The following is a 288,358-nucleotide window of genomic DNA, read 5'->3' as shown; positions in this document are numbered from 1 at the left end:
TCATTCTATTTTCTGTACTTAAGATAGTACCAGAAAATTGTGACAGTCATTTAAAAGTTTAGCAGAGCAAATCCTACACTTTAATCTTTTTTTGTAAAAACATTGCTTGCTTGAATGTTTTTCCATAAAAAGTTTATAGATAATTAAATTCTGTTAAGTAGTCTGCTGGAATCACCATATAATCAGTTAACGTTTTCTAGTTTACACAGCATTTTCCCATCAATTATCTCATTTGAGCTTCATACCAACCTTGGGAGGCAGGTCAAGTTCCAGATTTGTGTCTTCAGAGATGAACACATGTAAGAAGTTAGCCCAAAGGTCACTCAGCTATAACTGCTGGAAATAAGTCTCAAACTCCAATCTAGAACTCTTTCCACCTCCTTGTTGTATTGCATCAGAAAACAGTGAAATGCCGATTTTTTCTTTGTTATTATTATTCCTTAACTGTTATTTCCTTTAGATCAATAAAAATTCATGAAGGGTCACATGGTACAGGGAAAAGCACAAAAATCCTGGCACAGTCATTTATTACTCTTGTGCTAATAAGCAAGGCTTAAACTCTTTGAGCTTTGTTTTCCTACTTGTAAAATTGGAATACTACTTGTCTACTTTGCGAGATTTCAGTGATGAAATGGCATCACACATATGAAAATCCTAAAGAAATGTTACCCGGCAGAATCATCAAATTTCTCTGAATCTAATTTTTTTTTTTTTTTTTTTTTTTTTTTGCGGTATGCGGGCCTCTCACTGCTGTGGCCTCTCCCATTGCGGAGCACAGGCTCCAGACGCGCAGGCTCAGCGGCCATGGCCCACGGGCCCAGCCGCTCCGCGGCATGTGGGATCTTCCCGGACCGGGGCACGAACCCGCGTCCCCTGCATCAGCAGGCGGACTCTCAACCACTGCGCCACCAGGGAAGCCCTCTCTGAATCTAATTTTTAATGTGGAAAACGAGGCGTGATCTCCAAAGTTTTACCCAACATAAATATTCCATCATTCAAGGCTGTTAATTAGGGAAGCGATTTACATTTAATTTAAGGATACAGTGTCCTTACTAGATAATTGCAATTTCCACCTTTTACTGAGGGTGGCAGTGCTGATCTCTGTAGCGACCAGAATTTTTGGAATTACAGCAATCTCTAGATCTTTACCCTTATTACCCCTCTTAAATGTTGTATATGTATATGCACATGTGTATTTGTTAAGTGCAGATGAAGTGAAACTTTTTGTTTTGAGTTAGAATATAGTAATGTCCTATTATTTTTTTTAAAATTTCACCTTTGGGATGTCACTTAGTACTGAGGTTAGAATTTCAGTCAGGTGATTTGTGCAACTCCAAAATAATTCTTTACACTTGAATGTTATAATATTCTTGCTGGCTGTCATCACTGCGTCCACATCAGTTCTTTAAGTAGGTTAGAAGTCACCCTTTACCTCCACCTTTTTTACTACCTATATGAAAGGCTGCCAACAATTGAAAGCAGAGGAGTCCATGGGAAGGGATTAAGGCACTCTGGTCTATCAACTACCAACACTGGAATTTGTATACTTTATTAAGTAGAGTTAGTCTTGGGCCAAAACTGTGAAGGTTGTCATTTATCCTCCAGCTCCTAACTTTTCTTCTACAGCCTCTCCTTGACCTTTTGCCCAGTTCTCTCCTTTCAAGAGGAGCCAGATCTGAGAGGCAGAATATAGAGGAAAGAGAATGGCTGTGGCATCAGAAGACCTATGTTGTCACCCTTACTCTGCTACTTTGAATTGATTGACTCCAGGTTAATCATTTAAACCCTGAGCCTGGTTTCCTTATTTATAAATTGCACTGAATGATAGCTTATTGAAGGTTGCCAGAAGATATGACAAATAAGAAAGTTTGTATATAATTGATACATTCTGGTTAATTTACCAAGATCTAAACATAAATATTTAATGTATTGCTCCTTACAGCAATTTGTGAATAATCCCAGGGTCTTTGCACAGGCTGCTGACGCTTGAATGACTTCTGCCCTTTACCCTCCGGATTCTTGCTCTAGAGGCTGGCTAGTGTTCCCTTCTTAGAGGCTCCATAGTACTTATGCTTACTTCTGTTTAGTCTTTACCACATGTTTCAATTCCCGTTCACGTGTGTACATCTCCCTCTAGACCAACGAGAGTCTTTTGAGGGCAGAGACTTTGAGAACAAGCATCTTTAGAAGTCCAGATAAAGTATAGGATGTCCAACAGATAAGTCATACAGAGGGAAGACGAGAGAAAGGATGGATAAAACAAGTAAAATAATAATACAGGGCAGACTGTGAGATGTTCTATGGGAGTTAAAGTAAGAACAGGTCATATTTGCTTGAGGGATCCACTTGATGGAAGAAGTGGAATTGGAGGTAGGCCTTGCAGGATGAGAATAATTTGATAAGCAAAAATTGGAAAGACAGCATCCTAGATGGTGAGAACAGAACAGTCAAAGGCACAGAACAGGAAAAGAGCAGGATGTCTTTGGGAAACAGAAAGCACGCTCGTTGGCAGTGGGTAGAGTACAGATGGGGAAGTTGTGGAGGATGAGGCTGTAAAAATAAACAGGAGCTTACTCTGAATTCAGAGATGAGGAAGTTTAAAGAGTTCCCACTGCTGCTTGGCCAACGTCCATTTCTTCCCCTAAGTGCTCGGAACAGGCTCCTCCCCCATTGCTCCTAACGCTTACAGTCAGGGCACAGCCTCTTTTCCACCATTAGTAACTAGCTTGTATTGGGAGCCTCTTCTGGGACTATCAGAGTAAAGCCCTACTAATGAATTACTTTTTTTTTTTTTTTTTTTTTTTGCGGTACGCGGGCCTCTCACTGTTGTGGCCTCTCCCGTTGCGGAGCACAGGCTCCGGACGTGCAGGCTCAGCGGCCATGGCTCACGGGCCCAGCCGCAACGCGGCATGTGGGATCTTCCAGGACCCGGGCACGAACCCATGTCCCCTGCATTAGCAGGCGGACTCTCAACCACTGCGCCACCAGGGAAGCCCCCAACTGAATCATTTAGACAAGCAGTATAGCAGGTTAAGGGCTAGAGGAAGTGGGTTTATGAGACAGAAAAAACATTGTGAGCTAACAGAGTTAGTCCATGGTTTTTTTTTCGTTTGTTTTGTTTTTTTTTTGCCAGGCCCTGAGGACCTTTAATAACTTTTAATGTCTGGCCCTAGCCAAGCTTGACCAAAGCAAACCTTCTGGGGCCTGAAGTAGTCTTGTGCTATTAACCTTGGCCCAGTGCTTGCAGCCATGTTGCCACCTTGACTCTGACCTCTTCTGTGTCAGCCAGATATATGACTGTATGTCCATGTTGCTTTTCTGATATACACAGCAGTTTTCTCATTCCAGGGTACTAGTATGGCTCCACCCCAAACAACCTGGCTGGCCCTCTCCAGTAGGGTCTTGTCATGACCTAGAGATTGCAACTGTGGTACCACATTGGATCTCCTAGAATAACAATGCTGAACCAGAGCAAGCCCATATCTACCATGTCCCTTTAAACTGTGTTGTTTCTGCTGCTGACAATCTTAGAAGCCATTCCTACAGACTAGTTCTTCTAGCCCCTGGATCTTCCTGCTCTTCACCGTTAATCACCACCATGACCATCCCTGCTGGTCCAAAGATGAGCCTATCAAAGATGTGAAAAGGGGAAGGTGTATTAGATTGCGTTGTTGGCCCCAGTTCTTCAGCCCTACCTGCAGGCAGACACTTGTCATGGTCTCATCATGGGTGGAGTGGATTTCCCTGCCCCTTGACCTTGGGTTTGGCCATGTAACTTGCTGTGATGAATAATATCTGGATAGAAGTGCCAGTGTGACAGTTTCGAGCCTAGGCCTTAATAGGCCTTGCACGTTTCCATTTGTTCTCTTTCACTTTTGCCATCACCATGAGATAAACGTGCCTAAGAACAAGCTATCTCACTGAAGCAAGGAAGGAAAGAATACACATGGAGTAGAGTCTCTCTATCCAATACACAACTAGCAGTGAGAAAAAGGGCCACCTTAGCTGCCACAGCTTGAAGCAGTGGCACCCAGCCAAGTCCAGCCTAGATCAGCAGAACTCAAGGCAACCAGCAGATGCACAGAGTCTTGCCCAACCTATCTGTGTCCCATGTCACCACTGATGACTACATCAGGGTGATCACTTGATTAAAGGGAAGCTTACTCATAAGCAGTAGGCAAATGAGTCAATTAAATTCTTGAGGGTTTGTATTTGGAAAAGATTGTAATCAATAAGGGATGGAGTCTTCTAGACATGGAGAGTGAGGTGTCATTTGAAGCCCTGTGCAACTTGATGAATAAACAGAGAAAGCTAGTCTTCAAAATTAAGTAGGAAAACAGAACAGATGCTCAAAGAGTTTCAGAGAAGAGTCCCAGAGAGACCAAAAAAAAAGAAAAAAAAAAGATTAGAGTTATTTCTCAGAGGCTTCCCAGCACCAGCAAACATAAAGCCTGGTTGAGCCGCAGGTCTTGTATGTAAGACGTTGTCTGTTTTGTCATCAGAATCATCCCTTAGGGGCTTCCCTGGTGGCGCAGTGGTTAAGAATCCGCCTGCCAATGCAGGGGACACGGGTTCGAGCTCTGGCCCGGGAAGATCCCACATGCCGTGGAGCAGCTAAGCCCGTGCGCCACAACTACTGAGCCTGCGCTCTAGAGCCCACGAGCCACAACTACTGAAGCCCGCGCACCTAGAGCCTGTGCTCCACAACAAGAGAAGCCACTGCAATGAGAAGCCCGTGCACCACAACGAAGAGTAGCCCCTGCTCGCCGCAACCAGAGAAAGCCCGCGCGCAGCAACAAAGACCCAACGCAGCCAAAGAAAAAAGAAAGACCATCCCTTACCTCACTTAGCATATACACATGTGCACCTGCACACACATATGCACATATATACACACAGAGTTTTATTTTTAGCTAACTTAAATGGGTTTTGTTCCTTGTGACTAAAGAACTGGACTAAGATATTGCCCTTAATGGAAGAAGAGGAAAGATGAGCAACCAGTTATGTGATCGGTATTCCCTCACATGATAGAAAACCAAACTGATTGAGACTGTGTATCACGTAGCTTTTGCTGCATAACAAACCATCTTGAAATTTAGGGGCTTAGAATAACAAAATATTTTATTTAGTTCACAATTCTGTGGCTTATCTGTGATGACTGGCACAGTTGTGATGGCTCTTCTGGACGAGGCCAGCTGGGCTGAGGCTAGACATTCTGGGATAGCCTCACTGACATGCCTGGTGATTGCTAAGCTGGTTTTTCTAGTAGGGCCTCAGTAGCAATGACTTGTCTCTGCTCCATGAGGTCTCTCATCCTCCAACAGGCTAGCCCAGTCTTCTCCATGTGATACTTTGAGGACTACCAAAGGAGCAGCAAAGGAGCCCTGGCCCAAATGAAGAAGCTTGTTTTAAGTCTCTGCTCATGTCATAGTTACTATTGCTCCCTTAGCCAAAGCAAGTCACCTGGTCAAGTGTAAACCAGGGTGTTGGAGACTAAGCAAGGGCTTGGATACAGGAAGGAGTGAACACATTGGAAGCCATTATTGCAACAACATAGGACAAACTACAACGGGCAGGGAGGGAGGAGGAAATATTGCTAAAGAAGGACCTGTGAGCAAAGGCCAAAGGCCAGGGAAGTGGTATTTTTAAAGGAGTGAGTCTAAGAAAACCTCCAGTTTGTTACAACTTGTCCTACATACCTTTAGAAGAGATCAAGATTTTAACTCAGAGACTCGTGCGCCTCTAAAGCCATAGAAACACGGGTCTAAATAGTTATAAAACAGAATGAAATCTTGCCATTTGCGACAGCACGGATGGAACTTGAGGGCATTATCCTAAGTGAAATACGTCAGACAGAGAGACAAATACCGTATGATCTCACATGTGGAATCTAGAACACAAAACAAACAAAACACAACTCATGGATATGGAGAACAGTGTGGTGGTTGCAGGAGCGAGAAAGGTTGGGGGGTGGGTGAAATGGGTGAAGGGGTTCTGGAGGTACAGACTTCCGGTTGTGAAAAGTATAGGTCATGGGTATGGTGAGCAGCATGGTGATGATAGTCAATGGCATTGTCGTGCATGTTTGAAGGTTGCCGGGAGAATGGATCTTGAAAGTTCTTATCACAAGAAAAAAAATTTGAGGGGGACTTTTTATGGTGATGGATGGTGACTAGACTTATTGTAGTGATCATTTTACAGTGTCTGCAGGGTCGAATGGTTACATTGTACACCTGAAAGTAGTATAATGTTGTATGTCAATCATACCTCAATTTTTTAAAAAAAGAAAGGAAAAATGTTATCAAATATACAAGTCTCTGTAGTATTTGCACTCGCATTGGAATATATAATCTGCCTTCCCTCCTTTAGAAAAAAAGAATATCAGTAGAATTAACAGGGGGAAAATATCAAAAGATTGAAAATAGTCTTTCCTGAATGCAATCCACATAACAAGCTCTCTTGTACTTCTTAGCAGAGAAGGCTCCCAAATAATAAATGTAATTATAGAGGGAAAAGCTATTCTGCTGCAAAACACTTCACTGAGGGTACCACAGAAGGCATCAAACCCTTACTTGAAATGGGGCTTGTTCCTTTAAGCTTCATAACCACATAGCTGTGAATCATCGCTCTGTCTTCTATTTCTGAACACATATGCCAGTGTGGGTGTCCATATCTGTGAGACTAGCAGACTGGAGATCTCTAAAGGATGAAGCAATATGGACTCTGTCACCTGTGGAATATGCAGGCATCTCAAAGTATCTAGACATTGGCACTACATCAAAGCAAGTTCTCTTTAATGGGCAGAGATGTCCTCTCACCCCATCCAAAAGAAAAGGAGATCATGAGAGGAGAGTCATACAAACTCATGGTTTCTTCATTATTTTCCCTTTAACCAGGTTCCTCTTGCTGTGTTGCCTAACCAATGATTGTGACATCACCATCATTTCCAGACATGAACTACAAAGAGAAAATTTCCATTTGTGGACTGTAGTGTCATGAACCAGCAATTAGGGGAAAGGGCATGAAGGGGAGTGGAGAAGTTAAGGTACATTTGAAAATGTAAGTACAAAGTGTTCTTGAAATTCTCCTGAATAGCAGGAATTTGGGGACCAACTATTCTTAAAAGCAGGAAAAAACCCTCTGTTCTCCAGAAGTTAGTGATTCCATGATGTGCCAATTTTCACAAAATATTTAAAATAGCCTTAGCTTTAAAAGATTATTAAATTCATAAGCTTATTAAAATACAACTAAAAAGAATTCTGATAAAATTTTATTTTAGCATAAGCAAGGAAATATACCAATGCAAGCAATGTGGTCAAAAGTAAAGGAGGGGCTTCCCTGGTGTCGCAGAGGTTGAGAGTCTGCCTGCCGATGCAGGGGACGCGGGTTCGTGCCCCGGTCCGGGAAGATCCCACATGCCGCGGAGCGGCTGAGCCCGTGAGCCATGGACGCTGAGCTTGCGCGTCCGGAGCCTGTGCTCCGCAACGGGAGAGGCCACAACAGTGAGAGGCCCGCGTACCGCAAAAAAAAAAAAAAAAAAAAAAGTAAAGGAGGTTGAGGGAATTCCCTGGTGGTCCAGTGGTTAGGACTCCGCGTTTCCACTGCAGAGGCATGGGTTTGAGTTTGACCCCTGGTCGGGGAACTAAAATCATGCATGCCTCGAGGCGCTGGCCATAAATAAATACATATATAAATAAGTAAGTAAGTAAAGGAGGTCAAGACCAGAGAATCGAAATGGCAATGGGAGGGAAAGAGTGGTGATTTCTCAACCAAAGTAATGAATGCCCAGTAACATACAGCCAGCTGGGGAGAATAAGTAGGGGACAGAACCATTCATATCTATCAAAACTGTTTCTACAGTTTTTTTTTAATAGATTTTTTTAGAGCAGTTTTTTGTTCACAACAAAATTGAGTGGGAAGGATAGAGAATTCCCATATGGCCACTGCCCCCATACCCACAGCCTCCCCCGTTATCAGCATCCCCTACCAGAGTGGTACATTTGTTACAACTAATGAACCTACGCTGACACATCATTATCCCCGACTGTCCATAGTTCACATTAGGGTTCGCTCTTAGTATTTATATTCTATGGTTTTAGACAAATGTGTAATGACATGTATGCATCATTATAGTAACGATACAGACCTGAAAATCTTCTGTGCTCTACCTATTCATTCCCACACATCCCCACCCCACAAGCCCCAGGCAAGCACTGATCTTTTTACCGTCTCCATAGTTTTGCCTTTTCCAGATTGTCACATAGTTGGAAGTATATAGTGTGTAGCCTTTTCATATTGCCTTCTTTCACTTAGCAATGTCCATTTAAGATCCCTTCATGTGTTTTCATGGCTTGATAGCTCATTTCTTTTTAGCGCTGAATAATATTCTTTTGTTTGCATGTACCACAGTTTATCTATTCACCTACTGAAGGACATCTTGGTGGCTTCCAAGTTTTGGCAGTTATGAATAAAGCTGCTATAAACATCTGCTGCGGGTTCTTGTGTAGATATAAGTCTTCAGCTCCTCTGGATAAACACCGAAGAGAACAATTGCTGGATCCTATGGTAAGAGTTTGTTTAGTTTTGTAAGAAACTGCCATGGTGTCTTCCAAAGTGGCTGTACCATTTTGTGTTCCCACCAGCAATGAATCAGAGTTCTCGCTGCCCCACATCCTTGCCAGCATCTGGTGTTTCTCTATGGTTTTTAATTCCTCATTCTGTAACATAGATTGGTGATAGAGATGAAGACCTAGGTTTTGTGTACAGTGGTGAGATATGGGGCCTTGGGAGAATGGAGTACAAAAAGTATGGTAGAAAAACTCTGAAAAGGGGCCACAGGGAATTCCCTGGTGGTCCAGTTGTTAGGACTCTGTGCTTTCACTGTCAAGGGCCTGGGTTCAATCCCGGGTCAGGGAACTAAGATCCCACAAGCCACAGTGTGGCCAAAAATAAATAAATAAATAAATAAGCTACAGGTTTTTTTTCACTGATGGCTCAATAATTAATATATATAATGTTTATATGTTTACAGTATCTTTGGAAAATAGTACTGTTGATTCATTGTAGGCTGGCATATACTCTGAGTTCTTTTTCCATGAATAGTAACAAATTCATTAGACGCACATGTGCATCTCAGCGCTTTGTGACCAACTTCATGCATTTGAGTGACCTTGGACAAGCGACTTAGATTTTTGCCTTTGTTTTCTCCCACTCTAATAAGTTCAGCTGAGCTAGGTAATCTGAAAAAATATTTCCAATCCTTTAATTAAAAAAATAAATCCATATGTTTCTTCACACATAAGAAGTTTCCCCAAAGACACAGATGATTTCAGTGGAATGTTTCAAAAATGAATAGAGTCTCCCATTAAAAGAACAGTGAATATACTTCAACTAAGATCACTGTTCCTCTTTACTTACACGCCATTACTGAGTGATAAATGATAGATTTTCCTCCAATTTTTTTCCTAGTCAAGTTTAAATAGGGAGATTAAACAAATAAACTGTAAAGTTACCTTTTCTTTTCAAGAGCACACATTTTTTTTCAAAGAATCAGCAAATCAATTATTGTAATCTCACTGAGATTAGTGAATTCCCTCATCCATTCAACATGTATTTTGTGCCTCCTATGGGACTTGTCAGAAAGGCACTAAATCAGTTTTCTTTTCTCTGTTTGATACGAATGTGTGAATGGAGCACTGGAAAAGTCATTGCCCCATGATTATGAATGTAATGCATAATTTCTAATCACGAACATAATTGAACACAATATTGAACATAATTGTGGTTACTTTGACTTCATTTGGGTCATTATTCATACTTTTTACATCTTTATAGTGGCAAAAGGCAGAAAGTAAAAAGGAACTTACATCTTTGTCTTCTATTAGCCACTGGAGGCTTGGAGGTGAGCATATAAAAAGGGAAAGTCAAACAAGCACACAAAAGAGAAAGCGTGAGGGATATAAGAGGAATGTGAGACTAGAGGGCCAAACAGATGCTGGGGGAAGGAAATAAAAACAACCAAAGTGACAGTGGTCCCACCTTAAGCACCACTGCCCTTAACAGACCCAACGAAGACTTCAAAGGCATTCCAGGTATCATCCCTGCCCCAGAACCTTATCAGGAACAGGTTTTCAAATTGAAAGCTTCTCAACTTGCATCAGTTGAAAGTTTTTGGAAAACAAGAAAGCTTCTGGGTGCTCATACTTTGATTTTTCCAAAAGAGCCAGTGTCTTGGTTGTAACCAAATAGGACTAAGAATTAAATTCTGTGAGGAATAGAGATCACACCAAAATGTACTCATTGTGTCATTTCCCTGTTGCTCCAAAGCCAAGTGGCTAAAAACAGCAACGTTTATTATCTCTCATAACTCTGTGAACCAGCTGGGCGTATCTGGTTTTCCTGCTTTAGGTGATATTGGCTAAGGTCACTCATTCAACTTGGCCACTCATTTAGCAGCTGCAGTCAGCTGGGAGCTCTGCCGGGGCTGAAATATCCAAGATGGTTTCATTCACATATCTGGAAGTCGGTGTTGGTCATCTAGAATGCCATAGTTCTCCTCCACGTGGCTTCTCATTGGCTAGTAGGTTAGTTTGGCTTTCTTAACAGCATGGCTCAGTTTTAAGAGGGCGTATGTTTCTTGTACAAGTACTTATCAAGTCTCCATCTGCATCATGTTTGCTAACATCCCATTGACCATGAAAGTCACGTGGCCCAAGCCAAATCTCCTCTGCACCTGTGAAGGGACAGAAGTGAGTTGTGACTTGTTTGGGTGAGTGAGAGTAGAGTAGTTACAGGACGTGGAAATGTGTATAAGGTAATGGATGGGTGTTGTCTGCTTATCAAGGGAAATGTTACCGCTTTATACCAAAGGCATTAATATGGACAGCCTTTGACACAATGTATTCCAAAAACAAGTTTATATTTTGAAATGGTTTTCTACAGCTTAGCCTTGGTATGTACTGCCCATGATACCTGTGACAGTTGTCTGTCTTTTGTATCCAGCAGCAAAGCCTATAATAAAACTTTAAAATGATCCCCACCCACAAATGTGGGAAGTTACAACACAAGGACATTATCATCAAAAGGCATGACTCATTAGGAACCACCTGTGTAACAGTCTATCACATTGATTGATTCATTCATTCATTCATTCAACCGTCACTTGTAGAACACCCAGACCCTAGGGATATAATAATGATCAGGACAAAATCCCTGGCTCCAAGGAGCCTTGCACATTGCATTTGAGGGGTCGGGGTAGGGAGAAGGTGGCAGGAATCTGAATCCTTAACAAGTGCCCTAGGTGATTCTGACACAGACTAATGTTTGAGAATCTCTGCCCTGAACCTTTACTACCAATATTCTAAGTGGATTATTTGATTGTTAGCAGGAAACTAAGATTTGGGACAAAAAGGTCTACACAAGTCATAACACAAATTTCTCATACCTCACAGTTCTGCCAAATCCTAGAAAAATAGAAATTCCAGCATACCCATAGCACAGTGGTTCTCAAAGTGTGTGGTCCTTGTACCAGCAGTATCAGCACCACCTGGGAGCTTGTTAGAAATGCAAATTTTCAGAACTCATCTACTAAACCAGAAATTCTGGGGTTGTGGGCCCAGGTTTTAACAAGTCCTCTAGGTGGTTCTAATGTAGGTAAAGTTTGAGAATAATTGCCATGTCCTAACTCTGTTACAACTGTAACATTGCATGAAGTGATACATAATATTAGGTAGTTATACTTACATTATTAACATGCATGCGAGTGGATTGTCCAGTTCGCATGGGGAGAGGGGAAGGCGCCCAATTTGGCTGTTTTTATCAAGTATATTTAAATTTTGGATCTGTCTTTAACTTCCTCTGCTACCTTGGGCAAAGCACTTCGTACATCTGCCTACATCATCCCATAAAATAAAGGGGTGCTGCCGCTATTTATTGTCATCCTTTCCAGCACTAACTTTCCATGTTATGGGTTTTTTTTCGTATCTATATCAATCCATATCCAAGTAATTATTAGAATAGCAGGGAGAGATTAAGGAAAGGCTAGCTTTCCAAATAGACTAGACTAGAAAAAGTAAGACAGGCAAATATGGAAAGACCAAGAAGCACTACTGGACAAAAAAAAAAAAAATCCCTGAGGAAATGTAGCCTTTCTGCTTATGTAAATTCTGTGTTAATTAAAGAACAAGAAAAACTAGAGGAGGAATAAGTGAAACAGCCAGAGACTCTCCAAGGGGTGGGTGGGGAGTTAACACTGGTTTCTTGCTCTACCAGTCAGAAATATTTCACAGTGAGCTTTTGATGCCTCAACCTACTTAAATCATTTGCATGAAGGACCTTGGTCTTTACCTCTGGATTTCTTTGATAGAAACACACTTGCCAGTGAGACTACATCTTGCTTTTCATGATGAACTGTGCTGCTTGTAGAGTGCTTTCACAGACACTGTGTCACTTCAGTCTCACATTAACCCACCCACGTCGGTGATTTTCCCAGTTTTACAAACAAGCAAAAGAAAGACATGGGAGGCAATGAGTTACTCAAGTTTAGGAAGATTAAGTGTTGAATGCCAGGGCCAACACTAGACCAAGGTCCTTAGTTTTCCAATCCAGTGTTTCTTCTACCGCTTTGCCTTCAAATCTCAACGGGTCTTGGGGAGATCAAGGCGGACCATCCTACCTTTTTCCTTTTTATCCATTTCTCTTCCTAGTTTTCCTCAGGTTGCTATCAAAGGGCACTAGGCCTGTGTCAAGGAGATGGAAATTCTAGTCTTGGTTCTACCACCGAAGGACTCAGATGAGCCACTTATGCACTCTGGGCCTCACGTGGACCATTGTTATGATGAAATTAAATTCATATTTTATGGCAAGACAAGAAAAATTTAAACATAAAATTATTCTCTGCCTGTTGGGGCTTCCTCCCTCCCCTTTAGTGTGTATTGTGCATCTGCATTAACCAGAGCTCCTTAGGAGTTAACATTCCTTCTTAATTTTGTAAAGAGACAGGGTGACCCACTACTGGCTTTCTACATGCAGATCTGCATTGTGCAAACTGTCAATATGTCATTTGACATTATCACCCTTTGTCTCAAAAACATAACCGTGCTGTGTCTTCTAACAGTCCTCAGAGCTTTCTAAAAGACTGTCTCCTGGGTTATAATCCTCAGGTTGGATCGAATAAAATTTTCCATTTCTTTCTTAGATTGACAATTGATTATTTTTTTGTTTTGTTTTTGGCGGTGCCATGCAGCACATGGGATCTTAGTTCCCCGATGAGGGATTGAACCAGTGCCCCCTGCAGTGGAAGCCCGGAGTCTTAACCACTGGACTGCCAGGGAAGTCCCTTGATTAATTTGTCATCAACAGTTATTTCCAACTTTTTCTCAATCATAGTATGAAAAATGGAATCAGAAGATATATTGGTTGACTTTTGCATTTATATAGATTTAAGTTTACAGACTGTAGCTGGGGTTTAAAGGGATGTGAGAGGGCAGGCAAACGGGGGAGATTCCAAAAGGATAAAAGCAAATAGGTTTGTGACAGTCAGAGTAAATATTTAGGGTGTGGAGTTGAGATACGGCTGAGCTGGATTCTGCCATTTAAGACCCTTCCCTTGGTATCAATAATCAGTATCAAGGCTGCAAAACAAAGAGCTTTGTGGGAGTCTTAGGAATTGCAATTCTGGAGACAGATTCAGGTTCTGTTCTGGGGAAGATAAAGAGTCAGGGGCTTATATAGTCAAAAGCCATAAGGTTGTTCAAGAATTACAGTTGACCCAACACAAGAAAGGAAATATTTGTCTTTAAGGAATCATGAGTTATTTTAGGGTAGGGGTCCGATAAGTATCTTGAGTTTCTGGAACATTGGGCAGATGTTTCGAATGCCTATGTTAAGACAAGAAGGGATCATAGTTCAGATTCCATCTGGGATGAGATGTGCATAAGTCACATTTCCTCAGTGGCCTAAGTTCTGTTTTGGTGAAAAGAATAAGGATGTGGAACACAGACTATTGTGGGAACCACAGGATCAATAAGTTTTAGAATCTCTCATGTACGTCTAGCCCCACTTTTACTGAAATGTCTGAATTCTGATCACATGATGCTGCTGAACAAATAGTTTGCTGTCCTGTTCGAATCTGAGAGTCAGAAGTGTGTGAAAGTTCAAACATGGTCAGGGATTTTTTTTTTCTTTTAATGGATCAAAGTGGTAGGTTTGGTGGCTTTTTTTTTTAACTTTTTAAGAAATAAATTTATTTATTTTTTAAATTTTTGGCTGCATTGGGTCTTTGTTGCTGCGCAGGGGCTTTCTCTAGTTGTGGCACATGGGCTTCTTATTGCGGTGGCTTCTCTTGTTGCGGAGCACAGGCTCTAGGAGCACGGGCTTTAGCAGTTGCGGTACGCGGGCTCAGTAGTGGTGGCTCGCGGGCTGTAGAGCACAGGCTCAGTAGTTGTGGTACACGGGCTTAGTTGTTCCACAGCATGTGGGATCTTCGCGGACCAGGGCTTGAACCTGTGTCCCCTACATTGGCAGGAGGATTCTTAACCACTGCGCCACCAGGGAAGCCTGGTGGCTTTCTTTTTACTGCCTGTTAGCGTCAAGGAAATCCTTATCTATTTCAGTCAATTAAGTTTTTCAGGGTGTTTAGGGGCAAGTTAGCCTAGTTCCTTTACATGTGCCTGTATGCCTGTCTGTGTCTCTTCCTCTTCCAGGAAATTCAGAAATACTGATTCATCTGCACTCCTATCCTTAAGCAAGCCAGTTTATCAGTAGTTACCAAGTCCAGCATCTCTACAAGTAGGCCTCATCTGGAACACTAGAATTCGATTTCTAGACAGAGTATAGGAAAATTTGCTTCCAGAGCAAGAGTTGTAAAACTATAAACACAGAGATGAATAAGTGAGGTGGTGTAGAGGAAGGCGAGAGGGGGGAAAAATAGAAATGATGTTCCAGAACCGTGAGAGATTGGGGAAGTGGAGTGGAAAAATATGCGAGAGTGGGAATAGTACAATGCTTTTGAAATGGATTGAGCATGCTGGTTTACAAAATCAATTTAGTGATTTTTCAACCAGCATTTTTAAAAAAATGATATGCAATAGAATAAAAAAGATACAGAATGCATAGCATTGAAGGATAAATATGGTTTTGGAAACATTTAAAATATATGTAAAAATATATAAAATGTATTTATATATGTAACTATATAAATTATAAATAAATGCGCGCCTGTGCGTGCGCGCGCGCGCGCGCACACACACACACACACACACACACACACACACACACACACACACGTCGGCACACAGGCTTGGGGTTGTTTTGTAAGCTATGTCTCACATTGGGTCTCGGTCCAGACTTTGAAAACTCCTGGAACACAGGACCTAAAAGAATCCAGCAAGGTAAATTCAAGGTCAAATAAGCAGGACTCTTTTCTCCTTTTGCTGTCCACATCATTTACCGGAGGGAGAAGAAAAGGGCCTGTGAGGGAGGGGACATCAGACTGAGGCCAAACGAGGGGCAAGGGCGCATCAGGACAGGGAGGACCCCGGCGACTTCTTTCCGGATAGTCTACGGATGACCCCAGGAGGTTGATTTTGAGCGCTTCACTTAAACGCTAAACCGAAAGAACTAACTCGTTCATTATCCCTGAAAAGCCTCCAAAGGCGAAGGATTCGCGCTGCTCCTGAAGGTGACACTACATAGGGTCAGTCCCAGTAGAGGGGATTATTCTTTTCTTGGACGAGGAACCGGGAAGTGGGCGGGGCGTGGGAAGCGCGGGAAGGCCCGGTAGGGTCGGTCCAAAGAGTGACTCACGTCTTGCTTTGCACAGCCCACCAGAGGAACAAGCAGTTCTGCCCTTTGGGACCTATCCGCGAGCGGAAGCCCCAGGGCGCTGGTAGGGTTGTGGCCTTTCCGCGGGCCAGAGACGCTCCCTGACCGTGGGCACCACCTGTCCCAGCCCCGGCCCTGCGGCAGGCCGACTTGGCCGCCTGGTCGCCGGGCCCACGTGACCTGTCGCGCCGGCCACCGCCTCCGCCGCGCCCAGGCCCCGCCCCCGTGACGTCTAGCTACGTCAGATTGTCTGAATGTTCCTTCTCTTTCCGCTTTCGGTAATTGGTCGGCCAGGCAGACAGCGCCCCCCCCTCCGCCCCGCCCCCGGAGTCGTGGGGAACGCTGGTGGGGGCGGGGCCTGGGCTGGAGGGGCGGGGTGAGAAGGCTCCGCGCCGGTAAAGGGGCCGCCCGAGCGCGGTCCGAGCCATCTACTGCTGCCGGTCCCCCGGCCCTCCCGACTCGCCGCCCGCCCCTTCGCCGCCCGCCGCCGTCACTCAGGGAAACGGGCTGCGACCGCCCGCCGACCCCAAGCTGGTTTCATGGCAGCCGCGAAGAAAGCAGTTTTGGGGCCGTTGGTGGGAGCAGTGGACCAGGGCACCAGCTCGACGCGCTTTTTGGTGAGCCCGGGGTGCCCCTGAGTAGGTGATGAACCGGGGCGGGAGCCTTGGAACGCCGGGGCTGGGTGTCGCGTCCCCATCCCGTTCTTCCCACGGCCCGGGGCCCCGGCCGCCAGGCAAGAGAAGGAGGCCAAGAGCCCCGGAGCGGGACTTGCCACGCTGGAGCTGCCCCGCCCGGGCCTGGGGGAACGCGGCCTCTCGCGACCCCCGCGGCTGAGCTGAGCAGCCGTGGCCTTGAAGGAGGAACCGGGCCGCCTTCTAATGGGGGGACTCCTCCCCCGAAGGGAGTTAGGACTCGTCGAGCGTCCGTGCAGAGCAGCCCGCCTGCAGCCAGGGACAGGTGGCCACATTGACCGCTGCTGCAGTCTTCCCCAGAAGCATTTGGCCTGCCGGGGGCAGGACGTCCTTGGATGGGGGAAGCTGTGTCACGGCTGTGGTAGCCTAACAGCGTCCTTTGGAGCAGTGGAACGAATATAGTATTAGCGTGATGATGCCTTGTCATTCTCTCCCACAGACATTGCAGAAGGTAGAACGCTAAGGCGGGGGGCGGGGGCCGGCGAGGGGCAGAGCACATTAGGAAAAAGTCACACTACACTGCTTTTACCAGAGTCTTTATTTAATTTCGAAGATTCGTAAATTTCATTTCTGATACTTTGCCCATTACAAAGATGACTGTCCTCTCTGCGCTTCACAGCGTAAAGCGGCAGGGAAATTCTATTTCTCGTTTTATTTACCATGTCTGACAGCAGAGTTTTGCCATAATGGAGTGCTATTTAAGTGACTTTCTGCTGATTAATTTGTTTTGGGCAATTAGGAAACTTGCTCTTAAAGTGACCTAGCACTGACTTCAGTAAGATAATTTAAAAGTAATTTTAAAAAACTATTGTTGTTTAAGAGCCCATGCTTTCAGTGGACATTTGACTAATCTGGCAAGTTGATGTAAATATTTAATGACTACTTAGCTCCCTCTTCACTTCTTTGTCTCAAATCATGTTTTCATGCATTATTTAGTATGTATATATACTGTATGTATACATTGTACATACAGTATATATATTTTTTTCAGAGCTCTGTTTAGTTGACCAAAACCTGCATTTGCACCTTCATTTTTTTTTTAGTGAGTATTTTTGTGTTTTTAAAAAATTAATTGATTAATTTATTTTTGGCTGTGTTGGGTCTTCGTTTCTGTGCGAGGGCTTTCTCTAGTTGCAGTGAGTGGGGGCCACTCTTCATCGCAGTGCGCGGGCCTCTCACTATCGCGACCTCTCTTGTTGAGGAGCACAGGCTCCAGACACGCAGGCTCAGTAGTTGTGGCTCACGGGCCCAGTTGCTCCGTGGCATGTGGGATCCTCCCAGACCAGGGCTCGAACCCGTGTCCCCTGCATTGGCAGGCAGACTCTCAACCACTGTGCCACCAGGGAAGCCCCTGTACCTTCATTTTGATACTCATCTCTCTTGTCTAAAGTCAAAAGCCTTCAGTCCAGTTTTAGCTTGGTTCTTATTTAATGACTTACCTTGGTTTGAGCTGCCAAGACATAATTCTACCGTCTCTTACACTGTTTACCTTCTGATCACCCAGGGCAGGTTTCACTATGTCTTATTTTCATGTAAGTGTCTATAAAGTAATCCAGAATCATAAGTAAGAAACTTAGCCTACCTGGATTTGATTAATAAAATACACAATCATCACTACCATCTTCCCAAATTAAGAAAGACCATCAAGACAGTGCGCTGTTCGTTGAGTTTTGAAGCCGTATTCAAGAATTGCCCACACAAATGCCTCCAGGGGCCAGGCAGGTAGAGGGAGGAGGGCAGACTGGAGAGCAGACTCAGGCTAAGGGGAAACCTGTAGCTGCCAGGCAGGAACACTAGCCCCGTGCTGCCAAATCTTCAAATTCTTTAAGAAAAGCTGGTAGTCTAGAGTTTTCAGTGAAATCTTCCTGTTCTTAAATGTTGGCAACTAGTTCCTAATGGATTGTAGGGGCCAAACCAAACATGGCAGTTATTCTCAAGTTTATGCAGCCTTTGCCCTCTATGAAAGTGGGTAAAATATTTCATAACTCTGTAGGCTGCCTTTTTAGTTACCAGCCTGACTGTGCCTTTCTTCCTTTTGACTTTTCACTGTTGCTCTCCATATAGCCCAGCAATCTTCTTTATCTACTGCAGGTTGTTCCTGGTCCCTCAGATTTTGTTGCCCAAGAGGCATCTTTCTGCATTGGTGGGGAAGGAATGAAAACTTAGTATCATCACAATCAGTTGTTCAGTGTCATGAGCCTTTAAAAAGTTGGGTGCTGTTTACTGTGGCTTGATCTCAGTGAGTAAGCTAAGGTGCACGTTCAGAAGGTTCCTGTCCTGCTTATAGAATGATGTTTAGAAGTTGATCAATAAAGTTTCCTGCTGCTTGAGAAACAACTATGCAAGAAAGCTTCAGAGGTAAATAAAAGACTACCTGTGTGAAGGGATCCTGTGTGAAGTAGAGAAAAACTTGGGAATGGTTTAGAAAGGGTTTTTTTTTCCCTTGGTTATAAGGAAAGAGGTTTGCTAAAGCACTCCCTACAAAATACAGATAATAGAGTTGCTGAATAAGTGCTTCAGTCACAAGGTGATTCCCAGGAGTTGTTCTAGTCATATTGTTCCACATTGTAATTATGACTCAAAAATATTTGCTTACCTTCTCAGGAAAGAATACAGCAGGTAAGGACTGTCATAAGGAAGCTTATAGAGTGAAAGGTAGTAAAATAATTTCCTGACCATTATTCCTTGAATTGTCATATCTCATTCAACATTCACAAGACCAATAACCTTGCTAAGTTTTCTTTTCCCTTTTTCTATGCCAGCTATATTGGCTTTCTCCCATAAGGGACACAAGATTTCTTTATTCATGTTCTTTCATCCAAGGGAAATGCTTCCTCCCTGTGAAAATTTCCCATATCTGCTTCTTGAAATTGTGCTCTACCTCCAAATTTTACTCCAAATTTTACCTCCAAATTGTACTCAACTGCCATCTCTTGGTAGAAGTCTTCCTCAAACCCTTAGTCAGAATTTCTCCCCCTTTCTATAGCATTCTTTTTTATTTGTTAATAGCTCTTAGCACCTACTTCGTGTCATTGTATATCTGCTGTACTTGAAAGCAGGAACCTCCTTTTTAAGACTTGTTCATCTTTGCATTCCTTAAAATATCTTGGTCAACATGACAAATGAACATCTGTTTTATCTACAGGAGCACTTTGTACATATTTGTTGAATAGATTTTTATAGGTGAACTGAATTTTAAATCTGGTTTTCTTTTTTATCTTGTCAAAAAAATGTTAAAACTCTGACTTAGGTATGTTTGATTACTTAATTTCTTCTCTTTTAGTAGTAGACCTGCAATTTTAGAACATGTTCGTTTCTTCCTCTAGTTGTCAAAGACTTAAATCTTGGGATCCTATGCATATGTTTTGTACCAAAGGAAAATTTCCAACTTGTCTGATAGGAAAGTGAACTGGGCTTGGCATGTGTTTACCCAGATTGCAGAGTAGGAACTTCTTGGAAAGAGAATTAGTGTAACAGGTTTCAAGGAGGAGCCATTTCTTCGTAAGACAAAAGCTTCAGCTTAAACAGTCAACTTCCTTCTTTAATTTGGTAACTTTATTTTTTCCCCATTAAGTTGACTGCTAAAAAAACCCCAAAAAACAAAGGATTAGAATGTGTTGTGACTTGCAATGTGTCAGGCACTGCATTGAGGACTTTTCCAGCATTATCTCATTTAATCCTCATAACAAATATGATGTAGGTAGTATTATTAAGCTCCTTTACCCAGATGATTAGACTGTGCTGAAGAGTGTGCCCAAGGTTACAGAGTAACGTGGAACTGGGATTCAAGTCCAGGTCTGTCACAGTCAGAAACCTATCCTCCTAACACCTCCTGCCTTAGGCTCCCAAGCTACCTGAGTACAGTCAAACCTGGGTATCTAGGAGACTGGTTCCAGGACCCCCGTGGATACTAAAATCCTAGGATGCTCATGTCCCTTATATAATAAAATGGTGCATTATTTGCATAAAACCTATGCACATCCTTCTATATACTTCAAATCATCTCTAGATTACTTAAACCTAACACAATGTAAATGCTATGTAAGTAGTTGTGAATACAATGTAGATGCTATGTAAATAGTTGCTAGGCCCAGGGCAAATTCAAGTTTGGCTTTTTGGAACTTTCTGGAATTTTTTAAAAAATATTTTTGATCTGTGGCTGGTCGAATCTACAGAAACGGAACCGTGGATATGGAGGGCTGACTGCACTGTGAAGGGAAGATGGGAGGCTGGGGAAGGCCATTTACCAGTTCTGATTATGGTCACAGACGAATCTTCACCAAGCAAAACGTACTCACACACAGGTTTCACAATATGTAAAAAAATGTTGCCTTTGAAAAAGTCCTGCTGGTTTGGATCATCTTGTGACTCAGATTAAGCGGGGCCTGGGCAGGGCTTAGGTGTAGTCACCATGGATAATGGTTGCGTAACCATTTTGTTCCAATAGCCAGCATCTATGAAGAATGATCTGAATTGTAGCTCCGTGCTTATTTTGGCAGGAAACATTGCCTTGACCCCGGTTGTCTCATCATACTTAGAGATCTCAAGGTTAAGGGATAGATTTCCGCTTTCTTTTTTCATTTATGTATCCAACACATAAGTATTAGGCACCCATTAAGGGCCAGGAACTAATGAACAGTAAATTTGGTAAAACTAATTTGGCTCATAGCTCGAATGAGGCCCCTCTTATAATAAATGTAAATGTGATTCTTTTGTGTCCCCCCCGCACTAAGTTGGTTAGTTTTCTTGCCCATAACATTACAGACATGGCAAGAACATGTTCTCATCAGAGAGCTGCCACCCTCTCTTGTCCTCTTGTCTCATAAGCATAAATGTTTAGAGCCTTCAGTTTTGAGTTCCTTGAGGGGCAGAATGGTGTCTTTTTCCCCCCTCTCCAAAGCCTAATACAGCATCTGGCGTCTGGTCGGTGCTCATTACGTGAATAGACAACAGCAGAGAGAGGCCTCCAGGGCTTGATGTGTTGACTAGAACTCTTGGACCGAAAGACTAGAAAGGGAGAACTTGCGGGGTCTTGGAAAAAGTTGAATTTGGCAACTATAGCTATGTTAGATGTATGAATATGCTATTTAATATAATTTCCTTTTTTAAGAAAAATACAATGCCATTTGCTGTGTTTACTTCTGTGGCTTGTTGGAAGATGCCATTATGCCTTCTGTGGTCAAGTTTGCAATGTAACATGATTGTAGCTAGTATTTTTATTTTAGGTCCTGCAAATTTACATAGTGTTTTAGAGATGGAGTTTATATTCCTGAAAAATGTCTTACTTATCACACAGTAAAGCTGAGTGTGGCATGAGTAGGCTAGTGGGGAAACCACGTGGGGAGGGAAGTGAATGCATGTTTATGATGGGATGGCTGAGTTAGTCATAGGGTGAGTGAGGCAAGCGTGAAAGACAGTTACTTAGTAAGGACTGCATTTCGTCTTCATCTCTCCACTACTCCCCTTCTGCTGAGACAGAAGGCATGCGTTGTTTCAGAAAGTCCTTTTAAAACAATTTTTATAGAAGTAATTTTCCTTGTTTCTGCAGCTTTTTAACTGTCCCCCTCCTCCAAATCTGGAATTGACCATGATTTAGGCACAATGGTAAATATAGAGCTAATGACTTCTAATTCTAATTCTCCTCTTATAATAGAAGTAGTAAGAGTAGCAGTAGTAGTAATAATCATAATAAGTAGCAGTAGTAGCAGTAGTAGTAGTAGCAGCAGTAGTGGTAACATCTTTTGGGCTTATGCTATTGTATCTTTGGGTTTTGGGTTTATGCTATGCGCCTGCACTGTGCTGAATTTCTTTCCTATGTGAAGTTGTTTCTTCAGTTTTTAATTGCCCTCCCCCACCAAAAACAAAATCTGGAGCTGAGACAGGATTTGGGCTTAGAGATGAATACAGAACTGGTGATTTTTTTAAATTAATTTATTTAATTTATTTTATTTTTGGCTGTGTTGGGTCTTCATTGCTGCACGGGCTTTCTCTAGTTGCGGCGAGCAGGGGCTACTCTTCGTTGTGGTGCACGGGCTTCTCATTGCGGTGGCTTCTCCTGTTGCGGAGCACAGGCTCTAGGTGTGTAGGCTTCAGTAATTGTGGCACGCGGCCTCAGTAGTTGTGGCTCGTGGGCTCTAGAGCGCAGGCTCAGTAGTTGTGACATACGGGCTTAGTTGCTCCGCGGCATGTGGGATCTTCCCGGACCAGGGCTCGAACCCGTGTCCCCTGCATTGGCAGGTGGATTCTTAACCACTGCGCCACCAGGGAAGCCCACTGGTGACTTTTTGAATCCTAACTCTTATCACCTATCTGCTGTGCTGATGGTAGTAGTAATAATAGGAACAGTAATAAAAATAGTACCAGTTGTAGCCACAACAGTAATGGTAACATCTTTTGGATACATGCTGTGTGCCTGCCCTCTACGAAATACTTTTCATACATTATTTTTTTTATTATATTCTATATATTTTCGATGTTTTAAACGAAAAAATTTAAAACACACTGAAAAGTAAAAAGACAAACGTAATGAATGGCTGTGAATCCATCACCCAGATTTAACAATTATTCATACTTGTCATATTTTCTTAATGTACTTTTTTGGTGAATTTAAACCTGGAGTCAGCTATTTTTCCAAATATTTCTCCAAGTTTTCCTTTAGTGATTAACCATATTTAGAGATGAAATTCTGAGTTCTAGTGTTGGTCACTGTCGCAGAGATGTCACTGTTTCTAGGCTCTTTCAGGGGACAGATTTTAAAAGCCTCAGTTCATATTGATATTTCCAGTTCTAATTAACTTTACAGTTCACTTAAGTTCTTTCATTTTATATTTATTTCCTCTTGCACCGAAAAATCTTGGTTCCTGACAATATTAGCATACATTATTTTATTTAATCCTTTCACAGATGGAAAAGTCCAGGCTTAGAGAAGTTAAAGTCAAACAGCTGACATGGGCAGGGCTGGGCTTGACCCCCAGCCCCAGCTCTCCCAGGCCCATGCTCTTTGCCTCCATGTTACACCAAGCATAACGTTCTCAACTGCCTTTTCCGGCCCACATGAAATTCTAAGACTGGATCTCTTGTTTTTTAATTGACATATAGTTGACATATAACGTGGTATAAGTTTAAGGTGTCCACCATGTTGTGTGATACGTTTGTATATTGCAGTACGGTTACCACCATAGCATTATCCACGTAGCTCTACCATGTCACATAATTATCATTTATTTTTGTGGTGGAAATAATTAAGATCTACTCCCTTAGCAACTTTGAAGTTTATGATACATTACCATTGACTATAATCACTCTGCTGTGCATTAGCTCTCCAGGACTTATTTATCTGCTAGTTCCAAGTTTGTACCCTTAATGGATCTCTTTCTTTAAGCTTATGACCTAAAACATAAGCAATTGACTACTGGGTATCTCCACTTCTGTGCCGAGTTACACCTCAAACACACGTTATCTAAAATGAAATTTGCAATCTCCTTACCCCCTTCTGTACCCTAACTACTTCTCCTTGCCCTACCTTTGTCTTGTAAACACTGCCTACTCTAACTTGTAACCTGTCATCCTTGAGTATTCCTCCTTTTTTGTCACTCCTCCCCATCCAAGCCCTTGACGCATCTATTTGCTTATACCTCCTAAACTGAATCTCTCTCAGCAATGCACTTCATTCAGTCCCCACTGCTGCTGGCCTCCAAGTGGAGCCCTCTAGGTGTCTTACCTGGGTCACTGCAGACACATCTGCAGCTGCTCTCCCTGCCTCAGCCTAGCTTCCCCACCGTTCCCAGTCCCACTCGGACTCCCTTATATTCAACCTTAAGTCTTAGCCTGGAAGTTACCTCTTCTGAGAGCCCTTCTCTGAGCCCACCAGTCTGGGTTGGATGTCCTACCTCCTCGTTGTAGCATAGGCAGCCCTGTGTTAGAAAACTCCTTTGTATTCACTGCCACTTAATGAATGAAAAAGTCCTAATTAGTATCAGTCTGATTTTGTACTGGAAAAGCTCTGCATTGGTATTTAGAAAACCTAGAGTTTAGCCCTGTTTTGTCAGTATTATCCGATCTCTTGGAGCTCCCTTTGCAAACAAGAGAGCATTCCATTAGGGCCATTTCAGTGTGTGTTGTCATTTTGTTTTTTGCCTTGGAACTCCATTGTTAAGCTCTCTTCTGGAAGCTGAAGTCAATAAAATGTGAAATCTAAGGGAGGGCGTGGTCCAGAGCTCCCTGTCCTTCCCTCTCAGCTTCTGAAGGGTCCTAGAGATGCGGGCAGCACACTTTGAAAACACTAGCCCAGAGGAACTCTAGGATCTCTTCTAGATCCCATAGACTCTTGTGTCTTAAAGTATTTCTTTAAATTAATTTTCTTAAAGAGAGTTTTCTGTTCTGTGCCATTGTGAGTCTGAAGTTTTAACTAATTTTTAAATTAGGTGAATTTCAAACTTGAAAAGGGAGAAAAACATGAGCATCTGTAATTCTGGGGTGTTTCTTCCTTGCCATCTAATGATTTTTAGACACATGACTGTGCTAGACCTTTTATAAAGCAAACTCTATAGCCCCTGCCATCTTTTATAGACAAGGGCTTTTGAAATCTACTTGAAAAGAACCGACTAGCACTCTCGCTACTCGGCAATGTGTTCTCATATGGAGTGTCTCATACTCTTCAGCCATAGAGTCTTATGGAAACATCATTAGCCTGCTTTGTGTACTTGTCCGTCTGCAGACAAATGGATAATCAGGAGGCTTCACTACAGTTCCTCACATGAACCTAGATTTATGAGAAAAGCAGTACTCCACAACTTCACTGTCCAGTATGACAGCCACTAGCTGCAGGCGGCTATTGATCACTTTAAATGTGGTTAGTCTGAATTGAGGTGGACCATAAGTATAACATCTATACCAGATCTCAAAGACTTATACTAAAAGAGTGAAAGATCTAATTAATTTTATATTGATCACCTGTTGAAATAATTTTAGATATATTGGTTTAAATAAACTGTTATTAAAATTACTTTCACCTTTTTTTGTGTGTTTTTTTTTTGGCTTCATTGGGTCTTCGTTGCTGCGCGTGGGCTTTCTCTAGTTGCAGCAAGCGGGGGCTCCTCTGTTGCAGTGCGTGGGCTTCTCATTACGGTGGCTTCTCTTGTGGAGCACGGACTCTAGGCACATGAGCTTCAGTAGTTGTGGCTCATGGGCTCTAGGTGCACAGGCTTCAGTAGTTGCGGCACGCGGACTCAGTGGTGGCTTGCGGACTCAGTGGTGGCTTGCAGGCTCTAGAGCACAGGCTCAGTAGTTGTGGCGCACGGGCTTAGTTGCTCCGTGGCATGTGGGATCTTCCAGGACCAGGGCTCAAACCCATGTCTCCTGCATTGGCAGGCGGATTCTTAACCACTGCACCACCAGGGAAGTCCCCATTTCCCATTTTATTTAATATTTTTTTCCTAATAAGTACCTGATAGACCACAGTTCTTTAGATATTCAGCAAATATTTACTGATTATCAAACCCTATGCCAGGCACTATTCTAGGCCCTAGAGATGCTTCAGCAGATAAAATGGGACAGTTGGAGTGGACATCCTAGAGACCTACCCAATGCTAAGTTGTAAATTACTGGGCTATTACATGGGCTTCAGCCAAGTGCCTTTTATTTATGATGTATCAAGTTAACCTTTGCCGTGTAAGATATTTTATCTCCTCAAAGGACTTGAGAATTTGCCTTCTTGCTTTCATTATGTTTATTACTTCCTCTCCCAAAAATGATGTGTGTGGTGGGGAGGGAGGGGAGCAGCAACCCAACCCACTGTGTGTTTTCCCTTATTACTTTCTTCCTTAGTCTGCATTCAGCAAGTAATTTTCTCCCACAGGAAACCTAGGCCTGGAAACACTTTCTTAATTGGATGTGACTTTACTGCTGCAATTATAGTGATTTTGGAAGTTAGTTTTAATTAAAATATGAATCCTTACTCTGAAAGACTAAGTAATTTGATACTTAAATATAGGTACACCCAGGTGAGAAATAAATATATCTGAAAAAAAGGTTGCTAAGTTTTTAAGAAGTGTTGTTTTAGTGGTTTTAAATTTGTGGAGGCTTGTACTGCACTTCTCTGGTAGCTTTCATTCATTGGTTTTAATGTTTTATCATCAAGGGTCAGCAATTCCTGACAAGCATGTCACAGAGAGCACTCAGCTCGATGCCACGGCACTCTTCTCCCCCTGCTGATATGGCTCTACTTACCTCTCCTAAGAGCTAGATGCATTGTTACACTTCCCTTCAAAGGAATTTACACAGTATACTTTCCTGCCTGGGCATCTGTTGACTCCTGTCTCCACATCCAAGGTAGATGCAGAATGGAACCATATACTATCACTATCAGCATTTGGCCAGCTCTCTTTTATTTTTGGTTTTCCTATTCTCTAAAAGAAATCCATACTATTAATTGGTTGATGTATTAAGTTTCCTACACCTGGAACCATTTGTTTTAAAGAATGAGGAATTGCCTCTTTAGCTTTATCTTTAATAGATTTTCATTTATCTAAAGAGAAGTTATTATTTCTTAAGCTACCTTATAACTTACATGATTCTATCTGAAGAGAAAGTAGAACATCTTGTAAGGCATTTCATCTGAAATGATTTTTCTATCAGTGAATAAGAACTTCAGTTGCTGAATAACTTTTTTTTTTTTTTTTTTTTTTTTGGTGGTACGCGGGCCTCTCACTGTTGTGGCCTCTCCCGTTGTGGAGCACAGGCTCCAGACGCGCAGGCTCAGCGGCCATGGCTCACGGGCCCAGCCACTCCGCGGCATGTGGGATCTTCCCGGACCAGGGCACGAACCCGTGTCCCCTGCATCAGCAGGCGGACTCTCAACCACTGTGCCACCAGGGAAGCCCACTGAATAACTTTTAAACATCTTTGCTCTCTACCTGCATTTTTACCCTAATATTGCAATATATTTTTCAGGTTTTCAATTCAAAAACAGCCGAACTACTTAGTCATCATCAAGTGGAATTAAAACAAGAGTTTCCAAGAGAAGGGTATGTTTCCTAATTTAATATGTAAATGTACATCATGTTTATTAGTCCATCTCACCCCACCTGCCCTGTGCTTTTGTAAAGTAAACTTAACCAAACACCCTCCTGAGAACGTGAGGGATAGGTATTAGTCAAAAAAAGAAGCAGTAACTTGGTAGCTCAGCAAAAACATGTGGATGATTGACGGCTTAGGAATTCAGTGACAAACGGAAGCGATAATAAAGTAATAAAGCAAAGGAGTATTAGATATCAGAAATTCCACGTTGACTTTGAAATCATTTAGTCCTATGTGTCCATCATTGCCAAACTGCTGCTTTGCTGATTTGCATGTAAGGGTTTTTTCCTTAAATAAAGATATGTTTTTAAAAAACATTCATATATCTTATCATCTAATACTAAAATCATCCTTTTGGGGAATAATGTTCATATATAGTAATTGTGATATTACTACTTATATATATGTATTATATAGTACATATACATATATTATACAGTATTTTATTTAAAATTTGATATTCATAATACAGCCAGTTTGAAAAACTGTGTGGCAGTTTCTTATAAAATTAATCATACATCTGCAACATTCCACTCTTAGGAATTTATCCAAGAGAAATGAAAGCATATGCCTATAGGAAGACTTATCTACATGAATGTTTATAGTAGCTTTGTTCATACTAGCCCAAACTGGAAACCCCTCAAATGTCTGCCATCAGTAGAACGATAGCAATGAAATACTGTTTGACAGTTTTTCAAAAGTGACCTGATACATGCAATGACATGGTTGAATCTCTTTGATATCCTGGAGAGTGAAAAAAACTGGCCACAAAAGAATACATCCTGCATGGCTCTATCTGAAATTCAAGAAGAGGCTAAACTAATTAGGATGATGGAAATGCGAAAAGTAGTTGCCTGTGGAGTGTGTGATTGACTTGAAAGAGGCATGAAAGAACTTTTCTGGAGCAATGGAAATATTCTATATCTTGACTGGGGTGTTGGTTAGATTAGTATATACATTTGTTAAAACTCAACAAACTGTGCACTTTCAATCTGTTCATTTCATCATAAAATTTACTTCAGTTTAAGAAAGAGAGGGAAAACAGTGTGTTACCAAATTTTCCGTTAAAAATTTTCTCCTATGTTTTAGAGAATTCCTTTGTTTAATAATAAAAGCTATTGATATGTTAGCAGCATTAGAATGACCGTCCACAGGCCTGATCCCAGTGCAATTTAGAGAGAGAATAGCTAGACTTGGAGGGACAAAAATTAGAAATATGTGGAAGGAGATTGGGTTTTGGAAAAAGAGAATTTAGAGACAGAACTCAAAGCTCAGGAGAGCCAGGCAGACCTGAGGAAGGCAGAGAAGAAAGGCATTTGGAATTTCCTTGCTACTTCCAGATTCTAGCGTAGGATTCTTTTAACTTGTGTCATTTCTACTTTTGCATAGAAAAAGTATGCCATTTGTTTCTCCCAGGTATTCTTCCTTTTCATTTATTATGAGCCATTCATCCTTCTGAGGTCCTTGTACCTTAACCATAATTGCACTGGGATTGGGTCTGAAAACTGGGACCAGTCACTTGTCTACATGAAATAGTTATTGGAAGGAATGTACATTTTTCCCCTAAATTCTAACAAAACATTTTAGGAAATAAAATGACAAAAGAGATTAGTATACTTATTTGACTTCCTAGAATTTGTTTTGCTTCATAAATAAATAAATACACAGATATATAAGTAAGTAAGTCAGTGTATCAAAAGAATAATATCTATATCTAGTCTGTTTAAAACTGACTAATGACTAGTGAAACATAAAGATAGTATATCAGAATTCATCACACCCACAGAATATAAAGAATTGGGGAACCAGTTTCTTACTGGATTTGAAAAATAATTTAAAAATAGGTAGAATATTTGCTATTTGTGGCCTGGTATTACTTACCTCCTTTCAAATAATTAATTACTATATGAAGAATAATAAAAATGTAAAGTAAATAGGCTCTTCTTTAAATCATTTCTTTAGAATATTGGATATGCTTTGCTTATCTGATTTTCTTCGATTTGTGCAGCCACTCCCTCATAAGTGAACATCTCTAGAGAAATAAATTATATGTGTCTTGCTCTCTTGTGGACTAACCAAATACATTCTTTTGTTTGAAGATGGGTGGAGCAGGACCCTAAGGAAATTCTGCATTCTGTCTATGAGTGTATAGAGAAAACGTGTGAGAAACTTGGACAGCTCAATATTGATATTTCCAACATAAAAGGTATTTTTCATATTTTACTCTATATATGATTATCTCAATTAAATTCATTCATCCAGCACATACTTGAGTGCCCATGCAGTGGCAAGCATTTCTTTGAGAACTGAGGATACAACAATAAACAGGAAGATTAGGTCCCTGTTCTCATGAAGCTTTTATTTTGGTGGGAGTGAGACCAACAGTAAGATCAGATAAGTACCAGCTAATTTCAGATGCAGATAAGTTCCATACAGAAAGTAAAACCCAGTGATATGCTAGAGTGTGCACAGAGAGGCTTCCTTTAGATTGGAAGGCCAGAGAAGTCCTCTCTGAGGAGGTGACACTTTTGCTGCGGTGTCAAAGGCCAAAAGGGGCCAGCCATGCAAATATCTGGGGGGAAAATGTTAGAGGAAAAGAAAGCAACACATGCAAAGGGCCTGAGGTGGGAATAATTTTGGCCCATTCCTGGATCAGAAAGAAGGCCAGCATGTCAAAAATACAGTGGAAGAAGGGTGACAGGTGAGGTTGGGTGGGTAAGGGGTTTCAGAAGGAACTGAAATCTGAGAAGTGGACGGGGCCTTGTCGGCCACAGTTAGGAGTTTGGATGTTATTCTTAGTATCACACGGAGCCATGAGAAGACTTTAAGCAAGGCCATAGGGGATGACAGGATCTGACTTGCAGTTTAAAAACAACTTCCTGACTGCTGTACGGAACACTGTGGAGAGTGAACAGTAAAGGCGTAAGTGTGGACACAAGGAGACCAGTGTGGAGGCCGCCGTGGAAGTCCTGAGAGAGAGGACGATGACTTGATTGACAGTGGTAGCAGTGGAGGTGGGGAGAAAGGGCCAGAGCTTGCTGATGGATTGGATGTCAGGGTAGCAGAGAGAGTAGTGGAGTGGGGGAAAGAGATGGGTCACAGATGAGGCTTGGGGTTTTTGCTGGAGCTCCTGGATGGACAGGGATACCCTTTACTGGGGAGAGAAAGACTAGAATAGGGAACAGCTTGGGGAGGGGGGAGGTTGTTTGAAATCAAAGCACTTCACTTTTGAAATCTCCCTTAAATAATTGTCTGAGAGTGTTAGGTTATTACAAGTATCTCCCTTTAATTCCTAGTAGTTTTAATAGAATATCTACCTGAGTTTGGCTTTGCATCATTCATAAGGGAGAAAAAAAATAACCCAGTCATCTAAAATGGATATGCTACTAGTGTAAAGGGTGGAAGCATAATACGGTAATTGCCATCTCCTTAGAGTTTAAATTTTTCAAGCTCACCATTCAAGGGCTACTTTTTTTTTCTTTCTTAGGTAGTTTGACTCTAGATACGGGGAACCATCAGTTGGTGCTGGTGGTTCCTTAATTCATGTCATCTTGGCTCTGAAATTTACCAGCACTCCTGAGTTGAAACATTGATTTTTTTTCAGACTTTCCCTTATTTGTATAAATAAAACTCACTTTAAAAAAGGCTAAGTATAATCAAAACCAGTCATTCAGCAAACTCAGAGTGCCTACGATGTGCTAAGTGTGCTAGGGAAACAGTGGAGCACAAATAGGGTCGTGCCGCTGTCCAATGGGGGAAACATGTTAATCCAATCACAGATTAATGGAAAAATGTAACAGTGATATTTCTGTTACTGCAGATTTTTACAAGAAATACCCATGTACGATTTGATATTTTGTTAACAGTTTTTTAATATCCTACCTTCATTTTATCCCTACATCTAAGTGAAGTACTTCAAACTTCTTTTACAGTTGCATTCACCAAGTTTTAGATGAGTCCTCTGTCAAAGTGATTGTTGGTCAATTTCCTTGAACTGTCCTCACAGCTTTCATGGTCTAAACAGTGTAAACGTGTAAAAGGCATTCAGTAGCACACTCTGTTGTCGAAATATCCATTACCAGTGATGTAAATAATCTAGGTGGCGGAATGCCATGTTCACGATGTAGATTCCAGAGCCATTGGCCATGATTTTGACCTCATTCTACCTCCCTTTCAGGTGAGGTAGGCTGCGGCATGTTGGCCTTCTAGACCCACTCAGGTGGCATTCTTTTTTCTCTTGTTTTTGTGGTGTTCGTGAAGATGACACATAACCCCAGTCCAGGTCACTTGTCTTCCACTTGCACTGTCTGTAAGAATACTGAGCACACAGCTCTCTGCTCTACGCTCCTCTGTGTCTAGCCAGTGTGAAACCCATACCTGAACCAAAGTGACCCAGCACTTCCTTCTCAACAACTACCAGCCTATGGCCAAGGAAGAGAACGTTCCACAAGCCCCTCCATACCGGGCCAGTTGTGTTAAAAAATTTTTTTCCCAGGTAATTTATTGAATTGGCACTGTCAAGGGCCAAGCTTTTGCTTGCCTATATAGAGCTCTAGGTCACAGAACCCTAATGCTGTAAAGGATCTTCCATCACTTAGACCTAGCTGCAAATGAGAGAACAGGGACCCTTTGCAGGTCGTGTAGCTATTTAGTGGTGGTATAACATGAAAGCACAACTGCCCTGTCTCCTGGTCCAGTGCTTTCTTTCCTGAGCCACACTGATAATAACCTCAAAAACCACTTGAGTTTTTGGTTCCAAAGTGGCAAAGAAATGAGTTTTTTCCAGCTAAAGGGTGATTCATTTATCATCTTACCTGGTAATCATTGAGTTCATCATAGCTGGTTGTATTTCTTTGGCAAACTCCAGTTTCATTGGTTTTAGTTGTCCTCATCTGCCAAAGTTTGTTGATTTCAGGTCCCTATAAACAATGTCTCCATAATTAAAGTTCACTTTCCAGTTTAACAGCTCACTTGAGCCCAAGACAAGTAAATAGGCTGCTTCTTTCCATCTTGGCTTAGAGAGCTGGGCCGCTCTGTTTGCCTGTCCCTGGACTGAAGGAAATACAAACTATAAAGAGTTACAATACCACATAGTCTCATTCGTCCTCCCTCATGAGATCCAAGCAAAATACAACATACACTGTTACAAAGTTGAGAACATCAAGTCCTCAGTGATTAGGTTAGATAGTAGTTCTCACACCCTTAGAGGACAGGGAAGCCCGCACACCCAGTGCCTCGCCCTAGCCAACACATCCACCCACCTTTCCTTCGCCTCTGAGACTTGGCCTCTCAGAAAGGCACTCTTTGTCCTAAAGGGCTTCCCAGCAATGGCCATATCTCCCTTGCAAGTGGTATAACTTGCCACAGGCACACGTCTGCCAGACATGGAAGCTTTCTACCTCTTCCCAATGGCGCTTTTAGTAGCCCCAGAGCCTTCCTCTGGGGCTTACATTGTTTTGCTATGTGCGTTTATTGGGTTGTTGTTGTTGTTTTCTCCAGAAATGTGTTCCAATTAGAAATTATAATTTTATTTTTAAATAAGGGTGCATGTCATCTATAATTCCACCAAGACAACAATGATAACATTCTGGAGTATTTCCAAAGGCTTTTTTCGAAGTAAATTTTCTTAACTGCGATTATAACTTTTCACAGGCAATATTAAGCAAAATTTAACCAGATTTTGAATATAGCATTTAACTAGTTAATTGTACTAGTGACACTCAGTTTTGAGGGAAAAAAAATCCCCTGAAAAAGAATATATGGATGAAGCATGGACCTGCTAGATACGAGAGTAATGTGTTAGGTTTTATATTGTCCAGTGATTTTAGTATCTCTAGCTAAAAGACTTGCACGTCACATTCATTTGCTCTTATGGTAGGTGAACTAGGGTGGAGGATTATAAAACCTAAACATGTTATTCTGAAAAAGAAGGAATTAAAATTAGGAACTATTAAGAGAAGCACATGTGCTGGGATTAGCAGTCAGAAAAGTTTTCTTTAAGAAACAGAAATATATAGAGGATTTTAGGGTAAAAATGCCAAGAAATTAGCACAATTAGAAGTTCAGAGGCAATGCATAAGGTCTGTGTCGGGAGAAACTGGTACTAGACTTGTTTGTGGCTGGAAGAGAATCCTGAGAAGCTGGTTCACTGGACTTCGATTGTTTGCAAGAAAAGCAATTTTGCTTGGCATGAAGGAACCAAATTAAGATAGAGGGGAAAGAAGAAGCGGTTAGAATGAAACCCGTGACTAATGAATCAGATCGAAATAGCTCTAGATAATGTTCTGAATACCAGTTAGAATGAGCCAATAAAGAAAGGTAGCGTGAAGGGCATAGAATAGAAACTCCAGGCTTGGGACTTCCCTGGTGGCGCAGGGGTTAAGAATCCGCCTGCCAATGCAGGGGACATGGGTTCGAGCCCTGGTCTGGGAAGATCCCACATGCCGCGGAGCAACTAAGCCCGCGAGCCACAACTACTGAGCCCACATGCCACAACTACTGAAGCCCGTGCGCCTAGAGCCCGTGCTCCACAACAAGAGAAGCCACCGCAATGAGAAGCCCGCACACCGCAACGAAGAGTAACCCCCGCTCGCCGCAACTAGAGAAAGCCTGCGGGCAGCAGCGAAGACCCAACGCAGCCAAAAATAAATAAATAAAATAAATAAATTTATATATAAAAAAAAGAAACTCCAGGGTGGCAACTAAGGAAGCAGCCAGCTAGTTAATGGGAAATTAATGCAGTGGGGAAGAATAGGAGAGTTTAGTAGACCATGAATTCATTGTGAGCCCTCATTGTAAAGTTGTCACATATCACGTTCACAATACTCCACCTTAACAACCATTGCCAAGGTCCCGCCGAGGTCTCTGGCCTCTGCTGTGCCCACAGTGCTGCTGCGGAATTCCTTTATGTGTCCCACTTAGCTCAGTCCCATTCTTTGCAACTGGTACTCCAGCCTCTGTGTAACAATGATGACAATGAATGGCAGCAATAAGTGACATTTATGGAGTGGTTACTATGTCCCAGGCACTGTTTTAATATGCATTAACTTAGGTTTTCCTTTTTGTAACCCTGTAAGATGGGAACTTTTATCATCTCCATTTTACAGAAGATAAAACTGAGACCCAGGATCATGCTGCTAGGAAGCAGAAGAGTTGGAATTTGAACCCCAGAAGTCTGGCTTCAGAGCCTGAGCTCTATTGAATAGCACCCAAGCTTCACAGTCCCTGCTTTCACAGATAACCTTGCGCTCTACTTCACAGAGAAAATTGAGGCTCTGGGGTCTAAATTCCTCAACTTCCTGTCCCAGTACTTAATGTCTGGATCTCTTGCCCCCTTCCCTCCATTACAAGGGAAGCAATAGCCTTCCGCCCTACTGAGGCTCCTCCCTCCACCTGTGTATTAATCCCATCCCCTCCTGTCACTACAACAATCAGGACCGTGTCCCATTCATTTCCAGACCCCTTTCCCCCCACATTCTCCTTTCTCTTCCTTTATTCCTACAGACCTTTTGGCCTTCTATTTTTTAAAAAACACCCTCAAATCTCTTCCTTTTACCCTATGCCTCTAGGTTTCCTGGTAGTAGAATCTCATTCATCTTTATACCTCTAGAAAAGGTGTTAAATAAAGTAAGTATATTTGCATTGGATAAAGATTATTTAGAACAAGGGAGCTAGCTGCTGGTCCCCTTCAGCTCTCTGTTGGTCAGAACATTCCTAGTATGTCTTATTCTGGGTGTACAGCTTGAGTAATTTGGACAGTTAGTTGCATGTTCCTAGGAGAGGTGGTGAAGGGACTTTAAACCATGCCCTATGGAGGTGGGGCAGTGGAAGGAAATTGGGCTGTTTAGCCTAGACAGGGGAAGAGAAGCCTGGAGGGACAGAATAGCTGCTTCAAGTGTGAAAGACTGACATGTGGAAGAAGGATTCACCTTATTCTTTGTATCTCCAAAGAATGTAACAAAGATCTATAGGTGGAAGCAATGAGGAAACGAATTGTTTTTAAATAGCAAAGCTGTACAGTAGAGATTTGTTTGCCTGGAGAGAGGTAGTGAGTATCTTGTCACTAGAAGTGCTGCCTGAATGGTCATGTAACAGGCAATTCCAGAGATTTGAGCATAAGGTGGGTTGATTATATAGCCTTTAAGGTCTGTCCTAATCTTAAATTGTGGAAAAGCTCCATCCTTTAGCCCAGTGTGTGCAACTCTGCACAGGAGAATCACCTGGGGAGTATTAAGAAAAAATACCAATGCTCAGATGCTACCCCAGGTAGTTAAATCAGAAGATTTGGGTCAGGGCCTGGGCACCGGTATTTTTTAAAAGCTCTGCAGTTGATTCTAATGTACAACCAAGTCTGAACCTCCAATTTAGCTGAATCAAGCCGAACTGAGTAAGATGGTATGGAATAGTATTTTACTTATAGTAACTTACTGTAACTATAGCCCTTGAGTTGTATATAGGTTAGTATAATGTAATTGCCATCACATACTGTACTTATGCCTGACTCAAACTCTATGTCTTTTGTTTGTTTGTTTTTTTGGTTGCGCTGGGTCTTAGTTGTGGCTCACGGGCTCCTTAGTTGTGGCTTACCAGCTCCTTAGTTGTGGCACATGGGCTCCATAGTTGTGGCATGCGAACTCTTAGTTGTGGCATGCATGTGGGATCTAGTTCCCTGACCAGGGATCGAACCCAGATCCCCAGCATTGGAAGCGTGGAGTCTTAGCCACTCTGCCACCAGGGGAGTCCCTCAAACTCTATGTCTTGTAACATATTATTAAAATACATGAAGAAAACTGAATTTCTAACTAAGCATAATATGAGTTTGCCCAGCATGAAGGATTTTATCTGTGACTATTTTCTCAAAATACAGGCATGTGTGCACACACACACACGGAGGGAAATTTCTTGTGGCAGTTAGTAAATAAACGAATGAGGTTATTGTTGGTCTCCGCAGCATGATAAATTGGGTATCGTAAAGTTGGGAAGTTATTGCATTCCCTATTTATAAGGCAACCTGCGAGTCTTTTATTTGGCTATTGATCTGGGTCCATGTTATGGTGTGCTGGTAGTGAAGCAGGGAGAAGTCTGTAGAAAGAAAAAGAAGTAGTTGACATTGGTGGTTCGCTTTTCCTGGGCCAGTCAAAGAAAATCAACTCAATACCACCACAGACGTTCCAAATGTTTTTCTTCAAATTTTTATGTTTAGTTGTGCCTGTAAAAAAAAAAAAAGTGAGAACTTTGCTCAGATTTCTGCTATTTTTTTTAATCCTTTCTGTTTAACTTTCTCTTTAAAGCTATTGGTGTCAGTAACCAGAGGGAAACCACTGTAGTCTGGGACAAGTTAACTGGAGAGCCTCTCTACAATGCTGTGGGTAAGCTCTTGTGCATGGATGTCAAACTCAAGGCCTTTCTCCACTTGCAGGAGTTGTCATACTAAAACATCTGGCTAACAAAGCATGTAGTCATGTTCCCTATAATCTCATGGGTTGAGCTGAAGAGTCCTCTAAGAAATGAGTTGTTATATATTTACCATTTTCAGATAGTTATTCCCAATTTGAATTAACTCTTTCCCATGCTTGCCCCTTCCTGATAATTTGCATTATACAAATGAGTCATTGTTACCAGAACTTTTTATAATCCCTGCTGTTTCTGACACCTGAAAGGGATCTCACCTCCTCTTCCCCTCAAAAATCAAGATTACAGATGTCCCCATTCCCTTCTCTACCTTTCCATAAAGTACTTGTATACTTGTTCTTCCCATCTAGAAATTTGAATCGACTCTTTTGAGCTTATGAAAATAAAATGTCAAAATTTTAGCTCCTTCTGCTACAAACTTGGCGATTTCAGCAGGGGTTCAAAAGCTCAATCTCAAATATACCACCGTTAGGTATCACATCTTATTAAATGTAAATAACCATGGGTATATTTTAGCCTCACTCTTAGTAGCACATGACAGTTGAGCACTGAATGACACTGTCACTTGCTAAAAGGAAAGTTTTGTTCTAAATATACAGTCGCTGAAAGGCGTTATTCTGTCGCAAATAGCAAAGCACAATTTTTTAGTCAATAAAGTAACAGGTTGTGGGTTGGACAGTGGAGGCAGAAGTTGTCAGAGATGGGATGATTTATAGAGTGAGCTCTTTTTACTTTACAGTTACTTTAGTAATATATTTAGTTACTTTAGTATTGATTGGAAAAAAGTGATATTCAAGCAGAAAATATACTAACAAGGTGCCTTGTAAGAGTAGTGTGAATTCCTTTGGAAATAATCTTTATAAAAAATGAAGGTCTTTAATGTTATTGTGTTATAAGAAAGCATTTAGTATGTCTTCTGTATCTGTGATAAAAAATTCAAGATGCAAAAAAGGTCAAAGAATTGCAACCAAAGGTTCTCTTACACAAAAGTACCTCTTTTAAAGCTTTATTTTGTTCTCATTCTCATGAGCAGCGCATTTTGAATATAAGCAGGGTATTACAATTTTAATGGCTAGTATCTAGGAGAGTATTCTTTCACAGACCAATGTTAGCCAACTTCTTATACTTGTTAAGGTTTTACTTTTTGTTTTCCCCCTCATGAAAGGAAGGGCCTACTCACAGGAACCAGAAAGTTTCTGTTAAACTCTAAACTTGGAATTGTAAAAATGCAGCTTTGGACTTTGAGTTATCATTTTAAAATAATGCAACTAGGTTAGCTGAAGTTATGCATAAGTGAAAGATGTCAGTAAATATTTTACTAGAAAAACTTTTTGAGATGTGCTTATTTACTCATTCCTTTTTCTTCTACACTTTTTAGTTTTCTATTTAAAAAATATCAGGTATTCAAAACAGAATGACTGAAAACCAAAAGAAACAACTGACATTAGAAGCAGACCAATAAGAAATCCTGATATTAGAGTTATCAGACTTTAAAATAACCATCATCTACATGTTCAAGGAATTCATTGAGATGAGTGATAATCTTAGCAAAGAAATGGAAATTTAAAGATCGAAATTCTAGGACTGTATTAAACTCAGTTGATGAGTTTTACATCGTATTAGACACAGCTGAGTTACTGAACTGGAAGAGAGATCAGAAGTAAATATCTAGACTAAAGCACAGAGAGACAAAGGTTTAGAAAATACAGAAAAGAATCTAAGAGAAATATGGGGTAAGGTAAGAAGGTCCAACATATTTGTAATTGGAGACCCAAACGAAAAGGAAAGAGAGATAGATGATAAAAGTTTTTCAAAACTGTCGAAAGATATCACGCCACAAATTCAAGAAGCGCTATGATTCCCCAGGCAAGATAAATACACATAAAGCCGTATACATACGTATGCTGAGACCTGAAGATAAAAAGAAGGATTTTAAAGTAGCCAGAGGATATGACCTTCAAGAGACCAACACTAAAACTTTCAGCTGATTTCTCAAAGAAACAGAGTACAATGGAACGAAATCTTTAAAGTGCTAAAAGACAATAACGTGAACCTAGAATTCTATATTTAGTGAAAATATCCTTAAGAAATGAAGGTGAAATATAAAGGCAAAGACAAACAGGGACTTATAGGAATCATTACAAGCAAACCCCGACTAAAAGAAAAACTAAATAATGTTTTTCTGGAGTTACGGAAAGAAGATGGTGGAAGAATAAGACACGGAGATCAACTTCCTCCCCACAGATACACCAGAACTACATCTACACGTGGAACAACTCCTACAGAACACCTACTGAACGCTGGCAGAAGACCTCAGACCTCCCAAAAGGCAAGAAAGTCCCCATGTACCTGGGTAGGGCAAAAGAAAAAAGAATAAACAGAGACAAAAGGATAGGGACGGGACCTGCACCAGTGGGAGGGAGCTGTGAAGGAGGAAAGGTTTCCACCCACTGGGAAGCCCCTTCACGGGTGGAGACTGCAGGTGGCGGAGGGGGAAGCTTCAGAGCCGCGGAGGAGAGGACAGCAACAGGGGTGCGGAGGGCAAAGCGGGGAGAGATCCCCGCACAGAGGATCGGTGCCGACCGGCACTCACCAGCCCGAGACGGTTGTCTGCTCACCCGCCGGGGCGGGCGGGGCTGGGAGCTGAGGCTCGGGCTTCGGTCGGAGGGCAGGGAGAGGACTGGGGTTGGCGGCATGAACACAGCCTGCAGGGGGTTAGTGCACCACGGCTAGCCGGCAGGGAGTCCGGGGAAAAGTCTGGACCTGCCGAAGAGGCAAGCGACTTTTTCTTCCCTCTTTGTTTCCTGGTGCGCGAGGAGAGGGGATTAAGAGCGCCGCTTAAAGGAGCTCCAGAGATGGGTGCAAGCCGCGACTAACAGCGCAGACCCCAGAGACGAACATGAGACGCTAAGGCTGCTGCTGCTGCCACCAAGAAGCCTGTGTGCGAGCACAGGTCACTATCCACACCCCCTTCCAAGGAGCCTGTGCAGCCCGCCACTGCCAGTGTCCCGGGATCCAGGGACAACTTCCCCGGGAGAACGCACGGCGTGCCTCAGGCTGGTGCAACGTCATGACGGCCTCTGCCGCCGCAGGCTCGCCCCGCACTCAGTACCCCTCCCTCCCCCCGGCCTGAGTGAACCAGAGTGCCCGAAGCAGCTGCTCCTTTAACCCCGTCCCGTCTGAGCGACCCTCCCACGACCTACACGGAGAGGCGGGGCCAAATCCAAAGCTGAGCTCCGGGAGCTGTGAGAAGAAGAGAAAGGGAAATCTCTCTTAGCAGTCTCAGAAGCAGCGGATTAAAGCTCCACAGTCAACTTGATGTACCCTGCATCTGTGGAATACCTGAATAGACAACGAATCATCCCAAATTGAGGAGGTGGACTTTGAGAGCAAGATTTATGATTTTTTCCTCTTTTCCTCTTTTTGTGAGTGTGTATGTGTATGCTTCTGTGTGAGATTTTGTCTGTATAGCTGTGCTTCCACCATGTGCCCTAGGGTTTTATCTGTCTGTTTTTTTTCTTTAAAAATTTTTTTTCTTAATAATTATTTTTTGTTTTCACAACTTTATTTTATTTTATCTTACTTTATTTTTTCTTCCTTATTTCTTTCTTTCCTTCCTTCCCTCCTTCCTTCCTTCCTTCCTTCCTCCCTCCCTCCCTCCCACCCTCCTTTCTTTCTTTCGTTCTTCTTTCTTTTCTTTCTTTTCTTCCTTCCTTCCTTCCTTCCTTCTCTTCCTTCCTTCCTTCCTTCCTTCCTTCCTTCCTTCCTTCCTCCCTCCCTCCCTCCCACCCTCCCTCCCTCCCTCCCTCCCTTCCTTCCTCTCCCTTTTATTCTGAGCCGTGTGGATGAAAGGCCCTCAGTGCTGTGGCCAGGAGTCAGTGCTGTGCCTCTGAGGTGGGAGAGCCAACTTCAGGACACTGGTCCACAAGAGCCCTCTGAACTCCACATAATATCAAATGGTGAAAATCTCCCAGAGATCTCCATCTCAACACCAGCACCCAGCTTCACTCACTGACCAGCAAGCTACAGTGCTGGACACCCTATGCCAAACAACTAGCAAGACAGAAACACAACCCCACCCATTAGCAGAGAGGCTGCCTAAAATCATAATAAGTCCTCAGACACCCCAAAACACACCACCAGACATGGACCTGCCCACCAGAAAGACAAGACCCAGCCTGATCCACCAGAACACAGGCACTAGTCCCCTCCACCAGGAAGCCTACACAACCCCCTGAACCAACCTTAGCCACTGGGGACAGACACCAAAAACTACGGGAACTACGAACCTGCAGCCTGCAAAAAGGAGACCCCAAACACAGCAAGATAAGCAAAATGAGAAGACAGAAAAACACACAGCAGATGAAGGAGCAAGATAAAAACCCACCAGACCTAACAAATGAATAGGAAATAGGCAGTCTACCTGAAAAAGAATTCACAATGATGATAGTAAAGATGATCCAAAATCTTGGAAATAGAATAGACAAAGTGCAAGAAACATTTAACAAGGACCTAGAAGAACTAAAGGTGAAACAAGCAATGATGAACAACACAATAAATGAAATGAAAAATACTCTGATGGGATCAATAGCAGAATAACTGAGACAGAAGAACGGATAAGTGACCTGGAAGATAAAATAGTGGAAATAACTACTGCAGAGCAGAAGAAAGGAAAAAGAATGAAACGAACTGAGGACAGTCTCAGAGACCTCTGGAACAACATTAAACGCACCAACATTCGAATTATAGGGGTTCCAGAAGAAGAAGAGAAAAAGAAAGGGACTGAGAAAATATTTGAAGAGATTATAGTTGAAAACTTCCCTAATATGGGAAAAGAAATAGTTAATCAAGTCCAGGAAGCACAGAGAATCCCATACAGGGTAAATCCAAGGAGAAATACACCAAGACATATATTAATCAAACTGTCAAAAATTAAATACAAAGAAAACATATTAAAAGCAGCAAGGGAGGGCTTCCCTGCTGGCGCAGTGGTTGAGAGTCCACCTGCCGATGCAGGGGACACGGGTTTGTGCCCCGGTCCGGGAGGATCCCACATGCCGCAGAGCAGCTAGGCCCATGAGCCATGGCCGCTGAGCCTGCGCATCCACAGCCTGTGCTCCGCAACGGGAGAGGCCGCAACAGTGAGAGGCCCGCGTATTGCAAAAAAAAAAAAAAGACAAAAACAAACAGCAAGGGAAAAACAACAAATAACACACAAGGGAATCCCCAGAAGGTTAACAGCTGATCTTTCAGCAGAAACTCTGCAAGCCAGAAGGGAGTGGCAGGACATATTTAAAGTGATGAAGGAGAAAAACCTACAATCAAGATTACTCTACCCAGCAAGGATCTCATTCAGATTTGATTGAGAAATTAAAACGTTTACAAACAAGCAAAAGCTGAGAGAGTTCAGCACCACCAAACCAGCTTTACAACAAATGCTAAAGGAACTTCTCTAGGCAAGAAACACAAGAGAAGGAAAAGACCTACAATAACGAACCCAAAACAATTAAGAAAATGGGAATAGGAACATATATATTGATAATTACCTTAAATGTAAATGGACTAAATGCTCCCAGCAAAAGACACAGATTGGCTGAATGGATACAAAAACAAGACCCATATATATGCTGCCTACAAGAGACCCACTTCAGACCTAGAGACACATACAGACTGAAAGTAAGGGAATGGAAAAAGATATTCCATGCAAATGGAAACCAAAAGAAAGCTGGAGTAGCAATTCTCATATCAGACAAAATAGACTTTCAAATAAGGACTATTAGAAGAGACAAAGAAGGACACTACATATGATCAAGGGATCGATCCAAGAAGAAGATATAACAATTGTAAATATTTATGAACCCAACATAGGAGCACCTCAGTACATAAGGCAAATACTAACAGCCATAAAAGGGGAAATCGACAGTAACACATTCATAGTAGGGGACTTTAACACCCCACTTTCACCAATGGACAGATCATCGAAAATGAAAATAAATAAGGAAACACAAGCTTTAAATGATACATTAAACAAGATGGACTTAATTGATATTTATAGGACATTCCATCCAAAAACAACAGAATACACATTTTTCTCAAGTGCTCATGGAACATTCTCCAGGATAGATCATATCTTGGGTCACAAATCAAGCCTTGGTAAATTTAAGAAAATTGAAATTGTATCAAGTATCTTTTCCAAACACAATGCTATGAGACTAGATATCAATTACAGGAAAAGATCTGTAAAAAATAGAAACACATGGAGGCTAAACAATACACTACTTAATACCTAGAAACAAATGACAATGGAGACACGACAACCCAAAACCTATGGGATGCAGCAAAAGCAGTTCTAAGAGGGAAGTTTATAGCAATACAATCCTACCTTAGAAACAGGAAACATCTTGAATAAACAACCTAACCTTGCACCTAAAGCAATTAGAGAAAGAAGAACTAAAAAAACCAAAAGTTAGCAGAAGGAAAGAAATCATAAAAATCAGATCAGAAATAAATGAAAAAGAAATGAAGGAAACAATAGCAAAGATCAATAAAACTAAAATCTGATTCTTTGAGAAGATAAACAAAATTGATAAACCATTAGCCAGACTCATCAAGAAAAAAGGGGAGAAGACTCAAATCAATAGAATTAGAAATGACAAAGAAGAAGTAACAACTGACACTGCAGAAATACAAAAGATCATGAGAGATTACTACAAGCAAGTCTATGTCAATAAAATGGACAATTTGGAGGAAATGGACAAATTCTTAGAAATGCACAACCTGCCAAGACTGAATCAGGAAGAAATAGAAAATATGAACAGACCAATCACAAGCACTGAAATTGAAACTGTGATTAAAAATCTTCCAACAAACAAAAGCCCAGGACCAGAGGGCTTCACAGGCAAATTCTATCAAACATTTAGAGAAGAGCTAACACCTAACCTTCTCAAGCTCTTGCAAGATATATCAGAGGGAGGAACACTCCCAAACTCATTCTACAAGACCACCATCACCCTGATACCAAAACCAGACAAGGATGTCACAAAAAAAGAAAACTACAGGCCAATATCACTGATGAACATAGATGCAAATATCCTCAACAAAATACTAGCAAACAGAATCCAATAGCACATTAAAAGGATCATATACCATGATCAAGTGGGGTTTATTCCAGGAATGCAAGGATTCTTCAATATATGCAAATCAATCAACGTGATACACCATATTAACAAATTGAAGGAGAAAACTCATATGATCATCTCAATAGATGCAGAGAAAGCTTTTGACAAAATTCAACACCCATTTATGATAAAAACCCTGCAGAAAGTAGGCATAGAGGGAACTTTCCTCAACATGATAAAGGCCATATATGAGAAACCCACAGCCAACATCGTCCTCAGTGGTGAAAAACTGAAAGCATTTCCACTAAGATCAGGAACACGACAAGGTTGCCCACTCTCACCACTCTTTTTTATGTTTTTGCTTGTTTGTTTGTTTTCGTTTTTACTTGCGGTACGCGGGCCTCTCACTGCTGCGGCTTCTCCCGTTGTGGAGCACAGGCTCCGGACACGCAGGCCCAACGGCCACGGCCCACGGGCCCAGCTGCTCCGCGGCATGTGGGATCCTCCCGGACCAGGGCACGAACCTGCATCCCGTGCATTGGCAGGTGGACTCACAACCACTGCGCCACCAGGGAAGCCCACCACTCTTATTCAACATAGTTTTGGAAGTTTTAGCCACAGCAATCAGAGAAGAAAGGGAGATAAAAGGAATCCAAATCGGAAAAGAAGAAGTAAAGCTGTCACTGTTTGCAGTTGACATGATACTATACATAGAGAATCCTAAAGTTGCTACCAGACAACTACTAGATCTAATCAATGAATTTTGTAAAGTAGCAGGATACAAAATAAATGCACAGAAATCTCTGGCATACCTATACACTAATGATGAAAAATCTCAAAGTGAAATCAAGAAAACACTCCCATTTACCATTGCAACAAAAAGAATAAAATATCTAGGAATAAACCTACCTAAGGAGATAAAAGACCTGTATGCAGAAAATTATAAAACACTGATGAAAGAAATTAAAGATGATACAAATAGATGGAGAGATATTCCATGTTCTTGGATTGGAAGAATCAACATTGTGAAAATGACTCTACCACCCAAAGCAATCTACAGATTCAATGCAATCCCTATCAAACTACCACTGGCATTTTTCACAGAAGTAGAACAAAAAATTTCACAATTTGTATGGAAATAAAAGACCCCGAATAGCCATTGCAATCTTGAGAACGAAAAACAGAGCTGGAGGAATCAGGCTCCCTGACTTCAGACTATACTACAAAGCTACAGTAATCAAGACAGTATGGTACTGGCACAAAAACAGAAATATAGATCAATGGAACAGCATAGAAAGCCCAGAGATAAACCCACACACATATGGTCACCTCATCTTTGATAAAGGAGGCAGGAATGTACAGTGGAGAAAGGACAGCCTCTTCACTAAGTGGTGTTGGGAAAACTGGACAGGTACATGTAAAAGTATGAGAGTAGATCACTCCCTAACACCATACACAAAAATAAGCTCAAAATGGATTAAAGACCTAAATGTAAGGCCAGAAACTATCAAACTCTTAGAGGAAAACACAGGCAGAACACTCTATGACATAAATCACAGCAAGATCCTTTTTGACCCACCTCCTAGAGAAATGGAAATAAAAACAAAAATAAACAAATGGGACCTAATGAAACTTCAAAGCTTTTGCACAGCAAAGGCAACCATAAACAAGACCAAAAGACAACCCTCAAAATGGGAGAAAATATTTGCAAATGAAGCAACTGACAAAGGATTAATTTCCAAAATTTACAAGCAGCTCATGCAGCTCAATAACAAAAAAACAAACAACCCAATCCAAAAATGGGCAGAAGACCTAAACAGACATTTCTCCAAGGAAGATATACAGACTGCCAACAAACACATGAAAGAATGCTCAACATCATTAATCATTAGAGAAATGCAAATCAAAACTACAATGAGATATCATTTCACACCAGTCAGAATGGCCATCATCAAAAAATCTAGAAACAATAAATTCTGGAGAGGGTGTGGAGAAAAGGGAACCCTCTTGCACTGCTGGTGGGAATGTGAATTGGTACAGCCACTATGGAGAACAGTATGGAGGTTCCTTAAAAAACTACAAATAGAACTACCATATGACCCAGCAATACCACTACTGGGCATATACTCTGAGAAAACCATAATTCAAAAAGAGTCATGTACCAAAATGTTCATTGCAGCTCTATTTACAATAGCCCAGAGATGGAAACAACCTAAGCGTCCATCATCAGATGAATGGATAAAGAAGATGTGGCACATATATAGAATGGAATATTACTCAGCCATAAAAAGAAACGAAATTGAGCTATTTGTAATGAGATGGATGGACCTGGAGTCTGTCATACAGAGTGAAGTAAGTCAGAAAGAGAGAGTCAGGTACTGTATGCTAACACATATATATCGAATTTAAGAAAAAAAAATGTCATGAAGAACCTAGTGGTAAGACAGGAATAAAGACACAGACCTACTAGAGAATGGACTTGAGGATATGGGGAGGGGGAGGGGGAAGGGTAAGCTGTGACAAGGCGAGAGAGTGGCATGGACATATATACACTACCAGGCGTAAGGTAGATAGCTAGTGGGAAGCAGCCGCATAGCACAGGGAGATCAGCTCGGTGCTTTGTGACCACCTGGAGGGGTGGGATAGGGACGGTGGGAGGGAGGGAGACGCAAGAGGGAAGAGATATGGGAACATATGTATATGTATAACTGATTCACTCTTGTAAAGCAGAAACTAACACACCATTGTAAAGCAATTATACTCCAATAAAGATGTAAAACATAAATAAATTAAATAAATAAATAATGTTTTCCTGGGAGAAGGAAAAAAATGTTCTCAGGTGGAAATTTGGCAATGCAGGAAGGAATGCAGGGGCCTAGATAATAAATCTAGGTAATAGATTTAAATCTATTTAAATAGATTTAAATCTAGATAATAAATGTAGTAAATATGTAGGTCAATCTAAATGAATTTTGACTGTATAAGGAAATAATGTATTGTGATATTCAAAATATATTAAAATTTTAAGTATTACATGGCAACAGTAGTACATGAAAGGAATATGGAGTAAATGAGGTTAAAGTGTCTTGTGGTCCCAGTATTGTCAAGGATGCATGTTGTAATCTCTAGGGTAAGCAGTAAGAGAGTGAATAGTGTATAAGTCACAGGCTTATAAAGGGGAAAAATGGAATGACTGTGAAAAAGAAGGAAAGAAAAAGGAGTAGAAACAGGAAGGAAGGACAAATAGAAAGCATTTATATCCAGACATGTAAATAATTATATTTAAAAGGACAAGATTACTCTCTTCAGTAAAATCTAGCAAAGGAGTTAATTGAGACTGCTAATGAGCTAATGGGATTAGAGTGTAAGAATGGAGAGACAACTTTGCCAGACCTTTCAGAGGAAGGATGCAGCTGGTATGTTTGGAAATTGAATAGGGCATAAAGTTGAGGGTAAAATAAAACAGGGCTGCAAGATTTTTAGCCTGAGAGAACAGAAGGAAATTAAGTAATACTGAAAGAGTACCAACGTGGGAGAAAAATGGCTTTCTTTCTTGGACAAGGTTAATATTGGACTTGCAATCAAAGCTCATTTCTGGACAGTTAGAATTTGTAGCTGTGTTGTAAAGAGGTTGTTCAAAATGTAGACTTAAAAGTTGCTAACTTAGTCAGTCTCAGTTTATTACAGAAGAATTCACCATAGGAATGAAGGTAAAATTAATTGATTCAACAGAAGTTTAGGTACCTTTCTGTAGACAGGTTCTGTGATGACCCCTAGGCATATAGTGACAAACCAGGCAATCACCTTGCTTACCTTTGTGACACAGAGGCTAGGGATAGGAATTTGGAGGCTAGACGAGGAAGGGGCATAGAAAAGGAGGACAGAAGAGTAATTAGCTGGGAAGAGAAGCCACTAAGTAATGACAAGGGTAGATTCTACCTCCAGTTTTATTCCATCTAGGAAAACACTAAGGTGTCATATCTCCGTGCAAGTTTTCAGTTGAGAATATCAACACAATATTAAATCTTTAGCAGCTTTATCTTAAAACAACACAAGGTGGGATTGATGGAAACAGAATCAGATTTTTCCATATCTTTGTCTTTGAGCTTCTTTGTCTTTTTTTATATCAGAGTCTGTGGGTTTTCTCCTTTTACCCCCCCCCATGTTTTCTTCCTTCCTTGTCCCTCTCTCTTGTAAATCTGTCACTGAAGGCCTATCCTGCTCCTCTTCATTCTTCTCTCTTTGCTTAGTAAATTATATAACTGCTGAGCAGTATTTGTTATAGGCAAGCAAATGAGAGGGGCAGTCTACATTTTTTTAATTGCCTTTTGTGTCGCCATTTTTATGGCTCGGAGTCCTCGATAAGCAATCCACGCACCCCCAGTACAGTAACAGAGAGGAGAATTTCAGGGGCCTATTAGTGGACATGAAATAGGCTAGGTGAAGAAGTTGAAGACTGAGAAAGGCTATTTGTTCTTCCTCGCAATAAAGGTGTATTTGTTTACTGACATATTTTAGCATGGTATGCTTATGAGAGTAGAGGTGGCCTGTTTTAGAAGTTTCGTATTGTTTTAAGAATTCATGTGTTAGTTCTGTGATAGGCGAGGTGAACACTGGTGTGGTATCTGAGATATAGGTAAAATGCATCCCTGCTTCCCAGTCACTGTGCCATGATGCAGCCATTTACCATGATGGCCTCACAGGTGGATTACAGCAGCTTTGTGGCCCTGGATCTGAATGAAGCAGGCCTTTGACTTCTCTCCCCTACCTTTAGTTTTCCTCATCCCTCTGGCACTTTTTTCTCTCCCTCTTAGCATTATCTTCATCACTATTTTCCAAAGGATTCCCTCCACCCCACTCTCCACCTTTTTCTAAGCCTTTTCCTTCCAAAACCAACTCTTTTTTAGTGGTCTACAGGCCTTGCTGTCTTCTAAGTAGTATTGAAAAGAAGGTTTGGGTTTACAAATGCACCATAGACTAAATTGATAAAGAAGCACAAAACTACACAGGTGGTTCAGATGTTGAGTGGGGAAAGGCTTGAATCAATTGATATTTAGTGTGTTCATATTCACGTTTCACTAATGTTACCGGTGAAACATTCTGGCCTAACTAGGATGGCCCAGCTCTTTCCCCTCTTCTTGTCCAGGTTTCGTCACTCACTATTGAAGTTGATTGGTGTACACGGCAAGCCTAGTGCAATATGACCCTCATATCGGTAGCTTTCTGTAGAGCACAATTCATGATTTAATATAAAAATATTATTCGTAGTAGGGACTAATATCCAGGAAGGCAAGAGTCACTAATTTTGAGTGGCTATGGTATACTTAGTATACTTTAGTACAGTATACTTTACTACACTAAAGAAAACCACCAACAAAATCATGTGTCTCTGAGTCATTATTCCTTATTTAGATGGGATTGCAAACATTTTTTTTAAGATATTGGATTTAAAGTTCCCTATGACACATAACTCTTTATGCAGAGTATGGCAGTTTTAAACATTGGTTATCCTCTTTGCCTTTTGTTATTTTTACATGCTAGTTAACCCTGGGCCAGTGATTCAACCTGGTTAGTCATCTGTTGAGATCTGAAGGAACATTGAGCTCAATTCTTCTCTCTCTCCTTGAACTGGGTTCTGTTTCAGAGTATCAGCATGAAAGAAAACCATAGATGGCAAACCACCTAAAACTCCTAAGCATGCTTGGCCTTAAACAACAAAGGTGTGGTTTTGTTTTTTATTGTTTTGCTATGGAAGGGAGCAGATTTTTTACTTCTGTAAAATCTAGAGTATTCAGCCCTGTCACGATCCACTTATTTTTCATTTTGTCAAGTCTCTTATTACATGGTTCTTTGAATGCCTTACATCTCCTTCAATCCTGGATAAAGAAATACTGCTATATTTTGCAGTGATTGAATTCCTCAACTCTGGCTAGTTTAAATAAAAAGAAACTAAATTAGAGTTCAAGTGTGAGGTATTTTTTCATGTTCTATTTAAGACTATGACTTCATCCTGACTGTACCTATATCGTAGAGATTTCATTCTGGATTCAGACTCTGCCTTTTCCATTTACTACCATTCTGTGCCTGTTGCCTCAACAGTTAAGCTGGAGAAAGTAAAAGTATGGATCTCAAAAGCTTGCGGTGAAGATTAATGGGTTAATACATGTAGGACACTTAAAACAGTGCCTAGCAGACTATAAGCCTTCAGTAAGTGTTCAGAACATGGCCACTGTTCTGAATTAGATGATAGCCTTTTCAGTCCAGGAATGCCAGATGAAATGGCTGATTTATATACAACAGGTGTTCTTAGGGAAAATGCAGAGCTTACCTGGGGCCACACACACTCATGTCAGCCATTGGCATTTTGGCATTTATACACCTAAGAGCTGAAATAGGTTTCAGCCCCCAACGTTTGACATGCATGTTTTAATTCACCCCCCTCCCCAACTCTCCATGTTTCTTTCGGCCCCACCTGATTTCTGGAAATGTCATCAGGTGAGGGACAGACTCTTTCCCTTTGCAAATGACCTCTTACCCAGCTTAATTAATAGCTTAACTTTTGGCTAGTGGTAACACATAGCAATTAAATCTAGTTTACTAGGTGTAATGTCTACTGTGGGCAAAACGACCCGATAACACTTTGTATAACTGTCAGCAGTCCTTGCTTAGGGTGTGTTCCAAAACCTGGAGCCTTACCTTCATCTCCCTTTCTGTCAGGCCAGTAGCGCCTCATAGCAAACCATCCAGAGGAGATGTATTATTTGCCTTTGCTTCTAGTCAACTGAAAATAATTTAGTTTATCTTTAGTGTGTTTGCTTATTCTTTTTTCCTTAGGTATATTTCCCTTCTATTGTTATGACTGACCAAAACTGATGCAAACTTCTAAATATTCTAAAAATGATTCCTCTATGCTGTCACTACGTCACTAAACTAACCTTGGTCCGTGGGCTTTGAGGCAACTGCATTTTTCTTCATTCTTAAAACTTTGTTTTCAGAACAAACTAAATCCACCAGACATATATTGGATGTGACTTTATTTAGTACAAATAAAAATTTCAGATCACCCAAGTTGGGTTTTTTTTAACGTATTCACTTGGTGGTCTGAACCATTTAAATCCAGTTTATTTGGTCTAAGTAAGGGACATGTGTGCTAGAAACAGGCTGTATGGTATTCTGGACTCTATTTTCCTTTTTCTGATGTTTTTCCGAATCACTTTGGAACTTAGCAATTCCCTGTTCCCTTTAGATATGCTGTTGCTTTTTGTGGAGATGAACTTCATCTCCTGCCACCCTACCAGGGAAGTGCTTTCCTGGAGCTGTGCCTTCCCAAAGCCACCCATTTATGTCTTTCTGCAGGTGACCCCAGCAGAGATTGTAGCAATGCTACAATGCTAATGCTCCTTAGCATTCCTTTCAGAAGTCCCTTAGGGATGCACTCTCTCACTGCATCACATAGCCTTTCAATTCAGTGGTTGGGTGAAAGTCAACTGAGCCACTTTCCTAACTAGGACGTAGATTTGTGACAAGGTAGGGAAGAGTCATCCTGAACAAGAAGCAGATATTTACCTGGTCCTTGTCCAAACGGAAATGCTATTGAACCAGAGACTTTGACTGGACTGCCTCTGTTCCCCTTCCACTCCATGTCTCTTCCTTCTCTTTTTCTACGCTTAAATGTGTAGGAAAATGTTCATCCTGATGAACTTGCCCATGTGATCTACCATTTCCTAAATGGTCAGCAAGAAAATGCAAACCTTGAACCTGGCCATCTCTAGCATGAATTGCCATTATTTCTCCTAATGCTCCAGCTGCTCCAGTTTCTCCTGGCCCTTCAGATCCAGTTGCCGTTGTTCCCTCTGGCTCTTCAGTTCCAGCTGCTGGCGCTGCCTCAGGTATTGGTGCTCTGGCCCTTGCTCACTTCCCGGCCTTCCAACTCGGACACATTGGGGGAAATTGACTGCTGCTGTTGGATCTGGATCTGGCCCTTCTTTTGATTTTTCTCAGAAATTATCTCCACGAGGGGCTTAGTCCTCCAGCTTGGGGTCTTCTCTTTGGCTTTTGGTCTCTTATTCTGCAAACGTAATTCTGCCATCTTAGCTTCTTTAATGAGTTGTCTAATTTTTTTTGTTCTTAATTCAGTTAATTTTGAGCATTTGTGAATTGCTTAGTAGTATACCGACCACTGACATTTTTCTCTTTGGCAGTTTTACTAATTCATTCCATGTATTCTAATTGCTTTAAACCCTTGGGTTATAAAAACAAAGTAAAAATTATGCCAGCCTTCTGTGATCATGGAATAATGGAAGGAGAGGGACTTTTGAGACCATCTAGTCCAAACTGCCTTATTTTATATTCTGGAAACCCAGGCCACGAAGGGTAACGTGACTTGCTCGGGTCACATAGCTTGTTGGTGGCAAAGCCAGAAGATGTACATTTCACCTCCACTGTTTTGACTCCTTTTGGTGAGGGGTTCATTCTGCACATACCACTGTGGCTACTTGGAAGCTTTCAAGTGAGGAGTGTAGTGCCCAATTTCTTAAGTAGTCCTTGTCAAGGAGCAGTAGAATCACAGAGCCCCTGGAACTCAGAGAGCCACTTGATCATCAGTTTGTCTTCAGTTTTGTTTTTAAATTAATGATTGGAACAAATTCAGTATCCTAAAGAACATTCCCTAAAAAAGAGGTTGTCAAGCTGTAGTATAACACTGAATAGCATAGGTAGAAGGACTCAGGCCTTCCTTGCCTGGACTTGCAACCAGAATCCTACAATGTAGGGACCGGGATGTGTGATTTCAAAGTTTTCCAGTTGGTTCTGGTGTGCTTTCTGGATCAGAACCACTGATGTTGAGTCTTAAACCACTGCAGTGTTTCTTAAAGGGGAGGGGCATCTGTTTAAAAGGTATATTTCTGGGCCCCCCTCCCCAGACCTACTAGCCAAGAATTTCTGGGAGTGGGGTTTATCTTTAATCTCCCTAGTGATTTTTATGTCCATTTAAATATCGAAAAATGCTGAAAGCCTAGAGCAGTGGTTTTCATGTCCCTTGGTAAGAAATAGATTTTACCTCATGATTCAACAAGCCAGCATAACTAAAACAGCGTTTCACAGGTCAATATTTATCCTACAGAGTCCAGTGAATGCTGGCATTTTCCATCCTAATGCATCTTATTTCATTTTTGTAAAGTAGGTAATGGAAACTATTAATACACTGATTTTTAAACCCCTAGCCCACTATAGTTTCAAACACTTGAGGATTGAGATGTGCTGTTAATTCTACCTGTCATAGGTTTAAAACTTTTCTCTCGACCTCCTCTACTTCTCCCAACTCCTCTGGTTAAGCCTTTAACACCTGCTAGGGTTGCTTGCCTATGAGGAAGGCCCACCTTTGTCACAGTCGCACAACACTGCCACTGTGTACAAAGCAGATTTCCCTTGTTCCCTGGACATGGGAGACCTTGCCAACTCCACAGCGCTGCTGCTAATGGCTGTATCAATCACAGGGCAAGTAATAGAAAACTGAACCCCAAGTAAGTGAAGTTATAAGGGGAAAAAAAGGAATTCTACAAGTAGCTTAGTTCAGGTGCTGTTTGATTCTCAAGTCAGACAGTATCGCCTGGATCCCCCGCAAGTCTGTCTCTTCTGGGTTGGCTCCAGATGTGGCCGATTCAGCTCTCTATTCAAGAGGGCAGCAGGCCCAGCTACACACTCCCAAGCTGAGCTGAGAACAGGGACTCTTTCAGACTGAGCACAAATCTCAGTTGGGCTGATTTGACCACATCAGAGCACATCAGAGGCTGATTTGCTCCTCTCCTGAACCGCTCACTGGGGACACGATACTGGACCTGGGGGTAGGGTTGAATCTCAGGCTGAGGATGAGGGAGAGTTAACTTCCTAAAGAGAATTAAAGATACAGCTCCCAGCAGCAAGAGGAATGGATGCCGGGCAGCAAATGCAGGTGTCATTGCTAGGCTATGTATTTCCATGGTCTTCCTCTTTGTGTCCTGTTTCCTTGGTTATGATGAGCCTGTTTTCTTAAAGTTTTCCCCACCTTTGGGAAGCAGCATAGTGTCCTGAAGCCCCTGATTTAATTCTTTTGCAAAGTAGCCACTGTCAAAATCAAGCACAGGCAAGCCCTCAAGGGAAATGATGCTTTAAGTAATTTAAAAGAATTGGTTAAAATTCAGGACAGGAAACAACTGATTTTTGAATGAAGAGAAAGGAATAGTACAGTTAAGGATGAGCCAGACCAGACAGTAACTGCCGGCACTCACACGTGTAGTGGGCAAGTATGCATAATCTTCCTGGTGCCCTTTAAATAAACTGTGTTTTTAGGAGGCATCTGAGCACAGTCAGTGCCTAAAAATATCGAGTGACCACTCACAGATTAAAAGTTAAGTACAAACCTGAAATCTGACAAATAAAGCTCAGCTGATCCTATTGTTTACCTTTTGCAATTGCTCTGTATACTATTTAATGCATTCTCTTTCGCAAGCCTTCTGCCGTAAAGCAGAACAGAACTTTCTACTAGGGGGATCAGAAAGTGGATGATAGTTATTTAGTGAAAACAACATTGATCTGTTAAAATGGGAGTTTTTTTACAATCTAGCATGGAGAAAGAATGGTGAGCTTTAAATAATTCTTGTAGCGATTCTGGATTCTAGCCTACTTTGAAAGAGTTTAATGTAAATAAGCATTTTGTACATAAGCGACTGAATCTTATTTTTTTCCCCCTCTATAATAGTATCAGGTTCTCTACTTTGTCACAAACTGCTACCAAGGTTTTCTAAGGTACATGCTTTAGACATGGTACAGTGATCCTGGGCTGTGCATTTTGCCCTGGAAACTAGCCTGCCTAGCGTTTAGATTTTCTCTGCACTCATGTATGCATAGAAAATCCATATCCAAAAAATTTTTTCATTTTTTTCTATAAAAAAGGATACAAAATCAGCACCCTCAGGTATGTATTGTTCTCCTAACTTGGCCTATAATTTTGCATAAAAGCTTCAAATTCTCCCTCATAAATTTATTCTCTCTTCTAACAATATGCCCATTCATTTCTAATTTTCTAATTTCTGTCTTTCGAAAGCCGTAGCATTTTAATTGCTTATGGAAACTAATCTCTCTCCTATCCTTGACAGTGATTTCATAAAGATCTGATTTTTTTAAATGAAGTTTTTCATATATATTATTGTATTTTGGTCTATAGTGTGGCTTGACCTAAGAACCCAGTCTACCGTTGAGAGTCTTAGTAAACGAATTCCAGGAAATAATAACTTTGTCAAGGTAAGAGATCTCTTCAAAAGTATACTATAAAAATGCCTGTTTAACAAAAAAAGTTTGGAGATTTCACCAGGCCTTACATCTTATTGCACAGTAGTTATTTGATACAATTGATAGAATATTTCTCCACAGATAATTACCTTTCTATCTTTCTTGCCCTGTGGTAGATTGGGGGAATAATATTCCAAGGTAAATAGGCTGGAGGGGAAAATAAGGTGTCCCAGTGGCTTAAACCATACTCCTCACGGAGTGCTTCCTATAATTCAACCGTGCTTTCCAAATCCTTCTCTTTTTTTTTTTTTACTGTCCATCAAAGAAAGTTCTGCGTGCTTTTGAGTTTTTAGGCATCTGGATTCAGGGAGAGAAACTAGAAGACGCTCCAGCCTTTACTTGAACTCCTCTTCCACTTTCTTCGTATGAAGAAGCCAATAAAAAATGCCTAATTTTCAGTCCTTATATAGGTCTCTCTTCAGATAAATGAAGGGAGAGAAAATTTTTGAAACAGGCGAGGTACTTTTCTTAGCAAGGTCAAGGCCAATTTCTCCTACTGTCCAAAAAGAAATTCCATTTTTTTTCTTTCTCTTTTGTTTTTGGTTTATTCCCTTTATATTTGTCAGTGGGACTCTTGAATGGCAGTTTCTTGTGGTTCTTGGTTCTGAAGCTAGTGCTCAAATCCCATTAATTGCAGCAGTCTAACAAACCATCCCCTACCATTACCCACCCAAATAACCTCAGTCTTGTCCTGAGTATGCCCTCACCCATTTCCTATCCTGTTCTCTTGGTCAACCTGCCCAGCCTTCACGCCTAACCTCCAGCTGCACTTTGCTTCAAGGGGTGCATGTTTTTCTCTCCAAAGCCATTTTCGGCAACTTTTACACCTTCTACTTAAATCATGAAAATGAGATATTTATATGCTACCTCACTATTTGGTTTGTGGGATGACCCTTGGTCCTTCAAATCAAAGAAGCATATTCCCATATGTTATTTCCTTTTATTATTTTTGAGCATTGATCTTTTTTTTCTAGGAAAGCTAGAAAACTATGAGTTAAGATTCTTAACTTACAAGCTTGCATTCAAGTGTTATATCCTTTGGTTTGAGCTTTTTTTACTAAACATATCCATGGGAGATGAGAAGGAAAAGGGATCACTTTCTGTAGTTGGGTGATAAATGAGAATAGGGATCAAGAAGGGGAAGATAGTTGCATTATTTTGATGTATGTATTTTCTTAACCACTTTCACCAGCCCTTATAAATATAGTGTTTAATATACTAACAAAAATGAATTGGACCTGATCCATTCTCAAGGAAGATTGATAAGCCCATGTTTCATTTTTACCCTTTAAGCTTTATTCAGTTCACCTTCCCTTTGTTCAATCTATTTGCTGAATTCAGGCAACTACTTTCTTTTATATATATATACTATTTTTTTTAGTTTATTGAGGTAACATTGGTTTGTAACATCATATAAGTTTCATGTATACAACATTATATTTCGACTGGCAACTACTTTCTTAAATAGAACAACCTTGTGTTGCTTTAATCTGGCGTGTCTTTGAGCTCTACTTCATTCTCCACCAATTTTATGTTGTTTGAATATGTGTATTGAATATGTATTCCATTTTTTACACACATAAATATATTGTTAAGGCTTATATGTTTTAAAACAATCTTCTGCTTGTGGTCATTAGTTTATGAATTGATATTCTCTCTGATTTTCAATAGTTTAAATATCACTTTCATGGAATATAAAATAAAAAGCAGAGTTTTGGGCTAGCTTCTGTATGTAATCCTAACTCATCACAAAAGTTAACATCTGTGTCTTAACTATCTAGATTGCAGGGCATGTGTCATTTAATTTTCTCTTTACCTTGCTATGTGGATGCTCTTTGAACTGCAAACATACCACTCTGATCTTTTTTCATGAACATGCTTTCCTGTGCCATAAGATAGGAAAAGTATTTTTATCCATAATACTGTAGGATTGCCTTTAGGGCCATTGAATATTTTGTGATTTATTGAGTTTTTTGATTTGGTGTTTTATTTTAAGCTGTTATGAATTTAATTTCCTGGCTGAATTTCATAACTGTTTTTAGTCCAAGACAGGCCTTCCACTTAGCACTTATTTCAGTGCAGTGAAACTTCGTTGGCTCCTTGACAATGTGAGAAAAGTTCAAAAGGCAGTTGAAGAAGATAGAGCTCTTTTTGGGACCGTTGATTCATGGCTTATTTGGGTACGTTTAAATATCATGTGTGTGTGGAGAAAACTTTTAAACTGCCTATCTTTCTTCTACAAAGAGTTTCAAACTTTTTAGTTGGCAGCATCATTAAGAAAAGCCATTCAAGAAACAGCAGAACAGTTCAGCCTCCATTTGAGAGGCATTTTTGCCTGCTTCTTCTTGATTTTTTCTTGTCTTATTTCAGCAAAAATGGAGGATGATTACCAAAACCACATCTCATGTCTATTACCTTTAGACTAACTAATTTAGGTAATTAGCAATTAGTAAATTTAAGTAGCCTTTATCTGCTGCCTATCATACAATCCCTTGCTATGTGCAGGCGCTTGGTTCTAGGACCCGCCGTGGATAGTTAGCTGTCTGTATCTGCGGATCATGTAGTACTGTATTATTTATTTTTAAAATCCACGTATAAGTGCACCTGCACAATTCAAATCTGTGTTGCTCAAGGGTCAACTGTACTTCTTTTCCACTAGTCATTTCCTAGAAGAAATGTATTTATTTCTTCTATTTTCTACTATTTAACATGATAAAACACCTAGGCTACGTTTGAACATTTGCTTTCAACATCACACAGCTGACTTTTACTTAAGTCACAATATGAAAAATCATAGTGGAAATTTCTGATGTATAATCTTTTTGCCTAAGCTGAACATGGATGAGTAGAAACAAACATTTCCCAGATATCTGTATATCTTAAAAGTACATGTTCATTCTCTTCGTTCTCTCTCCTCTCTCTCTCTCTGTCTCTCTCTCTCTTTCTCTGTTATTTTTATTAAGGGCATTTTCAAATACACCCAAAAAGCGGAGGGAATAGTGTCATGAACCTCTAGAACAATGAGTCAGCTACAGTAATCAGCTGTGGCCAAACTTGTTTCAACTGTACTCACTCTTTCTCCCCATGGATAATTTAAAGCAAATGCCAGACATATAATTTCATTTGTAAACACTTCTCTAAGTATGTGATTATCTTTTCCAACATTCAGGGGAGCTTCAAGGGAACACTGCCCCTATTCTCACTTGCCAGATGCACAGAGCAGATCTTTCGAACCCCCTATCAGGAAGTAGCGCCTTCTCCAGCCCTCCCTGTGCTTGGCCAGGGCATGCTGTGCATTGTGTTCATGGACAGCAGTTTTCATACGTGTCGGTCACAGTTGAAATAATTCTGACAGTAATTCTCACAATTGCCTGGAGCCAGACTAAGACAAGATGTGGAACTGTGAGCTGCCATTTCTCCACTTTTGTTCCTTTCTTACTTCTCACTGATTCTACATGAAAGGAAGCAGCAGTCCTTGCAGTTCAGGTACAAGGGTATTAACATTAGAGAGTTTAAAACTGCTTTCAGGATATGTGCTTGGGTCACTGCAGGCACAGCCCAATGAGAATTGTTATTCCAAAACATGGACGCGCGCACACACATACACACACAGACAAATGCAACAAGAGCAACAACAGCAACACAGGGTTCAGTGAGATCCTAAGAGGCAGGCATTTCAATGTGTTTTACTTTGCCAAATTTAATGAGACTCTGCATCTTCCAAAGATAAGAGGAGGAAAACAAAAGCTGAATTTTTTCTTTAACCATCAGTTAGCTAGAACTGCTGTCCAGTAGGGTAGCCACTTCGCCACATATGACTATTGAGCACTTGAAATGTGGCGGGTGTGAATTGAGATGTGCGTGAGTGTAAAATATACACTGTATTTCAAAGAGTTAGTACACAGAATAGAAGGTAAAATGTCTCCGTAATAATTTTTTATATTGAAAGGATATTTTGGATACATTGGATTAAATAAAATATGTAGTATTATTAATTTCACCTGCTTCTTTATATTTTTAAATGTAGCTACTAGAAAATATTCAAGTACATATGTGGCTCAGTGTGGTTCAATTACATTATATTTCTGTTGGACACTGCTGAAAACTAAAAAATTAAGTAATTGAAATGTTCCATTCTCCTGCCTTATGTGCTCTGCAACTGATTATGGGTCTTGACAAAGTGTAAATTAAATTGCAAATAAGTACAGATTTAACATGTCCTTTTCACTCTGTCCAGAGCTTGACAGGAGGAGCCAGTGGAGGTGTCCATTGTACAGATGTAACAAATGCAAGCAGGACGATGCTTTTCAACATCCATTCTTTGGAATGGGATAAAGAGCTCTGCGAGTGAGTTGTATTTTGCCCTAAGAATAGATTTCCAAGTGTGTTGCCTATTTATAACCTAAATCTTACTATTTTCAGATGTTAGTGGGGCACCAAACTTTAACTGTTGATATTTCAACTACAATATACAAGTCTGTGTTGTATATTCTTTTAAAACAGACTTTTTTTTGTTGGGAGGGGGGGTACGCGGGCCTCTCACTGTTGTGGCCTCTCCCGTTGCGGAGCACAGGCTCCGGATACGCAGGCTCAGCGGCCATGGCTCACGGGCCCAGCCGCTCCGTGGCATGTGGGATCTTCCCGGACCGGGGCACGAACCCGTGTCCCCTGCATCGGCAGGCAGACTCTCAACCACTGTGCCACCAGGGAAGCCCCAGACTATTATTTCTTTTGTAACGTCTTTATTGGAGTATAATTGCTTTACAATGGTGTGTTAGTTTCTGCTTTATAACAAAGTGAATCAATTATGCATATACATATGTTCCCATGACCGTTTTTTTTAGTTTGTTTGTTTTCTTAGATTCCATATATATGTGTTAGCATATGGTATTTGTCTTTCTCTTTCTGACTTACTTCACTCTGTATGACAGGCTCTAGGTCTATCCACCTCACTACAAATAACTCAATTTCGTTTCTTTTTATGGCTGAGTAATATTCCATTGTATATATGTGCCACATCTTCTTTATCCATTCATCCGATGATGGACACTTAGGTTGCTTCCATGTCCTGGCTATTGTAAATAGAGCTGCAATGAACATTTTGGTACATGACTCTTTTTGAATTATGGTTTTCTCAGGGTATATGCCCAGTAGTGGGATTGCTGGGTCGTATGGTAGTTCTATTTGTATTTTTTTAAGGAACCTCCATACTGTTCTCCATAGTGGCTGTATCAATTCACATTCCCACCAGCAGTGCAAGAGTGTTTCCTTTTCTCCACACCCTCTCCAGCATTTATTGTTTCTAGATTTTTTGATGATGGCCATTCTGACCTGTGTGAGATGATATCTCATTGTAGTTTTGATTTGCGTTTTTCTAATGATTAATGATGTTGAGCATCCTTTCATGTGTTTGTTGGCAATCTGTATATCTTCTTTGGAGAAATGTCTGTTTAGGTCTTCTGCCCATTTTTGGATTGGGTTGTTTGTTTTTTTTGTTATTGAGCTGCATGAGCTGCTTGTAAATTTTGGAGATTAATCCTTTGTCAGTTGTTTCATTTGCAAATATTTTCTCCCATTCTGAGGGTTGTCTTTTGGTCTTGTTTATGGTTGCCTTTGCTGTACAAAAGCTTTTAAGTTTCATTAGGTCCCATTTGTTTAGTTTTGTTTTTATTTCCATTTCTCTAGGAGGTGAGTCAAAAAGGATTTTGCTGTGATTTATGTCATAGAGTGTTCTGCCTGTGTTTTCCTCTAAGAGTTTGATAGTTTCTGGACTTACATTTAGGTCTTTAATCCACTTTATTGCATATATAATGAATAGGCCAAATTAAGTAATTGTCTTGATTATTTTTCAAGGAAAATTAGATTCCTCTATAAAAGTACTTTGGTTTTTGTGTGCTTTTTATTTTGTATTGATTTGTTTGTATAAAGTTAGAGTGTTAAATACCCAAGCATACTGCTGGCTTATTTATTTGTTACTATTTAATTGTACACTAAAATAAGTTCATTTTTAATTGTTGTTTACATGACTTTAAATTCATATATATGTTTCTAGATGTTTATTTAAAATAGTTTTATATACCCAATCTAATTGTTTTTTAGATTTTTTGAAATTCCAATGAAAATTCTTCCAAATGTCCGGAGTTCTTCTGAGATCTATGGCCTAATGGTAAAAAATAATAATAATAATTTTTATCTTAAAAAAGGCTTTACTATTCAGAATTCAAAAGTCAATTGTGTTACGTTTTATATTTTGAGACCTGTACATTTTGTGAATGTTGACAGTATGTAAACTAAGAATTTAGTATTGTTTAAATAGTTTTATAACTTAAAATTCTTGAGTCCTACTTACCAGTTTATATTTTATATAAACTTTATATAAAACTGTATATAAAAACTTTATCTATTATAAACTTTATTGGCTTTTCTTTGAGTATTTTAAAGTATTATTGAGATAATCTAACTACAGAGGGTGGTAAGGGAATGTTTGGGCCAGGTTATGCCTTTAATCCAAATAACTGTTCGGTAGTTGTGGTGCCTGCTCTTAATTGATGGGAAGGTCTCTTCACATTTTAGTGGTGTTCTTTTTCCTGTTGAATCTCCTTTAATGGCCAAACCATGTCTCATAGTAGATTCTTTGTCAGCCTGAGCAAAACTTTAGCAAAGAAACTGAAAGCAAAGAGTCTGTTCTGATTTGTGATTCCTGATTAAACTGGTTTTCATCATGGACATTTTTACTGTTGCTTTCATTGAAACCCACAGAAAAAGTAGTCTAAGCAAAAAGTACACTTAGCATTACTGAGTATCTCTGATTACACATCAGGGATGAAAACCTTTAGGACCATTTGAACTGGTGTTTAAGGTCAAAAAACTAGAATTTATGGTAAAGATTAAGAAAAGTCTTAGATTAATTGCCAAAAAATAATGTTTTGATATTTCATGAAAAACATTAGAAACTCTACTTATAGACTTTAATAATAATAATAGAGTAGAACACTAAGTGTTCTGGATAAAGCTTAAGCAAGAATTCTTAAATGTTTTATTTATAATAAAGCCCTTTAAGGCAAAATGGAATTTTGTAAAGGAAGCATAGTCATTGCTTATCTACAATTTAAAAGTGCTTTGATAATTTCATAGCTACCTATAAACTGACTTGGGTCAGAGAAAAAAAAACTATTCTTGAGAAACAGTTTCAGAGGATGGTTAAAAAAACATTTAACTGGCCTAGTTTTCTCTTGCATTTAAAATATTATGCTTCTGTCCCCCTCTCTCCCCTTGCTGACTATAGAAAATCTCTCATAGTCTGGTGAGTAGGTTGCCCACCAATTATGCTACCCATTCATTTGGAAAAGATACAGTGCATTTCCGTTTAGTTTTAGATAAGCAGAAGTCCATTTACTAAGTAGATTAATCTAGAGCCTTCCATGACCCTCCAAATTATTATAAGCTCTAGTCAAGCTTTAGGTGTTTTTAAAATGTAACCTTATTTATTTTTAAGTCTTCCATAAGGCTGAGGAAGACTAAGGTAGTTTTCTGGAATGAGAAATTCTGATGGTCCCTATTACAAAGTACAGTTGTGATGTGCTTTGGGCTTTAGCACAATAGGGAAATCAGGTGTAGTTTTTAGATGTCCTAAACATCTATCTTAAATGATATCTTGCCCAACCTTTCAGACCAGTTAGTTGGAAATGCACTGTCACTTTTTCTGCATGCTTCACCAGAGGATATTCCCAGGAATCCTCCAGAGACCCCCCTCCCTGTGAAGAAAAAAGAGCGCTTTCCGTGCCTGACTGCACATAGTAGATTCTGCTGGTAGTTTGATAATAACTTCAGTAGTATAAGCAAAGACTTCTTTCAGTATTTAAATACATTAAGATATCTAGTCTATAGGTTTCCTGATTCACTTTCAGCCCTTCACTTATTATCCAGGTTCAGATTTTCTAAGAATTTATACAGTAAATAAAAGATAGGTCTTGGATTAACCCAAAAGCATGAAAGAAATAAAATGTCATCCACTAGATAGAGGGCATTTTTTATTTTGTAAAGGGTTTCCACACATATGCTATTATTTCCTTATCATAGCCATGTGAGGTGGCTTCTGTTCTTACCCTCACTGTCACAGATAGGGAACCCGAAGCTCCCAGAGGCCAGGAGACGGGCTTACAAATGGCAGACTGAGGGGTCAGGCAAAAGCTTTAGTTTGGTGCTCTTCTAATACATCACAGGTACATCAGGGATCATATTCCTTTACCCTAATTCCTTAATATCAGTACAAATTGCTTTGTATTAGTGTAAGTTGTTTGTTTTTTTTTCACAATTAAGTTTGGTAAAGTCCACAGACAGTCACTTAAATCTCATTTTTTTTCCGCTAGAATGCTGGCAATACTTGATCAAAGTCAAAAGCACTATTCATGGCATAAATTAACTCTTGCTTATCAAAACTTGAAGAATGATGTTGGCTATGAACAAATAATACCCAATACCTGAACCCTCTCTTGTTTCTTACTTATCTTCAGAGCAGTTTGGGTAGGAAGAACAGTTGGTAAAATACAGCCTCCCAAAACAAACATGTTCCATGCTGGTTTAATAGCTATTTATATGTTCATTTTAAAGGATGTGTTAGTCTTTTCTTAGTAACAACAATAATAGCAAAGAGCTAATGGCCTTTGGCATGCATATAAGCCCAGGCCCATTTTGTAGATAAATAAATTGAGGCATAGAAAGGTTTCAGCGGCCTGCTCAGTGACTAACTAACTAACTAACCAGGAGTAGAACCCGCGTCTCCTGACTCTCAGTCCAGTGTTTCACGTCCATGTCTCTTCTTGTCATTCTAGGAATATTTCTAGTATCTCTCTCTCTGAACCACTCATGTAGTTGAAACACTTGCTTTGTCTTGTCTGCCCACATGCTCTGGCATGTTGCTGTTTGTGTTCATTCCTGTTGCAGTTATGTTAGTAGAGCCAAATTTGTGATTATTCATAATCCTTTTTTAAAATTTTATTAGAAAGCTGGGGCCTTGGAAGGTGTACCAATATCTGGGGTAAGTTTCATCACCAAACATCTCCCTGCTACCCGCCCCCTTCCATGTTATGGCTTCCCTTAATCAATCTTCCTCCTTCCTTAACTATGGAAAATAAGTAAGAGCAGCAGAATTGGCTAATTCTTGTTTCACTGTGACACAGTGTAGGCTATTGAGAATTTTTTCTGAATAAATTAATTCTACCTCTCCCTTCCTGTACCTGTTTGCAGTGTTAACACATGGGAAAATGGCCAAATGGAGGCGATGCAAAGAACATAAGACAATTCGTTCCTTCATAAATAAAGAGGGGAAAATAAATCTTATGGCTGTCCTAGAAAGGAAATGAACAATATTGTCTTAGTCAGTGTTCTTTATTGTCATGTATACTTTCAGTGTTTGGGGGACCAATCTGCTGCATTGGTGGGACAAATGTGCTTCCAGGATGGACAAGCCAAAAACACGTGAGTTTTAAGAAACAGACCTGAAAACCAATGGTGTTTTGTTTGTTTTTCCCTTTGGTGTTTTGAATGAGGAAATGCTTTTGAAGTTCATCCAGGCTGAAAATTAATAGCTTAAGAGTTCCAGTACAGATATATATACTTTTCGCCATTTGTTTTTCTTCATCTCCTTCACATAGAATTCACTATATCATATGTAAACAAACTGATGAGGCTTGTGAAAACCTTAATTTGTAAAATTCAGTACCTTTTCCATCCAGAAACTAGATGTTGGTTTAAAGTATTCTTGCCTCGGGACTTCCCTGGCGGTCCAGCGGTTAAGACTCTGAGCTTCCACTTCCAATTTTCAACATGGTGTTCCTGCCCTAGACTTTCTCACTAATTATAAAGTCATATTTTTGTGGGATTTTCAGTGTTATTTCCCTGGCACTGTGCTTTCTCCCCGTCATGTGGAGTTTCTCCTTCGACAAGAAGCAGAAGGAATGACGGAAGCAGAGATTTGGTGCATTTTTCTCCTAATCTCATCTTCTTACTGCTCATACGTGCAGTCTGTAACAAGCCCCATATTTAATAATGATAAGATTACTCCCACTTTAGGCTGGGAAAGATTCTCAGAGAGGTTAAGCTAGTAAGTGAGAGCAGCAGTCTTTGCACCCAGATGCAGCTGATTCAATTTAGCCGGGGTACTTTACCTCTGTACTTTACTGTCCTCTGTGTGGAAAAGAGTTCCATAGACCTGGCAGGAGACTATCTACGTTTAAGTGTTTTTTTCTTGAGGAATTTCTAATTCTCTCATTAATGTTAACTTCAGTGGTTACGTTCTACTTTTGTCAGTAATGGAATGTCTTTACGTTTTAGATTAAGTGTTCTTGTACTCTAGTAGGGCCAGAAGTCCTCATGCAAAAGTGTGACATTATTTGTGTGAGAGGTTTTTTTTGGAGGGAAGGTGGAAAAATTCTTTGCAGGTCATGATATCCTGAGGTTACCATCAAGGAGTGTTTGAGTCAGCGTGCGTCTGGAAACATATTCTTTGAATTCTGGGTCCCAGGTAGCTGAGTCAGGAGTCAGAGAAACGATAGAAATGGTAGAAAAGTAAGCTGTCCCCTCCGCCCCCTTCTTTCGTCCTCTGCCAGACACCCTAATGCTAGCTAGTAAATCAGATGCTCTCTCTGTGTCAAGTACCTAACACTACAGAGCACATGGGAGGCACCCAATAGAGTTGCCAGATTTTCCCTCTCTTTATCCTCCCCTCCCCCTTAAGCATTATCAGCCAAATCCCGAAATGATGAATTTAAGTTAGGGAGGGCTTGCTGAGTACCTCTGCAGCCATTGCAGGTTGGCAGAGGGGAATAATAGCAAATTGTAAGATCTTTGGGCTCATGTTTCGCTTCCTGAGGGGAAAGAACACAAATATACAGTTCATCATATTATAAATCAGAACTTATGTGCCATAAAAAACTTGGAAGTACTGCTGTTGGGTTTCAAAGGGAGGGGAGACCAATCACAAAAGATTGTTAGTAATGAGATGTTTTGAAGACTTAGCAATATTGGTGAACGCATGGAACACTGAACCAAGATGCAGACAGGGAAATGGAAGACTTTATTTAGAGAATGTGGAGAACATTTGGGTGGGAAAGTGGTTGTGGGAAAATAAGGCTAGGGTGATGGTGTGAAACCCTAAACTTCAGACTGAGGATTTTTTTCTTGAAGGCGGTGGGACACTTCTGAAGGTTTGTGGGCTGCTGTTCTGAGATGACTGGAGCTGTTCATTAATGATATGGCAGTCCTGTGTTAAAGTGGGGAGAGATTAGAAGCAAAGAGGACGTGGCGGAGGCCACCATGGCATCTCAGTAACAAAGACAAGAACTAAGAAGGATGAGGGCTGAGGGAGGCGTGGGTGGATATCCATGGCGCTACAGAGGGACAAGAGACAGGAAGCAGGTATGGAGACTAGTCCCCTGGGCCCAGTGGTTAGATTTAGCCAAAGTAGGGAATGGGTCCAAGTAGAAGAATTTCTGTTTGGGACACGTTGGCAGTACTGGTAGACTGTACATTACACACATACGGTAATGGGGAATGAACTCAGTATAAAAGTAAGGGATTTTGAATTGCCCATATTTAGAGGTGATTTTTGAAGCGATAAGAATAGATAAAATTACCAAGAAAAAGTATACAGGTAGAGGAGATATTTAGAAGAAGGAAGAGGTGAAGGGATGTAGAAGTCAGACAAATAGAATGTAGTTAGTCATTAAAGTGGAGATCCAGTGTAGAGCTGTTGAAGAGAGGGGCTTGGTCAGCAGTGCAAAATAGTACAAATAGGTCATGGAGGCTGAGAATGAGAACAGACCGTTGTACATAGAAGTCAGGTCTTCAGCGGTGACCTCAAAGAATGAAGTTTTAGTACAATGCTCAAGATGGAAGCCAGGTTGCAAGTGGTCAAAAGAGATGCGAGTAGGTAGAGAATAGAGACAGCAAGACAGAATGTGCTTTGCAAAAAGGCAACTATTCAGGAACGGGAAGTGAAGTACGTAGTTCGTTAGGTTAACAGGATCATGGCCAAGTTTGGGGAATTTTGTTTGTGTTTTTAAGTTAAGTTTGTGTTTTAAGTGCCTCCTCTCCCCAGAGGCCCTAAGTGTAATAGAGGAGTCCTTCTGCCTGTTTCACAGCTTCGGCCAGGGCCACTCACGCTCCCGCTGTGTACCATCTTTGTTTGGCCCACTTCTCCGTGGAGAATAGCAAACAACCTTTAACTTTCCAGAGCTCAGAAACGTCAGACGTCTTTCTGGGATGTTTGAGGAAGGACTGGTAGGCCATATAAATGCTGAAAACCCCATATAGGTTTGATGACTGGGAAGAAAAAAATAATAAAATTTAAGAGGAAAGTAATTGCCTGTACACTGTTTTGAAAGCTGTGGCCTAAATGTAGCAAGGAGGTCTCTTCATATATTGACAATACTCAGTAATTACTTATCAAGTATATACAAACTTAAGAATTCACTTTTATTAAGTACCTTGAGCCTCTGCGTCAATTTCATACTTTAAGACTTGTACACTACCATTCAGTATACAGAGTGTTTATATGGGGACTAAATCAGTACAGATTTCTCCTTTAAATAGTGTGGAACAGAAAATTCACTTCCATTTTTACGAATATTTATTAAAGGAGATTGACTTAAAATATATAGCTTTTTCAGCGTCACAGAAGTAAAAAGGCGTAGCGATTTATGTGTTTGAATTCGTATATATATTATTACCCGTACCTGGTGTCATTTGACTGGTGTCTTTGAAAACTTAGATATTCATGAATCCCATGCAGGCCGACAATCAAGCAGAAGAGATAGACGGTCTTGGGCTAATTCTCATTCACAACAGTGGTGCCTGGAAAAATGTTTATCAGAAAAAATTGCCCTGGCTTTCTATTTGCCCCACAAGGCCCGTGGGGAGGGAATCCCAAACAGGGCAGGACAGCTGTGGAGAGCCAAGGGTGATAGTCACAGCCAACTGATTTGAAAACTGTCGCCATGTGACCCTTACTGATATCAGTTTGGGCTGCTTATCTGCCTGGCACAAGTCAAAACCACTCACTCATGTCCAAGCACCAGATTTGTTGCAGAGTCCGAAGGTTTTGCTGATAAGGCTGTCACAAAATAAATTCAGTTCTTCCACGGCAGCTGTGTTACGTGCTGGCTATGACTCTCCCACCAGTGTTAGTAGAATGCCCTGTCCTGCGCAGAGAACAGGGAAAGTAGACCAGCAATAGCTTTTCCCTCTGGGCCCCTCATTTTCCCAAAGTCCACCTACACTTTCCTGTACCCTGGACCTACCCCCTCTCCATGCCAGAAGTTTATGACTGTGCTAATGATGGAGCTAGGCTGGCCCGCTCCATTGCTGAATGCCTGTTAGTCATGATGCTTCACTTCATGGGGATTAATAGCAATGTAAGTGTGACAGAATTTAGGATTTATTGTACCTCAGTGCTATTTTATGAACATGGCCCTGGGCTATGACTAAGTGCCAAATACTATACTTGCATTTTTCCATTAGGATTGCACTAAGTACATTTTCTTCTAGACTGTTCTTTAAAACATTATTCCAAAGAGTTTGTGATGTTTGTTAGCTTTTAGAACTTTTCTAAAACTTTAATATAAATTACTTTTATTGTTCTAAGTTAAATGTTAGTTTTGTAGTATTAATGTTTCATCATTTACTTTTAATAAAATTGTCCTACTGTTCATTCTTCCCCCCAACTATAGGTATGGAACAGGCTGTTTCTTACTATGTAATACAGGCCGTAAGGTTGGTTTTTTTCAAATTAAAAGATTAGTGAAAGTCTTCTTTAACTTCATATAAATAATACTTGAGCATAATTTGCTATTAAGTTACTTTTGAGTCAGGAGCTTTTATTTAATTTCTATCAGGGTTTAATTTAGAGCTCAGTAAAAATGATGAAAATCACTACATGTGAATGGTTCTTGTAAGAACCATTTTAGGTTCTTTGAATTTTACATGTGTGTGTTTAATTGTGTTAGTGGGATATCTATACTAGGACTTTGTCAGATTCTTAATGCAAATCTAATTTGGAACGAGGGATAAACTTTTTATACTGTTTAAGTGTACTGTTCTTAATACTGGTAATTTTGACTTTTAAGATCTATTTTCTAAATTGTTATATTTATTGAATTATGTTGTAACTAGATCATTTTTGCTTTAGAAATATTCTAATGCTATCTTTTTGTTTTCCTGACTAATGAAATCTTTTTCTCTTTGCTACAGTGTGTATTTTCTGAACATGGCCTTCTGACCACAGTGGCTTACAAACTGGGCAGAGACAAACCAGTGTATTATGCGTTAGAAGTAAGTACATTTCATTCAGTATAGATAATGTGACAAACATTCAAAGCTAATGAAAACCACAGTGTTGTCTGTAAGAATGAGAAGCAACTCCTCATCTGTTACAATTTTATAATGACATTGCAACAATTCAGTCACATCTTTATTTTTATTATTTATTTATTTATTTTTGGCTGCCTCGGGTCCTCGTTGCTGCACGCAGGCTTTCTCTGGTTGCAGCGAGTAGGGGGCTACTCTTTGTTCTGGTGCGTGGGCTTCTCATTGCGGTGGCTTCTCTTGTTGCGGAGCACAGGCTCTAGGCGTGCGGGCTTCAGTAGTCGTGGCACACAGGCTCAATAGTTGTGGCGCACGGGCTTAGTAGTTGTGGTGCATGGGCTCAGTAGTTGTGGTGCATGGGCTTAGCTGCTCTGTGGCATGTGGGATCTTCCCGGACCAGAGATCAAACCCGTGTCCCCCTCACTGGCAGGCGAATTCTCAGCCACTGTGCCACCAGGGAAGTCCCCAGTCACATCTTTAGGCTCCACTTCCAATTCTAATTCTCTTGCTATTTCTAGTTACTTCCTAGAAATAGTGTTGAACTGCTCAAAGTCATCCATGAGGGTTGGAATGAACTTCTTCTAAACTCCGGTTAATGTTGTAATTTTGACCTCTTCCCATGAATCACAAATGTTCTTAATGGCATCTAGAGTGGTGAATCCTTTCTACTAGGTTTTCAGTGTACTTTGCCCAGAATAGACCCATCAAAGGAATCACTATCTATGGCAGCTGTAGCCATACAAGATGTATTTCTTAAACAATAAGACTTGAAATTCAAAATTACTCCTTGATCTATGGGCTACAGAATGTATGTTGCATTAGCAGGCAGGAAAACAACACGAGTCTCATTGTATGTCTCCATCAGAGCTCTTGTGTGACCAGGTGCATTGTCAGTGAGTGGTCATATTTTGGAGGGAATCCTCTTCTGAGCATTAGGTCTCCACAGAGGGTTTTAAATATTCAGTAAATCATGTTGTGAACAGATGTGCTGTCATCCAGGCTTTCTTGTTCCATTTATAGAGCACAGGCAGAGTAGATTTAGCATAATTCTTAAGGACCCTAGGATTTTCAGAATGGTAAATGAGCATTGGCTTCAACTTAAAGTCACCAGTTGCGTTAGCCCCTAACAAGAGAGTCAGCCTGTCCTCTGAAGCTCTGAAGCCAGGCATTGACTTATCTTCTCTAGCTATGAAAGTTTCAGATATATCTTCTTCCAGTATAAGGCTGTTTCATCTACACTGAAAATCTGTTGTTTAGTGTGGCCCCCTTCATTAATGAAGGTGTCTTAGCTAGATCTTCTGAATTACTTCCTGTGGCCTCTACATCAGCACTTGCTGCTTTACCTTGTACTTTTATGTTACAGAGACAGTTTCTTTCCTTAAACTTCATGAACCAACCTCTGTTAGTTCCAAACATTTTTTTCTGAAGCTTCCTAACGTCTCTCAGCCTTCATAGAATTAAAGAGAGTTAGGGCCTTGCTCTGGATTAGGCTTTGGCTTAAGGGAATGTTGTAGCTGGTTTGATCTTCTATCCAGACCATTCAAACTTTCTCCATATCAGCAACAAGGCTATTTCACTTCTTTATCATTTGTGTGTCCACTGGAGTACTTTTAATTTACTTCAGGAACTTTTCCTTTGCATTCACAACTTCGCTAAGCATTTGGGGCAAGAAGCCTAGCTTTCAGCCTATCTCAGCTTTAGATGTTCCTTCCTCACTAAGTTTAATTATTTCTATCTAGCTTTTGAGTTAAAGTGAGAGACATGTGACTTTTCCTTTCACTTGAACACTTAGAGGCCATTGCAGGGTTATTAATTGGCCTAATTTCGTTATTGTTCTGTCTCAGGGAATTTTTTTTTTTTTTTTTTTTTTGCGGTACGCGGGGCTCTCACTGCTATGGCCTCTCCCGTTGCGGAGCACGGGCTCCGGACGCGCAGGCTCAGCGGCCATGGCTCACGGGCCCAGCCGCTCCGCGGCACGTGGGATCTTCCCGGACCGGGGCACGAACCCGTGTCCCCTGCATCGGCAGGCAGACTCTCAACCACTGCGCCACCATCGAAACCCAGAACACACACATTTATCATTAAGTTCGCCGTCTTATATAGGCACAGTTTATGGCAACCCAAAACAATTACAATAGCAACACCAAAAATCACTGGTCTCAGATCACCTTAAACAACTATAATAATAAAAGTTTGAAAAAATGGGAGAATTACCAAAATGTGCCACAGGAACACAAAGTGAGCAAATGCTGTTAGAAAAATGGCACCAATAGACTTGCTCTGTGCAGGGTTACCACAAACCTTCAATTTGTAAAAAACACAGTACCTGTGAAGCACAATAAAATGAGGTATCCCCACTGTGGGATTTGTGCCTCCGTGACCATAAACACTGTTTCTGCTACTCTAGCCTGAGTGTTCATTAATTTAGTCTAATAACCCCATCATATCACTGGCTCCAGGAGCATATATTAAAATATCTCGCTCTTTTTCAAATGAATTATTATCAAGCCAAGTCGATGCCATTTTGTATTTGCACAGACAATCTTTTGTTAATCTAAATTGAGGTCTTTGTTTCTTCCTGTTAAATTTCAGGATAGTAATTTCAGCCTGTTCTGACACTGTCTGAATGCTTTTTCATTCTTCCCACTGTTCCTCTTCCAGTTTTGTCTCATCTGGAGACTTAACACATAAGCTTTATGATATCGTTTTTTTGTTTTTTTGGGTTTTTTTGTGTGTGTGTGGTATGCGGGCCTCTCACTGTTGTGGCCTCTCCCATTGCGGAGCACAGGCTCCGGACGCGCAGGCTCAGCGGCCATGGCTCACGGGCCCAGCCGCTCCGCTGCATGTGGGATCTTCCCGGACCGGGGCACGAACCCGTGTCCCCTGCATCGGCAGGCGGACTCTCAACCACTGCGCCACCAGGGAAGCCCCATATGATTTCGTTTTGATTCATGTAATTTTGTTGTTTAGTTTCATAGAATTTTAAAGTAGAGAGGGGCAATAGATTAGATGACAACAGGCTTTGCTACACCCTGCTATTCCCTTGTTTTATACATGAAGAAGACAAGTGAAATTGGAGTCATTTGGCCAAGGTAGCTTGACAGCTAGTAAGTAGCCAATCGTCGATGCAAATCCCGGTTATTGGGCATCAAAGTCTAGATGCCTAGGCCGCTCCACTGTGCCATCTCCTTCCTTGTAAATCTGAGTATTCAGGGCTCCAGTCTACCAAGTCCAGTGTTCTTTTCACTGCATCTCCCATATGTCACACCCTTCTACTAACCTAGCAACTTGATCACAACACACACACACACTAGTATATTAACAACAATAGATAGAATCTTTTTTCTTTTCCGAATTCTCTTCAGTTAACAAACATCTTGTAAAATTAAGAGAATCAAAAAAGAGTGCAGAGAATAAAGTTAGGTGGGTAAAACTTTTTCTCAGTGAATTCATGCAAATTCCACCTGGTCACACTGCTTCCTTTTTGGGTTAAAGTGCTTACAAAGCAGATATTTAATACCCATTTCTTTCATTTGACAGATTGTTGTTAGCCTTGGCAATCTGAGGTATTCAAAAAGTAACTTTCTACCCTTTTTGAAAACTGAAACTATAACTACCCCTCTTAGTTTTTAGTCTTCTTTCATTCTCCCTCTGCTGATTTGGAAGCAACATAACGCATTTCTCATTTTTTGTTGTTGTTTTGGGGTTTTTTGCTAGTACCTTCAAAATAATAACTATATATTTTTCTAAGAGTGCTTATAATTGTTTAGTATTTTTAATAACCACCCAACCATGATGAGGACCTTGAATGCTTTACCCTTGCCACCTCCATCCATAATCATGTTATTGAGTTTAAAATTTTCATTTCCCCTTTTTCTTAAACACTCAATAATTCATACTGTTTTCTTTTCAGTCAATCATAAATCATATCAATTGACATATTTTGTCAATTTCCGTGTCCAGTATCGTTTCCTTGGTCCCATACCTTTTACATCGTCCCCCACCCCCAGTTTTTTCTTGCTGAGGGATAGCCTTTCACAGTTCATAGAGTCTGGTGCGGTGAGCCTATTCTTTTTTAGGTTTGTCTTTATTTTGCTCTCTCTCTGGGGTGGATATAAAACTCAGTTGCTTTATCTGCATCCCTTCTGGCCATTTTTTGATGCTGATGAGACCTTCGCTGTTCTGATTTAAAAGTGGTTCCTTTGTAGATAGGTAATCTGGAAGTTTTAAACGTTATATCCTTATCATTGATGTCCCATAGTTTTACTATGATGTGCCTGAGTTTGGATTTATTTTTACTTATTCTGTTAGGTACTTGGATACAAGTCTGTCTTCAGTTCTGGAACATTCTCAACAATTATCTCTTCAAATATTGCTTCTCTACCATTACCTCCATCCTCTTCTGGAATTGCTATTGTACGGATATTGGAACCTTCCAACCCACCCTCCATGTCTCTTAACTGCCCTTTTATATATTTTTAATCTCTTTGTTTCTCTGTGCTGCATCCCTGGTGAGTTTCTCAGTATCTACCTTACATTTCCAAATTCTCTCTTTAAGACAAACAAAACAAAAATGTTTTAATTGTGAAATGTAACACATGTATAGAAAAAAATGCATAAAACATCAATGTACAGCTTAACAAATTATTATAAAAAGAAGACCCATGTAACCTCACCCAGGTCAGGAAACAGAAAACTACCAGGAACCTTCTATGTGCCCCTCCCAATCACATCCTCTTCCCTTTCCCCTAAGTTAACCCTGCCCTGACTTTTATTATGATCACTTTCTTACTTTTCTTTACAATTCTAACGCTTAAATGTGTAACCCTAAACACGGAAGTTAGTTTTGCATGTTGTTAATACTTTATATATTAAAAATATAAGAGAGAGACTGAGTAATACAGTATGCAATCTTTGATCTGGCCTCTTTCACTCAACATTTTATTTGGGAAATTCATCTGTGTTGTTAAATATAACTATTGTCCCATTCTTTTTCATTACCATGTGTAAATACCACCAGCAGTATATGGGAACACTACTTTGCCTATTTTCTCTGTCTATTCTACAGTTTATCTCATCTATTACATTTTTTAATCTCACTCAGTAATTTCATTTCTACAGTCTTTAACTGGTTATTTTTCATGTCCACCTGATTTTATTTCTCTTTTCTTTTGATTTGTAATTCATGGGGTTTTTTTTCATGGAAATCATACCTTAATCTACCTCTTTGTGTTTTTTTGTTGTTACTGTTTTGTTTTGTTGTTGTTTTTTTCTCTTTTTGGCGGTGCTGCGGACACACAGTGTCTTAGTTCCCCGACTAGGGATTGAACCCGTGCTCCCTGCGGTAGAAGCGCAGAGTCCTAACCACTGGATTGGAATGAATTCTATTCCAGATGTTATGTTTTGTTGGCTGATGTCATTTTTTCCCCTTCCATACATTTTCATTAGAAGTGATGCTTGCAAGCTAGCATATGATATGCTGTAATGTCTAATTTATATAGTATATATACAAAGTATATATATATTTTTAATTTAATCAATTTTTAATAGAAGTATAATTGACTTACAATATTACATTAGTTTTAGGTGTGTAACATAGTGACTCAGTATTTTTGTACATTATGATCACCACAGTATTTTTGTACAAAATGATCACCACAGTAAGTCTAGTTAGCATCTGTCACCATACAAAATTATTACAATATTATTGACTATATTCCCAATGCTGTGTATTACATCCCCATGACTTGTTTATTTTATAACTGGAAGTTTGTACCTCTTAATCTCCCTCATCTATTTCACTCATTCTGCTACCCCCTTACCCCCTGGCAACCAGCATTTTGTTCTCTGTTTCTATGAGTCTATTTCTGTTTTATTATGTTTATTCATTTGTTTTATTTTTTAGATTCCACATGTAAGTGAAATCATGCTATATTTTCTTTCTCTGTCTGATTTATTTCACTTAGCACAATACCCTTCAAGTCCATCCATATTTTCGCAAATGGCAAGATGTCATAATATTCCATTTTATATATATTATAAAGTTATCCATTTTGTCCATCTATTAATAGATGCTTAGGTTGCTTTCATATCTTGGCTATTGTAAATAGTGATGCAATGAACGTAGGGGTGCATATATCTTTTCTAACTAGCGTTTTTGTTTTCTTTGGAAAAATACCCAGAAGTGGATTTGCTGTATCGTATGGTAGCTCTACTTTTGATTTTTTGAGGAACCTCCACACTGTTTTCCACAGTGGCTGTACCAACTTAACATTCCCACCAACAGTGTCCAAGAGTTCCCTTTTCTCCACACCCTCGCCAACACTTGTTGTTTGTAGTATTTTTGATAATAGCCATTATGACAGGTATCTAGCTCATTGTGGTTATGATTTGCATTTCCCTGTTGATTAGTGATATTGAGCACCTTTTCATGTGTTTATTGACTATCTATATGTCTTCTTTGGAAAAATGTCTACTCAGATCCTCTGTCAATTTTTTAATCAAATTGTTTGTTTGTATTTGATGTTGAGTTATTTGAGTTCTTTGTATATTTTGTATATTAACCCCTTATGAGATATATCATTTGCAAATATCTTCTCCCATTCAGTGGGCTACCTTTTCGTTTTGTTGATACCTTCCTTCACTGTGCAAAAGCTTTTTAGTTTATTTTCACTTTCGTTTCCCTTGCCTGAGGAGACAGATCCAAAAAAATATTGCTAAGACCCAAGGTCAGAGAGCATACTGCCTGTGTTTTCTCTAAGAGTTTTATGGTTCCAGGTCTTGCATTTAAGTTTTTAATCTATTTGGAGTTTATTTTTATATATGGTGTGAGAAAGTAGTCCAGTTTGATTCTCTTGCATGGAGCTTTTTTATTTTCCCAACACCATGGCTGATGTTTTAATAATAGATTTCTTCATGTATTTTGGAATTTTCCCTTCCAGACTCATTTTCCATTAAGCCAATAGCCCTAGTCAGCGCGTAGACAATTGCTTGTTTTCCAGTACCCCTACACAAGCAGGAAAGCACTACCTAGCCCCTGGCTTCAGACACTGACAGTCTTCCTGATCTTACACCAAGCACTTCGAATCCCTTTCCTCTGCAGGAGTCAGCTCCGGCCACCACTCCTGCTCCCTGACACACACAGAAAAATGACTCACAATCCATCATGCCTGTGGCCTCAAATCCTGCTTAGCCATGCATTTCTGTTTCTGTCCACATTGATGCTATTCTCTGTCTGAGTTAGCATGTGTTGTTTTGGTTTTCTCTTTTTATGTTTTGCCTGTTATCCTCTGTTAGGGACAGAGGTGATTTTTTTTTAATAATGTAGTTTATTTATTTATTTATTTATTTATGGCTGCGTTGGGTCTTTGTTGCTGCGTGCAGGCTTCAGTAGTTGTGGCTCGTGGGCTCAGTAGTTGTGGCTCACGGGCTTAGTTGCTCCACAGCAGGCATGTGGGATCTTCCCGGACCAGGCCTCAAACCCGTGTCCCCTGCATTGGCAGGTGGATTTTTAACCACTGCGCCACCAGGGAAGCCCCAGGACAGGTGATTTTTAAAGTGCAAACTCATCCATCTCTGTTGATAGGGATGTTTACTTCTTTTTTATCACCAAGAATATTAACATCTCTGGGTCCTTATTTCATTGTTAGTAAAAAGGAATTGGGACACCTGATGCTTCAGTTGTTTTGAGACTTTAAACTCATATTAAACTGCTAAAATTTGTCCCACTCTTTTTTTTTTTTTAAATAAACATTTATTTATTTATGGCTACGTTGGGTCTTCGTTGCTGCGTGCGGGCTTTCTCTAGTTGCGGCAAGCGGGGGCTACTCTTCGTTGCGGTACACGGGCTTCTCATTGCGGTGGCTTCTCTTGTTGCGGAGCATGGGCACTAGACCTGTGGGAGGGCTTCAGTAGTTGTGGCACACGGGCTCAGTAGTTGTGGCATGCGGGCTCAGTAGTTGTGGCTCGTGGGCTCTAGAGTGCAGGCTCAGTAGTTGTGGCACACAGGCTTAGTTGCTCCGTGGCATGTGGAATCTTCCCAGACCAGGGCTCAAACCCATGTCCCCTGCATTGGCAGGCGGATTCTTAACCACTGTGCCACCAGGGAAGCCCTGTACCACTCTTAATAGTTGGAAAATTTTCTTAGTGGTGGAAGATACTGAAGCAAAATAGACCAAGGATTACCAAAATAGAACGAGTAGTTCTGCCTTCCCTCTGCCATCTGTGCACTGTCTTCCCCAAGCTGTGCTTTTCCCTTCCTTGTTCATCTTCTTTTTCTAAATGTTATTTCACGAAACAAAATTCTTTTGGGGGCCTTTAATCTGATTATGAACGTGAGCTTACTTTGGATTTGAGACTTCCACGTTCTGTATTCTGTCACTAGGATATAAGTTCCCTGAGGTCAGAATATTTATCTGTCTTGTTCACCACTCTATCCCAGAGGCTGGCACATAGCAGACACTTAATAAATATTGTTTATATACCAAATCCTATGTTATGCCATTTTTGTCTATTTAAACATGAGCTTCAAAGAGGATTCCTTATATCCCCCCATTGTTTTCTTTGAATGTCCTTTTTCTCCTATCGTTTGTATGACTTGTGATTATAGTGTTAAATTTTTGTTTTTGGAGTTTTTCATCCCTCTTCAGCCAGATATTCCATTTCAGGTATAAGTCTCATATATTAGTTAACTGTTGCTGCATAACAATATTACCACTGATGTAAGCGGCTTAAAACCTTACCCATTTATTATCTTATAGTTTCCACGGGTCAGGAGTCCAGGCAAAGCTTAGCTGGATCCTCTGCTCAAGGTCTCACCAGGCTGCAGTCAAGGTGTAGGCTGAGGCTACAGTGTCATCTGAGGCTCCATCTGCTTCCAGGTTCACTCAGATTATTGGCCAGATTTGGTTCCTTGTGGTTGTAGGACTGGGGGTTTCAGTTTCTTGCTAGCAGTCAGCCAGAGGCTGCCCTTAGCTCCTAGAGGCCGCCTGAAGTTCCTTCCCATGTGAGGACTTAACACCAGCAAGGGAGGGAGAGAGTCCAGAAAACAGGTGTGGTAATCTTATGCAACGTAATCATATGCACATCATCACATACGTCCCATCACCTTTGACATGTCCTGTTGGTTAGAAGCAAGTCATAGTCCCACCTCACTCAAAGGGAAAGGATCATGGAAGGCCATGAACAGCAGGAGGCGAGGATCATGGGGGCCTATAAACATTGTTTATGGACTTTTCTAAGGTAGTTTCTTGGAAAGTGTACTTTCTGAGCAATAGGTGCTTTTAATTTTAATTCCCTAACTGGTTATCAAAGTATTAATGATACAGATTACATTTCATAAATGCTTCCCCAATTCAACTCTGTGCTCCTGTTCTCTTTTCTTTGCAAATAAAAATGCTATAGAGTTAGATTTTGCATTTGTAATTATACAGAAGTTAAGTACAATATAAGTTATATATGTAGTGTTACATATTACTGTAGCATACACAAAACTAAGTTTACTGTGCCTAGTGGTTGATTTTAAGGAATTTAAGGATAATCTTAATTTTACATAATTTTTCTTCACACTTACTGATTTTTTTTTTTTTTTTTTTTTTTTGCGGTACGCGGGAGTCTCACTGTTGTGGCCTCTCCCGTTGCGGAGCACAGGCTCCGGACGCGCAGGCTCAGCGGCCACGGCTCACCGGCCCAGCCGCCCCGCGGCACGTGGGATCTTCCCGGACCGGGGCACGAACCTGTGTCCCCTGCATCGGCAGGCAGACTCTCAACCACTGCGCCACCAGGGAAGCCCCACACTTACTGATTTTAACCATAACTGCATTGTAAGATACATCCTGCATCCTGAAATATCTACTTTATACAGATACTGTTCATGGCAGTGGCATTCATGTCAAGGAGCTTTTGAGGAAAAGTATGTTTGCCTGCTATGGCATTATATCAGATCTACTTGATTATTTTTAATCTAATCTTTGCAGAGCCTGTTCCTTAGCCTTTCACTTTCCAGGCTATGTATCTAGTTTTTGAGTAATTTATTTCTCTTGTCCGGTTATCATAGAACTTCTTCTTTTTACCCTCTCATTTCTATTGTGTTTTTCTTAGAGAACCACTATTAGGTTTGTGTGCAGCTTTCCCAGTGCCTCGTGACTTAGAATAAGGGTTGATTCATATTTATAGTTGATGAGCTGAAGTATTGAATGTTTATATTTATGATATAATTGACAGAAACTTATTTGATAGCAAGTAGACAGTCACCTTCTATCTATCATTTTAGGTTTCCATTCCTGTACTCTTTTCTGCTCATCTTCAAAGCATTATACCATCTTCCACTTTATCTCCTGCCTCTGGATTCAGAAGACTACGTCTTTTGTGAATTTGGAGATTTCTCTTATTTTTATTAATTTTTAAAAAGCTATACCAAGTATTATATCCTGTACCAAAATTATATACTTCTTTCAGATAAGTGTTTTTTATATTGAACCTACTTCTTCATTCAGTAACAAAACACTCCTGTGTACTCCTGATGACCAAATTTAGAATAATTTTCTTCTGGAGCCTTGACAGTGGCTTTGTATTTTTTTTCTATTGTTTTAATCTAAAATAATGCCCTCTGGTCCTCAACCAGTTACCTTTAATGAAAACCTTGATTTTTCCTTTTACTGCAACCACATTGCTTCCTCTCAAAAAAAATTGAGCATGTAAACATCCTGCACTTTTCAGTGGAAATGAGGTACATCGGCATTTGATTTCCCAAAATATAAAGTTCCACTAGCTGGTAGCTGCAAGACCACTCCACTAGACTTCTAGCTCAGTGGCTTTTTAAAATTCATTACTTACTCACCTAAAACTATTGGAAATATACACATTTTGTGGTTAGATGCCATGTAGGACCAGTGTCTTTTTGAGAGTATAGAACATCTGTTTTTCCATTTAGATCTAGAACTGTGCTGTCCGATATGGTAGCCACTAGCCACACGTGACTACTGAGCACTTGAAATGTGGCTAGTCCAAATTGAGATGTGCCGTAAGCATAAACGATATACCTGATACCAAAGACTTAGTGAAATATACACAAATAAAAGATCTCGAGTTTTATATTGATTACATGTTGCAATGATAATGTTTTTAATATATTGGGTTAAGCAAAATATATTATGATTAATCTAACCTTTTAAAATATGGTAACTAGAAAATTTAAATTACATGTGTGGCTCACATTATATTTCTATTAAACAGCACTGTTCTAGAATATCTTATATATTTTCTAGCCTCTGGCAGCTACTATCTCTGAATTGTTCGCTTCCAAAGGATGTGTGAGAGTTGAACTATTGTCTCCAAAAGCAAACAATTTACTTAGTTCTCCTTGATGGTCCCACTCTGTACCTAAATATATAATATATCAAAACTAGGAAGTGTATTAAGAACTTTCTTTTTTGGGGCGGGAGAAACATTGGGTTAGAGTCCCTTGTCAGGTGTTTGCTGAATTGTCTTTGTCCCATTTTTAAAGTCTGGTTATATTTGCACAGGGATGTCAAATCTGTTCCTCAAATAATTTTTTATAGCTGAAAATTCACTGTATAAAAAGAGCAACTGTGATGTTTTGCCAGCTATGCAGTAGCGTGTAGTGACCTGTTCTCATAGCAGCTGTGAACGATAGGATGTATCAACATATTCAGCATCTAGTTTGTTTGCATCCTGAAAACTGATGGCAAGAAAGGGTAACCATTTGTAATTCAATTAATTTAATTGGGGACAGGGAGGCAGATGACATATAAAAAACATTCTGCTTCCTACACTTATACCTGATGTTTTGGTTTGGGGTGACTCTGTGGAAGTAATTTACATTAATAATGTATATGAAGAAAAAAAGAAAGAAAAAAATTATATGAATGAAACATCAGAACCAAAAAACTTTTTTTTTTGGAATTCCTAATGGTTTGTGCTGATACTTCTTTTGCCCCCAGAATCTTTTCATAAACATCTTTATTGAGATGTAATTCCCATAGCACATGATTCACTCTTTTAAGGTATGTAATTCAGTGTTCTTTAGCATATTCACAAAGTTGTGCAGCCATCACCACAGTCTAACTTTAGCACATTTTTATCACCCCAAAGAATAACTGCATCACCTCAACCCTAAGCAAGCACTAAACAACTCTTTGTCTCTCTGGATTTGCTTATTCTGGACATTTCATATAAATGGAGTCATACAATATATGGTCTTTCACTTAGCATAATGTTTTCAAGATTCATCCAGGGTTTCCCTGGTGGCGCAGTGGTTGAGAGTCCACCTGCCGATGCAGGGGACACGGGTTTGTGCCCCGGTCCGGGAAGATCCCACATGCCGTGGAGCGGCTGGGCCCGTGAGCCATGGCCACTGAGCCTGCACGTCCGGAGCCTGTGCTCCGCAACAGGAGAGGCCACAACAGTGAGAGGCCTGCGTACAGCAAAAAAAAAAAAAAAAAAAAAAAAAAAAAAAAAAATTCATCCATGTTGTAGCAGAATTTCATGTCTTTTCATGGCCAAATAATTTTCCACTGTGGGGATATACTACATTTTATTTACCCATACATCAGTCAATGGAATTTGGCTGATACTTTTTTAACACTTAAAGAATTAAAGACGCTACTATTTGCATTCAGTAAGAACCTTCCTGTATACTCCTGTATACTTCCTGTATTGAGCCTCATCGTAATTTCTCTAGGTAACTGTTGTTATAGTCACCACCATTATATAGGTGAATAAATGGAGTCTCAGAAAGCCTAACTAATTTGCCTAAGATCACATAGCAGTTAAGAACTAGAGCTCAGACTCAAACCAGTTCATCTGACTCCAAGCCCCATCTCTTGGTGATTTTGTTGGAAAGAATCATTACTTTGTAGTTAGCTTCTTTGCTAACTTTTTTTTGTGGTTGCTAGATTTAATATAATGTTAGCTATGGGAAATGGGCTTGAAAAAACTCTCAGGGTGGCCTTTCCCAATAACTTTGTGGATAAGATGGGAATGTACTCTGGGTGATAATATACCTCAGTAGTTTAGCAACAGATAGAACAATTGTATAAGAAGCAAATTGCTCAACACATTGATGTCCACCTACGGGCACAGGTCCAAGGGTGTACTGGCGGACTCTCTTCTCTGTCTCATTAAAAACTTCTGTAATGCCCTAGATAAATAATGTTTGTAGTAAAAGACCTAGTTTATGATATTTGTAGAAGTCCCAATGTTGAAATTTTTGAATTTTATCCATCTGGTAGTGTCATACACAGAGAATATGCTCAATAAAAACTTTTTATTGTGATAACATATATTCTCTCTCGGATTCCTTTATTCCCATAGGGTTCCGTAGCTATAGCCGGTGCTGTTATTCGCTGGCTAAGGGACAATCTTGGAATTATAAAGACCTCTGAGGAAATTGGTGAGTATGTTCTAACAAAGGGCTAGAGTCTAAATAATAAGAATTTTAAATATTTTACCCTTGCAATCTGTTAATACATGTGCTTTGCCCCGTATGTGACATTAAACTATATGAATCCCTATTATGAGCTTGATTTTACACATAAAAGATTATTTTGTGAAGATTTATAAAACAACAATTTAACATAATTAGTGGGGGTTATTAATAAACTGGCACGGTAGGGCATAAAAATCACCCAAGTGTAAAAGTGAACACCAAAGATGGCCAGAATCTGCAGTTAAATTTATCTGATGAGAAAAAGCTTTAAGTCTTATTAGAGTGAGAATTAAAACTCCAGTACCAGTAATTTAAGTATTAATATGGCTATTTTCAGACAATGGATAATTATTTTGAACCATCTACTTTAATTTCGCCTGAAGGTGAGACAATCAGGAACACATTTCTGATTAGGGACCCACTGAAGGCCACTTCTTCATCAGCTAGGCAGCAACCTTAAAAATAGTGGAAATAAGCTAAAATACCTTAACAAAACTAATCCAGTTCCTTTATTTCTTGGGCTGGGTTACATTTTACTGGGGGGGTATTCAATGTGGAGAAATTTGCTTTTGTTGCTCCTGACATTCTGCTGTAATTAGGAACATTTTGCTGTACTAACTAATAGGAAACCAAAAGCTCTGTCCTAATTTTTTAAACACGTGTGTTTATTGACTAAAATAAGTAGCATATAGTAGAGTGATTTTTGTTTGTTTGTTTGTTTTTAACGTTAGAAAAACTTGCTAAAGAAGTAGGTACTTCTTATGGCTGCTATTTCGTCCCAGCATTTTCAGGACTATATGCACCTTATTGGGAGCCCAGTGCAAGAGGGTAAGAATTGAAAAGAAGGTATGCTTTTGTTGGTCTTGATTTATTTACTATATTAGCTAATAACTTATTAGTTAAAAGTTTTCTATTCTCAAACGATTTTAAAGTATTGAGGAAACCTTTTACACTTGGCAAGTATAATTTCAGAACCTTTAAACTCCAAGAAGTTGGGAATTTCCCTGGTGGTCTGGTGGTTATGGCTCCAAGCTTCCACTGCAGGGAGCACGGGTTCGATCCCTGGTTGCGGAGCTAAGATCCTGCATGCCATGCGGCATGGCCAAAAAAAAAAAAAAAAAACACCTCCAAGAAGTTATAAATCATCTGACAAATAAGCCCCTGCCATATTCGTATTCATGTTAGTGTTATTAGCTTTTATCTTCAAGGCACCTGCAAGTTATGTCTCAAAGGGACACCATCTAGATGAATATTGATTTGGTTTTATACTATTGTCATCTATCCGGATAGATCTTGAACTTTTTCGCATGTGGATGCAGCATTGTAGACTATAAGGACTTTCCAAGCTACTTAATGTTTATGTCCAGTTTTGTTTTTTTTAATGTCCATTTCCCCCCCCCCCCGTACATTTCTACCTACCAAATTCAGTCTTTCCATATTTAGGACATTTCCCATTGATGACTCATTTATTGCACTCTAATCTTAAAAATCTTTGTATTTTTAGGATCATCTGTGGGCTCACTCAGTTCACCAATAAATGCCATATTGCTTTTGCTGCATTAGAAGCTGTTTGTTTCCAAACTCGAGAGGTAATAAATATGAGCCCTTTTCTTGTACTTAATCCACCTTTATTATTCCTAAACAAATTATATATTAATGCCAGAAATTTATTACAATTTATAAGCTTACTAAATATTTAATCAAAAATTAAGCCTGCCTAAACATTAATGTAATAACTGCAAGTTTTGGTTCTTTTCCCAGCTGTCATTACTTTCTAAGTTCCTGTTAGCTGCCAGGCGCTGGGCATTTTACAGTTGAGGGGATGCTGAGTGGTGCATATTAGACAAAGGGGATAGTTACACAAACATAGGCACCATGGCAGGAAATCAGGGTGCAAAATAGAATTGTTTGGCTTGACTGGATATAGGGGTGAGTGCAGAGGTGAGGTGAGAGAAAAGGTTGGTTGTAGCCAGATCAAGGAGGGCCTAGAAGACCAGCCTAAGAAATCTAAATTTTTATTCTACAGGCTTTGGGGAGCTTTTGAGTGTTTTTGAGTAGAAGATGGCTATTTTCAGAGATGTTACTATGGAGTACTTTAATTATGTTCATTGCATTGGTTTATTTAAGATTTTGGATGCCATGAACCGCGACTGTGGAATTCCTCTCAGCCATTTGCAGGTAGACGGAGGAATGACCAACAACAAAATTCTGATGCAGCTACAAGCAGACATTCTGTATATCCCAGTAGGTTAGTAAGCCTTCATTCCTTTAAACTCCAAGACTAATGTTTCTTCGGAAGAACTGGCTTTTTTAGGCATATGTAACTGCAAAGATACTGATGTAGCTCTCTCCCCTCAGTGAAGCCCTCGATGCCCGAAACCACTGCTCTGGGAGCTGCCATGGCAGCAGGGGCTGCAGAAGGGGTTGGCGTTTGGAGTCTGGAACCTGAGGACTTGTCAGCTGTCACAATGGAGCGGTTTGAACCTCAGATCAACGCTGAGGGTACTTGTTTTTTAAAATTTTTTTTAATTGAAGTATAGTTGATTTACGATGTTGTGTTAGTTTCAGATGTACAGCAAAGTGATTCAGTTATACATACATGTATATCTATTTTTTTTTCAGATTCTTTTCCCTTACAGGTTATTATAAAATATTGAGCCTAGTTCCCTGTGCTATACAGTAGTTCCTTTTTGGTGAGGGTACTTGTAAAGATTGAAGATTGGTATACTGTGAAAAGTGAGAGAGAGTTTGCTTTTCTGTTTATTCATAAGTTGAGAAAGTAAATAAGATAGCAAATGCTACTGTTTCAGGTTTGGCTACTAAGCATATTTGGATACACTGAGTGAATGTGAATGAGAGGAATGGTTCCCTATTAAAAAAAAAACAAACTTCTATAATCACTTTTTTACCATTCACTTCTAGTGTTTACAGTCCTTTCATGTAGGAGGATAACACTGCCACACTATCAGTTCTAGCTTGTTAGTGTAGCCTTTCCTGACAGTGACAAGGGAGATATATCGGCCACCGACTCCTCATGTCTGCATCGGATCATCTTTGGTGCCAGTGGCCAGTTTTAGGACAGGATTATGTGGGGTAAGCGATATTCTGATAACTTTTAAACACAGCAGGGCTAGCCTGACAAAAGCAGCAACAATTTAAATAAATGAGCATTAAATATTTGACTTAATGTCGTAATAAACAAAGCTAAGCCACAAGCTCTGACCAATACCTGTATTAAATTTGTGTATGAAAATAAGGTTTTAAATACTGAATTTGGTTTTAAACCTTTTTAAAAACCTGTGTATGTAAATAAGGTTTTAAATACTGAATTTGGTTTTAAACCTTTTTAAAAACCTATGTATAAAATAACGTCAAAGTGGATTTTGTATGATATCCCAAGCTCCTCCACCCTCCCAAAAAGAGAAAATAGGTCAAGTAGGATTCCCGTTTCTAATTCATCACCACTTGCTTGTGAATGGCCTGGTCTTAGCAGGTAGCCTGTCTCCCCATCTCCCTTCATCGTGCAGACCAGGCTGAATTTCCCTCCAACTTCCAAGCAAGCTTCTCTCCCAGTCACTGGTAGTCACTAGCAATGGTACTCTCCGGAGTCTGAGTCCTGGTAAAACTCCATGTCAGCTTAATACAGTGTAACAAACATCAGTTTAATATGTGTAACAATTTGTCAAGAATGCTGAGTGAGGGACTTCCCTGGCAGTCCAGTGGTTCAGACTCCATGCTTCAAATGCAGGGGGCACAGGTTCGATCCCTGGTCGGATCCCACATGCTGCACAGCGCAGCAAAAAAAAAAAAGAACGCTGAGTGAACATAAGTGTGGTACTTAGAACATCTCAGTAAACTGCCTTTCTTATGTGTGGTTTTCCTACCTTCTATGTCTAGAAAGTGAAATTCGTTATTCTACGTGGAAGAAAGCTGTGATGAAGTCAATGGGTTGGGTTACAACTCAGTCTTCAGAAAGTGGTAAAAATGTTTTTATTATTATTGCCACTTTGCCCTAGTATGTTAAATCGCTTCTTTAAGTATCTGGCCATTTATACATAGCAAGGCTGCTCTGAAGAAGAGCGTTATTGTAAGTTATAGTTTCTAATGTTTTGAAAACACTTTAAAGTTCTAAACATAACATGTAAATTATCATGTTGATATACATACTTAACTCTGTCCTGCCATATCTTTCCTTATTAGTTTATTCCTGGTACTTCAATTGATAACTTAGTTTTCTAAAAGTAAAATTATTTCTAGTTTCTTCTTAATGAAAAAAAAAAATCAACTAGACTTTTTTTTTTCTTCTTCTTCTTAGTGTCTGACTTTGCCTTTCTGGGGGGCTGTCTTCATGACCTGAACCAACCGAAAGCTGTATTAATTTCAGAATATATTTCACTACTTCCTAGACTGCTTCCAAGCCCTTAGTGAGTGTATGTTATGAGAACTCATTTGAATCAGAGGAAGAAAAGTACCAAACATAGTAAATTAGAAATGTCATAATTGGCAAATGCTCTTGGCAGAAAATAGAGGACTATTTTTTTCAACCTCTTAGGTGGGAAGGTATTGCCTTAAGTAAACTATTTAATTATAAACAGCCCTGAGCTGCCTTTAATGTAGAAACAGCCTTAAACATGCCTTTAATATGGCATAATATTTTAATTCTTTGCTAAATGCAAGATTTCAAACATAGTGAATGAAACAATGGCCAATAATATATTGAAACGTATAGTTTAATGGAGAAGAGAATATAAATGAAATATGGCCTGCCTTCCAACCCCAAAGCGAGTATAGAACCACTTTTAATGTATCTGGCTTTTAGGAGAAGCTTCTGGGATCATCTAGTACCACAGATTACTGTGATCTGTATTTTCAGTCCTGGATGTTCCTACTTGAAGCTTTTGTTTATTCTTCTAAATAAGCTTTAAGCTTAATATCCATTTTCTTTAAATCTTTTGTTCTGAGACTCACCTTTCTTTCTAAGATAGTGGCAGAGCCTTTCTTGCTAAGACTGTTTGCAGTTTTGAGACCCTTTATAGCTAAACTTCTCAATCATAGGTATTTTTGTAGCACAGTGCTAGTTGCTTTGAAAGATATAACAGACATGCACTCGATTTATTTTCTGGTTGCCCTTAATTAATGGCTAATGAAAATGAGTTATATGTTTTCTTTGACAAGTTAGATTTTTTTTTAACGGCACAGGGAATTCCCTGATGGTCCAGTGGTTAAGACTACGTACTTCCAATGCAAGGGGCCCGGTTTCAATCCCTGGTCGGGGAACTAAGATCCCGTATGCCACGCGGCATGGCCAAATAAAATAAGATGGCACAATCCTACCTGTGTTCCGGCACTCCACTGCCCCAGCTGCCTCCACATCAATGCCACACATTCTTCTCCTTACTCGCAGTTGAAGACATAATTTTAATTGCAAAGCTCTTACAAAACCAATTGATCGTTTTCTCTCTGTTTGCTTACCTTACCTGTCAGTGAATTTAAAATGCCAAGAAAAAGTTGATAAAAGAAAATTACATGATTCTATTGTTTCTGCCATCAGCATTGATGATAAAGTAATTTGATTTTTTGAGAGCTTTTGATTTTTCAAACTTTGTTTTTGTTTCAGTTAGGCTGCAGTGGATTTAAGGCAAAGTTTGAAAAACTTTTTGAGTAGATTTATGAAAAGCACTCATGTATAATATTTGAGAGTCTCTAAACTGTATAATAAACAGGCTAATAATATTCAATTAGTGAAATGCTGATTGTATTCCTTAAGCAGTATAAGCTATATAACGGTATGATTTATCAATAAGCTATCTGATAATAGCAGTACAGACAGACTCTTATTTTGATGATCTTGAAAGGATATTGGAATTGCTACCTGGTCTCTGATCCTCTTTAAATAGGTTTAATTTATGGGAAGAATATTATGTTAGCTTAATTTCCAAAGCGTTTTGCCAGTTTTGAAGCATTAATATTTATTTTCTTGTTTGTAACTATATTTGAATGAAGTGTAAAGGATTTTTAACATACATTCAATATGTTTAAAATGTTGTAGAAGTGATTGGGGGTTTGATATTTTTTGGAGAGAGCTTATCATAAATGATGACTTCTTGGCTCTGTACTCCAAACCCACCAAAATATTTTTTCAAAGAGTGTTAAATATTCTAGATATATAATTTTTATATTCAAGAAAAGTATCTATCTATCTATCTATTCTTAAAAGTGAAGGGTTTCCAAGAGAATTCAGGTTGGAAAATATCAAAACAATCGTGTTCTCAGGCAATATTTTAAAATGTAGATTAATACAGTTTGGTTTTTTAATTATACTAACATGAATATTCAGGTACATTTCCTTATACACCAAGTCTATTTAAAAAAGAAAATGAAACCAGTAGGGTTTGAAATTCATTTTTAGTAGACGAATATAACTCTTCTCTGATAGCCAAAGGATCTATAATTTGAATTTGAGGGGAATTGGATTGCTCATTTAGTATCTTTTGGGGAAGAATCAAGAAAGCTAAAATCAACAGCCTCCCAAAAAGTTCTCCATCAGCTTTGGCTTTGCCAGTGGAAGGTTTATGTTGGTCTGTATGTTCTATGTTCTTGGCTACTTGTGGCATGCTATCTGTATTGTTTGTTGACTGTCATAAGCCTTGAATATTGATTCTGGTTTTGATTTGAAGTAAGAACTCTTTGCTAGCTTTTATGAATATGCTATTTTTATAACTTTTTTTGCTATCATGTGATTCTTAACACAAATATTGTAATTATGTGTCTCTCTTTTGGTTTGCTTGACTGGAATTCCCTCCTACTTGGATGACCACAGGTGACCCTAGTATCTTCTGTAGTCTACCCTTGGGCTTTTTTATAGTGAGTAGCATGGTAATGTTAATCGGAGCAAGGTACCTCTCAGGTCAGTTCCTCTTTACATTAGACAATTGTATTAGTTAGCATTAATGTATTTGTGTATGACTCAGCAGAAAGTTTTTGGTGTTTTTCCTTCTTCCTATTCTTAGGAACCTGGAAAATCTATTAAAGGTCTAATTAGTTAGACCAATTGATCTTTGGGGGCAGTCAGAATTAAGGACTGTGACTCTGCTTTTATTCTCTTTTTAGTAGATGATGATTTTCTCTGAGGGGCTACATTCTGCTGTCAGCTGCAACAATAAGCACAAGTGAAAGTACTACTGTCAGTGTTTAAATGAAAGGACATTCAGAGTGATAGATGAAATTTATAGTATTTGAAATCAATTAAATTGGCTTTCAAATGTACATAAGTTGTTTTTCATACTTAATGAAAATCTGCTACACAAGTCTTAATATTTTCAATTCTGGTAAGAATTTCAGCCAGAGTATGTTAGCAGAGTTTCTGTGAAACTCTGCAGCTAGGGAAAATTTATCATCACTTTTATTTTAGTTAAAAGAATACATTTGGTGAAATGAAGTTTTTTAAAAAGTTATTATTGAAATAAATTGGGGTTGAAATTCAAACTGAAAAAAAAAAATTCAAACTGAATTATTATTTTGCATATTAACTTCTGAATATTCTTATAAGAGTAAAATTGCTCAGTATTTTATAAAACACATTGCATAACCTGTATTAATTTAAATATAATAATCATTTTTGGAAGATGTTGCTGATGATAGCTCTCAGTTTTTCTTCAAATTAATGGCCTAAATGGAAATGACGTATTTCATATGTTGCCAAGAAAGTGAAACATTTTAACAATCTTCCTAATTAAGGAAAGAGTTAAATTATTTTTCTTAATTAATTAGAAGATTACCTGGGTGTAAAATATAAAATTTTTTATTAATATGGGAGAATATCTGTTTATAGAAATCTGACAAGCGTTAATCAGCTTGACATCATCACCGAAGTGCTATATATAAATATGGAATGAAAAGTTATTTACATCAGCAGAAATGGGATGAAAATTATTTACATTAGCAGAACATTAAATTATCTTTTAATTAATGATAAAACTTGGGTTACTTGCATGAGAATTTAAAATTAGATTGCCTTTTTCTGTATTCTTCATGTTCCCGATAAATTTGTTCAAATCTTCTACTTCCATAATAATCATACCTTATGTTGGTATTAGTGCTTTATACCTTACAAAGGGCTTCTGTATACATAAATCTATACAGAATTAGCAGATGCTTATTTTCTTTCTGCTTCTTGGGAATGTTTGGTGGAACAGTCCAAATATTCCCCACAAGAACTGTAGTTTAAATTAATTTTTTTAAAAAATGCTGTTTGAGGAAAAGTTCTATTTTTTTTCTTTACTGTGAGTTTTTTTGGCTGCATAATGATGGTCTGGAAAAGGAAAGAAAATAACATTGCAGCTGAATGTTTTCATTGATTTTTTTTTCACCTTCTGTTTCCCCTTTGATACCAGTACCAGAATGAAAAGGCTTGGTCTATGAAAATTAGGATATGTAGCATATCTCTAAGCTAAAGGATACAGTAAGTGTCCAAATTCCTAGGCTTCCAAAATAGATATGATTGCCATCTTTAGGATCTCTCTTGGTAACATATGCTGAGATTTGAGAAGAATTGGGATGGCTTGCCTTGGTAAACAGTTAGCAATAGTGTTTATTTGCTAATTTTGGAATTGGATCAGTTATATTTGTTGCATTTTTACCTGTGAAGCAATATTTAAGAATCATATGGAATTTCTAGCTCAATAAATTATTGAATTGTCTTCATTGTTTTAACTCCTGAATTGCATGTATTTTATTACTGACATATAGGATTTTTGTCCCCCATTTTAGGTATGCCATAAATACTACCAACTCATGGATTCCAAAGATGCGAGCTCTTTACCTACCGAGAGAATCCAGTGATTCTGTCTCTTAATGTGATGACACTACTCATAGACTCTGATTTTATTTATAAGCCACTAGCTGCATGACCCTCCAAGTAGACCTGTGGCTTGAAATAAAGTAAATGCAGCAGAAAGAATGCTATAGAAACATTTGGTGTGTTTTTTAACATCGGTAGTTAAGATTGGACCAGCTACCTTTGGGGCTGACCCGCTCCTTTGCCATCATTTCCTGCCTCATTCCCTCTAAGATCTAGGAATAATTCAGATCCTGTCCGTTGGAATCTTTTATCACATATATTCAAACTCTGATGGGCCAGGATTTGATTCCTGAACTACACATGCTTGATTAAGGGGCTGTTACTAATGGGCTAAAAATTTGTGACCTTTTGTTTGCTTCTTTTTAACAGACCCCCCTACCCAAAGTCCTCTTTTCTGCATATTAGGGAGACCACAGCATCTTCACTGAATGTTTAAATGGAAGCCTCTACTAAATTCTTAAAATGGAAATTTAGTACCCTCATTGCTTAGGTATTTCGCTGAAAAGTATTTGCCAAAACTGAAAATTCTTCATATATTGTATTTAACGTGGTCTCACTAATTACACTGAATTGCTATCTGGATCTTATAGGGAAGGACACTTTCCTTTTTTTTTCTTTCATCTCTCCTTTTTATATATTTTTTTACTTTGTATGTCTAACATACATGCCTATATATTTTATATACCGAGGGTAGCCCATTTATAAAAAGAGTACGTGTTCTCACTAATTACACTGAATTTCTGTCTGGATCTTATAGGGAAGAACACTTTCTTTTTTTTCTTTTTGTCTCTCCTTTTTATATTTCTTACTTTGTATGTGTAACATACATGCCTTTATATTTTATATACTGAGGGTAGCCCATTTATAAATTAAGAGCACACTGTATTCTGTAGGTTATAACGGGGCTGGTCTTAAGTGGACCTCTATGTGTATAAATATTTTGGAGAAAACAGCTGTATACATTTTTGGGCAATGGTTATGCATATTATTTACCAGGAGAAACTTTTTCTTAAAGAGCCAACATTTAAAATTTAAGTATATGTTCTATGTCAATAAAAGAAAATATACTTTATTGTGACTATAATTTCTTATACCATACTTTTATATGCTAAAAAAGAAAAGAGAAAAAACTGTGGAATACTACAGCAAACATTGTTTTCAAATACAAGCACTAGTTCATATAAAGTTATTTTTCCTTTGACGTAATTTTACACATATTTAGTATATTTTGAGGGGATGTCAAAAAATGTTAAAATACTTAAGTAGAAAAAAAAGCCAAGAATCTCTTTCTCTCCAAGTATGTTATCAATTGCTGATAAGCAATTAAAATTTCTATTTGAGATAACAGATAGCTATCTCTGCTTATTGTCATATTACAACTGAAAAAAAAAAAGGTTTTATTGATAGAAATGGCTTCTAGCAAAACCAAGCATTTCTTTCTGCCCGCCACCGACAACCAAGAATTTCTCAAAAAATTTAATGTTATGTGTTGTAAAAACGTAACCTAATCTAGCTTCTTAATGTCAATTTAAAAATATCTTAAAATTAATTTGTGTTTACTACAAACAAGAAGATACTGCCTTCTAATTATTTTCTTCAATCAGTGATGAAAATGGGAAAATATTTATATATTAATATAAAAGGTTTTGTTTTGTTTGGAATTAATGTAGCTTTCATTTGCAGTTCTGATTATGCTGTTTCTAAATTATTGAATCTGCTGGGTTTTATTGACGCAGCTGCCACTTTAGTGACGTAAATATTATAGAAAGGTACTATGAAATTATTACTTTGTGGCAAGGATACTTTTAAACATAATTATGTTTCTACAAAGGTAGGTTGAGTTAATGTAAATAGTTGTGAAAATCATTGTTCAAATAATTTTAAGATTACATTAATTTTCTATAAATTGCAATATTTATAAATGTTTGAAATTATACACATTGATATTTAATGATAAATTTACTTAAAATAAATCAACCTTCATTCTTACTTGCATTTCTCATTTACAGACTAGAACTTAGATCAAAGTTAAATTGAGAAAGAAATTGCAGGACATGTGAAGCTCAGCTGTTAGCACTTGATCAGGCACACTCTGAAGAATTAACCGACAGCCGAAGAAGTAGTTTCTGGAATGATGAGCACCTTACTCGTTCTGTTAGAAAAGACTACAGTGTCCCATCTCAGCATCCAGAAAATACCCTGCTGAGGTCAGCAGCCTTTATCAATAGGGTCTTGTGGTCATGGCTAACCATGACCTACTGGTTCCACTCTCTGCTTCAGTTTCTCTCTACCTGGGTGATTTGGTGGAGTGAAGTACACCACTGTTCTCTGAACACAATAGTCAACACCTCAACCTTTTTTTTCTCCAGGTAATCAATAACATAAGTAATGCATTTTTGCTTCTGTAATAATATCTTAGAATTTTTTAGTGTGTTTCTTTTGAAATGCCTAAAGGTCAGCTCTTTGGCTTATGGGTATTTTGTATCATGTGGGAATGAAGAATGATAGCTATTTAGGAGGGACCACCAATCAAAATATGTCATAGCACAGAAACTGTAACAGTATGGGCATTCTAGTCGGTAGTATTTACCTCACAGTGTCTACCTAATCGTAAATAGAAGTTCAAAAATTATTATTTTTATAGCTTTAATGAGTTATAATTGATATACAGAAAACTGTACATATTTAATGTATATACTTTGATGAGTTCAGACATATGCATACACCCATTATCCCATTACCACAATCAAGGTTATAAACATATCTGTCACCTCCAAAATTTTTCTTATGTCCCTTTGCTTGTTGTGTTTGTGTGTTAAGAATGCTTAACATGAGATCTACCCTCTTACATTTTAAATTATTTATTTATTTATTTTTGGCTGCATTGGGTCTTTGTTGCTGCGTGTGGGCTTTCTCTAGTTGTGGTGAGTGGGGGCTACTCTTCGTTGCAGTGCGCGGGCTTCTTATTGCGGTGGCTTCTCTTGTTGTGGAGCACGGGCTCTAGGCGCGCAGGCTTCAGTAGTTGCGGCACACAGGCTCAGTAGTTGTGTCTCTTGGGCTCTAGAGCTCAGACTCAGTAGTTGTGGCGCACGGGCTTAGTTGCTCCGCAGCATGTGGGATCTTCCTGGGCCAGGGCTCGAAGCCATGTCTCCTGCATTGGCAGGCGGATTCTTAACTACTGTGCCACCAGGGAAGCCCTACCCTCTTAAATTTTTAAGTGCACAATACCATATTGTTAACTGTAGGCACTATGTTGTACAACAGATATCTAGAACTTATTCATCTTGTGTAATTAACTTCATATCCACTGAACAACTCCCCATTTCCCCCTCACCCCAGACCCTGCTAGGCACCAATCTCTTTTCTGTTTCTATGAGTTTGACTTTTTAAGATTCCACACATGAAGTAAGATCATGCAGTATTTCTTTCTGTGTCTGGTTTATTTCACTTAGCATAATATCTTCCAGGTCCATCGATGTTGTCACAAATAGTAGAATTTCCTTCTTGTTTTAAGGCTGATCAAGATTCCACTGCATGCATATACCACATTTTCTTTAACCATTCATCTGTCAATGGACATTTGGGTCGTTTCTATATCTTGGCTATTGTGAATAATGCTGCAGTGAACATGGGAGTGTAGATATCTCTTCAAGATCCTGATTTCAGTGCTTTTGGATATATACTCAAAAGTGGGATTGCGGGATTATATGGTAGTTCTATTTTTAATTTTTTTGAGGAATCCTCATACTGTTTTCCACAGTGGCTGTACCATTTTACATTCCCACCAACAATGTTACAAGTGTTCCAAAAATTATTTTTTAACTAGAACTTTGTAATAACTTGTTTTAGCTAATAATATTTAAGTAATGAAGTTTACTTGATCCGTTCTAGCAACCTAACAATTTGTAAGGTCACATAACAGGCAATTATTGGAAAACTGAGTGGCTTTTTTAAAACCAACTTGGTTGCTACTTGGTCTATACTTTATAGGTATATATCTTAGTTCTGGTCTTATGATAAAGTATAAATTGTGTTAAGTATCATAGACAAAAAACTCTCGCAAGTATTTCCAAACATTTCCCTGTCATCAGATTTAGTGAAAATGACCTATTAAATTAAATTTGGGGACTATAAAGATAAATATTCTGAGAAGCAGAAGATAGTTTAAAAACAAGTTGCTCAACTAGACCAATATCTCTATTTACCAGTTTTCATCCTATTTCAGGTAACTAGTTCTACCTGACAACATAATAGTTGAGGATAACAATATTTTTCAGTTTTTCTGTGTAGTATTAAAATTAAGTAGCTTCTTTTATTCCCCATTATTAAACCTGATATTATTTATCTCATTGATTGCTTATTATGATATGACTAGTTTACAAGTGGATTTCATAAATATCAGATCACTTAAATCATCTCCAAAACATTCATCAAAAGGAGACTGGTTAAATTAACTGTGCTACAGCCACACAATATAGAACATGTAGCTTTAGAAAAGCATGAGGATGCTGTCTAGAAACATGGAGACATCCAAGATAAGTGAAAAAGCAAGGTGCAGAGGAGTGCGTAAGTGTGCTACCTTTCCATTTAAAAAAAAAAAGAAAAAGAAAAATCTAGGATGTTTGCCTGTGCCAGAAGGACACATAAGGAAATTGGGAAGCTGCTGCATAGCACAGGTAGATCAGCTCGGTGCTTTGTGACCACCTAGAGGGGTGGGATAGGGAGGGTGGAAGGGAGAGGCAAGAGGGAGGGGATATGGGGATATATGTATACGTACAGCTGATTCACTTTGCTATGCAGCAGCAACTAACACACCATTGTAAAGCATTTATACTCCAATAAAGATGTGGGGGGGAAAAAAAGAAGCTGTTAAATAGTACTGGAACAGAATGCAGTGATCAGGCATGTGGGACACAGGAGTAGGGAAAAACATAAAAGTTATATATTTGAACCGTGTTAATTGCTAGTATGTGTAATATTGAACCATGTTAATATATTAACTGTTTGCAAAACTAATTTTAAATTTTTGAACTTAAATTCAGAGGCCATTGTACATGAATGTTCATGACAGCATTATTCATAACAGCCAAAAAGGAAATAACCCACATGTCTATCAGCTGATGAATGGATAAGTGAAAGTTGGTATATCCACACAATGGAATATTATTCAGGTATAAAAATGAATAAAGTACCAGATACATGCTACAACATAAATGAACCTTGAAAACTGCACAAAGTGAAAAAAGTCATGTACAAAAAGCCACATATTGTATGATTCCAGTTGTATGAAATGTCCAGAATAGACAAATCCATAGAGACAGAAAGTGGCTTAGTGGCTGCCAGGGTCTGGGGGGAGGGGAAAGGGGACGTGATTGCTAATGGACAGGGTTTCTTTTGGGGTGATGATTGCACAACTTTGTGACTATACTAAAAACTGAATTATACACTTTAAAGGAGTGCATTTATGGTATATGAATTATATTTCAATAAAAATGTAACTTTAATTTGCATTTACGTAAAATAAATATACATGACCAGTCCCCGATGGCATGTGAACTTGTAGGCCCTGAAATGAGCCCTCTGAAGGAAATAAATTTTATTTGCTCCTTGAAAAATGGAGGTTAATAAATTTATCTCCTTTTTATTTCACTTTCATTAACTATTTTTTAAGTATCTAATACTGGAAATAAGAAAAATGCTTTAGTCACTGATACATAAAAGATTATGATGAAGTAGAAGATCTGGGCTCCCATTCAGTTTCCCAGGCGTTTTCATGGTCTGTCCAATAGAATATAGTGATAAAAAGGACGCAGCTAACTCGTTTTCCCCAAAGACTTGGTAAATGAGGAGGCAGTCTTCTGAACGTATTAAGCAAATCATATCACTATAATTACCAGTAACTTGACTTCTAGTTACGAAACTATGCTGTTTCCTAATTTTCTTGAAAGTTTAGCCTCATCTGTTTATCATCTTCTTTCTCCTCAAACTTATTTTAAACCTTCAACCTTTCATTAATTTACCACCACATCTTTTTCTTTACTACTGTTTATAGGAGGAAACAAAAGGTCTGTTTGTCATCTACCTCTTCAAATAATTGTAAATCTAATTCAAATGGCAGTGAATGTTTACAAGTTCACACTCTACATCACTGGTTTCTCAACAGCCGAGGGAGCGCTTTGTAAAATGAGCATTCCTGTCCATTTAATTCTTTTGATCAAATTGTTTGTTTGGAAATCAGAGTAATACTGCTCTTAGAAAAATTAGAAGATAAGAGGTTACAAAGAATAGTAGAAAATCATTTATTTTTTCCCCAAACTTTAAGGTGGTATTTTCATAGATCTTGAATGTTCATAAACTTTACATAAAAATTTTAACCTGCACAACAATACAACGTATCATGTGTATGGACACATACAGTTGAACTAGAAGTATGAAACTTGCATAGGGATGATAGATGCCAAGTTTAGGATGGTGATTACTTCTGGAAGGCAGAGCATGGAATCAGGGCAAGAGACTTCACTGGAACCTGAAAAGTTGTGTTTCTTAAAAAGTTAAAAGCTAAAGCAAATATAGCAAAATCTTAAGATTTGACTGAGTGGTGGGGTACGGATGTATTTACTATATTCTCTACTTTTCTGTATGCTTGAAATATTTCATAGTAAAAATATAAGGTGTATCGTCCTCCTAATTATATGTATCTAAGTCCACCACTCACTGTCCATTAGTGTAATTTTGTTTATCCTGGCACCCTTCCCAATTAAAAGGGCTGAAATCTTATTGATCTTCTGGCACAATTATTTCAAGCACCTCATGTAAAGCATCAACATTCAGAATAAATAAGGTGTATTAGAAATTATATCCTTGCTTAGCCATTCATTTGTTATGAATTCCGTGACTCAATACTTGTCTTCTTTCCAATATAGAAACTTCCACAAATTTTAATAGATAATTGCGCTGCTGACAGCCCACCGCATTTATAATTACATATTAAGGCTAGAAAATTTCTGGGCCGAAAAGTCTCAATTCTAGATTTAAGTTTAATATCAAGGGGAAAAGATCGTTGCCATTATATTGGATTTCAAATCAGGCACAAGACCTGTTTTATTCTATTGCAGGTTCTAGTTCATTACAGTTGAAAGAAAGCACTAAATAATAAAATTGGTTGAAATTTGTTTCCTTCCAAGCATGTGTTTACAAGACCACAAAGACATGGGTAAAATGAAATGGTAGGGTGGCAATCAAAATGATTAGCACCTTCTGTGGAAGGGAAAATTGGGCTCTGAAACTGAACAATTATCCCCATAATTTTCGTTTTTTGTTTGTTTGTTTTTTGCGGTACGCAGGCCTCTCACTGTTGTGGCCTCTCCTGCTGCGGAGCACAGGCTCCGAACGCGCAGGCTCAGCGGCCATGGCTCACGGGCCCAGCCGCTCCGCAGCATGTGGGATCTTCCCGGACCAGGGCACGAACCCGTGTCCCCTGCATCGGCAGGCGAACTCTCGACCACTGCGCCACCAGGGAAGCCCTATCCCCATAATTTTCATCTTTATCTTCTAATCTTCTAATCTTCTTTATCTTCTAATTTTTCATCTTAATGGATGTCATATTTCGTCTCAGGAGTTATGGTAATTTATTTAATCACTCTCAGAGCAATTACTTCTGTAAACTATTTTTTTTTTAATTTTTGAATTTTATTTTATTTTTTTATACAGCAGGTTCTTGTTAGTCATCCATTTTATACACATCAGTGTATACATGTCAATCCCAATCGCCCAATTCATCACACCACCACCACCACCCCCTGCCACTTTCCCCCCTTGGTGTCCATACGTTTGTTCTCTACATCTGTGTCTCTATTTCTACCCTGCAAACCGGTTCATCTGTACCATTTTTCTAGGTTCCACATATATGCGTTAATATACGATATTTGTTTTTCTCTTTCTGACTTACTCTGTATGACAGTCTCTAGATCCATCCACGTCTCAACAAATGACCCAATTTCGTTCCTTTTTATGGCTGAGTAATATTCCATTGTATATATGTACCACATCTTCTTTATCCATTCGTCTGTCGTTGGGCATTTAGGTTGCTTCCATGACCTGGCTATTGTAAATAGTGCTGCAGTGAACATTGGGGTGCATGTGTCTTTTTGAATTATGGTTTTCTCTGGGTATATGCCCAGTAGTGGGATCGCTGGGTCATATGGTAGTTCTATATTTCGTTTTTTAAGGAACCTCCATACTGTTCTCCATAGTGGCTGTATCAGTTTACATTCCCACCAACAGTGCAAGGGGGTTCCCTTTTCTCCACACCTTCTCCAGCATTTGTTGTTTGTATATTTTCTGATGATGCCCATTCTAACTGGTGTGAGGTGATACCTCATTGTAGTTTTGATTTGCATTTCTCTAATAATTAGTGATGTTGAGCTGCTTTTCATGTGCTTCTTGGCCATCTGTATGTCTTCTTTGGAGAAATGCCTATTTAGGTCTTCTGCCCATTTTTGGATTGGGTTGTTTGTTTTTTTAATATTGAGCTGCATGAGCTGTTTATATATTTTGGAGGTTAATCCTTTGTCAGTTGCTTCGTTTGCAAATATTTTCTCCCATTCTGAGCATTGTCTTTTCGTCTTGTTTATGGTTTCCTTTGCTTTGCAAAAGCTTTTAAGTTTCGTTAGGTCCCATTTTTTTATTTTTGTTTTTATTTCCATTACTCTAGGAGGTGGGCCAAAAAAGATCTTGCTGTGATTTATGTCAAAGAGTGTTCTTCCTATGTTTTCCTCTAAGAGTTTATCCCTCTGAGGGATTACTTCTGTAAACTGTTCTTTTTAGCCCAAGCTCCTAGGTCAGAGCCACTAGGGCGGGGGTGGGGGGGGGCAGACTCCTTTGGAGCTACTGACCCTCCTGCCCCCACCTTCCCGGCATTCACTGCCCTCGGCCTGCGCCTGCCTCCCTCGTTCCTCAGCTGGAATCAGTCGCCCTCCCTTCAGGCCCATCCCTCCTGCCCCATGACATCAATCAACCAGTAAGCCACTACCAGGTGCCCAGCCCCATGCCAGTAGCTCAAGCGTGCCCAAGAGAAGAAGGCTTAACCTGCCTTCAAGGACCCTGGTGTCTGTCTGGAGAAGTAAACCATATACAGTAAGAACCAGGGAGGTGGCGCCCTGAGGGACGGGGTGCTCAGAAAAGCAGAGGATGGGTTGATGGGATCTGTTCACCTGTGCTACATTTCTTTTTCCCCATTACGGCTGGATATTTCACTTCTCTTTACTCACAGTCGGGGAGATGTGACTGCTAGTTAGTTGCTTTGTCTAATAGACTTGTAAAGGAAGAGCCATGACTAATGAGTAAAACTAAATTGTTTAGATTTTTCCTTGACTTTTCAGTGTTATGTTTACATATCCATCCTGCGGACTGGGGTAATTCTCTCGTTCTCTTTGTTAAATATGTGTGTATATGTGTATCCTGCACATTCACCTCTCCCAACACACACACACACACACACACACACACACACACAATGGGTTATAGACTTCTATGGGTTATAGATAATACGAATTATTGGAGGGGAATTTTTGCCATGTCTCTAGTGTGTATATGTGTTCACAAGAGCCACCAGGTGCCCCTTTCCTCCTTCTCAGAAAGAGGCACCCATGTGTGCCAGGCCTGCCTGGGACCATGCCTCTAACACACAGGGCTTAGTATGCTCTGAAGCCTGTTGCTGCTTATTACTGTTTTCCTAATTAACTTTGATCAGTGTGTTTGGCTAATTGAACTGCACTCACTGGTAATTGCATGGGCCTCCCAGAAAGAATGTTGCCTTTCAGGACTAAGGCAAGAAAATCCCCATTCCCAGATTCTTGGCTTGAGCCAAACAACTGTGTAGTTGAAGCCAAGGATTTGTGTCCCACAACTAGTAGAAGAACTGGTGAAGGTACAAGTGTTAACGTGGGTTTCTTTAATCTGGTGATAGTAGACAGGATTTCAAACGTAATGTTGTGGGTTTTTTTCCATTGAGTTACACTTTGGACACTGTAATGCCAATATTAAGTGATTATAACATGGAGGGATGCTGAGCCATTTCTGCTGAAAAGCCTCAGATATCCAATCACAATGTGTACCATACAAGATTCCCCTATGTTTCCAAAGTCCATCACTTGTAGTCTAAATTTTTTTATCGGCTTCCTAGAGGTCATGTGGAATAGAATCTAGTGACTGATTGATTACCTTTTGAAAAGCTGGCTTGTTATAAACAAATTCACCTCCTAGGTGGCGCTGTTTTCAACACGCAGGCTTTTTGTCTTCTCAAGCAGCCTTCCTTTCCATCAGAGTATACTGCAGAAGTGGCTGGGGTATTTGTTTTGGGTAATCATAATTACATGAAAGCATCGTAGTGATCGTAGGAGATGTCCAGGATGCCTTCATGCTAGGATCATAAAAACCAAAGGCTTAAGTGAAGCCATCAATCCATTTATACTTTCCTGCAGCTCTGATTTTTCTTAGAATTTTCAGCTCATGAAAAAACTCAGATTTGTAGATAATTTTTTTATCATCTATAGTTTAACATTTAACAATTTAAAAACTGAAATATCACTGCTAATTACACATTATATAGTGTCCTAAATTTATTCAGTCATAAAGATCTTCATAGTTAGCCTATTTTCTTAAAAAAGCCTTTTTAGAATACCTCTCTTCATAGTTGACTCTTGGGATGACATAGTAGAATCAGCCAATTCCAAGGCAATATTGTGCATCCATTATTTTCCCTGATACCGACCAGATTATTTTTCATTCTTCCTTATTTTATTGTTTCTGCTTCACCTATGCAGTTCTAGAAAATTATAAAGAAATAATCTCTTTATAACAATCCACAAGTATGACCAAATCAAGGCAAAATTGTGTTAATTGTACCTTATGTTGTACCATCATTATTGTCTCAATACCAAGCAGGTTTCTTAAAACTCTATTATCATTGTCATTAGCTTCTTACATATTGAGTTTTACAGTTATTAAGAAAATATTCTTTATTGCTACAGTCCTTCAGCACGTTGATCATATATCCACTATAAGCACTTGAGCATCCAAATATAACAAAACACGGGACTTCCCTGGTGGCCCAGTGGGTAAGAATCCGCCTGCCAATGCAGGAGACATGGGTTCGAGCCCTGGTCTGGGAAGATCCCACATGCCGCAGAGCAACTAAGCCCGTGAGCTACAACTACTGAGCCTGCGCTCTACAGCCCGTGTTCTGCAACAAGAGAAGCCACCGCAATGAGAAGCCTGGCATCGCAATGAAGAGTAGCCCCGGCTCACCGCAGCTAGAGAAAGCCCACGCGCAGCAACAAAGACCCAACACAGACAAAAATAAATTAATTTAAAATATATATATATATATAACAAAACATAACTAATCTGGAAAATGGTGAATAATCTAATTTACATAATAATTTGTAAACATTTTCCACATACAATTGTATGAGATAAAGGGTATACTTTGAAAAAAACGATCACTCATATATCAATGTTAGTAAGCTGCAAATAGGATTAAGTTCCTTTCATCATAAAACAGTTGTTGAATCAACAATTTGAACAATTTATTCCTTAGGTATCTTTTGGGTAAACTGTATTTTAAATGGAATTCTTTTTCTATAAAATAAAATATATTTTCAAAGAGATTTTGTTGAATACACCACTCTGAAAAGAATCATAAACAACTTTGGAATTGAGTAATCCAAATTAATTTTTATCTAAGAGAAGTAATGCTATTCTGCTTTGCATTGTACTATGAGTAAGAAATTTAGTTGTAGATGTATAGATGCTAAAAATACATAAGCAGGAAGATGTAGTGAAAGATTCTTTTGCTCCCGAAATTCTTTTCGGAGCTTTGCTGTAGAAAGACATTAAAAAAGGCTTTTATCCAAAACACGTGAGTAGGATGTTAACTTGAAGTGAATGGCCTTAGAGTTATATTATTCCCTTCTCTACACTTAGGTTTCTAGGTTAAAGAATGAGTTTTGTTTCTTTATTTTATTTTATTTTACTTTATTTTATTTTATTGAAGTATAGTTGATTTACAATGTGTTAATTTCTGCTGTACAGCAAAGTGATTCAGTTATATATATATGTGTATATATATATATGCTTTTTCATATTCTTTTCCATTATGGTCTGTTACAGGATACTGAATATAGTTCCCTGTGCTATACAGTAGGACCTTGTTGTTTATCCATCCTATATATATTAGTTTGCGTCTGCTAATTCCAAACTCCCAATCCTTCCCTCCCCCACCTCTCCCTTGGCAACCACAAGTCTGTTCTCTATGTCTGTGAGTCTGTTTCTGTTTCATAGATAGGTTCGTTTGTGTCGTATTTTAGATTCCACATATAAGTGATATCATATGGTATTTATCTCTCTCTTTCTGACTGACTTTGCTTAGTATGATAATCTCTAGGTCCAGTGAGTTTTGTTTTTAAAATTGCTTTCAGTGGAGCTAATTTTAGTGCACTTGGGGAAGGGACTGGAGAAAGGAGAGTTCTTCTTTTCATGTTTTATTGATCAGTTGGCTTTAGTATATCCAAATGGACTTGGCTATTCTAATCATGTATGCTTAAAGATTTTCTGGAATCAAAAGGAGAAAGATTAAAATCCAATTCTGCCATCAAGTATTTGGTTACTAAAGTAGAATATACTTAGATTATTAACAAATTTTGCATAAATATCATCTCAAAATAATAAATAAAATTAAGTTAGTGACGTTGTTAGCATCAAAATTTCAGTTTAGAGTAGTTGTAATTTTTAATAACTTGTGAGCTGGGTGTGTCAGTTATCTATTGCTGCATAGGAGACTGCCCCAAAACTTTGTGGTTTAAAACAACGACAATTTTATTGATCACAATTCTGTGGACCATCAGTTTGGCCTGGGCTCATTCGGGGCAGTTCTGTTGATCTTGCTTGGATCATTCATGGGCCTGCAATCAGATGACAAGTTGGCTGGGAGCTGGCTGGCCCCAGTTGACCCTAGTCACACATCTGACAGTTAGCTGAGACTGTCAGCCAGAGCACCTAAGTTGCTCTTAATTCTTCTCTTGGTGGCTGGGTTCCACGAGGACAGGAGTGGAAGTTGTAGGGCCTCTTGAGGCCTTGGCTTGGAAGTCCTACAATGTCACTTCCACTGCTTTCTGTTGGTCAAAGAAAATCATAAGGCCAGCCTGAATTCAAGGGAAGGGAAAATAGTTTCCATCTCTTGATAGAAAGAGCTGCAGATAGTTTGTGGCCATATTTATCTATCACACTAGGTTATTTGGATCAACCTTCTCATTGAAAATGTTGAAATAATACCTTAAAAGTATTGAAGAGCTAAGAAAACAATAGTGAACTCTCAGGTTAGTGTTTAATTTGGGGATGTTAGCCTGTAATCCGAGGTATAAGCTATCAGAGCACCAAAGATGAATTGGCTTTACACTTCGGATCCAGATGTCCAGGACCAGGACACTTCAAAATAAAGGGAGTCTTACAGGTGATCCCGCAGCATTATGGAAGGACCCGGGAAGATTGCACCTCCAGGATAAGGACTAACCCTTATTCCCTATCGCAGGAGCCTACAGAGAAGGCTGCCTTGGCTCTGAGCACAACTAGAGAAGAAGAAAGAGAAGGAAAAGAGTCCCTGAGAAGTTGGCACATGCCTGTCTCATGCAGATTTGTACCCCCAGAACTCATAGCTTCAATGAGCTGGGTCCCTCAAGGCCTGAACTTAGTTGATGCAGTCTGAACAGGAAGTGCTGCAAGGTGTCTGACCTAATCGAACCACAGAGCCTCTCCATCCTAGGCCTTTGGAGGCCACCAGAAATAATTTTCCTCAGGCATCAAGCAGCATGGAGTCCACGGTGCCACTAGAAGACAGGACATCATGAAAAAGAACCTGCTAAAATAACAGCAGAAAGAGATTTTTATAATTTCAGATATTATCAAACAGGTTTAAGGAAATCAATGACAAACTTGAAAACATCTGCAAAGCAGGTTTGAAAAAGAATCCATCTGAAATTCTAGGAAAGAAAAATTCATAACCAAAATTAAGAATGCCATGAATGTATTGAGGATTGGACACCTCAGAAGAGAGAATGAGTAAACTGGAAGACAGATCAGGACAAATTATCCAGCATCGAGCACAGAAAGAAAAAGTGGAAAACCTCTGCCAGCCCAACAGGGAGTTCTGGAGGGCAGATTGACTGTTAAAGGAGCCCCGCATTGGGCAGAAATGGCCAGACCTGAGACCACCACCTGCTCAGTCGTTGGCCAGCAGCCACCCCAAAAAGCATGAGCCCAGTTCAGAAACTGAGAAGGAACCCAAAGGAGCCAACAGCTACTAACCGCACTCCTCTCAGGTGAGCAGAGCCCCTTCCACGCCTGTCACAGACATCGTAAGAAGTGAAAATGCTAGTCAGGGAGAGGACAGATATTTGCATCATACATGACCAAGAACTTGTATCCAGAATCGAAAAGAACTTCTCTAAATCAATAAGAAAATGGGAGACAGCCCAATTTAGAAAAATGGCTAGAGGAATGGAGCGAGCATCTCACTAAAGAGGAAATCCCAAAGGCTATACTATCCTTTTTAGGGAGGCATATGTAGGTAGTAAAACTATTAAAAATGCAAGGGAGTGATTAATGTGCAAGTCAGAATAGTGGTTACCTCTGGAAGTCTGTGGAGGGTATTGTGGTTAGGCCATGTTTTAGTCCATTCAGGTTGCAATAACAAAAATACCGTATAGACTAGTGGCTTAAACAACAGATATTTATTTTTCACAGTTCTGGAGACTGGGAAGTCCAAGAGCAAGGCACCAGCAGATTCAGTGTCAGGAGAGGGCCTGCTTCCCAGTACATAGCCATCTTTTCACTCTGTCCTCACAAAGTAGAAGGGACAAGGGAGCTCCTTGGGGTCTCTCTTACAAGGCCAGTAATGGCATTCATGAGGGCTTCACCCTCATGACCTAATCATCTCCAAAGACTCAACCCCAACCACCATCACCTTGGGGATTAGGCTTCAACAATATGAATTTTGGGGGGGACACAACATTCAGTGTATAGCAGACAGTAACGTGGGAAGCATGTAGGATGACAGCCATTGTATCTCATGAGTGGAGTGGTGGGTACATGGGTGTTCACCTTATAATAATACATCATTTATTTAATTGCATATTTACATTTTATGTACTTTTCTGTATGTAAATTCCATCTCACAATAAAAAGCCAAAATATTTAAAACAGCTGAGACCATAGAAGAAAATATCTTAAATGAGAAATAAGCAACATGAGTAAAACCTGAAGCCTATCCAACCCTCTTTACTCTGATATTTTTCCTCCATAATACTTAGCGCCTTCTGACACATTATGTATTTTATTAAATGACTTTGCTTTGTTGTCTTTTTCTCTTACCCTCCTCTGGAATGTATGCTCCATGAAGGCAGGGAGTTTTTTTCTGATTTGTCTATTTCTTAATCCTAAGTACCTAGGAGTGTGTAGCACGTGGTAGGTGCTGAATATATATGTGTAGAATGAATGAATGAATGAATTGCATTCTAAGAATTTACCTTTAGCTGCTAAAGAGATTGTTCTGGTGGTTTGGGAATGGCCGTTTTAGGATGCCACTTTATGAATGATGGAACTCCTGGTGGCTTGGATAATAATTTTTCATCATGTATATGGTGATTGGTCACTGGAGTGTTCAGCTTCCCACAGAGTTTGGTCTGAAGGAGGGCTCATGGGCCATTTTATCTCCTAGGAGCTGCCTCTGGAGTCACTTTTCTACTTCTAAATTCTCCTTAAAGGTTGAGGTAAAGTGAAGAAAGTTTAACAAAAATAATCAGAACTCAGAAAGCAATTCTGGACATAGTTCCTGCATATTATAGTCATGCTATTAGAAACTCCATGATACTGGTTTTCTCCTACTATGGCCATTGTGATGTCAGTAGAGAATGCTATTGAGATTCATAAGAAAGGTCTACACTGAACAATTAATGGTGCTTTCCTAGTGAGGTATGGGGAAGGGGACTTCACTTTTACTGTATAGACATCTGTATTGTTTGACTTTTTTTAAAAGGTTTAGTAAGAATTGCAACTGTATAGATGACAAACTGAAAGCAAATCACAACTTGTAAGAATCCTGAAGGAAAAGAAAATATGTTTTTAAAACAGAGGAAAACTGGGCTTCCCTGGTGGCGCAGAGGTTGAGAGTCCGCCTGCTGATGCGGGGGACATGGGTTCGTGCCCCGGTCTTGGAGGATCCCGCATGCCGCAGAGCGGCTGGGCCCATGGGCCGTGGCCGCTGGGCCTGTGCGTCCGGAGCCTGTGCTCCGCAGCGGGAGAGGCCGCGGCAGTCAGAGGCCCGCGTACCCAAAAAAAAAAAAAAAAAAAAAAGGAAAACTAAGGGGAAAAAGAATGTAGTGGTTAAGATCTTGGGCTCTCTGCCTGGATTTGATACACAATAATTAGTTGTGTGGCCTTTGTCTCGTTCAGTTTGTTTGCATCATTCCCTCGTCTAGAAAATAAGGACAGTAACAATCCCCAACTCTTAGAGTTGTCAGGATTAAAAGAAATAATACATACAAATTGCTTAGAACAGGGGTGTCACAGAGCAACTGCTCAATAAATGTTAACTATTATTATCTTTTAATAGGAAAAATGGTAATGATAAGGTGTTACAAAAGGAAGAGGGTCTATACTGAGTTTTTTCTCCTTTCTTTTGCTTCCTTCTGGTGCCTTTATGCCTTGTGCCCATGTTAAAATGTCAAGTGCCCCCAGAGGCCAGACAGGAAACTTAAAAAGGGAAGAGAGAAAGTAAAGAAAACAGGGAGAGACAGAGCTCTAGAAACAGAGGCCACACACCCTGTGTTGTTGCTATGGGGGAATTCAGGCCCCTGTTGCCTATCTTAATTAGCATAATGCTACTCATAGAAAGTAGACATTTGGGAAGTAAGAGTAGACAACCTCAAATTCGAAGCTCTTGGAAGATAGAAGAGGTTACCAAAGCCTGAAAAATATTGCATATCCTTAAAAAGGGGGAGCCAGAATTTGAATTTAGACCTGTCTGTCTTCAAGGCGAAATGCCCAAGAGGTTCAATATCAAGCACTGACCCTCTGGTTTATGAAATGTTGCTCCTGTGAGGTAGACAATAGTAATAATATTTACTGAGATGTTATTATATATCCACATTAAGTGCTTTTATATACTTTACCATATATTATCACATTGAATTCTCATCAATACCCTTAAAATTAGTTAGTACTATTTCACTCTGACTAGATAATTTATTGAGCTATTAGAATGTGTTTTGTTTCTGCTGTACGTTTTTTTTTTCCTTTTAGCGATTGGAGGGTTTTATGCTTGGCTGGGCGTAGGCGGGTACAAAGATAAATGCTTATAAGGGCAGTGAATGAGGAAAGAAAGGACACAGAGCCCCATGTCTCCACCAGAGGGGAGACTCAGGTTCTTCTCCCTACAGAAACCCCAGGAGGGAAATTTAGAGGCCTCGTGGGTGGGCAGGGGTGGGGAGGGGCAGATGGTGGAGTGGTGCTCAAGGAGGCTGATTTTAGGACTAGAATCTTCCCCAGGACAGACAAGCTCCCTGAATCCCTAGCGGTGGCTCAGGAATGTTGAGTGATTTGCCCAAGGTCAAAGAGCAAGTGAATAACAGAACTGAGATTCAGGCCCAAGTATGTCAGACTCCAGAGTCAGTGCTCTTAACCACACTACCAGATTTCTTAGCACTACTGACTCTCTTCTAATCATGACTGACTGTTGTCCTGCCATATGCATTTCTGGGGCCAAAATCTGGGTGATGTACACATTCAGAAGTGTTACCAAGAAATGATAATGGGAGAGTAGATGGTCATGTGCAATTCAGCCACATGCCCTGAAATCCTACTGGGTGAGCTTTGATTCCATATTCTAGTCTATGACACGGCCTTGCTTCCTAGAAATGTGGGTCACTGTCATTCAGTAAAGTTACCATGATGAATATTTGCAGGTGTATTTACTTGCAAGCCTTCATTTTCTACTTCCATAACTTCTGCCATTAATGTTTATGATTAATCCATAAAGCATACGTAATCGTACCTAAGTAGGTGACCCTAAATTAGCAAATTCCTATCCCATCAACCACAGAAGATTTATTCATTCTAGGAGTAATTTATTTTTTCATCACTGATTCTCTGGGGGAGATTTCAGAGCTGCTTTTCATGGCCATTGCTTCTCCGATAACTGGCAAAATAGCCTGAGAAGCCTCTGAAAGTGCTAGGTGTTTGATAAATGTCTAGCTAGAACTTTCATTGAAAATTAAGGACAGGGGCTTCCCTGGTGGCGCAGTGGTTGAGAGTCCGCCTGCTGATGCAGGGGACACGGGTTCGTGCCCGGTCCGGGAAGATCCCACATGCCGCGGAGTGGCTGGGTCTGTGAGCCATGGCCGCTGAGCCTGCGCGTCCGTCCGGAGCCTGGGCTCCGCAACGGGAGAGGCCACAACAGTGAGAGGCCCGCGTACCGCAAAAAAATAAAAAAATAAAGTGAAGGACAGAAAATGATCCTTCCTCTGTGAATAATACCAGAAAAGGAAAGAATGTGTTGATATAGTTGGAATAAAAAGGGCACAGTGAGTGATACACTTGATATCTTAGTTTAGTGAACAAATTTCTTACCCACCTATTCTGGCAATTGACAGGTGTAGAAACAATAGACAAACTAAAATGTCTCTATGAATTTCATGAATAAAGTGGATCAAAGAAAAGGCATCTTTTAAAAATCATTTTAAAAATTAGAAATAAAAAGTCAAAGAAACCAGCTACTGTGTCTTAAAACCTTCTAAAAACTGCATTTTAAACACGGATGAGTGGGGTGAGGGGGGAGGGAGAGGGAGAGGGAAGGGCAGAGAGAGGCAAATTAGAAAACTAACAAGCAAACCAACCAACCGGGGAACTCAGTGTGGCCAGTAGATTTAAAAGATAAGTCATTACTGAAAAATCCTTATTACCTAACCCTGCGGATTGAGGACAATAAGATATACCTGGAGCTGACTCAGATGAGCTGAGATCAGCAGACTCCCCAGCTGGCCCACAGACATGTGAGCAAAATCAGTGTTTACTGTATGCAACAGATTTTGTTTTGTCACTTATATACTAATAGCTGACTGATACAATCATTGTGTCTGTTAGGAAATGGAAAGCTAACATAAGCAAATGTATAGCGATCCCAGACACACTTTAAGTCAAGTACAAGAGAATATGGAGACCAAAAAATAATTCCAAGTTTCCTCATTAGAAGCACAAAACCAACAGGGGCTGATACTGCAGGGGCCGGAGAGCTTGCTGGGAATCAGTGCATTAGAGCTGTGGTGATCCAGGAGGAGAGTATCCATGGGATGAGCGTCAATTAATTCTGTGCTCTGACCTTGACTACTGAGGACACACATTATGTCAGCACAGCTAGCACCAGGTTTTTGGGCTTGCCACCTGTACTTATGTATCTTCTCACTATTTTGCCCATTAGGTGAGTTTGTTCTTATAAACTGTTCATAAGGAGCTCGTCTGGTTTCGGGGTGTTTAACTTAAGTTCTCTTTGTTAAAGTTTTCTAGTTAAATCATTATACAAAAGATAAAAGGGGTAAGCTTTGCTTTTTGCTGCTTTCAGTGCTTCATTTAATTTACTTTTAATAGTTGAGCTTGGTGGGAAGTTTGGGCTAGTTTTAGTTCCAAATGTTCGTACAGTATGAGATCTCCTGGGTGTAAACTAGGTGCTTTTGTTTAAGCCACACTTTTTGATTCATCCAAACACGTTTGGTACTTGTTAATAGGTTATAAGAAGTTTTCGATATTTGGGGAGGGTGAAGGGCGGTGCCTGTGTGCCTCCAGGCCTGATTCAAGTAAGCATTTGATTCTTAATTTACTACTAAGTCATCCTTTGGCTTTTAATTTCATAAAAACTGTCTTATAAAATATTTTATCTTCTTGAGGTAGAAGGTGTAGACCATTTCTTCCCACCCCATAGGTTACAGCTTGACCTAATATTTTTATGACTGATCATTATGCTTACTATTATTCCTTTTCAGGGTTTGTTGAAGACGGCAGCATATAGACTGTATTAACAAAGGTTGGTGAGGTTTATCAGGGTTTGTTGATTATAGAACAGGCTCCTCTAGAGGGGTATTAAGCACTGCCAAGTCCTTTGAGTTTTAGCCTATTGCCAGTAGTACTCTGGTGAATAATTTTGTTTTTAGAATTATTTGGGTTTAGGGCTAAACATAGTGGGATATCTAACCCCAGTTTGGATCTTAGCTGTTGTGTAATCAGAAATGTTAAAGTCACTTTTGTAGCTTATTTTTATTTTAGCTATGGCTTATGGCAGCTTAGCTAGGACTTTATTTGGGGGTACTCTTTGACACGCTTTACACTGAATTTCTATTAATTTGGGTTACTTGTATGGCTGCCGTGGCTGGTGTGAATTTACCAACCCTGTTTAGTTAATGTAACTCAGTCAAACTTTCGCTTACAGCTTACTTTTTACCACTGCTGTTTCCCATGGGGGTATGATTAAGCAAGATGTTGTGAGCTACTTTTTAGTGTGCTTGATGCCTGCGCCTTTTAATCTTTTAGGATTTAGAGGGCGTTCTCACTGGGATGCAGCTACTTGGATGAGTAATTTTATTAGAAATTAACAGAAACGCTGGGACCATACCTATGTGTTTTCGGAGTTAGTAAACTCATCTAGGCATTTTTCAGTGCCGTGCTTTAATTATTAAGCTACATTAACAGGTTGAGTTGCATTTTATATATATAAGAATTATGTATTTAAGTGATATATTGGTAGTCGGTATGGTAGTTTGGATTGTGTGTTAAAATTAGTATCGAAAGTTTCTTCTTTTGGAGATTATTAAAATGTACTTTAATTTTGATTTTGTTGGAGGTAAATGGCAGATCTAGGGGGATGTCTGTCTATATGAGCTTTACATATCTAAGTAATGCATTGATATAGTTAGGAGGCTAGTTTTTGATAATACCAACTTTGGTCTGGTGAAATAAGGGTAATGTTTGTTAGGTGATTGAGTTCAGTCTTGTATATTTTATATATTTTGCCTCGTTTTGAGGGTATAGCAGGGCAATAATAGACATACAAAGTATGAGATTTAGCAGGGGATAAGGGGTGTTTGACTAAGCAAACTATTTACTTGATACACCTGTGTGTGTGATGCTAGATCAAGAACACCAGGTCAAGTAGTAGTTGTACCTAGATAATGTTGAATGAAATAAAAGCATACAACATGGGAGCTGTGAGTTCCAGTTTTATTTGGGGACTTACTGAGGACTGTAGCCCAGGAGACAGCCGTTCAGATAGCTCTGGGGAATTGCGCCAAAGAGCAGGGTTTTGTGATTATGTTGATTTTGGAGAAGGGCTCCGTGCAGTCATGCACACATCTTGGTAGAAGGTAACTGCTAGTCCTGAAAAACAGGCACCTTAGTTAATGATTTTAGTGCTTTTCTAAGTATGGGAAGATGCAAGAAATTGGCTTCATAAAAATTTCTCCTGAAAATATCTATTTGAAGTCCTGTTCTGCCAGTTTTCCCAGAGCACAGAGTACCTCATTCCTGATCTCCGCCCTGAACTCCTTTCAGGGTGTGTTGAAGGTCAGCGACTGTAGTGGCTAATGACTGAATCCTTGCAGAGCCAGATAGCGAGTTGTCGTGGTCCGAGCGCGGGTTGGAAAAGAATTTCCAGACACAAGGCAGAATGTAAAGAAGATAGGGTTTATTAGAGGGAAGGGGGTTGCTGCCAGAACAGCGGGCCGACTTCCTAGTAGTCTGGGAGAGTCGACCCCGAACATGTGCTATTGATCAATTTTTATAGCCAGAAAAAAAGGAATGCTCTGAGGTGAAAATTTCGTTTACTGATTGGTCGAGGCACATACACCTTCCTTCTACAGGGTGGGAGTGGGACAGGCCAGATGCCTTTTCTCATTTGGGACAGGTCCCATAGCCCAGGTGGGCTTAGGAATTTCGTAACCATCGCAACATGGCAGGGAGGGCGATTAAGAGTCCTGTAGGGGGTGTAACGCTGATACTTTTTGAGGCAGGGTCGCCCTTTGCCCTTGTAGCACCATTGTCCTTGGAGCACCACACGAGTGACATTCCTTAGTTGGCGGTAACATTGTTTTGGTTCTACATAAGCGTAAATAAATCCCTGAGATCATAGAAAATCCTCCCAGTTTTCAAGTCATTCATAGTTAAAACAATGAAACCATGTGTGGCAGATGTTTCAGTAATTTGCCCCCATTTGGTCACATCTCCCTATATCCATGCCCGTTAGTGATCCTCTTGTACAATGACTCTGGGCTTCACTATGTGACTTGTATTATCCAATGGGTCAAAAGTAAATGAAGTGCAAGCAAAAAGCTTGACAAGTGATAGCCCTTTGGGAATAGCTTCTCGTTATTCTTTGGAGCCCCGAGACCACCATGTAAAGAAGCCAGGCTTGCCTTCTGGAAGATGAGATCAGGTGGAACAGCTAATAGGTCATCTCAGCTGAGAGCTCTTAGTCAGCTAAACTTCCAGCTGACTGCATTCACCAGCCTGAGCCCAGAGGCCAGCAGTAAAGGAACCACTCATGAGCGCAGCTCGAATTGCCAAACCTCAAAATTGTAAGTAAATGATTGTTGTTTTAAGCCATTACATTTTGGGAGTGGTTTATGACACAGTAGAAACTGATATATCTTGTGGACGACCTCATGGATTGCCTCTGCAATTCTTACGCAAAAGAAAGTGTGTTGTTTCCATCTCTAACAAGTTGGTAATGTGATAGTGTGATTTATAATAAGAAATACAGTATATATATGTTTGGTCTTTGTCCTTGTTTCTGGCACAGAGCTCCTAAAGCCCTTGGAATTTCCTGTGAGGAGAGTAATCAAGGTGTCTTTTGTTATGTTAATGAGGTCATTTGGAAAGCACCTAAGCAGGGGGGCTGGTTGCCAGGGGAACCAACCACGTGATTAGAGGGTTGGAAGTTTCAGTCCCATCCCCAGATCGCTCTGGGAGAGGGCCGCTGGAGGTTGAGATCTATCGCTAGTGGCCAATGTAATGAAGCCTCCAGAAAAATTCAAAGGGACTGGGTTCGGACAGGCTTCAGGTTGGTGAAGATTGAGTAGAGTGGCGCACCTGGAGAAGGCATGGACGCTCTGCACCCCTTTCCACACGCCCTACAACCTCTTCTCTCCGGCTCTTCCTGAGTTATGTTCTTCTATCGTATACCCATGACCAAGTAAGTAAAATGTTTCTCTGAGTGCTGTGAGCTGCTCTAGCAAGTTAATCAAACCCGAGGAGGGGGTCATGATCTGATGTATAGCCAGTGGGGTCAGAAGCACAGGTAACAACCTGGACTTGTGATTGGTGTCTGAAGGGGGTCAGTTTTGTGGGACTGAGCCCTTAACCTGTGGCATCTTAACGCTGTCTCTGGGTAGATAGTGTCAGAATTGAGTTGACTTCTACGGCACCTAGCTGGTGTCAGAGAATGCTTGCTGGTGCGGGCAAAAGACACAGATTGGAATTGGGTATAGTTATAGGCAGAAACCTTGCTTAAGGTATTATTGAACCGTTTGGGTACCTTGGAGTCAGCTTTGATACCTCCCTCTCCTTCAGCCCGACCACCCCCATCACCAGTCTGTTGTTTTTACCAGCTATAATTCAGAAATCCATCTCCTTTTCTCCATTTACACTGGTACCACCCTCATCAAGGCTCCCACCTGGACTACTAAACAGGGATTTCTCATTTTCCTGCATCCACCCAGCCCCACACCAATCTCTGCTCCAACATGACAGTCAGAGCAGTCACTTCAAAAACAAATCTGACAGTGTCCCCCTCCCACTTAAAACCCTTCAGCTTCTCTCATTTATCTTAAGATAAAAGCCCATGTAGTTACCATGACCCACAGCCCTTCACGGTGTGACCCGAACGCAAGTTTGTGTGCCCAACGCACAGTGAGGCCAAACAAACCAAACTGTCGAAGTTGGGAGCAGAGAAAGGTTTACTGCAGGGCTATGCAAGGAGAACGCGAGGCTTATGCTCAGAAATGCACGAACTCTCCCATGGTTGGGGGGAGAAGTTTTTATAGGCAGTATTTGGGGTGAGAGCTGCAGAGCGTGTGACTTTCTTCTGATTGGTTGGTGGTGAGGTAACAGTGTGGTGTTTCAGGACTCTTGTGCTCAGCCTGAAGTTACCATCCTCCACGTGGAAGGGGGGCCTTAGTCACAGTAGAAGAACTGAAAGATATACTGTTAAGTGTATTCCTTGAGGAGGAACCAAGGACACTGCCCCATCTCTGCACTATTGTTTCTTTTTTTCAGGCAAGGCTTAATTGGGACTCATGGAGGGAAGGAAAACAAGTAACAGGTGCCCTTGCTTGCTCCCGGGTTGGGGGGTGGTAAGTTCGTTCCTTATATGGGGTGAGTGAGGTTTGGGGGGAGGGTAGAGGAGGATGAAAAGATGAAGCACAGGAAATCGTGGGGGTGATGAAGCTACTCTGTTTGATACCATAATGGTGGCCGCATGTCTTTTATTTGTCATTATTGTTTCGTGACTGCTCCTCCTTTGTTTCTGCGTTCCCTCCCTTCCCTGATTAGCAACTGTTTGCACCTGCCCTTTGAAGCGCAGGGAAGGTCTAGGGGGCTGAAGCCCTTTTCCTGCAAATAAGAAATGGGGGACACAGAAAAGCTTTTTGTACCCAGGAGGGTCCCACAGGATCCTTCTCAGTTTCAACAGCAGGAAACATCTCCCATCAGCCACCTCGAGTCTCATCTCCACAACTTCTCACCTCAGTCTCTCTACCCCTCCCTTCCTTCAGTTCTGGTCACTCCAGCCGCTGAGGCTTTTCGTGTGCTGTGGCTTTTGCCCTGGATTCTTCTTCTCTTGTTCCCCCACTGGCTCTTCCCAGACCTGTAATCTCAGCTCAGGCATCACTTAGGAAAGCCTTCTGTGGCTCCTTAGTGCAGGCTTTTCTTTTCCTTTATTGTGCTTTTCTCATGTCATTTTGTGATTGAATATACTGACGTTTGTGTGATTTTTCAGATCAATGTCTGTATTCCCAAGTCCACTGTAAACTACAGAAAGTAAAGAGTGCTGAGCTTTGCTCACCCTTGGAGCTCTGTCTAGCATAGTGCCTGGCACATAACTGACAGTACATATTTGTTGATTGAATGTGTGAGTTTGATATGCAGTTATAATTGCGTTTGGCATATAAAATATACTCAGTAGATATTTGCTGAATGAATAAGCCTGGGATAGGGAGGGGATAGCAAATGGGAAAACCATATCTTACATGGCACTGTGTTCCTTGCACATAATAAGCTAAGTAACTATTTTTGGAATGAATGAATAATTAGAGCACTTTGAAGAGATAAAAGTATTGACCAAAAGAACAAGAATTTGTTTCTTTTATACTTGAAATAATTGATTAAGTGGTCTCCTTAATGTAGAGAACTAACTTGTAAACCAAAAAATAAATTTAAATGGGTACTTCTCTGGTTGTAGATCTATAAACAGCGTGAGGTTCTAGGGGATCATACATTGTGATCATGATTACTTTATAGAAATAGTAAGTCTACAGGATGAATTCTCTTGGTTTGTAAAACTGAACTCTTCCCAGTGGAAAAATGAGCATACACTGAAGTCAATTTAAACATAAATAGAAATCAAAACAGAACACACATACTTTCCTGTCCCCTGATTACCCTTCTCATGAGCCTTGTTTAAAGCCTCATCATCTCTCACATTAAAAAAAAAAATCACCAGGGCCATAGAAAATCCATCCACAAGTTTTGAAGGAACTCACAGATGAAATAATGAACCCCTCTGCAGTAGATGGCTGCAGCGACGGTCCCCAGTTTGTATCCACACCTTTAACTGGTCCCTACGTGCACGGGCTCAGGGTTTGGCCATGTGCTTTGCTTTGCCCACAGAATCATGAGCAATGAAATGATTGTTTCTTTAAGCCTCTGTGCGGTTCATGGTTTTACACAGCAAAAACTAATTGTCCCAATCCTGCTGCTCTAACGGTTTTCTAAACATGAACCTGAGATGTTATGCCACTGCTTAAGAGCCTTCGGGATTCAGTAGTGGTCCTTAGGAAGGAACCGTCAATTCTGGGGGGTCAGGGGCTGGATGAGGAGGCCTCTTAGAAGTCAGGGTTCATTCAGGAGTTGGGTCAGATCTGTGTGAGTGTGTGTGTATGTGTGTGTTTGAGTGGGTCAGGAAAAGGCTCAGCGTCCATGAAATTGCGTATGTTTCTGAAGAATCTAATCTAGGGGCAACTTTTCACCTTATTTTGAAAATTCGAAAAGACTCTAAAACACGGAAACATGGATTGGGGATTTTTTGCCACCCATGACACTGACAGAGAGTTCTAAGTCTTGGAGAAGGAGAGATGCTGACAGTCATTTCTCTCCTTGTTGAATTTCTTTTCCATGCATCCTCAGCATCTAATGCAGTCGTCTGGTTAAGACGCAGCCCCCTTCAAGTTGTTAAACAGTGATAAATAGGTCCAGATGCTTTACTTTAAAAGGACATTTTGGTTAATGTTCCTTGAGAAGCAGTAGTAACCAATAACTGCCCATTTGTCTGGTCATTCTGGGCTCCAGATGGCCTCATCACTGCTTGAGGAAATAGGAATGTTTTATTGAGCTGGAAGATTAATATGTGCTGAGCCACTTCTACCACTTTGGGAGGGGTTTCAAATTTAAGCCTCCAGCATTTCTGGTAAAACATACACCAAGTGTGACAAAGTAATCAAAACTGCTCTCTTTTGCAGCAGGATGTGTGAGCTGTTGTCTTCACAAACAGCAGTTTCTAGAACTGTCCCTCTTTGCCTACTAGCAGAGAAGCACTTGGGAGTATTACTGACTAAATTTACAAAGGAAGTAGTTTCAGCACACAAAATGTGTATCTATATATACAATGTGAGTTTCCAAGATCATTAAATATCCTACGTAAAGTTCTGGAAAATGGGATTACCCTGTTAAAATGCTGGTAGGAGATTGGTTTGAAGCCACTGTTGGTTTATCAATTTCAAATGTGTTTCATGTAAAGTTTGCCTGATTAGTTATGTGATCATTGTGCCGAGACATGATTATAAAAACATTCCACATTAACACTTTAAAAATTAAAAATAGGGACTTCCCTGGCGGTCTAGTGGTTAGGACTCTGTGCTCTCACTGCCGAGGGCCCGGGTCAGGGAACTAAGATCCCATGAGCCGTGTGGCGTGGCCAAAAAAATTAATTAATTAAAATTAAAAAGTTTTTATCAGTAGTTGATCACAAACTATAGGGAACCAGTTTAAACTAGCTGTGGTGGATTGCAAACATGGCCATAATTATTTTCCTCCCTTCACAAGGGGTAGTCTTATCTGCCCCTTGAATCTGGGTTGACCATGTGACTTGCTTTGGCCAAGGGGACCTGAAAACATCTGAGGCAATCAAAGGTTTGAAGAGTGCTTGCACATTGGGACTTGCCCCCTCTGGTACCTCATAGAACCCTATGATTGCCCTGTGGAGAAGCCCGAGCTGGCCTGCTGAGGACGATAAATCACATTGTAATTTACTGTTAAATAAATTGATTGTTAAATCAATAAGTCACATTAGAGCCTAGTCACTTCCATAGCACCCCAGCCAACCCCCATCCACCTGCCAGATGTAAAAGTGAGGTCATCTTCTAGATCATCCGTCTGCCAGCATGAGTGGTGCATGGGTGAACTCAGGCAAGGTGGACCAAGGCAGCCCAGCCCAGAATCATTCAGCCGACTCACCCTATCCTGAGCTAAATAAATGTTGGCTCTAAGCCAGAGCTTTGCAATAGTATGTTACATAGTAAAAGCTAACTACTATATAGCTTCAGCCAAAAGAGTCATTGGAAGACCCCTGTGTGTTCTGAGGCTGAACCAAGTGAAGTAAAAGATGGGATAAACTTGAGCCTCAGAACAACCAGTACCAGGTACTTGAACATCAGCGCAAAGTAAGACTCACCATTTTCTGGGGTGACGATATTTTTAAAGGCACATATAGCTGGTGAACAATAAAAACTCCAACATTGACCCCAGTAGAACTCCATATCCACTTTGAAAATATTCCCTGCATGACTAGAGCAAAAGAAACAATCTGCTTTGATGATGGGCCCTTCAAATTTTCCCTGCCCGTATTCACCGATGCAAGTACTGCCTGAGAATACTAAGCAAGCAATTCCAACCTTTGTCTGGGGTCCTGACGCTGGTTTGGTTTTTCATGAAAGGCAAATACATACTAGCTGCAGAAGCTATCGCCCGTCAGAATGGTTCCTTTGGATCTTCTCCATTAGTAACACAAGTCACTGCATGGGCCACATAGACTTTTTTTTTTTTAATATTTATTTATTTGGCTGCACTGGGTCTTAGTTGCAGCACGTGGGATTTTCGTTGCTGCGTGTATAATCTAGCTTGCGGCATGCATGTGGGATTCTAGTTCCCTGACCAGGGATTGAACCTGGGCCTCCTGCATTGGGAGCTCGGAGTCTTAACCACTGGACCACCAGGGAAGTCCCTGGGCCACATAGACTTTTTAAAAAATGTATTATGCTTTCAAGGACTGCCTCAGGATGCAAAAATAAAATTTGCATTAGTAATGTATACTAATGAATAAACATGAATATTTCAAAGAGTAGGCTTCTATAATTTCTTAATTTTAAAAAAATATTATTGAGATATAATTGATATAACTATATAAATTTAAGATGTATGTGTTGATTTAATACATTTACATATAGTATTATGATTAACACCATAGTGTTAGCGACACCTCTATTACATCACATGATAATTCTTTTTTGTGGTGGGAACAGTTAAGAACTTACCTCTTAGCAACTTTGAAGTTTATAATACAATACTGTTGACTGTAATCACTATGCTGTGCATTAGATCTCCAAGACTTATTTATCTACTCTTTTGAAGTTTGTACCGTTAACATCTCCCTAATTCTCCTGCTCCCCAGCCCTTGGTAACCACCGTTTTACTCTCTGATTTTACAAGTTTGGCTTTTTTAGATTTTCAACATAAATGATATACAGTATTTTTATTTGATTTTTCTGCACATGGTTATCCAGTTTTCCCAAACCCATTGTTAAATAAACTATCCTTTCCCCATTGAGTGTTTTTGGCTCCTTTGTCAAATATTAGTTGACTGTAAATGCGGGACCCTATTTCTGGGCTTTATTTTGTTACATTGCTCAAAGTGTGTATTTTTATGCCAGGACCATTTGTTTAAATTACTGTAGCTTTATAGTATAGTTTGAAACCAGGATGTGTGGGGCTTCCACTATTGACCTCCTGGCTATTTGGGGTCTTTGGTAGTTCATGCAAATTTTAGAATTTTTTTCTATTTCTTTGAAAAATGCCATTGGAATTTTGATGGGGAATGTATTGAATCTATAGATGACTTTGAGTAGTATAGACATTTTAACAATATTCTTCTGATCTATGAACACAGGATGTTTTCCTTTTGTCTTTTTCAATATCTTCAAAGTCTCATAGTTTTCAATGTACAGATCTTTTATTTCCTTGATTAAATCTTTTCCTAAGTACTGTTTTTTTGGGGGTTTTTTTTGTTTTTTTTTTTTTTGCGGTACGCGGGCCTCTCACTGCTGTGGCCTCTCCCGCTGCGGAGCACAGGCTCCGGACGCGCAGGCTCAGCGGCCATGGCTCACGGGCCCAGCCGCTCCGCCGCACGCGGGATCCTCCCGGACCGGGGCACGAACCCGCGCCCCCTGCATCAGCAGGCAGACTCTCAACCACTGCGCCACCAGGGAAGCCCCTAAGTACTGTTTTTGATGCTATTATGAGTGGGATACTTTTGTTTCTCTTTCAGATGTTACACTGTTAGTGTATAAAAACTGATTTCTATGTGTTGATTTTATATCCTGCAACTTTATTGAATTTATTGGTTAATTCCAACCATTATTTTGGTTGAGTGTGTAGGCCTTTCTGTCATATCATCTGTAAATAACAACAATTGACTTCTTCCGTTCTGATTTAGATGCCTCTTATTTCTTTGTCTTGCCTAGTTGCTCTAGCTAGGACTTCCAGTACTATGTTCAATAAGAGTGGTGAGAATGGGCTCCCTTGTTTTTTTCCTGATCTTAAAGGAAAAGTTTTTAGCTTTGCACCTTTGAGTTATGATGTCAGCTGCAGTCTTGTCTCATATGATTTTTATTATGTTGAGATATGTTCTTTTTTTTTGAAGTAAAAAGAAATCATTTTAATATTCACATTTTCACTTCAGTTAATTCAACATGATTTCTACTAGGCATGCATACCCATTTAGTTTGATTTGCTTCATATTTATTTATTTTTCAACATGCAGCAACCCTATGAGATAGTTGAGTTGAACTGTTTATTCTTGTCCTCAAAGAGTTTTATGAACTTTAACATTTTCAAAGAGCCCTATGAGGCTGCTCAGTATAGTGGTTTTTCACTGAAACTTCTTATTTGGAAGATGGCAAAACAGACTAGGATCTTCCCAAGTCTACTGGTTGCTTGTATTCATATCACAGCTCAGTTGGGTAAGAGGTAGAGACTGAATAATAAGTAGATCACCTCCAAACCCAGCTGGGTGAGAAAACTTCATTTTTAGAAAGGAAACCAAGTCATGAAAACCTTTGTAATGGTGTGATTTGTTTCCGGGTTCTTTTTGATACTTAAGAAGGGAATTAATCCTGGTGCACAGTACTCTTCTTTATAGCCTTCTAGAGTTTTCTTCCCCAGCCATCGTTCTTCAGCCAGGTGATTTATTGTACTTGCTGCAATAAGTGATAGCCTTTTCATTTCCTGCCAAATGGATCCGACCACACTTTTAACCCTGGTGGCTGCATGTCTTGGACAATACCAGCTCGATTTATGGCTTGTTCCTTCTTAGCTGTGTGTCCTTGGGCATGTTGAACAACCTTGCTGAGCCTCAGTTTCCCCATGGTATTCCTCCAGCCGCATTAGGGGCTGGAAGTAGATGGGGTAGAAGGCGGCGCCCATCAGGGAGATGAAGCCGCTGAAAACGAGCGCGGTGCGCAGGTTCGGGGTCATGGCTCCAGCTGGTGGCCTCCCTGACCTGCGGAGCAGCCCTCTGAGATATGTTCTTTATATACCCAATTTCTTGAGTTTTTTTTTTTTAATCATGAAAGGATGTTACATTTTGTCAAATACTTTTTCTGCATCTAACAAAATTATCATACGATTTTTACCTTTCATTCTATTAAAGTGGTATATGACATTTATTGATTTACATATGTTGAACTAGCCTTGCATCCCAGGGGTAAATTCCACTTGTTTGTGGTATATAATCCTATTTAAGTGTTATAAAGTTGGTTTGCTATTATTTTGTCACGAATTTTTGCATCTATATTTATTGGGATATGGATCTATAGTTTTATTGTAGTGTCTTTACTTGACTTTGATATCAGGATAATGCTGGTCTGATAAAATAATTTTGGAAGTATTCCCTCTTTATTTTTTTATTTTGGGGGGATTTTTGTTTTTGTTTTTGGAAGAGTTTGAGAAAGATTGGTATTAATTCTTCTTTAAAATTTTGATAGAATTCACCAGTAAAGCCATTTGATCCTGAGGTTTTCAGTATTGGGAAAATATTTTTTTATATAAATTTATTTTATTTATTATTTTTGGCTGCATTGGGTCTTTGTTGTTTGTGGGCTTTCTCTAGTTGAAGCGAGCAGGGGCTACTCTTTGTTGTGGTGCACGGGCTTCTCATTGCAGTGGCTTCTCCTGTTGTGGAGGACGGGCTCTAGGTGCGTGGGCTTCAGTAGTTGCAGCACACGGGCTCAGTAGTTGTGGCTCACGGGCTTTAGAGTGCAGACTCAGTAGTTGTGGTGCACGGGCTTAGTTGCTCTGCAGCATGTGGGATCTTCCCGGATCAGAGCTCGAACCCGTGTCCCCTGCATTGGCAGGCAGGTTCTTAACCACTGCGCCACCAGGGAAGTCCCTGTGTTGGGAAATTTTTCATTAGTCATTCAATCTCCTTACTTGGTCTGTTCAAATTACCTATTTCTTCATGATTCAATCTTGGTGCAAGGTTGTATATTTGCAGGAATTCATCCATTTCTTCTTCTAGGTTAGCTAATTATCCAGCATATAATTATTCATAGTAGTCTCTTATAATTCTTTGTATTTCTATAGTATCGGTTGGGATGTCTTCTCTTGGATTTCTGATGTTGAGTCTTCTTTTCTTGGTCTACTTAAAGGTTTGTCAGTTGTGTTTATCTTTTCAAACAATCAGTTCTTAGTTTCATTTTTTTTATTTTGTTTTTCTGGTCTCTATTTCCACTCTGATGTTTGTAATTTCCTTCCTTCTGCTAATTTTGGGCTTAGTTTGTTCTTTTTCTAGTTCCTTGAAGTGTAAAGTTGTTTATTTGAGATCTGTTTTCTTAATATATGCATGTATCACTTTAAACTTTGCTCTCAGGACTGCTTTTTTTAGCATCCCATAGGTTTTGGTATGTTGTATTTGTATTTTCATTTATTTTGAGAGATTTTTTTAAATTGCTTTTTTGACCCAAGGTTGTTCAGGAGTCGTTGTTTAATTTCCACATATTCGTAGATTTTCCAGCTTTCTTCTTGTGACGTCTAGTTTCATACCAGTGTGGTTGGAAAACATACCTGGTATGATTTCAATCTTCTTAAATTTGCTAGACTTGTTTTGAGTACTATCAGTTGATCTCTTCTGGAAAATGTTTCATGTGCACTTGAAAAAAAATGTGTATTTTGCTGCTGTTGGATGGAATATTTTACAAATGCCTGTTAAGTCCATTTGGTCTAATGTGTGTTTCAAGTCCAATGTGTCCTTCTTCGTTTCCTTTCTGGATGACCTATCCATTGCTGAAAGTGGGATATTGAAGTCCCTTACTATTATTGTATTGTTGTTTGTTTCTCCATTCAGATCTGTTAGTATTTGCTTAATACATTTATGTGCTGTGATGTTGTGTACATAGATATTTATGACTTACATTTTCTTGATGATTGACCCCTTTATCATTATATAATGACTTTCTTTGTCTCTTGTTACCACTTTGGGCTTCAAGTGTACATTGTTTGATAGGAGTGTAACTACCTCTGCTTTCTTTTGTTTTCCACTTGTGAAATATATTTTTCTATCCCTTCACTTTGAGTCTATGTGTGTCCTTAAAGTTGAAGTGAGTTTCTTGTAGGCAGCATTTGGTTGGGTCTTGATATAAAAAAAAAAAAATTCCATCTAGTCACTCTGTGCCTTTTGATTGGTGAATTCAATCCACATATTTAGAGTCGTTGTTTGTAGGTAAGAATTTATTAATGCCATATTACTGTTTTCTGGTTGTTTTGTATTTCCATTGATTCTTTTTCCTATCTTTGTAAATAGGTTATTTTTCTGTAGTGGTAAGCTCCATTTCTTTTTTTCTTTTTTTTTTTTTAATTGCGGTACGCGGGCCTCTCACTGTTGTGCCGTCTCCCGTTGCGGAGCACAGGCTCCTGACGCGCAGGCTCAGCGGCCATGGCTCACGGGCCCAGCCGCTCCGCGGCATGTGGGATCTTTCTGGACCGGGAAACGAACCCGCGTCCCCCGCATCGGCAGGTGGACTCTCAACCACTGCGCCACCAGGGAAGCCCGGTAAGCTCTATTTCTGATTATCTTTTGTGCATCTGTTCTACGTTTTTTGCTTTGTGGTTACCATGAGGCTTATGTAAGACATCTCTAAAATAAAACAGTCCATTTTAAGCTGATAGCAACTTCAATTGTCTACAAAAACTTCATCCTTTTACTCCCCGCTTTTCTATTTTTGATGCCTTTACTGCTTTTTATATTGTATATTCATTAACAAATGGTAGCTATAATTATTTTTAAGTTTTCCTTTGATCTTTATACTGTAGTTAAGTGGTTAACACACCACTGCATTACATAATTAGAGTTTTTAAATCTGACTGCTTATTTTTCTTCACCAGTGTGCTGTATACTTTCATATGTTTTCATGTCACTGATTAGTGTCTTTTTGTTTCCACTTAAAGAACTACTTTCAGTTTTTCTTACAAGATAGAGCTAGTGGTGATGAACTCCCTCCGCATTTGTCTGTCTTGGAAAGTCTTTTATTTCTCCTTCTTATGTGCAGGATGGAGTATTCTTGGCTGGTGATTTTTTTCTTTCAACTCTTTGGATGTGTCATTTCACTCAGTCCTGGCCTGTGGAGTATCTGCTGAGAAACCCATTGATAACCTACAAAAGGAATCCCTATTAGGCTATCATTTCTTTTCTATGGCTGCTTTTAGGATTCTCTTCATTTTTGAGTTTTGACAGTTCTATTATAATGTCTTGGAGAAGATCTTTTTGCATTGAGATAAGTTGATCTATTAGCTTCATGAATTTGGATGTCTAGTTCTCTTCCCAGGTTTGAGAAGTTCTCAGCTATTATTTTTTTAAATAAGCTATCTGACCCCTTCTCCCTCTCTTCTCTTTCTAGAACCCTGAATATTCTAATATTTACTCCTTTAACGGAATCCTACCAGTCACATAGGCTTTCTTATCTCTTTTTCATTCTTTGTTCTTTTTTAACTGGATTATTTCAAAATTCCTATCCTCTCACTCATTTATTCTGTCTTGCATTTGTTCTACTTTATTGCAGATGCTCTCTATTGCATTTTCACTTCATTCATTGAGTTCTTTACCTGCAGAATTTTTGCTTGGTTCTTTTAAATGATTTTTCTCTTTGGCAAATACCTCATTTTGAACATTTATTTTTTTAATTTATTTTTTGGCTGCGTTGGGTCTTCGTTGCTGTGCGCAGGCTTTCTCTAGTTGCAGTGAGTGGTGGCTACTCTTCATTGTAGTGCAGGGGCTTCTCATTGTGGTGGCTTCTCTTGTTGCAGAGCACGGGCTCTAGGCGTGCAGGCTTCAGTAGTTGTAGCTCGCGGGCTCTAGAGCGCAGGCTCAGTAGTTGTGGCTCACGGGCTTAGTTGCTCTGCAGCATGTGGAATCTTCCCAGACCAGAGATCGAACCCGTGTCCCCCACATTGGGAGGCAGATTCTCACCCACTGTGCCACCAGGGAAGTCCTGAACGTTTATTTTTTAATTGACCTAAAGTTAGTACATAACATTAATTTCAGGTCTATAACATAATTCAATATTTGTATACACTGCAAAGGGATCACCACCAAAAGTCTGGTTACCATCCATCACCATACAGTTGACCCCCTTCACCCATTTTGCCCACCCCCAACCCTCTTCTCCTCTGGTAACCACCAATCTGTTCTCAGTACCTGTGAGTTTTTTCTTCTGATTTTCAGATTCCACATAAAATGAAATCATACAGTATTTGTTTTTCTCTGTCTGACTTATTTCACTTAGTATAATACCATCAAGGTCCATCTGTACTGTCACAACAGGCACAATTTCATCTTTTTATGAATGAGTAGTATTCCACTATACACACACACACACGCACACCCCATCTTCTTTATCTGTTCATCCAATGATGAACACTTAGGTTTTTCCATATCCTGGCTATTGTAAATAATACTGCAATGAATATAGGGGTACATATATCTTTTTGAGTAAGTGTTTTCATATTCTTCAGATAAATAGCCAGAAATGGAATAGCTGGGTTTTATGGTAGTTCTATTTTTAATTTGTTGAGGAACCTCCATACTGTTCTCTATAGTGGCTGCACCAATTCACATTCCCACCATTCCCTTTTCTCCACATCCTTGCCAACACTTATTTCTTGTCTTTTAGATAATAGCTATTCAGACAAGTTGTGAGGTGATATCTCATTGTGGTTTTGATTTGCATTTACCTGGTAGTGATGTTGAACATCTTTCTGTAGATATATGTATGTCGTCTTTGGAAAAATACCTACAGTTGACTCTTGAACAAAGCAGGGGTTTGGGGCGCCAACCCTCTAACACAGTCAAATTTGCAAATAGCCGTATAGTCGGCTCTCTGTATCCCTGGTTCTGCATCTGTGGATTCAACCAATCGTGGATTGTGTAATGATACTATAGTACATATTTACTGAAAGCAACTCACATACTGGTGGACCTGCACAGTTCAAACTTGTGTTATTCAAGGGTCAACTGCAGTTAGGTCCTCTGCCCATGTTTTAAATCCGATTGTTTGCATTTTTGCTCTTGAGTTCTTTATATATTTTGGTTATTGACCCCTTTTTGGATATATAATTTGTAAATGTTTTCTCCCATTCAATAGATTGCCTTTTCGTTTTGTTGATGGTTTCCTTTGCTATGATAATCACGATTTTTTTTGTGTTTGTGTGATTTCATTGAATTGTCTTTCTGGTTTTTTGGTACCTTGTTGAGTTTCTTCAAAACAGCTCTTTGGAATTCTTTACCACTAGATCACAAAACTTTGTGCCTTACATCTTGGTTATTGAAGAAGTATCTTTTTTTTTGGTGGTATGTGGGCCTCTCACTGTTGTGGCCTCTCCCGTTGCGGAGCACAGGATCCGGACGCGCAGGCTCAGCAGCCATGGCTCACGGGCCCAGCTACTCCGCTGCATGTGGGATCTTCCTGGACCAGAGCACGAACCCACGTCCCCTGCATTGGCAGGCGGACTCTCAACCACTGCGCCACCAGGGAAGCCCTGAAGAAGTATCTTTTGTTGATGACATGATTCCTTGATTTTTCTTTTTTTCATATGGCTTGTAGTTTTGCGTTACTATTTCAAATGTGAAAGCAAGCAGATACTTCTTTAAATCTTTGCTAGTTGCCGTCAGGTAGAGTATTCCGTTTGTTAGTGCTGTTACTATGTAGGGTTTTCTCCACTTCCGTATGGGTGCACCTGCTCCGCTCTTCCTGCTTCCTCTTGTGGCACAATTCTTGAGCTTTTATGTCTTCTCTTCTTACAAGTCGTCAGGGTAGCTATTGGAAACCTTTCTTGCTTTCCAGAAGGTGGCACTATAGCTCACGTTATGATTTTTCCCTTGCCCGTAAACCCTGGCCTGTTTTCTGAGCTCACTCACTATCTACATACAGAGCTAACTCTCGCTGCTGTACTTGGGAGTGTGCACAAGCAACCAGCTGCAGCATGGCGGGAGGTGTGTATTTAGCATTCAGGGAATTGAAGGTGCCCACGGATCTGGTAGGTAGGTCCTCAGGTGTCCTACTCCCAGAGGCTTGACTTCCTGCTGAGTGTATTCAGCAGGAACCATGTCCCTTTAATGCCCTTTGATATGATATTCTTTTCTGCCTTTTTCTTGTTCTCTTCCCTCCTCCCAGTCATGGAGGTCCTGTCCCTGTACCCTGGGTGCTGGTAGAGAAAAATGGGTTTCTTCACCTGCATGCTATGCAACTAGAGTGGTCAGCATTCATTTCCTGCTCTTCTTCACTACTAGAGAGGTTGGGAGAGGTTGACAACCCCTGATAGTTCAACCCCGTGCAGCTTAGGCTGAAAAATGATTGGTGTCCTCTATACGAAAGCTTGCTTTCTTAGTGATCTCAATGTTATGAATAGCAAACCACAAGTAGCGTTAGCTAGAAACTGCTAACTGATCTCTCCTAGGAAATTAGCTTGCTTGTTAGTTACAGAATATTCCTTTTAGGGCATATTCTTACCCACTAGTATAAAACACAGTATTTTGAAAGCTGTACACACACACACAAATCACTGTCAAAAGTTTGATTCAGGGCTTCCCTGGTGGCTCAGTGGTTGGGAGTCTGCCTGCCGATGCAGGGGACACGGGTTCGTGCCCCGGTCTGGGAGGATCCCACATGCCGTGGAGCGGCTGGGCCCGTGAGCCATGGCCGCCGAGCCTGCGCGTCCGGAGCCTGTGCTCCGCAACGGGAGAGGCCACAACAGTGAGAGGCCCGCATAACACACACACACACACACACAAAAAAAAGTTTGATTCATTTCACACAACCAAGATTTGAATGATATATTTCGGGTATTGCTTTAAATAGATCATAAATAGCAAATTATAGATATGTATCAGCTGTTTCTGTTTACCTAACATTACTCGTACAGAAAAAACTGAATGGATGGAAGTGACCACATTTTGAAGCACTCCAGGTCATGCATTTGACTAAGTTCAGAGCAATACTGCAGTATAGCTGTAGTCTAGCAACTTGCTTCTCTTTATCTCATTTCTCTTTCTTTGAGATAAAATAGAAGGCCAAAAATAAAGGGCATGGAAAATGTGATTATAAGCAAGAATCATTAAGTTATCAAAACTGAGTTCATAAATACTTGGTCATGCATCATGACCACAGACAAGAACGAGAGAATAGAACGATGTCTTTTTTATCACATATTTACCTAGAATTCTTCTTTGTTTACTTCCTTTAGTAAATTATTTTTGAATTAAATTTTGTATACTAAAGAGATAAATATAATTACTAAAAAGCATAACATACTACAGAGTTTAATGTGCTGAATAGGTGTTGCATAAAGTAGTATTTGATTATTCATGATTGATCACGTGAAAAGTATCTATCTGCTACTATTGAATATAGTTTAAAATTAATGATTCTGATTTCACTCAGTAGATTTGGCCTTTTTGAAACAGGCAACTTGGCTTCAAAGAGCATTTTCATGATTATTGTTTGCATATGCTAAAAATAATTCATGCTACCAGTAAATTAAACTTTGGCCTTTTTTTTGATTAGTGTTTACTTATGCAAAAACCTGTTTCATATCATCTAGACTTTATTGCTTCCAGACTGCGGTTTTCTATTATTTGTGTGGCTTTTGTGTTTACAAATGACATCATTGCTTTACCACCTACATAAAGTCGTAATTATTATTTTTAAAATTAGCTTATGTCTTCTCGATTAAATCAGTGTTTTTCTTCAAGTCATTGCCTGGTATATCCCAAAAGTATAAATCATGTGTACTCACACATTCAGGTATATTAAATATTTTAAAGATTTTTATCACTGCATTCCTGTAAGCATGAACACTTTCATTATTAAACAGAAAAGCACTCCTTTCTTTCCAGTAAAGTTTTAGAACAAAATTATAATGGTGAGGATGGCTGTTGGTTGGTACACTGTCTTCTTTGGCCAGAATTCCATAACACCCTTTAAAGTACTTCATGATGTGTTAACTTATTGCAACAGACAGATCACACGACCTTATGGGAAAAGGGTGGAGCAGAAATTTATCATCTCATGTAACCCACCAGCAGTGGAGCTAGATAGGCATCAGTGATATCTGCTCCCACTCCCACCCTTGCCAACACACACAGGCACACACACACGCACGCACACACACTACATTATATCTGCTGCTGTCTCCCTACTGGTCTCATTCTCTTCCACAGCAGAGGAAATTCTCCACAGAGAGAGTACCTCACATGGGAACCCTGGGCACCCATCTCGACAGTTTTCTGACCAATGAGGAAGGAAAACTTCTTCTCTAGCTACAATCCAGAAAAGTCTGGGGAAGAACTTTGGCCCAGCTGGGGCCATTGGACTTCTTCTCAGACTACTTGCTGTGGACAAGGGGATAGAGACTATGGTTGGCAATTCCAGAAACGCCTGGATGAAGTGAGAGAGGAGCATCTCCTTAAAGATTATTGTTCTGACGAGATAGATGATAGAAGTTCTCCAAGACAAGTCTATAATCCAGTTGTGAGCCAAGAGATCTAAAGAGAAAACAGAATACCATGTAAAAAGCCTTTCCAAAGATTTTTCTTAATGATTATTATGATAAAAGTTTCAGTATGCCAAGAAGTCAGAACAACTAAAAATTTTATATGTTTAGTACAAGACTGCAAATATATAGAGTCAAAATTGATAGAAATGCAAGGATAAATAGACAAATCCACAATCATAGTGGGAAATATTAACACTCTTCTGGTTTAACATATCAAAAAGATAAAAATCATTAAGGCTATGGACAATTTGAACTACACAATCACATTTGACCCGAAAGAAATACTGCACCCAACAGAGGCAAAATTACATACTCTTTTCAAACACACAGTTTATAAAAATTGGTCCATAAAAAAAAATTGGTCCATAAAACAAGTATCAACATAGCTCAAAGAATCAGTACCATAAAGGTCATGTTCTCTGAGCTAAATGTGATTCAGCAGGAATGCCACTTCCTGTGTGGCCAAGTAGGCTCCTAATAAAGTGACTCTGCAACAGAGAACTAAAAGCTCTGAACAAAATAGAAAAAACTGTCTAAAGGCTCCAGAGAGTGAACCAAAGCAGGCACATTTTGGATGGGAGTAAAATTTGGAGAAAAGGATTAGCCTAGAGTGATTTCACCATTTTTATGAAACTACTTTTTAAAAAGTACACGATGCACAACGACTTTCGGCCGTGCCTCCCACTTATTCACAGATTCCTTGACGGGGGAGACTGATGAACTTGACGTAGAGATTTGGTAACTACTAAGCAGATGTCTTTTGATTGTGAAAGTATATCCCTAACCTCATCCCAGCCAAATAATCTAATGGTTGGCCAAAAAATTTTTTTCCATTTCCCCCTAAAATCAATTCTTTGACTTTACCCCTTAGGCTATCTGGACTCCCTCAGCCCATTCCATCCTGACTGTGATTCTGAAACTGAGTAGTCCTAGCTCGCTTGGTTACCTTTGAAAATTCATTCCCAAAGGATGCATATTTACACAGACATAGAAAGATGACTTAATCCTTCATGATAGGGAAATTAGAAGTCACTCACTAGTCCTTCTTCCTCTTCTCCTCCCTTCCTCCCTTCTTTCCTTCTAGTAAGTTAGAAATGTAATACCTCTGAAATCATCTTTGTTAGATTAGAAGCATGTCACTAAGTCAATGATGGGTTTGTGGGACTTCCCTGGTGGCGCAGGGGTTAAGAATCCGCCTGCCAATGCAGGGGACACAGGTTCGATCCCTGGTCCGGGAAGATCCCACATGCCACGGAGCAACTAAGCCCGTGCTCCACAGCTACTGAGCCGGTGTGCCACAACTACTGAAGCCCGTGCACCTAGAGCCCGTGCCCCACAGCAAGAGAAGCCACTGCAATGAGAAGCCCATGCACCACAACGAAGAGCAGCCCTCACTCACCGCAACTAGAGAAAGCCCCTGTGCGGCAACAAAGACCCAATGTAGCCAAAAATAAATAGATTAATTAAAAAAAAAAAAAGATGGGTGGTTGAGAGTCAGCCTGCCGATGCAGGGGACACGGGTTCGTGCCCTGGTCCAGGAAGGTCCTGCATGCCGCTGAGCGGCTGGTCCCGTGAGCCATGGCCGCTGAGCCTGCGCGTCCGGAGCCTGTGCTCCACAACGGGAGAGGCCACAGCAGTGAGAGGCCTGCGTACCGCAAAAAAAAAAAAAAAAAGAGTTTGTAATTAAAGTTCTTTCTCTTTGCCCATATTACTTTTTTAACCATGTGTAAAGTCTCACTAATGAAGGAGAAATCTGGTAAATTGAGACAATTTAAACTACATTCATGTGGCTCATGTGTATTTGCAACAATTTTGAATGGTAAAGACCCCAAGGATACACCAATACACTTGCTAAAAGTTCAATGAGAAAGTCAACTGGAAATTGATCAGGGCAACCAAGAGCTGAATAAGGAGCACATGAAAAAGCAGAAACTGCTGAAAGATTAGAATACAGTCTACGTAAAAGGCAAACAAAAACACAGAAAAAAAACCTTTAAAAAGGTGGAGCTGCTTTTTCCACTCTTGGATGGAGGAGATACTCCTAGCACAAGGCACCTGTAATGAGTCAAGTAAAGGAAATGTTTTTGATTATATGAGGAATTTTTTTAAGAAAGAAAATAGGGTATATTTATGACTTGTCAGTTATTTTGAGTTTTATGGCTGTGACTTCTTGTTAGCTGCCAAACAAGCAAATTGAATGTTTTTCTGTCTCCTGGCAATCTCTCAGTCACCATTCCTGATGCCCTATTAACAAAAATTATATGGTATGTCAGTACGTTTGGTTTTATTTCAACACGCAAATGTTTTCAGTAAGTTTTCAAAGTGGGAATCATCCATTTTCTCTTTTCAGAAGCTGTTTTAATTTTACTTGTAAGCTATTAACAAGAGTGAAATCTCTAGGAAAAAAAATCCATAGAGAACAAGGTTGAAGAGGAATCTGCTGGGATGTTAAGAGTGGTTCTCTCTTAAGAATGGGATTTTAGTTAATTTTACTTTCCTTTGTACTTTCCTATCTCTTTCTACCCTGAAGATACATTTCTAAATCAAGAGAAAAAAGTCATTAAAATGGAAAACATCTCTGACAAAGGCCATATTACAACCGGTCCATTTCTCAGGGCAGTCATTTTATTTCTATAAACAGATATTTACTGACACCGTTGTTTGTTGTTTATCTTTATGGTCCTTCTTAGTTCCTAGCCAAGTAATATAACAATGGGTTTATGTGTAAGGCGCAATACTGAGCATTGCAAGAGATATACAGAATTGACATGTAAAGAATTAAAAATTATTCATCTTTATAGGGACCATACAATTTGAATGGTATCTGCATTTTACAGATTAAAGAAACAGTGTCAGTGAGGTAAGTGACTTGCCCATTGTCACATAAGCAGGAAGTGGCTGCGCTAGACTGTGGCAGTAATGACCCCCAAAGAAGGACATCTCCTTATATACATACCCTTTTATCCACACTGACTCTAGGCCATGTGACTTGTTATGTCCTAGCGGACACTAACAAAGAAGACACAAGTAGATACAATGTTATGTGTTAATTATACCTCAGTAAGAAAAAGACACAAACAGAGCCTTGAAAAGTACTTGCTCACTGGGGCTTGTCGTCTCCTACTGCTCTTTGGGACCCTGAGTCTGCCATACGAAGAAGCTTGGGCTAGCCTATTGGAAGATGAGACACCATGTGGAGCAGAGATGGGCTTGGAGAGGAATGCAGAGCCTTGCAGATCATGACTGAATAATAGCCTTGATCAACAAGTGTAACAAACTAAGAATGGAATTTTATTTTAAGTGTAGATTGCTAAGCAAAATTGTAGTAAGATAGCTCAAAAAAACATGCAGTCAGAGCAAGGAAGAAGAGATGGGCGATAATCGCAGCCATTTAGGGAAGAAGCAAGGTGATGGCCACATTTTTGGAAACGATGCGCCAGATTCAAAGCCTGCTACAGAAGCTGAGTTCTCGCGACTTAATGCCTAACATTTTGAGAAGTGTGTGGAAGGAGAAGTATTTTTTATATCTGCTCTGTGCCAAGCACTTTACACTCAATGTCTCCTTTAATTTTTATACCAATCCTAAATAAGGTGAATATTATTCTTCCCGTTGTACGAAAGAGAAAACTGAAGCTTTAGACAGTTGTAAAAATGTGCCCAAGTTCAAGGGTGGTGAAGTCAGAATTTGAAACCAAGCCTGTGTAACATATCATAAACAAACATGGGACAAGGTGGAGGGAAGAGTTGAGTTGAACTTGAAACCTGCATCTGAGACACTGACGAGCATTTAGGTGTGGATATTCAGCCACCAGAGGAAGGGAAACGTCCAAGGGTCTTGGGAGACGCCAGGAAGCAAATGGGGTCAGCTGAATTTGACTTCCCTCACACAATATAGTTATATATACGCTGATAAATTCAAGTTATCCAAAAATGTCATCTAAGCCAACCAAGTCAAATCTTTGTCATCTTGAACAGAGTGAATAAATGCTCTCTGAAACAAAAATAACTCATCTGGTAATTGAAGCATTTTTTAATGTTTTCAAGTCAACCGTGGCACAAGTAATCAAGGTCTTATATTGCTGATGTTGATGTACTGTCTGCTGAATTTGCAGGGCCAAAAACCAGATAGTCAGTAAAACATTTGGAGGACATGATGAGATAAATAACAACCATCTATATTTTATATAAACATTCTTCCTTTCCCCCTTAAATACGAGGTTGGCAAACTTTTTCTGTAAAGGGCCAGATAGTAAATATTTTAGACCTTGCAAGCTACAGATTCCATCACAGCTATTCAATTCTGTTGCAACTACTCAGCTCTGCCATTGTAGTAGGAAAGCAGTCATAGAATATATGTATACATATGGGTATGGCTGTGTTCCAATAAAACTTTATTTGTATCCAAACAGTGGGCTAGATTTGATTCCAATAAAACTATATCCAAACACTGGGTAGATTTGGTCCACAGGGTACAGTTTGCTAACCTTTGCCTTAGATAATTATGTAAGCTAGTAGTGTTATTTTCTGATTTACATGTATCTTCTAAACCTTTTCTTGGAGTGGATACTTGATTCATTTTATTGTTTTAAAAATTACAATTATGTTAGCTATGAAACTAGAATACTAAGATCATTCAGATTTTGAGGGAAGAAACTATTTCTTTTGATCTCCTGCACTTCACTCAGGGTATGGAATATATTAAGTGGTCAGTTAATGCCCATTTATACATTGCTGAATTAATTGCATCTAGTCAACCCCCTTGTCTCAGAGGTGAGGATATGGTACATTTGAAGAAGCACTGTGGTTACTAGGGGATGCTCAGAACTGCACAATGAGCAGGTGTAAGTTCTAGTTCTGATTCTGGCCATAACAGTAAATTGCTACAAGTCACCTCTTTTCTCTGGACTAATCTTCATCATCATTGAAACCAGGGAGCTGGCTTGTGGCAGACTCTGTTGACTGCCTAGTTGACTGCCATTCCCAGTCTTCTTCCTTGCCTGTCTCTGTACAGAGGCTGAAAATGCCCAATCTTCACTATCCAGCCAATTTTGCAGTCAGAATTGGCCATATGACACAGTTGTGGCCAGTGAGATAGAAGGGAAATTATAGGGGACTTCTGGGAAAGATTCCCTCCCACCCACCCCCACCATGAAAGGTGCAGGGCATGTAAGGAGAACTTTTCCTTTCCCACTTGTACACCCTGTCATGCATGAGCTGTGGCATCCATATGACAACCGTAAGGCCATAAGCCTTGATGAAGCCATAGACACCTCTAGCTTGGTGCTGTTATTTTGCAGCCAGATGCATTTCAACCAATATGATGAACTTTACGGCATGTTTTCGATCTGTGACTAAAGTCACATAGGCAGTTAATCAAGGAACAAAGCCTTGAACTCAGTCACCTAATTCATGTGCTTTCACTCATATATGAATCTGCTTTATTTAATGTTCCATTTTATATTTCATTCATCCATTCATTTATTTAACTAAATTTATTGGGACTACTTCTACAATGTAGTCATTCCCTTAAGTAGACATTGATACCCATAGTTCATAGATGGTATTTTTCATGAATAAACTCAAAAACGACGTGCAATCAACTGAGGTATGCTTTGATTAAAACTGAGGGTTTGGTTTTTTTCCCCCAGATATGTGATCCAATACAAAATCGTAAATGATTTTTAAAAACAAAGCCAGAAAATACTGAGCAGTGTTGTTTGATTTTTGATGAAAACCAAGCAGTTCAGTTCTAATTAGGCCAAGCAGAACAATTCTAGTTGGGCTGCGGGAAAAAAACAAGTTGCTGTGACAACTTCAAAACAAAAAAATACTCTCAGATTACATTAGAAACATTTAGAAGCTATATGTTAATGAATTTATTCAATCGCCCCCGGTTCAGAATAACTGTTGTGCATTGGGTGTTTTATTTGTTTTCTTTTCATGTTGAAGTCAAGACTACTCTTGTAATAGTGAAGTATTCGAGACCAAATATTTAGGGAAGATTCATTTTATGCAGCCAATGGACCAGAGAGGATTTTAGAAAACTAGAGATAAACATAAGAGCAGGGGGTGGTGGTGGTGGAAATTCATCAAAATCTGATAATCTAGGTCGTTAATGGGGCAGATGGGGAATGGCAGGAAATCAGAATATAAAAATAGTACTAAGCTGCTTCTTACTATTGAATTAATGACAATATGGCATCTTGGAATAATTTTTATAATATTTAATTATAAAAAGTTTACAAAATAGAGACCCAAAAAAATGAGGAAAAAGGAAAGTAACAAATTCATGATATAAGTAGGAGTAACAAGTTAAATAATGTATGTTCTTTGTAAAGAATAAATTATTTAGACTTTTTCAGTAGAGAATGTTTTTTTTGGTAGAGAAAATATCCTACCCAGTCTCTTTCATGGGTGACTCAATTTTATGATTACAATAATAAATTGTTACCTGTTTTTAATGTCTTAATTTTATATTATATACCAAAATATTAGTTTGGACATTCATCTCCCATGTCATTGGTATTATAGAATGTCTCACTTTCAAACCATGTAACTAACCAAAAGTTATATGATGGACTAACATTTTCATTGACTCTGATATTCAGTCTTATACTTGTTGGTCCCTGGATTTACATAGGAGGTTTCTATTTCAAAATGACTTCTATAATTTAAAAATTTTCACTTCACATTGTGTACCACAATGTAAGGGTAACTTTTCATTCTTGGCTTATAAACTTTAACAGTACTAAGCAAATACTGTTTAGTCTAGCTAAGTTTTAGTCCAGATAATTTTATATTACACAAGTAAAGTTCAATATTTCTGCAAATTTGCTTTTATTCTATTGTGCATATGTGGTAGATTACAAATATGGCTACAATCTTTTGCAGTTCTTCCCACCAAGAAGTGAAATCTGTTTTCTCCTCCCTTGAATCTGGGCTGGCCAAGTGGCCTGCTTTGATGAATAGAATGCAGTGTAAGAAATGTCCAAAATTCTGAGCCTAGGACTAAAGAGTCCTTCCAGTTTTTGCTTTCTTGTGGCTCTTGGGACCTTTTCACCACCATGTGAGCTAGCCAGAGCTAGCTTGCTAAAGAATAAGAGACAAAATGGAGTAGAGATAAGTTATCCTAGCTGAGGCCCCCCAAAACCAAGTAGCCCCCAGCCAACCACAGAAACAAGAGTGAACCCAGCCAAGACCAGCAGGAGAAATTCCCTGTTGAGCCCAGCCTAAATGGCTGATCCATAGACTACTGAGCTAAATGAATGATGGTTCTTTAAAGATAATCAATTTTGGGGTACTTTGTTACACAGAAATAGCTAACTGGTATAACCTGCCTCTAAGGGACATTAGTGCATTTTTCCACTTTCATATTTCCATTTCCACAAGTTTATCCTTTTGTAATTTGGTGAGGCTTAAAGATCATGTAACTGATTTTTTAAGTCATTTAAATTATAGTCTTGGGTATGACAAAAATAGATGTATGCTGGACTTTGTGGGGGATCAGTAATAAACACCTTTCCCTCAAACTCCCCCTCAAGTTTAGAACCAATTAAGTGACAGGCCCAGGAGTAAGGCAGAAGGAGAATAAACTGTCTCTGAAATCACTGGTTAGTCCTGGCCTGGACGAGGTGGCCTAGATGATGAGCTTGATGCTACTGAGTTTACAGACTGAGAATTACATACCCACTCACCGCCCCTGCTTGAATTGAATGACTTTCAGCCACTCTCTGGTGGGGAGGCAGCCCTTGTGAAACTTAAAGCAGGGGGGAACAAATTAGATTATATGCCCTCTGTACGCAGGAAGTGCCTGAGGACATTGAGGAAAAATTGTGTCAAGATCGGCAAGATTATTTTCCCAGATTCACCAAGAGATGAGTCACCATCCTCAGCAAAGGAGCACAGAAAGGCCAGGGATACCACTTTAATGAATTGTTTCTCCCAACGTACAGCTATATCAGGAGTAAAAAATAGGTGCTGGGGCTTCCCTGGTGGCGCAGTGGTTGGGAGTCCGCCTGCCGATGCAGGGGACGTGGGTTCGTGCCCCGGTCCGGGAAGATCCCACATGCCGCGGAGTGGCTGGGCCCGTGAGCCGTGGCCGCTGAGCCTGCGTGTCCGGAGCCTGTGCTCCGCAACGGGAGAGGCCACGACAGTGAGAGGCCCACGTACGGCCAAAAAAAAAAAAAGGTGCTAACACTGTCACAAACTGAAAATGATATGGGTAACCTGAACATTACTTACAAGATTTAAAATAAGAAGTAGGGACTTCCCTGGTGGCACAGTGGTGAAGAATACACCTGCCAATGCAGGGGACACGGGTTCGAGCCCTGGTCCGGGAAAACCCACATGCTGCGGAGCAGCTAGGCCCGTGCACCACAACTACTGAGCCTGCCCTCTAGAGCCCACGAGCCACAAGTACTGAGCCTGCGAGCCACAAGTACTGAAGCCTGCGTGCCTAGAGCCTGTGCTCTGCAACAAGAGAAGCCACCGCAATGAGAAGCCCGTGCACCGCAACAAAGAGTAGCCCCCGCTCACCACAACTAGAGAAAGGCCTGCATGCAGCAATGAAGATCCAATGCAGCCGAAAATAAATAAATAAATTTATTTTAAAAATAAGTATATTGAGAAAAGGCAAAAAACCATTTTGTCATAGGTGATGATATAATAGTAATGATAACAGCAAATGGTTTTTGGGCATTTGCTATAGCAAGAAGTGTTCTTATGAAAGTATTTCATTCTCATATAACCCTATGATATAGGTATTCTTGTTATCCCCTTTTTACAGATGGGTATAATGAGGCACAGATAGCCTAAAAATGGCCCCACAATAGACAAGATGGAATAGGATTGGAATCTCTTTTGGACTGTTTACATCCAAGAGTAAGAAGTATATATGTGTGTGTATATATATATATATATTTTATTATTATTATTCTTTTGCAGTACGCGGGCCTCTCACTGTTGTGGCCTCTCCCGTTGCGGAGCACAGGCTCCGGACACGCAGGCTCAGTGGCCATGACTCACAGGCCCAGCCGCTCCGGGGCATGTGGGATCTTCCCAGACTGGGGCACGAACCCGCGGCCCCTGCATCGGCAGGAGGACTCTCAAGCACTGTGCTACCAGGGAAGCCCTAAGAAGTATATTTTGAAAGATAGATAACAAGTGTTGGCAAGGAAGAGGAGAAATTGGAAACCTCATATGTTTCTGATGGGAATATAAAATGTGATTTTATTTATTTCGGATGTATACTTGGAAGTGGGATTGCTGGATCACATGGCAGTACTATTTTTAATTTTTTTGAGAAACCTCCATACGATTTTCCATAGTGGTTATACCAACTTACATTCCTGTCAACAGTGTACAAGGGTTCCCTTTTCTCTACATCCTTACCAATATTTGTTATGTCTTGTTTTTTTGATAACAGACATCCTAACAGGTATGAGGTGACATGTCATTGTGGTTTTGGTTTTGTTTTAATATTTATTTATTCTGGCTGCGCTGGGTCTTAGTTGCGGCATGTGGACTCTTAGTTGCGGCATGCAGACTTCTTAGTTGTGGCATGCATGCAGGATCTAGTCCCCGACTAGGGATTGAACCTGGGCCCGCTGCATTGGGAGCACAGTCTTACCCACTGGACCACCAGGGAAGTCCCTCATTGTGGTTTTGATTTGCATTTCCCTGATAATTAATGAGAACCTTTTCATGTACTTGTTGGCCATTTGTATGTCTTTGATTTTTGTAGTTTGATGTAGTCCTGCTTATTAATGTTTCTTTTGTTGCCTTTGCTTTTGGTGTCAAATCCAAAAAATCAGCACCAAGACCAATGTCAAGGAGTTTACTCCTGTGTTTTCTTTTATGAGTTTTATGGTTAAAGATCTTATGTGCAAGTCTTTAATCCATTTTGAGTTGATATTGTATATGGTGTAAGACAGGGATGCAGTTTTATTCTTTTGCATGTGGATATCCAGTTTTGCTAACACCATTTATTGAAGAGACTATCCTTTCCCCATTGTATATTCTTGGCTCCTTTGTCCTAAATTAACTGACCATATATGCATGGATTTATTTCTGGGCTTTCTCTTATGTTCCATTGATCTATGTGTCTGTTTTTTGTGCTAATACAATACTGTCTTGATTACTGTAGCTTTATAAAATAGTCTAAAATCAAAAGTGTCATGCCTCCTGCTTTGTTCTCAAGATTGCTTCAAATTTTCTGTATCTTTTGTGGTTCCATACAGACTTTAGGATTGTTTTCTGTGAAAAATGCCATTGGAATTATAATAGGGATTGTATTGAATCTGTAGATTGCTTTGTATATTGTGGACTTTTTTTAAAATTAATTAATTAATTTATTTTTGGCTGTGTTGGGTCTTCGTTTCTGTGTGAGGGCTTTCTCTAGTTGTGGCGAGTGGTGGCCACTCTTCATCGTGGTGCGCGGGCCTCTCACTGTCGCGGCCTCTCTTGTTGTGGAGCGCAGGCTCAGTAGTTGTGGCTCACGGGCCCAGTTGCTCCACGGCATGTGGGATCCTCCCAGACCAGGGCTCAAACCTGTGTCCCCTGCATGGGCAGGCAGACTCTCAACCACTGTGCCACCAGGGAAGCCCCTAGTGTGGACGTTTTAACCATATTCTTCCAAAGAATGAACACAGACATCCTTCCATTTATTTGTGTTTGTTTTAATTACATTAATGTTTTATGGTTTTCTGTGTATAGATCTTTTAGCACCTTGGTTAAATTTATTCCTGAATATTTTATTCTTTGTGATGCTATGTAAATGGGATTGTTTTCAAAATTTCTCTTTCCAGTAGTTCATTGTTAATGTATAGAAACACAACTGATTTTTGTATATTGATTTTTGTGTCTTGCAACTTACTGAATTCATTGATAGTTCAGTTTTTGGTGGAGCCTTTAGGGTTTTCCATATATAAGATCATGTCATCTGCAAGTAGAGAATTTTACTGCTTTCTTTCTGACTTGGATGTCTTTTATTTCCCTTTCTTGCCTAATTGCTCTAAGATTTTCAGGACTATGTTGAATAAAGTGGTGAAAGTGGGTATCATTGTCTTGTTCCTGATCTTAGAGGAAAAGCTTTCAGCTTTTCATCCTTGAGTATGGTGTTAGCTGTGGACTTGTCATATATGGCCTTTATTATGTTGAGGTACATTCCCTCTATACTGAATTTGTTGTGAGTTTTTATCATGAAAGGACGTTGAATTTTGCCAAATGCTTTTTCTAAATCTCTTGAGATGATCATATGATTTTATCCTTCATTTTGTTAGTGTGGTGTATCACATGTATTGTTTTGCATATGTTGAACCATCCTTGCGTCACAAGGATAAATTCCTCTTGATCATGGTGTATGATCCTTTTAATGTACTGTTCAATTCAGTTTGCTGTTATTCTGTTGAGAATTTTTGCATCTATGTTCATCAGGGAAATTGACCTATAATTTTATTTTCTTGTGTCCTTGTCTGGCTTTGGTATCAGGGTAATGCTGGCTTCATAAAACGAATATGAAAGTGTTCTTTCCTTTTCTATTTTTGGAAGTTTGAAAAGGATTGGTATTCTTTGAATGTTTGGTAGAATTCACCAGTGAAACTGTCTAGTCCTGGACCATTGTTTGTTAGGAGGTTTTTGATTATTGATTCAATCTCCTTACTAGTAATTGGTCTATTCAGATTGTCTACTTCTTCATTATTTAATCTTGCTAGGTTGTATGTTTTTAGGAATTTATCCATTTCTTCTAGGTTATGTAATTTGTTGGCATATAATTGTTCATAGTAGTTTCTTTTTTTTTTTAACACTTTTTAAAAAAATTAATCAGTTTATTTTTGGCTGCGTTGCTGCGCACGGGCTTTCTCTAGTTGTGGCGAGCTGGGAGCTACTCTTTGTTGAGGTGTGCGGGCTTCAGTAGCTGTGGCTCGCCAGCTCTAGAGTGCAGGCTCAGTAGTTGCGGCGCACGGGCTTAGCTGCTCCAGGGCATGTGGGATCTTCCCGGACCGGGGCTCGAACCCGTGTCCCCTGCATTGGCAGGCAGATTCTTAACTACTGTGCCACCGCGTGTGCTCCTTTGGTAAAAGAAGCATAAGGGATCCTTTTCTTCCCCCTCCCTTAATATTAGTATATTGGCTGGTAAGTCTAATTCTGCTTAACAAAGTCAAGTAAATAGCAAACATTCATGATCTTCTGCAGCACAGGCTATTGGGACTTACTGCTTTACTTTTTAATAGACTTTTAATTTTGGAATAATTTAGATTTATAGAAAAGTTGTAAAGATAGTACAGAGTTCTCATATACCCTTCACCTGGTTTCTCTTAATGTTAACATCTTGCATAACCATGATACCTTTGTCAAACCTAAGAGGTGAATACTGGTACATTACTACTTACTAAAACTGTAGAATTTACTTGGATTGCACCAGTTTTTTCACTAATGTCCTTTTTCTGTTCCAGAATCCAATCCATGATACCATAGTGTATTTAATTATGACATTATTTAAATTACAGGAATTCATCATGTTAGACAATTAAAAAATTGTAGAACAATTCTCTTTTTGATGTTAAAATACTTGCATGTTAAGATGATATCCAAATACATACATTTAGTAAATAACACTGGTTTAACATTTTTCTAGGAAGATCTGCCTTAGTACCCAGAGAAAAAATTTCAGCGAGTAAACTGATGGGCTCTTAGATATTTCAAAGTACTTAAGGAATTGTGTTCGTATTTGTAATGAGGTGGATGGACCTAGAGTCTGTCATACAGAGTGAAGTAAGTCAGAAAGAGAAGGACAAATACCGTATGCTAACACACATACATGGAATTTAAGAAAAAAAATGTCATGAAGAACCTAGGGGTAAGACAGGAATAAAGACGCAGACCTACTAGAGAATGGACTTGAGGATATGGGGAGGGGGAAGGGTAAGCTGGGACAAAGTGAGAGAGTGGCATGGACATATATACACTACCAAACGTAAAACAGATAGCTAGTGGGAAGCAGCTGCATAGCACAGGGAGATCAGCTCGGTGGTCTGTGACCACCTGGAGGGGTGGGATAGGGAGGGTGGGAGGGAGGGAGACGCAAGCGGGAAGAGATATGGGGATATATGTATATGTATAACTGATTCACTTTGTTATAAAGCAGAAACTAGCACACCATTGTAAAGCAATTATACTCCAATAAAGATGTAAAAAATAATATTTCGTAGTTATCTGCTTGAGAGAGAATTAGAACTGGAATATTTTTAAACAGAAAGTTTGAAGGTTCACAGAAACAAGTACCATTGTCTGTAGGCTTATTCCCACTTTCTGGGTGATGGGTATATAATATAATTATTTTAGAAGTCTTCCTTCAACCTTATTCATTATTCATTTAGTTCAACACTCTTTCAATCAGATATTTGTTGAATGCCCATGTCAACTTAGAAAATATTCACAACCTAAAAGTTGAAAGTTATGTTTTATTCGGTGGGAATTTTTAGGACTTCAGGCCCTGGAGGCAGCAGCTCAAGTAACCCTGGGAGAACTGCACCGAGGTGGGGGCAGGCAGGTTATACAGACGTTTTGCAACAAGGGGCAGGTAGTTGGGAACATTAAAATATTGTTAATTAAAGAAAAGCAGATATCCCAAGTTAAGGAATTTAGTGCTTTTCTATGTATGGGAAGATGCAAGAGTCTGGGCTCACCGAAATCATTCCTTTGATCTGCACCTCAGCTATCTGCGGCCAGTATCCTGTGTTTTCACAGCCTGAGTTTCCTCAGGGCTCACCGGCTCACATTGGAGGGCTGCAATCGCTGATGAGTGTGAAGTCCTTTGTTTACTGATAATGGCAGGAAATATTCCATTTTTCACCTGCAATATGCCCAGTACCATTTTAAACCCTTGGGACTCATCGGTACAAAGTGGACATCCTGATTATAAAGGGTTCTCGGTCTCCACTCACACATCATAGCAACTCTCTTAATCTTTCTAGCTTTTATTGATCCCACTTGCCTCTGCAGATAGATCTATGTTGGACTGAAATATTAAATAGTCACTCTCCTCCAATGGGACTATACTCATGACTGAATCCCTCTTGTCATAGAAACAGTGTTTCCCTTTGCAACTGCTGTGAGAAGGGTTTTATAGCTCACCCTGGCTTTTTTGGTAGGTGGAGAACACTCCCAGAGTTAGACTTGGAAAGGGACTCCTTATACTGTACATTTATTTGTTTTTGTGTTCGTTTTCGCTTCTGAATCCCACCATTAAATGTCATCGGGGCTATAGCAACCTTTGTTAAAAACTGTCGTCTCCGCAAAAAACAAACAACCATTCCACAAATTGTATGATTCCTTTATATAAAGTTTAAAATTGGCAAAACTAGTCTGTGATGATAAATTAAAATAATGGTTACCCTTTGGGGACAACCAACATGCAGAGGACACAAAGAAGTCTTCTAATATTCCATACCATGATGTGGTTGATGGTTACATGAGAGTCTTCATATATAAAGTTTTTCAGGCTGTACACTTAAAATTTATGTACTTTTATGTACCATTAATAAGTTAAGGAAACAGTCCCTTATTATCCTCTCTCATTAAAATAATTCTTTTCTTTTTTTAAAAAATGTATATGTATTATTTATTTTGGCTGTGCCAGGTCTTAGTTGCAGCATGTGGGGTCTTTAGTTGTAGCATGCGGGCTCTTTTAGTTGCGACATGAGGACTCTTAGTTGTGGCATGCATGCGGGATTTAGTTCCCAGACCAGGGATGGAACCCAGGCCCCCTGCATTGGGAGCGTGACATCTTACCCACTGGACCCACCAGGGAAGTCCCAATAATTCTTTTCTTGCTATCTGTGATATTGTGATTTACAATGAGAAATATATATTTAGTGTTTGTCCCTTTGCTGGCACAGAGCTCCTAAAACCTTTGGAACTTCCTAATGAGAGTGATAAAGGTGTCTTTGTTATGTTAATGGTAACTTGTTTTGTTTTGTTTTTTGCTGTACTCGGGCCTCTCACTGTTGCGACCTCTCCCGTTGCGGAGCCGGACGTGCAGGCTCAGCGGCCATGGCTCACGGGCCCAGCCGCTCCGCGGCATGTGGGATCTTCCCAGTGTCCGCTGCATTGGCAGGCGGACTCTCAACCACTGTGCCACCAGGAAAGCCCAATGGTAACTTTTGGAAAGCCCCTTTTTCTCCGAAAATGGGAGCTGGTTGCCAGGGGAACCAACCCAGTGCTGAGAGGGTTGGAACTTTCAGTCCCACCCCCAGATCTCCTGGAGGGGAGAGGGGCTGGGGATTGCGTTCAATCGCCAATGGCCAGTGATTTAATCAGTCTTGCCTATGTAATGAAGTCTCCATAAGCACTCAAAAGGACAGAGTTCATAGAGCTTCGGTGTTGGTGAACATGTGGAGATGTGGTGAGAGTGGTGTGCCTGGAGAGGGCATGGAAGCTCTGCACCCTTTCCCCAAGCCTTGCCCTATGCACCTCATCCATCTGGCTGTTGCCGATTATATCCTTCTATCATATACCCGTGATCTAGTAAGTAAAATGTTTCTCTGAGTTCTCTGGGCTGCTCTAGCAAATGAATCGAACCTGAGGAGAGGGGGTTGTGGGAACCTCTGATCTGTGACTGGTGGGTCAGAAGAACAAGTAACAACCCGGACTGGTGATTGGCATCTAAAATGTGTGTGTGTGTGTGTGTTGAGGGTGGGGACAGTCTTGTGGGACTGAGCCCTTACCCTGTGGCATCTGATGCTATCTTCAGGTAGATAGTGTCAAAATTGAGTTGAATTGTAGGACACTGAAAATTGGAATGGTGGTATGAAAAGAAGGACAGACAGACATTGGTGTCTCTCTTTTCCACTTAATCTCCTCATGTTTATTTACACATGTATGTGTATTTTCAAATCTCCTGTATATTCAACTCTTTCTTTAGCTTTGCATCATAGAACATGAGTAAAATCCCTCGTATGGTAATGTGGTAGGGATTCTGGAGTAGACTGGAATAATGTGGAGAATTAAAATTTTTCATTGAATAACAGAAACCCTCATATATACCACAAACAGAAGCCATATACTTACATGTCATAAACTAGAACTCAGGGTGTTCTAGAACTAAGAGGAAGATGTGGAAAGTGAATCCTGTAGGACAGTTAGGAGGCTGTAGAGACCAAGTGTTTCTGGGGATCCCAAACCCTTTACGTGTGTCCACAGTTCTGGTGGAGAAGGCCGTTTTGGCTAGAGCAGCTGGGGCTTCAGTGCTGAACCTCCACGCCACTGGAGCTGAAGTTCTGAGCTGTGCCTTCTTGTTCATTCCTGATAATGTAAAAAATTTTCCACCAGTTATGCTCCTAGAAAGAAAAGGCACAGGACCCTTGTTCCCTCTGTGTTTTTCTCAGTAAGAGAATGATCCCAGGGAAGGGTGCCGGGGCCTGGGAACATTGCGGTTAGTTCAGCTCGTGCCTGCGGGCACGTTAGTTCAGCTCGTGCCTGCATAGCGCACCTCCTTGGAGGTCAAAATTATCACTTCCGTTCAACCCTCAGCTGAGAAGCTGTACCAAGCTTCTCTTTCCCTTATGACAAAATCTCTCTCCAGTGGTCCCATTGTTCATTCATAAAATATGACTCTTGTCAGTTGCTCATCCCCACTCCTGGCAGCGCCCCCTGCTCATTGACCCAAGTATCCCAAACGTTCCTTCAACTAAGTCTTTATTAAGTGTTTATTACTTACCAGGCAGTGTCCACACTTCATATGTATATGTAAAACATCACTAGGGACATGGGTTGACTTGCTTTTGTCCTAAGTTGCTCCTCAGCAGTGCATAAATCGGGATAGAATTAGGTGGTAGGAAGGTGTTGCTTAAATCTACCTGCCAGAGAAGAAGATTCAAGGCCCAGCCCCAAGTCAGCCAAAATGCTCAGTTACATTTTCGTATAAGTGAGAGAGAGAATTAAGAATATTACACGTGGAAAGCCTGTCCATTACTCAAAGTTAATGTGTTTATAGTAGTCCCAATAACTGGATAGCAGAAAACAAGCCAGAATTCTGAATCTGATATTGCAAAGTAAGCATATGTGTGTGTGTGTGTGTGTGTGTGTGAATGAGTGTGTGTGTGAGTGTGTGAGAGAATGTGTGAATGAGAGCGTTGTTTCGATTTGACTTTTTTTCATGCCAAAAACAGCAGCATAAAATTTGTCAGGGTTGAAAAAGAGTTAATGATGTAAGGGTACTTCAGGCCAAATATATTTTGATGAGCATCTGATTCAACCAAACCTATGAGTCACTTCCAATGAGGATACACTTGGAAGTCTGTCCGCAGTGGCTAAAGTTGGTTCAGTGGGTTGTGTAAGCTTCCTGGTGAAGAGGACTAGTACTTGTGTTCTGGTGGATGAGGCTGGATCTTGTCTTTCTGTTGGGCAGGTCCACGTCTGGTGGTGTGTTTTGGGGTGCCTGTGGCCTTATTATGATTTTAGGCAGCCTGTCTGCTTATGGATGGGGTTATGTTCCTGTCTTGCTAGTTGTTTGGCATAGGGTGTCCAGCACTGTAGCTTCTGGTCGTTGAGTGAAGCTGGGTGTTGGTGTTGAGATGGAGATCTCTGAGAGATTTTCACTGTTTGATATTACGTGGAGCTGGGAGGTCTCTTGTGGACCAGTGTCCTGAAGTTGGCTCTCCCACCTCAGAGGCACAGCACTGACTCCTGGTTGCAGCAACAAGAGCGTTTCATCCACACGGCCAGCCCACTGTCCCCACGACTGTCGTGGCTTCGGCCGCCGGGGCCACTCCAGAGCCGGCATCCTCAGTGAGGCTGCCCTTCCCTCGGGCTCCAGGGCAGTTCCGTGATGGTGGAGGGAAGAGACCCCGAGCCGGTATTTGTAGACTTTTTGAGGATGGCCATTCTGACCGGTGCGAGTTGATACCTCAATGCATGTTTTTTGTTTGTTTTGTTTTTTTATTTTGGCTGAGTTGGGTCTTTGTTATTGCGTGCAGGCTTTCTGTAGTTGCGGCACGTGGGGACTACTCTTTGTTGCTGTGTGCGGGCTTATCATTGCAGTGGCTTCTCCTGTTGCGGAGCACAGGCTCTAGGCATGCAGGCTTTCGTGGTTCCAGCGCGCAGGCTCGGTAGTTGCGGCACGTGGGCCCTAGAGTGCACGGGCTTCTGTAGTTGTGGCATACAGGCTCTGTAGTTGTGTGCACAGCCTTAGTTGCTCCGTGGCATGTGGGATCTTCCCAGACCAGGAATCAAACCCATGTCCCCTGCATTCGCGGGTGGATTCTTAAGCAGTGTGCTACCACGGAAGTCCCTCAATGTAGTTTTGGTTTGCATTTTTCTAATAATTAGTGATGTTGGACATCTTTGCATGTGCCTTTTGCCTATGTGTATGTCTTTTTTTTTTTTTTTTTCCCGGTACGCGGGCCTCTCATTGTTGTGGCCTCTCCTGTTGCGGAGCAGAGGCTCCGGACACGCAGGCTCAGCGGCCATGGCTCACGGGTCCAGCCGCTCTGCGGCTTGTGGGATCTTCCCGGACCGGGGTATGAACCCATGTCCCCTGCATCGGCAAGCGCACTGTCAACCACTGCACCACCAGGGAAGCCCTGTCTTTTTTTTTTTTTTTTTTTTTGAGGTTTTTTTGTCTTTCCTCACAGTCTTTATTTATTACAAAATATTTATTTTGTATTGGAGTATAATTGATTTACAGTGTTGTGCTAATTTCAGGTGTACAGCAACACGATTCTGTTATATATATACATATACCTATTCTTTTTCAATATCTTTTCCCATATAGGTTATTACAGAATATTAAGTAGAATTTCCTCTGCTCTATAGTAGGTCCTTGTTGATTAACTGTTGTACATATAGTAGTGTGTATAAGTTTTCCCCAGCTCCTAATTTATCCCTCCCCTTACCTTTCCCCTTTGGTATCTTAAGTTTATTTTCTAAATCTGTGAGTCTGTTTCTATTTTGTGAATCAGTTCATTTGTATCATTTTTAAGATTCCAGATATACATGATATATATAGTATTACTCTTTCTCTGTCTGACTTACTTCACTTAGGGTGATCATCTCTAGGTCTATCCATGTTACTGTAAATGGCATTGTTTTGTTCTTTTTATGGCTGAGTAGTATTCCACCGTATATATATAGCACACTGTCTTTATACATTCATCTGTTGATGGACATTTAGGTTGCTTCCATAGCTTGGCTATTGTAAATAGTGCTGCAGTGAACATTGGGGTGCATGTATCTTTTCGAATTATGGTTTTCTCTGGATATATGCTCTGTAGTGGAATTGCTGGATCATATGGTACTTCTGTTTTTAGTTTTTTAAGGAACCTCCATACTATTCTCCATGGTGGCTGTACAGATTTACATTCCCTCCAGTAGTGTAGGAGGGTTCCTTTTTCTCCACACCTGCTCTAGCATTTATTATTTGTAGACTTTTTGATGATGGCCATCCTGACTGTGAGGTGATACTTCATTGTAGTGGTGATTTGCATTTCTCTAATTTGCATTTCTCTAATAATTAGCGATGTTGAGCATCTTTCATGTGCATTTTGGCCACCTGTATGTCTTCATTGTGGGGTTTTTTTTGTTTTTTTTTTTTTGCAGTACGCAAGCTTCTCACTGTTGTGGCCTCTCCCGTTGTGGAGCACAGGCTCCGGATGCGCAGGCTCAGCGGCCATGGCTCACGGGCTTAGCCACTCTGTGGCATGTGGCATCTCCGGACCGGGGTACAAACCCGTGTCTCCTGCATCGGCAGGCAGACTCTCAACCACTGTGCCACCAGGGAAGCACCATTGTGTTTTTTTTCATTTGAGCTTTTTTCTCCTTTGTCACAGTTTTTTTTTCCTTTTAAAAAAATTTTATTTTATATTGGAGTACAATTGATTTATTACCATGTTGTGTTAGTTTCAGGTGTACAGCAAAGTGATTCAGTTATACATATACATATATCTGTTCTTTCTCAGATTATTTTCCCATTTAGGTCATTACAGAATATTCAGTAAAGTTCCCTGTGCTATACAGTATGTCCTTCTTGTTTACCTGTTTTATACATAGTAGTGTGTACATGTTAATTCCAAATTCCCAATGTGTCCCTCCCTCATCTATCCCCTTTTGTATCATAAATTTTGTTCTACATCTGTGAGTCTGTTTCTGTTTTGTAAGTCACTTCATTTGTATCATTTTTTAGATTCCACATATAAGTGATATCATATTTGTTTTTCTCTGTTTTACTTCATTTAGGATTATAATCTCTAGGTCTTTACATGTTGCTGCAAATGACATTATTTCACTCTTTTATGGCTGAGTAATATTCCGTTTGTGTGTGTGTGTGCGCGCACGTGTATACACACACACACACACACACACCACATCTTTATTCATTCATCCGTTGATGGACAGTTAGGTTTCTTCCATCTCTTGGGTATTGTAAATAGAGCTGCTGTGAACATTATGGTGCATGTATGTATCTTTTTAAATTAGAGTTTTTGCCTTTTGTAGATATCCGCCCAGGAGTGGGATTGCTGGGTCGTGTGGTAGCTCTGTTTTTAGTTTTTTAAGGGACCTCCATACTGTTCTCCATAGTGGTGGTACAAATTTACATTCCCACCAATAGTGTAGGAGGTTTCCTTTTTCTCCATACCTGCTAGCATTTGTTATTTGTAGACTTTTTGATGGTGGCCATTCTGACTGGTGTGAGGTGATACCTCATTGTACTTTTGATTTGCATTTCACTAATAATTAGTCATGTTGAGCCTCTTTTCATATGCCTTTTGGCCATCCTTATGTCTTTTTTTTTTTTTTTTGAGGTTTTTGTGTCTTTTGTCACCGTTTTTTGTTTCCTTTATTTAAAATTTTTATTTTGTACTGGAGTATAGTTGATTTACAATGTTGTGTTGGTTTCAGGTGTACAGCAGAGTGATTGCTATATATGTATCTATTCTTTTTCAGATTATTTTCCCATTTAGCTTATTACAGATTATTGGGTATAGTTCCCTGTGCTATACACTGGGTCCTTGTTGATTATCTGGTTTATATATAATAATGTGTATATGTTAATCCCAACCTCCTAATTTATTTCTCCCCCCACCTTTCCCCTTTGGTAACCATAAGGTTTTTGTTTTTGTTTTTGATCCCAGCAGGGTACTCCTCTCTGTTCACTAGAGCTATATGCTGTAGGGGTGCCCCCTGTGGGGGTTGCACAGCTCCTTCTGTTTTGTCAGGTAACTGTTATGGGTAGTCTTGTAGGCGTGGCTGGTCACTGGTCTGGTTGTTTGCTGGCCCTGCCTTGTATAGAGGCTGCTGGCCACTGCTTGCCTGGGCTGGGTCAGGAGGTGGCCGGCTGCACAACCCGGCGGGGGGGCGGGGGCGGTGCACTGAGCCTAGTGCTGGCCTACTGGCAGGCACAGCCAGGTCCTAGGGTCTGGCTGCAGCGTTCAGGGGTCCCAGATCTGGTGTCAAACCACTCGTGATTGGGGCCAGTTCCTGACCCAGATGGCTGTGGGGTCCAGGGTGTCCCAAAATTTGTGTTCACCTGCTGGTGGGCTGGGCTGGGGTCCAGCTGGTCCCAGGGCTAGTGCTGGCCTGCTGGTGGTGGGCCTGGTGTGCAGTTTTATTGGGGCTGGTGTCTGCCCGCTTTTGGGTGAGGCTGGTCCGTAGGCTAGAGCAGGCTCCCTGGTGTGCAGTACTGGCAATTATAAGGTTGATGCCTGCCCACTGGTGGGTGGGGCTGGGTCCCAGGGTCTCTGGGGGTCCTGGATCTAGTCCCTGTGCACTGGTGTGTGGTGCAGTGTCCTCGGCCCTCTGGTGGAAAGGGCTGTGTCCAGGGGTGGCTGTGGGCTCAAGGGGTCTTAGGGCAGCCTCTCTGCCAGTGGGTGGGGCTGTGTGGCCACCTGGCTAGTTGACTGCCCTGAGGTTTCCCAGTGCTCTTGCCTACAGGCTGATAGGCGAGGTCAGGGCTGCGTCCTGAGGCTCATAAGCTAGATGGAGGATTCCAAAATAGCACTTGCCAGCACCAGTGTCCACATGGTAGAACAAGCTCCCAGAATGCCTGCCTCCGGTATCTATGTCCCCAGGAATGTTGCCTCCTGCCTCTCTGGGAGACACACCAAGATCAGCGGGTGGGTCTGACCCAGGCTCCTTTCAAATGACTGTTTCTGCCCTAGGTCCCAGAGTGTATGTGTTTCTGGTCCTTTAAGAGTGGGGTCTCCATTTCCTACAGCCCTCTGGGACTCTTGAAAGGAAGCCCTGCTGGCGCTCAAAGCCAAGTGTTTCCGGGTTTCAGCTTCCTGGTGCAGCACCCTCGGGCTGGGGAGCCTGATGTGGGGCTTGGACCCCTTGCTTCTCGGGGAAGACGTCTGCAATTGTAATTTTCCTCGCATTTGTGGGTCAGCCACCTGGGGGGTTGGGTCTTGACTGTACTGTGACTCCACCCGTCCTACCCATCTTGTGGTTTCTTCTTTCTGTCTTTAGTTGTAGAAGATCTCTTTTGGTAGGTTCCCGTCTTTTTCACTGATAGGTGTTCTCTAAATAGTTGTCATTCTGGTGAGAAGAAATGAGCTCACGGTCTTCCTACTCCAACATCTTGGCCAATTTACTTTCCTTAGACTTTTTGATACTTGTGATTATAAAATTATTACATGGTCATCATAAAATAAGAATAATTCTAAAAATTCAGTCACGGTTTAGAAAATAAAGATTATCTGTAATTCCATCAATTGGATATTATGTAAACTATGACTTTTGACAAAAATTAATAATATCACGTAGTTCTTACACAATTTACTTAACCAACCCCATTAGTGGTAAGTTGTTTCTAATTCTTCACTGTGGCAAACAGTACCTTGACTGGATGATACATGCTTCTTTGCACACCTAATGATGTCTTTGTGAAAATTTCCCAGGACTGGACCACATTTAGACTTTGATTAAATGTTGCCAAATTGATCTCTAGCAGTGTGAGAAGGTCCCCGAGCACTGGGTATTATCATTTTTCACATTTTTACTGTAGTATCTGTTCGAACAGATTCCTGTTGAATTCAAGCTAGATTAGATTAGTTCAGCATTTTATAAATTCATGAATTTTATTTAAAGCCAGCATATTAAGTTAATAAACACGTATGGTTAGATTTCTTAGATAAATAAATACTAAGTTTAATGTGTATTATACAAAGGCAATATTTCAAATTCCTTCTTCAGTGAAGTCAATCCTGTTGGTGGTACTTTCTTGTGAAAATGCTGAACATGCTGAGAAATAGTGAAGATCTCTACAAGAATTGAGTAGCTATAGTAATTACTATATTTTCTTTAATTGATTCTTATGACCTGGACCTCTAAACAGAAAATTACAATGAAAGAAATCACTACCAATGGAAAATACATTAACTATATTACACGTCTAGTTTAAAAGTAGGAAATAAATAAACCACAGGTAATGCAGGGCAGAAATAAGAAATAATGTCACCAGGCAGTTCTGTCAGCAGTATAGGAACTGAGTTTGTGGAACTGATTACTTAATGACCAAAGATGAGACAGTGAAATAAATCAATGCAAGAGCAAAGAATAAAGGGGAAGGGTAGCAGTTAACATCAGGTAACCCTAAATTTTTTTATATCCATTAAGCAAGGAAAAGGACCCTGTGAAACTATAATAACCAAATGCTATGTTTAAGACACGAAAAAAATTAAAATATACAGCTTATAGACACTCAAATATTAAAATAAATTTGCCTTCTAGTAGCTCAAAATATCATAATTGAAGTTAATTTCTCATTCCTTATGTAAGATAATACATCAAATTCAGAAAACAAGGGATTTGCAGTTATGCATTGTTTATGTTCAGTAAAAATCTTTTAGATTTTAATATTCATTTTTAAAAAGTGCATAGCAGGTACACCAGAGGATTCTCAAAAAATTTCTAAAACTCAGTATATTTTCCTTATCTTCAGCAAATTAATCTATTAAAAATGAATCAGGGACTTCCCTGGTGGCGCAGTGGTTGTGAATCTGCCTGCCAATGCAGGGTACACGGGCTCGAGCCCTGGTCTGGGAAGATCCCACATGCCGCGGAGCACCTAAGCCCGTGCGCCACAACTACTGAGCCTGCGCTCTAGAGCCCGCGAGCCACAACTACTGAGCCCATGTGCCATAGCTACTGAAGCCCGTGCTCTAGAGCCCAAGCTCTGCAACGAGAAGCCACTGCCATGAAGAAGCCTGTGCACCACAACAAAGACCCAACGCAGCCATAAATAAATAAATAAATGTAAAAATGAAACAAGTTTTTTTTTTTTTTTTTTTTTTTTTTTTTTGCGGTACGTGGGCCTCTCACTGTTGGGGCGTCTCCCGTTGCGGAGCCCAGGCTCCGGCCACGCAGGCTCAGCGGCCATGGCTCACGGGCCCAGCCGCTCCGCGGCATGTGGGATCTTCCCGGACTGGGGCACAAAGCCGTGTCCCCTGCATTGGCAGGCGGACTCTCAAGCACTGCGCCACCAGGGAAGCCCTGAATTGAATTTTCAAATTCTCTTTTGGCAGGATAAAAACACCAAATACCTATTTAAAATTAATTTTGAAAATGTAGTCTCAAAGCAAAACACTGCCCTTGAGTTTCCTCCATAATACTGAGTTCTCTACAAACATATCCATTATACTTCAATAAATTAGTTTTAAAAATTATGTACACTTCAGTTTTTATGAGAACCTTCTATACTTTATTAGAAAAGATATCTCCAGTCGAATATGTTAAGAAGAAAGATAGCTCAAATATTCTAGAATTGTAAAATTTCAATTTTTCCCCCATTGCTTACATATTGGTCTATTGGGCTTACAAACAGCAACACTCTTGGGCTGATACTGTTAAGAACTTTGCTTAAATTTTGAGGACAGAAAAATAAAAATTTCACAAGTCAAAAATGAATCATGAATAGATTATATGCTGATGCACACTATAAGATAGATTCTACTTAAATAAATTAAAGCAATAGTTAATGCAAAATAAAAATGGAAGGCAGGCAACTTGAAAATAAGTTTAATGTATATTAAAAATTAAAATAGCACTCTATTTAAAAGTACTGTCATATGCATTCCTTAAAAAGCTGTGTGTATATCTAGACTTCAAAAGCGAAAAGTCAGAACGAGCACTGCACAGTGAAGATGCAGAAAGTTTTACCAGAGATATTTTTGTTTACTAACAGAGACATATAAGCAACTTTCTATTCCTCGGTTAACTGTTCTCCCCAGCCCCCAGTACCCAGCAAATCAACTCTAGTCCCAGCTAAGCACAGCAAGTATCTGATGGAGAACACTGATATCATCTGGTAAAGTCATTTCAGAAAGCCTCAAATCCATAGCTTCCAGTACAGGACGTTTCCATATGGAATCTTAGCACTGGACTCTAGAGTTTTGCCTAGTCTGAACTTGCGTTTTATGATTCTTTACATTTTTAATAGCTTTGTAAGTACTTCTACATAATAAATTACCTTTCTTATTGATGAGATCATAAGTTTTTGAGCTGAAGTTTTCCCACAGACAACCACCTTTGTATGGTTTCCCCCTGCGTGTTTGGAGTGTGTGAGATAAGAGAACCAGAGACAGCACATGCCTCCTTGTGGGTATGACACCTGTAAGGGTTTCCTTCAGTAAACCTGCGACTGTGAGAGGTCAGCGTGCTGGGACGGGCAAATCTTTGTCCACTCCTATCTTAGACATAGGACTTCTCTCCGCTATCTGTCCATGTTGTTAATCTTGAAATTGTGGAAGTTGTAAGTGGTCAGTGACATACATCACACTTAAAGGGTTTTTTCTCACCACAGCGAATGCAACTGCGGATGAGTACCTGGCACTTTTGAGCAAAAGCCTCTATCACATAATTCATTTATATGGCTTTCTTACATTGAGTTTTCAGCTGGTTATACTGGGTGAACACATTTCCACACGTGTGGCAGAGGTAGAGTTTGACTCCCTTGTATGTATACTCACGTGCCTTCTCAAGCTGCTGGCTTGTAAAACCACTTTTCCATACACGTTACACATCAGCTTGCCCTTGGAAGACCTCTGATCCAGCTCTTTCCTGGAGCTTTCCAGCTCGTAAGGATTCTTGACACTGGCTGTATTAAATACAGTGTGTTTTCTCTCAGAGTATAGTTGAACTGTGATTTTCCACATTTTCGTTTCACTGTTAAGAGTTTGCACAGAGACATCTAGTAATGGAAATGTATTTCATCAACTCAAGTTCTGAATTATTTCTTTGTGCAACTTGTTCTGTTACAAGTGTGGACAATTTACTTGCATCTAGAACTGTTTCAACAGATGCATTCTCTGACCGTCACTGAGGTATCATACTCTTTTATTCTGCCCTGTTTTCTGGGAGTGGAAAGCTTTGAGTTTGAGATAACATCTTTGCTAAAGCCTCTTGTTGAGGATTTGCCTGAACTAAATCTGGCTGTTTTGTTTTTTTTTCCCCGGTACGCGGGCCTCTCAGAGTTGTGGCCTCTCCCGTTGCGGAGCCTGTGCTCCGGACGCGCAGGCTCAGTGGCCATGGCTCACGGGCCCAGCCGCCCCGCGGCATGTGGGATCTTCCCGGACCGGGGCATGCAGGCGGACTCTCAACCACTGCGCCACCAGGGAAGCCCCTGACTTTGTTTTTATTTCCAGTTTTTAATCAAGAGCTTTAGAAGTTTTTTTTTCTTCTTCCCCTTTTAGGTGGCTTGATTTGATTCAGTAATTTTTAAAGATTTAATGTCTTGCAATTAGAAAAATGTGGCCTGTATAATTGTTTTAAAAATTCAGGTTTTCTGGGTATATTTTTTTTTGGTTAATGTTTGGTGGACATTTGAAAAAATATTTAGTTCACGTGAGATACAAAATTTTATTATATGGAGATTTAACTGCCGATTATAATATTTCCTATTTTGTCTGTTTTGCATGTCAAAATTAGACAGGTGTGTTCAAGTTTTACACACAAAATTTAGGAGAATTCTGATGTCACCTTTGTTTATTGTTTATCTTGATAATCTTTTTAAACCCTCTCATCCCCATGTTTCTTTTTTCTATATTTCTTGCTTCTTCCCTGTCTGCTGTGTTCGTTCCTTGTGGTATGCCTTATTGCATCTCCTGGATCTAGAATTCACATTTCTTATGTGTTAGCTCTTCATCTCTATCCCTTTCCTCTGAATTCCAGAATAGTTTCTCTATTGACTCAGTTTTGTGAAATCTCACTACCTATATTTTTAGTTTACAGTTCCATAAAAGTTACTTTTCATTTGAAAGCAACCATCCCTGATCTGATTAATCCTTTTTGAGAGATATGACATAGCTGTAAATTTCTGTTTGGAATTAAAATTAGAAATCAAAGTTTGCTCTTCTTCTCTGATTCTGTAGAATGAAGTCCTTTTTTCAGGAGGCTAAACGTTTCTATATGTTCGCTGATTTTTAAGGAAAATTTTAAAAGGTTATGTGGGTCACACTGCTTTAATCTTTTAATCCTTAACGAAAAAGCAAGCGTAAAGCTTTCTACTCTTTTCTGTAGCTTCTTCTTAGTTAGAAAATTACTTGATTACAGAGTATAGGAAAGACAGGGAGGTTGAATGTTTTGCTAAGCATTTGTTTCTAGCCAGTCAATAAGCAAACACCAGTGGCTGCTGCTTTTAGGTATTTACAGCAGGGTTGAAAATTGCTCCCTGGAATCTTGAGCTAGGCTAAGGAAGTTTTTCCTCCATGCTCGTATGGCAGCTTTAAGTTACTGGGTGCATCGTGCTCCTTATCAATGTGGCCAAACCAGTTGTATTAAGTACCTCTCTTATTTAGTCAATTGTGGTGCAAGTGAGACAGGAGGCAGTTGCCGCAGTCTCCCTGCTTTCTGACCATCACAGATCCTTCTATTTGTCTGCTGCTCAGAATTTGGGGGTCTTCATGGCCTCTGTTGGGGAGCCCAATAGACTTGAGTTATAGGTTAACTTTCACTGGCAGCTAAAACTGTGGGTTCTTGATATTGGTTGCTACCGCCCTCAGTACACACCCCCCCCCCATCTGCATCCTGTCATTTCCTTCTCCCTGAGAGCACCCTTCCCTGTTCTCCAGCCCTTAAAAATGTTTTCATTAGTTATTTCAGTAGAATTTGGGAAGAGAAACTCAAATTCTAATCTTGAAATAGCAGTACCCCTGCCAGCTGTGACCATTTCATTCGTTGTGAAAGTGTAGGAAAGTGTAGAGGGAATGCAAGCTATTTCAATACACTAATCCAATTTTCTCCTCCCCCAACCCCAAATGCCTTTCAAATAAAGACCCTTTTTTTGAATCATGTACACCCAAAGCAGACTATTTTTAGTGACTTAAAAGAAGTCATAATTGGGGGATGGGATTTAGAAATGGCTATGTTAGTGGTTCTTGATCAAGGGAATAGAACTACCTCAAAACAGATTCAGTCCCCAAGAGAATAAATGCATAAACAAGTCAAAAGGAAGCAAAGTAATATAATATATAGTAAGTAACATTTTGCTCCCGAATCGCAATGCAAAACCGAAGGAAGCTAGGCTGCATCACCTGATTTTCCTGCATTCTCTTTTTCTTACCGCTAGAACGTCATGAGAGGCTGGTGAAAAGCACACCCACCCGACTTCCCTGGTGGCACAGTGGTTGTTAGTCCGCCTGCCGATGCGGGGGACGCAGGTTCATGCCCCAGTCCGGGAGGATCCCACATGCCGTGGAGCGGCTGGGCCCGTGAGCCATGGCCACTGAGCCTGTGCGTCCGGAGCCTGTGCTCCGCAACGCGAGAGGCCACGGCAGTGAGAGGCCTGCGTACCGCAAAAAAAAAAAAAAAAAAAAAAAAAAAAAAAGCAGCACACCCACCACTTTTCCAAAGGGCAGGACAAGTGAGATGATTTCACAGCTCTAAGAGTATGGAACTGGCAAAGCAAAAATCTCACCCACATATTATATACCCTATTAAAACCTCTGAAACCTCCGTCACAAAACACCACCTGGATAGTGTCCTAGAAAAAGGCCTGTAGGCCAAAGTCAAGTCAGGAAGTCTCTGGAGGAATTGGGGTAGGAGACAAACCACACCCAGCACACTTCCGTGTGGGAAACTGAGCGGTCAGTACCTGAAGAGAAATCATTATATGGGTAGTGGGATTACAGACAGATGATGCAGTTCTCTCAGATGCCTAATTAACAAAATGAGCAGCACAAGGAATCACTATTGTGGTAACCAGATTTGAAGTAATCTTCTATTTCAAAAACAGATTGTTTAAAAGGGACAACACAGGATGTGAGAAGTGATGAGAAAGGAAAGAAGACAGTAAAAAAATACTTCACATACTATTTTTAGTTATCTTTGATGTTCTTTCTATGTGTTACTTTACACTAAGATGTGGTGGAGGGTAACCAAGTACCTGATGAAGTAAAGTTTCCTTGTAACTTCTGAGAGGGAAGGAGGGAAAGTATATATGCAGATTAAAGATGTAAGAAACATAACAATCAATGTCAAGTATTCTATTTAGACCCTAATTTAGACATGCTTATAAAAAAAACTCTGTGAGACCAGTTGGGAAACTTAACACTGGATATTTGATATTATCTTATAAGGTGTGATAGATGGTGCTTTTTAATAAACTTAAAAGTTTATTTACAGATGAGTTGCTAGGATGTCTGGGGATTTGTTTCAAAATAATGGGGTGGTGGATGAGAATATAGATGAAATAAGTCTGCTTATATCTGGATAATTTTGGAAGCCGGGTAATGAGTGGGGGATTACAGGATTCTTCTGTATGTTTGCAAATTTTCTTATATTTAAATAATGTAGTGGGAGTGATTTTGACTTTAAATATGCCTAATCACTGAAAATACTATCTACCATACTTCATCTGCAGTATTTTCTGTGCACAAGTTGGGAAGGGTGACTACAGACCCTAGCAAGAGGAAGGTGATTATATCCCTTTGAAAACCTAACTACAGATGACATAAAGATATAAGAAAATCACTCATTCTTTGGTAAGTGATATATATTAAAGTGGATATCTTTATTGGAGTATAATTGCTTTACAATATTGTGTTAGTTTCTGCTGTATAACAAAGTGAATCAGCTCTATGTATACATATATCCCCATATCTCCTCCCTGTTGCGTCTCCCTCCCACCCTCCCTATCCCACCCCTCTAGGTGGTCACAAAGCACCGAGCTGATCTCCCTGTGCTATGCGGCTGCTTCCCACTAGCTATTTTACATTTGGTAGTGTATATATCCCACTTTTATATAAAATTTGCTTATTTATACTTTCACCCAATTTTTAAGTTAGAGTAATGTACTAATACTTAATAACCCACATCTAACATTACTACATGTTCTAATAGAAGAATAGAAAAGATTAGATTTCTAAGACAGCATATTTCAGTCCAGAAATATATGAGTATTGGAACTAGGACTGGTTTGATATTGTAAATCATTTCTAATTACACAGAAAGGATGCAGAATGTAGTGTTTGCTTTTAGTTTATTAATTTATTTCTCAGGGATCTGACTTTCTGAATATGTTCTGTTTGGAGATACGATGCATGCATAGCCTTTAAAAATGCCTTTGTACAATTTCGCCTCAAAATAATTAAATTCACAACATACACAGAAATCTAAGACATGGTATTTACAAGATTTAATAAATTCTTGCTGTTTTAGGGAAGAAATTGAGCAAATCTTTTACAGTGGGGAAACATGGACAACTGGGTGTCATTATAAACAAGAGATCTGAATTGTTCAGTGTCAAAGCCACGTTTCATGGCTTTAGAAATTAAAATTGAGTCGTCATTCTATTAATCTCTGAATGCTCAAGCCATGCAGAATCTACTTGTATTAAATATTTGGGGATGCAAATAACAGGAAAAAATATGCACGTCTGGTGAATGAAATCATCATCAGAATTACCTTTTACAATAAGAAAATACTGTCAATAATTCTTTCAAAAAGATACAGTAGTGGTGCAACAGACAGTGCCAAATTTATTTTGATTTTAAAGTAACATTACATTTGTCATTTTTCTCTACGGATATACAGACACACACTGTAACGACTCGTTCAAAGTCTGAACAGTGATTACAATATTAAAATATAAATCAATTTAAACTATAAGGGGACATCTTCACATTCCAGGGTACATCACTGATATTTTCAAAGGACAGTTTTTCTATGCCTTATATTCTTGCTTTTTGTTTATACTGTCAAAAACATTACAATTACCTTTTAAAATACTATATAAAATCGAGTTGCCACAGAAAGTTGGAATATGAACCCCCTAGATAACTGGGACAAAGCAATGTCAAAACTGAAGGAAACATTGATCTCTTTTATAATAAGTACTAAAATTGAGACCAGCTCCTTAAAAATTATTAAACTGCTCATCACACTCCCATTTTTTCAGGGAAATAAACAAATTAGCAACACTTTCCCCACCATCATTAATCTGCTCTAAAACTACCTTTTCTACCACGCACTTCTTATTTTAAATTGCGCGCCTCTGTACTCCCTCAAACAAGGTCATTATTGGAAACATTTTACAATGCTTAGAAAGTTTCTGACTCATCTTTTACCACTTTAAACTTTTAAGAACTACCTCAAAATGTAAGGGGCAATGTACTTTAACAAAATGACAAAGGTGCTTTCTACAAACCCAGTTTACAAAACAGTGAAATAATGTAAAATGTACAGTCAGCTCTCTGTGTTCCCAGATACATCAAACTGGTTGTATTTTAAGAAAAAACCTTTTTTTTTTTTTTTTTTTACTAGAAACAAGAAGTGCACCAACTGATCCTAAAAGCATAGGCACCTCAGCAGCCAGATCCTTTTGAAAAGGCATCTTGAAAGTTGACTGAATTCTTGTTCAAACTTGTCATAGGCAAGAAGTAGTCTATATATGGGACACAGTTAAATATATCAAATTTATCAGTGTCAAATAATTTTGCTTATTTTAAAAACTGAATACAGCCTATGTTGGCGTATGAAACTTGTGCACAACCAGAAATGAACATATACAAAACTTCCTTAAAAATCAATCGCTGATGTCTCAAACCCCACCCTCTACACCTATCAAATAGACTGATTGCTCATATTTCCTGGCAGGTGAAAACAATGATTTACTAGATCTATCACCAAAGGACTGGAACCATGCATCTACTGTATGATGATAACAGTTCAGTAATCTGGATGTATGTTCATGCAATAGTTTTAAAGTCATCTACATGGTTTTAATAAAGCATCAAACGGTTTTCATACATGCTACTTTCATTCTCAACTGACAACTGCCAAGTTAATTGCTGCCACTTCAGCATTATCACTAAGAATACTGGGTAAACCTTTAGCTAGAACATCAAGCAATATATGTATTTTTCCCCTAAATTGTTACTTAATACCAAGTGGGGTTGACCATCACTAAAGAGATGTGAAACCATACAAAGGCAAAAGCATGGGCATATTACAGGACAGTAGGACTGATAGACTTATTGGAGACTGACAGACACCAGTGTTACTACAAACTACAAAAGCCTTTAAAGAGTGAATGCTGTTTTCAGGTCAATGCTTTTAAGCCCATCTGCTTTCTCACCTTTATTTTCACAGTTTTACCACAGTTGTTATATGAGAGATGTTTTATCAGTGTAAGTACATAGCCACGCTGACTTTGTGAGACAAGTAGATATTCTCCAGGACATTTTCCACATATGAAAAAATGTTTTCAAAGCAGGTACAGTGTGAAATTGTGATTTTGATGATAAGCTATGATAAGTTATTATGCCTTTGGTTTCATTATGCTATTAAGTGCAGCTTGTTTTTCCAGGTCTGCCAGAGATTACTGCTAAATTAGCACAGTGACAGCGTGAAGCTTGTGTGTGTGTGTGTGTGTGTGTGTGATAGAGAGAGGGAGGGAGAGGAGAGAAGGGAGACGGCTGGTATGGGAGAGTATATATACTCCTCAGGTTATATATAACCTGAGGTAAAATCCTTTAGGATTAGGAAACCTACCAGTTTCATTGCTGTTTATATTTACCCAAATAGGGGGAAGATTCCAAAATCCAATTCTGAGCTTGGAAGAAAAGTCAACAATGGTAAAGACCTTAATTCAGTGTCCTGTTAATAATTTTCTAGTGGTGCACTTTAGTAAGTCAAATGATTTTATGTCTTCAGTTATTTATACCCTAAAGTTCTAGTTTCATAAATAAAGAGTGCTTTAGTATCACCTGAACTGTCTGAACAAACTCAGTATCATCTCTGAATACAGTATTGTTACATTTTAAAAGTTCTTAGTTTCAAAGTCTGTTGTATTCACCTTTCTCTCAGTCGTTATTTCTTGACTAGCCTTCTCTTCCTCCCCAAATAACGCAGCGTGCAACTTTATGATATTGGCCAACTATAATGTTCCTCACACTATTTTGTTAACATATGTGCAAATATATCTTTATTGAACAACTAATATTAATTTTTTTCAGCTAAATTAGGATTATGGCACAAAGTATTATCTGTGCTGTAAACATCATGGACTCATCACAAATTGGAAGGAGGGGGAAAAAGGCTCTAGGGACTGCACACATTTCTTATAGAACCACAGCTGAGCTCAAGATTCCAAGTGGATTTTGGAATGGATTTACATTCAGCATACGTTCACTGTGCTATTGGTGAAGCGCAGTTTTACGAGAAGGTCATTCATAAAATCATAATTTGTAAGGACTTGGTTATTTTAAAAACCAGTGGCCTAATAAAAGCATGCAGTAACTTAAAAAATATATCTATTATGTGGCATAATTAGGTCTTAGTTACCAGTGTTGGTATAGCTTGATGAATCACTGTACAAGCAAAAGGGATCTTATTGCCTCTGATTGTACTTTCGAACAAAGGGCACGATATGCCTAATTCCTGACTGCTACAAATCACATTTTAAAACATTTTGTTTGTGTGTTTGAAATTACCCCTGAAAAAAGCAGCAATTACAAATACCCTTGTTATTTTGCCCCCCCAGGAAAACATCCTCTGGTTGCTTCTCCCTGTCCTTCTCTTCAGTAGGAAGCAACAGGAAGAAGCCTGGGGAGCCTGGGTTTTCCAGAGAGCTTGTGACCAGGTAAGTCTGCTCTGGCAATTCACAGTTTGTCTGCATAAACTGTAACATGTCACATCATGAATCAAAGTTCTAGTTTATAAAATAAGGGTAACTTATTTTATAAGTAACTTTAACAGCAGTAACTTTAACAATTGGGGTTGCACAGAAGAGCTCTTGACTTCTCTGTGTACATTCTTTCAGGAGTGAATCCTTTCCCCATTTCAAGTATCCCTTTCGATCTGTAACTCTGCAATGAGTTAAGAAAGGGGGAAAAAAACCCTCCCCATTTTTCTTTATTGAGCACAAGCGGCTGCATTGTCACCCCCCCCCCCCCCACCATGTTATATGAAATGAAAAGGCTGGGCAGATGAACAGATTCCCCAGGTTTCCTTTTTTTCTAATGGGCGCTCAAAGCTTCACTCTCAACCTAGTGCAGACTCTTGGGAATTCAAGTGTACCGTGGCATCTCACACTGCTCACAGCGATTTAGTGCGGGGTGGTTCAGAAAGGTGCAGCTATCACAATTCCATGGAGCCCCTTCATAGTCTTCATCTCGGGGTTGTGTCCGAGGACTCTGTTTGGAGCTACTTGGATGCTCTGAGAGAAGTTAGGAATAAAAGAGAGAAAACAGAAAACAGAGTGAATTTTTTTCTAAGTATCATCAACAAAACGGAAATTCAAAATTACCCCCCAAAAGCAAGGAAAGTGGTATTGTGAAATGACAAAGCCAGTAGTATACATAGCTACTAGAAATGCAGAACTAAATAGTAAGTTTATGATATATTTTCTACTTTGTTCTCAACAATTTACTTTTTTCCTACAAGTAGATAGAAGTCCAGTACAGACTACCTTCCAAGTTAATTAATCATCTCTCGATAGTGGATAGTTATGCTATATTCCAGCCAAGTGAAAACAATGAGAAATGTTATATAGCATGTTAAATTAGTTCTGAAGTTTTCCCTCACAACTTCGGCCCGCCCATGACTCCACCCCCCCGTAGTACTAGTCATACTATATCAAACATTGATTAAATGTGTGCCTTCTTCCACCCCCCCGTAGTACTAGTCATACTATATCAAACATTGATTAAATGTGTGCCTTCTTCCATGAGACTTTCAGCTCCACAATATGCATGTTTTTAATCATAATGACTTATAAGTGGTGTGACAGTTCATAAAAAACATTCTATCATAGGGTGGATGGGTATGTCGATCCTTTGATAAATTCAAAATAGCTGTCCCTGTTTTACAAATTCAGGTTTTTCCAGGACCAGAGGTGTAGCTCCAGGAACAATCCAATCCAAAGCCCACAATCCTTCACCATTCCCCAATCCCAAAAACCTCCCCTATTTATCTTAAGAGGCTTGTAGTAGTGGGGGGTGGGGTGGATCTGGCCTTAAGGAACAAAGTCCACCTAGGAGAAGCTTGCATTTCTCCTCCTATGCCTTTGAGATGCCAAAGGTCTAGCCGGTCTACTCCAGGAATGCTTATCTAGGCCATTTTCAAAATGCAAATTTCAAAGGTAACTAACTCTCATCAACAAGAAAAAAATAAAGGGGGGCTAGGTAACAACATGGAACTTGGCTTGTCATACAGACCATAGAGTCAATTTGACTAGAAGTCAAATAAGATGTTACTATTCCTGTTACAAAATTTGTCAGCAAGAAAATAAGTTGATATGATGAAACTTTAAAGGTAAATGAGATGAGAGTTTTTAGGTGAACTCTTGAGGAATAATGTTTTAGGACTGCCTACACAGAACAGTTTCTCCAGATTTTTGGTAACTTTTGAAACTGCTAAATTAAGCAATGGGAATTCACTGAATATTCGGATCATTTCCAAATAAGATACGAGAACATTAACTGCTAAACAAGTCTGTTTGCATTCACTGGACATGTCTTGGGACCCACTAAAGAAAGAAATTAATTAGGTTATTAAAGAAAGAAAGTAGGTTATAGGATATGTTCATAGTTTGTCATACCAGCATTTCCTGACTGGCAAACAGTTCATAATTACTTCTTAGATTTTGCTAGAAACCAAGGCTTTAAGGTTACGAATTCTAATTAAAATATGTAAGTAAAAGTACTAAAAACTCATAAGGAAAAACATCTTTGTATGCAAGGAAAAAGAAGGGGCATAAGGAATGAAAATGTGTTTTGTTAAGAGAACAGAAAGTAATTTGTCATAAAGCTGGTTATTTCTAAACGGGAAAGAAAATAAGGGAGAAATTAATACGAATATAGAAAGTTGTAGAAGGTTTGTGAGAAAGGAATTCTATGGGTGGTCAGGACTAAGATTAAATTTGAGCGTGTAGCTGATTCGCTTTGTTATGAAGCAGAAACTAACACACCATTGTAAAGCAGTTATGCTCCAATAAAGATGTTAAACAAAATAAAATAAAAAGTACACTAAGAGGAAATCTTAACAGAAAAAATGTAATACTTTAATGTTAAAGGGAAAGTGGTGCAAAACCTGAACTTGTTATCTCTGTTAAGAGTACAAAGTTTTCTTATAATATTAATCTGCTTTTGATAAGATATTGTAAAGTCCAAAACTTTCAAGTTGAAGTTGTTTTTTATTTATTTACTTGGCCTTGTTTCCTAGATACTATTATTTTTAGAGGACTCTGTCCCATGTGGTGGCCACTAGAAATGCAGCCACTCTGAACTGAGGTGTGCTCTAAGTGTAAAAGGAAGATTTAGTATGAAAGAATGTAAAATAAAATACCTCACTGATTTTATATTGATTTCATAGTGAAATGTTATTTCACTTTTCTCTTTTACTTTGGCTAATAGAAAATTTTAAATTATGTACGTGGCTTCAACTGTTATTGCTATTAGACAGCACAGCCTTAGAAACTCAGTAGAGAGTAATTTCTTAAGGGAAAAAAAAAGGTTGGCCTTTACTTATGAGAACTCTACATGGGTTAACACGTGTGTTTGGACATTTTGCACAAACTCCAGACACACAAGTACAAACCATCTGCAGCTGCTGCCTGGGTGTCATGGATGTCCTCCTGTACTCTGGAGGTCACGCTAATTCTTCGGGCTTTCCTCTCAACTGTGCAGGTGTCTGTTGAGTCTGCATGAGAAGAAGCAAAGCCAGGAAGAAGGGATCAAGCTGTGCATTAGAAGAGCGGACAGGCTCACAAGGACCTTTCGCAGAACACACACAGTTGAGTATTTACTCTTTTACCTCATGCTACCTTTAGTTCTCCCATGAAGGTAAGTCCCGTATTTAATACTGCTCTTACAACCTATCCAGAGCAGTGGATAAGGTGGTATCCACTTTTTCCATCCTCTCTAATTACTTGGAATAAATGACTTATTTCACCAGTTTCCCACTTTCTAGTGAGTTAGGGGTGCAAACTCAGTATAATTAAATGTCAATATGAACACAAAATTCGGGAGATGATACTTTAGCAATTCCCTGATTAAGCAGTAGTTACTAGAAAATTATGGGTTTAAAGTACACCACCCATATAAGGCTAACCCAAGAACACATTGCATTAATGGTAACAGTAAACCATAATAGCAGTACTTGAAAAATCAGAACCAACTCAAAGTAATACTATATACTGATAATACATACTCCCCAATCTTTCATAAATTCCAGTTACCTGTGTGTGCAAAAGCCTAGCAGACACTTCACAACATGGACTGCAGGCACACCAATTACCAATTTCTTGCGAGAATACTGTTTCTATTAATGTATAGGCAGTTTAGTAAGTAGCGTTTTGTATTAAGTAAAAACAAAAAATGGCAGACTTCATATGATTTACCCTTAAGAACCGAAGAAAGATCTTTCATTTTGTAATCAGTTTGGAGCCCATAAGCAGCCCTCTAGTACAACCTACCTTTGGAAATCAGTGCTCCACAATCTTAAACACTGTTATCAGAGTAAATCAAAAGCAGAGTGAACATCTTAGGCTCCAGAGACTAGACTAAGGTAAAGTTCTACTTCTTAGAACTGTTAACCACTTTTATAGCATCACATACCTCCTTCTCGCTGACTCTTACAACAACCCTGTACAGAAGCACCGCTCTGGATCTGAACAAGGTCAGGTGGCCAAGACAACCAGGACCAGCGCTCAAGTTAAGTTGTACCACACCAAGGTCAGTGCTCTCGCCACTATGAGTTACCAATGTCAAGGTTGGGGGTGGGGGGACAACTTTCTGAATCAGCTGAGGCAGCTTATCACACACACACTTGCGTTGCTTAACTACAAAGTCTGGTCCAAAAAGATTTCTCGGTCTCCCTTTCTGTCTTTCCTTCTTTCTCTAATTATCACACTTATTATTCAGATAAACATCTATATTCCACTTGGATATTCTAGGTCTTCTGCATTTCCATATGAATTTTAATTTCTACCAAAAAAAGAAAAAAACAGTAAATCTGGTATTGCACCAATCTGAAAAGAATAGCTACCTTAATAAAACTGATTTAATAACAGACATGGTTTATTTAGGTCTTCTTTAATTTCCTTTGGCAGTGTTTTATAATATTCAATGTACATATCTGGTGAAACTTATTAGTGTCATTTAAGTGTCATTTTTTGGATGGTATTGTAATTATCCTTTTATTTCCACTTTCCAATTGTTGGCTAATATATATAAATATGGTTTTTGGATCCTGACCTTATATCCCAAAACCTTGTTAAATTCACTTATTAGTTCTAATTTTTGGTATCCTTAGATTTTCTTTGCAAATAATCATGTCATCTGCTGAATTTTATCAGATGGTTTTCAGTATCTAATGAAATGATCATATGCTTTTTCTCCTTTACTTTCTTAATATTGCATTCCTGAGGCTAAACCCAATTTGGTCATGATGTATTATCTATCTTTTGTTCTATTGGGAATACTTTATGTTATGAGGGTTATTGATCTGTAACTTTGTTTTCTTTTGGGGAGGTAGGTAATGGCTATCAGGTTTTAGAATCACGGTCCTGCTGGCTACATAAAGAAAATCGGAAGCATTCCTTCCTCTTATTTTCTCAGAGTTTGTATGATTGGCATTATCTCTTCCTTAAATATTTGATAGAATTCACCCACTGGTGCAACCATCTGGGTCTAAAGTTTTCCTTCTGGGAAAACTTTTAATAATGGATTCAATTTCTTTAATTACATATATAACTAGTTATATTTCCCTTTTCATCTTGTTCTCACTATTTTTCAAGATGTGTCCATTTCATCTACAGTGTCAAGTTTACTGGCATAAAGATGTTCACTGCATTCCCTTATTTTAACAGGTAGCCTCATCTTTCATTGCTGATTTTGGTAATCTGTTCTTCGAGATCAGTCAACCTGAGAGTTTACTGACTTTGTTTATCCTTCAAAGAAGTTTTGGCTTTTTTTGGCTTTGATGCCTTTCTCTGTTGTTTGTATTTTCTGTCTCATTGATGTTTCTTGTATTTTCTTTCTTTTCACTTCCTTTGTTCTATATTCTTAGGGTAGAATTTTATGTCATTGACATTAGATCTCCTTGTCTTATGTGAGCACTGAAGGCTATAAATTTCCTTCTAAGCACTACTTTAACTGTTGTAAAGAATTTGGCCTTGCTCAAAGAAAGCTCTAGCTTTGGCCCCAGCTCCTGGCAGATAACCTCTAAAATCCTGAAATTTCTCAAGAGACAGGAGTGTCCTTGTTAATTATGGTGGGCCCTTCAGACCATAGAGTTTATGCTAATAAGGTGGCTCACAGTGGACATATCCCTTAAACAGGGTGATTCCTCCCACAGCCCTTGAATCAATTAACCGGATTACCACTAGGCAATGCTTCCTTAGTAGATACAAATCTGGTACTTGGTAGTCATCCACTAAGATTCTTTGTACCATTTTTAGACAGCAGTAGGCTATTTTAAATGCAGAGCAGTCAAAAACATCCACAGTATTGGCTTGGCCAAACAATTCATTCAGGTTTTTCTGTAACATCTTACAGAAAAGCCTGAACGAACTGGCCAACCCAATAGTATTAAACAATAAAAAGAACATGTACTGCATTGCCACCTATAAATGAAATCCTTAAAACACTCTGTACCGAGTGTTGAACACAAAGCTGTTTAGGTTAGGTAACATTATTTTTGTGTAGAATTAAAATTCTCTGATTAATCAGTTTGATGTGATTTTAAAACGTTACCCCTGTAGGTAACTTTTGTAAGTAAGGCCTTCTCCAATATTGTATGTCCTCATGATCAACCTACCTTGAGTTCTTTAAACCAAAGAGGGTTAAGATATGAAATGCATACTTGACCGCAGGCTTGAGAAGTATAAGAATGATTTTTTAAGATACTGCAATGCTAGTTATACATTTGGTACATAAAACTCAACTCAAAAGAAAAGATTTAATACCACACAGAAATGATTTAATAACTATGCAAAAGTGATTCCTCAAATCTTGGTCATGTAGGATTTCCTTTGTCCTAGTCCCAATCTAAGTGTTATGCCCGCCTGTTGAGTACACAAGGATTCTTTTGTGGCCTGTCAATTAAATAATCGTAGATCTACTGCAGATCAAACTTCCCATTCTAAAATAAAACCTTTAAAATTCCCATTGCACTGTAAGAATTATCTTTTAGGACTATAGTTTTTATAATGCTGAGTAAATTTAAACTATATTATATACAGTTTCCATTTATTTTGGGGGAAGGGAGACAACAGAGCAGAGTAGAAGAACTTGAGCTCACCTGCTCTCACCAAGCCACCAAAATCACAACAAAATGCTGAACAACAATCAACAAAAAACACTGGAACCTACCGAAAAAGATATTCTACGTCCAAAGGCAAAGAAGAAGCCACAAAGAGATGGTAGGAGGGGCACTTTCCCCATATAATCAAATCCCATACCCACCAGGTGGGAGACCCACAAACTGAAAATTAATTATATGGCAGAGGTTCTCCCAAAGGATGAGGGAATGTAAATTGGTGTAGCCACTGTGGAAAACAGTAAGGAGATTTCTCAAAAAACTAAAAATAGAGCTACCATACAATCCAGCAGTCCCACTCCTGGGCATAATATATCTGGAGAAAACCATACTTCAAAAAGATACATGTACCCCAATGTTCACTGCAGCACTATTTGCAATAGCCAGGACATGGAAGCAACCTAAATGTCCATCGACAGAGGAACTGGATAAAGAAGATGTGGCACCTATATACAATGGAATATTAATTACTCAGCCATTGAAAAGAATGAAACAATGCCATTTGCAGCAACATGGATGGACCTAGAGATGATCATACTAAGCAAAGTAAGTCTGAGAAAGACAAATATCATATGATATCACTTATATGTGGATTCTCAAAAAAGGGTACAAGTTCACTTATCTACAAAATAGAGAGTTATAGATAGACGTAGAAAACAAACTTGGGGGTAAGGAGGGGAGGGATAAATTGGGAGATTGACACAGACAGACACACTACTGTATATAAAATAGATAACTCATAAGGACCTACTATATACAGCAGAGGGAACTCTACTCAATATTCTGTAATGGCCTATATGGGACAGAATCTAAAAACGAGTGGATATATGTATGTATAACTGATTCACTTTGCTATACATCTGAAACTAACACAACATTGTAAATCAACCATACTCCAATAAAAGTTAACAAAAACAAAACTCATGGGGATCAGAAACCAAAAATCTACAACAGATACACAAAAGAGAAAAAGCAATCCAAACACAACACTAAAGATAGTCATCAAATCACAAGAGAACAAAAGAGGAAAAGACGTGCAAAAACAAATCCAAAACAATTAGGAAAATGGCAACAAGCACATACATATCAATAATTACCTTAAACGTAAAAGGACTGAATGCTCCAACAAGGAGACACAGACTGGCTGAACGGAAACAAAAACAAGACCCCTGTATATGCTGTCTCCAAGAGACCCAATTCAGTTCTAGGAACACAGACTGAAAGTGACAGGATGGGAAAAGGTATTCCATGCAAATGGAAGTCAAAAGAGACCCAGAGTAGCAATTCTCATATCAGACACAAGAGACAAAGAAGGACACTACATAATGATCAAAGGACCAATCCAAGAAGAAGATATCACAATTGTAAATATCTATGCACCCAACATAGGAGCACCTTAATAAGGCAAATGCTAACACAGCCTTCAAAGGAGAAATTAACAGTAACACATTCATAGTGGCAGACTTCAACACCCCACGTACATCAATGGACAGATCATCCACACAGAAAATCAATGAGAAAACACAGGCCTTAAGATGACACATTAGACCAGATGCACTTAATTGGTATTTATAGAGCATTCCATCCAAAAGCAGCAGAATACACATTCTTCTCAAGTGCACATGGAACATTCTCCAGGCATGCTGAGCACAAACTGAGCCTCAGTAAATTTAAGAAAATTGAAATGATATCAGCATCTTTTCAAACCACAACACTATGAGATTAGAAATCAACTACAAGAAAAAAAGTGCAAAAAACAAACACATGGAGGCTAAACAACATGGTACTAACCAACCAATGGATCACCGAAGAAATCACAAAATGCTTACGGACAAATAAAAAAAAGGCACAAAGATCTAAAACATATGGACACAGCAAAAGCAGTTCTAAGAGGGAAGTTTATAGCAATACCATCTTACCTCAGGAAACAAGAAAAATCTCAAATAAACAACCTAACCTCACACCTAAAGTAACTTGGAAGAGAACAAACAAAACCTAAAATTAGTAGAGAAAGAAATGAGACAAAGAAAAAATAGAGAAGATCAATGAAACTGAAAGCCGGTTCTTGGAAAAGGTAAGCAAAATTGATAAACCTTTAGCCAGACTCATCAAGATAAATAAAACTAGAAATGAAAAAGGGGAAGTTACAACAGACACCGCAGAAATACAAAGCATCCTAAGAGACTACTACAAGCAACTCTATGCCCAAAAAATGGACATCCTAGAAGAAATGGACAAATTCTTAGAAACGTACAATCTCCTAAGACTGAAGAAATAGAAAATATGAAGAGACCGATCACAAGCACTGAAATTGAAAGTGTGATTAAAAATCTTCCAACAAACAAAAGCCCAGGACCAGAGGGCTTCACAGGCGAATTCTATCAAACATTTAGAGCAGAGCTAACACCCATCCTTCTCAAACTCTTGCAAAAGATAGCAGAGGGAGGAACACTCCCAAACTCAATCTACGAGGCCACCATCACCCTGGTACCAAAACCAGAGAAAGATGTCACAAAGAAAGAAAACTGCAGGCCAATATCACTGATGAACATCGATGCAAAAATCCTCAACAAAATACTAGCAAACAGAATCCAACAGCACATTAAAAGGATCATACACCATGATCAACTGGGATTTATCCTAGGGATGCAAGGATTCTTCAAGATCTACAAATCAATCGGTGTGATACATACATTAACATACTGAAGAATAAACCACATGATCATCGCAATAGATGCGAAAAAAGCTTTTGACAAAATTCAACACCCATGTATGATAAAAACTCTCCAGAAAGTGGGCATAGAGGAAACCTGCCTCAACATAACAAAGGCCATATATGACAGACCCACAGCAAACATCATTCTCAATGGTGAAAACCTGAAAGCATTTCCTCTAAGATCAGGCACAAGACAAGGATGTCCACTCTAGCCACTTTTTTGGAAGTCCTAGCCACAGCAATCAGAGAAGAAAAAGAAACAAAAGGAATCCAAATTGGAAAAGAACAAGTAAAACTGTCACTGTTTACATCATACTATACATGGAAAATCCTAAAGATGCCAGAAAACTATTAAGAGCTCATCAATGAATCTGGTGAAGTTGCAGGGTACAAAATTAATACACAGAAATCTGTTGCATTACTATACATGAACAATGAAAGATCAGAAAGAGAAATTAAGGAAACAATCTCATTTACCATTGCATCAAAAACAAGAAAATACCTAGGAATAAACCTACCGAAGGAGGTCAAAGACCTATACTCTGAAAACCATAGGGCACTAATGAATGAAATCGGAGATGACACAGAAAGATGGAAAGACAGACTGTGTTCGGATTTGAAGATTCAATACTGTTATAAATGACCACACTACCCAAGGCAATCTACAGATTCCATGCAGTCCCTATCAAATTACCAATGACACTTTCCACAGAATTAGAACAACAAATTTTGAAATTTGTATGCAGACACAAAAGACCCTGAATAACCAAAGCAATCCTGAGAAAGAAAAACGGAGCTGGAGGAATCAAAGCTACAGTAATCAAGACAGTCTGGTACTGGCACAAAAACCGAAATAATATAGATCAGAATAGAAAGCCCAGAGAAACTCACACACCTATGGTTACCTAATCTATGACAAAGGAGACAAGAATATACAGTGGAGGAAAGACAGTCTCTTCAGTAAGTGGTGCTGGGAAACCCGGACAGCTACATGTAAAAGAATGAAATTAGAACATTCTCTAACACCATACAGAAAAAGAAACTCAAAACAGATCAAAGACCTAAATCTAAGACCAGATACTATAAAACTCTTAGAAGAAAAACATAGGCAAAACACTCTTTGACATAAATCACAGCGATATGTTTTTGGATCCACCTCCCAGAGTAATGAAAATAGAAACAAACAAAAAAACCCCCAGTGGAATCGAATTCAACTTAAAAGCATTTGCACAGCAAAGGAAACCATCAACAAAACAAAAGTCAATCCCCAGAATGGGAGAAAATATTTGCAAATGATGCGATCGACAAGGGATTAGTCTTCAAAATATACAAACAGCTCATGCAGCTCGATATCAAAATACAAACAACCCAATCATAAAATGGGCAGAAGACCTAAACAGACATTTCTCCAAAGAAGACATACAGATGGCCAAGAGGCACAGGAAAAGATGCTCGACATCACTGATTATTAGAGAAATGCAAGTCAAAACTACAATGAGATATCACCTCACACCAGTCAGAATGGCTACCGTCAAAAAATCTAGAAACAATAAATGCTGGAGAGGATGCGGAGAAAAGGGAACCCTCCTACACTGCTGGTGGAAATGTCAAGTGGTACAACCACTGTGGAGAACAGTATGAGGTTCCTTTAAAAACTAAAAACAGAACTACCATATGTTCCAGCAATCCCACTCCTGGGCATACATCTGGAGAAAACCATACTTTGAAAACGTACCTGCACCCCAATGTTCATCGCAGCACTGTTTACAATAGGCAAGACATGGAAGCAACATAAATGCCCATCGACAGAGGAATGGATAAAGAAGGTATGGAAGATGTGGCGCGCGCACACACACACACACACACACACACACACACACACACTGGAATATTACTCAGCCATAAAAGTCTTAAAAAATGATATAAATGAACTTCTTTACAAAATAGAAACAGACTCACAGACTTCAAAAACAAACTTACAGTTACTAAAGGAGAAAGATGGTGGGGGAGGAATAAATTAGGAGCTTGGGATTAATATATACACAACTATATATAAAACAGATACTCAACAAGGACCTACTTATAGCACAGGGAACTCTACTCTGTAATAGAGTTCTGTAATAACCTACATGGGAAAAGAATCTGAAAAAAGAATGGGTATATGTATAACAGAACCAAATTCACTGTACACCTGAAACTAACGTAACAGTGTAAATCAACTATACAAAATAACAATTTTTTTCAAGTTATTTTTTACAAAATAAATTGTATATCGTATTTTAGTTACCTTTGACCTCTAGGAGTTATTTAGTACTTTTTAGAAATTAAGGTTTTGGGGACATTTCATTATTGCCACAGTAACATCAATAGGGTAACTTTTAAAATGCTATCTCTAATGGAAATTTCTTCAGCTTTTTAGGTGAACTGCCAAGGAATTTTCATATTCATTTCTATGACGTCTGTGACATTTCCCTACTTACCTTTTTTAGGTGGCTTGGGTGGTACAACTGGACCAGGTTCTATGTTGTCATAAAAATTATTCATAGCTTTTGGATCAAAGTTACCTATAAAGAAAATAAAATCAGCAAGCATTTAGGACTTTTTCTCCTGTTATTTGAAATTTTTGTTGAGGAAAATATGGAAATAAACATGTAAAAAGGGGAACTGTTTTTCCAGGGTTTCAAAAATCATTATACTATCCTACCCTTCTCCCACTGAAACTGTTTTACCGTTTTGAGAAAATACTCAAGCAAACTACCACTTCAGTGTCTTTCTACAATGTATCACCTAAAGGAACATTTTTCTAACTATAAAGCTCATCTCTTTACACAGGATTAAGTATGTGGCGCACATAGGGAGGTAAATGAAGAAGAGAAATGAAAGGATGACAACTGTTTTCTCTGTTTGTTTTGATTTTAATGAACAAAACCATGAGAAAGCTCACGTTTATGTCTTTCATATTAACCTTAAAATTTTATCCATTATAAATTCAAGTATGGAAGAAGCTACACATAAATTTACCAAGATTAATCAAGTTGTTATGATAGCAGCAGCTCAGGGATTCCTATCTTCAAGAAAAGGAGAATCTTAAATGTTCCCTACAGACTTATCAATAATAAAAGATGATATGCTGCCAATTTCAGAATAACAGATAGAACAATCTCACCTCTCTCAAAATGTTCACTCCCTGATACAGTGTCTGTTTCAGCCCCTTCTCCTGACATGACAACGGCAAGGTCAGTTTTGATCCAATGCCAACTTTGGGTCCTACCTTCACATCTGTGAACCCATCATCACAATCTGCCAGTTCTGCATAATTCCAGTTAAGCTTTGAAACTGTATACATGTTTATTTACAGAGGATGATATGTGGTACTGATAGTTCAAATATATTGGATCTCTTGATTTCTAGACCTAATTTTCTCCCCCAACAAAAGTTTTCCTCACCAAAACCAACAATGAAGCTGCTTTTCATCAACTCGTGCACTGATTTGTATCTAATCTAAATGCCCTGCCCCCCAAAATGTCTAGATTCCTTCTCTGGCTTAAAAATTTAGGCTGAAAACTCAGTATAAAATTTTTCCACAGGATGGAGGAGTACAATTTAGTATAAAATGGATATATTTGGACCCCTTATGAAGGGAGATTTAGAACTGCTTAAGCACCAAAAAAGAGCTCTTTGTTGCCCAACAGACACCAAAAACACAGCTCTGCGTTTATAAAACCTCAGTAACAGTTTTCCTTGCAGGTACTATACACAAATGCCTTTAATCCATTTAGATATGCTATTTTTAAATAAGTTTCTGAAAATAATTCCTGTGATGGCTCATGAAAGCCACAATGCTATTTCATTTATTAACTAGATCTTTTTATGCTTTAAGATGCTGCATAAGTATTTCTTCAATTACTTAAGTTACAGCTGATGATCTAATTTCTAGGTCCCATAAGGCTTACTAAAAATATCCCAACCAAATGTTTCAGTGTTTCTTGTTTAGCTTCAAAGAACACATTAAGCAAAAAAATTGATGCAACCTTCTAATATAGTAGCAATAGTTTGTCTAACCCCCACGCAGTAGTTCTTTCATTGCTTAAAGCTACTAGGCTGTAGAGTCCCCTAGGCTTCTGAAATTAACTTCAAGGGTACCCAACCAGATTGCTCAACTTTCACATGGAAATGTGCTTCTGTCTATTGTTCAGAGAGTTCCGTATCTTTTTGGTTCCCCTGCTTCTACTGTATAATCTTGCCTTAAAATGGCAACGGGGTACTTTAAAATACAGTAGAAGCTCTCTTAGCTGCCATAATTAAGAATAGTTAAGTGGTGGTGGGGGAGGGGTGGCTGACTAAAACGGAATTCTTAAGAAAAATTACACGCCAACTTTATTATTTATTTTTGGCTGCACTGGGTCGGTTGCTGCGTGCAGGCTTTTTTCCAGTTGCGGTGAGCGGGGGCTACTCTTCTTTGCAGTGTGTGGGCTTCTCATTGTGGTGGCTTCTCTTGTTGCAGAGCATGGGCTCTAGGCGCGGGCCTCAGTAGTTGTGGCTCGCAGGCTCTAGAGCGCAGGCTCAGTAGTTGTGGTGCACGGGCTTAGTTGCTCCGTGGCATGTTGGATCTTCCCGGACCAGGGCTCGAACCCGTGTCCCCTGCATTGGCAGGCGGATTCTTATCCACTGTGCCACCAGGGAAGCCCAGGCCCACTTTAATGTAACAAAACATATAAACATAGCAATATTTTAATGTTGGACCAAGACCTTTTCTTTATGTATCTGTTGACCAGACTTCTTATATTGTCTTTCTTAAATTAACTACACCCATCATGATGATCTAAAGTGGGGGTGGGCAAACTTTTCCTGTAAAGGGCCAGATAATAAAAGTTTTAGGCTTTGTGGACCTGTAATACAGTTGTAAGCCCTCAACTGCTGTTGAAACACAAAAGAAGCCCCAGACAATATGCAGACAAATGGGTCTGGCTATGTTCCACTAAAACTATTTACAGAAACAGAGAGCAGGCTAGTTTGCTGCACCCTGATCTATAATTCCCTGTTTTGATTTTAGAATGGAGCAAAAAAGATACTTTAAGAACATTTGAGAATAGAATCCTCTGATTTTCCTCTGTAATCATTTTCAGTTGTTTACACCCATATCTAATTCACAGTCCCTATATATTTCTTTTTTAAGTGTTTGCCTTTGAGTCTTTAAAAAGCAGTTGCCTATGGCTTTTATAGAAAGAGCAGCTTCTCCTGCATTCATGTCAGTTTTGAAAACATTATGCCAGTTACAATACTTCTGTAATTTAAACGGGTTTAAAAACAGGCACAACTGACTCTTGGTAAGCAGACAATTCAGCTGATGCGAGCAATAGTACAGAGACGTGCCAGAATGCAGCCTCTCCTGGCTGTGTATTTTACAGAGGAAAATGAAGAATATCTCTAACCTGGCAAGTAGGGTAAATCAAAGTCAATTAAGCGAGCTTCTACTGTAGTATACTTCTATAAGACAGCCAAAAAAAAAAACCCCAAAACAAAATATCTAAGATAGAGTTGAATGTTTTCATGTAACAGATAACATAAAAAAACGCATATGGAACTTATTTTTAAAGTGAGAAATCTGATGTTCTGATTTGGGATCCCTATTTTTACAGATAACTTAGATGACTTATCACATAATATAAATCTACTACGTTTTAGAATTAAACCCCAGCAATTTATAAAATATTCACAGTAAATGACTAAAAGAGGATAAATACAGAGTAACAACATAAAACAGTCTAAATGGTAAGAACTTAATGATGAAGTTGCCAAAGTAATACTATTTTTTGATCACCCAAATCTGATCTATGACCATGGAGTGAGGGATCTCTACCAGGACTGTGATCTTTTAAGAGAGTTTTTATCCATTATATCTGTAAAACCAAAATGATTGCTATTTAAGCAGCTTAAAACACCCACTATTACTTATGGTTTACCAAATAATCAAGTCTATACCTCTAGATTGAAGGAGGTCAACTTCTTTCAGTGTACAGTCAACATTTATCTGGAGTTGTCTGTTCATGCTTCTCAATCTTGTCATTTCCTCAGGCTAGTAAGAAAGGACCCAAAATAGCAATTGTGGGAAAGTCATTATCAAGCCCAACATTTAAGAACTGCTATTCACGTTAATCGTTCTGATTGGTTATTACCAAGAAAATGGCCCTAATCCGTTAGAGGACATGTTTAAGAAGTCCTGTATGTTTTTCAAGGAATAAAGTGGTGACATCAATATGGCCACATATAAACAAAATCTGCATATAATGTGGCGGGGCTGTAATACTACACTATGTTCTCTCATACAAATACTACCATATTTTAATCACAAAGCATTGAGAGTATTTTACGTCTACGTTTTCATGGTAAGGGAAACTAAGAATCAACCTTTTAAACAAGCAACGTCCACGATTTTAGTCTCGTCAAGGCTGGTAAAAATTACCACAGTACTAATTTTAATTAATGCTTATTAATTGTCAGGCACTATGTTCACCAGAATTCTCTCATTCTTTCCTCAAAACAATCTTCCCAGGTAAGTACTGATATCACCCCCAATTTATACATGAGAAAGCTGAGGCACAAAGAAGTTATATCATTTTCCCAAGGTTATAAGAAACATAATTGATAAAGCCAGGATTTATATAGAGGTCTTCCGTATAAACTTATATAGAAATCTTTGTCTTTTTTTCTAGATCAAAGGAAGCTATTAATCTAGTACATGAAAATTTCAGAAACAAATGGATTCCATTCTTCCTCCAACTCTGTTTCCTTCTGCCTTGACCTTTCCAGCCCAGCCTACTCCCTAGGTCTTTCAGGGGCATACATGAGACTCTGAAATGTGAAGAGAGCCCTATTTTTCAGTTAAATAAAGCTTTTTGGAAGCTGCTACTTCCCTCGAGATTCTGAATTTCCTTACTATTTACATATATGTACAGTAAAAAATAACAGTTTAGACTCCAGAGGCAATGGGTACTGAATCCTTCAGCACAGCACAGCTATTAACCCAGTTACTCAGGTGATTTCAACTACATGAAGTAAAAGATAAATATCTGCTATGATAGGAAGACAATACTGTTAAAAACATGTAGTTTTGCTAAAAACTAAATACAAAAGAAAAATAAGCAAAATGGGTTATCTTAATTACCAATAATGCAAAATATTATGCTGTTAGGACATATTATCAGAATAACTGGGAATGCCCATTACATTAGCAGGTGTCAAAAGTTTTAAATGATTTAACAGGCAGAATATAATAAGAGCTACAATCCCTTAGAATGCTAGGGGAACAAAAAAGTCATTGAGAAATATTTATTAGGGACTGCTTTCCTTTTCTCCTTCCTAGGGGCAAACCATGTGATGTTAACATGCAAAATGCTTACACCTTGTAATTAAATATTAAAAGTTTAAAACATATCTGAGCATTTATATTAAAGATAAAGCACTTGGTCAAGGGTTTCAAAGAGTGATGCTGTCTTCCTAGGAATATGTGAAAGAACCTATTCTTTTCTTTGTAGAATCACTGGGAAAGTACCTAAAGGAGCAAATCCTTCCTATGTATTTGCAGGGGGAAGGGAATGTTTCAGCCACAGCAGTCCTGAATAGTGAAGCTCTGTAACTAAGTATGGAAATATTATAATATACTTTATACTCAAGAGGCTACTATACATGGGCTTATAATAACAAAAAAGCTCTCGTCACCACGCTCATTTCCAAAGACAGTAGAACCACTGGAACTTGCTAAAACTAAGAGTTTATCTGTAAGATTCCTACGTCTATCTTCATAGCTTCTGATTGAGGGAAAAAAAGTTGTTTCTGAAACATTACTACCATTTGTCCAAAAGTATACGGTATTTTCATGGGGGAGGGGGTTTCAAGATTGGTTGTGTGTAATTCAGACTTGTTTGTAAAGTACCAGGATGTTTTATATCTGACCTTTCCAAGTAAAAAATTCTAAGCTTTTTTCCAAAAGGTGGCAGAAATACCCTGAGTCACCTGTTCCATCAGTTTAAGAAGTTGTCTCAGAGACCAAGGTCGAAGACCACTAATGTTCTTTCATGGTTTGGCCCCAGTTACGTGTCTGGGATTGTGGGTTGGTCCCAAAACCCAATTAATCAGGACAAGATGAATGAAGGGGAAAAACTTGTGGGAGGGAATAACTGGAAGCTCTCTGATTATTAAAATCTTATTTTTCCTTCAAGGTATAACTTAAATTTCCCCCTTCTCCATGAAAGTGTCCCATCTTTGAACCCTACTAGCAAAAACTAACATTTCTATCTCAGAACTCTGAAAGTACTTAATATCACTACTATTTAGTTGGCCAGCACTTCTGATTTACTGTCTTACGTTATCTTTTCCCGCTCTCTCTCTCTCTCTCTCTCTCTCTCTCTCTCTCTCTCTCTCTCACACACACACACACACACACGTACAGGTTCACAGACAGATATATGTATGTCTTTTCACATACAGATGTTGTTAAGAGATGACATCTCCCACAGCATTTAATAAAATGCTTTGCAAACAGGAGACTGAGAAAACTGATGGCCGTTATGCATCCTTCACTTCTGCCCTCCTTGGAAAGGTTATTTCACTGCCCCTCTATAATCATCTGCAACTGCACATATAGCTGGTCACAAACCTGCATTTCAGTTTCATGAGGCACACAGGTTTCTAACCAATTTTTTTATACACTACTTGGTAAGAAATTAGTTTGAAACGTAAAGGAGGCAATATGTGCTTAGCAGCAAAAAAGTTAATTCTCTTGTATAATCCTACACGAGTGGGACAATGATAGTGATACCCATTTATTGAGCACCCACTTCACACCAGGCAGTTTACATATACTGCCTCTTTATCTTGACAATAATATTAAAATATACCTCTTATAATTCCCGTTTATAGATAGGGAAAATCAGATACAGAGAAGTTAGAACCAGTGAGTAAAGAGTTATTCTGGCTCCAGAGCCTATGTAGGCACCCTTTCAACTACATCATGGTGCCACGAATGAGCCTCTATGAACAAAAAGGGAATTATGACTAAATGCTTTATTTCTTAATTAATTTCCTACATAATATATACCCTTAATGTTATACATGTTCCTGAAGTTAAAAGGAAATCAAGTTTTTTCAAAGTATTTCAGATTTGTGTTATGTATATATTATATATACCTAAAGCAGATTTCTCCAGTATCTTGTAAACAACATTTATTTTGTAAGAATACTATCTGTTGGGCATTGTATAAATTGTTTAATGTATATTATCTTACTTAATTCTCACAAAAATCCCATGAGATGGGTACTCCCCAGAAAACAAGCATAAAGGAAGTTGCTTATCCAAGGATATATGAGTGACACAGAAGGAGCAGAAAGAAGTAGGATTCAAATTCACACCTGCATTGAGAGCCCAGATCTTAACCACCATGTATAATTGTTCTTCAGCCACGCATTCCTATTAGTCTTCTATTTTACTCTAGGCCTGGCAGTGGAAACACATGGGAATCACACACTCAAATTTCTCACCTCTCAGATATTATCACCCACATGAGCCACTAATCTCTGAAGCTGGGTGATGGCTACACAGGAGTTCACTATACTATTCTGCTTATTTTATGTATGTTTGAAACTCTGTAACAAAAAGTTAAAAATAAATTATAGCATAGGGCAGCAGTTTGACTAACTTCCCTCTTTTTCTAAAGAAGTCTCATCAATAAAAGCTCTCGTGTAAAATCTGGTTTTTTTTTAAAGCACTGATCTATGCTACCTTAGACAATTCTCTACTTCCAACAACAAAGAAATCAATAGGGCTTTAGCAGGGATTATTATACAGCAAGAAGTTGCTAAAGAAAGTTTACATGGTTATTTTAGAGAAATGACTTCTATGCTAAGAAAATCTGTTTATACTCTACAAGTACCTAAAGGACTCCAAAGTGCCCACCCACCACTGGTGGATTCCCATTTGGGTTATGTTCTTCAATATCTCCCCCAATCAGAGGATATAATTAAGATTTTGATTGGGGAAAAAAAATGAGGCATAGATGTGATTTACAGTATCATCTTTCAGTTAAAGAAAGCTTCGTAGGGCTTCCCTGGTGGCGCAGTGGTTGGGAGTCCGCCTGCCGATGCAGGGGACACGGGTTCGTGCCCCGGTCCGGGAAGATCCCACATGCCGCGGAGCGGCTGGGCCCGTGACCCATGGCCGCTGGGCCTGCGCATCTGGAGCCTGTGCTTCCGCAACGGGAGAGACCACAACAGTGAGAGGCCCGCGTACCGCGGGGGGGGGGAAAAAAAGATAGCTTTGTAATTTTCCATGTGTCTTAAGTAATTAAAACCCTTCCTTCTCACTTCTGATATTGACTATACTTAGGTATTTAGTCAATATTAGAAAAAATTCCATTACATTATTAAATATGCCTTTTTCTCAATAGTTAACTTCTCAGAAACTTCCACTGGTTCCCCATTACCAGCAGAATACAGTTCAAACACCTCCACTATTCTACCTATGCATATTAACCTGTTAAGACATCAGAAATCTCAGCTTAAATGAGGGAACTGTAAAGACTCCTTAAAGTCTGTCTTGACTTCAAGCCTTCATTACCTCATGCTCTTTTTCCCTTCTAAAATGCCTTCCCCTTTCCTCTATGCCTACATAGCAATACTGTACTGTTTAGTATTTTTAGGTTATGCTATAATACTGATTTTCATACAGTTATTAAATTAAAGGAAAAAGGTGAGTTCTAATAACCTTATGAAAATCAGATGAAAGCTAGAGACCTGCTTCCCATATAAACACACATATGAAACTCTGCATATAATTTCAGGGACTCACGGATCTCCTTTGAAGCCACGAACTTCAGTTAAAAACTTCTCTATGAGGGCATAGCTGCAGACATCCTGTCTGCAAGAGGCCTGACATATACACTAACTTCTCTAAACTTGTGCACTCTGAGAAAGAGATTACCCTTAGTTAAGAGACAGTAAGAACATGAGGAATGGCTCCATGAAAAAGTAGAGATTAAGTTCAGCCCTGAAGAACAGACAGCATTTATACGTATACACAGAGCTTCAGAAGACCACTGCAGCAGGAGCGTAATGTGAGCGAGCAAAAAGTGTATTGAGTATACACGGATAAACTAGCTGATGTATGAGTTCTCTCATTACCCGTGAGCAGACACAGCACTTACCATACTGTATTACAGTTACCTACTGATGGGTCTATTTCTCCCACTAGCAGGTATACACTAAGCTCCTAGTATAGGACCACATTCATAAACTGTAAAAAAAAATGCTTGTTGAACGAATCAATGTTGAAAGAGGAAATGATAGGTTGGATCACAGAAAGCTTGTGATGTCACAGGATTTTAGGACACCTGTTTCCAATTTTTCGGAATTTTTAAAGAACTTTAGAACTCACAAATATTCACCAACATGTTAAAAATATATTACCGAATCTTTTCATGAGAGCAGTTCCTGTTAGGACCGCTGTTAATACTATTATCTTAGTTTCTACAATTATTTACACTAACCAAATTGCTCTGCTTTAAAATATTCTATAGTCAACACTTTCCCAACATGCATATTCATCTTGATCTAACTCATGTGCATTAATGTACTTAGAAAAATAACTTTTAAATGTTTGAAAAATATATATACAATATGCTTAAAAGGATAAATGAATACATGAGAACAATGTATAAAATATTTGGTCAAGGTGTACTTTTCATTTCTATTCGGACAGAAAGCAATTTATAGTGAATGAGATGCTTTACCTTGATTATAACTGTCAGTATTTGAAAATAGTGATGAGTCTATGGAATTCACACGACAAAGAAAAATAAAGCATCAAATTATTTTGATGAGAAAAGAAGGCAGAAGTCCTTCATCCATTGTTTAAAAAACAGAAACAAAACCAAAACTGTGCCAGGAACAGAACCTAAAAGAAAAACAAACAGCCTGGACAGCCAACATGTCCACCTTCCTATCCATGCATCCTAATAGAGCGTACTCACCGTTGGGATCGCAGTGGTGCAGCTGACCCTTCTGAGCCGTCTCTGCATCAGGTCATGCTCCATACTGTTAACTTCAGCCTTCAATTGCTCTAGCTCCTCTTTCTCAAGTTTCAATTGCTTTGCTAACCTCTCCATCCTTGCTCGCTGATGTAACAGCAAGGCTATAGCATTACAGATAAAGTCATTGCAGAAAGTAACATTGAACAAGTGACTGGGAAATTTCTATATGCATTGCTAATGTACGAAATACCTGTAAAGAACCCTGTCATTCAACTTCAGGTGACATTTACTCTCATGTCTTTCTAATGCTATTCTGCCTTCAAATCTGCTTTAATTTAGCTCTTGTAACTTCTGCCAAAATGACACCATCTGTACATTCCTCTTGTTCTACTGTACTTCATTTCCCCAAGATTCTCTTTAACTATACCTGTGTGCGTTTTAAACAGGCTCAAAACCAGGCATATTGAATTACAATCATAATTACTTCCCTTCTTATATACTGAAAGAATACTAAATTATCACATATCTTGAAACAAACTTTTAAAATACTCTATTCTCCTTATATTTAGTTAGGTCCACTGTGAACTAATCCAATAATGTTCTTCATTACCAATCCCACTTCTTATAAATATATTACTTATAAATATTACACCCTTCAGGCCATCCTCTTAGAAAATATTCAAATTTTTCACCTTGATAAACTTTAGTCCACCCTCTATGAATCTTTTTTTCCCACTCTGTAGTTTGTATTTTTGACAATATTGGTTTCACTTCTCTATATTTTTCTCCCAGTGAATGTTCTTCCTAAAAAAGAAGTCTTTTAGAGGTCACTATTATCATGCCTATATTTTTATATTTTAAAGCAAAGTCTGTAGATGATTCTGAAGCACTAACCCTATTCTTAATAGCAATGCTAGTGCCCAATATTTAATAAATACTAAACATTTAATTAAAATTAAACAGCTAATATAAATTATTTTATTTTGAATAGAAGACTGCCACCTCACCACAAAGATTAAATTTCAAAAAAAGGGTAAAATTACCTTGTGTATAGGCGTAGTCATCTGATCCAGAACTAGAACTTCTCTGATATTTATGGCTTCCCTTTTCTCCCCCAGAGCCTGGTATCACTGAAATGGGCTGAATAGGTTCTGGGGCTGCAGAACGTTCTTCTTGGTCCACTAAATTTAAAAGATTTTCAGTTGTTGCTCGGCCTACAGTAATTTTAAAAACTGTAGTTGGGTTTGGTATCATCCGAGGAGATGGTGATGGAGCGCAAGAAGGTCCAGTTGGCTGTGTATATGTAATATACACAGGATTGACACTAAATGGAGGTTTTGGTTGACTGGATATCCCTCTTGAAGGAGAACTTGAAGGTGGCGTGGTGGCTGTGTACAATGAGTGCTGATTCCGTGGAGATGGCTGATTACTGATAGGTGAAGGACTCCTATTAATTGCTGTCCCAGATCTCTGAGAGGGTTCGACTGTAATTTCTATCTTCTTCATGGATCCTTTGGGTAAGCTAGATGGTGTATATGGGAGATAGGCTACTGAATGACTTCCCTGTTTCTGATAGCTAGGAGGTCCTTGTTGATATGGATGGGGTGGAGTAGTTGAAGGACTAGGTGGCATAAAGACATGGGAACTAGGGTGGCCCAACTGGGATGGCTGTACTTGATGCTGTGGAGAGCTGAAGGGTGAAGGACATTGAGAAGGTGGTGGTGAATGGTAAGCAGGTTGAGGGATCTGCTGTTGTTTGGGAGAATACTGAGAAGGTTGATAGTTCTGTTGATGCGGATAAACAGGTAAAGGACGCTGGCTATAATGAGGCACTGGGCCCTGTGGTGAGGACTGCCATGGCGTACTCTGAGGAGTTTGTCTTCCTGATGAACTCTGAGATGTCTGTCTAATATAGATAGAACCAGGAGACCCATAAAGATTGCTTGGAATTTGTGGAAGAATTTGTAAAGCTCTTGGTACAGTCTGTCCAGAAGGGAGGTTCTGGGATACTGTAACAGTAATTGGATTTGTACTATACCGAGGTATGTGCATGTATGAAGGAGGTGGCGGTGGTGGTGGTGAAGGCCCTTGCATAGCAGATGGATTCATTCCTGTTTGAATGGAAGATGGCTGTTGAGGTGGCTGTGAAGGAGGAGTAGCTGTACTTCTGTTCTGTTCATTCATAAAAAATGGATTGTAGTTGGGAGTAGCAGCGACAACAGCTGGAGCTGAGTGTGGTTCCTGAACTAAACATATCAGCTGTTTGCCTGCTGCATGCTGTGGATCAATATGTCCATCGCTTGAGCTATGTACCAGTGTTCGACCACCGTTAAGTTGCACTCCATCTCCTGGGTGGTAGCTACTAGGAGAATGAATACCCAGGTTAATATGCAAAAGGCGATTTCTATTCATCCTGTTGTCATCTGGACTGTGGTATTCCATATATAAGTATTTGCTACTCTCCTGGGAAAGCGCGCGGCAACAGGCTTCAAGATTGTTGTTGTTCTAGGGGGAAGAAATGGTAAAAATAACATTGGCAAAATGGACAAATCCTAATAGTGGGAAGTCAAGCTTTGCCACAGAATTATGTAAATATAACTGTCACAGAATAAGTAGAGAACAGTATTTTAAACACAAAAAAGCTTTATGGTCATTGACCCTGAAAAGGAGATCCCAAACAATCCATATTATTTTACAGACATTTAGCTCACATAACTAGTACTACGCCGCTACTGCTACTGCTACAGAAATGTAAAGTACCTACTAATGAACACTGTGACTCAACCCCAACTTTTCTGACTCCAAATCCAGGACTCATCTTACACTTGTTGCATCTCAACAAATTAAAATGCTGGGCTAATCTTGGATTCACCACACTTGCTGTAATATATAAGTATAAGTAATATCCATCATTAATATTTAAACTGATAAACATGAAAATAACCATGCATTAGTTTTCAAAAGGTAATGAAACCCCAAACAGAAAAAAGTTATAATAAAAATTCCTAAAGACTCAAAACAACAAAAATTCTAAAGCAGCCTTTACTTTTCGTTTAACCAAAGTTAACCCTATCTAACTTCAACTGTCTGTTTCATTATGGAAGATTAAGTTAAAAAAAGATATCAGTATAAAAACAAATCCACTTTTTTTTTTTTTTTTTTTTTTTTTGCGGTACGTGGGTCTCTCACTGCTGTGGCCTCTCCCGTTGCGGAGCACAGGCTCCGGACGCGCAGGCTCAGCGGCCATGGCTCACGGGCCCAGCCGCTCTGCGGCATGTGGGATCTTCCCGGACCAGGGCATGAACCCGTGTCCCCTGCATCGGCAGGCGGACTCTCAACCACTGTGCCACCAGGGAAGCCCCAAATCCACTTTTTGAATTACGGTTCCGTGACTTTGCCAAATTATGGTAATTTAACACAAAACCAGGTCTTCACTGCCTTAATGAAATTCATTCACACTCCCACAGTCTCAAAAGTTTTTACCCGCTCAAACGTAGCTTGGTAAACTTCCAAAATCTTTTAAAGATTTCAATTTTTTGAATTATATACACACACAAAGATGGTAAACAGCAAACTGACATTTTAGATGTTCCAAGTGACAGTAATCAAACTAATAAAAGGTTTCCTCTTTTGAAAATTTTAAGGTACTATAAGATAGTTTTCCATTAAAATTCAGAACTATTTTATTGGCCTAAAACACAATTATTCATTACCTTTGAGATAATCTATTGAAGTTTCCCAATTATCATGACCTTCTCCGTATTTCATAAATATATATACAGATATGCACATATACACATATTACTATATTCTAGGGAAAAGTACATTTTATATAAAAATGAAAGCAAACACTTCACTTCTGCTGAGAACCAAATAAAGCTAAATGTAAAACAGGACATAAAATGTTTGAATTTTAGAGCTGAGAGGACTCTTAGGGTTCCCATCTACTCCAACTCAACTCATTTACAGATGAGCAAAGAGATGCCTGGGAAGTTACATGACTTGATAACAAGCGCTTAACTAGTTAACTGGAGAGCCAGTTCTAGATTCTTGGTCTTCCGACTCCCAGTGCTCTTTCTACTATCACACAGTAATTTCAAGGGACAGGATGTTAGGCCAAAAGTACATTACTATACTGAAACTTTAGGAAGTAAAAGAAAATTCAGTCAAGCAAACCTTTGGAAAATGAATTCTCAGAAATTCAAAGAATTGCTTTATCAAAAACTCCATAATAACTTTTATCCTTCTCCTTATATAAAACTTTTGATACTAAAATTCAAGTACTTTTTAAAATACTTTCTGAGCCAAGGAAAAAAGTAATTGTTGAAATGTAAGAAAACAATTAAATTTGGGCTTTTTCTTATCCTGCTTGAAACCATGCTGATCAAGGGAAGGAAGACAGATATTAAGAGAGAAGACAGATATTGCTAGACACTATGCAAATTTGGAGCCAAAGGATTCAAACTGATTGCCAACAAGACAATGTCACTGACAGATATCTGAAGGGGAAAAAAAAAGATTATTAGCTCCTTCAAGTTTTTTAATAAACCTATGGATTAAAAGGAGAACAAAAACTAGAGTTTTATTTGAAACCTAAGCAGTAACAGACACTTCACTATTTAACATTTTTATTCATTATCCTAAAATTTCATGTTTTCTACATTGAATTAGGTTGCCTAATTAGTACTGCCACAAAAAAGATACAAATTTAAATGATGCAAAGTTGGAGTTGTCAGCCTATTCAAATGTATGTCTACAGTGACAAGCTGAGTACATTTTCTTAGGAAGAAAAATTTAAAACCACAAATGCAAGATATTTAAGTATAAAAATACCACCACAATAGATTCAAATGTCACATGTGACCTGCTAAATGTCTTAAAAAGAAAAAACAAAGGATAAAAAATTTATCAAACGATAAATATGAAGAATAAAGAAATAAAAATTGTTTAGCTGGATAAAGAGGTCAGAAGTTTTAGGAAGATATATGTGAACACTTATGAAAGGACTGAGCCAATAAAGCATCATACCCCTAAAAAGTGGTCCTAAACTGGGGGATGATAACCTAAGAGAGGCTTTAATGCTTGTGTATTAAATGCAAACTACTGGACAGGGAGGAAGGGATAAATTAAGAGTTTGGGATAAAGTAGATAAACAAGGACCTACTGTATAGCACAGGGAACTATACTGTATTCAAAATCCTGTAATAACCTATAATGGAAAAGAATCTGAAAAAGAATGGATATATGCCTATGTATAACTGAATCACTTTGCTGTACACCTGAAACTAACACAACACTGTAAATCAACTATACTTCAATTAAAAGGAAAAAAAGGCAAACTACTGAGTCTTATATACTTTAATGCAAACAGAGAAACTTTCCAGAGCCAGCAGGTGTTAAGTGTCCATACTGATAAACAATATTAATCCCAAAGGAACAAAAAAGTAAAAGACTTAGAACAATGTAAGTTATCAAATGTTCACTGAGTTGAATTTAAAGTTCCATTCTTTCAATTTAGTAAAACGAAAACAATAAGCCTTGAAAAAATAAAGGGCTAAATAAAATTAAATTAAGAAAACAAGGTGGGGGCCCTAGAATAAGTTAGGAAGGTAACTGCTAGGAAGGTGATTTAAACTAGAAGGGTTTCACTCCAGTGGGAAGTACCTTTGCTCTACCAGAGACCAAAATGGGGCTAAAGTAAAGAGTGGAAATTCAGACTGGAAATGTTATGGTAGAAAAAATAAAGACAAGCTATAACACAAAAACGAGACCTAGTAGAAGGGCTTGCAAACAAAGGAAGCACCTCTGTTACCACCACTGATCTGTGAGTCTCTATTTGCAATTAACCTCAACTATATATAGGTTTACATTATATCCTGAGCAGCTCACACTGTAAGGGAGAAGCTTGCATATTATGCAGTAACATAGAGTTTGGACTGATTGTGTAATTACGGAAGTCCAGTGAGCACGACAGAAATACCGCTCCCAAAAGTCAACCAACTAGGGAAATGCTGTAACCCAAAACACACTGCGATTCTGTGAAGGATGATGCAAAACTCAACAGGGGGAGTGTTAGGCCTATTTCTGTGGCCCCTTGAGTGGGAAGAGACGTTCTATCAGAGATGAAAGATTTATTTCAATAGAAGACAACAAAAGTAATGTGATTAAAGAAAGTAGCCTTCCACTTAAAATTAGATATTAGTTAAGCATTTACTAACTAGAAAAACAGTAAGAAAGGGAGGGAACTTTCTAAAAACTTTAAAAAGTAGGCTAAAAAAGTATATAGTTTAAGAAGTTATAATGATAAATTTGAAATCCAAATTCAACTCTTAAGGATTTGGGGACTGATGACACAACCCCCAAAATTTAAGAAGTGAAATGCATGAAGAATCTTTTTGCTACATGCCTTTATTCTTTTCTCTAAATCACTGGTTCTCAATGGGGGAGATTGTGCCTCCCATGGAACACGGAGATTTTGTGTCCCATGGAGACATTTTTGGTTGTCACAACTGCAGGGATACTAATGGCATTTAGTGGGTGGAAGCCAGGGATGCTACTAAACATCCTACAATGCACAAGGCAGACCCCCACAACAAACAATATATCCAGCCCAAAATGTTGACAGGGCCAAGGTTGAGAAATCCTGCTCTAAATGTTCCCCCAACATAAACAAGAAAACTTAACTGAGTTCTAGTCACTACAACACAAAGTCACCTCTAATAAGGTAAACTGTAACTTTAATATCACTATCATTGGTGGGTAATCTACCTGTAACATGCACTGAGACACCACACCCTCCGGAATCTCAGGGAAACGTTGTCGGAGGTCATGGAGAACCTGCATATCAAGCTGTGGACTGTTTTGCGCCATGCCAGAGCAAATGGTGGTCAAGCTTCTCTTATGAAATGGATGCTAATCGGTCTTCCAATAGTAATGATCTTCCAATACTGCAGTCATTTTCTATTAAAAGAAATTAAAGTATGGTTAAATTTAATTACATATTTCACTTTATTCAAATAGAAACCATCAATACATTAAAATGAGCAATCTAAAATAAGTATACCAAATTCTAAAGTTGGAAAATGGACAAATTCTACTTAGCCAAAGACTTTTCTGATGGAATATATAGCTAATCACTGGTTTAAAATCAAGAACGACAGAATTCCCAAACCTTCAGTTCCATTTTAATGCTTCAAAAATGAAGAAAGCAGCAGCTAGATTAAAAATACAGAGTATTATTATTTGGCAACCATATTTTTCTAAGTCTTGAGAAATCCTACTTATGTATAATCACTCATGTTTTCCTACGGGCTATCATATCAGTCCTCTAAAGCGGGATAATCATTTTGATGTCTGAAGTAATAAAATCAGGCAACAGGAATTGATAATAACACCACAAACCACACATGTCCTGTTTGCCTTACATTCTCCCTGTACTTTGAAGCCAAAAGGCTTGAATTTGAACTCTGAGTAAAGCAAACCCAATGTCTAAATGAAACTACTGGGCAAACAAAAATGGAAATGCAGAATCCTTTGCTTTCAAAGATGATGCTGGTGGTCCATCAGTAGCCAGACTTGCCTAGCTAAGGTTTCACCTAGTTCTGGTGCAACTGGCACAGGTGCAAAGATGCCAGGATTTGGGGGCACAGTTTGAGTAGAGGCAAGTCACCCCCAATCTCACTGGTATTAGTCAAGTTAAGCACCCATGTAAATAAAGGCAGCTAGTGAAGTAATAATGAAATCATAAATCAAGTGGCACCATCAAGGTCAATTAACTGACCCATTTTTCATCTATCTCTCCCATTTTTATGACGGGAAAAATGTACAGTGTATACCATACAATCTCATAATATTTCTGCTGTGATCACTCATGAGATGGTAAAATATTTTTAAGACTGAGAATTAAACACCTGCATCTTCGTAAGATGCACGGAAATCATGATTTTAAGATGCAAGTCTAAACTACACAATAAGGGAGGGTCATCCCACACCAAATCCATTTCTTGCAAACAGGCCCTGAGACTTTAAATAATACCATTACCTGGGGCAATGTACAGAACTACAGAGAATTCTTTTTTTTTTTTTTCGGTACGCGGGCCTCTCACTGTTGTGGCCTCTCCCGTTGCGGAGCACAGGCTCCGGACACACAGGCTCAGCGGCCATGGCTCACGGGCCCAGCCGCTCCGCGGCATGTGGGATCTTCCCGGACCGGGGCACGAACCCGCGTCCCCTGCATCGGCAGGCGAACTCTCAACCACTGCGCCACCAGGGAAGACCCAAGAATATTTTAAAACCTTAAAATGCTGCAGGAAAATACTGAATTACTTTTGCTGCTTTATAATTAAGTATATAATTAAAAAATAAATACCATGTAATCTCAAATTTGACTTTCATTATAAGCAGGGAATTTCATTTTGCATGCAATCTCTTGACTTTTACTGGGCATCGAGCTCTCTTTTCTTCCTTCTAAGCCAAGACTGTCAAGAGTAATTATACTCTTTGTGTCTACAAGGTGGCAACAAAGCCCCTATGGATAAGACTCTGCCTAACCTCAGGTATAAATAGCTATTAGGGACTGCTTTAATGACTTCCAACATCAACATGGAGGATATCTAGTGAATCTAAAGAAAAATCAAAATATGGGAAAAGAATAAAGATAACTTCCAATATGCACATATATATAGGCTTTCTGGCCTCCATATACAATTCTGCTCTCTGCAATGCATTCCTTAGTCTGCTCTAATCTGGCTCAAATCACTGTTCCACTGAAATACTCTCTTCATCATCTCTCTGCTGCTAAATTCAGAGGATTTATCTTCTGGTTCCTATGCCCCTTGACCTTTGCAGCATCTGACACTACTGATCATTCCTTCCTTTTTTCAGCCTCTATGACATCACACTAGCCTGGTTTCTTCCCACCTCTCTTGTCACATTAATGCTTGCCTGGTTTGGGCCCTAAGCCGCCTCGTCTTCTCATTCTACATCCTTGTGCCTAGTGATGACCTCCACTACTAAGGTTTCAAAAACATTTAAAGGCTGATGATTCCCAAATTGCTATTAAGCACCATGCATGCTCTCTCTTAAGACTCCAGACACATAGAGTCTACTGCCTACACACAGCACCATCTGGATAAACCCAAAGACATTAGTCAATATGTACAAAAAGGAACTCCTTACCACAATCCTTCCCCAAACACTGTGTTCTCTCTATGAATGTTACTACTATTCACTCAGTTAACAAAACTAGAAACCAGAGCGTGCTCCTTGACTTCCCATTCTTACACAACCAACTAAACAAGAATATTAAATCAAATGGGTGATGGTGTGTACCCTGGTTCTGCCATTTAGTAGCATCTAGGAAAGATACTCAGCTTTTAAGCCTTTGAAGCTTCATATTTAAAAATGGAAATAATTGTAGGATTGTAGTAGAATTTAAAAGGCAAACAGTAGTAAGTCAGGAAGCATTAGTTACTATTATTCAGGGCATGTCTGAATATTGTTCTCATCAACATTATACTAGCAACTTCCTGCTGCTCTTCCCACCTCAGGTCTTGCCTTCCCCCACATCACAGCCAGAGTATCTGTTTTCTAATCTCAACCAAACAGTGCTATGTGTGATCCTGTGCATGGATGTCCCACATTGCCTCCTCTCAGGGCATTAGCCCATGATCATCCATCTGCCTGAGATACTTTTCTATCTTCCTCCCTCCCACTGCTTCTCCGAGCCATACTGATACCGTACATGTCAGTATTGGTGGCACCTCCTCTAAGAAGGCTTCCACTGACAGTCACCACCACCCCCCGCAACTTAGTCCGGCTGCCGTAACTCTCCTCCACCTACTCTGGGCTAAAGGACCCTCCACTATGCTTCCACAGCAGGCTGTGCTTATCCTCACAGGAGCACCAAACACACTATACTGGAGCCACCTGTGTATCTGAAGGTCTCACATGTGGAACTGTAGCTCCACCTAGAATGTGTTATGCCAGAAAGTGGGGACGTACTCAAAGAATGATGGGAGCTTGTTACAAGAACCTGAAAGTCAGCTTGAAGAGGCTCCCACTGACCAAATCTGTGACAATTTGAGCACCAAAACAATTAAGGACAGTAATGAATTACAGGCCTGTAGAAAAGCGGAACCCGTGAGTCCTTAGCCCGATAATAAATAGTTAAATAGGCACACACACAAACAAAGGCAAAGGGAGGGCTTTTGCTTAGTGGAATCCAACTGGTAAATGTGTGCAGGAAGTGCTGGAGCTGGAAAAATCATCATTTTGCAGCCATCACAGTACAGACTACTTCAATAAAGAATCATCAATGGATGCTAAATCTAGGGGGAAATTTGGATGAAGTTAGGCTATATTAATGGTCTTAAAAGTGTCTCCCCAGAGAACTGCTTATTAGCTGCAAAGGAAAATTTAACTATATAGTAGATAAATCAAACAACATCTTGGATAATCAAAATTAACATCACCAATGAGGGACAGATGGACAGCACACGCCTCCAGATGTGATACTGTGAGAAGAATATATCACTTTATAATATTCCAGTTAGGAATATGTAATCTGAAACTATTCATTAAAAAATAGACAAAACCAAAATGAGAAATGTTCTGTTAAAAACAAAAAGCAGGGAGTGGGAAGGTGAAAATGTCATCTTAAAAAAATGCCAACGTCATAAAAGACAAATGCTAGAAAAATCAAAGATTAAAGGAGATACTAGAACCATGACAACTAAATCTAATGACTGATCTCAGACTGGATCCTATACTAAATGGAGGAAATGTTATAAAATAAATGAATGGATCAACTGATAAAATTCAATGTGGATGGTACATTAGGAAAAGTATTCTACCAATGTTAAACTTATTGAATTTAATCAATTTACTGACTTGGTAATTGTGCTGTGGTTATATACGAGAATATCCCTATTTTTAGGAATTAGGCAATGAAGCATTTAGGAGTAAAGGGCAACTTTACTTTCAAATGGTTCAGGAGAAACAATCAAATATATGTATATGTGTGCATATATACAAACATGCACACACACACATGTGCACAGAAAGAGGGAGCAAGTTACAAAAGCGCAAAGGAAAAGGACTTACAACAAGATGGCAGAGTAGGAAGGCCCTGAGCTCACCTCCTCTCATGGGCACACCAAAATTACAACTATTTACAGAGCAACTATTGATAAGAAAGTCAGGAATCTACCAGAAAAGATCTACAACTAAAGATATAAAGAAAAAACCACAACAAGATGAGTAGAAGAGGTAGAGTTGCAGTATACTCAAGACCCAAACCCCCAGGTGGGCAACCCACATACAGGAGGAGAATTACAACTGCAGAAGTCCTCCCCAAGGAAGGGGTCTGAACTCCACATGGGGCTCCCCAGCCCTGTCATCCTGCACTGGGAAGACGAGCCACCAGAACATTTGGCTTTGAAGGCCAGCAGGGCTTTCCTTCCAGAGAACCAAGGGCAGTGGGAAACAGAGACTCCACTCTTACGGGCACACACAAAATCTCACATGCTCCAGAAACCAGGGCAGAAACAGTAATTTGAAAGGAGCCTGGGTCAGACCCACCTGCTGACCTTGAAGAGTCTCCCAGAGAGGCAGGAGGCAATTGGCACTCACCCTGGGGACACAGACACTGGTGGCAGTCATTTGGGGGAGCTTGTTCTACCATATAGACACTGCTGTTGGCAAGCATCACTTTGGAATCCTCCATCTAGCTTATGAGCCTCAGGATCCCACAGAGTCCCTGCCCACATGCCTGTAGGCACCAGTACTGGGATGCCTCAGGCCAAGCAACTAACCAGGTGGGGATGCAGCCCCACCTACCAACAGAGCAGCAGTAGCCACAGGACCCACTAGGCCCCTTCCCCACCCACCATCAGGTCAACAACAGCTCTTAGACAACTTGAGCCCCTCAGCCAGCCACGCTGGGATCCAGCCCCACTCGCCAGTGTGCCAGCACCAGCTTTGGACACCACGGAACCTGCAGCCAGTCGAGTCAAGAACCGGCCCTACTTACCAGCAGGTTGACACTAGATCTGGGAACCCCGGGCCCACAACTACCCACCCCTGAACACGGGTCTGCCCACCAGTAAGCCAGCACTAGCTCTAGAACACCTGGGTTTCTGTAGCCAGTTGCCTCGTGACCTGGCCCACCCAACCAGCAGCTGGCAACCACTGCACAAAGCAGGACCTGGTGCCCAACCAGACCAGGAGCCAGCCACACCTAGCAAAGTGACATAGTCAGCCTGCCACAACAGAAGGACCCACACAGCCCACACCCCTAGAGAATAACAGCTCTGGTAACCAGAGGGGAGTGTACTGCTGGAACACTTAGGATGTCTCCTACAAAAGGCTACTTCTCCAAGGTTGGGAAATATAACCAATCTACCAGATACACAGAAATAAAAATGGCAGTCAACAGAGCAACATGTTCCAATCAAAGGAAAAAGATAAAACCCCAGAAGAAAAACTAAATGAAGTGGAAATAAACCATCTACCTGATAAAGAGTTCAAGGTACTGACCATAAAGTTAATCAAAGAATTGGGGGAAGAATGGATGAACACAGTGAGAAGTTTAACAAAGAGTTAGAATACATAAAGAACCACAAACAGAAATGAAGACTACAGTAACTGAAATGAAAAATACACTAGAAGGGCTTCCCTAGTGGCGCAGTGGTTGAGAGTCCGCCTGCCAATGCAGGGAACACGGGTTCGTTCCCCGGTCCGGGAAGATCCCACATGCCGCGGAGCGGCTGGGCCCGTGAGCCATGGCCGCTGAGCCTGTGTGTCCGGAGCCTGTGCTCCGCAATGGGAGAGGCCACAACAGTGAGAGGCCTGTGTACTGCAAAAAAAAAAAAAAAAAAAAAATACACTAGAAGAAATCAGTAGTAGACTAAATGATACAGAGGAATGGATCAGCGAACCAGAAGACAGAGCAGTGGAAATCACTGAGCTGAACAGATTTAAAGAAAAAAAAAAGAATACAAAGAAATGACGACAGTTTAACGGACTCCTAAGATATCATGAAGCATACTAACATTCGTACTATAAAGGTCCCAGAAGGATAAGACAGAGGGAAAGGGGCAGAGAACATATTTGAAGACGTAACAGCTGGAAACTTCCCTAACCTGGGAAAGGAAATAGATATCCAGATCCAGGAAGCAAAGAGTCCCAAACTGGATGAACCCACAGAGGTCACACCATGACACAATGAAATTAAACTGGCAAAAATCACAGACAAGGATAGAATATTAAAAGCAGCATGGAAAAAGCAAGAAGTTACATACAAGGGAACTCCAATAAAGCTATGAGCTGTTTTTTCAGCAGAAACTCTGCAGGCCAAAAGCAAGTGGCATGATGTATTTAAAGTGACGAGAGGAAAAAACCTACAACCAAGAATACTCTACTCGGCAAGCCTCTCATTCACGTTTAATGGAGAGATCAAAAGTTTTACAAGCGAAAGCTAAAAAAGAGTTCAGTACTACCAAACCAGCTTTACAAGAAACATTAAAGGGCCTTCTCTAAGAGAAAAAGAAAAGGCCACATCTAGAAATGTGAAAATTATGAAAAGATGGGATCGGATCAAGATGGGCAGAGGAGTAGGACGTGGATCTCACCTTCTCCCAAAAATACATCAAAAATACATCTACATGCTGAACGATCATCACAGAACATCTACTGAACTCTGGCAGAAGACCTCAGACTTCCAAAAGGACAAGAAAATCTCCATGTAACTGAGTAGGACAAAACTAAAAAAGAAAAAAAAACAAGAGAGAGAGAGAAAGGAATCAGGAGGGATCCTGAGCCCCTGGGAGGGAGCTGTGAAAGAGGAAATGTTTCCAAACATTGGGAAGTCCCCTCACTGGCGGGAAGATCATCTGGGACAGAAGCAGAGCTTCGGAGCCTCAGAAGAGAGTGGAGAAACCAGTTTGCAGAAGGCAAAGCGGAGTGAGACCTGCAAAGACGGTCAGTGCCAACACCCAGCACTCCCCAGCCTGAGACGCTCGTACACTGGGGCAGGCAGGGGCTGGGTGCTGAGGCTCGCAATTCGGAGGTCAGACTTGGGGAGAGGACTCAGGTTGGCTGTGTGGAGACAGCCTGAGAGGGCTAGGGTGTGATGTGCCACAACCAAGGGAGTATGGGAAGAAGACTGGGCCTGCCACAGAGGCAAGGTGCTATTGTTGGGGGGCACGCAAGGAAAGGGGCAGGACCACCATAGGAGCTTCTTTCTCCGTGTGTACTATCAGGCAATAGGGCACTGCCTGCACAAGCTCTGGGGTGGGCACGAACCACAGCTGCCACATCAGACTCGAGAGGTGGGTGCTGATTGCTGCCACTACCGAGAATTCTGTGAACAGACACCAACCACTGTCCCCGCATTCCTGGGAGCATGCGCAGGCCACTCACCTTCACACCCCCATCAAGGGAATAACAGCTAGCACATACTGAGGAAAGAGACAGCAAGCATCCAAAGCAAAAGCAGCCCTCACGCCAAAACAATATTAAACCCACACAAGCTTCACGGGGACACTCCCACATAGAAACAGACCTCCAAGATTACAGGAGATAATTGTTCTCCTAAACGCACAGAGTAAGAGAAATATAAGCAAAATGAAGAAGCAGAGGAACTACTCCCACTTAAAAGTCCAAGAGAATTCCCCTGAAAGAACAAACAATGAAACAGTCCTCTTCAGTCTAACAGACACTGAGTTCAAAAAAAGAGGTAAGAAAAATACCAAAGGAATGAAGAAAGGCTATCAACAGAAATGCAGATTACTGTAAAAAGGACCGAGAAACTATAAGAAGGAGCCAAGAAAAATTAGAAAATTCATCTGCCAAGACAAAAGCTGAACTAAAAGCAATGAATAGCAGAATGAATATTGCAGGAGAAAGAATAAGCAATCTAGAAGATAGAAAAATGGAAATTAATCAAAACGGCACACAAAAAGAAAACAATATAAGAGACCTATGGGATAACATAAACATGCCAATCTACGCATAATAGGGATTCCAAAAGGAGAAGAAAGAGAAACGGGGATTGAAAATGTATTTGAAGAAATTATGGCTGAAAACTTCCCAAACCTAAAGAAGGAACCAAATATCCAGCTATAGGAAGCACAGAGGGTCTCAAACAAGATGAACCCAAACAAACCTACACCAAGACATATTGTAATAAAGATGGCCAAAGTTCAAGAGAGGATTCTAAAGGCAGCAAGAGAAAAACAAAGAGTCAATTACAAGGGAACCCCCATAAGGCTATCAGCTGATTTCTCAACAGAAACACTGCAGGCCAGAAGGGAGTGGCAAAATATATTCAAAGTTTTGAAAGAGAAAAACCTGCAGCCTAGAATACTCTACCCACCACGATTATCACTGAGAATAAGAGGTGAGATAAAGAATTTCTCAGACAAGCAAAAACTAAAAGAATACAGCAATACTAAACCTACCCAAAAGAAATAATGAAAGGTCTTCTCTAAATAGAAAAGAAGTAAGAAGATATTAGGAAGGAGTAAATCACAATTGTAAACTAAATTACTTAAATAAGCCAGTATACAGATCAAAAAGGGGGAAAAAAACCTACTGGTGAAAGTGTTGATAAACAGAAGGAACGGCAAAAGGGTAAACATGAAGATGTAAAAAAGGACATCAGAATCATAAAATGTGGGGAGAGTTAAAAAATGTAGATTCTTTTTTTTTTCTTAGAATGTGTTTGAGCTTATATGACTATCAGTTGAAAAGAAGCAGATATAGGAAGGGATTAACATACCTGAAAAACAGGGCAACCACAAATCAAAAACATACAATAGGTTCACAAAAACCAAAAAGAAGAGAACACAAGCAAAAAATCAAACCACAAAAAGAAAAACAGAAAGAAAAAGATAGGAACAAAGAAGAAACATAGAATCCACTGGAAAACAAGGGTTAAAATGGCAATAAACACATATGTATCAATAATTACCTTAAATGTCAAAGGACTGAATGCTCCAATCAAAAGACATAGGGTGGCAGACTGGATAAAAAAACAGCAGCCTACAATATGCTGCCTGTAAGAGACCCACCTTAGGGCAAAGGACACAGAGATTGAAAGTGAGAGGATGGAGAAAAATATTTCATGCAAACGGAAATGACAAGAAAGCAGGAGTCGCAATACTCATATCAGACAAAATAAACTTTAAAACAAAGGCCATAAACAAAGATAAAGAAGGATACTACATAATGATAAAAGGATCAACACAAGAAGAGGATCTTCCACTCGTGAACACATATGCACCTAATATAGGAGCACCCAAACACATAAAACAAATACTAACCAACATAAATGGAGAAATTGAAGGGAATACAATAACAGTAGGAGACTTTAACACCCCACACATATCAATGGACACATCTTCTAGAGAGAAAAATCAATAAGGCGACAGAGATCCTAAATGATACAACAGTTAGACTTAATTGATATTTGCAGGACATTACATCCAAAAAAACAGAATACACATTCTTTTCAAGTACACATGGAACATTTTCTAGGACTGGGCACATACCAGGGCACAAAACTAACCTCAACAAAGTGAAGAGTACAGAAATTGTTTCTAGCATCTTCTCTGACCACAATGGCATGAAACTAGAAAAAAACCGCAAGAGAAGAAATGACCAAAAAAAGACTACATGGAAACTAAACAACATGCTACTAAAAAAACCAATGAGTCGGGACTTCCTTGATGGTGCAGTGGTTAAGAATCTGCCTGCCAATGCAGGGGACACGGATTTGATCCCTGGTCTGGGAAGATCCCACATGCCGTGGAGCAACTAAGCCCGTGCACCACAACTACTGAGCCTGCACTCTAAAGCCTGTGAGCCACAACTACTGAGCCCACACACCACAACTACTGAAGCCCACGCGCCTAGAGCCCGTGCTGTGCAACAAAGAGAAGCCACCACAATGAGAAGCCTGCACAACGCAACAAAGAGTAGCCCCCACTTGCTGCAACTAGAGAAAGCCTGTGCACAGCAACGAAGACCCAAAACAGCCAAAAATAAATTAATTAATTAATTTTAAAATACCAAAAACAAAAACCAATGAGTCAATGACAAAATAAAAAACAAAATTAAAAAATACCTTGAGACAAATGACAATAAAAACACAATCATACAAAATCTTTGGGATACAGCAAAAGCAGTTCCTAAGGGAAGTTCATAGGGATACAGGCCTTCCTCAAAAAACAAGAAAAATCTCAAATAAACAACCTAACCTACCACCTAAAAGATTTAGAAAAAGAACAAACAAAACCTGGGGGGACTGGTTCAAGATGGCAGAGTAGAAGGACGTGCTCTCACTCCCTCTTGCGAGAGCACCGGAATCACAACTAACTGCTGCACAATCATCGACAGGAAGACACTGGAACTTACCAAAAAAGATACCCCACATCCAAAGACAAAGGAGAAGCAACAATGAGACGGTAGGAGGGGCGCAATCACAATACAATCAAATCCCGTAACTGCTGAGTGGGTGACTCACAAACTAGAGAACACTTATACCACAGAACACTACCCACTGGAGTGAAGGTTCTGAGCCCTACGTCAGGCTTCCCAACCTGGGGGTCCGGCAACGAGAGGAGGAATTCCTAAAGAATCAGCCTTTGAAGGCTAGTGGGATTTGACTGCAGGACTTAGACAGGAATGGGGGAAACAGAGACTCCACTCTTGGATGGCACACATAAAGCAGTGTGTGCATCGGGACCCAGGGGAAGGAGCAGTGACCCTGGGGGAGACTGAACCAGACCTACCTGCTAGTGTCAGAGGGTCTCCCACAGAGGTGGGGGGGTGGCTGTGTCCCACCGTGAGGACAAGGACACTGGCAGCAGAAGTTCTGGGAAGTACTCCTTGGCATGAACCCTCCCAGAGTCCACCATTAGCCCCACCAAAGAGCCCAGTAGGCTCCAGTGTCGGGTTGCCTCAGGCCAAACAACCAACAGGGAGGGAACCCAGCCCCACCCATCAGCAGACAAGTGAATTAAAGTTTTACTGAGCTCTACCTACCACCAGTCCCTCCCATCAGGAAACTTGCACAAGCCTCTTAGATAGCCTCATCCACCAGAGGGCAGACAGCAGAAGCAAGAAGAACTACAATCCTGTAGCCTGTGGAACAAAAACCACATTCACAGAAAGATAGACAAGATGAAAAGGCAGAGGGCTTTGTACCAGATGAAGGAACAAGATAAAACCCCAGAAAAACAACTAAATGGAGTGGAGATAGGCAACCTTCCAGAAAAGGAATTCAGAATAATGATAGTGAAGATGTTCCAGGACCTCGGAAAAAGAATGAAGGCAAAGATCGAGAAGATGCAAGAAATGTTTAACAAAGACCTAGAAGAATTAAAGAACAAACACCTAGAAGAATTAAAGAACAAAGAGAGATGAACAATACAATACCTGAAATAAAAAATACACTAGAAGGAATCAATAGCAGAATAATTGAGGCAGAAAAACGGATAAGTGACCTGGAAGACAGAATGGTGGAATTCACTGCCGAGGAACAGAATAAAGAAAAAAGAATGAAAAGAAATGAAGACAGCCTAAGAGACCTCCTGGGACGACATTTAACGCAACAACACTCACATTATAGGGGTTCCAGAAGGAGAAGTGAGAGAAAAAGGACCTGAGAAAATATCTGAAGAGATTATAGTCGAATACTTCCCTAAACATTGGAAAGGAATAGACATCCAAGTCCAGGAAGGGCAGAGAGTCCCATACAGGATAAACCCGAGGAGAAACACGCCGAGACACAGTAATCAAATGGGCAAAAATTAAAGACAAAGAAAAATTACTGAAAGCAACAGGGAAAGACGACAAATAAGATACAAGGGAATTCCCATAAGGCTAACAGCTGATTTCTCAGCAGAAACTCTAAGCCAGAAGAGAGTGGCATGACATATTTAAAGTGATGAAAGGGAAGAACCTACAACCAAGATTACTATACCCGGCAAGGATCTCATACACATTCGATGGAGAAATCAAAAGTTTACAGACAAGCAAAAGCTAAGAGAATTCAGCACCACAGCAAATGCTAAAGGAACTTCTCTAAGTGGGAGACACAAGAGAAGAAAAGGACCTAAAGCACAAACCCATAACAATTAAGAAAATGGTAATAGGAACATACATATCGATAATTACCTTAAATGTGAATGCATTAACTGCTCCAACCAAAAGACACAGGCTCGCTGAATGGATACAAAAACAAGACCCATACATATGCTGTCTACAAGAGACCCACTTCAGACCTAGGGATACATACAGACTGAAAGTGAGGGTATGGAAAAAGATACACCATGCGAATGGAAATCAAAAGAGAGCTGGAGTAGCAATACTCATATCAGATAAAATAGACTTTAAAATAAAGAATGTTACAAGAGACAAGGACGGACACTACATGATGATCAAGGGATCAATCCAAGAAGATATAACAATTATAAATATATATTTATATTTGCAAATATAATAGATATGCACTCAACAAAGGAGCACGTCAATACATAAGGCAACTGCTAACAGCTATAAAAGAGGAAATCAACAGTAACACAATAATAGTGGGGGACTTTAACACCTCACTTACACCAATGGACAGATCATCCAAACAGAATATTAATAAGAAAACACAAGCTTTAAATGACACAACAGACCAGACAGATTTAACTGATATTTATAGGACATTCCACTCCAAAACAGCAGATTATGCTTTCTTCTCAAGTGTGCACGAAAATTCTCAAGTATGGATCACATCTTGGGTCACAAATCAAGCCTCAGTAAATTTAAGAAAACTGAAATCATATCAAAAATCTTTTCTGACCACAACGATATGAGATTAGAAATGAATTACAGGCAATAAAATGTAAAAAACACAAACACATGGAGGCTAAACAATATGTTACTAAAACACCAAGAGATCACTGAACAAATCAAAGAGGAAATCAAAAAATACCTGGAGACAAATGACAACGAAAACATGACGATCCAAAACCTATGGGAGGCAGCAAAAGCAGTTCTAAGAGGGAAGTTTATAGCAATACAATCCTACCTCAAGAAACAACGAACATCTCAAATAAACAATCTAACCTTAAACCTAAAGGAACTAGAGAAAGAAGAACAAAACCCAAAGTTAGTAGAAGGAAAGAAATCATAAAGATCAGAGCAGAAATAAATGAAAGAGAAACAAAGAAAATATCAAAGATCAATAAAACCAGAAGCTGGTTCTTTGAGAAGATAAACAAAATTGATAAACCATTAGCCAGACTCATCATGAAAAAGAGGGAGAGGACTCAAATCAATAAAATGAGAAATGAAAAAGGAGAAGTTACAACAGACACCCCAGAAATACAAAGCATCCTAAGAGACTACTACAAGCAACTGTATGCCAATAAAATGGACAACCTGGAAGAAATGGACAAATTCTTAGAAAGGTATAACCTTCAAAGACTGACCCAGGAAGAAATAGAAAATATGAAAAGACCAATCACAAAGTAATGAAATTAAAAGTGTGATTAAAAATCTTCCATCAAACAAAAGTCCAGGACCAGATGGCTTCACAGGTGAATTCTATCAAACATTTAGAGAAGAGCTAACACCCATTCTTCTCAAACTCTTCCAAAAAACTGCAGAGGAAGGAACACTCCCAAACTCATTCTGTGAGGCCAACATCACCCTGATACCAAAACCAGCCAAAGATACTACAAAAAAAGAAAATTACAGACCAATATCACCGATGAATATAGATGTAAAAATCCTCAACAACAACAACAACAAAAAATCCTCAACAAAATACTAGCAAACAGAATCCAACAACATATTAAAAGGATCACACACCATGATTAAGTGGGATCTATCCCAGGGATGCAAGGATTCTTCAATATACACAAATCAATCAATGTGATATACCATATTAACAAATTGAAGAATAAAACCATATGATCATCTCAATAGATGCAGAAAAAGCTTTTGACAAAATTCAACACCCATCTATGATAAAAACTCTCCAGAAAGTGGGCACAGAGGGAACCTACCTCAACATAATAAAGGCCACATACGACAAACCCACAGCAAACATCATTCTCAATGGTGAAAAACTGAAAGCATTTCCTCTAAGATCAGGAACAAGACAAGGATGTCCACTCTCACCACTATTATTCAACACAGTTTGGAAGTCCTAGCCACAGCAATCAGAGAAGAAGAAGAAATACAAATTGGAAAAGAAGTAGAACTGTCACTGTCTGCAGATGACGTGATATTATACATAGAGAATCCTAAAGATGCTACCAGAAAACTCCTAGAGCTAATCAATGAATTTGGTAAAGTTGCAGGATACAAAATTAATGCACAGAAATCTCTTGTATTCCTATACACTAATGATGAAAAATCTGAAAGAGAAATCAAGGAAACACTCGCATTTACCACTGCAACAAAAAGAATAAAATACCTAGGAATAAACCTACCTAGGGAGACAAAAGACCTGTATGCAGAAAACTGTAAGACACTGATGAAAGAAATTAAAGATGATACAAACAGATGGAGAGATATGCCATGTTCCTGGATTGGAAGAATCGATATTGTGAAAATAACTACACTACCCAAAGCAATCTACAAATTCGATGCAATCCCTGTGAAATTACCAGTGGCATTTCTTACAGAACTTGAACAAAAAATCTTAAAATTTGTATGGAGACACAAAAGACCCCAAATAGCCAAAGCAGTCTTGAGGGAAAAAAACAGAGCTGGAGGAATCAGACTCCCTGACTTCAGACTATACTACAAAGCTACAGTAATTAAGAAAATATGGTACTGGCACAAAAAAAGAAATATAGATCAATGGAACAGGATAGAAAGCCCAGAGATAAACCCACACACCTATGGTCAACTAATCTATGACAAAGGAGGCAAGGATATACCATGGAGAAATGACTGTCTCTTCAATAAATGGTGCTGGGAAAACTGGACAGCTACATGTAAAAGAATGAAATTAGAACACTCCCTAACACCACACACAAAAATAAACTCAAAAAGGATTAGAGACCTAAATGTAGGACCGGACACTATAAAACTCTTAGAGGAAAACATAGGAAGAACACTCTTTGACATAAATCACAGCAAGATCTTTTTTGATCCACCTCATAGAGCAATGGAAATAAAAACAAAAGTAAACAAATGGGACCTAATGAAACTTCAAAGCTTTTGCAAAGCAAAGGAAACCACAAACAAGACAAAAAGACAACCTTCAGAATGGGAGAAAATATTTGCAAATGAATCAACGGACAAAAGATTAATCTCCAAAATATATAACCAGCTCATGCAGCTCAATATTAAAAAAACATACAACCCAATCCAAAAATGGGAAGAAGACCTAAATGGACATTTCTCCAAAGAAGACATACAGATGGCCAAGAAGCACATGAAAAGCTGCTCAATATCACTAATTATTAGAGAAATGCAAATCAAAACTACAATGAGGTATCACCTCACACCAGTTAGAATGGGCATCATCAGAAAATCTACAAACAAGAAATGCTAGAGAGGGTGTGGAGAAAAGGGAACCCTCTTGCACTGTTGGTGGGAATATAAATTGATATAGCCACTGTGGAGAACAGTATGGAGATTCCTTAAAAAACTAAAAATAGAATTACCATACGACCCAGCAATCTCACTACTGGACATATACTCAGAGAAAACCATAATTCAAAAAGACATATACACCCCAATGTTCACTGCAGCACTATTTACAATAGCCAGGTCATGGAAGCAACGTAAATGCCCATCGACAGACATATGGATAAGCAACATGTGGTACATATATACAATGGAATATTACTTAGCCTCAAAAAGTAACGAAACTGGGTCATTTGTACAGACGTGGATGGATCTAGAGACTGTCATACAGAGTGAAGTAACTCAGAAAGAGGAAAAGAAATATCGTGTATTAACACATATATGTGAAACCTAGAAAAATGGTACAGATGAACCGGTTTACAGGGCAGAAATTGAGACACAGATGTAGAGAAGAAACGTACGGACACCAAGGGGGGAAAGTGGCCGGGAGTGGTGGTGGTGTGATGAATTGGGAGATTGGGATTGACATATGTACACTAATATGTACAAAATGGATAACTAAAAAGAACCTGCTATGTAGAAAAATAAATAAAATTCAGGAATTCAAGAAAAACCAAAAAACAAAACAGAACCTGAAGTCAGCAGAAGGAAGGAAATAATAAAGATCAGAGAGGAAATAAATAAAATAGAGATAAAAAAAATAGAAAAAATGAAGAAAACCAAGAGCTGGTTCTTTGAAAGGGTAAACAAAATTGACAAACCTCTGGCCAGGCTCACCAAAAAGAAAAGAGAGAGAACGCAAATAAACAAAATAAGAAATGAAAAAGGAGGAATCTCAACCGATACCACAGAAATACAAAAAACCATAAGAGAATACCAAGAACAATTATATGTCAACAAATGTGACAACCTAGAAGAAACGGACAACTTTCTTGAAACATATAGCACACCAAAATTGAATCAAGGAGAAACAGATAATTTGAACACACCAATCACTAGAAGTGAAATAGAATCTGTAATTTTAAAAAACTCCCTACAAACTAAAGTCCTGGACCAGTTGACTGGACTGGGGAATTCTTCCAAACATACCAGGAAGAACTTACACCAATCCTCAAACTCTTGCAAAAGACTGAAGAGGGGGGAACACTCCCAAAGACATTCTATGAAGCCACCATCACCCTGATAACAAAACCAGACAAAGATATCACCAAAAAAGAAATTACAGGCCAATAACTTTGATGAATATAGATGCAAAAAATCTCAATATATTAGCAAACCGAATCCAAAAATATATTAAAAAGGTCATGCACCACCACCAAGTGGGATTCACCCCAAGTTCACAAGGATGGTTCAACATATGCAAATCAATCAACGTACTACATCACATTAACAAAAGAAAAGTCAACAACCACATGATCATCTCAATAGATGCAGAAAAAGTATTTGACAAAATTCAACATCCGTTCATGATAAAAACTCTTAACAAAGTGGGTATAGAGGGAACATACCTCAACATAATAAAAACCACTTATGAAAACCCCACAGCCAATATAATACTCAACAGTGAAAAGTTGAAAGCCTTCCCGCTAAAATCTGGAACAAGATAAGGATGCCCACTCTCATCTCTTCTATTCAACATAGTACTGGAAGTCCTAGCCACAGCAATCAGACAAGAAAAAGAAATAAAAGGTATCCAGATTGGAAAGGAAGAGGTAAAACTGTCACTATATGCAGATGATATGATACTATATATAGAAAACCCTAAGGACACCACAGAAAAACTACTAGATCTGATAAGTGAACTCAGCAAAGTAGCAGGATACAAGATTAACATCCAGAAATCAGCTGCATTTCTTTACACTAACAATGAAATATCAGAAAAGGAATGTAAAAAACAGTATCTTTCAAAAATCACACTAAAAACAAAACCAAAAAGAAACCTAGGAATAAACCTGACCAAGGAGGTGAAAGACTTATACACTGAGAACTATAAAACATTAATAAAGGAAGTTAAAGAGGATTCAAAGAAATGGAAAGATATCCCATACTCTTGGACTGGAAAAATTAATATTGTTAAAATGGCAATACTACCCAAAGCAATCTACAGACTAAACACAATCCCTATCAAATTACCCATGACATTTTTCACACAACTAGAACAAATAATCCAAAAATTCATATGGAAACATAAAGACCCAGAATTGAAAAAGCAAGCCTGAGGGAAAATACAAAGCAGGAGGCATAACCCTCCCAGACTTCAGACAATACTACAAAGATACAGTAATCCAAACAGTATGGTATTGGTACCAAAAAACCCCACATACGGATCAATGGAACTGAACAGAGAGCCCAGAAATAAAGCCACACACCTAAGGTCAATTAATCTTTGACAAAGGAGGCAAGAATATACAGTGGAGAAAAGAGAGTCTGTTCAGCAAGTGGTGTTGAGAGAGTTGGACAGCTGCATGTAAATCAATCACGTTAGAACACACACACACACCATGCACAAAAATAAACTCAAAATCACTTGAAGACTTAAGACATAAGACATGACACCATAAAACTCCTAGAAGAGAGCACAGGCAAAACATTCTCTGACATAAATCGAATCAGTGTTCTCTTAGGTCAGTCTCCCAAGGCAATAGAAATAAAACCAAAAATAAACAAATGGGACCGAATCAAATTTACAAGCTTTTGCACAGCAAAGGAAACCATAAAAAAATGAAGAGACAACCTACGGAACAGGAGAAAATATTTGCAAATGATGCAACTGACAAGGGCTTAACTTCCAAAATATACAAACAGCTCATACAACTCAACAACAACAAAAACAAACAACCCAATTGAAAAATGGGCAGAAGACCTTAATAGACATTTCTCCAAAGAAGACATACAAGGACTTCCCTTGTGGTCCAGTGGCTAAGACTCCGCACTCCCAATGCAGGGGGCCCACGTTCGATCCCTGGTCAGGGAACTAGACGCACATGCTGCAACTCAGAGTTCGCATGCCGCCACTAAAAAGATCCCAAATGCTACAATGAAGGTCCCGCAGGCAACAAAGATCTCACATGCCGCAACTAAGACCTGATACAGCCAAATTAGTTAATTAAATAAAATAAAATAAAAAAGAAGACATAGAGATGGCCAGTAGGCACATGAAAAAATGCTCAATGTCATTAACTATCAGAGAAATGAAAATCAAAATTACAATGTGGTACCAGCTCACACTGGTCAGAATGGCCATCATTAAAAATTCTACAAATAACAAATGCTGGAAAGGGTGTGAAGAAAAAGGAACCCTCCTACAATGTTGGTAGGAATGTAAGTTGGTGTAGCCACTATGGAAAACAGTATGGAGGTTCCTCAGAAAACTAAAAATAGAATTACCATATGATCCAGCAATCCCACTCCTAGGCATATACCCAGACAAAACTATAATTCAAAAAGATACATGCACCCCTGTGTTCATAACAGCACTGTTCACAATAGCCAAGACATGGCAACAACCTTAATGTCCACTGACAGATAAATGGATAAAGAAGATGTGGTACATATATACAATGGAATACTACTCAGCCATAAAAAAGAATGAAACAATGCCATGTGCAGTGACATGGATGCAACTAGATATTATCATACTAAGTGAAATATGTCAGAAAGAGAAAAACAAATACCATATGATATCACTTATATGAGGAATCTAAAATATGACACAGATGAAACTATCTACAAAACAGACTCAGGGCTTCCCTGGTGGTGCAGTGGTTGAGAGTCCGCCTGCCGATGCAGGGGATACGGGTTCGTGCCCCGGTCTGGGAGGATCCCACATGCCGTGGAGCGGCTGGGTCCATGAGCCATGGCTGCTGAGCCTGCGCGTCCGGAGCCTGTGCTCCGCAACGGGAGAGGCCACATCAGTGAGAGGCCCGAGTACTGGGGAAAAAAACAAAAAAAACAAAAAACAGACTCAGACATAGGAAATAGACCTGTGGTTGCCAAGGGGGAATGGGAGAGGGACAGGGATGGACAGGGAGTTTGGGGTTAGGAGATGCAAACTATTAAATTTAGAATGGATAAACAACAAGGTCCTACTGTATAGCACAGGGAACTATATCCAATCTCCAGGGATAAAGCATAATGGAAAAGAATATAAAAAAGAATATATATGTTTATAACTGAGTCACTTTGCTGTACAGCAGATATTAGCACATTGTAAATTAAGTATACTTCAATAAAAAAAGGAAAATTATGAAAATAAAAAGCTCATTGGTAAAGGCAAATATACAGTAAAGGTAGTAAATCAACCAAGTACAAAGGTAGTAGAAGTTCAAAAGGCAAAAGTAGTAAAATCATCTATATCCTCAGTAAGGGATACAAAAACAAAAAGGTGTAAAATAATATGCCAAAAACAGTAATTATGGGGGGAGACGAGTAAAAATAAAGGGTTGTTAAAATGCATTTGAAATTAAGAGATCAGCAACTTGAAACAATCATGTATATATATAGATAGCTATATATAAACTTCATGGTAACCATAAACCAAAAAATCTATAACAGATAGAACACAAAAAGGAGAAAGGAATCCAAACATAACACTAAAGATAGACATCAAATCAAAGGGTAGGAAAAAAAAAAGGAACAAAAAATAACCAGAAAAATAACCACAAAACAACTTACAAAATGGCAGTAAGTATATACCTATCAATAATTACTTTATTTATTTCATTTTATTTATTTATTTATATTTTTGGCTGCATTGTGTCTTCCTTGCTGCGTGCCGGCTTTCTCTAGTTGTGGCAAGCAGGGGCTACTCTTAGTTGTGGTGCATAGGTTTCTCATTATGGTGGCTTCTCTTGTTGCGTGTGGATCACAGGCTCTAGGCATGCGGGATTCAGTAATTGTGGTGCATGGGCTCCAGAGCACAGGTTCAGTAGTTGTGGCGTACAGGCTTAGTTGCCCCACGGCATGAGGGATCTTCCCGGATCAAGGCTCGAACCCGTGTCCCCTGCATTGGCAGGCGGATTCTTAACCACTGCGCCACCAGGGAAGCCCCTCAATAATTACTTTAAATGTAAATGGACTAAATTCTCCAATCAAAAGATACAGAATGGCCGAACAGATACAAAAACAAGAACCATATATATGCTGCCTATAAAAGACTCACTTCAGATTTCAAGACACACAGACTGAAAGAGAGAGAATGGAAAAAAGTATTCCATGCAAATGGAAATCAAAAGAAAGCCAGGGAAGCAACAGACACATAGATCAACAGAACTGAACAGAGAGCCCAGAAATAAACCCATGCACATATGGTCAATTAATCTATGACAAAGGAGAAAATACAGTTTCTTCAATAAATGGCACTGGGAAAACTGGACAGCTACATATAAAGGAATGAAATTAGAACATTTTCTCACACCGTATATAAAAACAAACTCAAAATGGATTAAAGACCTAAATATAAGACCGGAAACCATAAAACTCCTGGAGGAAAACATAAGCGGAACACTCCTTGACATAAATCATAGACAGATCCATTTTCTGGATCTGTCTCCTAAAGCAACAAAAAACAAAAACAAAAATACATAAATGGGACATAATTAAACTTAAAAGCTTTTACACAGCAAAGAATACCATCGACAAAAGAAAAAGACAACCTACTGAATGGGAGAAAATATTTGCAAATGATACACCTGATAAGGAGTTAATATCCAACATATACAAAGAGCTCATACAACCCAACAACCAAAGAAACAAATAACCCAATTAAAAAATGGACAAAAGACCTGAATAGACAATTTTCCAAAGAAGACATGCAGATGGTCAACAGGCACATGAAAAGATGCTCAACACTGCTAATCGTCAAAGAAATGCAAATCAAAACCACAATGAGATATCACCTCACACCTGTCAGAATGTCCATCATCAAAAAGACAACAAATAACCAGTGCCGGCAAGGATGTAGAGAAAAGGGAACCCTTGTACACTGTTAGTGGGAATGTATATTGGCACAGCCACTGGAAAAAACAGTATGGAGGTTCCTCAGAAAGCTGAAAATAGAGTTACCATGTGATCCAGTAATTGCACTCCTGGATATATATCCAAAGAAAACAAAAACACTAATTTGAAAAGATACGTGCACCCCAACGTTCACAACAGCATTACGTACAATAGCCTAAGTGTCCATCAAAAGATGAATGGATAAAAATGATGTGAGATATATAGATAGATAGATAGATATAGATATAGATATAATGGAATACTACTCAACCATAAAAAAGAAAGAAAATTTGCAATTTGCAATAACATAGATGGACCTAGAGGGTATTATGCTTAGTGAAATGAGTCAGACAGAGAAAGAGAAATATGTATGTTATCACTTATATGTGGAATCTAAAAAACTAGTGAATATAACAAAACAGAAACAGACTCACATATATAGAGAATGAAGCAGTAGTTACCAGTGGGGAGAGGAAAGGGGAGAGGGGCAAAATAGGGGCAGGGGTAAGAAGTACAACAAACTACTATGTATAAAATAAATAAGCTACAAGAATATATTGTACAGCACAGGGAATATAGCCAATATTTTATAATAACTATAAACGGAGTATAATCTATAAAAATTTGAATCACTATGTCATACACCTGAAACTAATATAATATTGTAAATCAACTATAACTCAATTTTTTAAAAAAGAACACAGGAAAAAATGTTAACAGTACATGGATCTGGATAAAGGGTATATAGTGTTCTTTGTACTATATTTATTATTATAACTTCTTTAAGTTTAGAATTATTTTCCAAATACAAAGCCAAAACAAGACAAAAACCAAACAGAAAGCCTGTAGTTCTATTCAGGGATTATCCCTTGTTCACCACTGCATTTCCAGAACCTGACCTAGTACCTGCTCAAATGTTTGTTAAATAATGAAGAATCGATTTCATTATACTGAACCAGTCTAGCTAGCAAGAAAGAAAAATATATAGATGAAGCTTGCCCCCTACCTTCTGCACACCCCACCTCCCAATAAAATATTGGGGAATCAGAGATCAACTACATAATGACTTGTGAATGCTTAGAGAAATGAAAAATAGGTTTACGTTACTGAATCAGTGGGTATATTTTTCTAGTTTGCCCCTTTTATTTTTTATTATTATTTATTTTATTTATTTATTTTTGGCTCCATTGGGTCTGTGTTGCTGTGCGCGGGCTTTCTCTAACTGCAGTGAGCGGGAGCTACTCTTCGTTACGCTGTGCGGGCTTCTCATTGCGGTGGCTTCTCTTGTTGCAGAGCACGGGCTCCAGGCACCCAGGCTTTAGGAGTTGTGGCTCACGGACTCTGGAGCGCAGGCTCAGTAGTTGTAGCACACGGGCTTAGTTGCTCCGCAGCATGTGGGGTCTTCCTGGACCAGGGCTCGAACCTGTGTCCCCTGTATCGGCAGGCGGATTCTTAACCACTGCACCACTAGGGAAGCCCCTAGTTTGCCCCTTTTAAAGCACCCCAAATCTGAAACGCGAAGCAATTCTAACAGTTTAACAATCTAGGCTTTAATTTAAAATGTAAACTATTTAAAGTCCTTAGCGTTTAACTTTTTTCTGAAACAAGGTTTGAATTTTCCACCTTTTTGATCAAAACAAACACTACCTGCCATTTTCACAGTAAGCTGATCTATAGTTTGCACTAGCCACAGGAGTCCTAACTGGACTAGTAACCTTGCCAAGTCACTGAAGCACTGCCTTACAGTGCAGTCCAATAAAAACATAATGTGATTCATTTTAAATGTTCCAGTAGCTACCCTAAGAAAGTAAAATGAAACAGGTGAAATTAATTCTAATATATTTTATTGAATCCAAGATAGCAAAAATACTTTTGTTTTTAACATGAATTCAATATAAACATCATTGATATTTTACATATTTTTTTTCAAACTAAGTCCTTGGAGTGCAGTGTGTGTTTTATATTTACAGCACATCTCCATTCAGACTGGTCACGTTTCAACTGCTCAGCAGCCACCTGTAGTTAGTCATGACTACCTTACTGGTCAGGGCAGCTCTAAGGCTTAGGATTTTCATTTAAAATAGAGGCTAAGAGCTACAACTCTTAGATTCCCTAATTCAGTACCTCCTTTGAGGGTATACAATTGACTGGGCATAGGGCCTAGCACAGACTAGGTGTTCAATGAGTATTTGCTAGGTGACATGAACAAAATGCAATTCATTGAATTTAGTGATAGGAATGAACTTAGGTGATCAAATTTGCTTGTATTTATTTACAGAAACAATAACACCTTTCCTACCAGGAAAGGATTCCTCAATATTTGACGGACTAACCATATTCAGAACACTTGATGGCTATTTAACCATTGTCAATAAAGAGTTTCTGAAGCATTCAAAGTCTTAACTCAAGCTTTCCTAGTGGCTTCAAAGAACCGTTTTTATTCATTTCTCAACCCTAATTTCAAGTCTTTAAAATATAAGGGCAATACAGTTTGCCTTCTTATGAGAAAGAAGAAAAAGCGACAAGGGTCAGTAAGAACAAAGATGTTTCAGATGTCAAGAGCCTAGGATCCATAGGTTACTGCAGAGCTTTTGGGAGTTCCTAGCTCTCGGCTAGCTTTATTAGCCTTCAGAACCTCAGGCGCTACTAAGACCAAAGTTACTATTAATTTTATCACTATTGTTATCAGGTACCATTTATGAATAACTATGCCCTGAAAGGTGGCTACAATTACCTCCATTTTACAAAGAAGAAATTAAACTCAGAGAATGGGCATATGGCAGAATCGTGACTCAAATCCAAGCCTGCCTTCTCCAAAGTCTTTTCTTTCCACTATGTCATTGGTAGGTATCAAGGACATTCCCAGCAGAGTGATGATGAGCACCCTTCTTTCACTAGCTGGGGGGAAAAAAGACAGGAAACCCTCATCAGTTTATCATCCAAACAGAGGGTTACAGGTGTGTGGGATTTGGAGGGCTGAGAGGGGAGGAAAGAATCCTTTTACAAATAAGCTGTTTTCGGACATACAAGAAACAGAGCTGAAGGGGAAAAGTTGCCATTTTCTTTTTTAGTGGTTACAAATACTTGCCTTTGGAAAAACATTTAAAAAACATCTTTAAAATTGAAGCCAACAACTTACACACCCACAAAGACGGCTACCATCTGAAAAGATGATTAATAGTAGACCTACTTTTCACAAGTAGGAATCTAAACTGATAAAAACTTACTCTCCTCAAGGGATTACGACAGCGATCTTAAAAGTGATTAGCACTCTGCTCTGTACAAACATTCACTCACGTAAGCACTAAATGATGTGGATAATCATTAAGTATTGTAAGTATTTCACAATATATAACATTCTCAAATAAATTTAACTTTCTGAGGATTATAAAATACTAAAATACTTTTTAAAAAGTTATTTCCTTTCTGCTCACTGGGAGGTTAAGCCAGCAGGTAGTTTACAAACAGAAAATATTCCGACCAATAAGATCAGCCTGTTTCTTAAAAAAGCAAAGTTTTACAGTAAAATACTACACTGTATTTTTGTATTTAATCCCATAGAATACAACTAAAATGACACATTGCCATATATGATCTCATATTAGATTTGAAAGTGATGCATATTAAAACATACAATCTATTCTTGCCCATATATATTAATGTATTCAACAACTATGCAAAATACATACAGACATTGTTATTTAACAATATTATAATGGGCTGCTACTTTTTATATAATATTAAAGTGATGAGTGATGACTTGACACCTTAAAACCAGCCAGAGCAAGTAGCACCTGAACTGTACTGGCTAGGCTAGGATGTGACCAAACTCCTGGGACACCCATGAAACACCCCCACTAAACCACAGATGGCCACAGCTGTGGACTGTGGAGCTGAGTAGGCAGTAACCCTAGATCAAGAAGAAATATTGAAGGTATAAACCCTACGAATGTCACACTGTTCGAAAGCCACATAAACCAGGAGATTTTGTAGCGTTGAGCCTTCGTTGCCTGTTAGCTTTGCGGGGACTCCTAATTTCTCAAGGCAGTACTGAGACTGGGGGCTGGGATGGTAATGCTTAGCAGTGGAATCACTCTAAGGCTTCCTCCAGTGGTGCAGCTACCCTCCTAATTCAGGAGTGTCAGCATAAGGCACAGTGGGATCTCTTCCTCAAAATGCAGGTGCTGGGATTTCTCTCAACAGAATTCCTCCTTCCAACCAGAGGAAGCTCCCCTAGAGCTCTGCTCTGATGCCATGATTCTCTACGCTCTAGAAAATGACCTCAACACCTAGTGCTTTGTTTCCACAGCCTTCTCTGAGCTCAGCAAATATGCAGGGCTGTTATGGCCCTGACTGTTTACCCCTGCCAAAACTTTAGCTCACTTTCTACAATAATAATCACAGGTTATAAACCAGTGTGGTCTCTGGGCCAAAATCAGCCCACCAATCTGTTTGGTTTGGCCTTGGCATATTAAAAAAAAAAAAAAAAGGTTGAGCCACACTTTAAAATAGGAAAATATGACATAAAAATTTGGATATCTAGCCTTTCTCTGAAAAATCAGATCTAGCAATAGTAGTCAACAACTAGCTGAAGCTGAAGCGCGGCTCACTTGTTTAGAAAGGACACATTCTCTCCAGCTTGCCTAGTCCCTACACTCCCTTGCGTGTCCCAGACACGGAGGCCTGGCCTTGCTCTATTCACTGACATATTTGCTGGGTCTGTGACACCTGAAATGTGTTCAACAGAGAGGTTTAAAGATAGTACCGTACATATTAGTCTAGTCTAGTGTGTCTCAACAGTATGCTATTGCTGTGGTAATTTGAGGCACAATAATTCAACATGCAAGCCTGCTCCATGTGTCACAAGGTGTTCAGCACCCTGGTCCCTCCTGTAAAATCCCAAGAGCACCCCCAAACGGCCCCAGGAGAGGCAACAGTATCTTAGGCTGACAACCACTGCTAGCATGTCAAATTTAGTGATGTGAGCATTTCCCAGATTTGAAGAAAAGTTAGCCTTATCTTGAGAGAAGTTTTAAGATAAAAAAACTAAAGGAATCATTCATTTTTCTGACTGGTCTGGTCCAAGTAGTAACTGTTGAACAGAAACATATACACTAGTATAAAACTTTGAACCTTCATCCATTTTCTTGTTGAGGGGAGGTTTTGATTTTAGAGCACACTTACTTTTTAATTTTTTTATTTTTTTGCGGTATGAGGGCCTCTCACTGCTGTGGCCTCTCCCATTGCGGAGCACAGGCTCCGGACGTGCAGGCTCAGCGGCCATGGCTCACGGGCCCAGCCGCTCCGCAGCACGTGGGATCCTCCCGGACCGGGGCACGAACCCGCATCCCCTGCATCGGCAGGCGGACCCTCAACCACTGCGCCACCAGGGAAACCCCTAGAGCATACTTATTGAGCCATATCTATGTACCAGGCACTGTGCTAAGTGCTTTATCTCATATAATCCCCATTATCATCCCATGGGAGAGGTAATATCATCATTCACATTTTACAAATGAGGAAATGCAAGGCTCAGAAAGGGTAAATAATTTGCCTGTGGTGACAAAGTTAACAAGCAGAAAGCTAAAACATAAACTTGAAGTCTATGCTTTAGCCATTATTCTCCTGTACTATAGGCTACATGGTAAGATTTTGATGATGTCATAACTCTTAAAGACACTGTAAAGTTTAAACCAAAACTTGCTTTTAAAAACGAAGAGTTTCGGGCTTCCCTGGTGGCGCAGTGGTTGAGAGTCCGCCTGCCGATGCAGGGGACACGGGTTCGTGCCCTGGTCTGGGAAGATCCCACATGCTGCGGAGCGGCTAGGCCCGTGAGCCATGGCCGCTGGGCCTGCGCGTCCGGAGTCTGTGCTCCGCGACGGGAGAGGCCACAACAGTGAGAGGCCCACGTACCACAAAAAAAAATAAAAATGAAAAAGAAGAGTTTCTGCACCAGACTGTGAATTCTTCAAGGTAAATAGCAACAAGGAGTGACTGATATTGGAGCATAACAAATGATCTTTTACTGGAGGGGTAAAAATTCCAATTTCAGAATTTTTCACACATATATGTAAAGATTGTACCAAACAACAAGTGAGAAATAGGAATATGATAGTTATTATTTCCCTTAAGTTAGAGCCTTCCAAATAATTTCTAAAACTATCATCCTACAGGATTTTCATTACAGTAGAAACCATTTTGAAATAGTCACATATTCACTTCATCTATCTCATATTCTGTTATATTCTCAAAAGAGACTATGGACCAAAATAATATTCATATTAAAACACTCATCAAAGGAATTTTCAAGTTAAGTATAACCTCCCACCGGAAACAAACAGAAGCATATTCAGATAAAATTTAAGCGTAATGCCCCTCCCCACAAGTGAGCATCTATTTGCCAGCTGCTACCTATACAGGACGCACCACACCATACAGGGCCACTCCCTGCCTTCCCCCACCAACCTCCCCAACAAAAATAAAGGTACTTGGGGGCTTCCCTGGTGGCGCAGTGGTTGAGAGTCCGCCTGCCGATGCAGGGGACGCGGGTTCGTGCCCCAGTCCAGGAGGATCCCACATGCCGCGGAGCAACTAAGCCCGTGAGCCATGGCCGCTGAGCCTGCGCGTCCGGAGCCTGTGCTCCGCATCGGGAGAGGCCACAACAGTGAGAGGCCCACGTACCACAAAAAAAAAAAAAAAAAAAAAAAAGAAGAAGGTACTTGGGATCTCCTCCCAATTCCGAGGTTGGTAACAAAGAGGTAGGATATTAAAAGATAAACAAAGCTGAACAACCTTATATAGCGGTAACTGAGAAAAGAAATGGGAACGCCTTGATTCTTACTTATTAGAAATATTTTGTTCAATTAAGAATGAATTGGTGGTGGGAGAAAAAATGGTATCTAGGTTAGAGAAATCAAAGGTTTCCTTTAGAAAGTGACTTTAAAAATATCTCAAGAACATTCTAGAAAAGGCAAAATTATAGAGACAGTAAAAAGATCAACGGTTGCCAGAGGTTTGTGGGGAGGAAGGGAGGGTTCATAGGTGAAGCACAGGAGATTTTTAGGGCAGTGAAATTATTCTGTATGATACTGTAATGGTAGATACATGACATTATGCACTTGTCAAAACCCACAGAACTTTATAATACAAAGAATGAACCTTAAAGTATGCAAATTTTAAAAAATCCTTTAGAAAGTCAGGGGGTCCCAGGAAGGAATGGAGACCATATAACAGAATCTAACTGTATTACAAATGTATGAAACAGTATCACTGCAGGGGATGGGGGGAAAGGTGCTGACTGAAAGAACTTTGGAAATGAGTGGAGCCTGTAAGACTAAAGGTAAAAGGAACTGTACATAAGCATTGTATTCTAGCTGATAAAGCTGTTTCCCATGGGGGTACAGGTTAACAATTCTGATATTGTTACCCATCAGGGTATCAGGTTAACAAAACTGATATACAACTATACATGTACACTGGGACTGAACAATTAAGTAAATGGATGGTGAATGGTGGGAGCCAGATTTCTCACTGTTGGAATGGGAGGTTACAGAAAAGCAAGGGGAGGAGGCTAGAATGACCTATGTAGTAATGGATTAGAGCTGGAGACATCAATATGAACTCATGTTTACCTTAATACTGATATATATACAGAAATGAATGCATAGAAATACTTATAAATATGCATAAATATACAGGTAATATATACACAGGATTTCAGCTAAGAAGGCCTAGAAACAGCAAAACTCTAGTAGCAACAAGTACACCTAGCACCCAGATCTTGATTTCCAATAGCATTCTCTAATAAAAGAAATCTGGACTTTGTGGAGAAACTGCTGATTCTAGAACTGGGATAGGGGATATACAGGATGAGCCTGGAGAATCTTGTACTACCAGAAAATAAGGAAGTGTCCGAAAAAAATAACAAAAAACACCCCATGACGATGGGGGCATGTCAGAGTGACACAGAAGCCAACCAAAAGAGCTCCCAATGGCCAAAACAGCAAAAATTTGAGCAACAAAATAAATAAGGTAGTATTGGATTATGACCCAAAATATAAAACAAATATCTGTAAGCCCATACTGACATAAAGAAATGACTGAATAAATAAATAAATAAATGGGGGAGAAGAGACAATCTCCCATGGAGAATTCCCAGTAACTTACGTAGAAGAGCCTCAAGGAGATGGAGCAAAACTTCCCACTCCTTAAGTGTGGACTACACTTAGTGACTTATTTCCAAACAACACAGCATGGAACAAAGTTTTTACAAAAAATAAAAAAGTAACTTCACAGTGGAGAAACTTGACAAACATTTTCAGCCAGGTGACCAGAGTCAACATTAATAGTGATAAATAATTGTACCCTTGATATAATGGAATGAGAATGGCACTTTACCTCTGTGGTCTTCCTCCTAAAAACCCATAACCCCAGTCTAACCATGAGAAAAACATCAGATAAATCCAATTGAGGGACATTCTACAAAATACCTGATCAAATTCTCCTCAAAACTGCCAAGGTCATCAAAACAAGGGAAGTCTGAGAAACTGTCACAGTCAAGAGGAGCCTAAGGAGACGTGACGATTAACTGTAATACAGGGCCCTGGTGGGATCCTGAAAGAGAAAAAATACATTAGGTAAAAACTAAGGAAATCTGCATAAAGTATAGACTTTAGTTAATAACACTTTTAATATTGGCTAGTTGTAACAAATATACCATGCTAATGTAAGCTGTTAATAATAAAGGAAACTGGGTGCAGGGTATAAAGGAACTGTCTGTATTATCTTCTCAATTTTTCTGAAAAACTAAAACTGTTCCAAAAAAATAAAGTCTATTTTTTTAAAAATTAAAAAATTACCCTGGCACTGGACTCTTACTCACATCTCCAGCTCTCAAAGCACCTTCTTTTCAGTAGACTTGAAATCTGACAAAATGAGGAGCTAAGTTATCCTTTTATTAACTTCTTAACTCAATACAGAAAAATGACAAAAACTCATAGACTTCTGGTGACTTAAAGTAACAACAGACAGGATGCTAGGCCACACTTTTAGGGCAAGCAGTTCCTTCCCAAGTATCATCACAAACGGAACCTTCTTTTCCTTTAGGTCACAAATATCTTCTACAGTAATTAAATTCTCCATTTGTCTTTCTGAGAGCACTTCAGAAAGACAAAAAGATAGTCCACTGCCTGTTTTCTTAAGGCTTTTGTAGCACACCTGGCTGTGACTTACCATCATGAGCCCCCCATTCTATCTAGAGAAGAAAGGATGAAGCCCAGAACTATCAAGCATCTATAAAATTTTCAATTGCATAGCCAAAATAGTATACAACTTTTAAAAAACTGCTACTTTAAGGGAAAAAAAAAGCCCTTACTGGCTTATTTTGACAGATGAGCATTCTCTCTCTCCATCATTTAGAAACTATCTTCGTTCTCGGTAAACCTAATAATTCAATGTTAACCTTATCATTTTAGGGCAAATACTGGCTTGTATCAGAGCCATGATGCATATAAGTTTCTAATTAATCTACTGACTCAACCTCATTTTATAACCACAGTAGAGCTAAAATAACATAGCCTGTTTATAATGTATTTTTTTAGCACTTTACTATACTTTTTCTTACTTTTTAACTTCTTAGTTACTTTATCTTAAACAGTACCTGAAAACTGAACTTCAAGTATGAGCAAGAAGTACTTGCACCTATACGAAGGCTGTTTTCTACCACGTGAAACAGCCTTTTCTGATCTCTGATGTGACAACGCAAAATCCACCCCACATTCACCCCACATTCTCCCCATCAACTTGAATCAGTTTTCTCTCCTTCCTAAATGCCTACAAAAGTTATTGTCTGTTTGTTACCACCAGCACTTGAAATAATGTTTACCAACTTTTTATTTTCCTCTAGGTTTTATAACTGTAAACCTTGAGAATGAAAACCAAACATGTTCTTTTTTTATTTATTATTATTATTTTTAACATCTATATTGGAGTACAATGGTGTGTTAGTTTCTGCTTTACAACAAAGTGAATCATTTATACATATACATATGTTCCATATCTCTTCCCTCTTGCGTCTCCCTCCCTCCCACCCTCCCTATCCCACCCCTCTAGGCGGTCACAAAGCACAGAGCTGATCTCCCCGTGCTATGCGGCTGCTTCCCACTAGCTAGCTATTTTACATTTGGTAGTGTATATATGTCCATGCCACTCTCTCGCTTTGTCACAGCTTACCCTTCCCCCTTCCCATATCCTCAAGTCCATTCTCTAGTAGGTCTGTGTCTTTATTCCTGTCTTACCCCTAGGTTCTTCGTGACATTTTTTTCTTAAATTCCACATATATGTGTTAGCATACGGTTTTTGTCTGTCTCTTTCTGACTTACTTCACTCTGTATGACAGACTCTAGGTCCATCCACTTCATTACAAATAGCTCAATTTCGTTTCTTTTTATGGCTGAGTAATATTCCATTGTATATATGTGCCACATCTTCTTTATCCATTCATCCGATGATGGAAACTTAGGTTGTTTCCACCTCCGGGCTATTGTAAATAGAGCTGCAATGAACATTTTGGTACATGACTCTTTTTGAATTATGGTTTTCTCAGGGTATATGCCCAGTAGTGGGATTGCTGGGTCATATGGTAGTTCTATTTGTAGTTTTTTAAGGAACCTCCAAACTGTTCTCCATAGTGGCTGTACCAATTCACATTCCCACCAGCAGTGCAAGAGTGTTCCCTTTTCTCCACACCCTCTCCAGCATTTATTGTTTGTAGATTTTTTGATGATGGCCATTTTGACTAGTGTGAGGTGACACCTCATAAGACCTAAATGTAAGGACAGAAATTATCAAACTCTTAGAGGAAAACATAGGCAGAACACTCTATGACATACATCACAGCAATATCCTTTTTGACCCACCTCCTAGAGAAATGGAAATAAAAACAAAAATAAACAAATGGGACCTAATGAAACTTCAAAGCTTTTGCACAGCAAAGGAAACCATAAACAAGACCAAAAGACAACCCTCAGAATGGGAGAAAATATTTGCAAATGAAGCAACTGACAAAGGATTAATCTCCAAAATTTACAAGCAGCTCATGCAGCTCAATAACAAAAAAACAAAGAACCCAATCCAAAAATGGGCAGAAGACCTAAATAGACATTTTTCCAAAGAAGATATACAGACTGCCAACAAACACATGAAAGAATGCTCAACATCATTAAGCATTAGAGAAATGCAAATCAAAACTACAATGAGATATCATCTCACACCAGTCAGAATGGCCATCATCAAAAAAATCTGCAAACAATCAATGCTGGAGAGGGTGTGGAGAAAAGGGAACACTCTTGCACTGCTGGTGGGAATGTGAATTGGTACAGCCACTATGGAGAACAGTATGGAGGTTCCTTAAAAAACTGCAAATAGAACTACCATACGACCCAGCAATCCTACTACTGGGCATATACCCTGAGAAAACCATAATTCAAAAAGAGTCATGTACCAAAATGTTCATTGCAGCTCTATTTACAATAGCCAGGAGGTGGAAACAACCTAAGTTTCCATCATCGGATGAATGGATAAAGAAGATGTGGCACATATATACAATGGAATATTACTCAGCCATAAAAAGAAACGAAATTGAGCTATTTGTAATGAAGTGGATGGACCTAGAGTCTGTCATACAGAGTGAAGTAAGTCAGAAAGAGAAAGACAAATACCATATGCTAACACATATATATGGAATTTTAGAAAAAAAATGTCATGTAGAACCTAGGGGTAGGATGGGAATAGACACAGACCTACTAGAGAATGGACTTGAGGATATGGGAAGGGGGAAGGGTAAGGTGTGACAAAGTGAGAGTGGCATGGATATATATACACTACCAAACGTAAAATAGCTAGCTAGTGGGAAGCAGCCGCATAGCACAGGGAGATCAGCTCTGTGCTTTGTGACCGCCTAGAGGGGTGGGATAGGGACGGTGGGATGGATGGAGACGCAAGAGGGAAGAGATATGGGAACATATGTATATGTATAACTGATTCACTTTGTTATAAAGCAGAAACTAACACACCATTGTAAAGGAATTATACTCCAATAAAGATGTAAAAAAAAATCGAATGGTTTTGATTACAAAACTGTGCTAAGACCCTTTAAGGGCCATACGTCCTTAAATTTAAATGACTCTATACTGCGTCTATACAGAATCTTTATTGAGTCTAATTTATTCTCTGGGAAAGTAAAAGAACGTTTGAAATTTCCACACCCCAAGTGAGCACCACACCTTCAGTACAAATCCCAACAGTGAAGGGGGTATATTTTTTTTCCTTTGTATTCCTTTCCTTTCCCCACCATCCACCGCCCCCTCGCCCCCCGCCGCTGTACCTTCTCAGGAGAACTTGAACTGCTCACTCAGGACTGGGAGGCCCTCCCCATAACCCAATCCACAAAATCACTAATCTACCACTCAAGAATAACTTTAACTTCCTCAAGAAGGAAAAAAAAATACTTTACTATAGGCCTTAGTGAAATAATCTAAAGAGTCTTACTAGCTAAAAAAGAAAGCAGAGTCTTCTTTCCCCAGTAGAGGGTATTAACTACTCAAGAACTAACTAGATATTTTAGGTTAACCAACTAGCCTTAGTGAATGAGGAAAAAGTTCTTCCAGAGAGAAAAGTTTCAGCTAATTTGGCAATTTTTAATTTAATAACTAATCCATGCAATTGTAATCAATGAATAATAAAAGCATTAGGGTGAAAAGTGGGGCTTTATGAAGGGATCAGGCTGTCAACACCTGACCTCTCGCACAAATCAAACAAACCAACTACAAAAGAAATTTTTTTAGACAACTGGGAGAACTTGACCATGGACTAGTAAGTATTGTATACACAATTAAGGAATCATTACCAGGTGTGCTGTACATGACAATGCATTGTGGTTATGTAAGAAAATGTGTTGTTTTAGATACATGTTATTTAGGGATGAAATAATGTTTTGGATATGCCATAAATTCTCAGCAAAAAAAAAAGCTATAGGGGGAAGATGAAAGAAGTATGGAGAAATGTTGATGTCTGCAGCATAGAGGATCACTGAACTTTTTATTTGTGTACATTTGGAAATGTTCACAAATAAAAATTTAAAAATAAAAACAATCAACGAGGAGTCACGACAGAGTCCTTTAAGGAGAAAAAACCCAATGTATTCAAAATAATACTTAAAAGCTGATGATTTTCATTCTTTTGTACAGAGATCACAGAAAAAGAAGCTAAAGATATAAAACTACTGAGAAGGTTCTTAAGGCAGTCCAGAGGTAAAATCCTTAAAGAGCCAAAACCATTATATTTAAACGTCAATTAACATTAACTAATATTATGATTAATAATATTAATTAGTAATTATAATTATCAGCATAACTTATAATTAACTATAATATTAAATATAAACTTAAATATTTACTGAATCTTATTATATGCAAGGCCCTGCAATAAGTGATAAAGCAGGGATTCCCTGGTGGTGCAGCGGTTAAGAATCCACCTGCCAATGCAGGGGATATGGGTTCGAACCCAGGTCAGGGAAGATCCCACATGCTACAGAGCAACTAAGTCCGTGCGCCGCAACTACTGAGCCTGTGCTCTAGAGCCCATGAGCTTCAACTACTGAGGCCCACACACCTAGAGGCCGTGCTCCGCAACGAGAAGCCACTGCAATGAGAAGCCCGCACGCTGCAATGAAGAGTAGCCCCTGCTCGCCACAACTAGAGAAAGCCCGCACACAGCAACAAAGACCCAACTCAGCCAAAAATAAATAATAATTTAAAAATTTATTTTAAAAAATAAGTGATAAAGCAAAAGGGTGAAGCCCATGCCCTGTCTTTTTTTTTTTTAATTGCCCATGCCCTGTCTTAAAGCTTACTCTTGAGCTGGTGAAAAAGAACATATGTACTCTGTACCCTGATAACAAAAAGAGTTCAGAGAAGGGAAAGATGAGTTCTTGTAAATCAAGTTTACTGAAGAAAAATAATCGAAGTGGACAACAGAAATGATGCAGGATTAAAAGAGAAGGAAAAGGGAAAAGTGCAAAGGTTTGAAACAGGACATTCAAAAGGTACTGGTACCACTCACAATTCTACCAACATTATTATTTATTTATTTTTGCGGTACCCGGGCCTCTCACTACTGTGGCCTCTCCCGTTGCAGAGCACAGGCTCCGGATGTGTATGCTCAGCAGCCATGGCTCGCGGGGCCAGCCGCTCCGCGGCATGTGGGATCCTCCCGGACCGGGGCACGAACCCGTGTCCCCTGCATCGGCAGGTGGACTCTCAACCACTGCGCCACCAGGGAAGCCCTTCTACCAACATTTTAAAGCATGACAGTTTTGTGAGTGAGATTGAGAGAAAACTGATGAATCAACTTCCAAGAAAAGAATCCTTGGACAGGGACAAAATAAAAAAAACAAACCACACACAGACACAATAGTTCTCAAGAGAAAATGGAATATTACTAAATTTGAGGAGGTGGCATCCTCATACCCTTAAATAAGTAGTAACTGAACACTATGTAATTGAACATGCCCCAAGCAAACAAGGGCATTTGACATCCACATTCCTAACGTAAGAAAACTGTTCAATGTTTTCATTACAAGGATTTTGAAAATGAGATGTGAGTACCATTCAGAAGCAGAAGCACCACCAGACATATAGAAGCACTGACTCTACTGCTAGGAAAAGGGTCTGAGGCAGAAAAGCTTTTTGCTCTCCTTAAGATTCAAAGGATCAGAGCAAACGAGATTTTGGCTAGGATCTTATAAAGAGCGATTAGGAAAGAAAGGAAGGCTTACAGAAGATACCCAGTAAGGAAGTTAGACAGTTTGAGTCTAACCATAAGAGTGACAAGAAAGATGGCAAGTGCACTGGAAAAAAAAGAGGCATCTTTCTTAGAATCAGAAAAATTGAGGCATGTGTAAAGAGAAGGAAAGGGACTGACTATACATGTGGGGTGAGAAAAGACTAGTGACAAAGCAAGCTTTCCAACAGGGCAGAGGAGTTGGCAAATTCCAGGGCTGGTGTGACCATATTCTAGAAATGGGGTGGGCTGAGAGGCAGTGAGGATGGGATATGAAGGAGTAATATCCCAATTGTCTCAATCTTCAGGACATGAGTCATGAGGTCATTATATTACATGGTGTACAGAAAGAAGAAAGCATAACATGACAAAACTGGGAAGTCAGTGAGCATCTACAGGCAAGCATTAACAGGCCACAACAGCTGAAATAAAACACTATAATAATCATAGATGACATAAGCCACTCACCAGATGTGGAGCCACAGACAAGTTACTTAACCTCTCTTAGGCCCTGTTTCCAAATCCTTTGCTTAATACCACACCTCACAAGATGTAGGAATTAATTTATGCAGAAGGAAAATGTTTGTAACTTGTAAAGCACCATATTCATTCAAGAGGATGCTCGAGAGCTTTCATAATACAGCAAACAAGAAGCTCAGCAGAACTGCCTCCTTTTTTTCTATTTCACAAAGACATATATTATGTCTACAAATATGTACACTAAAACAGAAGTCATGACACTTATAGTATAACTAGGAAAACATTCTTTTCTATGAAAGGAAAAAAACTTAGTTGATATTGTACATCCCAATTTCAATAGTAATTAAGAGGGATTTCATGTTCTTAAGGTCATTCCAGAGACTTATTTTTAACTGAAACTTAAATACAATAAACCTGTCCACTGTCAAGGACTAGAAACTGCCCTAGGTGGAAGAGACTAAAATCCTGAATCCTGAATAATCAGGTAACAACTTATTTATACTTTCACACACACACACAATGTAACCTTTTAATGAAAATGTGCAAAGTTATCCAAGTGAGTACAGCTACATCAAACAAAATTTAAAGAGAACTAGGGGCTGAGTCTGACCTAGAAAACAAGACAAAATCATGTTCTGCCATAAAGAGCTAATGGGAAGACTCCTTCTCTTGGTTATGGCATATTAGGTAATTTGAACCAATCTTTCCTTTTTTTTTTTTGCAGTACGTGAGCCTCTCACTGTTGTGGCCTCTCCCGTTGCGGAGCACAGGCTCCAGGCATGCAGGCCCAGTGTCCATAGCTCGCGGGCCCAGCTGCTCCACGGCATGTGGGATCTTCCCGGACCAGGGCACAAACCAGTGTCCCCTGCATCGGCAGGCGGACTCTCAACCACTGCGCCACCAGGGAAGCCCAAACCAATCTTTCCACTGAAGACAAATAATAAAGTTGGACAAAATGTAAGAAATGACTTTCTTAAAGGATCAAAGAACCAACAGGATAGTGCTTTCAGATACATTAAAGGACTGGAATTCAGAGAGGTGAGCACAACAATCCAGAAGAAACCAGAAGTTAAACTGTATCTGACAGATGGGTAGGCCCAGAGAGACAAAAGGAAAATCCTCTTCGCTACCCTCATGTTAGGAACCTAAAGGGCTGCACCTTAGAAATATGGGTGAACCGGAAATTGAACAGTCCATAAATTGAAAGCAATTTAGCCTTGAGTCATCCAGTTGGCCCAGAGAAATCTCAAAAGCTGAGATTTGACTAAGTAATCCTAGATTCCCTCAAGCAGATGCCACCCCCCGCCCCCCCCAAAAAATCCTTCCTGTAAGATATCATCCTGGTCTCAAATGATTTCTCAAGTAATTTTTCAAATCCAATGCCCAGCAAACAATTAAAGACAACTGGGCACATGGGAAAACAACAGACATAAGATCAAAAGCCACAGAAATATAAAACAATAAGCACTCACAGAGACTCCAAATATTGGAATTACGAAACACACACTTTGGTTCAAGGAAATGGAAGCCAAACTGAAAAGTCTCACCAATGAACTAGAAACTATAAAAAGTGATATACCAGATTTTTATAAGAAGCAAACAAATTTTGTTACTGAAAAATACAAAAACTGAAGTTAATCATCCAATGAACAGGTTTAACAGCCAATGGACACAGTTGAGACACTGAATCAGAGACAAGTCAGTGGAAAAAAAGCTCAGAATAAATACATGATAAGCAATATGGGGATATGGTGTGAAGGTATAACATCCGACACAGTTAATTGGAATTCCAGAAGGAAAGGAAAGACAGTATAGAGTAGAAGCAAAACTTGAATGGCTGAAAATTTCCAAAAATGATTTAAAAATGTCAAACCACAAATTTAAGGATGTCAATGAATTCCTAGCTGAAAATCAGCAGACAAAAAGTTAAAAGCATCCCGAGGGGGAAAAAGATTACTTTCAAAGAAGCAACAGTTACATGGATAGCTTAATTCTCAACAACAAAAATGGAAGCTAAAAGACATATGTAATGGAATCCCTAAGTAGCAGAAAGAAAAACAACTGCCAACCAAGTATTCCACTGCAGAGAAAACACCCATCAAGAATGAAAATTAAGAAAGCGGAGACACAATGGTGCAGTAGAAGAAAGTGAGCTGACCTTTTCTTACGAAAACACCAAAATCACAATTAACTGCTGAATGACCATTGACAAAAAAATGCTGGAACCTCCCAAAAAAAGATATACTACATCCAAAGACAAAGAAGAAGTCACAGTGAGATGGTAGGAGGGGCACAATCACAATAAAATCAAATCCCATACCCGCTGGGTGGGTGACCCACAAATTGGAGAATAATTATACCACAGAACCTCTCCTGCAGGAGTGAAAGTTTTGAGCCCCACGTCAGGCTCCCCAGGCTGAGAGTCTGGCAACGGGAGGAGGAGGCCCGAGAGAATCTAGCAGTGAAGGCCAATGGGGTTTGATTGCAGGAATTCCACAGGACTGGGGGAAACAGAAACTCCACTCTCAGAGGGGGAACACAAGGTCTCGTGTGCACAAGGAACCAGGGAAAAAAAACAGTGACCTCATAAGAGCCTGGGCCAGACCTTCCTGCTGGTATTACAGGGCCTCCTGCAGAGGTGTGGGGCTGCTGTGGCTCAATGCAGGGACAAAGACACTGGCGGCAGTAGTTCTGGGGAGTACTCATTGGCATGTGCCCTCCTGGAGGCTGCCATCTTCTCACCAAGACCTGGCCCCACGCAACAGCCTATAGGCTCCAGTGCTTAGATGCCTCAGACCAAGCAACCAAGAGGGCAGGAACACAGTCCCACCCATCAGCAGACAGGCTGCTTAAAGTCTTCCTGAGCCCACAGCTGCCCCATAAGCACAACCCCTGACATGGCCCTGCCCACTAGACGGACAAGACCCGGCTGCACCCACCAATGGGCAGGAACCAGTTGCTCCCACCAGGAAGCCTGCACAAGCCTCTGAGACAGGCTCATCCACCAGGGGGCAAACAGCAGAAGCAAGAACTACAACTCTGCAGCCTGCGGAATGCAAACGGTAATCACAGAAAGTAAGACAAAATGAGACAGTAGATGAATCTGTCCCAGGTGTTAGAACAAGATAAAACTCCAGAAGAACAACTAAGTGAAGTGGAGACAGGCAATTGACCCAAAAAAGAATTCAGAGTAATGATAGTAAAGATGATCCAAGATCTCAGGAAAAGAATGGAGGAACAGACCGAGAAGATACAAGAAATGTTTGACAAAGACCTAGAAGAACTAAAGAACAAACAAACAGATTAATAATACAACAACTGAAATAAAAAATACACTAGAGGAATCCAATATCACAATAAGTTAGGCAGAAAAAAGGATAAGTGAGCTGGAAGACAGAATGGTGGAAATCACTACTACAGAATACGATAAAGAAAAAAGAATGAAAAGAAATGAAGACAGTCTAAGAGACCTCTGTGGAAACATTAAATGCAACAACAATCACATTAGAGGAGTCCCAGAAGGAGAAAAAAGAGATAAAGGACCTGAGAAAATATCTGAAGAGATGATAGCTGAAAACTTCCCTATCTTGGGAAAGGAAACAGTCACCCAAGTCCAGGAAGCACAGAAAGTCCCAGGCAGGATAAACCCGAGGAGGAACATGCAGAGACACATAATAATCAAATTGAGAAAAATTAAAAACAAAGAAAAAATATTAAAAGCAAAAGGGAAAAGCAACAAATAATATACAAGGGAACTCCCGTAAGATTTTCAGCTGATTTCTCAGCAGAAACTCTGCAGGCCAGAAGGGAGTGACACAGTATATTTAAAGTGATGAAAAGGAAAAACCTACAACCAAGAATACCCAACAATGCTCTCATTGAGATTCAACAAAAAAATCAAAAGCTTTACAGACAACGAAAAGCTAAGAGAATTCAACACCACCAGACCAACTTTGCAACAAATACTAAAGTAACTTCTCTAGGCAGAAAAGAAAAGGCCACAACTACAAACAAGTATATACAAATGAGAAAGCTCACTGGTAAAGGCAAACATACAGTAAAGGTAGGAAAGCATCTACACACAAATATGTTATCAAAACCGGCAATGGTGAGGAGAGCACAAATGCAGGAAACGGGAAATAACGTTTCAAATTAAGAGACCAGCAGCTTAAAACAATCTTGTTTATATATACAGACTGCTATAGCAAAACTTCATGGGAACCGCAAACCAAAAATCTATAAGAAATATACACACAAAAGAGAAAAAGCAAGGAATTCCCTGGCGGTCCAGTGGTTAAGGTTCTGTATTCCCACTGCAGGGAGCACAGGTTCAATCCCACATACTGTGTGGCGTGACCAAAAAAAAAGGAGGCAGAGACAGAGAGCTATCCAAACACAACACTAAACAACGATCAGAGCAGAAATAAATTAAACAGAGATGAAGAAAAAAACAGAAAAGATCAATGAAACTAAAAGTTGGTTCTTGGAAAAGATAAACAAAATTGATAGACCTTTAGCCAGACTCATCAAGAAAAACAGGGAAAGGGCTCAAATCAATAAAATTAGAAATGAAAAAGGAGAAGGTACAACAGACACCACAGAAATACAAAGGATCATAAGAGACTACTACAAACAACTATATGCTAATAAAATAGACAACCTAGAAGAAATAGACAAATTTTTAGAAAAGTACAATCACCCAAGACTGAACCAGAAAGAAATAGTAAATATGGACAGTCCAATCACAAGTACTGAAATTGAAACTGTGATTTAAAAACTCCCAACAAACAAAAGCCCAGGACCACATGGCTTCACAGGCAAAATCTATCAAACATTTAGAGAAGAGTTAACGCCTATCCTTCTGAAACTTCTACAAAAATTGCAGAGGGAAGAACACTCCCAAACTCATTCTATGAGGCCATCATCACCCTGATACCAAAACTAGACATAAATAATACAAAAAAAGAAAATTACAGGCCAATATCACTAACGAACACAGACATAAAAATCCTTAACAGGGCTTCCCTGGTGGTGCAGTGGTTGAGAGTTCGCCTGCCAATGCAGAGGACACGGGTTCGTGCCCCGGTCCGAGAAGATCCCACATGCCGCGGAGCAGCTGGGCCCGTGAGCCATGGCCGCTGAGCCTGCATGTCAGGAGCCTGTGCTCTGCAATGGGAGATGCCCGCGTACCGCAAAAAAAAAAAAAAAAAAACCTTAACAAATTACCAGCAAGGCGAATACAACAACACAATTAAAGGATCCTACACCGCAATCAAGTGGGATTTATCACAGGGATGCAATGATTTTTAAATATCCGTAAGTCAATCAGTGTGATACACCACATCAACAAACTGAAGAACAAAAATCACATGATCATCTCAATAGATGCTGGAAAAGCTTTTGAAACAATTCAACACTCATTTATGATAAAAACTCTCCAGAAAGTGGGCACAGAGGGAACTTACATCAACCTAATAGAGGCCATATACAACAAACATATATACAGCTAACAACATACTCAACAGTGAAAAGCTGAAAGCATTTCCTCCAAGATCATGAACAAGACAAAGATGTGCACTCTCACCACTTTTATTCAACGTAGTTTTGGAAGTCCTAGCCACGTCAATCAGAGAAGAGAAAAAATAAAAAGAATACAAATCGGAAAAGAAGTAAAACTGTCACTGTTTGCAGATGACATGACACTATACATAGAAATCCTAAAGATGCTACCAGAAAACTAGTAGAGCTCACCAGTGAATTCGGTAAAGTAGCAGGATACAAAATTAACGCACAGAAATCTCTTGCATTCCTATACACTAATGATGAAAAATCTGAAAAAGAAATTAAGGAAACACTCCCATTTACGAGTACAACAAAAAAAAGAAAATACCTAGGAATAAACCTACCTAAGGAGACAAAAGACCTGTATGCAGAAAACTGTAAGACACTGATGAAAGAAATTAAAGATGATACAGAGAGATATACCATGTCCTTGGATTGGAAGAATCAATATTGTGAAAATGACTATGCTACCCAAAGCAATCTACAGATTCAATGCAATCCTTATCAAACTACCAATAGCATTTTTCACAGAACTAGAACAAAAAATTTCACAATTTGTATGGAAACACAAAAGACTCCGAATAGCCAAAGCAATCTTGAGAAAGAAAAACGGAGCTGGAGGAATCAGGCTCCCCAACTTCAGACTATACTACAAAGCTACAGTAATCAAGACAGTATGGTACTGGCACAAGAACAGAGATATAGATCAATGGAACAAGGTAGAAAACCCAGAAATAAACCCAAGCACCTATGGTCAATTAACCTAAAACAAAGGAGGCAAGACTATACAATGGAGAAAAGACGGTCTCTTCAATAAGTGGTGCTGGGAAAACTGGACAGCTACATGTAAAAGAATGAAATTAGAATATTCTTTGATACCATACACAAAAATAAACTCAAAATGAATTAAAGACCTAAATGTTAAGACCTGATACTATAAAACTCTTAGAGGAAAACATAGGAAGAACACTCTTTGATATAAATCGCAGCAATATCTTCTTCGATCCACCTTCTAGAGTAATGGAAATAAAAACAAAAATATACAAATGGGACCTAATGAAACTCAAAAGCTTTGGCAAAGCAAAGGAAACCATAAACAAAACATAAAGGCAACGAACAGAACGGCAGACAATATTTGCAAACGATGCAACCGACAAGGGATTGATCTCCAAAATCTACAAACAGCTCATGCAGCTCAATATCAAAACAAACCCAAACAACCCAATCAAAAAATGGGCAGAAGATCTAAATAGACATTTCTCCAAAGAAGACATACATACAGCCCAGAGACACATGAAAAGATGCTGAACACTGCTAATTATTAGAAGAATGTGAATCAAAACTACAATGATATATCACCTCATACCATTCAGAACGGCCATCATCAAAAAGTCTACAAACAATAAATGGTGGAAAGGGTGTGGAGAAAAGGGAGCTCTTCTACACTATTGGTGGGAATGTCAATTGGTACAGCCACTATGGAGAACAGTATGGAGGTTCCCTAAAAAACTAAAAACAGAGCTACCATATGATCCAGCATTCCCACTCCTAGACATACATCCGGAGAAAATTATGGTTTGAAAGGATACAGGCACCCCAATGTTCACTGCAGTGCTGTTTACAACAGCCAAGTCATGGAAGCAACCTAAATGTCCATCGACATATGAATGGATAAAGAAGATGTGGTACATATATACAATGGAATATTAATCAGCTATTAAAAAGAATGAAATAATACCATTTGCAGCAAAACGGATGGACCTGGAGATTATGATACTGAGTGAAGTAAGACAGAGAAAGACAAATATCATATGATATTGTTTACATGCAGACTCTAAAACAAATGATACAAATGAAATTATTTACAAAACAAACAGACTCACAGACTTAGAGAACAAACTTACGGTTACCAGAAGGGTAAGGGTAAGGGTAAGGGTGAGGGGAAGGAATAGTTAGAGAGTTTGGGATTGACATGTACACACTGCTATATTTAAAATGGATAAACAGTACTTCCCTGGTGGTCCAGTGGTTACGACTCTGTGCTTCCACTGCAAGGGGTGAAGGTTCAATCCCTGGTCAGGGAACTAAGATCCCACATGCCGCCCAGTGCAGCCAAAAAAAAGGGTAACCAAAAAGGACCTACCATATAGCACAGCAAACTCTGCTCAATATTATGTAACAACCCAAATGGGAAAAGAACTTGAAAAAGAATAGACATGTGTATATGTATAACTGAACCACTGTGCTGTACAAGTGAAACTATCACAACACAGTTAGTCAACTGTACTCCAATATAAAATAAAAAGTTAAAAAAAATTCAGAGTTTGAGACTGATATATACACACTACTGTATTTAAAATAGATAACCAACAAGGACACATTGTATAGCACACGGAACTCTGCTCAATATTCTGTAATAACCTAAATGGGAAAAGAACTTGAAAAACAATACATACATTTTTAAAAAAAGAGTGAAAATGAAATATATTTTCTGACAAATAAAAACAGAATTCACAATTCACTAAAAAGTCATAAAGCAAAAAAACTGACCCAAAATGGAAGGTCACAGATGCAGAAATGAATGAAGAACCATGAAAGTTTAAGTAAGAATGTGAAAAATCTAATGGGGCATTGATTGTATAAAATAATAATGTCCTGTGGGGGTTAAAATACGTACAGCAACTTATCTTCCAACCCACTAAATTATATACATGGAATATGTACAGCTTTTTGTAGAAAAATATACATACAGAATATTAAGTTACAGGACAAGAGCATGTATGTCAGGAGATCAGTAAGCGGAACAGAGGTATTTTAACGTTCTTGCTTCAACCAGGAGGAAGATAAAACTATCAGTTAACACTAGACTTTGATAAGTGACCTATGCATGCTGGAAGTGCGAGTGCAACCATGAAAATAATTAAAATGAACATGTGATATCTGAACCAATAAAGGAAAATTGATATAAAAACAATCAAATAAAAGGAAGAGAAAAATAAAGAACAGGTGGGACAAAAATGTGCTGCTGTATTTAATCTCAAAATGTCAGTACTTACATAAATACAAATGGACTGAATGTTCCGAAAAAAGAGAAAGATTATCAGACTTAAAAAAACAATCTACAAACATATGGTCTCTTTCAAGAGACACATTTAAACATAAGCATACAGAAAGGCTGAAAGAAAAAAAAATATATCATGCAAACACTAGCCAAAATAAAGATGGTATAGCTAAATTAGTTTCAGAAAAAACAGACATCAAAGAAAAAGTATCACTACAGTTAAAAGAGTCACTTCAACGATGATAAAATGTTTAACTCACCAGAACATAATTAACTAAATTTATATGCACTTGGGACTTCCCTGGTGGACCAGTGGTTAAGAATCTGCCTTCCAATGCAGGGGACGTGGGTTCCATCCCTGGTCAGGGAACGAAGATCCCACATGCCACGGGGCAACTAAGCCCACGCACTGTAACTACTGAGCCTGTGCGCTCTGGAGCCCACACACCAGAACTAGAGAGTCCACGCACCACAACTAGATAGAAGCCCATGTGCCGCAAAGAAGAGCCTGCACGCCACAACGAAAGATCCCACGTACCCCAACTAAGAACCAACACAGCCAAATAAATAAATAGTTTCTAAAAATTTACATGCACTTGATATAATGACCTCAAATTATATATACAGGAAAAGCTCACAGAACTAATAGGAGAAATACACATACATTAGTATCATAGTGGTGGATTTTAAGGTATCTCTCAGTAGTTGAAATAAGCAGACAAAAAAAATCAGTAAAGGGCTTCCCTGGTGGCGCAGTGGTTGAGAGTCCACCTGCCGATGCAGGGGACACGGGTTCGTGCCCTGGTCTGGGAAGATCCCACATGCTGCGGAGTGGCTGGGCCCGTGAGCCATGGCCGATGAGCCTGTGCTCCGCAATGGGAGAGGCCACAACAGTGAGAGGCCCACGTACCGCCAAAAAAACAAAAACAAAAACAAATCAGTAAGGATAACACAACACAATTAACAAATCTGATTGATGGGCATATACAGAACTCTGCATACAACAGCTGCAGAATATATTCTTTTCAAGGTCTTACATATTTACAAAAACTGATCACATGTTGAGCCATAAAGTAAATCTCGAGAAATTTAAAAAGACTGAAATCACTCAGAGAAAGTACTCTAAACCAGAAAACAATTATAAAATATGCAGTTAGAGAATTCTTATATTAGTGGAAATTAAAAAATACACTTTAAAATAACCCATTGATCAAAGAAGAAATTACAATGGAAATTAAAATATGTTGTGAAACTATAATGGAAATACTACATATCAAAAATAATGGGATGCAAGTAAAGACATACTTGAAATGTGTAGTTTTAACTGCATATGTTAGGAAGGAAGGAACGGTGCAAATTAATACCTAACCACCCTTGTTAAGAAGTTAGAAAAATAAAAGCAAAAGGAATCCTAAAAAAATAATAAATATAAAAGCAGATATTAACAAAATAAAGAAACACCAACACAGCTGGTTCTTTTGGAAGAATTACTGTAAGTGCTAATCCTCTAGTAAAATTCTTTTTAAAAAGAGAAGGAGGAAAAAAAGATACATATACCCAGTATCAAGAATGAAAAAGGCCCGAGAGAAATAAAAACATATGTCTGCACAAAAATTTGTACATGAATGTTCATGGTAGCATTACTCATAATAGCCAAAAACTGAAAACAACTCAAACATCCATCAACTGATGAATGAATAAATTAAATATGGTATATCCATACAGTAGCATGTTATCTGGCAGTAAAAAGAAATGAAGTACAGTTGACCCTTGAACAACACAGGGATTAAGGTTGCTAACCCTCCACACAGTTGAAAATCTGAGTATAACTTATAGTTGGCCCTCCACATACATAATTCCTCTGTGTACACAGTTCCTCTGTATTCACGGTTCCACATCTGCAGATTAAACCAAATGCAGACTGTGTCGTACTATAGTGTTTACTACTGAAAAAAGTCCCCATATAAGTGGATCCACACAACTCAAACCCCTGTTGTTCAAAAGTCAACTGTACTGATAATATGCTACAATATAAGTGAACTTTGAAAACATTATGCTAAGTGAAAGAAGCCAGTGACAAAAGACCACAAATTGCATGATTCCATTTATGTGAAAATTTCAGGAAGAAAATCTACAGAGGCAAAAAGATTTGTGATTGCCTAGGGCTGATGGGGCAAGAAGGAGCTCGGGGAAAATGGGGAGTGATTGCTAATGGGTGCAGCATTCCTTTTTGTTCTGAAATTGATTATGCTGATGGTTGTACAACTCTGTGAATGTTATAAAAACCGCAAAATTGTACACTTCGAGTGGGTGAAATGTGCGGTTATACCTCAAAGCTATTAAGAAAAGAAAGGAGGAACATTCAGTAAGGAATCTGTAGACAATAAATGATAAAAGGGCATAACTGTAATGCCCATAATTTGAAAATTCGGATAAAATGGACAAATATTTTAAATATATAACTTACCAAGTTGTAAGAAGAAATAAATTCATACCAAGCATCTTTTCCCACAATGGTATAAAAGTAGAAATCAATTACAAAAAGAAAACTGGAAAATGCACAAATAGTGGAGATTAAACAACATGCTACTGAAAGACTAAAAGATCAACAGAGAAATGGAAAAATACCTTGAGACAAATGAAAATACAACACACCAAAAATTATGAGATGCAGCAAATCAGTTCTAAGAGGGAAGTTCATAATAACTGAGGCCTACCTCAAGAAACAATAAATATCCCAAATAAATAACAAAATATTACACTTCAAGGAACTAGAAAAAGAACAAAGTTCAAAGTTAGTAGAATGAAGGATATAACAAAGATCAGAGTAGAAACAAATAAAATAGAGGCCAAAAGACAAAAGAAGAGATCAAGGAAACAAACAGCTGGTTCTTTAAAAAGGAGACAAAATTAACAAACATTTACAACAGATACCACAGAACTATGAAGGATCATAAAAGACTACAATGAACAATTATACACCAACAAACTGGACAACGTAGAAAAAATAGATAAATTCCTACAAACACACAACCTTCCAAGAATGAATCATGAAGAAATAGAAAATGTGAATAGACCAATTACTATTACAGAGACTGAATCAGTAACCAAAAATCTCCCAACAAACAAAGAGTCCAGGACCTGAGAACTTCACTGGTTAATTCTATATTCAAAGAAGAATTAATACAAATCCTTCCCAAACTCCTCTAAAAATAGAAGAGGAGAGGACACTTCCAAACTCATTTTACAAGGCCAGCATTAGGCTGATACCAAAACTAGACAAGGATAGCACAAGAAAATTACAGGCCAATATCCTTAATGAACACAGATGCAAAAATCATCAACAAAATATTAGCAAACCAAAGTCAACAATACATTAAAAGAATCATACACCATAATCAAAGGGGTTTATCCCAGGGAGGCAAGGATGGTGCAACACCTGCAAATCGGTCAGTGTGATACACTACATTAACAAAATGAAAGATAAAAATCATATGATCATCTTAACAGATGCAGAAAAAACATTTGACAAAATTGAACATTCATTCATGATAAAAATTCTCAGCGAAGCGGGTACAGAGGGAATGAACCTAAACATAATAAAAGGATGTATGTAACAAGCACACAGCTAACACTATATTCAACAGTAAAAAGCTAAAAGTTTTCCTCTAAGATCAGGAACAAGACAATGTCCACTCTCATCACTTTAATTCAACATAGCATTGGAAGAACTAGCCACAGAAATTAGGCAAGAAAAAGAAATAAAAAGCATCCAAGCTGGAAAGAAAAAAGTAAAACTATCAATTTTTGCAGACGACATGAGATTATATATAGCAAACCCATAGGATTCCATCAAAAAACTGTTACAACTAATAAACAAATTCAGTAAACTTGCAGGATACAAAATCAATACACAAAAACCCTGTTTCTTTACACTAATAATTAACTATCAGAAAGAGATGTTAAGAAAATAATCCCATTTACAACTGCATCAAAAAGAATAAACTATCTAGGATAAATCTAACCAAGGAGGTTAAAGACCTATATACTGAAAACTACAAGACACTGACAAAAGAAACTGATGACAGAAATAAACAGAAAGATAGTCTATGCTCATGGATTGGGAGAATTAATACTGTTAAAATGTCTATACTACCTAAAGCAATCCACAGATTCAATGAAATCCCTGTCAACATTCCAATGGTATTTTTCACAAAAAGAAAAACAATCCTGAAATTTGTATGGAATCACAAAAAACCTCCAATAGTCAATCTTGAGAAATAAGAACAAAGCTGGAGGCATCATGTTTTCTGGTTTCAAACTATATTAAAAAGTTATACTAATCAAAACAGTATGGAGGGAGACCTTCAAGATGGCGGAGGAGTAAGACGTGGAAATCACCTTCCTCCCCACAAATATATCAGAAATACATCTACATGTGGAACAACTCCTACAGAACACCTACTGAATGCTGGCAGAAAACCTCAGACTTCCCCAAAGGCAAGAAACTCCCCATGTAAGTCAGTAGGGCAAAAGAAAAAAGAGACAAAAAAAGAATAGGGACAGGATTTGCACCCCTGGGAGGGAGCTGTGAAGGAGGAAAAGTTTCCACACATTAGGAAGCCCCTACACTGGCGGAGACAGGGGTGGGGGTGGCGGGGGTGGGGGAGCTTCAGAGCCACGGAGGAGAGTGCAGCAACAGGGGTGGAGAGGGCAAAGCGGAGCGATTCCCACACAGAGGATCGGTGCCAACCAGCACTCTCCAGCCCGAGAGGCTTGTCTGTTCACCCACCGGGGAGGGTGGGGGCTGGGAGCTGACGGTCGGGCTTCGGAGGTCAGATCCCAGGGAGAAGACTGGGGTTGGCTGTGTGAATATACCCTGAAGGGGGCTAGTGAGCCACAGCGAGCCGGGTAAAAGTCTGCAACTGCCTAAAAGGCAAGAAACCACTGTTTTGGGGTGTGCAGGGAGAGGGAATTCAGAGCACCACCTAAACAAGCTCCAGAGATGGGCACGAGCCTCAACTATCAGAGCGGACACCAGAGATGGGCATGAAATGCTAAGGCTGCTGCTGCAGCCACCAAGAAACCTGTGTGCAAGCACAGGTCACTATCCACACCTCCCCTCCCGGGAGCCTGTGCAGCCCACCACTGCCAGGGTCCCGAGATCCAGGGACAACTTCCCTGGGAGAACACATGGCACGCCTCAGGATGTTGCTACATCATGCTGGCCTCTGCCGCCGCAGGCTTGCCCCGCACTCCGTACTCCTCCCTACCACTGGCCTGAGTGACCCAGAGCCCCCTAATCGGCTGCTCCTTTAACCCAGGCCTGTCTGGGCGAGAACAGACGCCCTCAGGAGACCTACCCACACAGCCGGGGCCAAATCCAAAGCTGAATCCCAGGAGCTGTGAGAACAAAGAAGAGAAACGGCAACTTCTCCCAGCAGCCTCAGGAGCAGCGGATTAAATCTCCATAATCAACTTGATATATCTTGCATCTGTGGAATACCTGAATAGACGAGTCATTCCAAAATTGAGGTGGTGGACTTTGGGAGCAACCGTAGACCTGGGGTTTGCTTTCTGCATCTGATTTGTTTCTAGATTTATGCTTATCTTAAGTCAGTATGTACAAGTTATTATCACTGGTAGATTTGTTTATTGATTTGGTCGCTCTCTTCCTTTTTTTTATATATAGAATTATGTTTTTCCTTTTTCTCTTTTTGTGAGTGTGTATGTGTACGCTTCTTTGTGTGATTTTGTCTGTATAGCTTTGCTTTTACCATTTGTCCTAGAGTTCTGTCTGTCCGGTTTGGTGTGTGTGTGTTTTGTTTTCTTTTCTTAGTATACTTTTTAGCACTTATCATTGGTAGATTTGTTTCTTGGTTTGGTTTCTCTCTCTTTTTTCTCTTTTTTTTAATTACTTTTCAAGTTTCTGTTATTTTTAATAATTATTTTTCAATTTTTACTTTAACAACAATTTTATTTTATTCTTTCCTTTTTTTTTTCCCTCCCTTTTCTTCTGAGCCATGTGGATGACAGAGTCTTGGTGTTCCGAGCGGGTGTCAGGCCTGTGCCTCTGAGGTGGGAAGGCCGAGTTCAGGACACTGGTCCACCAGAGACCTCCCGGCTCCACGTAACATCAAATGGCAAAAGCTCAGCCACAGATCTCCATCTCAACACTAAGACCCAGCTCCACTCAATGACCAGCAAGTTACAGTGCGGGACACCCTATGCCGAACAACTAGCAAGACAGGAAAACAATCCCATCCATTAGCAGAGAGGTTCCTAAAATCATAATAAAGACAGAGACACCCCAAAACACACCACCGGACACAGTCCTGCCGACCAGAAAGACAAGATCCAGCATCATCCACCAAAACACAGGCACCAGTCCCCCCAACCAGGAAGCCTACACAACCCACTGAACCAACCTTACCTTCTGGGGGCAGACACCAAAAACAACGGAAACTACAAACCTGCAGCCTCCAAAAAGGAGACCCCAACACAGTAAGTTAAGCAAAATGAGAAGACAGAGAAACACACAGCAGATGAAGGAGCAAGGTAAAAACCCACCAGACCAAACAAATGACGAGGAAACAGGCAGTCTACCTGAAAAAGAATTCAGAGTAATGACAGTAAAGATCCAAAATCTTGGAAATCGAATGGAGAAAATACAAGAAACGTTTAACAAGGACCTAGAAGAACTAAAGAGCAAACAAACAATGATGAACAAGACAATAAATGAAATTTAAAGTTCTCTAGAAGGAATCAATAGCAGAATAACTGAGGCAGAAGAACGGATAAGTGACCTGGAAGATAAAATAGTGGAAATAACTACCACAGAGCAGAAGAAAAAAGAATGAAAAGAATTGAGGACATTCTTACAGACCTCTGGGAGAACATTAAACGCACCAACATTCGAATTATAGGGGTCCCAGAAGAAGAGAAAAAAAACGGACTGAGAAAATATTTGAAAAGATTACTGTTGAAAATTTCCCTAATATGGGAAAGGAAATAGTTAATCAAGTCCAGGAAGCACAGAGAGTCCCATACAGGATAAATCCAAGGAGAAATACGCCAAGACACATATTAAGCAAACTATCAAAAATTAAATACAAAGAAAACATATTAAAAGCAACAAGGGAAAAACAATAAATAACACACAAGGGAATCCCCATAAGGTTAACAGCTGATCTTTTAGCAGAAACTCTGCAAGCCAGAAGGGGGTGGCAGGACATATTTAAAGGGATGAAAGGGAAAAGCCTACAACCAAGATCACTCTTCCCAGCAAGGATCTCATTCAGATTCGACAGAGGAATTAAAACCTTTCCAGACAAGCAAAAGCTAGGAGAATTCAGCACCACCAAACCAGCTTTACAACAAATGCTAAAGGAACTTCTCTAGGCAAGAAACATAAGAGAAGAAAAAGACCTACAATAACAAACTTAAACAACTAAGAAAATGGTAATAAGAACATACATACCGATAATTACCTTAAATGTAAATGGATTAAATGGTCCCACCAAAAGACATAAGACTGGCTGAATGGATACAAAAACAAGACCCATATATATGCTGTCTATAAGAGACCCACTTTAGATCTAGGGACACATACAGACTGAAAGTGAGAAGATGGAAAAAGATATTCCATGCAAATGGAAATCAAAAGAAAGCTAGAGCAGCAATTCTCATATCAAACAAAACAGACTTTAAAATAAAGACTGTCACAAGAGACAAAGAAGGACACTACATAATGATCAAGGGATCAATCCAGGAAGAAGATATAAAAGTTGTATATATTTATACACCCAACACAGGAGCACCTCAATACATAATGCAAATGCTAACAGCCATAAAAGGGGAAATCGAGAGTAACACAATCATAGTAGGGGACTTTAACGCCCCACTTTCACCAATGGACAGATCGTCCAAAATGAAAATAAATAAGGAAACACAAGCTTTAAATCATACATTAAAAAGAAATAACTTAGTTGATATTTATAGGACATTCTGCCCAAAATCAACAGAATACAGTTTCTTCTCAAGTACTCATGGAACATTCTCCAGGATACATCATATCTTGGGTCACAAATCAAGCCTTGGTAAATTTAAGAAAACTTAAATCGTATCAAGTATCTTTTCCAACCACAACGCTATGAGACTAGCTATCAATTACAGGAAAAAAATCTGTAAAAAATACAAACACATGGAGGCTAAACAATACACTACTTAATAATCAAGAGATCACTGAAGAAATCAAAGAAGAAATCAATAAATACCTAGAAACAGATGACAATGAAAACATGGCGACCCAAAACCTATGGGATGCAGCAAAAGCAGTTCTAAGAGGGAAGTTTATAGCAATACAATCCTACCTCAAGAAACAAGAAATATCTCAAATAAACAACCTAACCTTACATCTAAAGCAATTAGAGAAAGAAGAACAAAAACCCCCCAACTTAGCAGAAGGAAAGAAAGCATAAAGATCTGATCAGAAATGAAGAAATGAAGGAAAGGAGAGCAAAGATCAATAAAACTAAAAGCTGATTCTTTGAGAAGATAAACAAAATGAATAAACCATTAGCCAGACTCATCAAGAAAAAAAGGGAAAAGACTCAAATCAATAGAATTAGAAATGAAAAAGAAGTTACAACTGACATTGCAGAAATACAAAGAATCATGAAAGATTACTACAGGCAACTATATGCCAATAAAATAGACAAGTTGGAAGAAATGGACAAATTCTTAGAAATGCACAATCTTCCGAGACTGAACCAGGAAGAAATAAAAAATATAACCAGACCAATCACAAACACGGAAATGGAGACTGTGATTAAAGATCTTCCAACAAACAAAAGCCCAGGACCAGATGGCTTCACAGGCGAATTCTATCAAACATTTAGAGAAAAGCTAACACCCATCCTTCTCAAACACTTCCAAAATATAGCAGAGGGAGGAACACTCCCAAACTAATCCTACAAGGCCACCATCACCCTGATACCAAAACCAGACAAAGATGTCACAAGGAAAGAAAACTACAGGCCAATATCACTGATGAACATAGATGCAAAAATCCTCAACAAAATACTAGCAGACAGAATCCAACAGCACATTAAAAGGATCATATACCATGATCAAGTGGGGTTTATTCCAGGAATGCAAGGATTCTGCAATATACGCAAATCAATCAATGTGATAAACCATATTAACAAATTGAAGGAGAAAAACCATATGATCATCTCAATAGATGCAGAGAAAGCTTTTGACAAAATTCAACACCCCTTTATGATAAAAACCCTGCAGAAAGTAGGCATAGAGAGAACTTTCCTCAACATAATAAAGGCCATATATGACAAACCCACAGCCAACTTCGTTTTCAATGGTGAAAAACTGAAACCATTCCCTTTAAGATCAAAACAAGACAAGGTTGTCCACTCTCACCACTAGTAGTCAACATAGTTTTGGAAGTTTTAGCCACAGGAATCAGAGAAGTAATAAAAGGAATCCAAATCAGAAAAGAAGAAGTAAAGCTGTCACTGTTTGCAGATAACATGATACTATACATAGAGAATCCTAAATATGCCACCAGAAAACTACTAGAGCTAATCAATGAATGTGGTAAAGTAGCAGGATACAAAATTAATGCACAGAAATCTCTGGCATTCCTATACACTGATGAAAAATCTGAAAGAGAAATTAAGGAAACACTCCCCTTTACGACTGCAACAAAAAGAAGAAAATACCGAGGAATAAACCCATCTAAGGAGACAAAAGAACTGTAGGCAGAAAAAGATAAAAAAAACTGATGAAAGAAATTAAAGATGATACAAACAGATGGAAAGATATACCATGTTCTTGGATTGGAAGAATCAACACTGTGAAAATGACTGTACTACCCAAAGCAATCTACAGATGCAATGCAATCCCTATCAAACTGCCAATGGCATTTTTCACAGAACTAGAACAAAAAATTTCACAATTTGTATGGAAACACAAAAGACCCCGAACAGCCAAAGCAATATTCAGAAAGAAAAATGGAGCTGGAGGAATCAGGCTCCCTGACTTCAGGCTATACTACAAAGCTACAGTAATGAAGACAATATGTTACTGGCACAAAAGCAGAAATACAGATCAATGGAACAGGACAGAAAGCCCAGAGATAAACCCACACACATATGATCACCTTATTTTTGATAAAGGAGGCACAAATATACAAAGGATAAAAGACAGCCTCTTCAGTAAGTGGTGCTGGGAAAACTGGACAGCGACATGTAAAAGAATGAAGTTAGAACACTCCCTAACACTATACACAAAAGTAAACTCAAAATGGATCAAAGACCTAAATGCAAGGCCAAACACTATATAAAACTCTTAGAGGAAAACAAAGGCAAAACACTCTATGACATAAATCACAGCAAGATCCTTTTTGACCCACCTCCTAGAGAAATGGAAATAAAAACAAAAATAAACAAATGGGACCTAATGAAACTTCAAAGCTTTTGCACAGCAAAGGAAACCATAAACAAGACCAAAAGACAACTCTCAAAATGGGAGAAAATATTTGCAAATGAAGCAACTGACAAAGGAGTAATCTCCAAAATTTACAAGCACCTCATGCAGCTCAATATCAGAAAAACAAACAACCCAATCCAAAAATAAGCAGAAGAACTAAATAGACATTTCTCCAAAGAAGATATACAGACTGCCAACAAACACATGAAAGAATGCTGAACATCACTAATCATTAGAGAAGTGCAAGTCAAAACTACAATGAGGTGTCACCTCACACCATTCATAATGGCCATCATCAAAAAATCTACAAACAAAAATGCTGGAGAGGGTGTGGAGAAAAGGGAACCCTCCTGCACTGCTGGTGGGAATGTAAATTGATACAGCCACTATGGAGAATAGTATGGAGGTTCCTTAAAAAACTAAAAATAGAACTACCGTACGACCCAGCAATCCCACTACTGGGCATGTACCTTGAGAAAACCATAATTCAAAAAGAGTCATGTACCAAAATGTTCAATGCGGCTCTATTTACGATAGCCAGGGCATGGAAGCAACCTAAGTGTCCATCCACAGACGAATGGATAAAGAATATGTGGCACATATATACAATAGAATATTACTCAGCCATAAAAAGAAACGAAAGTGAGTTATTTGTGGTGAGGTGGATAGACCTAGAGTCTGTCATACAGAGTGAAGTAAGTCAGAAAGAGAAAAACAAATTCCGTATGCTAACACATATATATGGAATGTTAAAAAAAAAAAAGGTTCTGAAGAACCTAGGGGCAGGACAGGAATAAAGATGCAGACATAGAGAATGGACTTGAGGACATGGGGAGAGGGTAGGGTAATCTGGCACGAAGTGAGAGAGTGGCATGGACTTACATATACCACCAAATGTAAAATGATAGCTAGTGGGAAGCAGCCACGTAGCACAGGGAGATCAGCTCGGTGCTTTGTGACCACCTAGAGGGGTGGGATAGGGAGCGTGGGAGGGAGGGAGACGCAAGAGGGAGGAGATATGGGGATATATGTATAGTTGATTCACTTTATTATAAAGCAGAAACTAACACATCATTGTAAAACAGTTATACTCCAATAAAGATGTTAAAAAAAAAAAAGTAATACACGTCCTGAAAAATGGCTTAGGCACTCCTCCACTCCCACCCTGTGACCTCTGTTTCGGACTTGGGTCTTTGTGCTGTTTTTCAGGGACTGCTTTGAGTTTAGCTGTCCTGATATACATAGTGGTGGTACCGTTGAAAAGGACCTCAGAGTTGAGGATAGGATGAATATCAAAGTCATAATTTAATTTAAAAAAAAACTGTATGGAATTGGCATAAAAACAGACACATAGATCAATGGTACAGAACAGAGAGTCCAGAAATAAACCCACACATATAGGATCAACTAATTTATGACAAAGAAGCCAAGAATATACAATGGGAAAATGAGTCTCTTCAATAAATGGTGTTGGGAAAATTGGACAGCCACATGCAAAACAAAAAACGGACCACTATGTTACACTATACCCAAAAATTAATTCAAAATAGAATAAAGACATGACTGTAAGACCCAAAACCATAAAACTCCTAGAAGAAAACACAGGCAGTAAGCTCCCTGACATAGGTCTTGGTGATCATTGTTTGGATCTGACACCAAAAGCCAAGGCAACAAAAGCAAAACTAAACAAGTGAGATTACATCAAACCAAAAACGCTTCTGCACAGTGAAGGAAACATCAAGAAATGAAAAGGCAACCTACAGAATGGGAGAAAATATTTTCAAATCATCTGATAACGGACTAATATTCAAAATATACAAAAAACTCACACAACTCCACAGGAAAAGAAACAATCTGATTAAAAAATGGGTAGGGCTTCCCTGGTGGCGCAGTGGTTGAGAGTCCGCCTGCCGATGCAGGGGATACGGGTTCGTGCCCTGGTCTGGGAGGATCCCGCGTGCCGCGGAGCGGCTGGGCCCGTGGGCCCGCTGAGCCTGCGCGTCCGGAGCCTGTGCTCCGCGGCGGGAGAGGCCGCGACAGTGAGGGACCCGCGTACCGCAAAAAAAAAAAAAAAAAAAAAAAAAAAAAAAAAATGGGTAGATGTGAATGGACATTTTTCCAAAGAAGACATATAGATGGCCAAAAGGTACATGAAAAGGTGCTTAACATCACTAATTATCCGGGAAATGCATATCAAAACCGCAATGAGATACCACCTCACACCTCTCAGAATGACTATTATCAAAAAGACAAGAAATAACAAGTGCTAGCAAGGATGTGAGAAAAGGGAACCCTTGTGTACTGTTGGTGGTAATGTAAATTGGTGCAGCCACTATGGAAAACAGTATGGAGGTTCCTCAAAAACATCAAAAATAGAACTACCATACAATCCGGCAATTCCATGTTTGGGTATTTATCTAAAGAAAACAAGAACACTAATTTGGAAAGCTATATGCACCCCCATGTTCACTGCAGCATTATATAAATTATAAAATAGCCAAAATATGGAAACAACCTAAGGGTCCATCAAGGAATAAATGGATAAAGGAAACTGTGGTGTATTATTCAGCCTTAGAAAAGAATGAAACCTTGCCATTTGTGACAACATGGATGGACCTCAAGGGCTCTTCAAGGGCGTTATGCTAAGTGAAAAAAGTCAGAGGAAGAAAATATCATATGGTCTCTATTATATGCAACATCATATAGTCTCTATTATTTGCAGAATCTTAAAAAGAAAAAAAAAGCTCATAGATACAGAAAACAGATTTGTGATTGCAAGAGGTGAGAGTGGAAGAAATGGGTGAACTTGTTTTGTTTTAGTTTAAATAAATAGAAAAAATAAATTTTTTAAAAGAAATAACAGGTACCTTCCTTAACTCTTTTTACAAGTCCGCCAAAACTGGACAATAAAACAAAATTAGAGGCCAATCTGACTCAAGAACAAAGGTACAAAGTTCCTATGTTAAGTAAGAGGAAAATGTGATAATGACCAAATTGGGTTTATTCCTGGAATGCAAAGTTGATTTGGCATTAGGAAATCTATCGATATAATTTGATTCGAGAAGTAAAATAATATATTAACAATAGGAAAAGCATTTGATAAAATCGAGTATCACTCATGATATGAGCTCTTACCAAACCACAAACAGAATGAAACTTCAATAGAGTTACAGGTAAAAAATTACACCAAGTATCATATTTAGAGTAGAAATGTTGAAAGTTTTCCCCTTGAGAAAGGGAACTAGAAAATACTGCCCTCTACTACCACTTCTATTCACTTAGTTTATCTTATAATATAAGTACTAGTCAGAACACTAAGAAACAAAAGTGTCACAGTTTGAAAGGAAAAAACAAGATTCTAAAAGATAAATTCCTAAAAGTAATAAACGTTTAGCACAACTGATAGATACAAGCTTGATATACAAAAGTCAATTGTATTTTTATAAACAAATGAAATCTATAAAAACTTACAATATCAAAAAGTATCAAGATCTAGGAATAAAACTTTCAAAAGTTGTGAATGACTTTTAGAGAAAATTATAAACATTACTGAGAAAAATTAAAGAGGACCTAAATAAATGGAGTGGTATATCATGTTCATGAATTAGAAAGCAACATGATAAAGATGTCAATTCTTCCTAAATTGCTCTATAGATTCCATGCAAATTCAGTCAAAATCCCTCGGTATGTTGTGTCAGTGTGTGTATGTGTGATGTGTGGGAAGTTCCAATATGATACTAAAATTCACATAAATGTGCAAAGGGCCAAGAATAGCCAAGATGCTCTCAAAGGACAATTGGGTGGAAGAGCTTGTTCTACTGAACATCAAGACTTACAACAAACCTACAGTAAAGAAGACAGTGTGGTATCAGTGCAAGGACCAATGGAACAGGACAGCCAAGTAACACAACCAGAGACACAGGAATATCTGATTCTTGACAACAGTAGGGAAAAGACAGTGTGCTGGGCCAATTAGCTATCCATGTGGAAAAAAGGAATATTGTCCTCTTCCTCACACGATGCACAAAAATTACTTTCAGGTAGATGTTAGACCTATATAAGAAGGCTAAAACAATAAAGTTTCTGGAAGATGACAGAGAATATCTTCAAGACCTTGGGATAGGAAAGGATATTTTAAACCGAACCTGATGTCTAGTTTAAACATAAAACACTGATAAATCAGACTACCTTAAAATTTAAAACTTTGGTTTATCAGAAGACACATTAAAAATGAAAAAGCATGCCCCTGCAGTGAGTGAGGGTTCATTTCTAGCATACAGTAAAGAACTTCTACAAATCAGCAAGTCAAAATAGGCAAGGGAGTACATGACACATTTCTGAAGGAATACCACCCAAAACAGTTATAAAAGCACAAACCTCAGTCACCTAGTTCTAGTTTTAAATCTGACACTTTCCCTAAGATTTACAGACTAAAAGATTTTTACTATATATTAATATTTTCAAAATTGTTTAGATGCCTGTATTAAAGTAAGCCAGTTTTCTCATTCTTTCTCTAGTCACAACTCTAAAACAAATATGTATCATTGAAAAAGTCCTGTTTAAGAAATCTTTGCCCACTCCAAGGTCAACAAAGACATTCTCCAAAAACTGAGACCTACCTACATACCCATCAACAACAGAATGATATATTCACATAATGAAATATACAGTAATGAGAAGGAATAGTTAACAACTATATACAATACAGATAAATCTCACATTCATAATGCTGCAAAAGAGAGTACAGTAGGATTCCATTTATATAAAATACAAAAGTAGGCAAACCTAATCTTTGATGTTAAAAGTCAGGGAAGGGCTCCCCTGGTGGCGCAGTGGTTAAGAATCCACCTGCCAATGCAGGGGACACGGGTTCAATCCCTGGTCCGGGAAGATCCCACATGCCGCAGAGCAACTAAGTCCGTGTGCCACAACTACTGAGCCTGCGCTCTAGAGCCCGCATGCCACAACTACTGAAGCCCGCGCGCCTAGAGCCCGTGCTCTGCAACAAGAGAAGCTACTGCAATGAGAAGCCCGCGCACCACAACAGAGTAGCCCCCACTCGCCGCAACTAGAGAAAGCCCTCGTGCAGCAACGCAGACCCAATGCAGCCAAAAATAAAATAATAAATAAAATTAAATTAAGAAAAAAAAGTCATGGAAACGGTGGGGGGATGATAGGGCGGCAAGTGACCAAAAGGGCAAACAAAAGGGGCTTCTGAAAGTGGCTGGTCATGTTCACTTTCTTGATCTGGCTGCTGGTACACAAGTGTGCTCAGTTTGTGAAAATTCACTAAACTGTTCACTACTGATGTGTACTTTCTGTACATATATTAAATTTTAATAATTTTTTGATGTGTACTTTCTGTAAATATATTAAATTTTAATAATTTTTTAAGTGTGAAAGAGTACCTATTTTTCAAAATTGGTTAGGGGATATGAGAGCAAAAAAGTTTGAAGTCCACTACTTCAGGTCAAAGCACAGAAATTAAATAACTTAACAAAAACTAAAAAAGCAGGTATTAGACAACATGCTAATTACCAAAAAATATTGATAGAGCTGTCAAACCAACTAGAGACTCTCAAACTTACAGTAACAATGGTTTGAAACTATTTGAACGCTGAAAGATAAACTGATTTATACCTAGATTAGTGACTAATGCTGATTCATAAAGATCCAAGATAAGCAAATTGACCTTATAGGTTTTTTTTTAATTTATTTTATTCAAGTACAGTTGATTTACAATGTTGTGTTAATTTCTGCAGTACAGCAAAGTGATTCAGTGATATATATATATATATATATACACACACACACATTCTTTTTCACATTCTTTTTTTTTCTTTTTTTCCCACATTCTTTTCCATTATGGTTTATCACAGGATATTGAATATAGTTCCCTGTGCTATACAGTAGGTTTCTATTAAATAAAAGGGTTTCAAATCTTAGAAATGAATAGATTCACACATCTAGTCAAATCTCCTAATTTTATATACAAACGAAGAAACCCTTGTCCTTTGAAGTTGGGTGATTTGTTCAATGTCATAAGCAGCTCTTGATAAGTAGAAACAACTGAAACTATTTAATTAAGTTCTCCCCTCTGCCAATTTTCTCTAAGTACTAGGGGATTTCCACCCACCAAGAGTACTTGTTTACTGACAGTGTCCCTCAACACATACCATATTCAACTGAAACATTTTCATCCAAATTTTACCAACTCAAAATTAATTTCTTTGCCATCCATGACTAATAGCCAAAACCTATTTCTGGGGCAGAAAAGATAAGACTTTCTAAAGTAAAGCTCATGATGTGCAACCTAACAGATAACTTTCTGTTTACACTAAGTGATGACTGTGACATCAATCTTAAGGCATATGTCACAATTTAGAATGACAATGGCACCTATAGCATCCGGTACCCTGAAAAAGACAAAATAAAATCAATCACGACCACAAACTGAAGCCAACACATATAAACAAATGTGCTAAATTAGTAACAAATTATTGTCCTAACTTAATATTAATTTCTCAATCAAAATTATAAGTACTTTCTGCAATTCATTCCAGTTAGCTTCTACATCCAATATGAAGCATGCTTTTTATATATCTTTAACATTTTAAAAAGAATGTCTTGTCACTCTGAAGCTAAATCCACCAAAAGTGAACAGTACATAAAACCCATTTAGTCCAACATATTTTTCAATTATAAAAATGCTTCAATCTCACCCTAATACCATAGCATTCTTTCCTCTATCACAGGACTCCTCTTATTTCAAACTATAAAGTTCAGTGCCAAGATGACTCCCTGAAGTTGCCAACCCCAGGGGAAACACCTGGCCTTTTGAGGATCTGCAGAAAGCTTACATCACAAAATGGTTTTATGGCCACAGAAACTTATTCACTAAAGATTAAAAATGATCTAACAACTAAATGCAACATGGTACCCTCGAATGGATCCTAAAACAGAAAAGGACATTAGTGGGAAAACTAGTGAAATCAAATAAAATCAGTTTAGCTAATAATAATATACCAATGTTAGTGTCTTAGTTTTGACAAACGTACCATCACTGTGTATACCTGGATGAAAGGCATATGGAATTCTGTACTATTTTTGCCTATTTTTTAAAAAAATAACTCAGTGAGAACTACCAAAAGTCAAAAGTTTGCACCTCAATTCTGACCCAATCACATGTCCACAGTCAGTATCTTCAAGCAATGTTGTCTCCACATTCCTACAAAGCCTAAAAAGGGGATGAGGAGAGGTTCCCAGAAGGGACTCTTTAAATGCCACCTATTTCTCCAATATTACTACATAAAATAAACCCCAGAAAAGCCAAAAACACACACACAAAAAAAGATGCTTACTTTAGGCAGGGATGAAAATGAAAAGGTATGAAACTATTTCTCAGTGGAAAGGGAGGAGAATAATCCTATTTAAGTACAAAAAAGGGACTTCCGGGCTTCTCTGGTGGCGCAGTGGTTGAGAGTCTGCCTGCCGGTGCAGGGGACGTGGGTTCGTGCCCCGGTCGGGGAGGATCCCACGTGCGGTGGAGCGGCTGGGCCCGTGAGCCATGGCCGCTGAGGCTGCACGTCCGGAGCCTGTGCTCCACAGCGGGAGAGGCCACAGCAGTGAGAGGCCCGCGTACTACAAAAAAAAAAAAAAAAAAAAAAAAGAGGGACTTCCCTCTATTGGTCCAGTGGCTAAGAGTCTGCACTCCCAATTCAGGGGATCCGGGTTCGATCCCTGGTCGTGGAACTAGATCCCACATGCCGCAACTAAAGGTCTCACATGCTGCAACTAAGACCCGGTGCAGCCAAATAAACAAACAAATAAATAAATAAATATTAAGTACAACAGATATGGGCAGTGGACAGCCAAGTAGAGAGGGGTATTCTGGCAGTCCTAAAACAGTAAAGGTTAATAATATATATATAACATTTCTCATGCACTCACCAATGGGCCAGCTACTGTTTTAACTGCTTTATATATATTAACACATTTAATCCTCCCAAGAACCTTGTAAAATAGGCAGTACTTATATCTACATTTTACACATGAGAAGTTCTGTAAGTGATGGAACAGAGACCGAGGGCAACCACTACACTGGCAACCACTACACTACACAGCTTCTTGAGGAGCCAAGCCAGGAAAAAGCTCCTGCCTTCTAGAGACCAGGTCCCACTACTTACCCTGTCCTTAGCCTCCACCAGAAGAAAGCCCTCTGCCCAAGGCTTGGGAGTGCTTGCTGGAATCGTGAAGGAATGTGACCCCACCACGCCATCTTCAAGATTGTGTTCATAATCTTTAAGTACCTGATGCACTCAGTGCAGATTCTTGTTGAGACACTGTTATACATAGAAGTTAGCTTTTATAGTACTATCAGTCTTCAAATTCAGATATGCTGGGCTGGCCTGGGAATCTAAAGGCCATATGTGACATTATTTCTGTGGGAAAATGGTGCTGACTTCCTAAAAGAAAGTCTTAACCATTTAGAAATTAAGGCTCTGTCTACACAGGCTCTGGCCTTATAGTTAAACAAATTTTAATAAAGACTGTGATTACTAAAATAATCCAGTTTTGCTCATAACGTCAAAGTGGCACAGTTCCTTATACCTAACATAATAGGAATGGTGTTACTGAAAAAAATTAGTTTAATATTTTATGAATTTCCTGCACTATGGCCAATTTTGGATGTATCCAGCAATGAATATACTGCTCTCCCTGGCCCCCCCCAAGCTTTGCATTTAAAAATTATTAACGAATAAATATATCTTACACACACACACACACACCCAGAACAGAAGGGGTGTTATGTCAGAAGGTAGCTAAAGTAGTAATAGCAGCAGTAATAATGATGATGACAAAGTAGTAATAATAGCAAGAAAAACTAACTCTTTTTGAGCATTTACCATTGCTAGGCATGTTCTACATACTGTACATCCTCTGTACATCTCATTTAATCCTCATGAAAATCCTGTGAGGTAGACATTACACTATCCCAACTTCAAAAATGAGGAAACAGGTCAGAGATTAAGCAACTTGCCCAAGATCACAGAGCTAGTTAGTGTCAAAAGTAAGATCTGAACATTTGAGCATTTTACCCCTAGAGATTTTATTTTTAACCACTGCAATCTGTGTGTAATTAAATAATCTAGTAAACTCTTAAAATAAACAGTACTTAACTCAAATTCATTTTTAAACAAGATTGGTTTGGAGACCAAAAAAAATGGTCCCATCTCGCCTTTTATTAGAAATATGTCCTTCAACCAAGCTAAGACTGAACACATTTATGGATAACAAATTCTAAATGTATTTTGCTTTGCTTTTATCACTTTGAAATCCCTCAATTGTTTGAACCATACAAACGGTGGTAACAGCATGCAACTTCAACAACAAACTAATAAAACTTTACTTTAAAATCTTTTGATTAAAATAAAACACTGTCCATGTTTACCACTAAGTAAACTTGGGTAAAATAACTGTAGGAGTTCCAATACCCTTGAAAAGTTTGAGAACAGCAGCAAGAAATAGCGGGAACAAGATATTCCTTTTATGACAAAGAAAAATTCTGTTTTTTCCACAACACTGTAACATCTGCTCTAAGGACAAACATTCACCACAAACATTAACCTGGGATAGACTGAACTTCAATTGTATTTCAAAACATGTGCCTAAATTCAGAAATTCTCCACTGACCATCTAAAAAGACTAACCGTTTATCTCCCAGAAGAGCCACCTGATCCACATAACAGATAATTTTGGATAGCTTAACCTGTGCTCCCTACCAGCCCATGAGTAATTAACAAAAAGCATGCAACCCCTAACAACTTCTGGAGCACAAGCTGTTTTTTTAAATCACCTACTTGAACCTCAGAACTTGCCTTCCCAGGAAACAAAGATCTAAGGTGCCAGATTTCCAAGCTAGTCCACTAAAGCTTAAACATCCATAAGGTTACAGGTATAATAAAATACCGAACCTGCATGGGCAATGTTTCTATGGGAAAACCCATTTAACAGTCAACTTAGAATAAAAGAATATCCCTGCCCCAATAAGCCTTGGAAGTAAAAAAGAATCCTTCCCTCCTCTAACTGGGAGTCAGCTCCCCTAGGACCACAGGCCTAGGCTTCCATGATCAAGGCCAAGGAGGAGGAAAGGCATGAAAGAGGGCAGTCGACAGTGCATCAGGCTTCAGAGTTAGAAGGACAAAAAGGTAGAGCTGTAGTGGAAGGAGATCCTGGGATGAGGAAGGCACGACCTACTTGGGAATAAAGGATGAATGGTGGGATGGCAGCTAAAAGGAGCAAGGAAAAAGTGTGTGAGGGTCGGGGTGGGCTGCAGAAGACAATGAGGGAACAGTGGCTACTCCTGCAGCAGATGGGCTTTTACAAACTTTCCTCCTTAATGCTTCAGAGAGAGAAGGAAAAGAAGCCGTGGCAAGGGTCTTGACACTGCCCCCCTCTCTCTGGCTACTCTCATTCTCCTTTGCAAGAGAGAATGGAGTGGGTAAAGGGCTCCTGTCCGGGTCCCTCTTGACCTCCTAGAGCACAAGGGTTTGGAGAAGGGGAGTGGACTCAGAGAAGTTTCCTTGCCCTCCTCGTCATCATTGATTCTGCCGAAGACTTCAGTGTCAATTGAGAACTAATGGAAAGCTCCAGATACCAGCAGGAACAGCACCAGAAAGAGAGGAAGCAGAGGAAGGAGAGAAATTTGAAGCAGGAGAGAAGTGGGATGTTAGAGGGTCAGACAAATAAATTAATAGAACTGCCAATAAATTAAACTATAATAAATGTTCTTAAATATTTAGGATTAATTCATTTTGACAGTTTCAGAAATTTCATAGGACCATTTCACTTTTAGACAAATGAACATTTGTGGTCATGATAATAAACTGAGGCTTATTATAAGGAAGGTATGAAAATAAACTTCTAAATACGTATGAGACAATCTCCTGGTGTCTTTTCTTTATATAGTGGCAATATAAATCATTTCAGAAAGGCTTTTTTATTTACTTGGTGAGCACTCAGTTACATTATCATTTGTTGACTTTTTCACCTCAGTAGCCCAAATACGGTAATTACCTTCACAAGTAAGGAATATATTTAACCCTTTCTTGGGAGTATAACTATTATGAAAAACTTGCTCTTTCATTACCAAACATCGCCCGTGAGGATTTCAAGATATTACATTTCAAGCAAAGCTCTAAACTCCATAAAACATAAGCAGATGCGTCCTGAGGAGCACAGGACTGTTTTTTCTTCCAGCCTCTTATGCCCATGTTTCTAGAACTTCCAGCCAGGGATAATTAATTCGACAGGTAAACCTAACCAAATGACCTGGTAGAGGATGAGTGCCAGCACTTAGCATTCTTTTTTTTTTTTTTAATTTCAGCTTTCAGCAGCTACTCTTCCAGTTGAACTCTCTCTTGAGCAGAGATAATGGCCAGGTAGGCAAGTTCAGCATCAAGTCAAAGATGCAAGAGCAGAGACCAGTGGGGGACAAAAGTGACCAATGACCATGCACTGGGAAGATGTTTCTACTGTTTCACCAACGTCTCAGGTCTTTCACTCCCTAGCCCCATAAAAGATTATGCTGGATCCCAGAACAGCTGCTGTATTTTCTGCAAACCACAAACTGGGTCCAAAACCTCTGTACTAAATTAAAGAGAAGAAAAACATCTGCTATCAAGTACTTCACTTGCTGGAGAAGGTGGGTGGGTGGGTAGGTGTGCGTAAACCTCCAAGTTATGATAAAGCAAATTCAAATCCTTATAAACAGTTCATATTTTATTTTAGTAATATAATTTGAAAAGCTACTCAGGACCAGAATAAACAAGATATCTGATCTTTGAAGTATCCTGGGCATGCTGAAACTGAAGGCAAAGATACTGAAAACGTCTGAATTTCAGATAGGTCACTACCGACTACTAGGAATCCTCACTAATCAGCAGACTTCTGCTAAAATGTTAACCTCTGGCTAGAAAATGGAAAAATCTGCAAAGAAAAAAAAATGAGATTATCTTCAGCCAAGGACACTGAACGCTTTCAAGATTACCAACAGAATTGAAAGGTTTCTTTGTAACAAAAATTTCCATTTTCATAAAATATGTATTAATCAGCACATACACTTATGCAGAGTATAGTAGAAAAATCACATATTCTAGAATCAGACACACATGAGTTTGGGTTCTAGCTCCACAATTTACCAGCTATATGACCTACTCAGAAAAGTTACTGAAGAATACTGGAGGTTAGTGTTTATCTGTACAACAAAGATAACATCTTTAGCACAGGGTAGCTATGAGGATTAAATGCAAACATACGTAACCCACCAAGCCCAGTGCCTGAATACTCAATGTTAGCTCCCTTTGCTCCAACACAAACTGTACAGTGTGTTGACAGTGTGTCAAAGAAACATGTGGGAGAAAATTCAGAGTGACAGAACACAGATTATTACGTTCGGTCAAATATTAAGATAAAAATCACATATGTAATATTTACCTTCACTAAAGAGTGGAAAAGAAGCTAAGTTTGTCAAATTGTTCTTCTTTCCCATTCATTCTTGTTCTTTTACACACCAGAACTAAATACATCACACGCCAAAATTGTTGTCTGGTTGACAAACGTTGCTGATGAACATGGAATTGATAAGCCCCGTCTGGACCAAAGGTGACAAGTTTTCTTAAGCAATTTAAATAAATTACGTTTCAGTAAGGACATAAATGCTTTGCATCAACGGTATGAACTTCTGACTTTATATGCAGCTTACTTTATAACCCACCTTGTCCCCCATCCCATCCCCCCAAATTCTGCTTTTAGGCACCTTAATAAGCCGGCACACAGCACTAAACTATAGAATTCCACCTGGGAATAACTCTAATCTGTTGTTGGACCTCAGAGGACTGCTTGTGTGATCTTTAAATGAACGTCAACAGTATCTTCTCCTTACTCCACACCTGCCAACAATCATTGCAAACCTCTTTCAGAACAATTACTACTATCACTACTAACCATTCCCAGGTCTCAACACCCTCGACAACCCCAACCTTGGTGCTGCTAGTCTTCATTCCCAAGCGCTTTGCTGGGGCTTGAAACCAGTCCACAGAGGTTCACTACTTGTAATGCCCAGGGTCCGGCGAGGAACGACATCATCCCTCTCGGCTCGGGGGGCGAAGGCCAACCCAGGCCCCCGGCCACTCCCTCTCTCCTCGGCCTCCAGGGGCGTCCCGGGAGGGCGCGGGCGCGTCAGGCCCTGCGCAAACCTCCGGCAACCCCGCATTTCCCGGAGTCCGCCGCAGCCCCAGGCCGAGACGAGCCCTCGGGACACCCGCAGACCGGCACACGCCCAGCGCCCGGGAGAGGGGTCACCGGGACGACCCCAGGGCCACCCCCGACGTCCCGGCTCGGGCAGGTGCCGGGCCTCCTCACGGACACTCACCCGCAGCCGCTGCTCCTCGTCCGCCGCTGCCGCCGCCTTGCCCTCACGCCAGTCGCCAGCTCCCACGGGGGTCCGGCCCCGGCGTCGCTTCTCCGCCCGACCCCCCCTTGGGTGCGCGCTGCGCGGGGCCCGGGTCCGGTGAGAGGAGGAGCAGCCGCCGCCGCCGCCGCCCCCTTTCCTCCCTCCTCCTTCAATGCGTCCCTCCCACCGAGACCCGCCTCGTGTTTCCTGGATCCGGTCTCGGCGAGAGCTTGGCAAGCGAACCTCCGGCTTCAGGGTTCGCATCGAGCGCCGTCGCTCGCCAGGCACAAAGATGGCGCCGCCGGGGGACTGCTGATGGCGATCTCGCGAGGTTTCCCCCACAACCACGGGAGGGCGGGGACCCACAGGAAAGGCGGTCAATGAGGGTAACCTAAGCTGACTTCACAGCAAACGCTACCCCATATCGGAAACGTGCAGCACCAGGCGAACGTTATTGCGCCTGCGCGCGGAAGGACGAGGACGCATGCCCAGAGCAGCCCCTGAAATAGGACCCAGTTCTCCGTGTTTTACCTGTTTCCTCTGGAAGCGCGGGGCGGAGAAGGAGGGGGCGGAGCAACCAGGACCAAAACCAGGGAAAGGATTGGGCGGGACCCGGAGGCGAAGTGAGAGAAGTCCCTTAAGGCTTGGTCATCCCTCCAGAGCACGAACAGCTTACACACTTTGGCGTCTCCGGGAGTCCTCCAACCCTTTCCTCTCCCTACTCTTCCTGTCACCGAGTATTCTTTGCAAAGTCTCAGCTGCCCCTTCATCCTGTTGTCGGTTCGCTTGCTGTATGCAACCATAGCCCTCCTGTTTCTCACATCACCACCTAACTTTCTCTTTCATTTTGGCACTACATGAGCCTTCCAAATCTCATACTAAAAGAGCTGCTTCTGCTCCTGATTTATTTTTCCTCGCTCATTCATTTATTCATTCATTCAAACCCTCTGTTTTTCAGAGTTTCCTATGTGCCAGGTACTGAGGAAACAGATGTGCTCTGACCTCAGGGATCTGTTGGCCTAGGATGGAGATGGGTGAGAAAAAAACAATGCTGACAGTTCAGTACAGTGAATTCTGTGATAGAAATGAGTACAGAGAGTAGTGACAGATATTGGAGGCGGGGTGTCACGAAATTATCAAAGAGAAAATTCTTGAGGGGAGTCTCACAGTCATGGGATTTAGTCCAATGAATCAGTCGGGGTGATGTCAGGAAACAAACCACCTCCAGTATTTTCACGGAGAGAAGTTAATATAAAGAACTGATAATTATATAACCAAAAAGGCAAGAAGAGAACCCTTAATATATTGTTGAGGTAGCAACTGAAGGAAGCAGCTACTATGCCTAGAACTAGTGGAACCAAGGAAAGCAGTTGGGATTATTACAGTCATTACAATTTAGATATTTAGACCAGGGGCCTTGTGGAGCTGAAACTCAGACCTCTGAGGAGGAAGCAGCATCTGCCGATGCTGGTGTCTCTGAGGGAGGCTCCAGATGCTGTGTCTGCAAGTGTGGGGAAAACTGCAAACTGCATCCAACTGCTGCTATGGGAAGGAACTGCCACTGTCCTGAGAGCTTCCAGTCTCCCTGCAGCCTGGGAATGAGAATGAGACACATAAAGCAGAGCTGAACCGGGCCCACATTCTGAAGCAGAGCAGCTCCAGTGTTGAGAACCACTCATTTTAGAAGCTGGATGTGGTCAGAAAGGGAGCCATTCGCTCCTGTCACACACCCACGCATAGTGGGAACTAGTGTGTTAAAACATTTGTAGAAAACCTGCTTCAAGTTCAGGGTTTCACACCAAACAGAGCTGCCCCAGCCAACTCACAAAACCATGAGTGAGCAATAAATGTGTATTGTAGTATGGCGCTGAGACTTTTGCTTATTACATGGCAAAAGTGGAACAGCAGCTCTATCCACAAAGTGAGCAGTTAGTCTCCTTCTGTCTTCTTGCCCCACCATCCCTAGATTGCCATCCCAGTATATTTGGTCCAGAATGGCTCAGCACCACATGACATTCCAGTCATTAGGAAAAAGAAGGCCTACCCATTTTCTTTAAGGGCACTATCCGTTGGTTGTTAACATCACTTAATCATATTACTGTATCTACCCGCAGGGTAGACTGGGAAATGGGGTCTCATTCTAAGCGGTCTTGTCCCTAGCTAAAAATTCTCTGACTTTAGAAAAAACGTTGGGAGGACAACCAGCAGCCCCAGAAAATAATCAAAACTCAGATCTTGACTTAAAATTATTTCTTCCCTCTCCCAATTGGGTCCTGCCCCCAGTGAGGAGCTTGAAGTCAAAGAAGCAGGTATAACCCTTATCTTTCTGTTCCTTAGGCTTCTATTTCTCCTCCCCTGTTTTGCTAACCACAGTTTCTTCTCCTCTAGGGAATAAGAGGGTGGGAATGGAGGTGGGCAAATTATGGCTTTACAGGTACAATCATGAGATAGCTTTGTCCTCTCTGGATATGACAGGTGTCTAAAGTCAGCTCTCTCTCTCTCTCTCTCCCGGTTTCATTTGGGCGTTCTTCTTAGGCTCCCACTGGGAAGATCTGATAGCACATCCTAGGACACAAATGATGCTCTTTCTTCTATCGGGCCTCTCTCTCCTCAGCCCCTCGTCTCTTTTACTTTTTGATGCTGCTGTAAGTCCTCTCTAGGCTGTCAGTTCTTTTTATGTGATAGGCATTCAAATGCTGGCTCTCTCATGGGGTGAGTATGATTCTTCAGCACGTTCCTCATGGCACAGTTGTTTGATATGAATCAAGCTTTTCTAACTTCTTCTCACTTCCTGCCGTTTGTAGAATACCCAGAACTTCTTACTTCTGGTATCTCCTCATCCATCGGCAGAGCACAAGCAAGAGGCTCAAGCTTTTTTGCTTTCTGCAAAAGTCACTTGATCTGTGGGAAACTCACAAATCGTGGCCATGTTGAACAACAGACATGCTACCCTGTCCCTGCTGCTCAGCAAGCTTCCTGCCTTCAGAATTCCTCTGGCAAGAAGCAGGCAGCAGTGTCTATATCAACACAGCTCTCCAAACTCCAAAGATATGTGGTTGGCTCTCCCTAATATTCTCTCTCTAGATTGGACCTATAGGTAGCTGCAGTTCAGTAACCAAGCAGCTGGAGAGTGATACATCTTGAAGACACTCCTCACTCAGCTCAGAAGTCCCCTCACTTGGCCTCGCCTTCCCCAATGGGAGAGAAAATCTACAACACTCTCTCAAGGATGGTAACTAATACAAATCTCCCTTCTAGTCTTCTCTTTTTTAAGCTGGAGGAAGTCACAGAGCCAGTTTTGCCACCTCCTGTTGAGCCTTTAGGGAAGACCCTGGAAGCGCTCTCCCAGAAGATCGTTGCAGCACTATTTACAATAGTCAGGACATGGAAGCAACCTCAATGTCCACTGACAGATGAATGGATAAAGAAGATATGACACATATATACAATGGAGTATTACTCAGCCATGAAAAGGAACAAAATAGTGCCATTTGCAGAGACGTGGATGGACCTAGAGATTGTCATACACAGTGAAGTAAGTCAGAAAGAGAAAAACAAATATTGTATAATATCTCATATATATGTGGAATCTAGAAAAATGGTACAGATGAACTTATCTGCAAAGCAGAAATAGAGTCATAGATGTAGAGAACAAACTTATGGTTACCAAGAGGGGGAGCGGGGGATGGGATGAATTGGGAGATTGGAATTGACATATATACACCACTATGTATAAAATAGATAACTAATGAGAACCTACTGTGTAGCGCAGGGAACTCTATTCAGTGCTCTGTGGTGACCTAGATGGGAAAGAAATCTAAAAAAGGTGGATATATGTATACGTATAACTGATTCACTTTGCTGTACAGCAGAAACTAACACAACATTGTAAAGCAACTATAGTCCAATAAAAATTAATTTAAAAAAATACTGTGGTAGAATTTGGAATGTATCGTCTTCAGCTGTATCAGACACATGTACCATTTCAGATATTTTTGGTTTCACTTGTTGAATTAATAAACTATCGCCATGTAACCAAACCACTTTAAAATATAATAGTTGGGCTTCCCTGGTGGTGCAGTGGTTGAGGGTCCGCCTGCCGATGCAGGGGACGCGGGTTCGTGCCCCGGTCCGGGAGGATCCTGCCTGCCGCGGAGCGGCTGGGCCCGTGGGCCATGGCCACTGGGCCTGCGCGTCCGGAACCTGTCCTCCGCAGCGGGAGAGACCACAGCAGTGAGAGGCCCACGTACCACAAAACAAACAAACAAACAAACAACAACAAAAAAAAACCATAATAGTCTAATATAATAACCATTTTATTTGCTCATTGTGCAATAGATTCTCAATTTGTGTTGGGCTCAGCTGGGCAGCACTTCTTCTGGTCTCACCCAAGGTTACTTATGGTGATAAGAATAGAGGCGATTTGAGGACTTTCCTGGTGGTCCAGTGGCTAAGACGCCACGCTCCCAATGCAGGGGTCCTGGGCTTGATCCCTGGTCAGGGAACTAGGTTCCACAAGCCGCAACTAAGAGTTCACATGCCACAACTAAAGATCCTGCACACAGCAACAAAGACCCCACGTGCCTCAACTAAGACCCGGCGCAGCCAAATAAATAAATAAAATAAATATCTAGTTTTTAAATGTTAAAAAAAAAGAATAGAGGCAATTCTTGGCACCAACAAGGACTCCCTCTCACCAAGTCACCTCAGCTCTACAGAATATGGTCTAAGATCTAAAATGTTAGCTGGGCCTTTAATGGGCCATTCATTAGACTGTCTGCTTCTGAATGATGAGGTATATGATGAGACCAGTGATTCTCATGGTCATGTACAACTCCTTTGCAGTAACACGAGTCCATTGGTTTCAGGCAATACTGTGTGGGATACCACATCAATAGGTGACCGTTTTGTAAACTCTTGAATGATGGTGCTGCTGGGGGAACTGTGAATAGGAAAGGCAAACTCATAATGAGAGTCTGAATCAGTTCTGGAAAGAATGAACTTCTGCCCCACTATCACACACACACCCCTTGTGGAAGGGATCCAAAGTAATCAATTTGCCCAAGTGGCTGGCTGGTCTCCTTGAGAAACAGTGCCATAATATGGCTCAGTGTTGGTTTCTGCAGGTGGTGGATTGGGCCAGTAGTAGCTAATTGTGCCTTAATTAGAGGGAACCCTTGTTGGACCTGAAGGGCCAGCCTGGGTTCTGTTGGCAGGATCACTTGCTCTGCCTTCTTGTAGAATAAGCCTACGAGGAAACTTATTGGGGAAATCTGGATTTGGGGTGCCAGCTGTTTATAAGCAGTATCTGGGACTCTGAGGCTGATAAGATGTTACAGTCCTTCTGTGAGGGAAGGAAGTCCCATGGGAAGCTGAGTTTGGGTTCAACCCACCCTTCTGGGAGAAGGGCAGATGTCTGGTTCCAGTTAGCTTTTTGCCTGCAACCCAACATGAATTTTCAGGGTCAACTTCAGACAAATTTGTACTAAAAATACTATATTTAAGTTATGTTAATTTTCACTTCTGTGTAGACCCCTTGATTTATTTTTACCTTGTGATTTGGTGATTCTCAATGGGAAAGGGGTTCCTTATAATCTAAAATTTCCCCTATAATCTACGTTGCTTCCCACCTAAGCTTCATTTAGTACTTGCCCCTGTACTGGCCAGTACTCTAAATAATGAGTGTGTCAGAATGCCTTCTGAGCTTGCTGGAAGACCTAAAGGTAGCCTCCCCTCACTTTCCCTATCATAACGAACAACAGAACTGAGCCTCTTTATACAAAGACACCTAAAGAGGGGAAAAATTATTAATTAAGTGCAAAGGACAAAGAAGGAAGAGACACCAGTTGCCCATCACCCCCACCGTTTTACCCTTGGTCCCAGGACAGGACATGCCCATTGTTTCAAAATTCTCCGACTTAGGAGTTGTATATCTGGTGATGCATAATGGGTTAGTTCTCCTCCTGGAACGTGATTCACCTATACTCACCAGGACTCTTTTTGGAACAAGCCAGAGGAATAGCGTTGCGTCTCAGGCTGTCACCCGAACTGGATGCATATAGTACACCAATCTCAGCGACACCAGCTGGTGGCCAGGATCAATCCTTTCATATTCCTCCCTTTCTCTGCTAGACCCCACTACTAAACACTAGTGCCTCCATCCAGTGGGTCAACTCCCCCACTGGATCAACTCTACCAAGGCAGTCATCTCGGGAGAGCTAACCTTTCTCTCAGAAGAAAGAGTTTCATTAAAATTGGCCTAACATCTTTTTCTTGTTTGGAGTCAAAAGTCAATTAATAATAGGGATAGAAACATTTAGGGAGCCAGTTCTCTAAACCAGTACAAAGTAACCTTTAAATTTTTTCCCCGAAAAGTCCATTACAAATAGACAATATGTTCAATATTTACTGCTAAATAAATGTATTGTGAGTTTCCTTAATGCTAGATCAGCTCAATGATGCTGTAAGAGAATCCTCATACACAGGCTGACAGAGCCCACCTTCCTCAACTGTTAAGTTGAAAGAATCACAAATAGATTTCTTTTTTAAAAAAATCTCTTCTCTAGGAAGCCATCAAAGTAGGTTTGCTACAGATCCAGTGGGTGGATACTGGTGGATGGGACCCCTCCGAGACGGGAAAGGAAAACACCGTTTTTGGCTAGGCAGGTAGAAGAGAATGAGCGGGTAGGTGAATTAGGAAGAATTCACATGGAGTGATCTCACTGAGATTACAGCAACGGTACAGAACATTTGTAGTGAATACTGTGATGCTCCACCAAGATCCCCTCTTCAGGGTAATGTATCTATTCCTGAATTGCTGGGGCTACTGGTTCTCAACAGCTTACATCTATGTCCCTCGCTGGGAATTGCGTTTGCCTTCAGGCGTACGCCTCACAAAGGTTATGCACTCTCCCAGTGGACGGCCCACAACCAATGACTGGCTGATGTGGAACTATAAAGGCTTAGCATCTTTGCATTCATTTGAGACAACTCTGAAGGACCATTCCAGCTCCAGAGCTCCATGTGAGACAGGCTGAAGCCTTGGTTGCAACTTCATTAGGGATCAGGGTCTCCCTCTCTCCAATCTTGTTTTCCTCACATCCTTACAGGTGTATTTTCCAAGAGGATTTCTCGATCACCTTCTGCACTCAGTTACTCATCTCAAAATCTGTTTCCAGAGAACTTAATCTTAGACCTCTGTATAGTAAACCTATGTATAATTGCACTGAGTTGTTTTATTTGTCTAGTATCTACCAACCCTTCTTCTAGTAATTCTCTCAGATTTCCCTTGCTGGGGGATGGAGGAAACTACTCTCCTCTTTAAATGTACTTGCCTTTAGTGAAGTTGCCTCCACCTCCAGCTCCAAGGATGATCATAGTACTCTGGCCATTCAGAGCCTCAGATTCCTCAGATCACAGTAATTCGTTCAGAGGTGGGTACATGATTTAGGCAGAGCCAATCAGATGCAATGAGGCTCTTGCTGGGACATCCAGGGAAGACACTCACTTTTTTCTGAGTGTTTAGAAGATCTGGAGTTTCTATAGCCGGTTCATGACTGCTGTGGGAACTCCTGCCTAAAGAATCGTACCAACTAGGGCTTCCCTGGTGGCGCAGTGGTTGAGAGTCCGCCTGCCGATGCAGGGGACGCGGGTTTGTGCCCCGGTCCGCGAAGATGCCACATGCCGCGGAGCGGCTGGGCTCGTGAGCCATGACCGCTGAGCCTGCGCGTCCGGAGCCTGTGCTCCGCGGCGGGAGAGGCCACATTGGTGAGAGGCCCGCGTACCGCAAAAAAAAAAAAAAAAAAAAAGAATCATACCAACCAAAAGGAAGTGAACTGAGACATGAAGAAAGAGAAAGAGACAGAGAGGAACTAGGTTTGGGGAACATCATTTGAACTCCTGCATCACACAGTACCTAAAACCAGCCCTATGCTCTATACTATTCAGTTGCACGAACTAATACATTTTCCTTTTGCATAAGCCTATTTGGGATAAATTTTCTGTTGCTTGCAAACAAAGGAATCTAAACTGATAAACTATGAATGAATAAGAAATTAATGGTTTGAATATTCAAGACAATTATTGAGTATAGGGAAGGCAAAGTGACCAAAAATATTTATATTCTGTATTACTAAAATATCCTTGTCTAGTGCTTACTGCCCAACACATAATAAGCTCTCAAGACTTAAGTGTTCAATAAGCATCTGTTACATTAACTGTGATTCTGCAAAAGGAACCTGGAGAACCTAAGTGACACAGTGAGTTTGGAAAAAGGGAAATTTTAAATGCCTTCTCACCAAAAGTGATTTATTGATTGATACTGCTTACAAAATATTGTAACTGAAAATCTTCTTTGCTCTTGGAAAGATCATAGCCAACTCGTCAATACACATAAAAAATGCTTTTGTTTCAGCCATTTCCTCTACCAGGTGGTCTTGAGGTCTTTCTGAACCACACAGTTTCCTTTTCATAGTAAACATGGGTTAGTAAAAAAAAGATCTTTGACAGATGAAAACTGAGATTAAGTGAATTGCCTAAGGTAATAGGTAACCTGTCCAGCTAAGATGGGAGTTTGGGTCTTCCCTTCGCAAATGCAATAAGCTCTCTGCCAGGAACATCAGAAACAGCCAGTGTCCTTTATTCATGGCTATAGGAATTCATTCATTGTTCCACATACATTTACTGAGCCAGGTTCTGAGAAAACAGAGATGAGTAAAACAAAGTCCCTGGCTTCAAGGTATTTCCCAGTTTTTGGAAGAAGTGTCACATAAATAAGCGTAATGGAGTATAGCAAATGAAGCCATGGTTTATGCCTTTGGTGTTCTAGAAACTATGGGTCGGGAGAAAGTGTTTGGGAGAGTGAAAGTTGGCAAAAGTTATAGGAAGTAGTCAGTCATCTGGGGAGATTGTCCCGAAGGAGGTCATGTGTAAACTCATAATAAAAACGAGTAAATACATGTTCAGTTTTATTTTTCTTTAAATTTAATTTTATTTATTTTTGGCCACGTTGGGTCTTCGTTGCAGTGTGCAGGCTTCTCCTTGTGGTGGCTTCTCTTGTTGCAGAGCACGGGCTCTAGGTGTGTGGCCTTCAGTAGTTGTGGCATGTGGGCTCAGTAGTTGTGGCTCACGGGCTTTAGAGCACAGGCTCAGTACTTGTGGCACATGAGCTTAGTTGCTCCGCGGCATGTGGGATGTTCCCGGACCAGGGCTCAAACCCACGTCCCTTGCACTGGCAGGTGGATTCTTACCCACTGTGCCACCAGGGAAGTCCCATGTTCAGTTCTTATCAATGAAACAATAAATATTCAAAGTTAAAGTTTATTATTATTTCGATTTTACCAAGGAGAAATTACGTGGAGAATTTTTTAGAATTTCTCTTTTTCACACCTAAAAAGATCATTGTTTGACTCTCGAATCCTGTGCTCCTGATCAGAGGGTGCTCTTCCTTAACTTCTCACTCTATAATTTTCTGACCTGTGGTCATCCACATACAAAGTTGAGAGGGAATAGCTGGGAGATGGTAAATCAGGGTATATGAGAGTGAGTCCTTTTGATATTGTAATTGTTAAAAAGGGGACAACAGACCCCAAATGGAGTCACTTGTGCTAAGCTCACAATACCAAACTAAGACTTATAATATCTAAATTGCAGTTTCAACCTCTTTCAGAAGTGGAACTTTAAACCAGTCAATCTGGAATTACCTGGTCAGTACTAGTGAGGTAATCTGCCTGATAGACCCCTGCCGTCCCCCAAAGAAAGGTGACCTGGCCTGAAACAATCAGCTCCTTGCTAGAATAACTGCCTAGTCCCGCCTCCTTCTGCCTATAAAAGTCTTCCATTTCGTATAGCTCTTCGGAGCTCCTTTCTATCTGTTATATGGGATCTGCCCAATCCATGACTTGTTGAATAAAGCCAATAAGATCTTTAAATTTTACTCAGTTGAATTTTGTTTTTTAACATGATTTATAATAAGGGATATATTTGGTCTTTGTCCCCATTCTTGGCACAGAGCTCTAAAACCCTTGGAATTTCTTAAGTGATAAGAGCTCTAAAAGTGACTTTAGTTATTCATAATAAGCCCCTTTCAACTACACCTGAGTTTATGCTAATAAGGTGACTTTTGGAAAGCCCCTAAGAATGGGGGCTGGTTGCCAAGGGAACCAACAACAACGATTAGAGGGTTGGAACTTTCAGTCCCATCCCCCAACCTGTGGGGAGGGGAGAAGGACTGGAGGTTGAATTACTCACCAATGGCCAATGACTTAATCAACCATGCCAACTTAATGAAGTCTCCATAAAACCCCAAAAGGACAGGGTTGGGAGAGCTTCGAGGTTGGTAAACACATGGAGCTTCTGGAAGGATGGCACGTCCTGAAAGCGTAAAGGAGCTCTGTGCTCTTTCCCCATCCCTTGCGCTAGGTGTCTCTCCCATCTGGCTGTTCCTGAGTTATATCATTCTATAGTACACAGGTAGTCTAGTAAATAAACTGTTTTCCTAAATTCTGTGAGCTATTCTAACAAAATTAATCAAACCTGAGGCCATGGGAACATCCAATTTATAGCCAGTTGTTCAGAAGCACAGGTGACAACCTGGACTTGTGATTGGCATCTGAAATGGAGAGGGATGGGACAGTCCTGTGGGATCTTGTGGGATCTAATGCTGTCTCCAGGTAGATAGTGTCATTGACTAGAACTTAGTCATATGACTACATCTAACTTCATATGCCCAGGAAGCAGGTTAGAATGGATTTTAGTATATGTAAAATCTTTTTGTACATTCTTATTTTACCTAACATTATATCAAACATTTTCCATGTTATTTTCATAGTCTTCATTACTGTGGAAGATTTTATTATTGTTGAAAATATTTGCTATCCCTTTCCTCTGGTGCCACCTCTGTGGAGCCAATTCCTGGTGGGCCTCCCCATAGGAGTGGCGTCTGCCCCATTGAAATCAGGCTTGGTCATGTGGAATTAAAGCAGAAATGATATATCCCACATTTGAGCATAAGCTGTAGGAGTTATTGTACTAGTCAATCCTTGCTCTTTATTCACTACTTTGAGATCAATATGGAGCTAGTCCTTCCAACTGGGTCCTGGGATGAAGCAGAGCTACAGCTGAACTGCAAAGGGTAGGTAACTGAGTGAGAAATAAACCTGTGATAAATCACTGAGATTTGGGGATTATCTGCTACTGCAGCAAAATCTAGCAAAAGCTGATTGGTACAATAATTATAACAGCTGCATATTACTCCATCATGTGATGTACCCTGATTTTTTTAGTCCATTCTTCCAATATTGGCCATTTAAGTGGTTTCCAATTTTCCAATATTAAATATAATGCTGAAATGGACACGTGCAGTTTTTGTTGTTGTTGTTTCTGTTAAGTTATTCCCTTAGGATACATTTTTCAGCATAGAAAACTGGTCAACATGTATGATCGTCATTACCGCTCTTATTCCCCAAAGGGGTATATTGTCTGTGTATTGAGTCAGGTTCCAGCAAAAACCATGAAAACCACTCTAGTAATTTTAACAGAGGGAAAATAAAACAGGAAATTGACTTCACAAGTAATGGAGAAGCTAAGAAATCAGTAGTGAAATAACCCAGAGATTGACAACAGCAGAAAAATTCTGCCACCCTTGGGGATGGAGGGACACTTGGATGAGTTGGTATTACCAGAGGGCAGAAACTAGGGCCATCTGAAGGGAACTAGAGCCATGACTGGGTCTGCCGGGTCAGAACTCTCCAGTAGTAACTGGGATCATCAAGGAAGGTTTGCTTTGGGAAAAGCTGGATCCATGAAAGAGATGCTGTAAGAAACAGAAAAAGAGACAGAGAAAAATATTTCAGACTCTTCCATCTTCTTGCTTTCCAATCTTCTGCAAGTATTGTCCATTGGGAAAACCTACCCAGAGGCCAGAGAACAAAGGAACTTGGAAAATATAGTTTTCTATGACACAGAGGGCAAGAGAAGGGCAGCGAGGTATCTGAAAGCAAACTGGACAGTAATGGATGAGTAAACCACTTTACCAGTCTTTCCAGCATTGTACATTATCATCATTATAAATGTTGCTATTTTGGCATGAGAGGCAATATAGTTTAGTAGTTGAGAGTACTGACTCTGAAGTCAGACACCCTTGGATTTGAAACCTGCTCAAAGCTCTTCCTGGTTATGTGACTTTGGGTGACTTGCTTAACTTCCTCAAGTCTCAGTTTCCCTTATATAAAATGTTGTGAAGAGACTTCCCTGGTGGTCCAGTGGTTAAGACTCTGTGCTTCCACTGCAAGGGGCATGGGTTCGATCCCTGGTTGGGGAACTAAGATCCCACATGCCTTGCAGCGCGGCCGAAAAAAAAAATGTTGTGAAGACCAAATACATGAATATAAATACAAAACATTTAGCATAGTGTGTAGCATGAAATAGGTTGTATGGTCAGGCCACACAAGATGGCTGTTCTCTTGCTCTCTGTACAACCGCTGCCTGACCAGTGCTTGCTTCATCTCTACCATACACACACGACTGACCTTCCTACTATTGATACTTGCCCCAGATCCCAGGTAGTGATTATTCTTATCCTATCTTATCTTCTTTGGCGTGCCCCTCTACTGGTTTCCCTGTTAACTAATGATGAACTCACCTGACGTCAATTCCCCTATAACTGGTAATCGCCCTCCCTCTCACATACCACTGGCCAGAACTTAGTTCCATGACCACATCTAAGTACAAGGGAGACTGGGAAGTGAAGTTTTTATTTTAGGTGGTCATGTACTCAGCTCAAAATTCTATTATGATAATAGAAGAGGCAAACAGATATTGGGGGAAAACGACTGGCCTCTGCCATTCTGCTATTCTGGCCACGCAAACATCTATGTGTGCTCTTCTTCCCATACATAGAACATACCCATCACCAAGGGAAAGTTCCAAGTACAATTCCATTACTACGGAAGGGGAGCAAAATTTGCCACCCCAAAATAAGATTATCTTGAGCTGGTTAAGTTCAAGAAGCAAAAGACAAGAGAAGCTCTGAAAACCAAGCAGAAGTCACCCTTTTGTAAGGGACATATACATTTATAAGGGGAAACTCCGTTTGTAGGGGTGTCTCCCTCTCTGTACCAGGAAGAGGAGAATGACTCTAAATATCTGGAAATCTTCATCAAGGGAGAAGGCAATGACGTAAATCTGTACACCAACCATACCCTTGTTTACTGTGCTTTGCCTGGTAACCTCCCCAAACTGACTGCCCCTGCTTCCCGCCCACCCCACTTTCCCCAGCCCCATCTTCCTTCGTCTTTAGCTGAAGGTGGTATTTAAGTGATGGTTCAGGTCATTTTGGGGGAGTTACTCAGTTTTCCTAGGTATCTCCCATGCATAAAGAGAAGTACACATGTTATTAAACTTCTGTTTTTCTCCTGTTAACCTGTCTTTTATTACAGGTGTGTCTCAGCCAAGAATCCAGAAGGTTAGAGGGAAAATAATTTTTCCGCCCCTACACTGACTCTAATAATCATGGGAATTTGCCAGGCTTTTGGTCTCTTTGGCTTTCAGATTCCTGTAACACTTAATAATAGGCTTCTGTTGTATTTGCTGTTCGTCAGTTACATATAGAAGTAACACGCTGCCGGACAGCAGGAGTCTATCTTGAGTATGAACTTCTCTGGAGGAAAGAGGCAAGAAGCAGCAAGGCCCAGGGGTAGACAGGCTCACAGACCCCAGGAACCAGACCAAGATGTGCAAGTACCCAAAACTTGGTCCTATGACCTGTCATGGAGCCCTGGAGCTGGGGCTTCCCGTGGGGGTCAAAGCCTTCCTGCCCCTGGGCACCCTCCTACAGCTGCCCCAGTCCCACAGCTTCTCAGCTGAAGATGTGCAGCAAGTGGTGAACACCATGGGGAAGCAGTGGTTCACACTGCAGCCAGGGGACCCCGGCATTGGCTCTCATCCAAGCCAATCTTGGTCACTTCCTGCAAGTACCTGAGATGGATCTGATGCCCTTGGCAACCCGACAGGTCCTGCCCCTGATGCTTATTTATGGCACATTCTGGCAACACTGGCCATCCATCCCGTTCAAAGGCATGTCCTGCTGGGGAAGGATGCACATCCACCTGGCCTCAGGACTGCCTGGGGACTGTGCACAGTGTCATCAGTGGCAGGTGGCCAAATTGTGAAGTGGCCTTGTTCATCAATGGGCCCCTGGCCCTGGCAGATGAAATACCCTTCTTCCTCTCCGTCAGTGGGGTGATCCTGATTCCAGGGAATGCTGATGGCTTCCTGCTCCCCAAGTATTTCGAGAAGGCCGTGCAACTACGCCCCACCCAAAAGTCCCTCTCCTTGGCCGGTAATGAGTAGACAGAGTGTCAGAGTGGCCCCAAGCACCGCTCCAGAGGGTAAAGGATGATCCAACAATAAAATATTCATTAAATAAAGAAATGTAAATAGACAATCAAAAAAAGAAACTCATGATTGAAAAAAAAAGAAGTAACCACAGCCCAAGATCTCTTCCAGGCAAATTCTCTTACTGTTTCACTGTTCTCTGTGCTGACTCATCTTCCTCTCATTCAACTTGATGACTGCTTCCTTAAGCTCTTCTTCTTCTTTTTTTTTTTTACATCTTTTTTGGAGTATAATAGCTTTACAATGGTGCGTTAGTTTCTGCTTTATAACAAAGTGAATCAGTTATACATATACCTATGTTCCCATACCTCTTCCCTCTTGCGTCTCCCTCCCTCCCACCCTCCCTATCCCACCCCTCTAGGTGGTCACAAAGCACAGAGCTGATCTCCCTGTGCTATGTGGCTGCTTCCCACTAGCTATCTATTTTACGTTTGGTAGTGTATATATGTCCATGCCACTCTCTCACTTTGTCACACCTTCCCCTTCCCCCTCCCCATATCCTCAAGTCCATTCTCTAGTAGGCCTGTGTCTTTATTCCCATCTTACCCCTAGGTTCTCCATGACATTTTTTTTTTCTAAAATTCCATATATATGTGTTAGCATATGGTATTTGTCTTTCTCTTTCTGACATACTTCACTCTTTATGACAGACTCTAGGTTCATCCACCTCATTACAAATAGCTCAATTTCGTTTCTTTTTATGGCTGAGTAATATTCCATTGTATATATGTGCCACATCTTCTTTATCCGATGATGGACACTTAGGTTGTTTCCATCTCCTGGGTATTGTAAATAGAGCTGCAATGAACATTTTGGTACATGACTCTTTTTGAATTATGGTTTTCTCAGGGTATATACCCAGTAGTGGGATTGCTGGGTCACGTGGTAGTTCTATTTGCAGTTTTTTAAGGAACCTCCATACTGTTCTCCATAGTGGCTGTACCAATTCACATTCCCACCAGCAGTGCAAGAGTGTTCCCTTTTCTCCACACCCTCTCCAGCATTTATTGTTTCTAGATTTTTTGATGATGGCCATGCTGACTGGTGTGACATGATATCTCATTGTAGTTTTGATTTGCATTTCCCTAATGATTAATGATGTTGAGCATTCTTTCATGTGTTTGTTGGCAGTCTGTATATCTTCCTTGGAGAAATGTCTCTTTAGGTCTTCTGCCCATTTTTGTTTTGGGTTATTTGTTTTTTTTGTTATTCAGCTGCATGAGCTGCTTGTAAATTTTGGAGATTAATCCTTTGTCAGTTGCTTCATTTGCAAATACTTTCTCCCATTCTGAGGGTTGTCTTTTGGTCTTGTTTATGGTTTCCTTTGCTGTGCAAAAGCTTTGAAGTTTCATTAGGTCCCATTTGTTTATTTTTGTTTTTATTTCCATTTCTCTAGGAGGTGGGTCATAAAGGATCTTGCTGTGATTTATGTCACAGAGTGTTCTGCCTATGTTTTCCTCTAAGAGTTTGATAGTTTATGGCCTTACAATTAGGTCTTTAATCCATTTTGAGCTTATTTTTGTGTATGGTGTTAGGGAGTGATCTAATCTCATACTTTTACATGTACCTGTCCAGTTTTCCCAGCACCACTTAGTGAAGAGGCTGTCCTTTCTCCACTGTACATTCCTGCCTCCTTTATCAAAGATGAGGTGACCATATGTGCGTGGGTTTATCTCTGGGCTTTCTATCCCGTTTCATTGATTTATATTTCTGTTTTTGTGCCAGTACCATACTGTCTTCATTACTGTAGCTTTGTAGTATAGTCTGAAGTCAGGGAGCCTGATTCCTCCAGTTCCATTTTTCGTTCTCAAGATTGCCTTGGCTATTCGGGGTCTTTTGTGTTTCCATACAAATTGTGAAATTTTTTGTTCTAGTTCTGTGAAAAATGCCAGTGGTAGTTTGATAGGGATTGCATTGAATCTGTAGATTGCTTTGGGTAGTAGAGTCATTTTCACAATGTTGATTCTTCCAATCCAAGAACACGGTATATCTCTCCATCTATTTGTATCATCTTTAATTGCTTTCATCAGTGTCTTATAATTTTCTGCATACAGGTCTTTTGTCTCCTTAGGTAGGTTTATTCCTAGATATTTTATTCTTTTTGTTGCAATGGTAAATGGGAGTGTTTTCTTGATTTCACTTTCAGATTTTTCATCATTAATGTATAGGATTGCCAGAGATTTCTGTGCATTAATTTTGTATCCTGCTACTTTACCAAATTCATTGATTACCTCTAGTAGTTTTCTGGTAGCATCTTTAGGATTCTCTATGTATACTATCATGTCATCTGCAAAGAGTGACAGCTTTACTTCTTCTTTTCCGATTTGGATTCCTTTTATTTCCTTTTCTTCTCTGATTGCTGTGGCTAAAACTTCCAAAACTACGTTGAATAAGAGTGGTGAGAGTGGACAACCTTGTCTTGTTCCTGATCTTAGTGGAAATGCTTTCAGTTTTTCACCATTGAGGACGATGTTGGCTGTGGGTTTGTCATATATGGCCTTTATTATGTTGAGGAAAGTTCCCTCTATGCCTACTTTCTGCAGGGTTTTTATCATAAAGGGGTGTTGAATTTTGTCAAAAGCTTTCTCTGCATCTATTGAGATGATCATATGGTTTTTCTCCTTCGATTTGTTAATATGGTGTATCACGTTGATTGATTTGCGTATATTGAAGAATCCTTGCATTCCTGGAATAAACCCCACTTGATCATGGTGTATGATCTGTTTAATGTGCTGTTGGATTCTGTTTGCTAGTATTTTGTTGAGGATTTTTGCATCTAGGTTCATCAGTGATATTGGCCTGTAGTTTTCTTTCTTTGTGACATCCTTGTCTGGTTTTGGTATCAGGGTGATGGTGGCCTCGTAGAATGAGTTGGCGAGTGTTCCTCCCTCTGCTATCTTTTGCAAGAGTTTGAGAAGGATAGGTGTTAGCTCCTCTCTAAATGTTTGATAGAATTCGCCTGTGAAGCCATCTGGTCCTGGGCTTCTGTTTGTTGGAAGAGTTTTAATCACAGTTTCAATTTCAGTGCTTGTGATTGGTCTGTTCATATTTTCTATTTCTTCCTGATTTAGTCTTGGCAGGTTGTGCATTTCTAAGAATTTGTCCATTTCTTCCAGGTTGTCCATTTTATTGGCATAGAGTTGCTTGTAGTAATCTCTCATGATCTTTTGTATTTCTGCAGTATCATTTGTTACGTCTCCTTTTTCATTTCTAATTCTATTGATTTGAGTCTTCTCCCTATTTTTCTTGATGAGTCTGGCTAAAGGTTTATCAATTTTGTTTATCTTCATAAAGAACCAGCTTTTAGTTTTATTGATCTTTGCTATCGTTTCCTTCATTTCTTTTTCATTTATTTTTTATCTGATCTTTATGATTTCTTTCCTTCTGCTAACTTTGGGGGTTTTTTGTTCCTCTTTCTCTAATTGCTTTAGGTGCAAGGTTAGGTTGTTTATTCGATATGTTTCCTGTTTCTTAAGGTAGGATTATACTGCTATAAACTTCTCTGTTAGAACTGCTTTTGCTGCATCCCATAGGTTTTGGATCGTCGTGTCTCCATTGTCATTTGTTTCTTTTCTAGGTATTTTTTGATTTCCTCTTTGATTTCTTCAGTGATCACTTCGTTATTAAGTAGTGTATTGTTTAGCCTCCATGTGTTTGTATTTTTTTTTTTTTTTTTTTTTTTTTGCCGTACGTGGGCCTCTCACTGTTGTGGCCTCTCCCACTGCGGAGCAGAGGCTCCGGACACGCAGGCTCAGCAGCCATGGCTCACGGGCCCAGCCGCTCCGCGGCATGTGGGATCCTCCCAGACCGGGGCACGAACCCGTGTCCCCTGCACCGGCAGGCAGACTCTCAACCACTGCGCCACCAGGGAAGCCCCATGTGTTTGTATTTTTTACAGATCTTTTTCTGTAATTGATATCTAGTCTCATAGCGTTGTGGTCGGAAAAGATACTTGATACAATTTCAATTTTCTTAAATTTACCAAGGCTTGATTTGTGATCCAAGATATGATCTATCCTGGAGAATGTTCCATGAGCACTTGAGAAAAATGTGTATTCTGTAGTTTTTGGATGGAATGTCCTATAAATATCAATTAAGTCCATCTTGTTTAATGTATCATTTAAAGCTTGTGTTTCCTTATTTATTTTCATTTTGGATGATTGTCCATTGGTGAATGTGGGGTGTTAAAGTCCCCTACCATGAATGTGTTACTGTCGATTTCCCCTTTTATGGCTGTTAGTATTTGCCTTATGTATTGAGGTGCTCCTATGTTGGGTGCATAAATATTTACAATTGTTATATCTTCTTCTTGGATCGATCCCTTGATCATTATGTAGTGTCCTTCTTTGTCTCTTGTAATAGTCTTTATTTTGAAGTCTATTTTTTCTGATATGAGAATTGTTACTCCAGCTTTTTTTGGTTTCCATTTGCATGGAATATCTTTTTCCATCCCCTCACTTTCGGTCTGTATGTGTCTCTAGGTCTGAAGTGGGTCTCTTGTAGACAGCATATACATGGGTCTTGTTTTTGTATCCATTCAGCCAGTCTGTGTCTTTTGGTAGGAACATTTAATCCATTTCCATTTAAGGTAATTATTGATATGTATGTTCCTATTCCCATTTTCTTAATTGTTTTGGGTTTGTTATTGTAGGTCTTTTCCTTCTCTTGTGTTTCTTGCCTAGAGATGATCCTTTAGCATTTGTTGTAAAGCTGGTTTGGTGGTGATGAACTCTCTCAGCTTTTGCTTGTCTGTAAAGGTTTTAATTTCTCCAACAAATCTGAATGAGATCCTTGCTGGGTAGAGTAATCTTGATTGAGGGTTTTTCTCCTTCATCACTGTAAATATGTCCTGCCAGTCCCTTCTGGCTTGCAGAGTTTCTGCTAAAAGATAAGCTGTTAACCTTATGGGGATTCCCTTGTGTGTTATTTGCTGTTTTTCCCTTGCTTCTTTTAGTATGTTTTCTTTGTATTTAATTTTTGACAGTTTGATTAATATGTGTCTTGGCGTGTTTCTCCTTGGATTTATCCTGTATAGGACTCTCTGTGCTTCCTGGACTTGATTAACTATTTGCTTTCCCATATTAGGGAAGTTTTCAACTATAATCTCTTCAAATATTTTCTCAGTCCCTTTCTTTTTCTCTTCTTCTTCTGGAACCCCTATAATTCGAATGTTGGTGTGTTTAATGTTGTCCCAGGGTCTCTGAGACTGTCCTCAGTTCGTTTCATTCTTTTTTCTTTCTTCTGCTCTGCAGTAGTTATTTCCACTATTCTATCTTCCAGGTCACTTATCCGTTCTTCTGCCTCAGTTATTCTGCTATTGATCCCTTCTAGAGTATTTTTAATTTCATTTATTGTGTTGTTCATTGTTGCTTGTTTCATCTTTAGTTCTTCTAGGTCCTTGTTAAATGTTTCTTGCATTTTGTCTATTCTATTTCCAAGATTTTGGATCATCTTTACTATCATCATTCTGAATTTTTTTTCAGGTAGACTGCCTATTTCCTCTTCATTTGTTAGGTCTGGTGCATTTTTATCTTGCTCCTTCATCTGCTGTGTGTTTTTCTGTCTTCTCATTTTGCTTATCTTACTGTGTTTGGGGTCTCCTTTTTGCAGGCTGCAGGTTCGTAGTTCCCGTTGTTTTCGGTGTCTGTCCCCAGTGGCTGAAGTTGGTTCAGTGGGTTGTGTAGGCTTCCTGGTGGAGGGGAGTAGTGCCTGTGTTCTGGTGGATGAGGCTGGATCTTGTCTTTCTGGTGGGCAGGTCCACATGTGGTGGTGTGTTTTGGGGTGTCTGTGGACTTATTATGATTTTAGGCAGTCTCTCTGCTAATGGGTGAGGTTGTGTTCCTGTCTTGCTAGTTGTTTGGCATAGCATGTCCAGCACTGTAGCTTGCTGGTCATTGAGTGAAGCTGGGTGTTGGTGTTGAGATGGAGATCTCTGGGAGATTTTCACCGTTTGATATTACATGGAGCTGGGAGGTCTCTTGTGGACCAGTGTCCTGAAGTTTGCTCTCCCATCTCAGAGGCACAGCACTGACGCCTGGCTGCAGCACCAAGAGCCTTTCATCCACACGGGTCAGAATAAAAGGAAGAAAAAGTAGAAAGAAAGAAAGAGGATAAAAGAAAATAAAATAAAGTAAGGTAAAATAAAATAAAGTTATTAAAATAAAAAAATAATTATTAAGAAAAAATTTTTTTTAAATAGTAAAAACACAAAACAAAAAAAACCACAAGCATAGAACCCTAGGACAAATGGTGAAAGCAAAGCTATACAGACAAAATCTCACACAGAAGCATACAGATACACACTCACAAAAAGAGGAAAAGGGGAAAAAATAATAAATCTTGCTCTCAAAGTCCACCTCCTCAATTTTGGATGATTCGTTGTCTCTTCAGGTATTCCACAGATGCAGGGTACATCAAGTTGATTGTGGAGATTTAAACCGTTGCTCCTGAGGCTGTTGGGAGAGATTTCCCTTTCTCTTCTTTGTTCGCACAGCTCCTGGGGTTCAGCTTTGGATTTGGCCCCACCTCTGCGTTTAGGTCGCCGGAGGGCGTCTGTTCTTCGCTCAGACAGGACGGGGTTAAAGGAGCAGCTGATTCGGGGGCTCTGGCTCACTCAGGCCGGGGCGGGGGGGGGGGGGGGGGAGGGAGGGGCTCGGAGGGCGGGGCGAGCCTGCGGCGGTAGAGGCCAACGTGACGTTGCACCAGCCTGAGGTGCGCTGTGAGTTCTCCCGAGGAAGTTGTCCCTGGATCCCGGGACCCTGGCAGTGGCGGGCTGCACAGGCTCCCTGGAAGGAGGGTGTGGAGAGTGACCTGTGCTCGCACACAGGCTCATAGGTGGCGGCAGCAGCAGCCTTAGCGTCTCATGCCTGTCTCTGGGGCCCACCCTGTCAGCCGCGGCTCGCGCCCGTCTCTGGAGCTCCTTTAAGCGGCGCTCTTTTTTTTTTTTTTTTTGCGGTACTTGGGCCTCTCACTGTTGTGGCCTCTCCCGTTGCGTAAGCGGCGCTCTTAATCCCCTCTCCTCACGCACCAGGAAACACAGAGGGAAGAAAAAGTCTCTTGTGTCTTCAGCAGCTCCAGACCTTTCACGGACTCCCTCCCGGCTAGCCGTGGCTCACTAACCCTTTCAGGCTGTGTTCACACCGCCAACCCCAGTCCTCTCCCTGCGCTCCGATGGAAGCCCGAGCCTCAGCTCGCAGCTCCGCCCGCCCCAGCAGGTGAGCAGACAAGCCTCTCGGGCTGGTGAGTGCCGGTCGGCACCGATCCTCTGTGCGGGAATCTCTCCGCTTTGCCCTCCGCACCCCTGTGGCTGCGCTCTCCTCCGCGGCTCCGAAGCTCCCTGCCCCCCTCTGCCACCCGGAGTCTCTGCCCCCGAAGGGGCTTCTAGTGTGTGGAAAGCTTTCCTCCTTCACGGCTCCCTCCCACTGGTGCAGGTCCCGGTCCCTATTCTTTTGTCTCTGTTTATCCTTTTTTCTTTTGCCCTACCCAGGTACGTGGGCAGTTTCTTACCTTTTGGGAGGTCTGAGGTCTTCTGCCAGCGTTCAGTAGTTGTTCTGTAGGAGTTGTTCCACGTGTAGATGTATTTCTGATGTATCTGTGGGGAGGAAGGTCATCTCCCCGTCTTACTCTTCCGCCATCTTCCCCCTCTCCTCTCCCGTATACTTTAAATCATCTCTATATTACTTATGATACCTAATACAATGTAAATGCTATGTAAATAGTTATAAATACTATGTAAATGCTACATAAATATTTGCCAGCAGGGTAAATTCAAATTTTGCTTTTTGGAACTTTCTGGATTTTTTATTTTCCTGAATATTTTCTATCCTAGGTTGGTTGAATCCACGGATGCAGAGCCTGCAGGTACGGAGAGTAGAGGTATGCTCTTTACCTCTGCTCCAGCTCTCATTTACCTGTCAAGAAGGAAGGTCCTTGGGGAGCCATAGTATTATCTCTTGCCAAGTCTTCCCTTTTGGCCCTTTAAACTGCTTCACTGTGGAGTTTCAGAAAGCAGTTGGCTTTTTCAATTGTGTGGAGCTCTGAAATCAGAGGCCACAGGCCAAGAATGGCTCTTGACATAGCTATGTTCTCTTCCATTTTTGGTTGCTGTCTGGCTAGCTCTGACTGGGGTCCATCCCTCTGTAGGATGTTGCTAAAAGTAGGAAGAAGCAGCAGACACTGCTAAACTTGTAAATCTTTCTTGTTTACCCCACTGCTATTGCTTCTGCTGCCTGTGAGCTGCTTTCCAGGATCTTGTCGACCTGTGTGAATGCTGTGCCTAGCTAAGATTCTATTTCCTCAGAAGAAAGAGAAAATGGATGCTGGGGGGAGAACTTGCACTTTCTGCCACAAACGCCTATTGATTCAGACAGATTCTTAATTTCACTCCAGAAAGTGAGTCAGCAACTTGTAGAAGGCACGGGGGCAGTGAATAGAAAACTGGCACCCTCAGGCTGCCATATCATACAGTAGCAAAGGACTCACTTTCAAAAAGGAGATAGCCAGCTCCTCCCACAAGAAAAAAAAATGCAGCTTTTGCTAGTTTTGATATGATTGGTATAAACTTTTGCTAGTTTTGATATGATTGGTATAAATGCTCAAAGAATGTCTCATAACTAGCGGTGAAGCTGACTTTCTGGGCCCTGTCAAAACTTGATTTTGAAAGTCGAGTAAAACAGCTACACAGTGACTTTAATAACTGTAAACATGAGAAAACTCATGCACTATTACAACTTTTTTAATATGCTTGTCAGACTGCTGACATTACTTCCCAAATTCTTTTATTCTCTTTCAGATATAGTTAATGCGAATTTGGAGCTTGTAATATATTCCAAATACCTGATCATGTTTCCTCCCTTCTTATATTATAAAATAAACCTTTAAAGAGAATGAAAAATTAATGATTGTCACCAAGAGATTTTTCTTTCTTTTCTCAGCATGTTCATTTTATTATATGTTATTTTCCTGATGTTCATTTCGTGTGATAAATCTACCCCATATTCCTTTATCTCTAGCACTAAAGATACCTTCATTAATTTGCACTGTCTAAATACAAATTGAATACCAATTTTATTTGAGAATGGAGACAATGACCATTCTCAATGGAAGTTTTGGAACAAAGTCAACAGATTTTAAGAAATGTGTATTATAGTTATTTATGCTGGTATGTAATATAAGGGTGTATTTGGTCTATTTTGTTCACTGCTCTATACCTGGTACCTAGCACAGTATTTGGTGGACACTCAATAAATATTTATTTGGTTAATGAATTAATGTATTTTTCTTTTTAATAATCATAAGATATACTGGAAAATATTTAACCAAAGTAGTTGCAAGAGAGTTGAATCTTTTCTAGTCTAACAAGGAGAAGGCATGGTGGGATTATATAATTCAGATTATTAAAATTCATGAAAGCAATCACACTGGGTAAAAAGACATTTAACCTCAGTTTAATGTCTCTGAATATTCAACCAAGAGAGAGGAGTAAGGGCACAAACTGTGGGAACACAGTTATGTGATACAGTGTCTCAGATATGTATCTCTGGTGGGAGATAATGGCTGAGAAGACACCGGTCCAAATGATTGGCAACATTAATATGGAAATATACATATTCACCCGTTCTTCATATAGTCTCCTGGTCTCACAACAAATTTGAGAAGGGGTTTCTATTACTGTTCTATTACAAATGTGGAAAATGAGCTTCACAGAGGTGAATAACTTGTCCAAAGTCCCACAGGTGATGATTGGTAGAGCCAAGGTCAGAAGGTCTTTGACAATCAAGTTCACATTGGATAAAAAGTCACGCTTTCGTTCCACTGGCATTCGGCTACTCTGTGGTTCTCTCTCTGCCCCTCATACCCTTCGGCAGCATATCTCCCTTTCTTCTTGTTAAGGATATTGTCCTAACGTTGTAATGTCATTATGTGCTCTGAGTTAATAAATGGCTTCTTTTCTCTTTTAGTGTCCAAAGTGATACATTATTTACTGAGTCTTCAAGAAGGAAATAATGATGACTGGAGCCGAAGTCCCAGAATTCTCCACAAGCAACCTGCCATGCTACAGATTTCTAGGAAAGCTGGTTAGTAGGAACCCTCTATTAGAGACTGCAGGTTTGTCTCCCTCTTCACCTCTGTTATTATTTTCGCTCTCAAATTTACTCTGATATTAATATAACCAC

At 39.7% G+C, this 288,358-nt stretch overlaps 2 protein-coding genes, 1 long non-coding RNA gene, 1 other non-coding gene and 2 pseudogenes across 16 annotated transcripts; 3 read left to right on the top strand and 3 right to left on the bottom strand.

Moving 5' to 3' along the window:
- Nucleotides 1-16,168: 16,168 nt before the first annotated feature.
- Nucleotides 16,169-93,280, top strand: GK (glycerol kinase). 9 transcript variants are annotated; one of them, XM_067724430.1, is made up of 22 exons: nucleotides 16,174-16,439; nucleotides 27,465-27,538; nucleotides 29,690-29,796; nucleotides 36,881-36,958; nucleotides 51,925-52,008; nucleotides 55,320-55,396; nucleotides 57,487-57,624; nucleotides 59,682-59,791; nucleotides 61,544-61,610; nucleotides 62,730-62,747; nucleotides 64,446-64,481; nucleotides 64,854-64,921; nucleotides 69,172-69,214; nucleotides 69,692-69,772; nucleotides 83,138-83,216; nucleotides 83,984-84,080; nucleotides 84,757-84,841; nucleotides 85,380-85,500; nucleotides 85,611-85,754; nucleotides 87,150-87,230; nucleotides 90,073-90,159; nucleotides 92,022-93,280. In XM_067724430.1, the coding sequence occupies exons 1-22, from the start codon at nucleotides 16,362-16,364 to the stop codon at nucleotides 92,030-92,032; spliced, it is 1,764 nt and encodes a 587-aa protein (XP_067580531.1). In that variant the 5' UTR covers nucleotides 16,174-16,361; the 3' UTR covers nucleotides 92,033-93,280. The 9 variants fall into 9 exon arrangements, with proteins under 9 accessions (XP_067580533.1, XP_067580530.1, XP_067580532.1 ...); XM_067724429.1 differs by lacking the exons at nucleotides 90,073-90,159; nucleotides 92,022-93,280 and adding an exon at nucleotides 87,568-90,066 and having other exon boundaries at nucleotides 16,170-16,439; XM_067724436.1 differs by lacking the exon at nucleotides 90,073-90,159.
- A 27,342-nt stretch (nucleotides 93,281-120,622) lies between these two features.
- TRNAW-CCA (transfer RNA tryptophan (anticodon CCA)) lies at nucleotides 120,623-120,695 on the bottom strand. Its single transcript has one exon. It is a non-coding gene; the product is annotated as a tRNA-Trp (tRNA).
- A 4,947-nt stretch (nucleotides 120,696-125,642) lies between these two features.
- On the top strand, nucleotides 125,643-182,305 carry LOC137217497 (uncharacterized). Of its 3 annotated transcripts, none has more exons than XR_010940116.1 (7): nucleotides 125,643-125,800; nucleotides 161,648-161,768; nucleotides 164,812-164,861; nucleotides 165,770-165,868; nucleotides 168,915-169,020; nucleotides 169,881-169,961; nucleotides 181,978-182,305. It is a non-coding gene; the product is annotated as an uncharacterized lncRNA (long non-coding RNA). The 3 variants fall into 3 exon arrangements; XR_010940115.1 differs by having other exon boundaries at nucleotides 169,835-169,961; XR_010940114.1 differs by lacking the exon at nucleotides 181,978-182,305 and adding an exon at nucleotides 171,098-171,715 and having other exon boundaries at nucleotides 169,835-169,961.
- Nucleotides 157,276-159,529, bottom strand: LOC137217278 (myoneurin pseudogene; annotated as a pseudogene).
- TAB3 (TGF-beta activated kinase 1 (MAP3K7) binding protein 3) lies at nucleotides 162,398-264,132 on the bottom strand. Of its 3 annotated transcripts, XM_067724420.1 has the most exons (9): nucleotides 263,769-264,130; nucleotides 224,376-224,499; nucleotides 194,056-194,247; nucleotides 188,331-189,792; nucleotides 187,288-187,448; nucleotides 181,247-181,340; nucleotides 177,745-177,828; nucleotides 168,826-168,927; nucleotides 162,398-166,444 (listed from the first exon to the last, which is right to left on the bottom strand). In XM_067724420.1, exons 3-9 carry the CDS (start codon nucleotides 194,155-194,157, stop codon nucleotides 166,296-166,298), a joined length of 2,154 nt encoding a protein of 717 aa, XP_067580521.1. In that variant the 5' UTR covers nucleotides 194,158-194,247; nucleotides 224,376-224,499; nucleotides 263,769-264,130; the 3' UTR covers nucleotides 162,398-166,295. The 3 variants fall into 3 exon arrangements, 2 of the variants coding, with proteins under 2 accessions (XP_067580521.1, XP_067580522.1); XM_067724421.1 differs by lacking the exon at nucleotides 224,376-224,499; XR_010940113.1 differs by lacking the exons at nucleotides 162,398-166,444; nucleotides 181,247-181,340 and having other exon boundaries at nucleotides 263,769-264,132.
- A 13,298-nt stretch (nucleotides 264,133-277,430) lies between these two features.
- LOC137217015 (tRNA 2'-phosphotransferase 1 pseudogene) lies at nucleotides 277,431-278,198 on the top strand (annotated as a pseudogene).
- The last annotated feature ends 10,160 nt before the right edge of the window (nucleotides 278,199-288,358 follow it).

The sequence above is a fragment of the Pseudorca crassidens genome, chromosome X (assembly GCF_039906515.1).
Source record: "Pseudorca crassidens isolate mPseCra1 chromosome X, mPseCra1.hap1, whole genome shotgun sequence".
Lineage (NCBI taxonomy): Eukaryota > Metazoa > Chordata > Mammalia > Artiodactyla > Delphinidae > Pseudorca > Pseudorca crassidens.
This window is presented reverse-complemented; position numbering and strand designations above follow the sequence as displayed.

Coding starts and splice junctions, on each gene's coding strand:
- TAB3 (XM_067724420.1), bottom strand. CDS start 194,157: ATGGCGCAAAACAGTCCACAGCTTGATATGCAGGTTCTCCATGACCTC. Junction 168,928..177,744: donor ACCCAAGCCACCTAAAAAAG/GTAAGTAGGGAA, acceptor CTTCTCATGCAG/ACTCAACAGACACCTGCACA. Junction 166,445..168,825: donor CCAGGCAGCAGCTGCAGATG/GTTTGTACTTGT, acceptor AACTTCTCTCAG/AGCATCCAAGTAGCTCCAAA.
- GK (XM_067724429.1), top strand. CDS start 16,362: ATGGCAGCCGCGAAGAAAGCAGTTTTGGGGCCGTTGGTGGGAGCAGTG. Junction 16,440..27,464: donor CCAGCTCGACGCGCTTTTTG/GTGAGCCCGGGG, acceptor TATATTTTTCAG/GTTTTCAATTCAAAAACAGC. Junction 69,215..69,691: donor TATGTAATACAGGCCGTAAG/GTTGGTTTTTTT, acceptor TCTTTGCTACAG/TGTGTATTTTCTGAACATGG.